This window comes from Ammodytes marinus (assembly GCF_949987685.1).
Source record: "Ammodytes marinus genome assembly, chromosome: 15".
NCBI lineage: Eukaryota > Metazoa > Chordata > Actinopteri > Uranoscopiformes > Ammodytidae > Ammodytes > Ammodytes marinus.
In genome coordinates this window covers 16,324,383-16,612,740 of record NC_137219.1, presented here as the reverse complement: position 1 = coordinate 16,612,740, position 288,358 = coordinate 16,324,383, and the positions used below count along the sequence as shown (strand labels likewise).

At 43.3% G+C, this 288,358-nt stretch overlaps 8 protein-coding genes across 9 annotated transcripts; 5 read left to right on the top strand and 3 right to left on the bottom strand.

Moving 5' to 3' along the window:
- The first annotated feature begins 12,735 nt into the window (after positions 1-12,735).
- Positions 12,736-48,107, top strand: LOC307262135 (cysteine-rich motor neuron 1 protein). The gene is made up of 15 exons (XM_080042907.1): positions 12,736-13,385; positions 17,673-17,834; positions 18,209-18,382; positions 26,410-26,652; positions 30,321-30,500; positions 33,242-33,445; positions 34,386-34,514; positions 34,636-34,789; positions 38,271-38,392; positions 40,191-40,409; positions 42,139-42,354; positions 43,942-44,163; positions 45,029-45,151; positions 45,452-45,630; positions 46,075-48,107. The coding sequence occupies exons 1-15, from the start codon at positions 13,082-13,084 to the stop codon at positions 46,252-46,254; spliced, it is 2,811 nt and encodes a 936-aa protein (XP_079899033.1). The 5' UTR covers positions 12,736-13,081; the 3' UTR covers positions 46,255-48,107.
- A 1,348-nt stretch (positions 48,108-49,455) lies between these two features.
- Positions 49,456-75,035, bottom strand: eif2ak4 (eukaryotic translation initiation factor 2 alpha kinase 4). Of its 2 annotated transcripts, none has more exons than XM_080042954.1 (39): positions 74,725-75,035; positions 74,478-74,593; positions 73,669-73,771; positions 73,321-73,494; positions 72,509-72,595; positions 72,233-72,384; positions 72,037-72,137; positions 71,770-71,927; positions 71,094-71,632; positions 70,106-70,221; positions 69,438-69,589; positions 68,868-69,337; positions 68,707-68,779; positions 68,147-68,236; positions 67,940-68,062; positions 67,696-67,800; positions 67,019-67,082; positions 66,834-66,913; positions 66,035-66,136; positions 65,873-65,923; positions 65,469-65,705; positions 62,974-63,049; positions 62,502-62,623; positions 62,178-62,227; positions 61,682-61,850; positions 60,995-61,111; positions 60,771-60,836; positions 60,471-60,641; positions 60,250-60,384; positions 59,987-60,094; positions 59,403-59,531; positions 56,604-56,690; positions 56,248-56,360; positions 56,100-56,158; positions 55,482-55,585; positions 54,843-54,911; positions 53,901-53,945; positions 52,898-53,013; positions 49,456-49,835 (listed from the first exon to the last, which is right to left on the bottom strand). In XM_080042954.1, exons 1-39 carry the CDS (start codon positions 74,824-74,826, stop codon positions 49,778-49,780), a joined length of 4,989 nt encoding a protein of 1,662 aa, XP_079899080.1. In that variant the 5' UTR covers positions 74,827-75,035; the 3' UTR covers positions 49,456-49,777. The 2 variants fall into 2 exon arrangements, with proteins under 2 accessions (XP_079899080.1, XP_079899081.1); XM_080042955.1 differs by having other exon boundaries at positions 72,515-72,595.
- Positions 75,036-78,081: 3,046 nt separating this feature from the next.
- actc1b (actin alpha cardiac muscle 1b) lies at positions 78,082-81,465 on the top strand. Its single transcript, XM_080042039.1, has 9 exons — positions 78,082-78,111; positions 79,192-79,342; positions 79,461-79,589; positions 79,787-79,897; positions 79,991-80,075; positions 80,389-80,550; positions 80,652-80,843; positions 80,942-81,123; positions 81,229-81,465. The coding sequence occupies exons 2-9, from the start codon at positions 79,214-79,216 to the stop codon at positions 81,370-81,372; spliced, it is 1,134 nt and encodes a 377-aa protein (XP_079898165.1). The 5' UTR covers positions 78,082-78,111; positions 79,192-79,213; the 3' UTR covers positions 81,373-81,465.
- A 1,437-nt stretch (positions 81,466-82,902) lies between these two features.
- Positions 82,903-90,212, top strand: arhgap11a (Rho GTPase activating protein 11A). The gene is made up of 12 exons (XM_080041818.1): positions 82,903-83,524; positions 84,343-84,410; positions 84,502-84,598; positions 84,704-84,960; positions 85,107-85,270; positions 85,508-85,648; positions 85,888-85,962; positions 86,402-86,575; positions 86,732-86,861; positions 87,134-87,242; positions 88,069-88,183; positions 88,295-90,212. Exons 1-12 carry the CDS (start codon positions 83,396-83,398, stop codon positions 89,743-89,745), a joined length of 2,910 nt encoding a protein of 969 aa, XP_079897944.1. The 5' UTR covers positions 82,903-83,395; the 3' UTR covers positions 89,746-90,212.
- A 2,226-nt stretch (positions 90,213-92,438) lies between these two features.
- Positions 92,439-94,486, top strand: grem1b (gremlin 1b). The gene is made up of 2 exons (XM_080042930.1): positions 92,439-92,665; positions 93,140-94,486. Exon 2 carries the CDS (start codon positions 93,141-93,143, stop codon positions 93,693-93,695), a length of 555 nt encoding a protein of 184 aa, XP_079899056.1. The 5' UTR covers positions 92,439-92,665; position 93,140; the 3' UTR covers positions 93,696-94,486.
- Positions 94,487-95,601: 1,115 nt separating this feature from the next.
- Positions 95,602-138,396, bottom strand: LOC307261350 (formin-like). Its single transcript, XM_080041868.1, has 17 exons — positions 135,322-138,396; positions 135,055-135,175; positions 133,182-133,243; positions 131,017-131,717; positions 128,164-128,305; positions 122,832-122,919; positions 118,995-119,056; positions 118,711-118,799; positions 117,769-117,898; positions 117,116-117,262; positions 116,894-116,953; positions 116,674-116,794; positions 110,015-110,107; positions 105,176-105,227; positions 99,610-99,759; positions 97,917-97,998; positions 95,602-97,474 (listed from the first exon to the last, which is right to left on the bottom strand). Exons 1-17 carry the CDS (start codon positions 137,800-137,802, stop codon positions 97,430-97,432), a joined length of 4,626 nt encoding a protein of 1,541 aa, XP_079897994.1. The 5' UTR covers positions 137,803-138,396; the 3' UTR covers positions 95,602-97,429.
- A 60-nt stretch (positions 138,397-138,456) lies between these two features.
- Positions 138,457-148,413, bottom strand: LOC307261972 (uncharacterized protein; the record flags this gene model as incomplete). Its single annotated transcript, XM_080042705.1, has 4 exons — positions 138,457-138,574; positions 139,664-139,726; positions 140,239-140,434; positions 146,877-148,413. 4 exons carry the CDS (start codon positions 148,411-148,413, stop codon positions 138,457-138,459), a joined length of 1,914 nt encoding a protein of 637 aa, XP_079898831.1.
- A 4,786-nt stretch (positions 148,414-153,199) lies between these two features.
- LOC307261971 (ryanodine receptor 3) lies at positions 153,200-263,625 on the top strand (the record flags this gene model as incomplete). Its single annotated transcript, XM_080042704.1, has 101 exons — positions 153,200-153,247; positions 174,616-174,735; positions 179,424-179,528; positions 185,162-185,236; positions 185,421-185,499; positions 186,070-186,182; positions 187,411-187,510; positions 187,641-187,734; positions 188,687-188,761; positions 189,778-189,934; positions 190,637-190,801; positions 191,441-191,583; positions 192,534-192,684; positions 193,945-194,080; positions 195,613-195,708; positions 196,043-196,161; positions 199,437-199,570; positions 201,475-201,716; positions 202,404-202,596; positions 204,479-204,695; positions 205,037-205,141; positions 207,439-207,542; positions 208,689-208,772; positions 208,996-209,155; positions 210,571-210,718; positions 210,893-211,098; positions 211,410-211,584; positions 212,013-212,221; positions 212,317-212,505; positions 212,916-213,076; positions 213,565-213,730; positions 214,359-214,445; positions 215,201-215,427; positions 216,518-217,322; positions 217,758-217,958; positions 221,105-221,207; positions 221,732-221,869; positions 227,301-227,574; positions 227,743-227,857; positions 228,503-228,632; positions 229,479-229,582; positions 229,706-229,841; positions 230,114-230,300; positions 230,473-230,584; positions 230,674-230,794; positions 231,305-231,474; positions 232,070-232,290; positions 232,529-232,619; positions 234,263-234,403; positions 234,853-235,016; positions 235,167-235,245; positions 235,721-235,810; positions 235,968-236,114; positions 236,954-237,016; positions 237,184-237,259; positions 237,564-237,687; positions 237,822-237,937; positions 238,036-238,103; positions 238,220-238,341; positions 238,511-238,560; positions 239,180-239,240; positions 240,100-240,338; positions 240,761-240,842; positions 240,946-241,076; positions 241,590-241,913; positions 242,372-242,612; positions 242,751-242,838; positions 242,991-243,083; positions 244,774-244,944; positions 245,121-245,180; positions 245,266-245,400; positions 245,746-245,858; positions 247,636-247,732; positions 249,045-249,154; positions 249,460-249,511; positions 249,604-249,660; positions 249,757-249,856; positions 249,935-250,014; positions 250,096-250,172; positions 250,654-250,727; positions 252,483-252,563; positions 252,677-252,765; positions 252,852-252,980; positions 253,090-253,194; positions 254,018-254,099; positions 254,298-255,610; positions 255,761-255,819; positions 256,105-256,279; positions 256,761-256,847; positions 256,948-257,142; positions 257,416-257,546; positions 257,669-257,711; positions 257,839-257,966; positions 258,058-258,118; positions 258,288-258,434; positions 260,046-260,180; positions 260,293-260,449; positions 260,702-260,766; positions 261,432-261,532; positions 262,337-262,388; positions 262,947-263,625. The coding sequence occupies 101 exons, from the start codon at positions 153,200-153,202 to the stop codon at positions 263,040-263,042; spliced, it is 14,547 nt and encodes a 4,848-aa protein (XP_079898830.1). The 3' UTR covers positions 263,043-263,625.
- Between the last annotated feature and the right edge of the window lie 24,733 nt (positions 263,626-288,358).

Sequence of the window (288,358 nt, the reverse complement as noted above, 5' to 3'; positions counted from 1 at the left end):
ACACACACACACACACACACACACACACACACACACACACACACACACACACACACACACACACACACACACATGAGCACACATTAAATGAAGTCCTTTCAAAAGAATAAGAGTGAGGGGAGTTTTTTTTTAAAGAAGGGGAAAAAAAACATGCTGGTAGATTGTATTTGCTCAGCAGAATTTAATATGAGCGAGCTGTGGAGGTGCTTTTCTTCTGTGGCCAAATCCCTGGAGACACATCCATCTCTGGGAGATGGTGGGGAGGACAAAGGAGGACTGCCCCCAAGGCTCAGCCCAGGCCTGCTTAAACACACACACACACACACACACACACACACACACACACACACACACACACACACACACACACACAGAGCATGATCACGCACGCAGATATCAACAGTTACAAGCACACACATAGACGTGCACACAGATGCGCTTATTCACACAAGCGCAGCGCTCAGACAGAGACCGCCTTGTCTGCCAACAACTACAGACTACTTGGTGAAACAGAGGAAGGAGGAGGGAGAAGGGAATTGGGCAAAATAAGAAAAAGAGTTGAAAGGGACACTCAGAGAGGTAGAGGCCCATATACTATAAAGTAAGTAAATGGATGGACTCAAGGAGAGGGCATTTAATAGAACACAACATGCTGGATGGAGGGACTTGAAAGCTGGGGGAGGGTTAGGTGCCAGTGAGAGAAAGCATGATAGAGAGAAATAGGGACAAAGAATATTGAGGGGAGGTTTTTCTAGTGAGCCGTAATAGCCTGTGACAGCCCAGTGAGACTGAGGAAACAGCAGGGAGACATGTTTGTATGTAGAGTTGTGGCAAACTTGCCAGGCAGCTTGTACAGCATACTTGACCCAACACTTCCCGTACATGCTCAACTTTCTCAGGGGTCTGTCTGACAGCTGACAGCTCAGGTAACAATGGTATATTATTATATACATTACAAATACATAAATACATTGTCTTAGAAAACTTTAAAGCAGCTCTAGAAAATAAACAACTAAAAGAAAAGAAAAAATCCTCCCAAGCCTTCAAATGTACCCCACAAACTTACCTCAACATATCAAAACCGACTGCAACCCATTATACAAATTTGATATGTAGTTTAGAGAATTGGATAATTGTGTTTTGGTTAGTTGGTGTAAAAAAAAGTCCCGTAATCACTCCAATGAAAAACCCCCTTGGAGAATTCACGGCCTAGAACAGCCCCTGGCCTTAGCTTACTTCATTTCCTGTTCCTGGCGGAGGCAATGAGGGATAATACGCTCCTACTCTACGCTTACAGCTCTTGATGATGTGGTCACATAGCCCCACTAATATGGCAATCAGAGGCGAAAGGGCAAGACACAGAGCTGCCTGCCTAAATCCCCCCTCTGGTGTGATGGATGTGACGGGCAGCCTCCAGAGAGAACTATAGGAAGACTGTGCTGAAAGCTTGTCATCAAGACCGCAAAATGCAATGCAACCTTAAAAGAAGATGGCTCATCTTCTTGTCTGAAGTGAAGGCTATAGAGCGAACCACTCCTCTGGTGATGGTGTAGTCTGGCATAGACAGCCAGTCACAAGCCCCCCTGAAGAATATTGGCAAGACACTGTTATCTGCGGAAACTTGGAAACGATCATATTACTGGCCAAAGGGGGGCTATACAATGCTTTCAGACAATTGTTATGGGTTATGAAGAGGGATGAGTAAGAGTGTGGACTGATAGTTACCAAACCATATGTCCTATTAAGTCGCACTCACACTATTTTCTTTAGCTTTTTTTTTTTTTTGCTTTCCAAGACAATTACGAGGAGCTATATAACATGCAAAATACAGCTGAGGCCGTTAAGTAAAACATACTCCCAACAAAGCGTGACACCGAAACCAATAAAAACGGGGGATGTGTGAGCGATTCATATTAAAAACTCGGCAGCTTGAACCAAACTCGAATGTGACTGCTACCGCCACAGCTCCACTCCCCTCCTCCCCTCCCCCCCTCCTCCCTACACACACAGCACTCCCCAAATCATAAGCAGATCCTCAGCTATTCCACAAACACTGGTGCTGCCTGGGTCACATTTACCCCAGCCCTGGTCGCAGATACCCGTGACCAACCTTATTACACACTTACCCAATTACCTAGTGAGACTTAGCAGGTGGGGGGGCACACACACACATAAATACACACATGCAAACACACACACACACACACGTGCGCGCACACACACATACCCATAAATGCTTGTGCACACAGGGTTAGCAGGGGGCTGCAGGGGTCGTCAAGTGCGAAGAGGGTGTGAGTTGACTGACAAAAAGTTCATGGAGTTATGACCAGGCCCGGCCCTCTCCCAGCTGGGCCAAGATACAGGTGCCCCCCCAGTTTAACCCCCCAGACCTCTCTACCCCCCTCCCATATACATATCGCTCTCTGGCTAGTGTGAGCCTCCACAACAGGTGCAGTAGGTTAGGCTGCAGGCCCCGACATGCGAGGAAACAGACTGTTATTGTGGGCCTTCCTTCCATCATCTCCTCTTATTTTGCTCCCCCCCCTCTCCACCTCCTCCTCTTCTCTTCCCAACAGCCCTGGGGAGCAATCGAGAGGTCCAACCTGTACGTGTAACCCGAGTGCAACTCTTCTGTATTGTGCAAGGATGTTGAAAAGAGGAGGGGAAGAATGGAGGAGGATATGTTGCGCATGCATGCAGAGAGGATTTGATAGCCTGGCAGCGAGTAGAGTTTGTGTGTAGGTGTGTGTGTGTGTGTGTGTAGGTGTGTGTGTGTGTGTGTGTGTGTGTGTGTGTGTGTGCGTGTGTGTGTGTGTGTGTGTGTGCGTGCGTGCGTGTGTGTGTGTGCGTGTGTGTGCGATTGTGTGTACCCAGTATATTTTGGTGTAGTGAATACATAGCAAGGCTGGGAAATGATAGACTTTTTCCACTATGGCTGGCGATGGCACACTTGCTGGCAGCTAGATGGTCGTTCATAAATCCATCCGTGTCTACTAACAGTGTAACATTGGCAATAATAATATTGAAATAAGCACTCACTCAACTGTGCGTATATATTTGAATAAAGTTAGTTTTTTTTTAAAGACAAACCAAACAACTGACATTCTCAGTGACTTCTCTCTCTACTCTACTGTATATTTACACAGGAAAACTGCCTGCAAAAGCCTGCATTTCATTATGAGAAATCCAGATGTGCTTCTTGGCTGCCGGTGACTGTCTTCAGCTGTGTATGACACTGTTGTTGGCCTGCCTGCACCCGAGCACAGACAGCCAAACAACGCCTCAGGGCAAGAGTTTCTGCTCTCTGTCTCTTTCTCTGTCTCTCTCTCTCTGTCTCTATCTCTCCCTCTATCCTCTCTGCCATATCTCCCTTTCTGCTGATCTGCCTCTCCTTTGTCTCTTCATTCCACCCTCCTCCACTTACTCACACATTTGCGCCCTCTTGCCTTTCACACCTCTCAACTTTTTTTCTTTTTTTTGCTCCGTATTGTCCGGCCTTTCTTTTCATCCATCGTCTCTCTCTCTCTCTCTCTCTCTCTCTCTCTCTCTCTCTCTCTCTCTCTCTCTCTCTCTACCTCTGTTGTTTACACTGCCACTCTTATCAAATCATCTGCTCTGAGAGAGACACCGTTGGTCTGACCACTGACAGGTAGACAGGCGTAGGGCATGTGGGAGTCGGCTCCAGAAAGTCTGCCCCTATACCTACTTCTACACTGGCTCTCCCTCTATTTCTTGTTCACACACACACACACACACACACACACACACACACACACACACACACACACACACACACACACACACACACACACACACACACACACACACACACACACACACACACACACACACACACACACACACACACACACACACACACACACACACACACACACACACACAGAGAGTCATCGGCAGCCTGCATGGTGGACCAGTCATGTCAAATGTCAACTAAAAAGACATTAGTCAAAGGAGTCTTGTTGAAACTTCAAAGAGAGTAAGCTGTTGTTGCTAATATCTCCCTGACAGGCTACATGGAAATGGTCATTGTTTTGCAAACAAGAAAAAACACACCTCAGGGGTCTGAGCATTGACATTGACAATTTGTGTTGGGCAGATTTTCACGCAGTGCATCTATTTTTTTCAGACTAATATGGGGGGAAAAGGTTAAAGTACACCAAGTTACAATAGCTGTTTCTCCTTCTACTGTATAAGAAAAAAATAACTTTTCCTGAATTGAACTACACTGCTGAAGGAGGTTGACAAATGACTATTAAGAGAAAGGTCTGTGATGCGATTTTTTAAAAGTATTTCTAAAACTTTGAATTATTAAAACTTGATTATTCTACATAATGAGGTTGGTTTTATGCACACCTTCGAGCATTCACACCAGTCGAAAACCATTGATCCGTTTCTGTGTGATCATCACTGCTGCAGGAGAGTGATCAAAGCCATGACACTTTCTTTTACATATGACTTTCTCTCGACCTGCCTGATCAATCACCATCTCACGGTGGTGCCATGAAACAAAACTCTCACCCACTTCTTTGCAGTTCAAAGTGACCTTAAGAAACCCTGAGTGTCGGATGGTTGTATCATTCTGCCCTCTAATGAAAATATTGTGCAATTGCAGGATAAACTTAGTCCAAACATTTCTAATTTTCCTTCAAGTGTCTGTTCTAAACATGTCCGCCCATCATTAATTTCTTATCTAAGATTTTTTTGTCAAACTTATCATTTTCACCTCCCAGGTAAAGCAATATAATAACCGTTTGTCATATAAGGCACAGCAACCAGATTCCACACGATCCTCAACAGGTTGGATATTGTAGGGAAAACGCAATTCACAAAAAGCAGGATGCATTAGAATTCACCCAAGCCAAGCCTTGCTTCATAGATCTTGTTGACCTCCTCCAGCCAGACAGCTTTGTAGTCATAGCTGTTATTGAGCTGCACACTGAATCAGAGCAGACGCAGCTGACGGACCGCCGTCTAGACAAAGAGCAGGCCGCTTCCTAGTATTGTTTGTTGGTGGCAAGTGCTGGGAGAAAAACAGGAAGAGTGTGTGACTAAGGCAGTAAAAAAACCCGGGCCCTGGAGGAATGAAGGCTTCCTGCCTTTGGATGTTTTCTTTTCACACATGACTTGATTGACAGGCAGGCAGAATGATCACCAAAGTGATGTGATGTGAGAGGAACAAGAGCCTGAACAGTATGAGACCAGGTACATCCCTGGTTACACTGCACTGCCTTCATTTCACCACACGGTGGCAGTACCACATAAAGAGATTTCAAGAACAGATTTATCTTTAACTCTCAATCTCGCACCTCTCAGCCTCTTTCTTCTTTCATATTACATTTGAATAAGTTTGCTTTTGATGGGGTTTTCAAATGTCTCTTGATAGTCGTTGTGTTGAGCTAAGCTAACTTAGCTGGTTCATATCAAACAGACCGCAAATTAAAATAGTTCCTATTATGTTGGCCAACCATTCACCACTTCAGAAAACAGAAAACACAAACATTTGCATGGGCATTTCCAGGAAGTGATAGTCCAAACAACTTTCATCCTCTGATGTGTGTGGTTTATATGTCGAAAACATGTAGTACTAAGTGGATGGATTTACAGAAGTATTTATACAGCACGTAACTTAACCTACACTCTCCCCCTCATTTGACCTGTATCTACTTTCTTTGGGACCTACGTGACAGGCAAGCTCGCACAGGCCGGCTATGGTAATAATGATGTCAACTCGCTGCTTCACCTTCATAAAGGTCGGAGAACTCGCACATTTCTCACATTCTTAGCCCTGCTGCACTGTCCTTCCCCCCACGGAGACAGGAGTAAATCTGTGTCCCAGACATAACATTAAGCAGTGATCATTTTCCCCCCTCGCAAGGTGGTTGTTTTACCTCAGTGTTTGAGTTAGTGGCACTATAATTATGTCAGAATTTACAGCTGAAACACAGGTTGTGACATTCCTCTGCCAGCTGGAGGTCTGCCTGTAAATCTGGCACCTTTACCTGAGGAGCCTCCCCCCTCAAAGACCACAGAAACGTAGAAGAACCATCCATGCAAATTCACAGGTGCACGATGTGCAGTAGGCTGGAATTCAATTACATTTTCTTAGTTAACAAGACACCTAATTAGCTTCATTTATCAATTAAGCGCCACAGTACTTTCAACCTGTTTCCCCCTTCTTTCCTTCCAGTTGGACCCAACCGTCAGTAAAAAAAAAAAGATATCTGAGAAGACAAGGACACAATCTCTAACAAGGTGGTTACTCCAAAATGTTAAGATAGAGGTGTACCTACTCATGGAGGTCAAGGTAATGCTACCAATTGGCTTATTTGAAACATCTGTATACATACTATTAGAAAGTAGTCCTTCAAAGAATAGAAAATAAAATGTTAGTCCAAAATGTCTTAAATGCTATGTATTTTAAACCTGCGCTTAAAAATGGAAATGGGTTCATGGTTGCATGTAACGTGAAAGGAGACATTCGGAGATTATTACCACCTGACAGTGCATCTGGCATCTTAAGCATTTTTCAGCTTTGAGTTTTACAGTTCTTTACTGTTTTACTCCAACTTTGCTGTGTTGGTTCAGCGTCACTGCTCTTCTCATTGTTGTTTCCAGACAATTGGAAAGTTGGAAACAGAATGGGGCCTGATTAACTTACTAACTATGCAGATCTCGCCATTGGCCAAAAGCTGCTGAACACAGCAGAGCATTGAGCACGTAAAGTAATTATCTTGTTTTGCAGAAAGATGACTCCAAACTCATGCTAACGCTCGGTGTCTGCCTGTGAACACATTATGCCAACAGCAACACCTTCATAAGGTGATAACAATGTCTATTTTGTGAGTACAGTTCATTTCATTGGACCCAGGTGCACACAATATCTTGTAATGACTGTTTGAAATGGACAAAAAGACGCTTGTCTCCTTTCTCTCTTAAAATCATTGATATAGTGTTATAATGATATCATACATTCAAACGCTGTAAAATACAAAAACCTACTTCATCAAGATTGTGTTCTCGTGATAGAAAATCATCATGGCAATATACCAAGCAAGTAGATGAGGTTCTCTTCATGTCAAATACTGTGCCTGTTACTACCAGGGAACACTGCACTTTGGGACTTATGCATTGGAACCATAGATACACTCAAACATAGGAACAAGAGAAATCTGTGTTACTGCCTTGCCCTATACTCATTTACTGTAACTGTAGACTATCCAAAACAGGCTGACTCGTTCAATATAGTATGAAAGAGAAGATTACACTGGGCAGGTGTTGTGGGAATGGGACACACGGGTTCTTTTTAGTTTCCAATCCACTAAGGAATTCATCATCATCATCACTCAGATTTTGCAGATTAAAAACTTCTGAGAGGGTCCACTTAACGTTCCGCCCGCAGAACGACAGGGGTGAGCAAGTATGCCACTTATAATTGTCAAACAAGCTGGTGGTGGCCGCTCGCTCGCTCTCCGCAAGGTCACAGGATCTCCACACAGTAGAACAGGATGGAAGGGAAAGTGAGAGAGGCCCAGGGCTAGGCATAGTCTTCAGCCAGACCATCTGAGCCATGACTGTATAGGAAGGGTCCGCGACTGAGTCATTATGACGCCCGATGCCAATCGAACCCAGAAACCTTATGTGTCATTACAGCTCTTTTTAGAGAGTGTTGATGGAGTTGGTAACAGAAAATTGGTATAAGTCGACACAGTGTGTAGAGTTTAGAGTTATTCTATTAGCACTAAAAGACTGTCTAGGGTCTTTGTTACTTCATCAGTGGCTGACTTTATGTGTATATTATGTGCTCCTATAAGACCAAGCAAACCGAGCATATGTTTGCCATTCTCTCTGGCTTTACTTACGAACTTTGAGCTAAGAGTTAATGTCAGCATGCAAACATGACCGCAAAGACCAATGCAAAGATGTTGATGTTTAGCAAGCATAATGTTAACCATGTTTAAAATCTCAGTTTGGCATGTCATCAGTTTCTCATGGAGACATTCAGTCATAAACCAAAGTATTGGACTAATTAAAAAGTTGACCTGATGATTGGGTTATAAATCACCAAAGCTGTTACACTTCATAAGGGGAACATGAACGCCTGGACCTGATTCCATTGCAATCCATCAATAACTGTCGGGACTTTGACACCATACCAACTATCCACCACACTCCAAACTCAATTTTGAGCCAATCCATTAATTTGATGTGGAGATATGTAAGACAAAACTTTCACCTGCTGGTATAGAAAAAAGCCCGAGGATCACTCAGGTGTCAAGGATTTATCATGTGGGAACCATGCATGTTTGTAGATAAGTACATGGAAATCCATCATGAGATATTTCAGTCTGGACCAATGTAGTGGACTCTCGTTGCCATCCCTAAAAGTAATTTTAAAAACCCGAGTATTCGTGACAGGTGAAGGCCTCATCCTCCAACACTTGCCCAATCAAATGGAATGATCCGCGCCCACTTGAAGAAGACAACTTAGAAAACATGTCACCACACACAGAATTGATTTACATATCAATCTTTAGCATGCACCATTCACATAGCTGGTCCGCGCATCTGCTTAGGTTTACGTCCTCTTCCTGTAACTTCAGAGAAAAACAGCCAATTCACAGACTACAAAGGCAGAGTGGTTTACCTAACCCTCTGGGCTGGTTGAACCCACTGAACCCTTAAAAGTTCAAGCAAGACTGTGTAGAGCCAGAACAAAACAAAATAAATGGGGGGGGGGGGGGGGGGGGGTGGGAGGGGGGGGGGACTTGTAGTTTGACTAGCATCACTGTGTTGGTACTCTGCAGCTGTGATGACACACTGCAGGAGACCTGACGCTGTCAAAACACATTATTGTAGTCCCCGCGTGGAAAACAGCAACTGGACCAGACCTCACACAGAGAGAAAGAGGAAAAACAAAGACTGGTAAAGGAAGAGAGGCAAAGCAGATACAGGGACAGGGATGGGAGGACATCGTGGATAAAAGAAATGAGGGTCAGTGTGTTTTTTGTAAACTCGACCTAGGAATGGGCTCTGATGGCCCGCCGCAAGATGAGGTATACTTTTTCTGTTGGGAGTCCTCCGACTGTTTCCGAACGCTTTCTTTACAGAGGTCCAAACAAATGAAGTGTGAACAAAGTGAGAAACAAAAGCACATGTTGAGGGCCTCTGGATGGAGGCCATGGAAAAGAGAAGTAATCATCTCAGTCAATTATCACCTCCATATGCAGTCCAGCTGCCTGTCTGTTTCGAAAGGAAATCATCGTGTCAGGCAATGTTTTTGTCTTGTTTTCTGAAGAGGTTTTGCTTAGTTCACACCTATTTGCCATCTATCTCAACTGAGTTGGATAAAGGCCATTCATTCGTCTATATGTTGCCTAACATCCACAGTAAATGCTCCATATTTTTCGATATTTAGTCGAGGTCTGAACGGCTTTGAAACTCTTTCAACTGTCAGTATGCATTGCCATTACAGTATATCCCCCCTGGCCCACTCCTCATGGCCAACCCCTCCACCCCTTGGCCTGGATCTGTAGAGTATGGCTCAGTCCGGCACCATGCGCTCGCAGATAAGCTAAGCAGGGGGGGGTGGGGGGAGATAACCAGCACTGTATACACTGATCCTCTGGGGGAAGAAGAATCCCGGGGGCACATCCCACAGACTTGTAATCAGGTGTGCCACGCGCTGTCTACTCGACATGCACTCGACACTTCCATGTCACACTCCCACTTTCGGGCCCCGCGTCACCCTCCGCCCTTGTTCTGCTTTAGTCAGTTAAGTTAGTTCACCTCCAGTCCATCACTCACACCCATTTGAATCCCAGAAAACAGCTCCTCCTCCTCCCCACCCGCCTGACGCCTCCGCAGCAGTAAGGGTGTATAAATCAGCTTGCCTGTGCAGTGGATAGAAGAGCAGCAATAGTGGATGACAGATAGAGAGGTCATCCAAATCTCTGGAACAAATCCCACACCATGACCCCTCCATCCAAATTGGTTCCAAGGGGAGGGGGGGAGTAGGCCCAATCAGAAGCTAGTTCCAAAAGTCATCACCCCGAGGACTTTTGGTGTAGGAGACGGGGGAAAGCTGGGGCCCCTATTGCTGTATTTTCCCAGAGATCTGTGACTCAGAACATCATCATTAGCACACACACACACACTACTGTTATTCAGGCCCTGCAAAACGCCCTTCACAGCCCCACCTTTTTTCCCCTTGTTTGCTCCATCCAGACACTTGCATGCAGTTACTAAAAAACCCAGGCTCATGGAGTAGCGGATTGTGCTCTGTTTTTTTTTCTGTGAACTTGGCACACCATGGTTCTAATTAGCTTTGTTTGGGCTTGATTAGGCACTTGTTTGAAAAGAAAAACAAAGGCACAAATGATGGATAGTGTCACTATGGTGTTTGATGCTAGACTTAACAAAAGGGACATGTTTTCCCAACTACCAAATTCATTCAACATTTGACCAAGGGTGTATTCAGCTGGGCTGAGTCTAATGAGGGTGTATTCTAGATTGGTCCCAGTCTCTGTTTTGTTTATTGCTGCCCATCTTAGAGAAAAAATGCCCCTATTTATAAACCCCCTGGAGCACTTATTCATGGGATAACTGGTATGGATAGATAGGATAGGATGAGTATACCAGAAGGTGCTGTGGTGACCTTTTAGTTAACCAAAAGCAAGCACTGTATAGTCCATGATAGCAGGATGAGGAGAGCAGCCAGCTGGCCTCCATTTGAAAGCGCCTGAACATCGCCCAAATGGGTCAGTGCCACTGGGCCACAATCTCTCTTTTACTTAATGGAAACAAACCGAGGCTCTCCAAGGTCCTGGTCTGATCTGTGGTCAGCCAGCGGTGGGTGTCCGGCCAGCGGTCTGCGGGTCGGCCTCTTTGACAAGAGCCTTAAAGGAGGGGGACGGAGCGAGGGAGGGCGGAGGAGGGACAGCCGGAGGACAAGAGGCGAGTTGTGTTGCAAGGGGGCTGATTATGCGTGCTGGCTGCGGGACCGCTTTCCTGGATGTTGTGTTTGTGTTGGAGCGGGTGGCTCCAGGCAGATGTTGCAAATGAAGGCGGTGCTGTTGTGTGTTGACATTGTAGGGGGGGATCATCCCGGATGACATTTGATTGGTGCTTTTGAAGAGGAATGACAGGGGGAAAACATTGAACAAGTATTGCATCATCCTCCTCACACTTTTGATATGCGATATCTATTATTATTGGATTGGATTACTTTTTCCTGGAATTCCAAAATGAGGTGTTCAGAGGTGGCAGCCAGCTCCATGTAGGCCTACAGCTGACTTAAGTGCTGCCATCACACAAGACCGGTTCTGAAGACTTATTATGATCTGTCACAGTGAGAAAACTAAAAATATGTGTGCTTAGCTCTGGCTCAATCAAGAGGGGATACTTACTTTTTGTTGAACAGTATTTCTTGAGTCCTCAGCGTTTGTGCCACTGACACAATCAGCCTCCAGCTGTGCCCACTGCCCACACACACATTGGCCCACACACGCCATCCATCTGCCAAGGCAAGCAAACAAACACTGCTTCAGCAAACATGGGATGACCTTTTACCTCCCCAAAAGGCCACCTGCACACACACAATCGGACACCTACAAACACAAGTGAGCACGCACTCACCCACACACACACACACACACAGGAAGGTAAAGCTGTGGAACGATTTATGGCCTTGATAATGCCTGATATGTTTGATTACCGGGCTTTGACAGACTTTATGGCTGTATTGTTTACAGAGATAAAGAACAGTTAGCGGGATGGTGACAAGAGCCCTACCATAGGCTATATACATTCCTGTGACATAAAAGCGTAGATAGGCATAAAAGCTATCAAGTTTATTGACTATTGTCCTGCATTGTATACAATATTCTGATGGTTTTATGTAGTTAATAGCTACCCTGACCAGTCTAATTACATGTATTGGTGTGTATACAAGTTTTAAATTCTTAATTGCCTAACCTAAAGCAAGGAGTGAAGGAAGGGTGATCCATGTTTATACAGTAAAGCAGCCCAGAGCTGTCTATGGAAGGAATTTGATTGGAAAATAGAAATGTGATTTTTCAGGATTCAGAGGGTAATTTCATCATTCTAAGATTAATTATCACCACTCACAATGGGAGATTGAAAAGATAATGAATATTAGTATGGACCTACTGTTGCTGAGATTACCTCCAGAATATGTGACAGGAAAAGACTAAAAGAAGTCTATATGAGAACATGACAGCAAAACTGCAATTGAAAATGGAAATGTTTCTACAGAGATGGACACGAGCTATGTTGTATCTGAATACCTATGCAATCAGATGTCCTTGAAAAAGATCAATTGAATGAAATGCCCTGTGTCAAGCATTGTTTTGATGCAATGTTAGTGATAAGGTAACTGGAAAAAAGTTTTTGTTTTTTAACTGCTATAGCCCATGCTAGTAGAAGACACAAATATGACGAAGAAACGGCAACTTGCACTCAAACCATCCAGCGTTGCATCATTGCGCAAGACAAAAGACGAGTCGCAGAGCGGGGATAAATCAGTTCAAATCCTCCCTCCTTTTGCTCCCTGTGACTGGTCCGCGCCTGTGTCAGTCAGGGGGAGGGGTGCACCGCTAATTTCTACATGCCTGTATGTCAATTTAAGAGTCAGATTGCGTTCTCGTGCGCGACTGTCAGCAGCAGCAGAGAACCTCAGTGGACGCCCACCATACACACAGACAGCCTCTCTGGGATTTTCGACTCGTACTGAATCAGATGAGACGCTCGAGACGCGCGTCTACCTGCTCGCACTGAAACCAATTTGCCTGTGGATATTTCTGCCACTTAATACGCATACGCACACTTCAGTCTCGTGGTGTTTAAAAAAAAATGTCTTTGAAGTGTTAAGCAGTAGTAGGTTACGCCTGAGGGAAGAACCGTCACCAAACTTTACTAAAAGGAGACTTTGCAACTTTGGAGTTTACATCGCTGGCGAGTTCATGTGGTTTATCATCTGACACAACTCTCAAGGAGCATTTTTTTTTCTGGGAAAACTTTCGGAACTTAGACTTTTTGAAACATGGTCAGCAAGTGCTGCCCGGTTGTGTTATTGAATGTCCTCTTTCTAGTGCGGGCACTCTCGGCGGCTCACGAATGCACGCCGTGTAACCTGCGGACATGTCCCGTCAAAGCCCCGCACGGCTGCGAAGGTGGCCGGACCTTGGCCATGGACCCGTGCGGATGCTGCGACCAGTGCACCCGGCTAGAGTGGGAGACATGCGGCGGACAGGACTGGGCGCACGGCTACTGCGCACTGGGGCTGACCTGCGCCTCTGTCAACAGAACAGAAGCAGCCACCATCCCCGAAATTGGAATTTGTAAAGGTGGGTGAAATCTTTTTCTTGACTTTTCATTTTTTTTTTAAATGTATTTATGAAATCATAAAGCCTAACTTGAGGCAGTATTAAGACATACTAAGATATAATTTAGTTATTAAACAGCCTAATAAAAGAACTGTATAGGTGTCAATTATTTTGGTATATAGGCAACCTACCCCTGCCTTGAAGTGACTTGATGGCATCTCTATTCAGATGTCAGCTGAGTCCTGACTGCAGTAGTGACTGTGTCAGTGTTCACCTTGTCTCTGGCTGCCTGGAGCAGCTCCACAGGTCTGAGGGGGCTCTTGACTGCCAGGAGAGGAGTCATGTTCAGCTGCTCTTTCTTCTCCTCTCCTCAAAGCTTCATTCACTCTCCGCTCGGAGGCATGACAATAAGTTTGGCAGCGGTGACTTGGCACTATAGGCTACACTTGAGCTTCAATAGGTTCTGTTCTGTTCGCTCTAGCCTACAACTAAAAGGGACACTTTTTTAAGGCAGTGGAATTGAGAGGAGACCAAAATGACTCAAAGGTTTGCATTAGCCATGGCATGACCAACAATGGTGATTGGTGGAGCTGCCTTTTTATTGTCTGTTTTTATTTATTGATTACACTATGGGCTTCACTGTGTGCATCAGAGATGTAACGGTTTGACACTACGATTGCAAAAGTCCCCAGCACAGATCTTCAGCCACAATCGTGTTATTACACAGTGCCAAACAATTTTCCATTCCTGGCCTGTTCCACCATGTTTGTGCTCATTTTTATGCACTGTTTGAGCTTCAAAGACATGTGTAGCCTAGGTCAAGGTGTCATATTCCTCACAGTGAATGCAGCAGTAAGTAGCAATGGCCTTCCCCTGAGGAACAAATAACCCCCCCAGCAGCCCTTATACCTGCACTGTGTCCAGGCCTGTTGCCAGATGATTGAAACGGACTTGGCAGGACTTGTAAGAGAGAGTGAGCAGCTCTCAATGGGTGTCTGGATCACCCTGACCCTGCCCTGCTGCCATCATCCCACTATATGGGGTGGTCCGGCCTCAAGTCAGGGCTCCACAAAAGGGATTTCAATGGGTTTCTCAAGCCCCCAGGCCTTCCCATGAGACACTGCTTCTGCTGCTACTGATGATGATGATTGTGCCTCTTGTGCAGGTTAGGTTATAGGCATGGCGTCTGGAGGACATCTTCTCCTCTGCAAATTAACAGCTTTGGAAGGAGCGGGAGACCTAATGGCTCCTCTTGATTGAGACGTGCCTCTGGTCCTGTGGCTCCAGGGGGCCCCGGAGCATGCATGCTGACCCCTAAATCAGACGCATACGCACACACACACACACACACACACACACGCGCGCGCACACACACACACACACACACACACACACACACACACACAATCTCAATCTCCCAAAGGGTCCTAGGGTGGGGGTAAACCAACACCTCCCAGTGTGTTTTCAGGGGCCACAGTAGGCAGGTTTTGCAGGAGGCTGATCCCAGATTTCCCCCCTCAAGCTACAAGGCTCTTAAAGTGATTAGACTCGCAATCAGGAGTAGGGGGTAAATATTTCCGCTTTTCTGATCCCCCCCCTACTTTTCTGCTCACAGTTTTTGATTTTCTGGGTGGTCAATATCTGTTACTACCGTATGTGATGTGTTTAATTATATAGCTCAGTTATCATTGTTGGTAGGATTGAAAAACATTTTGGAGTAGCCATCAATTAAAACCTCTAGGTCTCCCACTGTTCCAATAGCCATCAAACTAGTGTTTACCAGACCTGTAAAATGTTATGTAAGAAAAGTAAATGGAAATGAACTGTTTTTCCAAAGTTATAATAACCATGCGTAATTGCATGAGTCCCAGGAAATGGTTGTGGCTTCCCCCCCCAAAAAAACTGGGATATTAAAATCACTTGTTCTCACAAAAGAATTTGATATTTGAAGACTGAAGCTTAGCTGACACAAATATGTAAAAATGTGCATGAAATGTTGCAGCCTCAAGTTGCAGTCTCCACAGCACCACAGGCACCTGTCCTGAGGGAAAAGCCAAAGCATCTGTACCCTTCACCTTATCATGTTTGTCAGTCGGGGTGAAATCATTCACCCTTTGCAGCTAAGTGATTTGTTTGGATGTTCTCATTGTGTTCTCGCGTCTGTCTGCCCACGCCAAGTCCCCCCCCCCCCCGAGCTGCTCCGGAGGCACTTAACATACCGTGTAACAGAATGTCTGTCTTACGTGGATCGCTATGTCCACCACTGCACTCTTTTCACATGCCTTCTACTTCGGCCTTCCTCTGGTATTATCTAATGTTTCAAAGACTTCCTTTTTAGCTCGCTATCAGCCAGAGGGCCTCGGGAGGTCAGCTTTCCCATCCTGGCCCTGGATGCCAAGACAAGCAGTCTCGGTGGCTGAGAGAGGAATCCCCCCTGGGATGAAGCCATTGACTTTGGCTAGAGTCATGCCAGGCTGGATAATAGATAGCGAGACCAGACCAGACCAGAACAGACCAGGGTCAGGTTAAAGGGGGCTAGGTCGAAGCAGACTAGTTTAGAACGAAACAACAACAAACAGCATTTGTTAAGAAGACAATGTTTTCAGTCATATGGTCTTTAATTAATCTCCCTGTCCCACCCCATACATGCCAGATTTAGCACCCCGCACAGACAGGGCCACCGCCACCACCACCTCAAATGAAAATACCCTCCCAGGCACAGGAAAGCCTTGCGATGGAAAAAATGTGCAGTTGAGGATCATTTTAAGGTGAAGAAAATCACAGAGAAAGTGTAGTTGCGGTTTATTGAAAAGGCTGCTTGTGCTTTTGCCAGCCCCACTGGATGTCTGGGAGAGCTATTAACGGCACAGGCTGGCTCAGGTTATAGGTAGTGTTACCTCCATTGGGCTGTGTTTAACACAGTGCCTGTGAGCATCGTCCATTACCGAGGAACTCATCCACACAACCCCCACTAAACTTGGCGGCGGAAAAATGTGTTACAGTGAGAGACGGGCCTTTTTCCCCCCAGTGGAATATCTGTTTTGAATCAATATGGATCAACATATGGGTTTTATTATGATTTATAGCATTTAAAAAGCGAAGCCATGGAATTCCATTTCTTTGCAGTCGCTTTGAGTCATCCCATTGTTTGTCTAACCCCTCGCTGAGAATGAAAAGGATTTTTCATTTTAAGAGGGTTTATTTCAGGTTGAGTCGCTACAGTAGTCAGGTAAATATACTATGAGGTGCTCATGTTTATGTTGGAGAGTTGAACCTGTTCCACTGGTGCATTGTTCTGGTGCGTAGCTGTTTGGAGAAGAAAGCCAGAGTATTATGATAAGCTCCAATCACGCTTCCACACTGGTGATTGAGGCCTGGGAGCTAAATGCTTGGGAAGGGGTTACTCAGTGTTACAGTTTGTCTCATCCTGTTTACTCTGTTGCCACTCTTAGTGCGCCTGGACAACTGTGAAGGAGGCTAATTTGGGGGTATACGTGTGAGTTTATTCATGCGTGCATGTGAAAGGACCACTATGCATGGGGGCGATGTGTATTTTGGGGCACTTTAATCCCAGGGTCCTGGTGCTTATTCAGCTAACGAGACACATAGCTGCCTCATACATTCCTCCCTATCGTTAAGTTTTGTCCAAGTTGGGCAAAGGCCCAAGGTGCCATCTTAAAGGGGTAAGGTTCACCCGGCGAAAGAACAATACGTGGGTATGGTGCTAGTGCCCTGGGTACAGAAGAGGCGTTCCAGCAGCCAGCGGAGATGGAAGCCCTGGGAGGGCCCCATGCTGTGGAACAAAAGCAAACAAATGGGCTCAATGGCTGAAGTAGCGTGGCACGCTGAGGAGGGAGGAGGGATGGCAGCCCAGAAATACACTGGTCACTACAGTAACGGTGGTGCCAGGGCAATGTGTTGCTACAGATTTCGGCACATTTGGCAATGTGATTACGCTTTTCTGTAACTTTGCCCAGCGTCCGTTTACTCCCATTAATCCTCGTAAGAGGAACTTTTAAATGTTTATGAAACATACATGTCTATATTTACTCTGATGATCTTAAATGACCTGTAACAGCAAACGTGACCATCTTTGAAAAGAGCACTGTTTTATATAGTTTTTATCACTATAACAACTGGTGTCGTAAAAAACAGTACCACTTTTGTCCAAAGGTGCCGCTAGAATAAACAATAACTGAGAGTTTCTTGTAGCAACTTTAAAAATAATAAAAACCTGTCTAAGTTAGAAGTTGATGTTCTTTCCCCAATCCTAAAAATGTCCTCTGTTCTCCCTGCTGTCCTCCGCAGTGCTCCCTGATCAGCTAGAGGCGGGCCTGGAGGACGAGCGTTGTCCTCTGGTGACTGGCTGCGACAGAGCCGGAGGTCAGTGTGTGTGTGATGCCCGTCACTCCTGCTTGGGCTCCTTCACCTTCCCGGACCAAGAAAGCTGCACCAAGGCCAGCAAGTCAGGTGAGCTTCCTCTCCTTCCATCACACACATGTGTATTGAAACCACACACTTAAACATACACATCCAAGCACAGAATCCCAAGTCAAGGGTGAATAATGCAGTCCATTGAGCAGGAGCTAATCCATACCAGATGTGGCTATCTTAGGTGACTAATGCTACTTACATATTATAGTGATGACACACATATGCTAAGGCTTTGTCTGGCGGTGCCGCGCTCACCCCTTGAGTAATGCCATTGTCCGTGACTCAGTGGTAAGTGTGTGTGTGTGTGTGTGTGTGTGTGTGTGTGTGTGTGTGTGTGTGTGTGTGTGTGTGTGTGTGTGTGTGTGTGTGTGTGTGTGTGTGTGTGTGTGTGTGTGTGTGCTGAATTTCAGAGGGTCGCAGGCACGAGCACCGGGACAGACACAGAGAGAAGTATGTGGGACCCTCCAACCCGGCCTGCATGTTCTCTGGCTGTAACCTGACCGCCGAGGGCTGCGTGTGCGAGTCACAGAGCTGCCACCACCACTTCGCCTACATCAACCGCAGCCAGTGCCAGGAAGCCGCAGGTAACCTTCAAATGACCCCCCACCCCACCCCAACTGGAACTGACTGTTCTGTACAGCAGCCCAGCACTAGTAGCTTCACTCAGCTCAATTTATTAAGTGTCGAGATGGAGGGGATTTATTCGGTGGGTCTGAAATAGATTCTGCGACTACAAAGTTACTTTTTGCATAACGGTCCGTGCTCAGTATGTAAACATTGACTTCTCTTGTACAAATCACCTCGGGTTGGAACACATCAGTCCTGATGTCCCAGCACATCATTGTAAAAGGAAGCATATTGTCGCAGAACAATAGAAAAACTTTTTTTTTGAGTTTGGGCACAGTTCATTGTAGGGAAAAGGGACACCCTAGGTTCAAAATCTATTGTATGTACAAAATCTGTTTTGTGCCAGTTTGCCTGGATACTTGCATTGAGTCAGTTACCATTCATCAGTCTGATGCTACCTGTGAAGGCTTAACAAGGCGTATAGCAAAATGCACAGCACATAAAAGGATGACACGCATAGAGTGCGAAAAGTATAGCGGCAAGAGGAGGAGAAGGGAGATATTAAAAGAAAACAAGAAGAATGTAAGATGGTGAAAGTGGAAGAAAGAAGGTCTGATTAGCAAAAATGGAAGACAAAAAAGGCCAATACAGGAGAGGGAGGTGCTGGGACTGATGATGGAATTATGGAGTGTTGGGAATCCTCAGGCAAAGGACAGAGCCCTTAAGGAATCCCATGAATGATGTGAGCGAATACAGGAATGTGTGGTTACCTTCACTCTTTAGCAGTCTCCCCTGATTGACACGTCTAAGTGAAAAACCTTATTGGCCACGGGAGAGTTTCCTCATTTGGATTGTGAGGTGTGTGTGTGTGGCAGACAGACAGGCGCGAAGTGGTGGCTGCCTCAGTGAGCGACATTTGAAATGTTGGACAGGACTGCCACTGACTGAGTGAACTCAGTGAACCTCTGTGCGTGTGTTGGGTAAACCTCATCTTACTGAACAAGGTTTTTTCAAATACAGAAATCTAGACAAAACCTTTACTGAAAAAACAGTTTGGTGTTAGAAGCAAGAAGATTCACAGCATGTGATTGTGACCGCTTGTGTTTTTACCCACATGTTGCTCTCCTTTGACACTCAAGGTGCTCCCTCTCTTTGCGGTTTGCTGATATTTCAAAGGAAGATCGACACTTCAGATAGACCATTCTAGGGCTGGCAATGTTCCATGGAAACCTTTCTGAGATTTATTTAGTCTGCGAATAACACAGAGGTTGTTGGAGAAACCTGTGCAATGGAGCTGTGTGAATGTTTGCACTCGAGCCATTTGCTCACTTAATCCCACAGGAAGTGTACATATCATCACTGAAGTCTAGTGTTTGCAATGAAAGATCTACTGTTAGTCTTATGCTTATTGTAATTCCCTCAACTCGAAAGCCCGAGCCCAACGGGATGACAGCTTAAAACTGACACCAGTGAAAACTGTAAACAACATTTTTCAGCAGCTTATGAGTGTTCACTGTAACACACACACACACCCACCCACCCTTCTGATTGGCTCCTCATTAGGTAAGAGACCAGGATGTGTGTGTGTGTGTGTGTGTGTGTGTGTGTGTGTGTGTGTGTGTGTGTGTGTGTGTGTGTGTGTGTGTGTGTGTGTGTGTGTGTGTGTGTGTGTGTGTGTTGTGTGTGTGTATATATGTGTGTTAATGTGTGTCTGTAATTAAGGGTGCATGTGGAAACGTTGAACACATGCCCACCTTTTCCTGTGTTGATGTACCATTGTGCGTGTGCGATGAGCCTATTTATGCGGGAATCTGCGCACGAGTGTCTGCGTCTGTGTATCTGTGTGTGATGATTATCTTGTTTGTGTAGATGTCTAGGCAGAGTTTGGCTTTTGTCTGTCACGAGCGGGGGCTTCCTCTGCGAAACAGGCAGACCGGGACTCTAGTAGTGGTTATGGGATCTTGTTCACTCGCTGCTGGGACTCCACTGTGGCTGTTATTAGGATCTGTGTTAGCTAAGCAAATTCTTGTCCCGTTTTATTTTTTACTTGTATGTTAGCACATGGTAATGGTTTGGGTCTCTCACTTTCTCTCTGACTCTCACTTTCTCTCAGCAGTCTTGTCAGTTCATCCCTCCACCATGACTCACTGTGAATCTGTTAAACGCCACATCCCTTTTGCGCTACCACCGTTGGCATCCTATCACCAAACGGTGCCCTTCTGTGGCTTCAGTGGGATCCGGTTCTTCTCGGCTTGGTATGCGACCCCGCTGATGTCATTTGGCTGCAAACGGTTCAATCAGACGCAACATGGTGTGCCAGACGTATTACCCACATGTCGGGGGGAAAAAAGAGGATGTGATAAGTGTAGGGAGGGAGGGAGGGAAGGAGGGAGGGGGAAGGCAGACGCAGGAAGATAGGAAATCACCACTCTGGGGCCAACCGTTTTTGTCTAGGTATTTGTGTATCAGGGCCTTGTTGGGAGGGTTGGTGTTTGGTCATTTTACACTCTGGGATGGTTTACATATTTCATTCATGATAAGGCCCCAACTGCTATTTTAGAGGAATTCCCCTGTCGTTGCTCACAGGAACAAGCAGCAGCAGCAGTGAGTCTGTGAGTTTTGATGTGTTTAGGTGATTCATACAAATGGCATCACTTTAATAATAACATCTGCTCAGAAATAATGACTGTTTAAAAACCCAAGCTATGCTGAAAGCTGCCTGGTTTTCTTACTTATTTGCTCCTGTGGATTGATGATGAGAGAGAGAAATGCTGTCCCTTTGAGGCATGGGGAAGTTCACAGGCGGTTCATCTGACGGGGTGAAACTGTGCCCACTATGAGGTCATAGCACAAACTGACCTCGCTCCCACAGATCTTACTTGCCCACCGACTGTATGCCACCTCCGTCTCTCAGCGCTTGTGTGAAAGGGCCGTTAGTTTCGCTTGGCTGCAGCCCCCTTTGTGGCAGAGCTATTACTGTCTGGGCCAGACCGCCGCTGGCTGGCAGGCAGGCAGACAGGCAGGCAGGCAGGCAGGCAGACAGGCAGGGGCGTGAGACGTCTCAGTGCGCTGTGTGCTTGTTGTGTACGCCGTCTGCGAAAGCTACACGGCCGCTGTTGTTGTGCACTGTCGTTGATGCTCGTTTCCCAGTGTGCGTGTGCGTATTTGTATGTGTATGTGTGTGGGTAGGAGATTTCTTTCAAGGAGGAAACAAAACTCTTGTGTGGCGATTGAAACAAAGCACTTCCCCCCCCCCTAAAGGCATGTTGGGATTGCTGTCTGTCATCCCACTCACTACTCATGGTCAGCCGCTAACCAAACCAGCCAGCCGTCATCGGGGCCAGCGGGAGAATACCAAGATGCACACACATCATTCCATTCCATTCACTGAATGACGACTGAAAACCTCAGCTCATTGACCCAACCATTAACAAATCAAAGACAGCCCCAACTGTAGCCTAAGTCAACTCTTCTTTCACCGAGAGGGAACAGATCCATATGGCCAAAAATTCATACATAACTCAACAGCCTTTTCCACTATTTATTCAACAGCTGTCTACACCCTAGGTCTCCCATGGACTACAGATGAGGGCCGAGTTATTTTCGTAGGTATAGTGTCCTTTGAGGGATGTCCTCATCATTTGACAACTCTTTTAGTTTTGTGCTTTATGTACTATTCCATTGAGCAGGGTATGTTCACCCATTGTTGAATTAGCATTTTGAGCCAGATGTAACGAAAGGCCATGCATAGTGTTGATTGCTGTCTGAGAGTATGCGCTCTTTAGCCAGATGTATACCTCACACTCTCTTGTCATTGGCCTAATCGTATTGGCCTTCACCCGGCGAAGAAAGGGTGTGTTTCAATGGAATGCGGCCACGCTATGTGCACTTGATGTGCACACACACACACAAACGTTTAAAGTCTATACGCAACTATGAATTTTCTCACACTACCTAACCCAAACATGCTCACTCACAGCTGCAGCAGTGTGACTTAGGACACTGAGATCACGTTTTTTCGTCTGCAAATATTTAGCAAAGGAGTGAGAGAGTCAGGCGTGCAGGCAGCAGATGCAGGCCTGCTGGTTGCTGCATGCCTACGCCCCACTACCTCAAGCTTCTGACCATCATGTGAATTTCCCACCCAGTGTTTCTCTTTGGTGACCCTGTCTGTGCCTTTTGGCCTGGACCCCCTCCCAGACCTGCTCCACGCTCCTCACACATACACTCACACACGCTGACGCACACACACACACACACACACACACACACACACACACACACACACACACATACACTCACACACGCTGACGCACACACACACACACACACACACACACACACACACACACACACACACACACACAGTGAACAATGCTGACTTTCTCAGCTGTAACTGCTGGCGGGCAGCGGGCCAGGCCACCACAGCTTTTTACGTGAGAGACAGCCCTGATGTGTCCCTTTGCGGAGCAACTTTATAAAACCTGAGGACAGACCAGAAACCCACGGAGGGCAGCTGGACTGAGACAGCTTTGTTCTCCGCTGACTTGCTTCCAAAGTCAGTCGGCGAACAGAACTCACATTGTGCGCTTTTTCCATGAGTAAACTCAGGCTGTCAACACAGCCTCCTCTGCCTGGCCGAGCCGCTCGGGTTCGGGGGAAAAGACTGCGCTCCTTGTACCCGGGGCTTGAAGAGCAGAAAAAAAGCCATTTAGATAGGAGGAGGTGTTATTCTTTCTTCAATGAGCTGCTGAGATGCGAGAGAGGCCATTCTGTGGTAATGAAGCAATTTCCGTACATCCAGATTGTGCATTAGGGTCAAAGGTTTTCCATTCTTTGCTCTATTTTACAGTCGCACAAGAGCACATGTTGCTATAATCTGCAGAGGATTTATAAGGCATCCCAAATCAGGCCTTTTGTGTTTGTGCGAGCTGGAGTATGGCCACCATTGTGATGCGAAGATTGGTTCAGTGGTTGTTGACTCACTAATTACGGCCATTTGTGCTCAGAGCTAGAACACAAACAGAGGAGGATAAAAATCCATTTGCTGCTGACTCTCTCCATCATCTTTGTCTGCCTATTGTGCTATATAATTGCGCCAGCCAGGAAATTATATTAATTGGACCTGCAAAGGCTGGACCATTTCCACGGATGGATACAATTGTATTCATTTGAATGACAATGGTATGTCTGCCAGCTGCTTTTCCCAGCGCACCCTCACCCACAGCTATTATCACGACTGAAAGAGTAATCAGCCTTCTCTTACAATACACAGAAAGTGTTCTTCAGGGCAGAACGCTGTGCGAGATTGTCCCAGGCTATTTTCTATGGCTTTAAACAGTCTTGAGGTTTTCATATGCAAAACCAAGTCTTCAATTGAGCGGCAGCAGACCGCGTTAAAGTTTATTGGAAGTAAAACATTCGCCAAATCAGAGCTTCCAACTGAAGTTTATTTAAGTCTAGCATAGGAATTAGGCCAAAAACCGTTAAAAGGGTTGTAGCCTCCCTTAATTCAGGGGTTTTCCCCTCCTTTTCTATGACACTATTCAGCTACGAGGTTTATCAATGAGAGCTTTGTGGCGGTGCTCACTGTTCCCAGGTTGCTTGAGTAAACATGTACAGTACAGATACCTCACACTCCTGCTCTATTTATCTGGAGCCAGAAAAAATGCAACGTTTTTCCTTATCCTCAATTTCATCTGTCAGAAAAAAAGTCACCCCCCCCCCCCCCACCACCACTAAAATGTAGCTGTCTGTCTGTCGCAGTCTAGCATGCCCTCTGCTCTGTATTTATTTTAGGCTAGGAAGGCATCAAACCGCCATTTAACCGCAATGCCAGCAAAGCATCAGGTCAGACCAAAGGCTTATACTTAATGGGGCTGGAATGGCTGAGATTATACAGTACGATGCAGAGGTCCAGAGAAGAGGCCTTATCAGGGGGGGGGGATCAGAAGTCTCTGGACCCCAAACTGCTCATAAGTTCACTTTCCCCCATCTTGTAGCGAAAGCCAGAGGGATCCACTTACATGTCTCCAAATGTCAGGGATGAGACACATCCTCTGAGACACTCGTGATGTGCCCGTATGGAGCCAGCACCGGTCTGGGAAGACCATCAAGAAAACTTCTGGAAAACACTACCATAACCTTAACCTCTCTCCTCAAAAAACCATACGAGAATTTTGTCAAGTGTTCCTAATAATTCAATCACAATCCACTTATAGGGCGAATCACTGCATCAAGTACTGGCCAATTTTGAGATTCATGTAGCTAGTTTTGCTTTAAGAACAGGTCTTCTTTTATGCTAGTAAAAATAAAAAAGTTCAAAATGTATAGGATGATTTCTGTAAGTTGTAACATTGTACCCTGTTCACCTGCAGTGCCTCGCCTTAACTCATCTTTCTTAAGAGGCACTTGTTGTTGACACATTTTTTCCTTTGAAATGTCTGCAAGGATTTAAATTCCAGATTTGACTCATTCTCATCAATTATATCCAACCCTACTTAATTATAATGTCGCTTTTTCCCTCTTCCTCACTCAGCTGTCAAAGTGCTACAAAGTGTGCATTTACTGTGCTTTCAGCAGGGGATCTGGAAAACGACTTGGTGATTGGCAATTATAGGAGAAGACATAAGTCTCCTCTCCCCAGTCAATCTCTTCACTGCCTGCACACTGTATACATTACAGGGACACTGAGAACCAAAATAAACACGTCCCTTTGGTTGGGGTAATCCAATCTTTGTAAGGTAGCTACTGTTCTCAACTCGTACAATGTCTGCCCAGAGGGGCGCTCCACTTTTCTTTTCCTGAACGGTCTCCAAAATACACCCCATGTGCCCCCATTTGCCCATATTTCCAGTTACCTCTTTCCCACCTAACAAGGGGGTTATCAGAGCTATTATGTTGGCTCTGGCCAAATGAATAGATAAACACGTCGTGGTATGCTAAGTGAATGGGGGGAGATTCTAAAAAGTGACAGGAAGAAAAGCTCTGTTGAAGGTTGGCCTGTATTAATGACTAGTTTTAAGAGCGTGAGGGGCTGTTTGGATTGTGAGCCAGGCTGGGTGGGATCAGAGGCCCATGGGCAGGATATGGCGAGAGCCCTGTCGTGTCTAGAGCGTGCTCTCACTTCTCTGACAGGATACTGTGAAGCTGTTACGGACTGAAGTGGGGATCTGGTGACTGCGCAGAAGTTTGTGTTGGGTGACTGTGTGAACTCGGCTTTTAGAACCGTAACACGAGTAGTGCTGTTCTAAAGTGGCTCAACTGACGCTACAAGGAGGCAGCCCTCATACACATTAGCACACATGTGTAAGCACAGGGGGAAAAAAATACTCCTTCCTCAAGGAGAACACTGGAGCAGTCAAAGGTGGTATTACAGAATGGCATAGGAGGAAAAATGTGGGTGAGACACAGCAGGTGAACGGGGTAAAAATTGTGACTTGAAGATATCATCATGGAAGTTTGGCGGTTGATAACTTGCATTAAAACAGTTATTTTTATATTATATATTCAAATAAATATGTAAATGTAGGTATTAAAGCATCTTTTCAAAATAAAAAATCTAGCTGTTGGATAAGGCCAGAGGTAAAATCTTTATTTCATGTTTACGACATAGAATATTCATATTTTTTTACGGAACAGATTTTGGATAAAGCCTTTTCATTTTATCAATGAAAAAATACCATATATGGGTTGTAAAATGCATTTCCAGCATATTTCTAAGAACAAAATGTACCATAAATCTGAAAATGACGTCCCACTAAGAATTGTTATGGAAAGTTTAGTTAAGTTTTGGTTCAGAGTATTGAAAAAAAAATGATATTGACATAATGGCCGTTAAAGATGATTGTAATATATACAGATAGAGAAATAAACAGATGCAAACAGAAAAAAATCTCAAAATCGACCAGTGCTTGAAAAAACAATATTTTTGCCTTTAGTGATGAGCCTTCAAAAGACACCAAAGCTGTGTCCATCCTTTTCACACTTTCTCTGCATATTCTCACATGAAGGTGCGCTCCATGTGTCTGTGTGTGTGTTTCAGAGGAGCTGAGGTGTGCCGGGGTGAAGTGCCCCGCTCTGCAGGTGCCCTCCTGTCCCAAGGGTTCGGTCCTCACCACGAGTTACACCCCCCCTTCCGGCTGCTGCCCCTCTGTACCGCCCCAGTGCACTTGCGACCTCCGTGCCTGCCGCAAGCCCCAGTGCCCGAACGGACAGCGCGCCGTGCTACTCAGCCAGGCCAGCGGGCGGCCGGGAGACTGCTGCGATGTCTTTGAGTGCCAGAAAGGTGATTCCACTGAGCTGCAGCACACACACTCCGTCCGTCTGGATTGGCCTCCCGCTGGGGGCGTATAGCAATGGCACAGTCGGTGTGAGATTCATCGCCCTTTGAGGAAGCAATTATTTTTACTCCAGTGTAAGGCTTTCCTCCCCGCTGACCAAAATGTCCACAGATGAAAAGGGAAAACATTTGCTGATTGGATAATTGCTGTTGGGGGCTGTTTATCAGGCTTGGACTGATGCTTCCCATGCAGGGCTCAAGAAAGTGGTTCAAAGACATATTTTTCAGGGTCGTATATATCCACAAATAGTTCTACTGCCTAAAGGGGGATATTGAATATAATTGGTCTTTTAAAAGCAGATTGCTATTGGCTTATGAATGCTAGTGGAGCATTTTCTTCACTTGGTGTGAAGGAGACAAAGGAAGTGTAGAGAAATAGAAGCGAGAGAGAGAGAGAGAGAGAGAGAGAGCAGATGTGGATGGCATATAGAGAGACCTCAGCTCTCTCTGACGTGGGCCAGGAGAGTCAGGAAGGCAAGGGAGGGGACCTGTGCTTTTGGTCTGTTTACTTTTCGCTCCCAACAAATATTCGCTGTTTTACCAACAGAACAAATTCCCATTCTGGCCCCTCCACATGCATAAATGAGGGCCGTGTCCCGGAATTAATGGACTTAACGAGCCCAGTGACCAGAAAAGTGCTTAGGCTACGAATTTGCTCAACAGAAGTGCAGTGTCAAAGGGTTCCAGTCTGGTCACACGTCCAACGGGAAAAGGTTCAACAGTTCATTGATGGGAATGCTTTTTATGTGCTCCAGTCTGCCAGTGGGGAGGGTAATCGAGTCCGGCAGGCCGGCGGGGGCTGAATGGCAGCCGCGGGGGCCATGGGATCAGTGTTTTGATAACAAGTGTCTGCTGCTCTTTGGGCTCCGGGGCTTGATGCCTTTTGTGCTAACCCTACCGTCCGTTTAGGCCTGCATGACTGCGCGCCATGTCAGAAAGCTTCACACACAAGTCCACATGGAAAAGGAAGGACACACACCGGGGCCCCCTATATAGTCACCTCCCCCTTAGTCCTGCAGACCCCCCCCCCCATCAAACACACCGGCTACAAATACTGTATCGCATATACATATTATAAAGTCTAAGTTGCTTTCAAATACCATACTTATTCTCTAATGGAAAAGACTGTAGCACGGCATGGCCCCCACCCTATTGTCATTGCGTGTCAGGCTTGGACTGATTAACTTGTTTCCATTGCCCACTTGGCCGAGGGGGCTCATATTTAGTCAGGGTCAGTGTGTGCAGTGACAATAAATCCCACCTGTGTGTTTTGGCCTCCATCGACGATGGAGTCTTTCCACTGTTGGCTGGAGGGGGGAAGGCTGTATCTGGGTGGCAGACCAAAACCTGGCAGCAGCATCCTGACCTGATGTCATCTGATGTTACAGATGATCCTGTTTAGCTGTGGCCATTGCTGTTTATCAACACTTTTTAACTGGCACATATACTGCATGTGACCCCCCCGCCCCCCCTGTCGTTAGCCCTGGATAGAGAGTATAGCTTCAGGTTCTTTTCACCAGTGTTAAGCAATAAGGCTGAGATCATCTCACTAAGGATCCTCAGGAAGTTCACCTCGAGTTTGTTATGAACACACAAAACAGCTAGTTCCTTAGAAGTCGTGTTCAGTGACCTAAACTCAACTCATATTTCTACATTGTTATTTGATATTCTGAGCCGATGAAAAGTATCACTGCGACGTTGCTTTCAATGATTCCCCGTCATTATTCATGTCTGGCTAGCGTCATGTTTCCCTTTGTAGTTTTTGCATATGTTTGCCTGCAAGCCACAAGAAGCACCAACGACGTATGACAGTACATTCTGAATGATCTAGACACAGGCTTAGGGTCAACGTTTTATGGCTCATCCATCTCCGCATCCAATCCTCACCTCAATTTAGAGAAAACGGAAAATCACAAAGCATGACTGGAATTTGCGACCCCGTACCGCACGTTGTTTCAGGGATTACCATTAACAAACACAGCGGAAATCACATGTGAGCGTCCCCGTCGTGTGACTTCCTATTGCTCCTGCGAGCGTTAAAAACCGTTCCCGTGCCCCCTTTTTTCGATTTGGGCCCAGCTGATGTGCTTATTGCATTTTCTCTGCTTGGTTATGCTGCACGCAAAGCACAATGGCAGGATTACTCAAAGAGAGACAGAGAGGAAACGGCAGGAAAAAAGAATGGGACAGAAAATATGGCAAGGAAAATAATAAAAGATCAACAAAACCCCGGCTCTACTTTCAACCTCAGCTGGCCCACCTGCTTTGTATTAGAGGGCACTGCTGGTTGTTCGGGGAGGCACGGGGTCACGGGCGCACAGACGCTTTTGAGTCTGAGCTCAAAGGTATGGCGTACAGATGCCGCAGTAACCTCCGCTCTCATTTGTAGAAAAACCGCTGGCCCCCACATCTGCCTGCATCTGTGTATTACATTTACTCAGCCTTACGAGTGCAGCCATCCCTCTATTGAGTCTGGAGACTCTCTTACATAACCACATTGCCTCACTTCCTTCACATTGGATTTTGTTCGATGAAATGTCACTGTGTGGTTAGTTCAAGATCTGAGAATGTTGAGTCACCCAAACCACTGTGGTACACTTGAATGTGTAATCTAGTATTATCATTGAGATGTGCTGCTGTAATCTTCCTGTTCCTTTGGCGACAAAGCGCCCGCCATTCAAATTGGAAATTGTAACCAAGGCTGTTATTAGGATAATTTTTCTTTGCCTTTGTTTTTCTATTTTACATAGACACACACGCATGCACACACACACACACACACACACACACACACACACACACACACACACACACACACACACACACACACACACACACACACACACACACACACACACACATGCAAGGATTCATACACCAAGTGCCAATTGGGAAATGATCTGGTCCAGGTTTTTCCCATACATATTTTGGCTTTACTGGGCCCTGGTGACCAGACCTTTCTTTTAAAAAACGGTGCTACAACTAAGCTCATTTTTATTTCATAATAGAGGAAGACACCACTAGAAAGGAGATTCTAAGTGCTCAGATGCTTTTGGGGAGAAAAGGCAGGCCAGAGCATTGATTCACTCCACCTGCCGCCAGCACACTGAGCCCAGATTCTGCCAAAATCCTCAGACCCACTACTGTTTTCTTTAACTCTACAGTGCAATAGTCCAACAACGCCTTTTTCGAGACTTGATAGATCCCTGTGAAATTCCTCCTCATGGACCTGGCTTCATTGTCTGATGGATGCCATTCCACCCCATGGGCTTAACCTACCTCAGCACCATTTGGTTTCGGATAAACCTTTGCGTCAATGGCAGTAAAATGAATGGATGTTTATGGATTTTTTAATTGATCGTATACAGTCGCAATAGCCTCTCACCGATCAAGTTTGACATTTGTGATTAAAAGGCGATTTTTTTTTACGTCACAGTCACGAGGGGAAAATTCTTGCGTTAATCGTTGCCACAAGCGATAAACACCTGACAGAGCACATTAGCCTGTTTGTCAACCGCAGAGTCTGTTAGCCATTGTCATTCCCACATGTTGTTTAGTTTAAGGTTGACAGCATCTGTATTGACATCTACGCCCTCTTCTTTTTTCATCCTTAGTTTCTCCCAAGTGTGTCCACAATGGGAAGGAGTTTTCGGAGGGAGAGGTGTACCGCATGGACCCCTGCTGGCTGTGTCAGTGCCGTGGAGGAATCTCCTTCTGCTCCAAGGCAGAATGCGCTGAGCTGGACTGTGAAAATTTCTACATTCCTGAGGGCGAGTGTTGCCCTGTCTGCCTAGGTACACACAATTGCCTTATTATTTTGTATGTTGAGATAGGCCATTTTGTTTCTTCATTTAGCAGAACAATACACCATTAAAATTGGGATTGGGATAATGGGATTTACACTTACAGTTCTTTTGAGATTTAAAGGTGGGGTCAGCGATTCTGGAGAAAGTACTGTGTTTGTGCTGAAAAAGGAATGGTGTTAATACACAGCCTAGGCTCTGTAATACAGGCAAGCAAACTAAGGGTATGTAAACAAAGTGGGTCACCGTAGCCAGTTTACAGAGCCTAGGCTGTGTATTAACACAGATTTTTTTTTCCAGCGTGCACACAGTACCTACAAGGAGGGAATGGTGATGTTGACAATAAGCATTCTCCACAATGGCTGACTCCACCGTTAAGCTGCAGGCATGGTAGCATACAGTAGATGAGTAGGCCTGTTCAGTCTGTGTGGAAAATTGATCCAGGAGAGGAGTAGAGGAGCTATCAAAATCCACCTCATCTGACATTTACCTCACGCGACCCCACCTTAATAGCTTCCTCATATCACCAGCGTCTACAGCTGTTAACATACCTGCCATACATAGAGGTGCACTATATGGCCTGCCGGGGATTGATTTCCACTGGGGGAGCCTAATGAACATAAAAACCCTCTTTCAGAAGTGTGCCGCTTTGCTTTGTAAGATCTGGCGCTGGCTTAATGGGGGTGGGGGAGAGGGGGGGGGACTCACATGCTCAAAGCCAGTTAGGGAACTCTGATATGTGCACTTATGGGATTGTTAAAAGAAATGAGGTTCCAGCGCAAATGGCAACCACATTACAGATTGCCAGAAGTTAGTGTGGACGGAGACAGTAGCCAGTTTTTGGCCTCTCCGCCTGCTTGGTTACAGTTGAGCGGGCGCGTGAGAGAGACAGAGAGTGAAGAAGAAAAAAAGCAAGACTGTAAAAGGGATCATGTTAGGTCGGTGTTGAAAGTACACCTGGTATATGTAGGCATTTGGATGGTATGGAATGCTTTCATCTTCCTCTTATGGAAAGCTTCACTCACTTACCGCACGGCTCACTGCGGAGAACATCGACTGTAATGCTCTTAATCTGGATTAAAACATATACTTAAGGTTACCTGTTTGTGATTACACATGAAGCTCTGCAATCACTATTTCCATACTAATAACTGATCAATTGACTTTGTGTAATGCTGAAAGGGTTGCTTGTAATGATAAACCCACAGAGAACTATTACTAAACGTTGTAGGTAGACTCAGCTCTATGGAATGCTTTTGTGTCTTTTAGACCTTTATGTTTTGGGTCATTCTTACCATTCTCATATGTACCGTTTACAGTTGGGCCAGGATAAAGGCAGATAAACTCCCTTACTATACCTGCCCATCAACACCAGACAGACAAGGTTAGCCACTAGCCAGTGAACATTGGGCTGTATTTAGCAAGCAAAGAGCCCCGTTTTTCATATGAGATTGTTCTACTTAACCTGTGAGAAACCGTTCTGGAGAAGCTTTGACATGTCTGTGAAAGTCATGGAATTTTGGCTTGGAAACCGAAAGTTGCTATCCCATTGCATAAATCCTGGGAAGTGTAGGCTTCAGTTTTTTTTGGAGCTTAACCAGTACCTAAAACAAAAAAAAACAATCATACTTAAATCCCGGAGTGGCCCTTTAACGTTTCATCATAACACACTGTACACAGGGAGTCTGTTTGACAGAGAGAAAGAGGGAGAGGGGAGAAAAATAGATCCTGTTCATGTTAATCACAGCCAGATGGGCGGAACCTCAGCAGCCAAATCTCAGCTGGGATCAGAGGGCAAATAGGACTCCCGTGCACAGCGAGCACACAGCACCTTTTCTCCCTCCGACACACACTCAGTAAACTCACAACAAACCCGTAAACACAGAGAAATATGAACACGCCTTGGTTTCATGCCGACACACAAATACAATGCTCCTTTTAACCTGCCTCTGTTCCCAATAAACAGAGTGTTACCGAAACATTTAAAGCTGTTTATAGTAAATGAAAACAAAGGCTCTCAGAGCTGGGGGCAGGCATCATGCAGAATGGCTTTTAAACTGTCCTAAACTATAGGGTTACTACTTAGGACTTATGGCCAGTGGACACTGATCAAAAATGATTTAAAGGTGCTTTCTTTGCTGTAGAGCAAAGTTTATGGTAACAAACATTGACCTGGCCCTCTGACCTCAGGGGACACAGCTGAAAAACTCCCATGGATGAGTTCAAACTTTTGGCCAAGAAGTGAGTAGACACTGTGGGGGCCGTGGAGTTACGAATGTCCCAACCCTTGCTGTGTTCCCAATGATCACATCCCTCTCGGGACGACACAGTGATACCCTCAAACTTGTCTTTCTCATTACTACTTAAGTCCCTACATATGTTGTCAAAAAGCCAAGGGCCTCTCCCCTTTTATGAATGTAGATAGGTCAATGCAATTCAACAGTGTTCTCTCCATAGGTCTTGGTCACAAGCCAGTTCCCATATCTAGTTTGCTCCCTCATGGAGTATCCTGCTTCTTTCAGCTCTGATCTCACTGAGCCTCCTGCTAATTCGATTACGATAAAGGATGTAGCATAGGATACATTGGACTGTAGCTTTGGCTTTCAATGCCATGCATGGTAGCCAAACTAAACTATACATGACTTTGCTGTGAATCGGGATCAAAGGTTCTCCTCTTCTCTCACTTGCTTTCCTTAATCCACAACGTGCGTGTCTCTTTCTGTCCCTCCCAGATGTTGAGTTACTGTCCATGGACAGCACCAAGGCCAGCTGCTGGGTGAATAACAAACTACGAGCCCACGAGGAGCAGTGGAAAGAGGACGACTGCACTTTCTGCCAGTGTGTGGACGGAGAGCCCCACTGCACGGCCATGGCCTGCAAACAGAGCTGTCAAAACCCCGTCAAGATCCCGGGAGAGTGCTGTCCCTTCTGTGAAGGTAAAAGAGAAGAAGCCTGTTCAAGCTCTTCAAACCAAATAGCACCTGTCGTTTTTTATGACAACAATAGCTCATATCTACTGTATACGAGGTACACATTAGCCCACATACCACACGTCGGAGGCTCCCGTGGCCCCGCGGCTTTGCTACAGAGGCCGTGTCGGCATGGGCTCATTAAAGGGGAGGCCGCCGAGCATTCTTGGAGCTCCAGGGTTCTTTATGTTCCTTTATTACCGCTGCCCCGCCAAATGAGAGCCACCTCTGCATGTTTGAGGCTGTGCTTTTAAAGCTCAAGGCTGCATAATTGAAGTGGATCTTTTGCTTTTTTTTTGCAAGCGTAATTAGTTACAGCTCGTTGGGCTGCTCCTCCCACCGAACGTGGCAGGAGACGTTTTGAGGGGGAAAAAGCTGTGGTGCACGAATTTGTGTGGTTCCAAACTATCCTTGTTTATTGCGGCTTTTGCGATAAAAGCTGGCCTCGATTCAGGAGGGTCTAGGCGGTGCCACAGTCTGACTTCAGTCCAGGGGACCATCTATTATCTTCACTGGTAGTCAAACAGTTTAAAACACACCCCTAAGACACATCCAACTTATTAATGGGAGACAGTTCCACACAATAAGAAAGAGAGGTATAGCGCCCCTTACAGTGCGACCCACCCTGGTGTAATTGCTCTACATTTATCTGTAATCACTGTTTACTCCTAAATAAGAGCAGTGCAAACAGGTAGTTATTACAGTTGGCACAAAAAGCATGGATTAGGGATTACACCTGAGGGGATCCTAGCACTCATATACTGTATGTATATACTGTGTATATATATATATATAGAAAAAAAACTGAAAGATACCCATAAAAGAAAGTTTGTTCCTTGTTGTGCATTGTGAACACTGTCGCTCTCTTGCAAAGTTCTCACCCTCCGTCATCTCCATTGTTCTCCAGAGCCGTCTTATGAAACAGTCAGCCCCATGCTATGTGCTCCCCTGGAAAACTGCTCGCTGTCAGTGAACGACTGCCCTTATGGCTTCCAGCAAGACAAAAATGGATGCCTGCTCTGCCAATGTCTCAACAGTAAGTCAACTTTCCCTCAATCTATGTTATTTCCTATGCCCCATAGTAACTCATGCCTTTCGCCTTTGATGGATTGTTGTGCCCATAATAAGATGACCGCTCCCCCACTCAACTATTTCAGATGACTCCTGCCCTGACCTGGGGAAATACTGTTCCCTGCAATGCCCCATGGGATACGAGAGGGACGATTTTGGCTGTGAGGTGTGCGAGTGCAGCATCCCTGTGCCCAAGTGTCGACCTTTGACCTGCACTAAGACCTGCCCCTACGGATATGTGTAAGTACACACAGTGACCCCGTGGATTCTTCATCCCCCCTGCCCCCAGGTTCACCTACGTTCACCACTCGTTTGTCATCCGTGTTTTCAGCCTGTCAGTGCCCTGACATGCAGATACAGATACTGTGTATGAGGAAACCACACACTTTGCTCTAACATACTCGTAGGACAGAAAACTCCAAGGGATTTATTAAAGGTTTACGTATCAACATGTATAAACGTAAAAACATGTACAAATTAGATTTCTTTAAAAAAAACATGCAAGCAGTACATTTAGGTTTGCCCAAATGAATATGAAATAACGGCCATTTCTACCCTAGTGCGCAAAATATTGGGAGTAGATACAAATAGGTTAATTGAGCATGCACACTATGGTTTACAAAGCTTCAGAATGATTGCAGTTATTGTGACTGTGTCTTTATTTATCCTGTTTGAATGCCGTGCCATGCCAAAACTACTTGCAACTGTGCATTTCCTTGCATCTGGGTCATTACAGCACACTGTACCTTTTTTCTGCTGGCGTCTTATTCTACGTAATGCAGGATGGGCAGGTACATAGTAGGATTTCCACACACTCAGGACGCACTGAATAGAATTACATTTCTCACCGTGCTAGCGGTCACTCTGCGCTTCGTCCAAATGCGCCATGGCGAAAAAAACACACGCAAAAACCCTTATTTAAATATAGTTCCTCTACCATGTTTACACCTGTTGTCACCCGCAAAACGCCCACCAACCAAACGCGCAATCTGTTCAAATGCTTTGGTGGTCTTTAGTCTCTAGATAGAAATTCTGTGATTGCGTTGAGAGGTGATCGGTTTCATAAAGAGAGTTTGTACTCCTGGGAAAATAGCTGTGTCCTTAAACCTGTATTTAAATCACAAGTACAATACTTCAAGTGATACCCAGATGTCAGTACCTGTTTGGTCTTGTGCCTGTTTCACTTCCTTCTGGAAGTGGCTGTCGCGACAGTAGTTTGGCATTAAACATCAAAGGGACTACCTTGGTGGTCAATCCCAGGTCTCTAAATATGCGCCTGTGTGTGTGTGTGTGTGTGTGTGTGTGTGTGTGTGTGTGTGTGTGTGTGTGTGTGTGCGTGCTTGCGTGTGTGTGTGTGTGTGTGTGCGTGTGTGTGTGTGTGAGCCTGTTTCACTGTGAGGTCCGGACTAGCCTCTCAGCCCCACTGTGCAACTCCTCTTATAATCCCATTTAAACCCAATCAAACATCTGGAAGTGCTTCTCTCTACCGGGACATTTGGTCCCCAGGCACCCCTCTCATTTCATAAATCACGGTTCCGTCTCAAAACAACGATCAAAAACACATCAGGACAAAAGCTGCCTTCATGAAAACCTATACAGTCGGGATTCTTCTGGTATCTCAACCGTGCTCACGGCTCAAGATGGATCCGATATGTCTGCGCGGGATGCCAGAGGAGAGAGAGTGTGCAGGGGGACCCCGTGGGGAATAGAAAGGGCAGGAAGTCCTGGCTTTATCCTTCATAAGCAGCTGTTAAGGTCTGGGCCTCAGAAGTCTTGCCAGTCTTGCAATGCAGATCAGTCTTCTTCTCACACAAAGATCTCTCTCGATGCAGCCAGCCGCCACAAAGAAACCAAAAGGCACAAAGGATCTCTGTTTGTACTGCTTGTATTGATGACATCCTGTGTGAGTACTGTAAGCAGCGGTGTTGTCCAACCATCCTCTCCACAGAGATTCTCAGGGTAGTTCTTAAAGCCCCCTGTAAACCCAAATTCACAAAATACTTCTAACTATGTCATTTGGGGAGTTAGTTGCATGATAGTAGGCATCTGAAAAGAGTTCGGCATATTTATCAATGCAAATTAAAGATATTGTCATTTAAGTTTGATCAACTTTACAGAAATTCGGTTTGGATGAGGCGGGCTATGCTCTGTTTCTTATGACACTATTATAAGTATTTTGAACTAATCACAGCAGGTCTCTGCCCGAATATTCTATGAAAACAATGACTGTTGCCATGGAGATATGGCCACGCCCACACAGTCCTGTCAAACGGTCTGGACAGTAAAAAAGCTTCTTCTATTTTTTAAACTAACTTTTTTCATTTTTAAGAACATTTATTTTCAATCCAAATTTAGTAAAATCTTTCATACCATATATTGTATATATTGATATATTTGTTTTACTATTTTAGGCCAGATTTCCAGAGGCTTTAAGAATGGATGTTGTGTTTTCCATCCCTCATAGCTTAAAAATCCTCACTTTGACCTCGCAGGTCGCGAATGACATTGTTCCGGCCAATCGCAGTTGCAGCAAACTGGAAATTGTGCCGAGCCAGCAGCAGTCCCAGGGCTTGTCCCCCCTCCCCACCACAGCACCACCACCCCAGTGCCTCCCCCAAAGCCCATCTATCCCCCTGGAGCCCAGAGCACTGCTTGGCATTCCACACACCATCTTTGCACAAAGCCTTGCTCTAAGGTCGCAGCACTCTCTGTCTCTGTATTTGTACAGTGAGGCACTGGGCCCAAACCCCTCACCCCTGTTGTTTCAATAGCTGTTATTGCTGCTTCAGCATAGATACGGTGCTCCGTTTGCTGAGTCTGACATGCCCCCAGCCTCTTCAGCACCTATCCAACGGTTCGAGCTGGCTTCTTTTATTTATGTTACAGTGGCATATGAAGATTAATATAGTAATTACCAATGCCTAATGAGGCTACTGCTTCATAAAATAGGTATCATCACTTACCTTGAATGGGAGACGGGGAAGGCGGAGGCTGTAAGTAGAGCCGTGTAGATGTAGTAGGTCATTCTTTCATCTGGGTTTTGATCATTTATCAACCCATTGCCCCTCTGTGTTTTACTGAGCAGATAAGTCCAACCAGCCTATTACTATTTTCTGCAGTTTTAGCACAAATTATCTCCTCTACATTTGTATGCTGTGACAACTGGACTCAATTTTCATTCCTGGTTGAGTTTACTTAAATGATCTCGTATTTTTACAAATCAGCACTCAGCTCGTATCTGACCATCAGAAGGCCCTATCTTTCCTTTTTCTCTATAGTCCCGAATCGGCATGCTTATTTTAGCCTATGTACAGGCGGCTGCTCTTTGGTGCTCCTATATATCCCTCAAAGGCTTTTGGAGCAATAAGGATGGCAACAGGGGTGAATTGAAAGCATCTGAATTGGCTTTAGATTGTGCCGTTCATAGCGTTTGGGATCTCACGTGTTGGCCTTTTTTTATTTTGCCTTCTTGAAAGACAGCTTATAAAGAAAGGGGTAAAAGCAGGTCCAGATGTTGATTGTACCAGATTTGAGCATCTGGGTTTCACTCGATGGCAACAACCACCATGCTGCGAGATATCCTTAATGCCAAGCTAAACATTCTGAGCTGCACAAAGGTGGCATTGTTGACCTCCTGACATGAAGTCTGAATACTTGAGTTTTATATGCGGGTTTTTAGTATATATACACCATGCTTATGTTTTTTTTTTTTGCTCCACAGGAGGAACAAGCATGGCTGCGAGATGTGTCGCTGTGTCAAGTGTCCGCCTTTCACCTGTGACAAGCACTGCAGCGAGGGCTATCGACAGAACAGGAAGGGCTGCTCCATCTGCATGTGTAAAGGTAACTACGCTGCTTCAAAATACTGCGCAATAGTCCCAATGTTTCTGACTTAATAACACCACAATGGGACAGTTCTATGGGGATTGATTGCTTGTGCTTTCACAAGATAGTATGATTTGGTAGGAAGTAGGAACGTGCATTTTATTTCATGTTCACTCAGCTAGAAGAAGACATTTAATAGGCCTCTTTAGACATAATATTTTTGGATTTTTCTTTTTTTGGGGAAGATTTTAACAACTGCTGGCCCCAAAATGTAGTATAACGCATGCATGGTCCCAAGAGGATGAGCAGTGCTGGTTAGGATGAGATCATGTCTTCTGCTCGGTCACTACTGTCTGGCCAACATTTTTCACTCTTACACAACACAACTCAATATCGAATAGGAAAACTACCTATGAAATGGACTCCATGGAGGACTTTTAACCCCATGTATGATAGATCAATAAAATGACCACTTGATAGACAGCAACAGTTCCACAGTAGAGTCCTAAAACTGTGAGCTGTAGAAAGGGTAAAGGATGGAAGGAGATAGGTGAGCCCTTTCAGCAGAGTTGAATTTCTGCCACTAAGTCTGTATAGCTTTGATTTCATGTGACCTTCTGCTGCTCCTGTGCTGTAGAGACTATGTGTCTATGTGTGCCTGTTTTGGTTCGTGTTGGTGTTCAGCTTGATCCAGGGGCTGCCGCTGTGTGTGTGCACCTTTAATTAGATTCCCTCAAACCCTAAGTTAAAAGCAAGTGTACAGATGAAGTAGTTGTGCTCCTCCGCAACATTTTATTTGATGTGTTCATCTTGCCAGTTTAGCTATGTTATTAATATTTCAGCCTAAAATATGTACTTATGGTTTTCCTGTATGGCGAGGTGATCAGTGCACCCGGCTCCTCATCTCCAAAAACAGATGGACAACCACATACAGTGCAGTGCCTAATGCAAATAAACTGCTGTTTACTGGATTCAGAAACTCTTGTCAGTATCTCTGTTGACTGTTAAAATAATTAGGGATGGGAAACTTTTTTTGGAGGTATGTTTTTTCTTGTGTGTTGGTGTGTTTTAAAGATTTAAACCAAAGAGTCGAGACATCGAAACATCTGCCTGAACTCGGCAATGTCAAACAGTTCACTGTGTTCGACTTTGTTCCAGATCCCAGTGGATCTGTTCAAGCTTTAAGAGCCCTGCTGAGTTTAACACATGCTGGGGCCCAGTTACTGGCAACCCGGGCCCTTAAAAGTTCTATGAGTCCCTCAGCTACAATCTTTTAGCTTTTTTTTCGTCAGTTGACAAAAACTCTGGAAAATTCATTCAGGTTTATTTGAGGCGGGATTTTAAAAAAAGATTATTAGAACATTAAAGGTGGAGTCAGGAATACTGGAGATCGCTTGTTGTCAAAATCACTTCTTTTCAGTAAATAGCTCCTCAAGATCCGTTACCTGTTTGTACTGTGTGTGCAATGAAAACAAATATGGTGTTTATACTCAACCTAGGCTCTGTAAACTGGTATGTCAACAAAAAGCATTTTCCAGCAAATGACTTTCAGTTCATGACTGCTGAATGTTCCAGTATGGAACCATAACCACGTAGCTCTCACTTGAGCCTCTAATGAAATTGGACCTCTAGACAATAACATTGGCCCTTTTCACTGAAAATCATAAATGCACTTAATGAAATTTCCACAGTGAATTAACAAGGTTCCATACCGATGCAGACTGTGTTTCTTTTTGAGGTTTTGGACAGCTACACCACAAGTCTTCAGCCACCCCAGTAATGTCTGTGCCTTTTCTTTGTTTTTTTTTGTCCTCAGAAAATGGCCATGTCCCAAGCACCACTGCCCCGGCCCCAATGCCCAGCTATTGCCTCACCTCCAACGGGCACCGATACGAGGAAGGTGACGGCTGGCACGATGGCTGTCGGGACTGCTACTGCCACTCCGGACGGGAGATGTGTGTGCTCATATCCTGCCCCGTGCCCAGCTGTGCTCATCCAGTCGTGAGGCCTGACCAGTGTTGCCCTACATGTGAAGGTATGTCTCTGCAATTATATATCCAGTTTGAAAAGAGAAATTCCTGAGAAATGTGCCCAGGTTATTATAAACTGGGCATATTTTTGTTGTTTTGTTTCATAAAGATGAGACATCCACAAAGTTACTTGTTACTTGTTGAGATCTGGGAATGCTTCGATCAGGTTATGACCTATGTGGCAAGTAATACATCATACTGTATAGTCAGTCAGACTGATGCATTCCTTTGCTTAAACATCCATCACTGTTTGGAAACTGACCTCCTGGTTCAGGCTTTGACCTAACATATGTTGCATGCCATAGTTTTTCATGCAACACTTTTCTATGCAATGACCTCATTGCGGGGTCATGACCAACATTACACATGCACTCACTTTCACAACTTCATTGTTGCAATTGTGCCATGTTCCCCAATCTCAGCAATTACTTTAATAATGAATCAAAATGATTGGCAAAATGACAAAAGTAAGACATGTGTTTTAATCAGCTGAATTAAACCATTTAAATCTTCTCCTTATTTAAAGACGTATTTACAGACAAACTCTACCAATGGTGCAGGCAGGATAAGTTTGACTTTCCCCTCAAGCAATAGAAAATCCACACAATCCATATATCAACACATACAGTATAAGTCTCTCTCTCTCACACACACACACACACACACACACACACACACACACACACACACACACACACACACACACACACACACACACACACACACACACACACACACACACACACACAGAGAGTATACAGTCCCCTACCAGCAAATATAACTGTGAACTTTGGGTTATTAGCTGGCTTTGAGGCCTTAGACTTGCCGGCCACTTATACTCCTCAAACACACAGTCTCTGTCTGTTTCTCTTAAAAACGGAAGCCGCACTGATCCACACCCACTCTTTTTCATCCACAACCATCCGACTCATGCAGGATATTTATGGAGGGGTGACTCAGTTGGCTGTTCAAATATTTAGGCGTTGGAGAATGTCTACAACTTTCAAAAGCTACACACACTTTGCAGTCAGGGGACAACAGGCTAACACTTTACAGATGTCTGCTGCTACTCTGTTGGACAGCACACTGTTTTTTAACTTAACCAATGTCAAAACACAACTTGGGACACCACACACCCTACACCGCCCTGAGGCTTCTTTTTTTAATTGGTCTCTACCATGCATCTTTATTGTAGTAACCAAAGGCTGTTTACTCTCTGAAGATTGTTGTTGAACTTTGTTGTGTAGTTGTTATTGTTACAGGTTAAAGGTGGAGTCAGCGATTCTGGAGAATGCTTGTTGTCAAAATAACTCACTTCGGAAAGTTAGTGGATCAGCTAGTGTGCAGCTATTCACTGATTTTGAAATCAAACATATTTTGAAAGTATGTGCACTGAAATAATATCCATTGTTAATACACAGCCTGGGCTCTGTAAACGGGCATGTTTGCTAGCTATCGTGAGTCCCCTTCTTTATTTGCATACCAGTTTACAAAAGCCTAGGCAGTGTATTAACACCAGATTTTTTATACACAGTATACGGACAGGTAGTGGATCATGAGGAGATATTCACTGATTTTGACAAAAAAAAAATATTTACAACAAACTCTCTATAATTGCTGACTGCACCTTTACATTTATGTTTGGTTAGCAGGGACCACCTGAATGTTAATTTGATAGCAGAACACACACGTGACTGTTTCCTTTTCTTTCCCTCCCTCCCTCCTCCACTGCAGACGAGTCAGGCAGCGGCCAGCCAGAGGGGATGGACATGGTGGTGTGCCGGGCGCCCGGAGGGGAGTTTTACGTGGAGGGGGAGACCTGGAACCTGGACGAGTGCACGCGCTGCACCTGCAGGAAGGGACGCGTCCTGTGCGACACTGAAGTGTGTCCCCCTGCTCTCTGCCAGACACCAATCAGAAACAAGGACACCTGTTGCCACGTATGCCCAGGTAATGGGGGGGAAAAGGCCAAGGTTAAGGAAAGCTGTCGTTAGTTTTAGGATAAAAACCCTGGGGTGCGTCAGACATTGGGTTAGCGGGTAGAAGTAGTACAAAGCTGTTTTGGATGTATTTATCAGCATGTGGTCTTAGAAGGTCTTGCATGTTGCACTCTGTCGGGGCAGTTTTATGTCAGGCGCGCAGACTCATAAAGAAAAACCAGCCAAGACCGGTTGGGTTTACATATAGTGATCCTCAAGGCAGGCTGCAGCACATGTGGAGTGCTCTCGCCCCCTGCAACCCGCACCATAAGTTCATCCAACTCTCCCCCGAAAGTTGGGAGGGAGCAAGAATGTTACAAATTTTTTCAATCAATCTGAGCCATTCCTCCAGTTATGGGAATAAAACCCACGACGCACATGTCTCGGCGAAACACAAAAAGCCACACGCATATTTTATTTACAAGTGTGTCCAAACACTCAAGCCTCTCTCACACACTTAGAATCAACATATCCCCAGCACTCCCAAAGCATGGGGCCCACAAATCAGCAATGCATGACTGCGCCTGAGAGCCACTGCTCCTTGAGAATGCCGGCCTGCCTTATCACTGCATCTCCCCTCTCACACAAGCAGATTGTCAGAGGGCGGCCTTTGATATATGTATGGGCCTGGCCACCAGGAATGTGGGAATAATACACTTCTCACTGACAGGCCCTATGATGTATGTACATACTGTAGGGCAGCGCTAACTAAGTCTGTGGTCATGAGAAGGCCGTGCATCTGTGTCTCTGATGAGATACGAGATAAGGTCTCAGAATAGACACGTGCCATATAGTCACTTGTGTTTGTGTTTAACATACAGTAAAGCATCGTTTCTTGAACGTAACCCCAAAGGTCCCATACACTTGGTGGATTGAGATGTTATACAGCAGGTATACATGCAAGAGGCATGTAGAAGCAGGCCTCTCCGTGGGTTTTTGCCTTTGAAAAAGGGCAATCCTTTACAAGCTTTACTTAGTCACTGTCTTTACATCGCCAAGTCCTATAACGTAAGGACAGAGGCTGCAACACGACCTGGCATGCAGCCCCCTGTCTTACCTTAAAGCCCCTGTCAACCCAAATCCACAAAATACTTCAGACTATGTAATTGGGGAGTTAGTTGCATGATAATAAGTGTCTGAAAGAGTTGGGCATATTTATCAATCCAAATTAAAGATATTGTCATTCAAGTTTGATAAACTTAACAAAAATTCAGTTAAGATGAGGCGGCCTATGCTCTGCTTCTTATGACACATTAAGTATTTTGAACCAATCACGGTAGTTCTCTGCACGAACGATCTATCAAAACAATGGCTGTTGCCATGGAGACTGCTGGTTAAGGCCACGCCCACACAGCCCTCTCAAACAGTCTAGAGAGTAAAACAGTTTTTTCAAATAATTATGACCATTGATTTTCAATCAGATTTTTTTTAACCTTATTGACACACTCAACTTTGACATCATATATTGTATTTGACTATTTTAGACCAGGTGTTCTAGAGGCTTTAACTCTTTGAGTATTATCACTATTAACCCTATTGATACCTTGTGCCACCACAGAGGAGACGCAGAGCCCCTTGCTGCCAGTGAACAACAGCCAGCAGGAGTACTGCATAACCAACGATGGAGACGTGCTTCTGGCCGGAGACTCCTGGAAGGCCAACGCCTGCACCAGCTGCACCTGCAACAACGGCACCATTCAGTGTTTCTCACAGCGCTGTCCGGCTGCCAACTGTAGGGTGCCCCTCTTACGCAAGGGCCAGTGCTGCCCACACTGTCTTGGTGAGTATTTACGTGCGTCGCAACAAGGAGAAAGCTGCCCTTTAGAACTATATGCACCCAAGATGCCCTAAGGCCCAGCTTTGACAAAAAAAAATTCTCGACACTAATAATATACTAACCTTAGAGTTTATACATCCTAAACAAAGTTTATTTTGCAGATTAAAATAGTGTAACAATTCCACAAACTGAGAGCCTGAAGTGTTAAGTGGTACTGCTGGAACAAGGCACAGACTGCTGCTGGGAAAGTTGTACCTCATAACGCTACATGTAAAAAAAAAAAAGAATAAAAAGAGCGTACTTGAGGGAATGCCCGTTTCCAGACTGAATGTGTGCGCATGTGTTTGTTCGTTAGACACACAGCCACTCCGGCGCTGCATAGGCAAACACCATCATTCGTCCCAACATTCCATGTGACACACAAACACACACACACACACACACACGGTCCACTAAGAGCAAAAACATTCCTCGAGCATCCGCACATTCACACGTGTTTCCTGTCCCCCGGCCCTGCAACACTCTCTCTGTGGCGGCACAGGAAGGCAAAGCTCCATGTCAGCTTTTCCTATAGAGGAAAACCCCAGCATAGGCTCCCATTGTTAAACCCTGACATGTAGCCGTTTTCCAATGGGGGCCTTTTGTTTCTTTATTATTTGCCCACTGGAAAACAGAGCTCTTTTACATAATGCCTGGTACAAAAGTGGTACAGTGGAAGTTAAGAGGACAGCTCCTGTAAACACAGCTTATCAAGGGAGACTCTGGGGAATTTATACACAGACTCACACAGTTGGGAAATGTTTATGTCTGGAATGTTTTGCATTACGCCAGTGATATTGTTGACGGATTCTCATTCCTGTGTGAACAGAAATGACCACGTCTGTGCCGGTGATGGTAGCAACCAACGCCCCCAGGACCACGGCCTCAGTCACAGTGGGGAGTGCGGTGTGGATCACCACTGCCACTGTGCCGCCCATCATTGCCGACACAGGTACCTGCTCATTGAAAAATCCCAACGTACTCCGCCATCCCTCCAAATTCCCTTTAATGTAGTAGTAGTGTGCACTCTAGTCCCTGCCAATCTCTGCAAGTGTTTATACTAATGCAGGGCGTTCCCTCATTTTTTCATAAATGAGTGATAAAAATACAGTAATAACTCATGCTGGACAAACATTTAAAAAATCATAAATGGATAGTGGAGAAAGACATGATCTCTCTGGGAGAGACACCCAGAGTTAATTTCTTTTTCAGTGCACATCCAATATCCAATGTTGTCTTGTGTCCAAACAAGATGAGCCACTTTTGGGAGAGAATTACCCCAGCCAAACCGAAATGGCCCTGGTCTACCAATCAGCAGCCTGGATCCTGGCAGGTCTCCTCCTGGCCATCATCATCTTCCTCATCGTGGCGTTACTCATCAACAAGAAGAAGAAGTGGGTGCAGATGTCCTGCTACAGCGCGCCCAAGAAGGTGAGAAGCTGTCCGTTAAAATAGCATAAATCAGCTTGTTGTTTTGAGGCACCTTTTAAAAGAATAGCTCCCTGATCTTTCAGCCCCTGCCACAACCAGCGCTAAATGACTGGGCTTTAGGATTCGTGTAGAAACTACAGAAATTCGGTTTAGATGAGGCGGGCTATGCTCTTGCGCTTCTTATGACACATTTAGTATTTTGAACCTATCACGGCAGTTCTCTGCACGAACGATCTATGAAAACATCTACTAGGTCATTGTAAAACCCATACCATGAGATCTCGCCAGAGGGTATTATCATAAGTCATCAGTTGTATGAAAAACAAGTGCAAGCTAACACAAAAGAGTATGCTTTCATCACCTACTAGCTGTCAACGTATTTAGGTCTAACGATGGGTTGTGCTCTTCTACCACCCCCCTTCCCTTCCCCCCCCCTCTTCTTAGACGGTGATCCTGAAGAAGCACGTGAACAAGAACTCCGTGGTCTACATGGAGCCCTCCAAGGAGAACAAGTTCCAGAATGTGAAGAACGACTGCGGCATCATCCACTTCTCTCCAGAGATGGACAAGATGACCATCCCCAGGGCCAAGCTGAGCATGGGCAACAACTGGACGCAGCGCTAAAGAAAAACTACAACAACAACAAAGAAAGCTCACCACCTGTAGATCAGAGCTGTCCGACACCTCCCACTCTCTCTCTCTCTCACACACACACACACGCTGCTGTATCCAAGGTGATGAGTGCAACACAGTGCACCACACACACACACCTTGGGCGTCGGCCTTTGTCACCAACTCCGTTTTACCCCTCTTCCCCCTTCAACTTCTCTTTGTGTGACAGTTAAAACTGAGAAGGCTCTACGAGAGACACAGCCAACCACCTCTGTTCTCTTCTATAATGTGTCCATGTTGTTCTGTGTTTGGATCTCTGGGTGGGAGAGAGATGCTAGGAGACGGATGGATGGATGGACGGACGGACATATAAAAAGGACACTGCCACTCTGGGCTCTGCTTTAAAAAAAAACAGAGAAGGAGGCAGCCAGAGAGGCTCCTCTGTCAGAATCAGACATTGACTGTGAACATTGTAATATTATTTTTTTGCTTATTATTATTGCCTCCTTTTGAAACTGGAACTTTGAGGCAACAGGAGGAGATATAAAAGAAAAAGCTTTAGGACAGGGGGTTTGGGCTGCTGTTTTAAGTAGAGGATGCTGCCCCTCTTCAGCAGTGCCCCCAGTTCAGCAGTGCTTCATGGATGTAATCCTTCAACAGGGAGGCCAAAGGAACTGATGATCCAGTTGAATCAGCAGCCAAATCATAGCAAGTCAACAGGCTTTATAATGGAGACCCCCCGCCCCCCAACCTCCAGTTCCAAACCCCTGCTTTTAGAATGTGTGGTTTTCATCCTAGTTTTTTTTTTGTATATTTCTACAGTATTTGTACTTGTTGTTGTAGTGTTGTTCTTGGCCACCTCTTGTTTTTTTATTATGGTGTGTCTCAGTGGGGCCAGAAAGATTGAAAACATTTTGAAAATGCCAGTCTAAACATTCCCCTCCTCCCCCCACCACCAACGATCAAGTTTCAGGAAGGACACGCTTCCCAAATAATAGCCTCGTTTTCTCCCTTCAAATGACCCGAGCCATTCCATTCAGAAAACTCCCAAACAAACTAAAAAACTGCCGTTCTACAAAACGAAACACGTGAATTTCCCTCTCCAAACGTGTCCACAGTATAACGCAGCCAAAAAGCCTTCATCTTTCCAGCTTCCAGCCTTGTCCGACCCCATCAGTTGTACTTCATCATCTCAAAAGATCGCAGAGTTGAGGTGGAGTGATGTTCATCCAGGAAGAAGGTCATTTTATTGACTGCAGAGGAGATAAACTAGTGCCAGACGCTTCATCTGGACCTGGGAGGAATGCCTTTGATATCATGCCTCACTTCATAACTTAATTCACAGCTGTATGTGTGTATGTGTGTGTGTGTGTGTGTGTGTGTGTGTGTGTGTGTGTGTGTGTGTGGAGCTACTGTTCACACCGAATGTTAGCGTTAATAAGTAAAGGTTCATTTTAAAGCCTTAATTCTATAGCCTTAATGCATTTTTCTTTTTTGATATTTTTTTTTTTCATTTGATGACTGTAAACCCAAGTCAAGGAATCGTTAAGAAAACAGTGATCAGTGAACAGCGTCACTGGTGGTTTCTCATCACCCCTTCGTATGACACGTGAGTGTGTAAAAGGGGAGCCTGCCAGTAACTGTACATAATGGTAGGCTACACATTACAACATCAGCGCCTGTTAAAGAGACGTGGCACTTTTTTTCTTCTTCTTATGAGCCAGTGTTTTTGTCGAAAGCTCACCGCAGGATTCTTGGAGGGATAAAGGCCCTAATCAGGGATTTTGATAGGCCATATTAAGCCCCCGGAGATGTTAAACCACTCAAGTGAACACGCTGTTGCGTTGTAGCTCCATACCAATCTGATCAGCACTGGGGGTTTGGGGGTGGGGGAGGGGGTGGAGGGGGGACAGAATGTGAGAATCATTACGAAAGAAACCAGGGTTACATAGGAAAGGGGTTTCGGATCAGAGTTCTCAATCCATTGCCAATTTGTCAATACAAAGACCATTTCTGATGCCAAAATTGGTTGGAGACCAATTTATATTGAAGTGTTATACTGTAGTAACTCAGTAGATTTGTGTCTGTTTGAATGATGACCATGTGCTTTAAAAATGAAGAGGCGACTGTTAAAGCTTCCGCAATTCTTTGTTCTTCTATGTGTAAAAAAAAAAAAAAAAAAAAAAAAAGTAGTTTAAATTAGTAGGACAGAAGAGTACCTTATTTATTTTTTCACATAGCTTTATTTATTAATACTATAGTTTGAGATTTGTTTTTGTTTTTCTTTGGAAAAATGAACTTTTTGGTAGCCAAAGCTGCTGCACATTGTAGACTATTTACCATTTCTATCTGCTATATTCTATACAACCTTATTTATTTCACTGTTGCAAACCCTTGTAAATATGTTTCCTAGACGATGAACTGTAACATTTACACTTATTTTGAAAAATAAATGTGTGAACCAAAGTGGCCCCGTGCTGATGATACCTTAAGACTTGTTTGGAGGGCACATTTTCCCCCCAAAAGGTGCAGTGATGTCATCCGAGATGGTATCTGTTAGTGTTTTTTTTACTCCCAGATTTTGCCAGCTCGTGCACATCTGGTCCTGGACTTCTGCTCCAAATGGGAATTTGTCTTCTGTTAGTTACATTAAATCCAATCGTTTTGCATTTTGCCTACGATTGCTGTTCTTATCTTATCAGTAGCACTTGCAGATGTGGTTTGGTGGTGGTAGGTTGTTTCTAAAGAGGGAGGTGGGGAGGGGGGGGGGGGGTCCTCTTGCATTTAAGCACTAGCGAAGTGCTTGTAGACCTCATCTATCTAGTGGGCTCATAAAACTCCGGAACACACAAAGACGGTGCAGACCAGACCTTGAAACCTGGATAATCCTCCGTGCGGACTGAGCTGTTGTTTTGACTTGTCAGTCCAAGCTTGCTCATAAACTTCAAGGTGAAGGAAGCTTCTTCCGGAAGGATCAATAAAGCAAACATTGAGCTCAGTTTCCCAGTCCTTGCATTCATCCAATACAGCAACACAGTCTACATGCTATTAATAGCAATGACAGGATCCACAAGTATCGGTTACAATGAGGTAATATTCAATATTCAGATAGTAAATCATTGAATCCCTTTGTCCACTTAAACACAGACACAAGATCACAGTCCCATTTGTGGAAAAATGTATTTATTTCTACTTTCCATCAGAAAATGTAAAATCGTTGGATTCATGACACAATCTTTAGTAAAAAGCCCTTTGTCTTTCCAACCTCTATTATTCTATTAAGGCAATAAAGTCCAGCACACTTTTTCTCTATGTTTGTCTGATAAAGACCACAAGACACTGGAAAGTTTTGGAAAAGTAATGGAGTTTGGGTCTAATAGCTGACTTACCATTATACATGGTAAAAAAGAAAGGGTATGAATCTGTCAATGTTCAAGCAGATGTCCCGTGGTCCAATGTTGAATTGTAATGAAATAGTCCCCGGGAGTCTACTGAGAATTGGAAGCACAGCAGGACGTCTCCCAGAGTTCGATTTTCAGAGAAGGATCTTGTAGTAGTCATCCTTGTAGCTGTACAAGACCACCACAGCCACCCTGTATGCAAGAGGACAACATGTGTCAGTTATAAAAAAGGTTTTCAAAGAATATTACAAAACTAAAATAACATTTATGGAGAACTTTTCGAAAGGGAACATCCCAAAATCTCCATAAAAGATAAAATTCAGCCCCAGGAGAGCTTCCAAGATTTTTTGATTTCCCTGTTCCAGGATTCAACCCTGCCAAGAGTCCAAGTCCAGGGTCAGAAAGACCCATAACTCAGTAGAGAAGTAGACACTTTGAGTCAAAAATCTGTTGGATTGCTATCCTGAGAGAACATAAAATAATTCATTTTGATGATCCTTTTTCATCTGATACCATCATCGGGTCAAAATGTCTTCATGACAAAATACCTGAAACACTAATGACATTTCCATCAGCCTCAGCTGTACTTTGTGTTGAGTGCTATTCATCAAATGTCTTCTAACACACTAAACATGGCATACCTGCTAAACATTAACATTTTAGCACTATCATTGTGAACATGTTAGCGTGCAGATGCAATTAAATGAAAACAGCATTGAGAGATACAGGTCGAATATACACATCTTGGCCACAGTCATTTTAGCTGAGAGAAAAGCTTGTTGACTGTGAAGCCCCTAGCGATAAGTTTGGTTTACGGTCTTGCTGCAGCCAGGTGACTGCATGAGCCCTTTAGCCCACTCATCTGGCTTCAGTTGCCGCCTTTGCCCCACGTTCGACGAAAACAACTAAACAAACACATGCTGAATAAACCCATTGTATGCCTCTGTGACGCTCGTTTATCGGAGCACTTTTTACCCCTAAATGGCAAATCCAACGCAGCACAGACAGGAAATTAAAACCAACTGCTCCGGAGAGTAGGACGGGAAGCCAGAAAGAGAAGCTTTGATTTTTTCCCCTTAGTTTCAGTGTTAGTTTGTGTGTGCGTGTGCGTGTGTGTGTGTTATCATCTCATTCATGAAAGAGAAAATCTGCCGAATCCCTCAGGCTTGCTCTCTATGGGCATTCGCAAGCGTCACAACACAAGAGGATCTAACACTTAGGATTTAGCCTGGCCTCTGAAAAAGAATTTCTGTTGGGAAGCTTCGGGAATAATAAAAACACTCTATCCACACCCACCTTTCGGCTGCAATCACAGTGTCAATCAACTTGGGTGTTAAGAGACAGACATCGGAAGATCAAACAAGGCTAATCCTTCTCCACATTTCACCTCAGGAAATGGGATCAGCTGAGGATTTAATGTTCTCCAAGGCAGTAGTTATCCGTCTATAACAGCACCCTTTGAAGGACTGACTGTCACTGTTACACCTGGGCTAGGTTTGGAGTGGCAGCTGCCCATAAAAGGAAGTCTGTCTTTTTTTGGCCTTTTTTTAAGTAGTTTTTAATGTATTCCACTGTTTGCCCCAGGTTTCATTTTTTTTTTAAAGAAAAAGAAAGATAACAAGTCAGTAGTGACTGGAAACATGTGGAAGTGAGTGGAGAGGCGAGGCCGTGGGGTCTCTGGCTCTTCTTCCAAGGGGGCTCCTGCTGAGCCCAAACGGGTTGTTTGAAAAATGTCTATACAGTATGGAGTTCCTACAGAAAAAAGGCTGTGCATGTGAAAGAGGAGTTTTTAAACTAAAAGGTTTTGACAGCTTTCAGAAGTGGTAAGGACTGATTCTTATCCTTTGTTATTACATTTTTTTTTTAAATAACCTAAAATCTTTTCCACATTGATTCAAGTATGATTTTTGTATTTGTTCAAATAACCGCTTTCATTCATTAAAAGTCATACCATCGGAGGGTATAAGTGGTGGTGTGATCAAAGGTTGTGCTATGACAGCGAATGGGCAGGCCGATACATCTGCTGTGATTGGTTCTCCAGTTGGGATTGTTGAAATAGCTGCTGTATCACCACAGCAGACACAGTAGTCAGAGCATTTTACATACTCTCATTGATGACAGTATCTTGTAAAAGAACATAAAGCTAATATGGCGACAGGTTGTCTGCCATGATAGCTAGGTCTATCGGTCGGTCCACCGCTTGGCCCTACAACATACACTCACCGGCCACTTTATTAGGTACAGCGGTTCATTTTCTTGTTAACACATATAACTAATCAGCCAATCACATGTCAGAAACTCAATGCATTTAGGCATGTAGACCTGGACGGGACAACTTATTGATGTTGAAACCAAGCAACAGAATGGGGAAGAAAGGGGTTTTAAGTGACTTTGAACATGGCAATGTTGAGGGTGCCAGGTGGGCTGGTATGAGTATTTCAGAAACTGCCGATCTACTGGGATGTTCACTCTAAACCATCTCTAGGGTTAACTAGAAATGGTCCGAAAAAGAAAAAATATCCATTGAGCGGCATTTGTGTGGACGTAAAATGCCTTGTTGAAGTCAGAGGTCAGTGGAGGATGGGCATACTGGTTCGAGATGATAGAAAGGCAACAGTAACTCAAATAACCACTCGTTACAACCAGGGTATGCAGAATACCATCTCTGAACGCAAAACACGACCAACCTTGAACCAGATGCGCTAAAGCAACAGAAGACCCCACCGGGTGCCACTCCTGTCAGCTAAAAACAGGAAAATGAGGCTACAATTCTCACAGGATCACCAATATTGGACAATAGAAGATTGAAAAAGCATGCCTGGTCTGAGGGGTCTCGATTTCAGTTGTCACATTGAGATGGCAGGTTCAGAATTTGGCGTAAACAACATGAAAGTATGGATCCATCCTGCCGTGCACCATCAAAGTCACCTAAACCCCCTTTCTTCCCCATTCTGATGCTCGGTTTGACTTCAGTAGATTGTTTTGACCACGTCTAAATGCATAAATGCATTAAATTGCTGCCATGTGATTGGCTGATTAGCTTTTTGTTTTCATAAGCCATTGAACAGGTGTACCTAATAAAGTGGCCGGTGAGTGTATATTAGATGGATTACTATGATTCTTGGCTGGATACTGCCACCAGCAGGTTTACAATTTTGGTTTTTAGTGATGTGTCTCAACAACTATGGATGGATAGGATTCCCTGGTTAAGGCCATTCATATTATAACTAGCCAGGTTATAAAAGAAAACACACCTTTTGGTAATTTTGAAATGGTGGATCTCGTCGCAGATGGACTTGAGGTAGCGCTGTTTGGGCAGACGAGACAGCAGAGTCTTCACGCTGCTGTTGAACTGCTCTTCACTGTCAAACTGGAAAAGAAAGAGAGGGAAATAGTGAGAGAGTGAAGGCTTATCAAACATAACCTTCTACAGATTAACTCTACTGTCAAAGTGGAAGTGATTTTTCTCCGTGTTTCTTAACGGTCTTGCGGACTTACAACTAGACAACATCTTGGAGGAATAAATGGGGCTTTTCCTCCTGCAGCCTTGGAGTATATTTTTGCATGTCAAGAGTAGCAGGGCAGTGGAGGTACAACACTGCACTTGGGTTTATAGAACTCCTTGGTTCCTTGTGTGACTTGGGGGTAATTTGCCATATTTAAAACAGGCCTTTCCTGCACGCCTGGCTATACCCACTGTGTATTGTCCTGCCTTTCATAAACTCAACTTGTTTTCTTTGACACGTGTGCTTTGGGGGGCCGACTGTATAGGTGGCCCATTCATTTAAGGAGTGGATGCTTTTTTGCTTACGTGAAAGCGGCGTTAAGAGAATTTTCCAGGTTTCTTTGTGTTTCGTAGCACAATATTATTGAAGTCTTTTTATTTTTTTTTAAACCTATGCTCTTGGCAACCAGGGTTTTTAATGAGTGCAGCCTTGGCGAGGAGTTTGGAATGTGAATATTAACACCTCTGGAATATGCAATTTGTTAACTGTAGCATGTGTTCCTTCCCCATGTGTGAGCCTTGTTAACAGAGTGTATGGTATACACTTTAGCAGATCTCAGTCGCCGTAGAAACAGGCAGGGGTGTTCCCAATCGCACGGGACTGTAAGGAAGGAGACGGGATCCCCTATTTCCTGTCTGCGATCGTGACCTCTATGGGCCGTTCTTTCCACTTCCCTGTCCCCACCCCACCCTCCCTGCCTGCATTGGCATGTGGCCTGAAGCCTCTTTATTAACTAATGTGTGGAACAAACCTCCAGGGACAGAAAGTAGATCAGCGTTTCCTTCGTCAGGTCTACCTGCGGAGATAGAAAACAGACGGGCTTACACAAAAAAAAAAAACAATGGAGCCTTATCTCACATTGAGACAATTCCACAAAACGTTCACAACAACACAAACGCATAGAAGTAGAAAGTGGCCACCTCTGCTGCTAAACACTCTGGTCATAACCTAGCTCAATTCTGTTGCACCCGTTAACCCACGTGGATTGTGTAATACTTTTTAAACACAAGATTATCCAGTCCACTCAAAACATCAGTAAATTACTTTCTAATTCCACATTTCACAATGCCGTCGCCCAGGCCCGAAGCACGCCATGTCCCTTTTTTTTACAGGAAGGTGCTAATGAGTGTGTTGCAGTCTGACTGATGGACGAGCAGGCTGCTGACATGCACCAACTAAATGCTTCCAGTGTAGACCTGTGCAACTGTTTACCCCAATCAAGGTGATTGTGTAAAAAAAATAAAAAAACGTTCTATTCACTGTTGCGTCTCTGAAGCAATCCAGACGCCCCAAAAACAGGGGGGTGACTAAATGTATTTGGAATATGCGGGGACACAGTAAATAAGACAAGCAGGGGAAGATTTACTCTGAGAATATCTGGACCATAAATCTACGCAACAACCACAAATAAACTCAATATGGCAGCCATTTACGTAGTGACACGCTCGCCGACTTCTGTTTAGTGTTCGCTGATCTGTAGCGACGGGAATGGATTCACAGCTATCTTACCTCCAGCAAAGGGGATTTTGGAGCAGGGGCAAATCACTATAAAAGGCCTGCTCCCACAGTGATGTTTGCTTTTTTTAGCCATCAAAAGCCCTTTCCCTGCTCTGTGATTTCACACATGAATTCTAGTGATAAGGTGGGAGAGCAGAAAAAAAGAGGGGAGGGGATAAACAAACAAATGACTTACCGCCAGGACCTCAATGTCATTGCTCTTGTTCTGCAAATGGCTACTGAGATTCTGTAATCTGGTTTGGATCTGCAAGAGAAAGAGAGAGTTAGAGAGAGCAAGAGAGAGTTGGAGATAAGCTAATAAGACCAAAGTAAGAAAGACATTGAAAAGGGTGGGAGAAATAAATAATAGTTGTTCCCATGATCAAAATTAAACAGCTTTGTAGAGGCAAGCAAGCCGGGCCTGCAAGTTCAAAGGCCACGTCCTTAATGAGAAATAGTCCAAGGTTTAAGACACAGGGAAAAAGAGAAGACAGAGACAGAGAGAAAACTACTTTTATCATAGTCAGGGGCTCAACAGCGCTTCTGCCAGAACACTCATGTAATTGTTATTAAGGATCCAATTTTTTGGGTCAGATTTCCCTATTATCAGCATTTCAGTTGTTAATATGGATAGTTGGTTGTTTGAAAACAGGCAAAAGAGAACGCAGCTGGGAGGTTTAAGCATAGAGAAAGATGTGTGTGTGAGAGTGAGAAAGTCAAACCCTAAATAGTTGCTGTGTGTGTGTGTGTGTATATGTGTGTGTGTGTGTGTGTGTGTGTGTGTGTGTGTGTGTGTGTGTGTGTGTGTGTGTGTGTGTGTGTGAGCATCACAAACCTGAGTCTCATAGCGTCGTCTAGCACTAGAAGAAACCTTTTCCGGGCTGATGACGTTCACATTCATATTGGTTGTGCTGCTGCTCCCATGTTGTTCTGAAGAGCCTGGGAGACAGAAAAAAAAGGTACAATTTCAAAATATTTCTAATTTTTCAAATTTCCAGTATCCAACAATGAAGCCAAACCTTAATCTCACATTTAAAATGAGAGGAGAGGGGACACTGCCTTCGTTAAACTGTTCCTATAATTCAATTATGACAGACTGTTGGCTGGCTACCTGTGTGGGTGCCAGAAGCTGTGTGAAATGCAACACTTATTCTCATATAACACTAATTATAAGTCACTCTGGGTCATAAATCAGTTTGATGCCAGAAGTGAAAATGCAACACTAGATTCAGTCATGCGCTGAATGATCACAATATTCGGTTTCATAAATGTACACTTTCTAATCGCCTGCAGCACCTTGTAGAAGTCAAGGCCCAACTGTGTTAAAACAGAGGCGTGCCTGTTTCACGCTGCACTTAAAGACATTAAGGCTACACATATACAGTTTAAACAGTATACAGAAGCTGACTGTAAGGAGTAAGTGGTAATCAGACTGCACCACTGAATACAGTACCGGCGGTGTTGAGCAGTGATCCTTTGGGGTTCTGAAGAGACATGCTTTCAGAGATTTCTCTGCAGAGGCACAAGAACAACATTACATAAGAAGCCCGTACATCATTTTCAGACATCTGCGCCGAACGTTAAGCCAGACATTTCTTTACCTGATGTTTCTCTCATCAAAGAATTTGGTCCGACATTTCTGAATGATGTGGTCCACCAGATCCGACTCAGGAATCCGTTTCTCAGACTGCCTGTCTTTCTCAAAGGACTTGACCTGACGACAGAAAATGACTTTGACATGTGCTGCTGTTCACAACCTCTTTCTCATAATTCTCTCTTATAAAAAAAAAACATAAGAGAACCATCATTTTCACTGGCTGCCTGCAGAACCATTTCCTTCAGTGAAGAGAGAAGTGTACAACACATATACATTGTAGTCTAAGTTTTATTGTAGTGTATGCAAATTAGATTCAGCCGTCAATACCAAATACTTCACAATGCTTTTGCACTGGTTTACCTTCACGTAGTTTCCCTCCTTGTCAGAGACCAAGGCCATGCAGTTGATGCCGGCGAGCCTGCAGTGATCCAGCAACGTCTCCTGAGACTAAACACACAGAAAAATGACAAAAAGCTGAAATTCTCACAGTTAAAATGAACTAGGCGTGCACAACTTCACTTACTTTCCCTCATTAACTGCTACATTTCTTGATGCACTGGCTTGATAAGGACCGGTCCCCATGTCTCACTGTTTGGGCTTAAGGATGCTGACCAGAGGGCCTGTGTTGGGGCGAGGGAGGCTTTGACTGTGTTGACTTTCTGAAGTCTGCTGTAAGCTTGCTGTACTTCAGTTTTACAATGTTTTCCTCCATTAGTGACTAGAAGAATCATGAGTCAAGTTTATGAAAACATTAGAGGAATTTTATAATTAAAGCATCGTTGCTGGCCCATTTCAAACTGAGGCTGATGCGTTTCTGAAAGGGGAAAGGTGAAGACATTGTTGAGATACCACTTGGCTAAATCATTAAGGTTGGTAAATCTTTTTTTTTTAATGAGAGCTGATTCTGGGGTAACACTGGACTCATGGCTTCAGGAATTCTCCTATGGAGGCGCTGAGTCAGTTTAAGTAAAGTTTAGCTTGGAACGAGAAGAGTGTGCACTGAGCCGGGACTCGCCAACAAAACCGCGCATTCAGGTAATGCATTCAACCCTAACAATGTGCACGTATGTATATGTTTGTGTCAGCCCCAGTTATTTTCACCTTATTCAGCCATAGTTTTTCATCTCGCTGCTCTGCCAGACGAGCTAACGATGGTGCAGAACAAACCCTTCTGTGTACCACAAGTACGTGTGTGTGTGTGCGTGTGTGTGTGTGTGTGTGTGTGTGTGTGTGTGTGTGTGTGTGTGTGTGTGTGTGTGTGTGTGTGTGTGTGACTTCACCTCTTCATCTTATAAGCACTCAAACTTCCTCTTTTCTTGCAACGTTCTCATTGACAGAACAAATTTAAGTCAAAGGTAAGCCATCGCCTGGAGGCCTGTGGGCAGCTCTGGGCCACACGCCCTAAGCTGACCACATGCAGAAAGGGGTTTTGCCATATTTGGCTAATAAAAAGCTAAAAGAGAGTGTCTAAGAAGCGTCTCCCGAGGATGAATTAAAGCCGCAGATTGGGCCCGTTAAGAGGCCAGCATGTGAAAGGTGTTAACAAAAGTCTGGCGAGGGGGGAATGATGGGTGAGGTGGGTTTGAACAAGGTCTTCTCACCATCTCGCCACTGGTCAAGGCGCCGTCTGCATACGTAATCGACAAACACACACACACAAAAAACACTGTTGGACATAGTGCCCGCTTGTTTTTGGCCAAACCCAACCTTTTTCCTAATTGCTTCTAAGAACTTAAGGGGGAAATGAAGGCGGCCAATCACTTGTGTCCCTGTGCCAGTACAAAAGACAATGCAGGCCATTAAAAGCAAACACTTATCCGCTGCACAAGTGGAAAGTTTAAACAATAATAGGTTGTAAAGAGGAATAAACAGGAGTGTTTAAATGTGGGCGCAAGGCAGCAATATGCCAGGGAGGGGCGTTTGCACCAACACACAAACACAAGGCTGAGATCAGTTTGTCACATAAACATGAAGAATGTGTCGGAGGCATGGCACCAGGAGCTTTTGGAATCCAAAAGATGAATAGCATCGCTTTGTCAGGACTGATCTCACCCTGGCTGTTCTCCAAATCACAGTACGCGTTTCCATAACAAGAGCTTATCAAGAAAATAAATGACTTTATTTGAAGCTCGTCTAAGAAGATGATTATTGCAGAAACGACTCTGTGTTGCATTGTCCCAATATGGTCAGTAAGCTCCTTTTCAAACAAAACCACAAAGTGCAGCTCATTCTCTGGGATGTTTACTATTTCTGATGCTGTCAGGATAAGACTGTTGCTGACAGATGAGGGGTATTTTTCCCTTGAGAACGGAAGTGAGGTCTCGCCCTCTGTAGGAGAGATGGGGTTACTACAGTGGGGCAAGAAGGACGGGAGGTGCGCTCAGGAAACACAAGGCATCAACAATGACAGAAATGTGGTTGAGTTTAGACGTACAACAAAACGCAATGGAATGGAATTTGTTTGCCTGAACTATTACTACCATGTTTAGTGTTCCTCTACCTACGTCCTCTCAGCACATTTCTTCCTTTGGCAGGTCCGGAAGCAGCAGCAAGGGAGTGACTTTACTGAGAAGGGGAATCTGCTTCCTTTAGCTGAGATATATTTAGGCTCGGGTTCTCAGTGGCTGTAGCTTGACCAGGTTTTAGATTCTTCTTATTCTTTGTCCACCTCAAATGAAGCGTTGTTTATTTAGTCAATAAAAAAAAATATGGTTCTCATGATGAACTTCATAAGTGTACTGAGACATTTTTGTATCGTCTTTTATAAATTCAACCAAAGCGTGTGTTCACGGATTCCTTTTTTCATGGCAGATAAATCCCAACATATTTGGTGCTTTTTGTAAGTTTGTTTCTATCACATTGGTGCACTATTTGTATTTGCACCCACTCACTCACGTGATTGACGGGATTCACATTTGTGCTGATGGATGGCTTCACACTATTCCACTCATCTACAGGTGGTTGTACTGCGCCAAGCAATGCAGAGGTGCAACAACAAAGGCATGGAAACAGAAGATGGCTAGCTAGCAAACATTGATACAGGTTTAAACATTTTTCACAAAAAAAATGTATAAGGAATGATATGCATTTGGATTCAAAGAAAACTCCAAAAAGCTCCTTTTAAAGCACTTATGCAGGTCTATCAGGCATGTGGCTAACCTGTGAGACATCGTAGGCAATATCCGCAGAGACGCCGGCGCTCCACAGCTTGTGGACAACATTGATGGCTCTGGACAGTGAAGAATGACCCACCGGGACCACCAGCGCATCGCAGGAACTCACTGATGGCTAATGAAGGGAAAAAACAGATGTCAAATACTTCAAGATGCAGTTTAGTGTAGTGAAATGAACACGTTTGTAAGAAATGAGACATTTCATTCCTCTTCTTTGTCTTCAGACCAGTAGGTTTTCTGGTCACATCATTTCACATGTGAATCGGAAATATAGAAAAATTATGCACCCCCGAAAATAACTCAGAGTCACAGTGATCACAGTTATTAACGTCTTTCTAAAAGTGGCTGTGTGGTGGCCGACTGCTGTAATAAGGCATCATTAAATATGTAGCTCTGTCTGCTGGCTCCTTCATTACAATAATTAGGAAATGTCAGAACCCAGTCAGTGTGTGTGTGTGTGTGTGTGTGTGTGTGTGTGTGTGTGTGTGTGTGTGTGTGTGCGAGCGAGTGAGTGAGTGAGTGAGTGAGTGAGTGAGTGAGTGAGTGAGTGAGTGTGTCTGCGTCTCTCACTGGCTCCTCCATGTTGGCCAAAGCAGCACAGACTTTGTCCAGGGCCACACTGGCCCCCACCGCAGAGGGCACGGGCACTGTGGAAGCTGGCCCTCGAAACCCCGGGATCTGGAAGCACAGAGAACAATCCACTTAAAGGTTACCATATGGACTGCATCACCAATGCTGCATAATACGGAATTCATTCATCTGGCTGCAGTTTTTAGTTTTGTCATGACCAAAGTGGAATGTGGATGAACGGAGGTAAAAAAAAAAAAACCTACCAAGTGGTCGTAGCGTCCACCAGCGGCCACTATATCCGGTACAGTTCGCTTTCGTTTCCTGACGAAAGCCACAAACTGGAAGATGACCCCGGAGTGATGCTGCACCTTGTACACTAAGCCTAAGTTAACCACCACCTGTAGAGAAGATACTGATGCATTTAAAGAAAAACATACACAGAAGCTCTTCTTTCCATTCATTTTACCCAAGAATTCCAAATCACCTGCAGTTTAACTCCCAGTCTCCGCAGCAGCACTGTGAGCTCCTCCAAGTCCTTGAGGCCCTGCTTGGCCAGCTGGGTGACGGCGGTCTTCTGTTTGGTGAGGGATGTCAGTAGGGGCGCCAGGTCCTGCAGATCCCCCTTCTGTTCTATGTACTTGTACAGCGTGTGCAACTGGATGCAACAAAGAGAAAGAGAGAACTCAATGGTGGGGTGTTTTATTTTTTATTACGAGGGAGGACAAGTTAGCTGCTGCAGCGCTGATTGCTTTCACAGAAGGGGGTTCATGCACCCGTCACTTACGCTGTTGGATGACAGTGAAAAGTTGCAGAACTTTGCCTCCACCTCACGTTTGGTCAGCTTTTCACTCTAGAGCAAATCAGAAAAAGAAAAAGAAAGGGACCGTATAAATGTTACCACTGCTGTATTTGGAGAAGAACACTGCGATTCAAGTTCATACCAGCGTATTGGCAACAGACACGCAATGTGGATAACATCTGTGATGCATGTGTGTGACTTGCACTGACCATGGCGTCACACAGTATGTTGGAGGCCTGGCTCAGTTTGTCCTCGGGGACTCCGCTGTGGAGCAGGATGGCCTTCAACAAGCTGGTGTGGTTCAGGTAAATGTTATAGTTCCTCTCCTGCGGTCACAAAAACACACGCACAAACACACACCTTTTAAAACCCCCTCGGCTGCAATTACAGTTAAAAAGCAAGAGCACTGCTTGTACAATGAGCGCCTCTCAGTGAATAATGATGGCTGTGTCCGGCTGCCCTCTCATTCTCCCTGACTCACGTTTGCCCTAAAAGCTTTCTCACAAAGAGCTGGCTGGTGGGGGGGTGGAGGGGGTCGGAAACAGATCTATGGGCTACAAGGACAGCTAAGAATTGGAGACTCACGCAGACCTAGGATGCATGTGGACAGGAAATGGGTTGTACAGGGAGGCAGCGGAGGAAGTGGAGCGAGCTGCGCATTACAGATTGACAATGTTAATAATAAAGCCCAGTGTAAATCTGTCACTATTACACATACCTCGGCATGTGAGGAATGTCAGTGGGAAGTTAAAAAAGGGAAAAAACAACAACAACAGGACAGGCTGCCACGCTGGCGTCCGTACTAGGAACATTGAGAACAATCCCGCGTCAATATGAGGCGGAGCACATGCACAAACTGTCAGTTCACTGGCTCATTTCAAACACACGCGGCTCACCTGAAGCACAGGGAATTCCTGGACTATTTCAGAGATGGTGTAAATGGTCTCGGCTTCGGGCAGCAGGGTGTTGGTGACGGGTGTGATGATGTCGAAGGCGCACTCCAGGAGCTCCCTCGGGTGGGCACGATCCAGTTTCCGGGGGCGGAATACACGTTCAATGCTGTACCTTGAAAATGAGAAAGGGAAGACACACTTTGACAAAACAAACACTTGAGTTTATTCTCAAGGCGCAACTTTTTCATGTAAATTTAAAAAAGGCACCTGCTGCTGGTGACAAGGCTCGCCAGAATGAGCACAAACGATTCACTTAGTGGTGTTTTGACTTAATCTATCTATTATCTAACAAACATACAATGATCCAAGCATATGAATCCAGCAAGTTAATAATGTATACATAACTTATTTGCAGAAAACATTGACCAGGAGAAAAAGCTTTTTGCTAACAAATCAATATTATTATTATAACAGGAAGTGTGAAATCGTTGAACTTTACCTCTTCAGATGTGTTATATTATTGCGCGCCACGAATCTTGCAAACGCCATCTGAAGGAAAAAAGAGAGTTGAGCCACTGGGTGAACTCGTGTAATGACAGTAGAGCCGGTGCATACCAGGCTGTAATCAATCACAGTGTGGAAACAACCATTTAGTCCCGAGGGTTTCCTGAGGTAGCAGGATCTTAAGGCGGCTGCTGATTGCAGCCACACACTACGCGTGTATGTTTGCATGTGCTGATGCAAATAGTTTTATGATTACTGTTGGTGTGCGAGCAGGGACATGCACACCTGTGTGTGCTTTGTATGTGTGTGTTGGGCTTACGCGAAGGTCATAGGGCAATGTAACCAGCATTCCACTGTGGTCCATGAAGCAGGCCAGCTCGCCACTGTCGTACATCTTTTTGTTTCTGGGGAGGAGCAGCGGTGTCTGGAGACGCACCGCACCTGAAAACAAACATCCATGTGTGACTGCAACATCCGAAAAAGATAATATAACCCTCACCCTATGAGAGCCGATGCATGTGAGCAGATACAAACTGAGCATAAACAAATACAGTACAGCTGGACATCGTCAGCAGTGAGCACAAAAATAACACCGGCACCTGCACAGAATCTCCAGCTGCCCAACAGTGCACTTATTGTTTAGCCGGCCCTCACTGGAGCAGATGTTGGGGTCCCTAAATACAGGGCCAACGGCAGGCCAGGGCTCCAAGTTGGTGTGCAGTGGAGAGTCAACAAAAGGCTCATGTTCACACACACACTCACGCAACAAACAGGCACAGTGTACTACTCACCGTGCTTCTTGAAGATCCTGGTGATTGTTTCATGCACATACTGCTGCAATTTAGCAGCGTTGAAGTTGAAGCTGCCCTGGAGGGAGACCAAACAAACAACCTCTGTTAGGGATCAGGAGACATCGATTAAGCACTAACAGGCCTTCTGCTGCTCCCTTACTAGGACCAGATGAGTCAAGCAGCACGGTGGGATGGCTGCAGCCATTCATTAATCTGCAGTGACATCTTCAGGCAGAGAGGGGAACAACCTCTTACCATGGCTTCACACTAAGGTTTTAGCCCTTATCCATATACAGGTCCTTCTCATATAATTAGCATATTGTGATAAAGTTCAATATTTTCTGTAATGTACTGATAAACAGACTTTCATATATTTTAGATTCATTACACACAACTGAAGTAGTTCAAGCCTTTTATTGTTTTAATATTGATGATTTTGGCAAAAAAGTAAAGAAAAACCAAAAATCCCTATCTAAAAAAATTAGCATATTTCATCCGACCAATAAAAGAAAAGTGTTTTTAATACAAAAAAGTCAACCTTCAAATAATTATGTTCAGATATGCACTCAATACTTGGTCGGGAATCCTTTCGCAGAAATGACTGCTTCAATGCGGCGTGGCATGGAGGCAATCAGCCTGTGGCACTGCTGAGGTGTTATGGAGGCCCAGGATGCTTCGATAGCGGCCTTAAGCTCATCCACAGTGTTGGGTCTGGTGTCTCTCAACTTCCTCTTCACAATATCCCACAGATTCTCTATGGGGTTCAGGTCAGGAGAGTTGGCAGGCCAATTGAGCACAGTAATACCATGGTCAGTAAACCATTTACCAGTGGTTTTGGCACTGTGAGCAGGTGCCAGGTCTTGTTGAAAAATTAAATCTTCATCTCCATAAAGCTTTTCAGCAGATGGAAGCATGAAGTGCTCCAAAATCTCCTGATAGCTAGCTGCATTGACCCTGCCTTTGATAAAACACAGTGGACCAACACCAGCAGCTGACATGGCACCCCAGACCATCACTGACTGTGGGTACTTGACACTGGACTTCAGGCATTTTGGCATTTCCTTCTCCCCAGTCTTCCTCCAGAGTCTGGCACCTTGATTTCCGAATGACATGCAAAATTTGCTTTCATCCGAAAAAAGTACTTTGGACCACTGAGCAACAGTCCAGTGCTGCTTCTCTGTAGCCCAGGTCAGGCGCTTCTGCCGCTGTTTCTGGTTCAAAAGTGGCTTGACCTGGGGAATGCGGCACCTGTAGCCCATTTCCTGCACACGCCTGTGCACGGTGGCTCTGGATGTTTCTACTCCAGACTCAGTCCACTGCTTCCGCAGGTCCCCCAAGGTCTGGAATCGGCCCTTCTCCACAATCCTCCTCAGGGTCCGGTCACCTCTTCTGGTTGTGCAGCGTTTTCTGCCACACTTTTTCCTTCCCACAGACTTCCCACTGAGGTGCCTTGATACAGCACTCTGGGAACAGCCTATTCGCTCAGAAATGTCTTTCTGTGTCTTACCCTCTTGCTTGAGGGTGTCAATGATGGCCTTCTGGACAGCAGTCAGGTCGGCAGTCTTACCCATGATTGCGGTTTTGAGTAATGAACCAGGCTGGGAGTTTTTAAAAGCCTCAGGAATCTTTTGCAGGTGTTTAGAGTTAATTAGTTGATTCAGATGATTAGGTTAAGAGCTCGTTTAGAGTACCTTTTCATGATATGCTAATTTTTTGAGATAGGAATGTGGGGTTTTCATGAGCTGTATGCCAAAATCATCAGTATTAAAACAACAAAAGAACTGAAATATTTCAGTTGGTGTGCAATGAATCTAAAATATATGAAAGTTCAATTATTATCATTACATTATGGAAAATAATCAACTTTATCACAATATGCTAATTATATGAGAAGGACCTGTATATATGTAAGTCTTCAATACCTTTTTTTTATCAGGATAGATTAACAAAAGCTCTCATATATATGTCTCCAAGGACAACATTACTATAAATAAATTCCTTAGAGACAAAAAGAAGAAACTGGCACTCATACATTACACACACATTATTTAAATGAACATAAACATAGGATCCAGCACAGTACTTGTACAATAGAGCCATATGAAGGGAACAATTAAACACAAGGTCAAATTAAAGGTGGAGTCAGCAACTCTGGAGAATGCTTGTTGTCAAAATCACTTTGTCAAAATCATATCAATATCTCAAATCTAACAAATCCACAACCTGTCTGCCCTATGTCTGCGCTGAAAGAAGATTCAATGTTAATACACAGCCTAAGATCTGTAAATGGGCAAGTTGCTAGCAACGGTGGGCCCACTTTGTTTGTTTGTTTACATAGGCTGTGTATAAACACCAGCTTTTCTTTCAGCGCGCACAGGTAGTACAGACAGGTAGCGGATCTTGATGAGATATTCACTGATTTTAAGCAAAGGTGATTTTTGACAACAAGCGTTCTCCAGGATAACTGACTCCACCTTTAGGTAGTGGCCATATACCTTGTGTAGGTCTATGTCGTAGGTGTAATCCATGACAGGAGTGGTGTTCTGTGCAAACAGCTGGCCCGTCATGGTGCGGTAGGCCTTGCCGTTGATATTGGCCATGGTGTGCTGCAGCACCTCGTGCAGCTCTGACTCCTCCATCTGCGGCGGAGGCAGCAGGTCACTCTTCAGCAGCTCCTGGGCGGTGGGCCGCAGCGCCGGGTCGTGGTTCAACAGCCATTCTATCACTTTCCTCTGGAGGATACAAGGAAGAGACAAAGAGAGATGTTCTATTGTTCAACTGGGACTTAGAGGTGGAGTCAGCCATTCTGGAGATATTCACTGATTTTGACAAAAAGGTCATTTAGACAACAAGCATTCTTCTAATGACACAGAAAATGTTCATCCATCACACGCCTCACCTGTGTTCCCTGCTCGTAAGCCGTAAAGTCCTCAGGGAAGACGACGGGCCCCTGCAGCGTGAGAAGAGATGGCGTCAGTAACAAAGCGTTTTCAAAAGCCCCCCCCCCACACACACAGTCCAAATGACCCACAATGGATTGCTCCCAGAACATGGAACTTACCCCACGCAGCTGGCTCAGGACACAGATACGCTCGGCCCCGGTGGTCATGGGCCGGTAGGACATCTCAAACAGGATGATACCCAGGCTAAACAGGTCAACTTTCTGAGGGACGGAAAGGAATGGATGAATACCACACACTCTGTACAGGAGCAATGTTGTTTGCATTGATGTTGACCGATAGGGTTGGGCGTCATACCGCATCCCCCACATATTGAAAAATAGCAACAGTATTCCATTAATAACCAATATAAATACATCTGCTGTGTATATGTGCACATGTTCATAATGTGGGTCAATGTCCCGCAGCAGCACCAATGCCTGTGTTTGAGGATGCTATAAAAGAGATGACAGAATTCTTGAAAATGATGTAGGCCTCGTTGGTGCAATTAACAACCTGTCAGAAAAGGACTTGCTATTTGCTCCAACTAGTCACGTGACAAAAATAAAAACGTACAAGTAAATTACATGCAGTGATTTTGTTTGTTCTCTTCATTTGGAACGTTACAGGTTGTATTGAGTTACATTGTGATGTGTTCAAGCACAAATTTGTGTTTGGTAAAGGTAACCTTATCGTGATATGTTATCTTGTAAAGTGTAGTGTTAGGCGAAAAACTAAAACAAATAGTAGAAGTACAAATAGGTAGTAACTAACTAACAGTAATACTGTGTGCCGGGGGTATCATTTTCGGCAAGGCTTAAAGTTATCAAAAACTGGATACCGCCCACCCCTATTGACTAACAAGCATAAACCAGTGTCATGAAGGCAATTGCATAATCTAAAAAAAATCTGAATTCTTACTTGGTTGTAGGTGGCTTTTGTGTTTCCTTGAACCTCTGGGCTGACGTAGAGGGCGGTACCAACCATGCCCGTCATGTTACCTTGAAAAATAGTCATGTAAAAGCAACACAAAGCGTCAGGTAAGAACATGCACATCAGATACTAAACCGTTACACAGGGTGAACGCTTTCAAACTCTCTCTGCACCTGTTGGGTCTGGTTTGGGCATTGCTCCTGAGCCGCTCTCCTCCACTTCAAGTGTAGCGGCAGCCTGCGAGAAATAAACAGTTTTTTTTTGGTTTTTCGATCAAGCTATGCAATGAGACACAGCTAGACAAGTTTCAATATTTTGCAGGGTGAAGGTGTTAAAGGTGAAGTAAGCGGTTTATTTATGTTAATGTTATGTTATGTTAAGTGTAAAATCGCACTGTATTCATACAGTGATCACTTATGTGCGCGTTTCATAAAGCCGATCTCTCAGTCAGCTGCTTTACATGTAATCGGCAAATAAACTTATTGTAGTATCCCGACATTTTTATCCAATCAGAAGACAGAACGCTACAAACCGACACTCGTCTCACTCATATATAGTATATACACTCCATGGTCTCACTGCCGGTGCACGCCAGAGCAACAGATGGGTGAATGTGTATGCGCCTACAATGGCCGAGCAGGTAAAAATCCTTCCCAATGTCTGTTTTGATGGTTTTTATCATGTGTTATCACACTTATGGATCTGAGATGATGCTAGATAACTTGCTGCTTCAAGACCGCAGTGCATTAATGTGGTGACGTAGGGACGAGCGAGGGGACTGCTAACTGCAGCAACTGACAGGAAGTTAGCTAAAAGAACCATTCCGCTTACGAAACCTTTAACTACTTACCACATTAGCGGGATGGTCTGTAGCAAGGCCAAAGTCTCCGATCTTCACGTGGTCCTGCGAGTCGAGAAAGATGTTGACGGGCTTCAAGTCCCTGTGAATCATGCCCTAAAAGAGAGGGAGGGTGGATGAAGGGATCTGCTAGGTCATGGGTAGCTGAAAACATGGCTTCCTTCTCGTTAACATGTTTTATGGCACGTATCTTTAAAGGTCATTGGAAACTCAGACACACACACAGATTTAACACCTGCTGGTGGATATAAGCAAGGCCATCCAGTATTTCCCTGTAGAGTCTCCATAACCGAGTCTGGTCCTGGTGCAGGCCGTGATCTATGGTGTCCCTTAAAGTGCTCTTTTCACAGTATTCCATCTGTCAGGAACAGAAGATTTGTATTAGGTGTAAGGAATAGACCTCTGGTGATAAAAAAAAATGGAGGATTGAGATGAAGCTTACTTGTATGTACAAGTAATGTGCTATGAGCTGAGGCCGATCCGAGTCTGTGCTCTCCGACACATCAGTCACCGGCCTTTTGCGCGACTCAACCTGCGAAAGGAAACACAATCTGATTGGTGCGCTGTGACAGAAGCTGGCGAATGCAAAGACGTTAATTTAAGTTACAGTGCGTAACTTTTTCATATGAATGAATGGCGGTTAAATTCAAGCCATTGCCAAATGAGTTGACGCAAAGTTCATCAAGCCCATCTGCTCCACAAAACTCTCTATGCATTTCTCAGTATGGCAGCGTTTACAAACTGGTGTTGCCCCCAGACACTGGCAGAGGAGCTCAGAAGAAATGTTTCAGTTGTTGATTCTACTGCTAAGAAAAAACCTGGACATACAGCAGAAGGAATAAAATCCATGCACAACCACAGAAAGCTTATCTCATGTAGATGCGCCGACAGTGTCGTTGTACTTACTCAGAATTCCTCATAGGGCGGCGACAGAAGTTACGCTCTAAATAACACAGTGAATAACTAAATAAGCTTTAAATAACACAGTGTAAATATTCAAACCTGTGACAGCTCGTCCATGCTCTCATCCCCGTTGTCAAAGATAATGTCACTCTCAGAATCACTATCGGATGGCCTAAAAGCAGAAAAAAAAGAGAAAGAAGTTTGTGAAGGAGAAAATCTCACTGGGCTTACTTGCCACTTATTAAATAAAGAACACTTACAAAAACGAGGCACCAAAGACATCTTCCTCGTCATCATCATCATCATCCTCTTCGTCACTTGACTGGTGTCTGCTACATTTGGCGCTGGAGGATCTCTCGATGGAGGTGGACCACTCCACCGAGCTGGAGAGGGCCGGAGGAGGAGCCACGTCCTCAATGTTATCGGCCAGGCCCAGTTCGTTGAGTGGACGCTGCTGGTGCTGCTGCTGCTGCTGCTGCTGCTGTGGAGGCTTTCTGCCCTGAGGAGCCTTGTCCTCGGCGCTCCAGGGCTCAGAGCTGTCAGTGTTGCTCAGCGCGCCCGACGGAGACTCGTGGCGCTCGATCCACGCGTTGTAGTAGCGCACAATGTTCTCGTGGTTGAGGCGCGAGAGCAGCGTCACCTCGCCTTTGATCCGCCGGAACTGCTTACTGGCCGGGTTGACCTGGATGCGCTTGACGGCGTAGTAGCAGCCGTCTAGTTTATTCTGAACCTGGAAGGTGATGCAAGACAAGTGGACACAAAGGCATTACATACAACTTTCTCAGAAGAAAAATTCAAAAATAAAAGAAGTGTGTTTAAGAAGAGCCTACCTTTATGACGGCACCAAAGGCTCCCTTTCCGAGAAGCTGGAGCTCCTCAAACTCATTGAAGTAGCGGGAGAACTGCCTCTGCACAAAGCTGAAGGGAGCGCTGAGGATGTGGCTCTGTGGGATGACTGACGATGGGAAGTCTGTGCCGAGGTCTGAAACCACAAAACGAGGTAAACTATTTTCGAGTTGAAATATTTATTATTATTAGGGGGCCAAGTCCGAGCAGGAGCTGGGACCGCGTTTTGCACAGCAACGCGGTTCCCAAGCCCTGCGGGGCAGGGAACCCTATTGTTTTATTATTATTATTATTACTATTATTTTTTTTATCTTTCTCATTCACAACAACATAGCATCATAAATGTGGGGGTTGGTATCAGCTCCCTATCTTTTACACTGTACACTGTAATGTATACGATACAATAAGATATTCTATTCTATTCTAAAATGTTCAATGTCTTTTATCATGCAAAACTGACAGATGTACTCTTATTCCACCTTCTCAGATGTAGGTGTTTCGCTGCTGGGATGCTGGGAAGTTAAATATCTTTCTATTAATTAAATTGACAAAATCAGAAAATTGCTTATAGTGACAGGCACATTTGTCAATTTTCGGAAACATGTAGTTGATTTGTTTGCTTGTTGAGTTACTTTCAGGACATGTATATGACCTTCTGGGCTGGAATCCTGGCACTGTGGCAGGGTTTTAGGCGAAGGCGGCTTGAGAAAAGAGTGGTCCAAAAGCTGTTGGGTCGTCCAGCGCTCAGCATCATTCAGGCACACGCACCTATGGAAAAGGGACACGTGCGTGCAGTATAGTATAGTATAATAGATGGTGCAGTAATCACTCTGGCTGGAATATTCTAGTCTACCGTACTGATCCACATTGTGCTGAAAAATCTGCTGACAACACACAACATATTTGAATAAATCTCCACCACCAGTCAGCCTATAAAACATTGTGACCTAAAAGAACGAACCAGTGTTTCTGCTCGTTTCAGCCTATTAACACTAAATCACATATGCTTCACATTACATTCAACCATTTTGCAAGGCATGGCAACTATTTCAGTAATTGTTTTGTCATTACACCAGAAATTCTTTTCAAGCATAAATGCACAAACATGCATGGTTTCAGCTTCCCACATGTGACCATTTAACCATGTCACCTTGGCCTATAGGAGATGATAGTCATTCATTTTTTACTGTTGTCTGATGTTTTATAGATCAGATTAATGAGTTAATAATTGGAAGAATTATCCATAAGGAACTAATCATTGGCTGCAGCCCTATTCTAATGAACAGTATTTGCTTTTGTCATTAAAATTATGTTAATTAAACCAATCTGTCTATTCATTTGTATTACCATGTAAAAATAACATGACAACAATTGGGGCGGCTGCAGCTAAGCAGGGTAGAGCAGTCGCCCACAGATTGCCACTTGTCTGTTGTATGAGTGTGTGGGTGACCGGGTGAATGAGACAAACTATGTGGGGAAAAAAGCGCTTCATAATTTCAATCCAAATAAAGTTAGGGAGAACAGAGTGCAATCTTATACACTGCAGTAAATGATCAGCGCTATTGTTGAATATAATGAACGGGTAGACACTTTAAAGATCCTTAACCAAGCTGGTGATGAGGTATCACTCCATTACATACTTCTGGAGGAAATCCTGAAAGTCAGCGGGCAGGCTGCTGGGCACCGTCACTGGATACTCCTTCACCTCCTTGCCCTGACTCAGAGCCAGCAGCATCAGCCCCAGGTTCCACACGTCGCCCTTCTTGCCCGTTTTGGAGGGCATCGCCGTGTCCTCCGAGAAACGCACGTGGGCTTGCTCAAAGATGTCCTCCTTGCAGATGTCGGCGAAGCGCTTGGATAGGCTGTAGTCGGTCAGTCGAACGTTGCCCTCAGAGTCGATGAGTACACTGGACGGCCCCAGCTGTTTGTGGACCACGGAGTTGGAGTGAAGGTAGTCGAGCGCGGCCAGCAGCTGGGCCGTGTAGTGGCACAGTTTATCCAGCGGGAGAGAGCCGTGGGCGAGCAGGCTTTGGTTCAGGTTGATGCCGGCCACGTGCTCCACCAGCAGGTAAACCACCAGGCAGTCCTCCTTTTCTATGGAGCTCAGCGCCTTGTAGGGCACCAGGTTTGGGTGATCAAGCCGAAGGAGGGAGTTGAACTCATTTTCTGCCCCGTGGATCTACACACAAGAAATCACATGGCGAGAAGTCATTTGTGAGTCTGTTTCCAAAGTATTTTTCACATTTCCTTGCTCTTAAAAAATACTCAAATACATTATGTACATTATGATATTAACTGCTCCCTTCTCTAACTTGCCTGCTTTTTGCAGTTCTCAATCCTTGCTTTCTCCTGGCTGGTTAAGAACGTGCCCAATTTCTTGTTCCAGCACAGCGACCACTCGTAGATCACAGCGAAGTCTCCCGAGTTTGCCTCGAATCCGTTGAAAACGCTCCGGTTGAGCCTCTCGCTTACACCTGTAATAATCACGAATGCAAACCGCAGATATAGAAGAAGGTAACTGGGGTGGACAGAGCCATTTTTGCACCAACCTAGCTGCTTCTTTTTTTTTTTGGCAGGTCTCACCTAAGCTTTTCCCTCTGTGGACAACCAGTTCTCCAAAAGTGCTGCCGAAGAAGTGAAGAAGTTCTTGCGGGCGATGGTTGTCTTCATTAACCGTGTCACGCCTGGGAAAAACAGATACAACACAAAGCAGTATGGCGATAGTTGTTGAACATAATGAGCACCTCACAGTATTGGTAGATTTGGTCATGCTGAATACCTGTGGCGTGTATTTGAGGTAGTTCGACGGCGGCTAGCGACTGCCTTCTTGGCTTCTGTCAGATCAGGAGGAATTCCACCCGGGCTGGGCGGGCTCTTGCCCAACAGTGAGCTGTTAGCATTGACTGGCTGCTCCATACTCTCCAGTCGCTCCTGTGACATAGCACAAAAAAAAAGAAGGAAATTACAACACTGATTTCGTCATTGTGATTTTAATGCAAGTGATATAATACAAACTGTGCTATTCTATTGAGATCAGTTGAAAATATTGCATTACAGACACCTGTTTGGCAATCTCCTTCCTTCTCTTTTCCTCTCGTTTCTCATCCTCTCTTCTTTGGATTTCAGCCATGATCTCTTTTTCCTACAAGAATAATAAAAAAAGACTTCGGTCAACAATGCCGATAAACTACAGCTTCTCTCCGTTGTTTGGGGTTCAGTTGTTTATGGAATAGTTTGTCATGTCTATTCAAAATCAAAACAATCCAGTTCAAACTGACTCCAGTGTTCAGCCAATTAGAGAATTTTTTGGCAAAGAAATAATAGTACAATTTGTAAAAAGAATGAAAAAAAAAATATTATTTTTTTATAATTATTAATATAATTATTAGCATCATTATTGGTATTGCTGCTATTACTAAACTATATTCTGACTGCCTTTATTTTTATTCAATTTAATTGGAGGGTTGGGTTGTTTCTCTTGTTGTTAGGTGTTAATAACTATGTAAAACCGTGTGAAATATAATTGTAAAAGTATGGATTTTATGCATCAACATCACAATAAAGATACATGTGAAAAAAAGAAGTATCTTATTGTGAATTCTCAAGTGTAGAACAGTGGCGTTCAAGTGTTTAGTTTCCGGTGAACTGTCTTGATATAAATCTATCATCTATTAATTAGCTGATGGGTTTTTCTTCTTTGTATTAACAGTATAAACGATCATTTTATAGTTTCAAGTGCAACAAAAACATAAGATAAATGTTATCGTTCCAGCCAGAAAAAAAAACAATATTTGTGAATAGGTCGGACAGATCAACTGAAAATAACATTTGTTGCCAAACTGCCCCTGATAAAACCGTCTTCCTAACCATATCCTCCTCCTGCTTGCGCTGCTGGTCCATCTTGTGTTGCTCCTCCTGGGCTAGTTTCTCCTGCTGCTTCCTCTGGTTCTTCAGCATCTCCTCATGGAAGGAGCTAGACGGAGGCTTGTTGTGCTCACTCAGGAAGCCCTGGATGTGGTCCGCTAGTTCATAAATCATCACCTAGGAAGACATGTGGGTAGGTAACAACAAGTAAGTCTGTGTTTATACTTGTATCCGTGTGTGTGTGTGTGTGTGTGTGTGTGTGTGTGTGTGTGTGTGTGTGTGTGTGTGTGTGTGTGTGTGTGTGTGTGTGTGTGTGCGCGTGCGTGCATGTGTGTGTGCGTGCGCCCTCACCTCCCCACAACGTGCCCCTGCCAGCTTGGTGAGTTCGCTCTGAAGGTTCTGGAGGTTTTCGTTTGACAGACCTTTTGCATTCTTTAGCTCCAGCTCCGGAGGCCTGTCGGTGGCCAAGAGGGAATGATTCACAGTTTAACACAGTCACATCTTTGTTCTGACAGTGCCTACATTCAGCCTGTTTAGGTCACAGCTGTTCCAAACAGAGACACATGCTGCATCTTCCCAATTTCTTCCCACACATGTGAGCTCACCAGGATTCAAATAGAAATCTATTTTCAGCCCAAAAGTAGATTTATAAGTGAGAAAATCTCAGTATTTATTGAGTACATGCAGGCTTTTGGCAACTAGTTCCTCTCACTCTCTAACTTTCCAATAAGGAATAGCTGTTTATAAAGCTTTAATATCTAACTTGCATGTGACTTGCAACATACTCATTTTCTCTCTGATGTTTTCATGGATCTGCTGGTTATTACATGCATGCACGATGGATTTATAAATTAGATGACACCTGACAAATTCCTGTCTTGCGTCACAAGAAGACACAAGCCAGGAATGTCTCACATGCATGAAAGAAAATCAGGCTGCATGGCAGAGTGGTACTTTATGTCTTGTGTGAAAACATGCAAGTGTTCAGAATACAATGCTACAATCTTCTTTGCATTAATAGGCCTAATATTGTCAATGTATGCAGAGGAGAATGAAGGAAATAAATAAATACAATGAATAGATATAACTAATTGAAAGAAGGGAACAGTCTAGCAATAATGATCATAGCACACATGGAGAAAGCATGGGTCAGTACTCACACGTCCGGGTAGGTGGATGGACATCTGACCTGCAAGTCCACAGTCACGTAGCATTCCTCCCCAGGGCTGAGCCCGTTGGGCCGCAGGCAGAGGTGCACCTCTGGAGGCCTATTGACCTGAAAGTACAATCAACAAATCCTTATTGATGGAGGGGGAAAAAACGAACTCCTAAATGTAATATTTGAGAAATAATGTGTCAATGTTCAGCTCCCGGAAGGCAACTCGTCCTGTTAACAACTATTGCTACCTTCCACGGATCCTCCTTCCGTAGATCCTGGAAATCATCTCCGAAGATAGACGCGAGAGCTTCTAGTTCGTTTTCCTGCTGGTCTTCTTGCTGGCCGCTCATTCTTCTGCCTCGGCTACATGGCAGTCCTGCTGTGCTGTCTGTCACAGTAGTGTCGTGGCCGTCAGACAGAAGGAGGAAGCGGGTCCGCTCTGCACACCGCTCCGCCGTACCTCCGTTGTTCCGGCAGTGTGTAACCTGCAAACTTTAGCAGATAAAACGCCTCCTTGTCATTAACAACTCGGATCACAACAACTTATTGCACCGACGACCACAACAATGCTGCGACTGGCGCGTGGCAGTTGCGAGATGTGTCGCAGTTGAAAACGTCATCACGTTTCTTTTTTCGAAAAACACAATGGCCACTAGAGGGCAGTATTCATCCTAAGCTGATACTGGGAAACTTGTTTTGGCATCTGTGAGAAATTGAAATGCTGGGCTGGAACATTTCAGTACCTTGACTTGACTAAAAGGGCTCTAATACATTGAGTAGCATTTTACTGTTGTAGCTGACCGAGGTATCCTACAGCTAATTTCATTATTTATTTGTTTACATGGCTACTGATGTGTGATCGGTTATTGTTTTAACATGTAGGCCTATCATTTTTCAGTCAAGTTCAACAAATGTCTGCATGCACATTTTCAAATGGTAAAGTAACTATGAGATAAGATAGAGACAAATGTATAGGGACATCAAATAGTAATGCTGTGTGGGCTGCAGTACAGTCCTACTTGAGTAAATATACTTAGTACTCTCTGCTTCCGCCATTGTAAAACCAGCTTCAAAGATAATATGGGCTGAAGTATAGCAGAGTGAGTGGGTCAAAGGTCAAGATCGATTAAGATGATTTGTAGCTTTAATGTTCTTCTCAGTATTGATTTACAAATGATTTATAACAACAACAAACATTATATTTACTTCAAGGGGTAGGCCTACTGTAGTAATTAAGTATGTTTCCATAAAGTTGGAGGACATACTTTTTTGATGGTCTAATTGATGCTGCAGAAGCTGACATATCCTGACCATGAGTGCCTAGTATACAAAATTACTTGATCCTACACTTCCCACAATGCAATGTAAGGCAATTCATTGAGAAATCGTGCAAATGTCGTTCTACATCGTAAATCTCGCACCTCCAGTTTGCGCAGGCTCTTTGTTGAGAGAGTTTCCGATGTTGTTCTCTCAGTCTTGACAAAGGTCCTCACGGAAGACAAAAGTTTTCTAAAGTTTTGGGCTGGAAAAGTGACCTTGATATAGATACCCTAGAACAGGGTGTGAGAGAGTGAACCCCCCCCCCCCCCCCCTTTTTTTAATACATTTTAACATCTTAATCCAGTGGTTTAATCCTGCTTCCTTTAAGCATGGATAGTAGTGACTGAGTGTGCAGCGGAGTGAGAAAGATAGACAGACAGACTTGCCCAAATGATTGACTAGTTAAATGTCATTCACACACCCAGTGTTTTTTCGCTAGTGCCTCCAATGTCCTGCTGGAGGATAATAGTAGCCAGTGGAGAACCAGACCCTCCTAGAGGGGTCCGGGGGTATGCCCCCCAGGGAGATTTTTTTTCACCTTTTTAAAGTGAAATGCATGAATCTGGTGCACTTTGAGATGAAAATTAAGAGGCTAAATATGAGGAATTTTGTGTGAACAAATAATTTGGAGACACTGGGTGTGATGAATTAGAAGCTATTGAAGAAGGACACATGGATTTTCCATAAAAATATTAATTTAAAATTAAAACAATTATGCAGGGTTGGGCTTGGTGCTCTTTTTCTTTAACGAGACCTATTTCTCTGTAATATAATGAATGCATTTAAATGCAATGAGAGGAACGAAGCAGAAGAACGCCCCACAGTTTGAAAACCACTGCCTTAGAATATTGTATAAAGAATGATCAAATAATAATATTCATTACATTTGTTTTGACAAAACTCCTGGATTTAGGATTAAACACGCTTTGTCACTGTTGCTTGATAGCCTGATAGCGAATCACATCTCCTTTATTCACAAATCAAAACAATATTGCTACGAGAGTCTTCTGTGGCATGCAACTAACTATGAGATGCTTCAGCTGCATCCAGCTCCTATCTGTGCAGATAAAGAGGAGAACACAGCTATAAATAGGAGGCTCCACTCTCTGGTGGAACAGCATGGAACAGAAGATTACACTCTCACATACCTCCAGCTATGACATAAACTCACACATTATAGACTGCTCTTTTATATCTGAATCATCCTTTCTGACCTGCAGGCCTGAACCAATACATTGATGTTATAAGTACAAATGCATGATTGGTATTCCCTGCAGATCTGCCCATATGTGGTACTTTCTTGGGGATTCTAGTTGTGTCAACGAATACTATGTCAAATCTTTGTCTCATTCCTGCACAGATGAAGGTGTTACCTCATAAGGTACCATGTACTGTACATCAAGGATACATATGGAGAAGTGGGTGGTACAAATATGGAGCTCCTCTTTGCACACTGGCAACTTGGGGAATGGGAACCTCAGTGGCTGCTCATTCATGACTCTGCTGCTCAGCATAACCCTACAAGGAGACAGCTGGGCCAATCAGCTGCAAGCACTGAAACCGTCAGGCCACTCAGACAGTCGGATGAGATACAGAGCCCGGCTGGCGTTACCATCAGCTGTTGCACACGCTGTTGAGGAGGCTCAGCACACATACCGGCAGCATGGTTCCCAGACGTTTACAATGTTTTCATTTCCTTAACAAGACACCAGTGAAACAGTCCCGATTGGGTCATCCTAGGAGTATATCAAAAACCCTCCTGAGAGATATGATGTGTAACTGTGTATTAAAAGCACATTATGCATCACATGTAGAGAAAATACACTATATTAAAACTCTTTATTGCATAAATAATGATAATAATAATATATAATAACAGTCACATTGTGTCTTGACTGACATGTCATGTCATGGCAACACAAATGCAAAATTTGCATGGTTTTAAATATTGAAGTATGAAATATTATAAAGTTTGTGAAATGAACTTTAATTTTAGAAATGCAGATGACTCCTTTTTTTAACTCTTTCCTGAAACCTGCCAATAATATTCCCATTAACCATCACAACAATAACTGAACATTTTATTCTCAACCAACATTTCCCTGAAACTGTGTCAGTCGAGTGGCTCCCATCCATGTATGTAAAACCCACTTTCCTGGGGCTTGTTGATTTTTGCCGGCAGCTCTTATTTGGACTTGTGTGAACCCCTCAGCCCCGCCCCTGGTCCCTAGACCCAGTCCGGGTCTTATTTAAGGGGCTCCTCTCGCCCACCACCCTTTGTCCCAGTGGAAGCATCCGTCTACCAGTGCACCTTGGTGAGTACACTTCACAGCTTGTTTCTCTGAACCACTGTGGTTATCTGTGTCATTTGTGTGAACAGTTTTATCAAGTCCATTGGTTGTGCTTTGAGCTGATGATACTTGGATGAATGAATTGGATGATGTGGGTTAAGGTTAGGGGTCAGCCAACTCAAGCTTTTCACATGCAGTCACATCTTACTGAACTTGACGAGTGCAGTTAAAACTGGGCTTACTGGTTATGCTAGATGTATTGCCATGGAATGTTGAACTTCACACTGTCATTATTAGATGAAGTGGAGAAGCATATAGAGAATACAGTATTTCCAACATGTTATGTGAGAGTTTGACTTGGATCAGTGCACTAAAGCTGGGGAAGAGTTGGCCACATTCCCCCTGTGCTCAAATGAATGAAGTGAAGAGGCAGCCGAGGCATGGAGCCATGTAGTAAAACAAAAGTATCACCGTGAGCTGAAGGATTAGTGCCTGCCTTGCTCTCAAACAGGCTCTCGCAGACCTGAAATAGCAGGAGATCCATGTGTCACTTTTTTTCACCCTGTTAGCACAGCAGGGCTGCTGAGCTCAAAATAGATCTCAAGACTCTCTGTTATGTCCCTTTTTGGTGCTACCTCAGCAGCTCTGAGATGCCTCAGGAACAATCACAGCAGTGGTGGTGATATGTTATCAGTAGATGTACAACAGGGTTAGCTCCCAAAATAGCACCTGAAGTTGTCCGATTAGCTCTCTATAGATAGAAACCATTGAGGTGGGCTGTATTAGGGTTTGAAAGTGATAATAACTTCGAAGCAAGTTGTGAGATAGTGTTGACAGGTCTTCAAAGGTGCCCTGCACCACGGCTAACACATACTAATCATAATGAGCGATTTATTGATTGCGCCACTGACCTTTCCAGATATAGCGTGCCTGGTCACTTCATCACATTATCAGCAGCTCCAGTGATAAAGTGTTTGTGATGGCTCAATTATAACAGGCCCTCATGCTATGTATTCTATGGTAGGCTGTTAAGACAGCTGCTCCTAACACCCAGCCTGTAACTTCCCTCCTTGCTCTTCCACCCCCCTACCCCTCAAACTCTAGACCACCCCAGTGAAGCCTAATCATGTGTGACGACGAAGAGACTACCGCCCTTGTGTGCGACAACGGCTCTGGCTTGGTCAAGGCTGGGTTTGCCGGAGATGACGCTCCCCGTGCTGTCTTCCCTTCCATTGTTGGAAGGCCCCGCCACCAGGTTCGGCCTTCGCTGCCTACCCAATCTCATCCAGTGTTACGAGTCATGCAAAGTAAGAAAAAGCCTAGAAAGATCTCACTTCCTGTGTCTTATGTTCCTATCTTACTTCTTCCCTCAGGGTGTGATGGTCGGTATGGGTCAGAAGGACAGCTACGTAGGTGACGAGGCCCAGAGCAAGAGGGGTATCCTGACACTCAAGTACCCCATCGAGCATGGCATCATCACCAACTGGGATGATATGGAGAAGGTGCGTGTTGACAGGGGGGACTCCTTTACAATTACAACATTCATGGCAGCTGACCTTCCGCATCTTTGAGTATTAACACTCTGGCCACCATTGTAAAGGCTGCTTATTTTTAGATTGGGCTCTTTGTTTAGAAGACCTGGCTGTTGTTCACCCAGTCGAGACTTGTTCCCTTCCTGACTTCAGCTGTTGTTTTTCAGATCTGGCACCACACCTTCTACAATGAGCTGCGTGTGGCCCCTGAGGAGCACCCCACCCTGCTCACTGAAGCCCCCCTGAACCCCAAAGCCAACAGGGAGAAGATGACCCAGGTACTTTACACTAACTTCTCCCCGCTCCGTTTTCACTCATTTGTTCTTGGATTAAGACGAGCCATTTACATTTCTGCTTGCTGTCTCTCGCAGATCATGTTTGAGACATTCAACGTTCCCGCCATGTATGTGGCCATCCAGGCTGTCCTGTCCCTGTACGCCTCTGGCCGTACCACCGGTCAGTACACTGCAGCTTTTTTTTCACATGTGTATACCCAATTTGATCTTATAACTGAACACAGTTATGGAAGGTGCTACAATGTAAAACACTTTTGAAAATGTGCTCTTCGCGGGTGTCTATCATCTGGATAGATTTCTGTGTCATTGTCAAGAGGAGGTGTTAATCCCTTTCCAGCAGGGTGTGTGTCTATAATGATGTCAGCGCCATTGTTAAGTTTATGATGAGAGACATGTACTTAAAGAGGGCCAATCCTCGCCTCCACAGGCACGCATAGCTGACTAACCATGATCCTTTATTTGGCTTGCCAAAGGTATCGTGCTGGACTCTGGTGATGGTGTGACCCACAACGTCCCCATCTATGAGGGTTACGCTCTGCCACACGCCATCATGCGTCTGGATCTGGCCGGTCGCGACCTGACTGATTACCTGATGAAGATCTTGACTGAGCGTGGCTACTCCTTTGTCACAACCGGTAGGCCTCTCATGCCCTCGTGGTGCATTCGTTAAGGGTGTTTTATGAGACACATATGTCCAAGTGTTTGTTTCTCAACACGTGAACTTTCTGCTCCATAGCTGAGCGTGAGATCGTGCGCGACATCAAGGAGAAGCTGTGCTACGTTGCTCTGGACTTTGAGAATGAGATGGCCACCGCCGCCTCCTCCTCTTCCCTGGAGAAGAGCTACGAGCTGCCCGACGGTCAGGTCATCACCATTGGTAACGAGCGTTTCCGTTGCCCAGAGACCCTCTTCCAGCCCTCTTTCATTGGTGAGAAACTAGTTGCATTTATTTATTTTTGACAGATCTATGAAATGCAGCACATTGTCTGGGATAAAACTCATCTCTTTGGGCTTGTCCTCTTCCAGGTATGGAGTCTGCCGGTATCCATGAGACCGCCTACAACAGCATCATGAAGTGTGACATTGACATCCGTAAGGACCTGTACGCCAACAATGTGCTGTCCGGTGGTACCACCATGTACCCTGGTATTGCTGACCGTATGCAGAAGGAGATCACAGCCCTGGCCCCCAGCACCATGAAGATTAAGGTGAGAGAACAGCATAGTTTTTTTTTAACTCATAACAGTCATTATAAAAAAGCGAATTCATTAACACATAATAAAACTTACATAATGTGTATTCTTTGCCTATAGATCATCGCACCACCTGAGAGGAAGTACTCCGTCTGGATCGGTGGCTCCATCCTTGCTTCCCTGTCCACCTTCCAGCAGATGTGGATCAGCAAGCAGGAGTACGATGAGGCAGGCCCCTCCATTGTCCACAGGAAGTGCTTCTAAACACACAACCAACCTCCTCTCGACCCTCCATTTGTACGTTGCTGTCTCCTGTACATATATGTTAACGTTCTGTTGTAATAAAGTAAAGCCCTTGTAAGAGTATAGGAGGTCTACTGTGTGTTTGATTGACAGAAAATTTGGATCATGAGTAGCTGTAAAATAAACCATTTAAAATGTTGGGACCTGCTCCAAGAAGATTTATTAGATTATCTGTATAACATGGCAGAGTAAAACACTGAAGAAAAGTTTAAAGCAGAGATACATTTTAGAATGACTGTATTTTGGACATATATCCATCGGTTAAAAAGGCAGTCTACAGTTCGTCTCCAGGAAAAGATCAGCCACATCAACATTTTACACGTTATCATGTTCTTAACTTCAGACCAAAATCATAAACCAGGGAATACTTTGAGCAACTGATAAGCATTTGCGAAGAAACGGTCAGCACTGTGTTACTTTAATCAAATAGAAAGCTATAGTTTGAGGGAAATAGATACTAGGACCTAAAGACACACTGCTGCTTTGTCTTTAGATATTTACAATCTTCAAAATGTAGCCTATCATGAAAGTCAAAAGTTCCTATACACTGGTGGATTTTTCCATAATTGGATCTCCTCACAGTCCACTCGGCTTCATGGTCTGCCACTCACAGCAATGCAAATACACCCAATAATGACTGACACTGTCACTATGACTTTATTGTGACATTTGTGAATATGTTATGTCAATTCAATTACGCTGGCCAGTGCCTTTTTGACCATGCCTGTATGCATCATAGATAGTATACAATTAAGGTATACAGGGTTTTGTATGCATACGAGCTTGCTGAAACATGGAATGTGATGCGTCCACCTAGTGGTTGAAGATAGAAGTGAACATTCACTTTTACATTAGAAATTGAACAAATACTGCCCTTGTTTTACTTTGCTTATTTAAAAAAAAAAAAAAAAAAGTAAGCCAGGACAGAGGGACGTTTTGATGTCACCAATGTGTAATGGGTAAAAATAACTATGCAGCAATTGACGTTGCAACCCCTACACACTTATTTGTCAAATTATCGTTAAGAATTGGCCCTAGTCATCTTACATTTTCAAGCCAAGGCAACTAAAACATAATCAAACGGTGTACACACACAGAGGTTATAGGCCTACATAATGTGCCAGTGCCACCAGTTAAATGATAACCTAATCATTAAACATAATAATAATCAAATAATTGAAATAGAACTTAATAAAATATGATCGTTCGTTCTTAAGGATACAATGTATACATTATGGGAGTGCAGTACTGCAGTAGCCTACAGATGCAGTTCAGTGTGTTTTTTTTTTATTTAAGATGTGATTCATTGGAATTACAGAGTCAACCGGTTGACAAGCGTCCGCTGGAAGCTTCGTGTTGCTCAACAGACACCGCCCCGTTCAGTGAAGCTGGCAAGTAAAACACACGCCTAGTGGAATGTTATTCGAACCCTTTACAGCCAATCACAGCACAGAGCGCCGCTATTTGAATGCTCTGCGGAAACCAGACAGCCTCGCAACAGAACCGGAGAGATCACCACAGCACAATGCAGTTAGCTAGGCGAAGAATTAATGTTGTGTAACTCACATAGTTTGCCTTTCGACAGGTGGGAATCAGTAAATTTAAAGTTGCGTGAGAGACCGATAAGTTATTTTTTTGTATGAGGCGTGTTAATGAGCTAACGTGACTTGCTAACGTTTGCTAGCTAACTGCAGTGCAACTGAAGCATGAAGCTAAGCGTCCCATAATGCAAGTGAGTGGAGTCGTGGACAACTCCTTCGGGGCAGAGTAGCTTGTAGCTCGCTTCTCTTGCTGTTAATGTTGCGGTTGTGGAGACGAAGCGTCGCTTGAGCATTTTGGGGGCACTTCAGGATGAGCCAGTCTCAGAAGTCTTAAGAAAGTGGTCAAGTTAGCAGATAATGTCAAGTTTTCTTCGGTCCTGACGGAAGACAGTGTCATACTTGTTGTGAAGTTGATTTTTGATAGTACAATATAGGAGAGTAAAATGAAAGTCATGGAGAAAAATGTAATGCGTCTTGTTGCCGTGGAACGCCTCCGTTCGGCATACGCGATAAAGACAAAGAACTGGAACAAAAACAAAGGGGCCAGCTGCAAGTCAACAGCCAGCAATTCGGTAAGTCTAAAGAAAACCAATGCACATTGTTCACTGTGATGCTTTGACTCTGGCAATATGTTATGACAGACCACGAATCAACAAGTTCACAGTATCAGGGTTGGACACACTATTGTTTAAGCTATTGCATTAAATTAGCATAGAATTACTCGAAGCATGCCCCCATTGATGATACCCATTTGTTCGCAGGCTGTTGTCACCCATGTCAGTCACAGCAGATGCTTTGTTTGGTTGTTCTCCTGATTATTCACACCATAAATTTCTTCAGCAGCAATGAAAGCACCCTCAACACGACACACAAGGGCGGTGTTTTCTCATAAATCCTTATGGGAAGTTTTTGTGTTTATATTTGGACATTTGTCAATATATTATTATTAATTAATAGTGTTATTTGGGCAAAGCAACGCCTTACTGCCAGTTGTTAAATTAAGGGCAGGTTTTTTTCTTGCATACTTCACTGGTGATTGGCTCACGGGAGTCACAAGGTTTGTATCAGGAGACTTAGGTGACTTTTCAAATGACCAGTGAACTTCTGCAATTGGAAGGAATGCCCTAAAATTGAGCAAGAGATTACACATGTTGCAAACTTTTAGACTGTCTAGGGGTGAAGAAATAAATTCTTCCACACTGAAAAACACTGGACATCTTTGAGGTTAAAAACTGATCATGGCTGTCTCTATAACAAACGCATTGCTGGCAGCTAAGATTTTTTAACATAGTTGAATACATGTTTTTCTCTCTCTAATTGTTTAATTGACCTGCTTAAAGTTTACTGTGCAGAGTCTTATTTTCTATTGTTTGATTTTTTTCCCCCCCAGGTAAAGGTTTTTGGTTTGTCCCTGGAGAGCTTACCGTACTATAATATGGAATGTGGGCAGGTGCCAAGGCAAGTTCACATACTTCAGCTTACATTTGGAATCCGATTTCTTGTCCCATCGTGTACACTTATGCTAATAACATTTCCCCTGCACTCTTAGCTTTCTGGTCGACGCATGCATGACACTGCTGGCACATGTGGACACAGAGGGCCTGTTCAGAAAATCAGGCTCTGTCATTCGTCTGAAAGCGCTCAGGGTGAGTGATGGCTGAAGTTGACCTTGCATTCAATGAGGGACTTTGACCCTCAGTAAGGGCACAGACAAAACCAAGCTGTGTTTTTGTTTGTTTTGTCTGTCCCAGGCAAGACTGGATGCGGGTGAGGAGTGCCTGTCTACTGCGCTGCCCTGTGACGTGGCCGGTCTGTTGAAGCAGTTCTTCAGAGAGCTGCCAGAGCCGGTGATACCCACAGAGCTGCAGGAGGCCTTTCTCAAGGCCCAGCAGCTCCCCACAGGCGAGGACAGGACCGCTGCCACCATGCTGCTGTCCTGTGTGCTACCCGACCGAAACCTAAGCGTCCTGCGTCACTTCTTTGACTTCCTCCACAATGTGTCTATGAGGTACTTGAATGGAATTTATTGGGTTTACTTTGTGTTTTTAACATTTATCTATTGGTTATTTGCAAACATCAATCTCCTATTTTTTTTTCCTTTACATTTTGTGTTCAAATATTCACTACTTCAGTTTTTTTTTTGCTTACTCACAGGAGTGCAGAGAATAAGATGGATAGCAGTAACTTGTCTGTCATCTTGGCTCCCAACCTCCTTCACTCTGGAGACGGCACTGAGAGGATGAACGCCAGCACTGAGAAACGCCTCAAGCAACAGGCGGCCATAGTGCACTGCTTCATAGAGAATGCCCTCACTTTTGGTAAGAGTTCAGGCTTCTCACCTTCATATGGTCTTTAGCCTTGTTTCCACTGAGTGGTCCGGTACAGTACGGCACATACTTATTTGCGTTTCCACAACAAGCAGTCCCAAAAGGGTGAAGCTACACACAATAGAATCATAATTTCTGTGCATGATAGATAAATTGCAATGTTTTTGTGTCAGTGCACACTGTAGCTTTGTAGCACTAATCATTTTGTTGTGTGTGTGTATGTCACAGGGGTGTTACCACAGTTTCTACAAGAGAAAGTGCCAGCCATGATGGGCTGTGAGGCGGGGATTCTCTCCCCTACTCACGGCGGACTCGAGGAGCTGGACCTTAACTCAGGGAGGAAGAAGAGAAACAGACGCAGCTTTGGAGGTGAGACTACATTATCAAAGATTTCTTTTAGTGAAAGCTGAAATATCTCAAAAAAAAATGTAGACCTGATTAATTCCAGCTGTGCTGGTGCAACAACACAGGAAACATTATGTGACCTCCCGACAGACACATTTTAGTCTAGTGAAGCCCTCTCTGTGCGGCAGCAACTGTAAATGAATCATGTTATTTTGAAGCAGCATTAGCCAGTAAAATATTGCTTGGTTTGTCTCACCTTTCAGATATGGTCAATGGTGCTCTGAATAAGATAAAAACTAATAGAACACCCACAAATGCCAGCCAGTCTGACAGTCTCGGTAGGTACAGTGGTCAGAGGAGAGGAGGTTGCCTGTTATATAGCATGATACTGATACATCCATCTGCTGTGCACATGAAAACAACAAGCTTACTGTTCCACACACAGAAAGCCAATTCTGTATTTTGCTTCATATCGAATCTTCTGATGCGCTTCAAATGACATTGATTCCAATTTGCCTTGATTACGAATGATAAGTTTCTTGAAATATGTGAAACAGGTCTTTGTCTTTATCCGCTGTTCTTCCGCCTCTACTTTGCTTGTCTGTGCGCCGCATGCAATGTCTTTCACAAATTTTAGTCAAGACCTCTTAATTCCCCTCAGTGCCTTGTCTCAGAATCTTCTGCTGAATGCTATTAAATGATAACGGCAACCCCCGCCCCCCCCCCCACACATTTAATGACGTTACTTCTTTTTGTGATTGTATTTATTTCGCCCAGTCTTTTCTTCTGCAACTCCTGTGATTGCAACGCCAACCTCAAAGCGTAAACTTCCTCTGGAATCCGGTCACTCCTTTGGATTCTCAAACAAGAAACGTAGATCGATGAAAAAGCATCTCGGGATAGAACTACTTCCCAATACTTTGTTCAGCCGGGACTCCACTCCTGGATCAGGTATTGGTAATTGTTTTGATCAAATTGGTTTTTCGCTATTCCGCTATCTTTAAGTCTTGTGCATAAGTTTGTTTTTATTCCCATCTTTAAAAAAAAAAAAAATGTATTCCAAAATGATAATTTTTCCCCTCTTTTTTTTTTTATATGCTCTTCTAGCTTACAGTGCTTCAGGGGTGTTGGACTCTTCCCAACATACAGTGTCATCCGCAGGGAGGTCTAGAAGGCAACCAGCTACTTCTGTGAGGAGGAAAAGCCAACGACTAAGCAACAGACATGCTGTCAACAGGTACACACTGTCTTTGTCCTGAAGTTATCCTCCCAAATTCAATATTATATTATTTACTTCCAAGGGAGAAGGGCTGCCACATAGACATTATACTTACAGTATGGTGCAGTATCATTCACAGAACAAAAGGAATTGACACAAAGTTATGGCAAATGCATTGTACCACACCGCTTTGCTTTTACCACTATGCTATACACAATCTTAACCTCAGAGCTACAGTGCATTCGTGGTGTAACTCATCTTGCTACTTGTCTTAATTATATGCTTTTCAGAGTTGAATCTGGACGGGCCGGCTGCTTTTCTCCTAAAGCCAGCAAAAAAGAAGTGCCACGCAAATCTCTGCGCTCGCGTTTTAGCCTGGGGAAGAGCAGCAAAGAACCTGTAAGTGTGGTTGCACGACAGTCTTCGCATTCCACTTATTTTCAAAGATAAACAGTCAAAATGTTGTCAATCAGGTGCTGCATTTAATTGTATTAAACTCATTGTGCATTGGGTGTTTTTCTTGGGATGAATAGTTGCACAGTAGCACTTTTGTTGTGAAACAATGTTTACTTTCAGTAGCTAACACATTTCTAGGAAAGCATAAGGGGCTCTTTAAAACACTTGGAATTGTTTTCACTGTTATAGATTTTTGTGTGTGGTGTTTTCACCTTTTTATTGGATAGTATAAAGCACAGGGTTTAAATGGGGAGAGAGGGGTGGGGGGAATTTTTGCCCTACTGTTATGCACCCTACCGGTGAGCCACAGGGGTGCCCCCCCATGCACATTTTTTACATTTGTAATCTTACTAATTAACTTGTGTTCATACATTTGTGGTACAAATACCATAGCAATGTGGTGCTCATTCAATGATCTATGTCAAGCACTTATTATGGTTTAAACTATATACATAAATAATGATTGTATCCTGTATTGGGGAAGATAGTCTGAGCTCTTAAAAGGTTTATGGTGCATAACTTTCTACTACTCTAGTTATATGTATTTTCTTGAATTAATAAAAAGTTGTTTGGCAACAAATCCAATATCTTGTTTTCTTCTGAGTGATTTTGATCAACCTCTGAAGAACTAACCATAACAATCACGGAATTAACATGGTGATGGTACAATTTGGGTGGCATCTATGGGGTCCTTTTTAACAACATAATACTCTCAAGCTTAACCCACCTTGCATTTTCTTTCATTTCTCATTTCACGCTGGTGATAAAGGGATCTGAGTCCATTGGCTGGCGTCTTGCTACGCAGGAGAGCACCGCCAGTGTTCGTTTCACCAAAGACACAGAGTTCAGTCCATCAGTTCGTCCTAGAAAAGCTGAATCCAAAAGTGAGTACCAAATTAAAAACAAGAAACTACAATAAAAGAGATTCCTTTCCTGTACTGCAGTCTTTTGGCTTGTACTAATACTATCTCCTAATCTCCCAATTGTTTTAACAGGTGTCAAGTACATCAGTAAGTCTGAAGACAACTTGCTGACCCCACAATGTAACTCAAGTGCCCTCCGGACCTCATGGAGTGGGGAAACTCCTGGAGATTCTTTCACGGACACTCCCATGAACATGTGCCTAAAGAGTGGCTACGTGTCTGAGCCGGCCATCGTCCAATACAAGCCTCCGGCGGTGGTGGTCAGCTTTCCCAAGAAGCTGTGTTGTGCCTCCAGCGCCGAGAGCCTGGAGAGTGAGGGCTCCATCGCCGACTTACAGGGTCGAACCGGTCCCACCCTGCGGAAAATAAACAAGGCTTTAACAGAGTCTGGCAGTGACCTCACAGCTGTCATACAAGACCCATGCAAATCTCCAGCAACAAACACAACAAAATTGCCAGACAACATTCTACTCCCTCCGCCACAGTTCCCCACAGAGGTCTTCAACTTCACGGCTCCACGAAGCCGTCTGGCTGACGATCAGAACATTACCTTCGGCCAGTTTGAAATTGACGCTTTGTCGCCCTTGCATATTGACAGTGTAGTTTTTGAGTCTGATGTGTTCTGTAGTCCAGCAGTAAAGGCAGATAAAGCTTCTCTCTGTGCTGCCCCCATCGGCGGCCATGATAACTCAGTGATGTCAGAGATTGAAAGGGAGACGGAGCAGGTGAACTGCAGCAGGTTGATAGATGCTCTAGACATCCAGAGTCCGGCTCACTTCAGGCTGGGTGTCTCCAGCGGACTGCAGTCCACTCCATACAAGCTGGACCTTGACCTCGGAGATGAGCTCGGTACGCCTCCTAAAATATGTAGTGTCAGTGCGGTAGAGGAAAAAAATGAATCTTTCCCAGATATCGGCACCAAAGTTCAATCCAGGGAACCTCTGTCGCCACGCAGCGTCGAGGCTGAAAAGCGCCGGGTGGCAGAGCACATTCAACACTTCAACAAGCTCACCCTCCATTCTCCCAGAGGCCCCAGGGCCAAACAGCTGCTCAGGTCACCGCTCAAGTTCCAGCGCACGCCGGTGCGTCAGACCGTCCGCAGGATCAACTCTCTCCTGGGAGAGAACAGGAGGTCTACTAGACATGCACACGTCTCCAGCAGTCAGGTGGTCAAAGCAGTGAGTCTGGAGAGCGGCCTGTCCCCACACCCACAGCTCCAGCCTTACCAGGGAGAGGAACTGTCCAACAACAACAGCGTTCGTAGTGTAAAGAAACCTCCTCCAGTTCCGCCCAAAAAGCCCAGCACCTTGGCCCGTAGACCCCGGGCCTGTGCTGCGCTGGGCGACGTCACCAACAAGGTCCAAGCAAAGACCACCGTGGACTGCTCTCCCCCAGACCCTCCCATACACAAGCCTCTGGTGGAGCAGATGTTAGAGCGGGAAATGAACCATTACAGAGGTTCACCCAGAAACCCTCTCAACCATGGACGACTGATGCCCGCTACCAAGCCTGTAGATTTATAGTTATAGGAATCTTTTTGACTTTTTTTGTTTCCTCCTCCTTTTCTATGCAGGGTATCTGTCTGTCTGGTAGGACTGCATGACATTAAACATTCCCTTTTTTTATATAATCCATATTTTCAGGGGCTTTAATTTATTTGAAGCTAGGGTAGGTGATGTTTGTGTTGTTGTTAGTCTTAATGGGAGATGTTCATATATGCCTTATCTTTTGTTTTATGTAAAGCAAGTCAAATTTCAACACATCAGCCAAAAGATTATAAATTGCGTAGAGAGTTTAGACTAGGGTGCTGACCAAATTATGTGAAATCTGAATGATGGTATGACTGGAAATGTTTAGATCAAGTCTTATTTATACCGTTTATGCATAATGCTTAGCTAGATTTTTTTTTTTAAACTTGACTTAAATGGAAGCCGTTTATTTTTTATTACAGAATATTTTAAAGAGGGGAAAAAAAGAAGGAAAAAATAATGCACCTTTGTTGGATTGGAAAAAAAAAGAAGACCAAGCAGTATTGATTTCCTTATGTCTATTGCGGTCAATTAGGTTCAACACCATCAACCATTAAAATGCTTTGCAATGTGAGCTGTTTCAGACAAATAAAATCAAAGAGCATTGAACTGTTTTTCATCAGTTTAACTTCTTCTGTTTGGATCATAGACAGTATATACTGTATATTTTGGATACATAACCAGCACTTGTTGGAACCACAAGGGGGCGCAATACCACCGTTGCTTTATTAACATCATCAGACTGACATGTTCAGTCAAACATGCTCCTGTCTGAAACCACAACGTTTAGACTGGCCTGATGCAACCGTGTCCACATCTAAAGTTAATCTAAACTGGGTTTTTGCAACATTTCTTTGCACTATGTTGCTTCTTGGACGTTAAAAAAAATTGTCATTGGAGATTCCTTCTTAAAATCCATATTTGTCTTGGTGTCAGAGATCTCCCAGCCAAGAACAAACTGGATCTGGCCCAGTGCACCAAGTCAATTTTAATCGTACGTTTCCATGTTAAGCCCACCCCCCCACCCCCAGTATGAATGTGGTAAAGACAGCGACAGGGGTGAAGGTCAAAATCATTCCTAAAGATTTATTTCCCGCTTTTCTCGTAGGGATGCTCGCGTGCTTTCCTTGTAATGTAGACGACTATTGGTCAAAAAGGTTATGTCAAAATTTCAAGGTTACAGCAGCGGTTTCTTGTGATCACTGATTTTTGCACCTTCAGGCGCTGCGTTACGATGCATAAATATTGCAGACAGGACGGTTTGAGTTGAGGCCATGTGTTAAGCAGATGATAGAACGGCGTGTGATAGGCTACGTTAGGCCACCAAAGATCCACATTTCTGAAACATGTTAATATTTATCAAGAGGTGTATCCTCTAACAGACAATACAGCCTGTTATTTACAAGACAAAAATACGGACATGTTGAATGTTTGGCCAACATCTAAATCTAAACTGTGTGAAGCGGTTTTATCATCGGGCTGAAAAATGTGACTTTCCTCAACAGAGGCAGCTTGTCAGTTGTAATGCATATATATTTGGCCCCACTTGATAACAGAGTTTAAAGATTGCCAAAAATCCCAGCAGACTGTAGGTCTATTGTCTTTTTAGACGGTTATTTACTAAGTAGACACGATGGACCACATAGCACGTGGAAAACCTGCAGAGTATTTGGACCAAGATTAACCAATCAACAGCGTATACATATTCACATGTATAACTAGATTTGTGCTTTATTAGTATGTAGCCTATAAATGCATTTTACTTCACGTAAAATACTTCAGCCGCAAACCTGGCAACCCAAAAGTTGGTATTCATAATTTCCTTAAAGTTAAAGTAAATTATTAATAAAGCAGTAGTAGGCTAATCTATTTAATAGCACAGCTAGGTGTTAGGCTATTATTTGGTCCTACTATTAGATATAATTATAAACCATGTATAAATGTTGCATTATTAGGAAGTAGCCTAGTGTAGATATTTTTCATTGGTTGTTTTTTTCTGAAGGGATAATAAGAGACTTTCACTTTGATTAAAAAAACCTAAACTGACATACTGGGTAACTAATTTGCATTTAAAGTGGAATGGAATGCATTCTGTCTGTTAGCCTACACAATATAGTGCGCTCCCGAAACAAATCCTAAGATAATATGAGAGAAAGATGAGAAAAAGAGCATATTTATGTCAGGCTGCATGTGGTTTGGTTGATATCGGTTGGCTCAGTGCTTTCTGCGGTGTTCAGATGTCTCTATAATGAGTTTGGGCGACATGTGAGGTGTGCCATGTAATGTGATAGTCGTCTTTTCTTATTGAGTTAATACTTAGATTGCCTGCATATTTGTAGTTTGTTTTTTGGAGGAGGAACTTGAACGCCTCCTTTTAGTTTTTAGAAAAAGAAGAAAAATAATCAACAACATTATGATAAATTGCATCGCATCGTCACCATGCTGCTTTTGATAAGAAATACCGAATGTTTTCACTTTTTCCATGTGCACACAGACAAACTTCGGGCCTATACACGCCCCCCCCCCCTCCTCCTCCTCCCTCTCTCTCTCTCCGCCTGGCTGCCCTGGCTGTTTCCCCCGCTTGTCTCCTGTTTTCTTGAAGTGGGTTCAGGGAAGTGTTGAGGGGGCGGATAGTTTTGATTTTCTCTACATCGTGCTTAGCCAATAATGTAGGGGGAACTGTTGTGCACATCTCAGCTGGCAGACATTTAAAAGGGAGACAGTCCGGCGCTGGAGCAATTTGTATTAAACCCTCTGGCCCCCTGTCTATGGAGCGCTTAGTCTCCCACCCATCCACAGTCCCACCAGTGTACAGTCTAGAGCAGTAAGGTGCCTTATCACCTCGCAGGGTGCCGTACACACAGGACTGGCAGGATCGGATCATCGCGCTTGTGGCAGTGGAGGCTCGACACAGGTGAGTGAATTCGGACTGCTTTTAACCATCCACAGGAAACGTTATTCGAATTGTACAACATTTGAACTTTTTTTGGTTTGTGGCTGATACAAGATGACACAATTACAGGCTTGGTGTATGTTTTGAGGCGTAGATAGTTTATTAAACATGTGGGGGGGAAAGTTGATTTGCTTTATTGGACTTCCTTTGCATTTTTGCATGGATATAATGTTTAACATTATAAAGGTCACATAATACAAAATATATGATAGCCTATTTCTCACTCAGATATTTAGAGTGTGGTTATTCAAAGACAGGCTTACACTTTTAGAATGCTATATTCTTGTTTACCGTGCGTTCCTTCCTTCCAAATCATGTCTGTTATCTGTGCGTTTTTACGCAGCGTAAAAGCTTTGACAGCTGTGCGTAACCCGTCCAGAGAGTTGAAACGGTGTAGGTGCTGATGAATTATTATCTTCTTCTCCCCCTCCAAAGGATGGCCAACTCGGCGCGTATCTTCTGCAGTATGGTTTTCATCATCGGGTTGCTGCTCTCCTCTCCCGTGGATTCCAAAAGGAACCGAGGTTCACAAGGCGCCATTCCTCATCCTGACAAAAACAACCCAAACGAATCGGAGCGCCAACCGCAGCCTCCTCCGCAGGCGGGCTCCGGGTCCCGGCAGAGGCAGGGCGCGTCCTCACCGGCCGACGAGGTGCTGGAGTCCAGCCAGGAGGCGCTGCATGTGACGGAGCGCCAGTATTTGAAGCGGGACTGGTGCAAGACGCAGCCCCTCAAGCAGACCATCCACGAGGAGGGCTGCGTCAGCCGCACCATCATCAACCGCTTCTGCTACGGACAGTGCAACTCCTTCTACATCCCCAGGCACATCCGCAAGGAGGAGGGCGCCTTCCAGTCCTGCTCCTTTTGCAAGCCCAAGCGATTCACCACCATGACGTTTACTTTGAACTGTCCGGACCAGCAGCCCCCCACCAAGAGGAAACGCATCCAGCGCGTCAAACAGTGCCGCTGTATATCCATAGACCTGGACTAGAGACGCACAGTAATGTGTTGTGTGCGCGTGTTTTCTTCATATTCTTCGCAGACGGGAATGTTGGTAATATTAATAAAAAGAAAGGCTGTCACTCACAGCCAAGAACACGTGCCTGTCTCCATCTAAGAGGAAGCATCCACGAAGGGATCCCACACGTATAGGCTCCAATCATTCTCTTCTTGCACATGCGACATGCCATGCAAAGAAAAACTTATAAACCGACGTTGAGCTGCAACGAACATATTACTACTCACCAGTTTGCCAAGTTTGAAAACAAGCATCACTGCACGGGAACGCTGACTTGGAATGGGCACGTTATACGCACGGCTTCCTCACCCAGAGGACTGCAAACATAAAGCCCGGGTTATTTAATACATCACTGTTCAAAATGCTTACTGTGACAGGAGAACACTCCTGTGCCATTTTGTATTTTTGTGTGCATATGTTTTTTTTACTTGAGGTTTCCACTGTGTGGAATTTGATGGAAGAGTGGCGATATATGTAAATGGATAACGTGATTTTATTTCGACATTTCAAGAATCTTTCAAGGTTAAATCATTTCTGTGAATTTCGAAATCCATCAGTTAAGTTTTTCTTTTATTTGTTATGTTAAGTGCCTACTCAGTTCCAGTGACAACGGGCTTCTTTGATAGTTAAAATGGACAATGTACAGTGGTGGCTTCTACGGAACCGAGATTAAATAGTTTGTGAAATGTAAAGCCATAGTTGATGTAACCAGTTTGTTTATCCCTTTGATTAAATTATCCACGAAAACAATAAATAAACGGATGTTGGAACATTGTGCACATCATCTGTTGCTTTTAAATACACGATGTTAAGAAGGAAGATGTGCCAAAGTGAATTTGCTGCTCCTCTCCTGCATTGGAGCCAGCATCCTGCTGCTAAAGCATTCGGACTCAGACATTGGAATACATTTCGTCGTAAAAGTAGTCAGTTTTACGAGAAAAGATGCGGTTACCTGTTCCAATTATCCCTTGAAATTATGTGTCCCTTAACTTTCACTATATTGTGTTACATGGCTCGCAAATCTATCGGGAGGACTGAAATGGGAGAGGGGGGCAGTGTGTGAGTGCAAATGAGGGATTTGCGGCCTAAACGGCGACAAATCAGTGAGCAATTGGAAATGTTTTCCTTAATTAGAAAAGCCATTACTCTTCAGCCATCCACATTGAATAGGACCCTTAATATAGATGACACTATCTGTATGATTATATTAGTGTTTGAACGGAGAAACAATGGTGGGAGTTGGAAATGCCACAGCCACAGGTGTAAATCTACAGTCAAAAATCTAACTTTTTCCAATTATTTTTAATCAGAAAGTCAATTGGTCTTTTATTGATTCTTGCTTTGACATAGATAAAAGCACCATACTTTGCTATTTGAGTTTTGCTTTTAATTGACTAAATATGTAAAAGTCAGGTCCTACATTTCCACTGTAAAGGCACAAACTAACAGTTTACATTCTTATGATGCAACAAACATCACCATCTGGATCAATTTCACACTCATAAAATCTCAGTTCCTTTAAAAAAATGTTGCTGTGACATGAACAATTCCTCACAGGCACATCGATAATCACCATATTTTCTTCCAGGAACAAGGTTTATAGTGTAAGAAAAACGAGCCTTGATTGAATGACTTAACTCTGACTCACAGTTTATTGAACAGCCTTGCTGAATTATGACTCATCAAATCCTCTTTAATGAGCCTGCTTTCTTACATAAATATCACATTTTGCCTGGTGCACTGCCGGGGCGTCTGCAAGCCGGCCCTAATGTAAGTGTTGACAGACAAAAATGTGAGAGATATTGGTCCCAGTTTGTTTCGGCATCCAGTAGTTTATTCTTGAAATTTAAAACAATTCCATAAAATGAACACAGAGCACCTATACGAGAGCTTAGGAAGGTTACATGAACCGACGTACATACAGTGAAGGCTACAGCAGTTCCATGGTCAGTGTCCACTTTGCTTTTTTCAAACCCTTGGGAAGTCAAACAGCAGGATAAAGTTATTCAATTTCTAGATTTGTTTTATACAAAATAAATGGCACACGTGAAAAGACTTCAAGGTGCAGTGTTATGGATACTCTGATATTGGATGTCTGTCTGAGGTATAACAGCTCGCATGGCTTCAGGTGATATGCTCACATTTTCTCAATAAAACACAACCCTTATTTTTCCAGGACTACACAGGAAAGGCAACTGTCTTCATTCCATGCAAATGACTCCCCGTCCACATAGCATAGAGGAGACTGTAAATCCATGGGCGCAACACAACATCCATGTGAAAATATATCTTTCATCTGACTTAAACCTTTCGGCTTCTCGGTCAGTCGCAACTCCTAAAAACATGACCCTGAAAAAGGAACAAAGATAATGTATTTTGGCATAAAATAAAATCTTTCCTTACATAAATACAGTTTTTTTCTTTATGTGACAGGAGCGTCGTTACATTTGTGAAAAATAAAACACTGGGCTTTATACACTCTCATAGAAAAACAAGAAAAATCTAACCGGATTTCATCATGAAGCAATACAATTCATAATCAAGGAAACCAATCCCCTTGCGTAGGAAAATAGGTGCAAAAAAGTGCAGGATATCTGAAATAAATGCACGCAGTTAATATAAAGGGAGTTTAAAAGGCCTACGACATACAGCTACTGTATAAGCGGTAAAGTGCTTTAAGGTATGCTGGACACAATGTGACAGGCAGCACTATAGTATGTAGGATTAACACATTTTCATGATGTATATTTAATATCTCGGGGGAGTGGGTGCAAGGCCAAAACTTTTTTTTAAGTACAGATTTGTGTGTGTGTGTGTGTGTGCATGTGCATGTGAGGGGCCCAGAGGCTCGTTGCCAGGTTCTGCTCCGCTCAGGCCCTCTCACCCATGAGAGGTCGGCCTGTTGCAGTGCTACACCACACAGTGAAACAGACAGATTTGTACGCACGCACATTGATAACACCACATGTCTTCATCATCTCTCATGAACTGATATTGCACATGACATGACATATTTACAAGAGGAAAAGCTGATTCGCTACAGCACAGACACAGCGCTTTAACTGCTTTTTTTTTTCTAGAGAGAGATTGATCTATTTCTTCAACAGGGATTTTTTTTCCCCTTTGAGCAGAAATCTCCAGGCAGCTGTTCATATAACATCTTAACACTTTGAATTTGGAGGAGGAGCACTAATCACTCTGCTTGTCTAGTTGGAACGTCCGTAGTTTCGGAATAGAAAACGGTTTTTCCAAGCTCTTGGAAAAATCCAGTAGGAACCCTTGTATTGCGGACGTGTCAGCTGGCACTGCTGTGAATCCCACTGACCCCCAGAGACCTTTCACAAGCCGGGCACTCAGAGGTCGCGCCACGCTGGATGAATGAGATCAACCTTTGGCCTCTGAGGCTCTCATCGCTGCGACTGTGTGTCAGCCGGGCATCCTTGCTGCAGGCTCCTGTCCGTACAGCAGGACAGAGAAAGCTCTCCGCGAGGGCGATGGTGAGGATGGGTGGGGGTTGGGCTGTCCAGGACTTATTAAAAGGGGAGAGATACGGCAGTGGGAGTAGTAGGGAGTCCGGCATTGGTTTTATAGTACGGGCCGCAGAGGGCAGCCCACTGTTGTTGCTTGGGGCGGGTGGTTTAACGCATGGAGAGACGAGGCCTGCACACTCTCTCCAACTCTCTTTCTCCCTCTGCGGTGACTTTCACTCAGCTGGAGGACACACCCGCTTCCTTCTGACGCAGCCTTTCTTTCTGTTGGCGAGAAACACAAGAAGATTCAGCGTATAGATGATTATTATTATTATCATCAAGACCAAATACAATTGGGAAAATGCATTAAAATTATTGATTAAAACAGTAAGAATTTCCAACGGAGTCCAACTTCAATTCCCTTAACGGCTTCAGTCACTAGGTCCTGAAGTTTGATCTCCTCCAGCAGGTCATTCCAGGAAGAGGGTGCAATAAAACAAGGCCTTTTTAACCAGCTCTGTCTGAGCTTGAGAAACAGTCATAACTAAGCACTGTCCTGAGACCAAAATCCATGGGAGACACATTTTCGGGCCAGATACAATGGTTATTACAGGGGAGCTTACCTAAGATCACCTTGTAGATAAAAACACACCAGTAACTACGATTTCGGCTCAGGTACGAGAAAGGCTTCATTTTACTGTGCCGTACACAGTTGGGTTCTTACCAGACTGTTGGCGTTGATCTTCTTGGTTTCCACTCTCTTCTCCGCTGTGATCTTCTTGATGTTTTCTTGAGCTTCCTTCAACCTGTTGGGTGGAGGGAGGAGGAGGGAGGGGAGGGAGGAGGGAGGAGGGGAGGGGAGTGGGATCATGAAAATAGCACTTGGTGAGTCATGAAAACAATATAAAGTCACAGGCCTCTCTCATCACCGTGACCTGGTGAAGTTCTTTCTAAGAGCTAGACATTTAAGTATCTCCCTGGGGCAGCCCTGTGTCAAGGAGCCATGTCTTACACACTAACACAGAGACACACACACACACACACAAACACACACTGATCCTCTCAGGAGTTTTTTTGCGGTCGGTGAAAGCTCTTAAGTGAGAAGCAACAGAGAATGACAGTGGGTTGATGAGATAATGAGGCAGCCTTTAAAAAACACTTGGCTTTTATGAGTTCGCAAACACTATTTAAAATAAAGTTAATTGTACATAAGCACCATCAGCTGTGAGCAATGTGTGACACGATTAGCTAGTAAACAATTAAGAGAGAGCACATGGATCCACGGCGGGGCTGCAAGATCTTTAACTCCTCCAACTCACAGAGAGAAGCAGATGGCCTCTGCTCGGCAGGAGCTTTGAGCGATAGTGAGGGGGACGCTAATATGTCAGTTCTGATTCACCATGCGATAACTTATGAGTGTAAATTGCCACATGATATGTCAAAATACAACCTTGCCTGTTGTGCAGCGCTCCTGCATGTCCAGCATCACTACAGTGTTTATCAGTTCTCCCATAACGTGCTGCCTTTAGTGGCCAAAGGCCAGTCCGCTCGCTAGTAAAGCCAGGCGGCCGCCAGGAGGGTCTGCTGTCCCTCAGTGGAATCCCCCCCAACATGACGCCTCGGGTCAGAGGCAACATCATAAATTCAAGCCCCAGTGCTTCAGACAGAAGGGCCAAGGCCTCAGCAAACCCTGCCTGCCTCCTCTTTGATGGCCTCCCTCTCTGCTTAAATTCCAGCACAGCACCCTTGCACAATCCGTGCTAATTTGACACAATGTCCCGTGGTAGGTATGCATCTTATCAGAAAGAAAAAGTCCAACCCAAGGATCAGACACTAACACCTTGGTTTGTGAGCTAAGTTTGTGTTTGGGTGTACATTGTCCACTGACTGAGAAACAGCAGGCTTTATATAAAAAGTTGCACCCTCATTAAGTTGGGGGGACTAACAAGAATCCTAAAAGAATGTTCCAATTCTACGCAGCAGAGGCAGCATGAGCTTTGGGTCAAGCTCACGATTACTGGATCCTACATTTCCCATAATGCAACCCAAACACATTGTTTGTCAGACCCCTTTCTTCAGAAAGTTAAGATAACATATAACTAATAAACTGAGGGAACATGTTTTGCAGCAGTTGCAGATCAAAGTAGAAAAAGTGGAGAGAAAAATAAAATATCAATAAACATATCCACAAATAAAACAAATATACACAATGGCAAAAACAAACAAAGAAACAAGTTAACGCTAACGTTGTTTCTCGGTCGGTGCATGGAGATATCTCTGAGAGGGAGCATGTAACTACTGTATGTGTGTGTACAATATCATATCTCAAGGCTATCATCAGTGCCAAAGTAACTAGTAAACCAATCTTCATGTGTCTTTGACAGAAACACTAAGAACCCCACCAGAATCCGACTCACTTTTCCTTGGAGATGTTCTTGTTTTGCCGTATCCACGTGTTCTTGAAGTCGTTGCCAAACTCGTACCAAAACATGAAAAAGTAATTCGGGGCCACCTCCGTCTCCCCGGACTTTGGCCTGATCCCAAAGTAGTTCACCGTGTCCTGGAAACTGTAGGGGGGAAAACAGAGCAGAGGCACGAATAGTGTTGTCTTATCAGGCGTAAACACTTATAAATTATCTCAAGACGTAAATAACGGCGTGTTTCAGTGAACTGGATTTACACATCAAAGTAATAAACCAGCAAGGTCACAGAGTACAAGGAAACCGGCGGTTGTATATATGCCCGAGAAACAACAGACAGAATAAGAGAGAGCACCAAACAGTCCAATACAAGAGAAAATGATGGATGTGGAGTGAGACAGAGAGGCGAGAAACAGAGCATCCACCCTGCTGGGCCACGGGGGAGAGCCAGTAGCGGCGGCTCCATTATCACATTGACCTCCACAGCCTGCAGGGGAAGACAGAGACAGGCCGCCGCTCCTCCAGACACAGCAAACACACACACACACACACACACACACACACACACACACACACACACACACACACACACACACACACACACACACACACACACACACACACACACACACACACACACACACACACACACACACACACACACACACACACACACACACACACACACACACACACACACACACACACACACACACACACACACACACGTTTGTACGGCTCTAGGCTAGTTGTGAGGACACTCGTTGACATAATGCATTCCCTAGCCCCTTACCCTAACACTGACCATCAAAACTAAATGCCTAACCCCAACCCTTACACCGACCTTCACCAAAACCCAATTCTAACCTGAGCCTTAAAACCACACACACCTTCCCATACCCCCCCCCCACACACACACACACACACACACACACACACACACACACACACACACACACACACACACACACACACACACACACACACACACACACACACACACACACACACACACACACACACACACACACACACACACACACACACACACACACACACACACACACACACACACACACACACACACACACACACACACACACACACACACACGCATAAACTACTGTGGAACTCGTATGGCTCCAGGAAGGTATGTACTGGCAGACAATTAAAGATGTGAATATGATAAGATATACGCACATGATCTCTGCTCAGACAGGTGTGAACACATTACAAAAACAGACCAACATCAGACCTACATGAAGTTAACAGATTAGTGTGTTTTCTCTTCATGGGGACAGACTGTGGCACTGTTTAAGGCCAGCTCCTCAGCCTAATTCAATTGTAACCAAATCTGAACTCTTCCTGAATGCTCTCAGCAGCGCACACAAGGCATGAAAAGCAGCCTGCTGTTTTCGGATTCCCTTCCCTAACCCAAACATGAAAGACATTTCCCAGCCCTGCCTGTCAGAGGGTTGATAAAAGGGGGCTATGATTCAACGAATGCTCCCTGTCCCATTGACACCCAGATAGGCTCTGACCTCCAGATGCTAGGTGGCTCTCCGCGACGCTAATCTAAGACATGTTCACGCCGAGTGAAATGGTACAAATATGCGTCCCAGATGGCACTGCAAAAAGCTTATAAGAAGAAAAAGAGTTCTTCTACGTGAGCCTGCTTACAACACCCAGTGATGCGTCATTTCTTTGAGACAATCGGGAAAGAAAGGAGAGGGCTGTAAATCATCCCGTACGCCACAAAGTAAATTTAGAGGGTCTGGGATGTTAAGATGGACTAAACAGACCTTCTGTCCCAGGTAGCTTTGCTGTAGCCCGGCCTGGTCTGGCATGATGAACAGGGTCTCCTCTCCATCAGCTCCTCTGCTGACCCTGGGTCATCATGTCGAAGTGTGCACAAATCAACCAACTGTGCTTTTTCCCTTTCACCCTCCTGAGCACGTGCAACAAGCAGATACACAACGCTTCACTCGAAACAGATGCAGACACGCTCACACATGCGCGTATACCTAGCAAACGTAAACAAAATCAAGCAGGTCTTTTGTTCATTCACGAGCGCACAACAATTTCTGTAATCCATGCCATGATGCCAGTGCCGTGTGAGGGGTTTACTGCAGCACCCACAGCCGGCATTCCTCACTGACAGCTATATATATAAAAAAGAGCCATTACAAAACCAAGAGCAGCCGTGAGAATCAGGGAAATTTTTGGACAGGCAACCCTGCATTCCTTTGTTTCCCCAGTCAAAAGATTACAGAAGTAAACTGCTTGTGTTGTCGGCGGACTCAGCAGATCCACCGAGTGGTTCCGTGCCACTGTCGTCACACGACACCCCTGAGTAGAATACAATCACCAGGCATCTATGAAACCATAACTGCACGCTGACTGCAGAGGAGGCAGATGGGCCAAATTAAATTGAGCATAATGTGGGAGAAGGGAGAATTAATGAGACGGAACTGAGGAAAGAACCAGTAAACCTCAGTGGAACCAGAACATGAGGCAGGCAAATTAGGGCTGCATGTTGAGGAAAAAGCACTGGCACTTGCCATGGATGGGTCGTACTGCCAGAATATCTTTTTCACAAAAGAAAAAAAACGACCAGATATGAAGTTGATAGATCAACTATATGTCATTCTCGGCAGAGGGACAACAGTGTTTTACAAATCACATTTAAAGCCCACGTAAACCCAAATCCACAATATCCTTCTAACTATGTTATTCGGGGAGATAGTTGCGTGATCGTAAACATCAGAAAAGAGTGTGCCATATTTAGCAATCCAAATGAAAAGATATTGTCATTTAAGTTTGATAAACTAGATGAGGCAGGCTATGCTCTGGTTCTTTAGACACTATACATATTTTGAGCCAATCACGGCAGTTCTCTGACCAAACGTTCTATATAAACAATGACTGTTGACATGGAGATCGTTTTATACAGCCACGCCCACACAGTCCTGTCAGATGGTATAGATGAAAAAAAGCAGTTTTTTAACTAAGTTTTATAGTATTTATGAACATTTATTTTCAATCAGATTTTTGTAAAAGCTTATTGAGACACCCAACTTTTATATAATCTATTGATTTTTACTATTTGAGACCAGGTTTCCAGAGGCTTGAATGAAAACGTTGGCTATTTCTAGTTTGGTGCGGTGCGGCTCAGGCAGCAACAATTCAATATTATCGTTAATCACAAATTTTAGTGGAAATGTATGGTGATAATATCACAATCTATCAATTATTTCTTTGCGATTTTGAATACATTTGGCATGTACAATTCATATGTATCAATATTGGAAGAAGGCTACAGTCAAGCTAGCAGCTCAGTGATGTGTTAAGTCATGCTTATGAGGTTTTAACACAAATCAAGGCTGATGGTGAGCTGAGGTATTTTAGAGTTAAAATATACATATTGAACTGTCCATGGCGCTAAATGAAAAGTGGTCATGGAATTTATAACCATTCACCCAGAGGTAAGTATGAATGTCAGGAGCTAATTTAATGGCAATCCATCCATTAGCTGTTGAGATATTTTGGTGAGGACTAAAGTGGGAAATTAGTTGTTTAAGTGACATTTATAAATTATTTTAAAAAAAATTAGGGTTATAGGTATACATATTGATATTTGTGTCAACACAATACCCAAGTTCTGTTACCAATACTTAAACCATGCATTTGGTATTTTACAACAATGCCAAACCAATGAGTTGATGAATAGATTTGTTGATTCACGAAAAATACTTTCAGCAACTTTTTTTGATAATCAATTAGTCATCATCAAAGTCATTTTTCAGGTTCAATTCTTGGATGGTTGTGATGAAATAGTGAAAAATTTTATAATAGAAAAAACTATTTTGTAACTGATAATAAAAAATAACTGTTAGGTCCAGAGCTAATTGACAGTTTGGGATAGTCTGTAAACCAGCCCCCCATTTCTTGTCATCACCTTGACTCTGATTCATGTCCCACTCACTGGTGGTTGACTTTTACTCACCGGCGTCTCACTGACTCCTCACGAGGCCGGGCTGAGGTATTAGGTAGCACTAAGGATGTGTTAATCTATTTCCTTTATTATCACAGAGCCATAATGTTATGGGCAGTGCTGCTGTCGTGTGTGTATGTCCAGCGCAGATGTGAGAGCCCACCCAGGGCCCGGTGAGCCCGCTGACGCCCATATTCATCACCAGCATGTCACTTTTACGAGGTGGCTCTGTGGGAACCTGAGAAAGAGTGCCCCCCCCCTCCTCCACCCCTTCTCCTCCTCTACCTAGCGCCAGTCGACCAGCCCCCTCTTTAGATGAAATTAAAGGAAAACTTCATTAAAAGCAAAGGTGCTGTCAGCTGCAGGGCCCTTTTGATCAATAACCCCCCACTTCAAGTTCAACACATTACAGTGGTCGCACGCACACACACACACACACACACACACACACACACACACACACACACACACACACACACACACACACACACACACACACACACACACACACACACACACACACACACACACACACACACACACACACACACACACACACACACACACACACACACACACACACACACACACACACACACACACACACACACACACACAGGATAGAGATATCACTATATGAGGAGGGCGGGGTTGAGGGGCCGGGACAGAGATTGAGATGTACAGTCGACCCTCCAGTGGCTCTCTTGGCTTAAGAGCAACATGAAACAGAACAGTTTGAAGCTATTCCCTGATTTATAGTACTGTCCAAAGCAATCAACTACCTAATTGTTTATAGTTTCCATTTCCCTGCGTCAGGCGTCTTTCACCTTCTCCTTTATGTGCTTTTTCGTGATTGATTTCGGAAGTGGGAGAGTTATGATATAAAGCAAACAATTCTGCTCTCTGTCCAAACAAGGCAGAAATAATCTATTTGCTTTGGTTTGTGCGCTCCACCATCTTTTTCCAATATGAAACGTTCCAGATATGATTTCGCCTCGGACGGCGAGCTCAGCGGCTGCCGGTGTGTCTCGCACCAATAAATCGGATGCCTTTCAGAAAACTGTGGGAGTCTCCTGCGCAAAACATGGCAGATAAGAATGATAGCAACTGCAGTGGAGGAAGCACAGTTACAGTATGCCGCGCGTCATGGGGGTGTAAGAAATCCACTGCTGTTCCCGGTGAGCCTGTGGATCTTGTTCAATTTGTCAAAGAAGGCCTAGAAGTTAGTTGTAAATGCTTTAAATATGACATATATAAAATGGGACTTCATCCTGCAAAATTCCAAAAAAGTTGGTTTGCAGTTTCGGAATTTCCCAACAAGGCAGGGAATCACGATACTTTGACGTATCCCCCGCTTCATCGTACCAGAAACCTTATCAGCTGGTGCTTATAGCTGTGCAAACAGAAAGCATTTTTGCTCTCAGATACCAGCTATGTTATTTATGTGAATCTTGCTAAATAACTGAGCATGCATGTAAAATATTTTCTATCCAAACAAGATATTTCATTTATAATCATTTACATTATTAAATGCATCTCGGCTTGAGGTTGTTAAAGTTGGTCTCCTACCTTTTCTGTGCGGCATTGAGTCGGTCCTCTTCAGCTGAGTGCTCCTTTTGAGCTGTAAAAAAGACAAAGTATAGGATTATGAGACTGATAATGGGACATATTTAGGTGTTTTCTTTGACAGTGACCGACAACTAATCCTAGGTCACCGTCGGAGTCCAGTGGGGGGCGCTGTTTTGATCAGCCATCCTTGAGAGCTGTCGATTGTGGAGAGGAGAAGAAGAAAGGCTGTGCGTTGAGATGTCACTGACACGGCGGGCGTGTTATCCAAGTGACAGCTAAGCACGTTGTAAAGTTTGACATGCTTCTGTGCGTTGACGCATGAGAGTGTGAGCCTGTGACGCCCGGGCTCTGGGCGGGGAGCGGTGGTCTGTTTTGCGGAGGTGTGTGTGTATATATGTGTGTGTGTGTGTGTGTGTTTGTCGACATGCATGTGCGTGTTTGCAGCAGAGCTGAAGCAGGGGCGCAGGGTTGAGCAGAGAGAGGCTTGGGAACTGGAGGCTCCTGTGGACTCTTGCCATGTAAAAGTGTCTAAATGCAAGGCAGATGTGTGCGGCGGGCCAGGCCGAGGTGCAAGAATTTATCTAGGGCCAGAGAGTGCCTGTGATCTCAGATTTATTGCATTTTTCCAGATTCATCCTTTTTACAATGATGGGGGACCTTTCCCACTTGAAGATTTAAGAGGGGGAAGTCTCCAAAATATTGTTCAAAGGCAGGTTTGGGGGTCTTTTGGGAGAAGGTGAGCGCAAGCCTCAGACCAACTACCCCTTTTACTTTTACTCTTTTCCTTTTTTAACATATATGTGGGCAAGGAGGTAAACCTAATGAATGGAGGTTGTGGCCATGTCTGGGGTGGAGGGGGGTGGTAGAGTAGAGGGGCCGTGACCAATGGCGTTAGTCTCAGTGGGGGTCAGGCTGGCGCCTGAGGTACCCCTCTGGTGCGACTGTGCAGAGGTGGCACTGCAGCCGAGGCGCTGAGGGAGAGAGAGAGAGAGAGTGGCCCAGAGAGGGAGGATGTGTGAAGTTTCTCTTCCTCCGCTCCCTGTGTAAACATGAAACCAGTAGTCGCTAACTAGAAAGTTATGAGATGTGCATGCTGAGAGGGACAATAAATTAGGGCTTTAAAACTCTGACACACTTTTCCAAAACCCACTGCCATACCTGGCAGCTACTGTAGATAACAAAGAGATGGCAATCATTCTAAGTGGGGTTCTAAGGATCTTGAGGATCTCCATTAAGCCTCCCTCTTGGTTTCCCTGCATCACCTCTATCTCGACACAGACGCATCTCAAAGACTTCAAAAAACAGTTCCTTGGACAGCTGTTATCTGCTAATTCTAAAAACACTCTATACGTGATTTACGGCCATCCGAACAAGAGGGATTTTCGCTTACTGGGGTCTGACTCACTGACAACAAAGAAAGTGCGAGTATGTGATGATATTTCCCAAGAGGGCCGGTGGAATGAGACTTACACACGTGGACTAGTCGAGTATAGAAGATGGAATTTGTTTTCAATTAGTCGTGGCTTATATTCAACATGAAAAAATATGCCCGCCAGATTATCCCTAGGGGTTTTGAGGAGCTCCTATTAAGAAATATTGAAAACAACTGTGGATTGATCCGACATGCTGTTGTTTTTATGCAACTTAACCTGAGAAAATAGTTAGTAAATAAGAGGGAAAAACTGTAGGGGCAAAAACAAAAAGGCACATTCCTGAAAAGACTATGGCTCCCAAACCAGAGCGAAAACAGTGACAGGACAAGCCCAGGAATGGCCTTACAAGAGAATGGATCACTGGGGTTACTGAGGTATCGCTGTTAGATCTGGGAGAGATCACACAGGAAAGTTTAAGAGGCAGAGTGCGGGGCGTTTGGGTTCACCTGCATGCCCTGCTGCGAGCCTCTCCACAGGCAGAGTTACGGGTCAGTTCAAAGTCTTTATTGGTTGATTCCCTGGTATACTTGCATCCTCTTGTACAACGAAGAAGTTCCACCAGGCAAGTGTGTAACATGCATTTCGCAGACGCCGTTTCCTACGGGTTCATTTCAATATCTGAAATCATGTGTCAAACACATGCACCGCGGCCAGCCTCCCGAGCGTTCACCTAGGTGAGAAATCAACTCATTTGCTGATGAGTCAGAGTTTAAGAGCGTTAGTCTGCCTTTGATGTGAGAACTGTTGCTTTGTTTTGCCTTTTGAAGTCATGGAATCATCACGAACGATGATCACACACATAAACACACAAACACACAAACACACACACACACACACACACACACTCACACACACACACACACACACACCGCCCTCTCCTCCCAAAACGCATAAGCGACGGCTGGAGGAATTCTGTTTATGAAACCAAAGGTTTACAAGTCTTCCACTGGAGAGTTTCTGTTCAAGATGTGGCGTCGCAAACCCATGCCATTTTGTAGACAGTGGCAATGGTAGTGTTTAATAAAAATAAAATAAAACTTTCAAATATCCAGTGATACTGACTAAAGTTTAAGGGAGGCTTTAGCGCTCAGAAGTAATTATGGTGGATAAGCTAACTCGAACAATGTCGTGGCACAATTCCATTTCAAGAACACACGATCCCGGCACAGTGAAATAAACAAACATCTTGCACTCAGAAAAATTGTTCTGTAAACATGGACACCCCGCAAATTTTCACCATGCACCGCAAACATGTGGCTACAATCTCACTGCGAGACACCTCATCTGACTATTTTTATGATAGAGTGAGTCCATTGTTTCACCACTCTGCTGAAAGTGATGCAGGAAATATGTTTTTTCATTGTAGTGTATCGTGTGAGAGGGACACTTTCCTCTGTAACACAGACTCGGAAAAGATGCAGGGATTGGATGTCGATTAACACACTACATTAAAATGTACGTCTGTTTATCTAACAGGTTGAAACAATTAAATTACAATATGCATATTTTGTAACTTGCCTCTACTGGTGTCTAGCCATAAAGATAATTCAAGTTGATTTTTTGGCTGAGGTTTAGAATTATTCACCACTCAGATTTGGCCTTCACGGCAGTTAAAGAGAATTTAGTTTGTGGTGTTTACATACATGCTTTGATAATACAATTTTAAAAACAAAGAGGACATCTTTGTGGCCTGGTGGTTTAAGTCTCTCTCCTCTTGTTTCCTGTCTGCAAATCCAGTTTAAACTATCAAATAAATAAACTATCTATACATTCTAAAAATAAATGCAACATGTAAAAACAAATTACCTTACAATTCTAAAGATCTGTGAATCTTGTCGAGTTGCAGGGATGTTGTTGCTGCTGTCGATTTGTGCGAATTAGCCCTTTAAGAAAAGAAACCCAGTGTGTTCCAGTTCCCTTCCGGTCCCTCATGTGGACTGTGAGCTGCACTAATCTGCTTATTTTGCCAGCAGTTCACACTAAGCAGGTGGCTGCAAAACTGTCCAACTAAATTTCCCGTTTATCCAGGCACGACTGAGTCAAGTGATGTGACAGCAGGGGCATGGAGCATCACTTTAATGATAAGTGAGCCATAACTCATGGACATTTGTACACAGTCAGACACATCCATTAATTAACCAACCAACGTATACCAAAGTGTTTCAATTCTTACACTCTGGTTCTGCAGGAAGCAAAAGGTAAAGTAATGGCCCTAAAAAGTTTGCACCTTTCCGTCTTGGTAGCTACCCTAACTACTTTAAAGAGTGTGGAAGGACGCTGGTTCAGAAAGGGGATAGACAAGCAAGATGAGCAGGGAGTGTGTGTGTGTGTGTGTGTGTGTGTGTGTGTGTGAGAGGGGAAGCAGCAAAGCAAAAAAGCAAAGCAAAGCAGCAAATATATTTATTTATATAGCACAATTAGGGAAGCTCCGCTCCTGTCCCGGTGGTCCCTCGGCCTGATCCACTGAGGCCGGCCTGTCTTTACAAGGCCGCACTCAGAGATGTCCCGCCAGCTTTATGGCAGCCGAGAGTACATGAGAACTATGTTAGTGGCAATGCGATCCTTTCTACAGGCCCGTAGACTCCTGTCCTCATGCTATCTTATAGCGCACGAGACGCCCTCTCCCAGCACGCACACATGCAAACACACACACACACAGGCACAGGCACACACACACACACACCCAACCACCCAGCTGACCGTCTGACATGGCGAAAAACATAATTATACCTTCCTCTTTCGTAAAAGGTTCCATGCTGGGTGAAAAAGGTATTTTTTTCACGACTATGTAGTCGGTTGTAAATCCTCTGTCAAACCCAAGGTTTTATCTTTGAAGACACTGAGATGGATGGGTTTTTTTCATCCACAAGTTGGGCCAGTTATGAGCAGGGCTGAGGGCAAACATCGGCTGGAACTCGGGTGCGTCACTGTGCATGACTTGGCGGGAGCGGGTGAAGATTTTACGCCTCCCCTTGACTTACGCAACCCTACTTATCTAAGGGGTAGAACATATGTTGTAATAACCAACGAAAGAGTATGTCACAGAAGATTAGAAATACAGCCACCCCTATGTGTGTACATAGGGGTGGCATATGGAAACATCTGATTTGGTTGACATCATGTTAAGAGGTCAATCAGTGATTAAGTTCAGGGTCACTTATGGGTCACTTCTGAGTTGTTTCCTGTTCTTACGTCATATGCATTAATTCCTGTGTGCATTGGGAAAAAATATTATGTAACATTTTTCACCATCTACATATTTAAATAGTTTTTCCCTTTTTGAAATAAAAAAATGGAAAACTAGAAAGTGAACTAAACTGATGGATATTCATAACCAGCGAACAGTACGTGGAAGAATGTTGCCACATTGTTTTGGTCTATTAAGTCAAATCTTAGCTCGACTCACCAGCAGAGAGAAATCCCTCCATCTTATCCTTGAAGGGCTGGAGGTGTTCCTTTGACGAGTTGGCACACACCTTCTGCACATCCTTCTCACAAGCTGGTGGAGTGGACAGACAAAAGGGAAATATAAAGTTCTTAATAAAGACGAATGAAAGAAAATGACAGAAAAAAAAAAAAAATTTACATTGTAAAAAAAGGGTACGTCGTCCGGGAATATAAAATAATCAAACAATAAAAAGACTCATTAAGAACACAGTGGACAATGTAAAAATAAGTGAATGATAGAGACAGGATAACTTTATTAAATTAAAAAAGGATAACGAAACATCTTATGGTACGTATATTCTATGATATTATTTTCTCATGTTAAACTGGGTTAAATACAAGGATTTAAAACTTAATTGTGCTTAAAGCTTAGCCACCAAGTGCGTTCAATTAGAATTTTAAGTACAAAACTAGAGTTTTATTTGTTTTCCCCCTTTTGCTCCACTTGTTTTAACCGAGACTATTGGTGGAGAGAATCCCACGGGTTCCAAACACTCGAATGTTGCTCTAACACATTGTTTCTGATGTCTTCATGAAAAATGCACACGTGTAGCGCAGCAGATGTGTTTGTGCCGCTTGTTGACGGGGCTTTCTGCGCGGCGCCAAACGACCCTGCTCACACGAGCACAGAGAAAACAGCCGTGACTGAGCGTGTTCCAGCCGAGTCTTCCCCATTTCCTCCCAACTGTAAGTCCGGGTTGCTACACACACACACACACACACACACACACACACACACACACACACACACACACACACACACACACACACACACACACACACACACACACACACACACACACACACACACACACACACACACACACACACACACACACACACACACACACACACACACACACACACACACACACACACACACACACACACACACACACACACACACACACACACACTCTCAGACGCCTAGTGAAAGAACTTTGGCACATTCCTCCAACCTGTAAGTCATTAATGGCTGCAATAAATACCTTCTCTCTTGCTTATAACTGCATAGCTAAATAGTTCTGCAACACAACAAGAGGCTTTTTCACGGGCCTGGCTGCCGTCTCACTTCACTGCGTCGCCGCCTTTAGATCAGAGTTTGGCCTTTGGTATGGTTTGCACGCTGAGCCGCCGCACCTGCAGCCCGGTAAACTCAAGACTATAACATCTTTTTATGATACGGCTATCCTAATAAAGTGGGACAGAAAACACCACATCTGAACATTAAAACGAAGGAGTTACTACCTACGTTTGGACTTTAAATCTTTTTTTTAGTTTGTTTAGTCCATGGGTAGTGAGAACCAGCAGTTACAGTATCAAGATAAAAAACAGAAATCGGCAACCATACAAACACGACAACCAAAATATCCTGTTTGGACAAAACCGCGTTTCCTCACCAGAAATCCCCCAACTCAAGAAAAAAAGGACCCATTAAAACAGTGTTCAAAACAGCAAGTCTACAATTTGGAGGCGGCTCTCCTCCAAATGTGGCCCAGACAGCAAAGGCCGCAAGGAGGAAGCCCACAAAAACAGAGCAGCTGTAAAGAATAAAAACTAAAAAGCTCCAGTTTGAGACATTGTCTTGGAGTGATAATACATTATTTTTTTTTAAAGAAGATTATATAATCAAAAGGAGGACTCTCCTGTTTAAGCAAAAAATTGGACCACGTGCAGCTAGTTAAGAGTGAAGACATAACTTCAGGGCTTTTGCCTGAGATTTACAAACATTTCTTTATTGGTCACAAATGGAGCCAGAACGTGAGTTAATGGAGCAGTGAATGTTAATGTGTTGCTCTTTTGCACAAACAGTCCCACAAACTTTGATGGGGGAAACCAAGTGGAATGAGACTCAGCCAAAGAGAAAGCTGTGGTGGTGCCCCATTATGTCTTTATGTCTTACTTAAGTATTAATTAAATACAGTATTTAGAGAAAATCTTATATTACTTGTACACATAAAAGTAAGTGTACATCATTCTGTTCTGCATACATATGGAGAAAATTAAATGAGGATAATCACAAATTGAATATTTTGTTCATTTGAGCTTACTAGTTACTTATGTTTGTAATTTTGACTGAATGGCATATACTTCCTCTTAACAAAACAAGCAAAAGTGCAGGATCAAAACTGATAATAATCAGTTATAACTGATGTTTTATGAACCTAGAACTACTTTCTTACTACGGAGTTATCTTTATAGAAAAGAAAAAAAAAGGAATTAAAATGGACAAGTACAGACTTGACATTTCAAAAAAAGTATGACAAATATAAGAAATATTGCATCATAATTGAAATGCATATAAATGTATTGTATATATTTACAGTAAATAGTAGTATTACGACATATAAATATGCTTTTAAAATAATCTGCAGTAATAAATGGAAAACTTTAGCTGTAGTTTTTGTTTATCAACTTTTATAATTAAGTAAGAAATAAACAGCATTTTGTATTTAGGCTAATTAAGTTAAAAAACATTTTTAAAATGAGGTAAATGCATTTACAAAAATATATTTCAAGTTTCAAATCACACAAGCTGTGTAATGTCTGTTGTTAACTGTTACAACAGCTTGCCTTCTATTTGTCAGCATGGAAACACAAAGCTCCTTTATTTCAAATGTTAACCAACCCTCGGCTGCTGGTGGCACAGTTTTCTCCCATCATGCTCTCTGTCCGGTCTTGTAGCCACAGGGGACTAGTTTCCCATCACAGACAGACAGGAGCTTGATGGGAGCCACACCGCCGATCTTTAAAGCCATCCCACTGTTACTACAAGGGGAAAAACAGATGGGATTACAGCCAGTGGGACTCAGCGTCTTTGAATGCTAATGTGTCCCGCGTCCACAAGTTATCCAAATCCTTGAAGTCAGGACTGGGAATCATTTTGTAAAACCAGCGTCCTGATTGAAGAGAACACACTGATAAACAGGTGTTTTTATGGACTGGTGTTTAAAATCCCCTGAGCAAACATGCACAACCAGAGCCACCGGTACAATAATGCCACAGTGTGTAAACAAAACAACCCAACCACAGCTGGTATCCTGAGGCACCCAGGCAACGCTTATACACATGCATTTATATTATCTCCAATCCGTTATATTCACATATGAGGTAACATGACGAAAAGCTGAGGGTAAAGGGAGGGAGGACAAACAAGACAGCCAGACTTGTGCTCCAGGATTTACCTCGTGTGCGGTTTGCAAAGTATGGGTGACTTTGATGTCAATGTGTGCTTATGATTTTAGCGCAGTAAGCGAGAGCCCCCACTGCAGCTACCAGGAAATCACATCACTCCAAGACAATGCACGGCTGTGTGTGGAATTAAGAGACAATGCTTAAACAGTGGAAGGGGGAGCCTGGGGAACACCATGAGACACAAACTACATGTTACATGTTGGTGAATGTTTCGGTCTCAGATATGCGGCGATAACGCAGCATATGTTTTGGCATTTTGACAGTTACTGGAAAACAAATGTTGAGGACCTTTCATATGAGATAAGGTAGAGCCAAATGTCAATTTTTTTGTAACCTGGTCTCTTCTCATTGCATTTTGTTAAAAACTTGAATCAAATCATAGAAAGACAAACAGTTTGTTTCCCTTGCATTGTTTGCAACCAGATCTTATTCCACTTGAGCCAATTATCATTAATGGAGAAATGTATGTTCTTCTTTACTCTCTTTTTTATTATCGGTTCATATACATTTATGTGCAATATGGTCATCATATGTTTACACATTTGAAAATGTCTATTGCATACAGGTCTATATTTATTTATTTATTTATTTATTTTTGTTTAATTCACTTACTCTTTATTTTATTTTTATTTTAAGCCTTGGGTGCGGGTCCGGTGAGGGTCGGGGGAAGAAGGGAATATATTTGTTAAACTACAAATAAAGAATAATAAAAAAAGTGGGTCTCTCTTTTTTTCTTGTTAAAAGCAGACCAGCTGCCAACTTAACTATATTTCCAACTAATGTATGGTATCTGCATACTAGCATTTTCGAGGACATTTGGAAAATACATTACCTTTGTTTGTTTGACCTTTTAGACTAATGCAGTGCTCCAAGCCCTGGCATATCCCAGCCATTTAAACCTGCAAAACTGTATTTTCTCACTGATCCCACAATTGTCTTAAAAACCCAGCAGGCCTGTCAGACTTCCAGCTCCTCTGTCTGTGGGGCTACGATCCCCCCTCGCTGAGGCCAGCCAGGGGACTGCCTCCATGGGGAAAGGAGAGACGCTCTCACCCCCTCCACTAATCATAAATTTAACCCTCATCCATCACACTATGACCTGTACTCCTAAAAACATTTTTCCAGAGAAAAACCCTCGCTGACAAATAGAAACATCAGCCACGACTTAGAATATGAGGTGGAGCATATAAAACCCTGCAGGGAGCATCAAAATCAAGATGAGAAAATGTCTAATACTATGAGTGGTCGCTGCTTTATCTCTTTTTATAGCAGCTCAACCTGTCTTGTTGGTAAAAGGAACTCTATATCATGTTGTACTGTTACATAAAGATAGTGTCAATCAACCTCTCTCCTTTTCTTTTTTTAAATGCAGCAAACATTTCCATTCAGAAAAAAAATATACCCAGTTTCTCTCCGCCATATGCAACTCATAATTAACAAATATCAAACATTTATGTCTGATTTGGTCAGACGGGCGGCGACTGTACCCTCGTCACACCGGCTTACTTCACACGTGCCGTCGCGAGTGGAGCCTCCTCGGCCGTAAAACGGGTCTCAGGCTAAAGGCCCTGCCTGGACCTGACATTAAAGGCCATTTAAAATCAGAACACTGTCTGATTTGCCACAGTGATGGATGCCTAACCTGGGCCAGGCCTTCTGTGAAACACTAAATTCCCCTGAGCAGCAAATGAGGTCTGACTGTTTCTTTTTATTTGATCCTATTTCATTCGGTAGCGTCCCCTGCCTCTCTGTCCAGTCCAATTACGCGGCCGTTAAAAGGGATCTTTATGTATTGCCACTCGCCGGTCTGAAAGAGGTAACCTGAAAAAAAAATCTAAATCGGAACTTGAGATGTAAACAAATTATTGAATTGTCTGCTGGTTTTCAAAGCCGACTGCACAACTACATCTGACTTGAGAGACAGAAACAGATATTTGCCTTTATGGGAGAGTCTACAGTCTACAGTACGTTTAGGTTGTTGCCTCCCACCCATTCGTCTCCCCCCTGAGTGGAGCATGGGGAGAGGTCACCACCTTCTCCCCAAACAGGAAGCCCCATCAAAAGAGGATCATGTTTCTGCACAAGCCAGTGAAGGAGAGGGCAAGTCGAGCGGACCAGGGAACTCGCCGCGAAGCATCAATGACAACTTAGCAAAAGCTCAAGATGTCATAACGTCTGCAAATGCACTCTCCTGGCGCTTTGAATTCAGTACAGTACGCGGGATATTTGTGTGAGAGTCGCCCACATTGGTGCACACACAGAGAGAGAGAGAGAGGGAAATTCAGCTTGTGACTGCTAGCTTCAGCAAGTATCCTGACCTTTGACCCCAGCCCGAGGGGCAAGACACCGCAGTCGCCACCTCAGGATCAGGTGAGGGGCAAGGCGGCCTTGCTCGCCTCAAAGTTAAACAGAGCGGGTAGAGCATGGAACATGCTTTTGGTGCGAGCCCTCAGACACAATTCACACAAGTGGTGGATGGAAGTGATCTGCATTAACTTCATAATTAAGACCACTTGCTTTCTCTAGGCTGGTTTATAATAGCCCGACATAAATATTTATTCCAGGCGGCTGTGGATGATAAAAATGGTGGGAGTCAGAGGTGGAGCGCGCCAAGCATCCAGAATCCGACGCTTGCCCTGTGATGCTAATGCCCCCGAGGACTACTGTGCCAGACTGCGCTGCAGCGGAGATCAAATACGGGCGCCCTTATGTTGCATTTATTGTCTTCAGGTCTTCCATTTTTCCTAATAAATGAGTGACAGCTTTTTAGGTGGGTCTGGGTACTTTAGTAGACTCTTTGTATTTCTCCCCCGGGTCAGAGAGGAGACGGCTTTAACAGCGATCTGAAAAAAACGTTGGGGAGAGCTGCGGAGCTTATCTAATTGCTTTCATATGCCGTATTATTGGTTGATTTAAATAACCACAGACACCGGGGGCACAGGGGGGCATCGCCTTTAACCTCCGCATGGCCCTGGCCAAGACTGACTGGCTGGCGGGCCGGGTTACCAAGTGACTTGGCGCCCACGACACTGTGAGCACCAACGCAGTGTTTACCTATTTATCTGTCAATTGTCACTGCGATAACAGCTCTTGAGCTTAAAATGTGCATTGTTGGGGGATAATGCCCCTGCTTTCGAGTGCTTTAGAATCGAGGCATGTAGTAGAGGGGCACGCATCTATGGTGTTATGATGAAACAGCTGTTAAGATGTCTGGAAACTGGGAAGACAAGTTTCCTCTGGGCCATCCAAGGTCCTGAATACACCCACAGACCTCTCTGGAAGAGTACACACTGTATAAACAATCATATTGATTGATTTACAGTACAAGGATGAACAGTGATAAAATGCAATGTGGTGTGCTCTTAAGACCTGATGCCCACAGGAAAAAAAGCAAATGTACTATTAGAACAGGGCATGTCCTACCGGTCAAATCTCTCCTCAGCTTCCGTATATCCTTGGTGAGGTCGTCAAACTTCACCTGAGCCGCCTGGAAGAACTCCTGGGGCTCGGGCAGAGGGAACACGCTCTTGTCTGTGCCGGCATGCTGGAACAGTGGGGCAGATGTCAAACTATAATACTATAGCAGAGTGTTGAGTGACAAGAGTGTAAAAGGTTTGTTGAAATTTGGTCGACCGTACCTTACCTTGTCAAAATTACGCAGGTAGGACAGAACAATGTAATCCACCAGAGTCATACGACTATCCTGAGGAGGAAAGGAGGAAAACAGCAACAATCACACTTTCCATTATACATTGATGCATCACTGTGTCATTTGACTGTAAGGGCCTATACTGAAATGATGTTTACCAGGAAATGGTGGTGCTTTGGTAAGAGAGTGAGTGTGAAGTTATAAGTGACATGTTACCCTGCTCTTGACGTCCTTTAGTTTTGGGAGGATTTCCAGTCCAAAGCCGTCAGCCTGACCTCTCGTCCGGTTCCCTCCATTCATATAGTTCCCGAAGGCCAGAACGAGACCCATTACGTCCCGCAAACTCTGACATTCTAAAAGCTCCTGACACAGACACAGACTTCGGGTTAAAACAAAAACTAATGTCCCTTTAAAGCCCCTGTAGACCCAAATCCCCAAAATAAAATCCTTCTAACCATATGATTTGGTCGGTTAGTTGCATGATAGTAAGCATCTGAAAAGATTGGTTTATCAAACCAAATGAAAGATATTGTCATCTTAGTTTGACAAGAATTTCAGTTCAGATGAGGCAGGCTATGCTCTGGCTCTTATTACACTAGAAGTATTTTGAACCCTGAATCACAGCAGTTCTCTGCCCGAACGTTTTATAAAAACAACGACTGTTGCTATGGAGACCGTTTGAAACAGCCATGACCAGTCCGACAGGCCAGTAAAAAAACATTTTTTTTTTTCCAATCACATTTTTGTGAAAAAGCTTATTGGGACACCCAACTTTGGTATCATATATTGATTTTTAGTATTTTAGACCAGAGTTTAGTTTCCAGAGGCTTGACTGGCTCCCAAAGCAGTGTTTGACTTGACGCTCTTACTTTGCAGACATGGGAGATGATGTCAACCTTGCGGCGGATGGAGGCGATGGTGTCGAGGAACACCGACTGGAAGATGATGCAGTTGGCTCGGCCGGTGAAGTCGGGAATCTGAGAGAGCTCGTAGAGAAACCTTGGGGGGAAGAAAAAGAGGGGAAGAATTAGAAGAGGAGGAGGAGGAGGAGGGGGAGGAGGGGGAGGTGGAGGAAGAGAACAAGGGTGTGATGTGTTATGACAGAATTAAACAAAACGTCTAACAGGATGAACTATTTCGGGCGCTTGGCAGGGCCGCGCTCCCTCCAAGCAGGGGCCTGGCTGAGTCAGTGTTGCCACGGCTGCGCTCACAAGCTGATAGTCATGATGAGCGGCTGGGGCTTTTGAAAAAAGGGGTCCACGGGGTCGGGTGGAGGGGAGAGAGCAGCGGGACTGATCAAAGGTAGCTCTGGCCTGATGCGGGCCGACTTGTGTAAACAGTGGCGTGTCAGAGGGGAGCGGAGCGGTAACATCCTGTGTGATTAGGCCCTCCGCTGATGGAGGGAGACGCTGAGTGGGGACGACTCGGGCAAGCCGCAGTGACAGCTCTGGTCAAACATGGAAATAGGAAAGGCCAAGGGGCTGGCTGGGCGGGACCTCTGGGTAAGCAGGCCCTCGTTAACTGGCCCGCACTTCTGAACCCTGACAGGAACTACTGAAGCAACGTCCCATTAATGCATTATGCTTGCGCGCACACTCACATGCAGTTGTAGAAGACTATACAAATAACATGACTTTGGAGGGAATAGACAAATGACGCCGCAATATAAATGTTGACTACGTTTTCCAACATACCACATTTTTTGGTTTGACTTTTTGGATGTCTCTAGTGAACCAAACTGTCGTATAAGCCCAAATATGATGACATATATAATTTAGTATAATAATAACTTTTGATAGGAGCAATCTTACGTTTCAGGTTTGTCGAGCAGTTTGACTTCATCTTCTTTAGCAGTCTCGTGATGTTTCTTTATCTTGCCCAGCTCCTCACTGGTGGCTCTCTATAAAGAAATATATAATATAAAAAAAAAACACAAGACAATGTCCAAGAACAAAATGTAGGTGAATTCAACCAAATCTGTTCAGTAACAGAAGAGCAAGAAGCAGCAATAAAAATGATAGGGGGTTTCTCCATTTTCTTAAAGGCCGTCTGACGACTTTACAGCCGTATGTTTTACTACCTTAGACATACTTACATTTTCATACAAAGCCTCGATGGTCTCCAAATCCACCACAGAGTTGTCCACAGTGAGAACAGCTGGAACAGTAAAAGATATTAATTGTAAACAAGTGGGCCTTATAAATGGATATGATCTTGGCCAAAGCGAGCTGCCTTTTAAGTGCTGCCAGTGCTTGAAGAACAAACTTGTTTTTTTTTTCTGACAGGGGATGTAAACTCACGATAGCCCTGTAATTATTTTAAACCTTTGTGTAATAGAAAAATATATTTGTGGCAAACTTAAATGCAAGACATATTGTATAGTGTAGGAGAATGAATGAAACTAATGGCATATCAGGAGAAAGGACGGAATAGGCGTTATTTGACCAAAATCTGCTTGTGGTTGCTCACACCTGCACCAACAACCAACACAATCAATTCATTCAATTATCATGTAGCTAAAATGATGCACCTATTTTAGAATATTAGCTGGGGATTTTGACTCTGGCCAGGCTGCAGGGGAAGAGGCAGGTATATGTGGGGCTGACTGGGCATGAGCCACAGATGCTGGGCGAAAGACTGGTACACCTCTCTTCTAACAACGCCAGACTGAGGGATGAAGCCCAGACAGCTAAAAAACCACCCCAGATGACTGTAATTAGTTTTAGAGTGAGGACAAGGAGAAGGTGAGCTGAGTGAAAGAAACGGAGGAGGATTTAGGAGGTAAAACGAAGAGGAAACAGAGATAAACAAAGTTTGGCAGGGCTCAAGATTTAGACACCAAAGGAGTGAGAAAAGAAACGAAAAAGGAGGATTTGTTTTGCCCACATGTTTGTTTAGCTCGACTCACACAGTAGAACGTTAAGTATGCAGGGAAAGCAGAATGCAGAGGACACCACAAAAAGAGAAAGTGACTCCTGTTCTGTGTCTGAGAGGTGTCACAGGGTTTATGGCCGAGTGAGGGAGGCGTGGAGGGCGACGCGATAGGAGGGGATGGCTCCAGTGCTGCTGGCTGTCGTCTGGTCGGTGTCAGCTTGAGGAGGGCTACACACTAACTACTGCTCTAAAAACAGTCACTTAATGTGAAAAAATTAAATAATCATAAAAGATTAAATAAAAACGCCATCACCAAGACAAAGCACACTACTGGATGATTGACAAATACACAGTAAATCATACTGTGATTTAAGCTACAAGTATCGAAAAAATCTCCAACACCTAAGGTTGGCAATACAATACTGAAATGTGTAACTTTTCTGAATGAACAGGCGCTGTGACAATTACGGAACCTGATATTTAGCTTTAGTTTTCTAACATGATCTAACATTACATTAGCTTCAACATATGAACATGAAAGCTAGCTGGGTAACTTTTTCCTAAATAATAGCCACAAGTGACTATTATGCAATGTCAGTACAAAGTAAAATAGAGTGTGACAGTAGAACAAATAGAGAAAAGTCACAAACTTATAGGTTCATTTTGCTTACATTAGCTTAACGTATAAAAATTTAAATAAAACTGGGTATCTTTTGCAAAAAAAGAAAAAACAGGTACCATGGCAACAAGTGGCCATTTATTTCTCTATTTGAGTTCAGTAATGTGAGACACTGCGAAATCTATCTTGAATTTGCGAATATTAGCTAAAAATACATTTGCTTCTCCATATATTAACATTAGGGCAAAACTGGATAACTTTTGCTTAATAACAGCAACTGTGGCCACAGGCGACAATTCAATTATGACCGTTAACTGTACAATTTATTGTAGGCTAATAGTAGCACAGTACACAGCATAGCCTGGCAGAAGTTCGCTAACGTTAGCAAATACAAACTGCTTGTCATACCAGACCAAGTAGGACCATCTAGCGGTACAACAAATGTGTTTAAAAACAAAAGTGTTTAACTGATAAAAGATACTAGTATTTTGTCACTTTAAAAGTTTAAAAGTATAACTTTGCTTTACTAATTCTGTGTCTACATAAATTAGGAATAAAGTCCTTTAAGTACCGGTAGTCTTACAAGTCCTTTTATGCACATTTTCAAATAAATCATGTGTGTTATTTGGAACACTCAAGTATTGTTGCAAAAAACATATCTTTATAGTGATGTAAAAATGTGTATTTCTTATACCACCAGCACCATTTATAATGTATTTACTGGCACCGGTAAATGTAACACTATAAACAACACACAGCCCTAGTCTTTTCAGTCACAGACTGCTTCCAGCTAACAAGGTAATACTTAGCATTCTGGTTCCCAGCTGTTTGTGTTGCAGAGAAAAGCTGTCAATGTGGTCCCAATGGCTGGGATCAGAGAGAACGCTGGAGGTCCATTTCCTACATCTTATTAGAGTGGATTATTCAGTCCCTCAGCCATGCAGCCGTCAATCAGACACCAAAGGGGGGCCTGCTCCAGTGTGCACAGGAGCACTCTGATCCGACGGGGAAGCCGGATATCTCTCCACACCGACAGATCAAAGCCCTGCCAGCCAACCACCTCACACCCTCTCCTTCCACTTTTCACTCATCGTCTTTGGTGTGGAAGGGCATGTGTGGTGTGTGAACATGCCTATATGTGTGTGTGTGGCGAGGTGGTGTGTTTGTGTGTGTGTGTGTGTGTGTGGGGGGGGGGGGGGGGGGCAGCTAACCCTTTGCACTTGAACCATGGTGGCCCTTGAGGTCCCCCAGTCACTCAAGTGGGTGCAATTGACCCCCTCTCTCCCTTAACCAGAGTGCTACCTTTCCCAACTCCCCTTGCTCCCTCCCTAGTAGCTCTAATTACATTACATGTCCCATGTCCTTTTAATTTGGCAACAAAGGGGAGGCAAGCAGGCGAGGCTGGGGAACGGCGTCCTTAGAAGTGCTTATTAAGGTGCTGTCCTTCATTGTCAAATTCAAATTGTTAATTTCACATGCATCCTCCCATTAAGGCACAAGGAAGCAGACTCACGCTGGGTGTGAGCAGGCCTCTTTACAAAACTACCTCTACAAGCTGAGCTGACACTGGAAAAGAGAAAAAAGAACTGAAGGGGATAAAAGGATAAAATAAAAACTAAACAAAATGGGCGTCCTGGAGCTCTGTGCTGTTCCACTTGTGTTTGAGGTGGTTTTATGTGGTTGCGCAGTGTCTGCTAACTGTGGAAAGGTGGTTTTGTACATGCTTAGATCATTAGCGGGGTGTCAGTCCCATTAGGGCTTGTGGAAACCGTCACTGGCTACAATAAACAGATCTGCTGGCCGCATGCTCAGACTAGCAGGCGGCAGGCACTCTCCGCCACAGTGCCGGGACAGGACCAATTCCTGGCCCATCTACGCTGTCCCCAACACACATATAATGTGTTTACACACAGACACATGCACGCACACACACGGCTGCATTTTCCATAGCAAAACCAAGCATGTAATCAATCTGCACAGCTCTTCAAATGAAGGAGATGGCGGTTTGATTTTAAGCAGTGCAGGAGGGTTTACAAGCGGCCTGACAGAAAAACCTGAAAGGCTGCTTTTATCCCACTGTTGCCGTCTGACATTTTGACAAATCGAGGCATTTTTCTTTCCCACTGTGGTAACTGGAAAAATCATTCACGCTCCACTTGAAACACAAATTAATCAAAAAAGCGTGCTGCATGCAGTACTTGCAAATCAGTAGCTGTCAGGGGGTAGGAAATTATCCTCCGCTGCAGGGCTCTCTATATCATCTCCAAAAATAACTTTTGTCTGCATTTCATCAGGACTCATCTTTAATTTCTCACAAAGTGGGATTGTAAATTCTGTTTATTGCTTTTGAATTTAAATATGGGCCTCTTCCTTGAAAGAGATTTAAATGATGTAGTGCGCACTAGCTACTAGACGTACAGAAGAGAAAGCATTCCTCACCTTGCTGAATGTCCTTCATCTCCAGGTGCAGGCTGGAGATGAGAATGCCGACTGCTTGTGAACGCTTCCCATCCAGCAGCTTAATAAGCTGAAAAAAGAAAAGAAAAAGTAGATTCATATTGTCAAACAAATTGCAAGAATATTAACAGGATGCAGTGTGCATTTCAGGTCATTCAGCTCATACCGTATAGTTGCCATATCTTGATTTATTTCCATACTTACAGATGTTAATCCAAGGATCACACATTATTCGGAAAGTAACAACATCATCAACAGATGTACACATCATTTAGGAAATTGGTGGTTTCAATCAATAACTAATATTAACCTTCAGTTTGTTCATTTACAAACTTCATATCTCATAATTATACCTTATACTTCTTCACAGCTATTTTTTATCATCAATTCTAGATTTCAAACACTGACAAAAAAAAAGAACAGACTGTGATTAGAGGCCAGGGTTAAAAATCACTTAGTCACTCTCCTGGCAGTAGAAGCAGATGATGGTAATGATGAGCAAGGCTGAGTGCCTGAAGCCCAGTAGTCTAGGAATAACCCATCATCATGAAATGCGGAGCGCACACACACACACACACACACACACACACACACACACACACACACACACACACACACACACACACACACACACACACACACACACACACACACACACACACACACACACACACACACACACACACACACACACACACACACACACACACACACACACACACACACACACACACACACACACACACACACTTTGTCTAGTTACATCAATGAGGGAGCAAAGCTAAACAGAAAGGCACCTCCTTCGGTTTACCAAAGAACATGTGTTGAGATATAATCAAAAAATATCAAGTCGCAGTGAAAGTACAAAGGCAAAAGTGGAACCATAAAAGGACAGTCTAGAAGAGCACGGCAAAGAGAAGCAGGGCTTTTTATAACAAACTATAAATTCACAGGATTTTTATTTGTGCCTACACATGGTCACAATTACTTATGACTGAATTAGCCGTAAAGCCAGGGAGAGTTTTGGCAAGGTAGAGCCCCCGCTCTAAAAGTTAATGTGTCAGGCTTCTTCATTAGGTATTATGGCGTTGTCGGGCTACTGGGGCTGTCCAGTGGGAGCAGGAGAGCAGGAAAGCTTTATAAGTGGGTATTGCGTTACAGGGCGTTAGTGGGTGCCATGCTGCTTCCAGCTCTATTACCTGGATGGCTGGGGATCTCCCAGTCGAAAGGACTGGAGACGGCTGAGTACCAGGGCTTTCTCCCAACACCTCTAATTAACCACTTCGGACGGGCCACACTAAAAGCAGCCCAGGAACCCTTCCTAGCTCGCTGTGGCTGCAGAACTCGCCAATTAGCCAAAACAGTTACGCTAATGAGAAAAGACAACTGATGCCGGGCCAGGGTCCCTCGGTTTTTCACACGCGCAAAAAAAGCACCGTGATGCTGATGCTGAGACAGGTAAGCAGCAATAGCTAACAGCTCCCTCCTGTGGACAAAGGGAGAACTAAAAGTGCCACTATTAAACATACTGGTCAGGGGAGAGAGAACGAGAGCGATAGAGAGAGCTAATCAATGTTTACTGATGTTATCATTCTTGCTGTTGACATCATTTTATTATTATTTACAGACATAAGTCTTATCATTTGTAATGTGTGTATATGCATGTATAAATGGGGGAGGGGGGGGCTGTTCGGATCCATCATTTGTCATTATTTGTAATAATGCTTTGACAATACTGTATTCGAAAATAGTCATGCCTATAATGCATTTTGAATTGAATTAAATTGAGAGAGAGAGATACAGAAAGAGAGAGACAGAGACAGAGAGAGATAGAAAGAGAGAGAGATAGAAAGAGAGAGAGAGAGGGAGAGAGAGAGGCAAGCGGCCTATGAAAATAAACAAAATGATGGAAGGAGAAACCGGGAGTGTCAGCAGTTTGAGCCGAAGCATGTGGCCGATGTAAGGCGAGGTGGTTAGGCCAGGGTGATGCAGGTTCAGAGCCGAGCGGATAGTTTACACAGCCGGGGGGGGCTGGCCTGCTCCGCGCACGGTGACTGTCTGACTATCTTGTCTGGAGTCACCCGGGCAGATGTTACAATAACAACTGGATCAAGACTTCCCATCAATAACCACCTACAATTTACACTCAACCACCCGGCGCTGTTAGTTTTAACACCCACACTCCGACGTCATAGCCGGAGCGTCAAATATGTCTTTAATAAACGCACTGCGATTGCTCATAACTTATTCCCATAAACCGGTTAAAGCTGCCGTTTGTTTAAGGCGATCTTCCACGTATAAACTTGATAGGGGTTTTTGATTTATGCGAGGGAAAGCGGAAATTGAGGTTCTTGGGTTTTACTGAGGTGCATATTTCAACCCATTGCAAAGTGGACAGCACTATTTAGCTGGATTGATTTCTTCATCCTCAAGGCATCTCTCCCGCCCATATAATCCCTCAATCAAGAATGCACCGACATGAATGCTCACTCTCTCCCCACCACCCCCACCCATTCCTATAGGTGGCCCCATCTTCATTGCCTCCTTTTAGCCATTGGAGTGGAGCCACATGCCTGCAATTATACCCCAGGTCCAGTCCAGTCCGGTCCAGTCTGCTCGGGTGGGAGATCGCTCTTCCATGTCATCTCCTCTGCTTTGATATGCTAATCAGCGCAGAGGGAGGGAGAGAGAGAAAGAGGGAGAAGGGCTCCAGCGTAAACAAGAGCTTTGATTTTTTTCTACGGCACACATGATAAAGATTAACTGACTCATGTGCCGACTCTCCACTTTTTTGGGTGTGTGGAGTTGTTGGAAAGCCGGGAAGTGGCTCATATGCATAATGTACACACACATTCCATTCCCTCCCACTCATCTCCTCTCGCCGTGCGCCTCTCCTCCCCCCTGGGGCTGTGGTGTTAGCATGATCTGGCAACACTTTCTGAGCAAGTGCATAACGAGAAGCGAAGACGTGCCGTCATCTCACATACGTGCGTTCGGGCAGCACACACGCACACACTCGCAGGAACATACACAAACAAACCGTAAAAAACAAACAAACATGTTAAGTGCAACACACTTTCCTCTTACAGAGATTCATTGGCAACGTCAGATGTGAATTGTGTGTGGACAGACAGAAGACAGGCAGGTAGTCTGCATGAGTGTCCACTGGTGTTTGTAGTCATGTAGAGGGATGGAGGCCATTGTTTGGTCAGACTCCAAAAGAGTAAAACAGCCATGTTGAGGCCCTAAACCTCCACCCAGACAGTTAAATAAAGAATGTTTTTAATTATCAAATCCTTTTTTCAACAAATTCAATGAATTTCCTTAATCTTTCAGTTGTTTTTGTTAACTGTATTTTTCACTCAATTTAAAAGGCACTCGGCGGAACTTTCAGTATGTGTTCATTCTAGCAACCACTTGGGACAAAAGCGGCATTGCTGTTCCTGGGTGAGCATCCCCATGACGACTGCATTAAGAAAAACTATATATAAAAAGAGCATTCTTTGCAATGATGGTCTTCTTTGCGGTGACGTGTAATATATAATCATTAAAAGATAAAAATTGACTTTCAGAAATATTTAAAAGTTCCTCGTACCACCTTTAGGTTGCCTGGTCTTATATGTCCTGCTTTTGTATGTTGGTTTTGTGTTTGACGAAATTGCGAATGTTCCTCTTGACAAAAAAAAGATCTCAACCTCAACGAGACAACCCGATTCAATAAATTCAAATATTTCCTACTCGAATTGAAATTAACAACGGGTAGCAACCAACCCTATAAATGGGAACGACAATGTAGAGAATCGACACGAAGTTTGATAGAAATAAACAAAACAAGCTGGAGCATCTGGGAATTTAGCAGCACTTCTTGGAAGGCATTGTCAGCTGGTGATTCAGATATTTTTGCTCTCAAACTATTTATCCCCCCTAAACTCTGTGTAAACTCTCAGGGATCAAATGTTTTAAAAAAAGATCACATAAACAAGTGTCTTTTATTTTGAAGACCTTTCCAGCAAGTTTGACTTCTAATCTGGGATGAAAACTACCATGCTTTAGTATACTCACTTTCCCTCTTTTCACCGTAGACTTGGACTCTGAATGCTCTCGCTAGCTCTAAACACAGACCTTTATATCAAATATTTGACTCTTGTCTCATCACAGTACTGGGGGAGAAAATGTCTAAACATAGATATATAAAACTTGTGCTCTTATGATGGGCATGGAGATTTTTTTTGATTGATATGATTTTGCTTACTCAGTGTTTCCATTAGCAGGGTCAAACCTCCTCCAGGCTGATGTAAGCCCAAGCAGGAGACAGTTGGCAGGATTTGTGTCTGTATGTGGCTGTCTGAGTTGGATCAAATGTTGGACACTTTGCCGCTTTAGAGTGACCAGACTGAATGGAGGGATCTAAGGATGGGTGATCAAGGACCCACACACACACACACACACACACACACACACACACACACACACACACACACACACACACACACACACACACACACACACACACACACACACACACACACACACACACACACACACACACACACACACACACACACACACACACACACACACACACACACACACACACACACACGGTGGAGCCTTAGCAAATTGATCAGAATAGGCGATGCGTATGGATTTAGAGGGGACAGTCTGGGGCAGTGGCCGATTTTTAACTGCTTGGACGCCACAGTGAGGACCACTAGGGCAGGCAGAATGCTGACGCGGTGCTGGCTGCAGCAGAGGTGCAGAGTTGCAGCATTTGACATGACGTCAACAACTAAAGGAGGTAGAGAGGGGAACGGTAAATCAATCTGGACTAGAAAGCACTTCTTTGCTGATTTTTCTCAACTTTCTCAAAAAACTACACTTACCCGAATGGAGAAAAAAAAACCTAAAACAATATGCTGTACTTCTGAACCCCTATCAACATTACAATCTTGCAAAGTTAGCTTGGCTTGCCCAGGACAGGGAGTGAACTCATAAACTGATAGCCTGTGTTGGCACAGTGCAAGGCCTGGCAGCTGCGGTCTGGAGGATGATCCTATGAGAGCCGCCATCCTTCTTTTTCCGGATTATTATAGTTCTTTCTTTGAATAATGGTCGATCATGACGGGAGACAGAACGTTTATTTTTTTCAAAACAGAGCTTGATAAGAAGGCATGCCGACAATCGGGCATTAAAATACAAAAAAAATGACAATGAATAAAGCTTCCCACACAACCAACGTTAAGAGATGTAAACTGAGGGCTGAATGAGTGGAGCCACTGAATTGACCTCATAGATAGTATAATAAAAGATCTACCTTCTTAGTTTTGGCTTTCTTCTCAAAGGTGTCGGACAGGGGCTTCTTCTTGGGCTGCGGGGTGGCCTTGGAGAAAAGATCCTCAAACTCATTGGTGTTATCGATGTTGGGTTCCTCCAGAGAACCCCAGAGTGTGTTTTTGCTGTGAAAAGAAAGGAGGATTCTTAGACTGTGATACACTTTTGCTCATTTAAACTTAAAACACCTGCGTCAGAAGAACTGAGGTCATAAGGTGCGAAATATTTGAGCACAGTCACGGCGACAGAGGCAGACACAGGGAAGGCTTAAAAGAATCTAGTCTATCTCGTTTACTTTGCGTGTGCTCTATTTGTGGAAGATTGTTTGATGTTTATTCAACCCACTGCCCCCATGTTTTTCCATTTTCCATTTCGCTGTCTGGCTTAAAAAAAAAACTTGGCAGGAATGACCGTGATCTCAACTTTACAAAGGGACTGTTTATGAGCTAAGTGATAAAAATAACAAAAAATCTAAGACAAGCTTGTTTCGGTAATATAAAAAGGAACCCTTTCCAGCAAACGGACGGAAAGACAGGAGGCAATGTTGTGTTACAGAAGTTGCTGAGTAACGTGGAAAAACAAACAAACAGAGGCAACAAAAAAAAGAGAACAAGAGGTGTCTTAAGTCAAGAGAGGATGTTCAGGAGCAAAGCACTATGTTATGCTGTTTGCTAAAACTCAACCCATCTGTCTCTGCTTTCCCTCCCCAAGTCTGTTCATCTAACGGACATTAACAGCATAATCAAAAGGGTTACTGACAAATAAAACTTCTTCTTAAGAAAGATTGTGAAATGATGATAACTATAACAATCTACACATGTCCGCCTCCTATAACTTAGCTATGCACGAGACTGGCAGGTCAATCACCCCAAGATGAGGCCTGATGAAAATAACAAAAGAGAACCTGGACACCACACACACTAACACAAGCGCTGGCAGGTTTTTTTTATCTCAGCTTCAGTACCAAAACAAACTACTGCATTGCCAGGGACTCAATAAAGGGTCAAATCAGTCCAATTGTTTCTGCATGCAGTTGGCATCCTATTGCGGTGGTGAGAGAATCTATCTGGGGCAGCCAAGAGGTTTTTCTGTCGAGGACATAATGATACTGTCGCAAAATCCGCCTTTGATTTTGCACCCTCTTTCTGAAAGACTTAGGCAAATAAGTCCAATGATCAGCCTAGCACTCCTAACCTAACTGTGCAGGAATTTAGCTCGGAAAAGAAAATGATGCCCAAAACCCAATACATATTTCCATGCAAAACAGCTTGCTAATTGGCCGGATTAAAATGACTACTTGAATACCCCCTTAAAGCTCTTCTGCCTTTTCTTTATGCGGCTTCCCGAGATGGTTTGTCCCAGCGTGCTTCCAACCACGCTTTGTCTTTGGGGGTTAAATGTAGACACCTGGCACCATTTCAAACCTTACACTGCTCCCCCTCATAATACCGAAACCTCACACCATTAACAGAGATCACACAGCTGATCCAGCTATAGTTAAACATCTGACCCATTTAATGCCCCTTAACTTGGCCCTTTACAGTTTAATTTATTGCTGACATGAAACGGCTGTAGTGTAGTCAGCCAGCACTGGCCAGGACCAGAGAGAGAGAGAGAGAGAGAGAGAGAGAGAGAGAGAGAGAGAGAGAGAGAGAGAGAGAGAGAGAGAGCGAACCACAACTCAGCTTCCCCCACTAATCCAGCCTTGGAAATACAAGGCCATAAAGCTGGAAACCTGGCACTCAGAGGCAACGACCACAGCCACTGTAAATGGGCTGGATAATCCACTTACAATGCCCAGAGTATCTGGTGCAGCAACCATAACTATGACATCTCTCTTGAGCAGGATAGTTAAGGGCTGAACCTTTACCTCTATCTATAAACTGACATCCCTTCAGTTTAGCCTGGGATAACAGCATCACTCTTGCAACTTTGAATATTGGAATCTGCAGTAAAAATCAAGGTGAGACCAATAGCAATGAAATCTTAAATCACCCAATCAAATGTAAAATAGTCACATGTGCATTCTGAAGATTTTAACAATGATTTTCAATCATGTTTTAGTACAGATAGTTAATCAACCTGAATTATTTTAGGCATAAACACAATGTTTGGTGGACAAACTACGTATTGTTGACAGTGCTTCTAAATTTCCCTTCAAACATAGTTTGGCCTTTTGGACTACTGTACAACTTAGTTTTACTTATCAGCTGACATATAAAAACAAACAGATATATAATATATTATACATGCATGTTTACGAGAAGAATAAATACTAACGTGAACTGAAGTTATCCTAGCCCCAAGTGTCAGAAAGCCATTTGGGATTTTTTTGTGTGCAACTTTTTTTTCAGGATAACTCTAGTTTATTACACCTTGGGTCTTTTTGTAGACAGTTCTATCAGTTCTGATACCATAGTATTTGTCAAAGTAATTATACCGCTCGATAGAAATGTTTGTCAAAGTGAATCTATGGGAACACGGAAACTATGCCACATTGATGTCCAATTAGGGCAAGACACAACTTGTCAGGTTAACAGTAACACCAGATTAAGTTTAAAGCGAGCACCGTGGAAGGGTTGAAAAAAATCCCTAATTGCACTGGGAAATTACGTGCACACAACTTTGGTAGCACAGTAGGTTAAAGTATAACATAGCCCTTCTGTTAACAACATTTGGTTAATCTGGAAGGTTTTTCAAAACTAGTCTGCTTATTACAACCTACTGAAATGATGGCAAAAAAACACTTAAAATAAGACCCAAGTCGTAAACAACTGCAGTTATCCTTTAGGAGCCACATGGGCGACCAATCACGAAGCAAACTTATTCCACGTACTTGGCGTCCTGTATCTGTATCCTGGTCCAGTACAGGGGCTTCATGGGACAGGCGGGCTCGACCAGGGTTTTCCGCGGGGCACTCGGCGCCTTCGGGCCGAAACCGAAGCCACCCATCGGGGGAGGAGGTGGCGCTCCACAGCCTGGGGGAGGGGGAGGAGGAGGAGGAGCTCCAGGTAGACCAGGGGGAGGAGGAGGAGGAGGAGGAGGTGGAGGCGGGGGAGCACCTCCAGGGAGAGGAGGGGGAGGTGGTGGAGGTGGCGGTGGAGGTGGTGCTCCCGTGCTGCCTGGTAAAGGTGGAGGAGGAGGGGGTGGTGGTGGTCCTCCAAAGAGGCCCACTGGGAATGGAGGAGGTGGAGGAGGAGGAGGAGGACCAGGAGGTGGTGGCCCCGGAGCGTTTAGACTTAGTCCGATGGAGTCCAAGTTGAGTTTTTTGGGCATGTTCTGATTGAGGCCGTCGCCGCCGTCAGGGCTCTTGACCAAGGCCTCCCTGTCCGTCTGGATGCCCACGGTGCGGCAGGTCTTGGGGAACATCATCGGGTCGTCGGCGGGGGATACCAGCGCAGCGTCAGAGGCATGAACTTGCTCCTGGGCCGCATTGTACGTCCTGTCTCTTTGCATCCTAGCAATGAGTGCCTGCAGGTTTGATGTATTGACAGCGGTCTCACCTCGCATTTGGAAGATCTGGACCTCATAGTCGGACTGTAACAAGCGAGAGACAAATGCCAGAGACAAAACCAAAATCCAAAGCATCAGAAACCTCAAACATGTTCTGTCATAATGTATAGTAAAACCACAGCAGGTGGTAAATGTGGCGTTGCCTTGAATTAACTTTGATTGTGTGTAATTAAGAATTATCTAAAAAGGTACTATCTGGGCCTTACAAGCTGGTAACTCTTTCAGACAATGAAGAACATTCCAACTTAAGTAAAGTATTTATCTGAGACAGAAAGAAAATTGTTTGGCAATAAATCTTACACATGCTTCTTGTTACTGTAAGTCGTGCCAGTTCAGAAATAGAATTAAGCACGTTCCCTTGCTTTTCTTGTCGAGCAACTGTGGTTCATGTTCCACAGTGTCAGCACCAGTTCTTCAAAGGTTGACGTCAAATTAAAGAGCTTTAAGCCAATGACTGAGAAATCAACTCTGATGTCAGACTTTTTCGAGGAAACGGTCCATAGAGCAATTTATCAGTGGTACAAATGATGTAACACAACCAGAGCTGTGTTCCCATTGGGCTGCCAAGGTTATACAGTAAGTTTCAACTCATGATTAAGTTGGCAGAAGATAAACACCTGTAAAATACTACTCCTAATCTCTTGCTTCTGTCAAATTAAACAGAAACCTCTATTTTGATCAACATATTTTATATAGTGGAAATACTGATTATCAGTTTTCATTTTGGTATGAAACGTGCCAAAGGTCACATTACAGGCCTTGGTCCATGAGTGTCCATTAAGGCAATATGCAAATAGTTTCATAGTTCATAAGTTGTATATTGTTGTATGGTGTATGTATAATGGTTTGCATACTAAAAGCTCATGCTCATTGGAGAGCTGGAACTCTAGCAATCAAATTCTGTGAACGATACCTCTCTTTTTTAAAGACACAATACATTTGAAAGGAAGTTGAGTCTTTATCTTCTTCTTCATTTGAACCCATCCATACCATTTCTCTGGAAATGTAAATCTAGAAATTAACTAATTCATTTAATCAAAATAACAAGCTTAACTGAGATTTTGAGCAAAAATGTCCATTCAAAATACATTATATACAACAACTTATAGCCTGTGACATCCTCAAGCTTTTAGTACAGTTACACTAGTTCAGCTGCTGCACTCCACATTTCATGCTTGCTTAGCGCCATCTTGTGTCTGTGACACTCAACTGCTAGGACAGAACAGCTATTCCACAAGTGCCTGCCTTAAAGTATATTTGTTTTTCATGCATATTACATACACATTCAATAAAATGTTATTTCACAAATCCTACACCAGAAAGCCTTTACTTAACTGAGAACTTTGATTTGTCTCGTTGTTGAAATGTGCTAAAAAACATAAACATGCCTAGCTTCAACAGCCCTCAAAGAGATGCCCTGACTGATTTTTCCTCTATGCATGATGTGTCTTCAGTCAGTCATTCTCCTAAAGTCATATGATAACTTACATGCATCCTCTCCAGTTCTTCTTTGCACTCTCGCTTCAGCTGCAAGAGGGCAGCCTGGTGCTCTGAAAAGCAGCACAACAAGAACACTTGCATAATAAAAAACAAACTCAGCATACTGGCAGTTTGATTTAATAAAATATACACTTAAATGATTCGAGTTCAATAATCACAACACTTTGTTGGGATTTTATCTGTAGATTAAGAGAACATATTTTTGGGTGGATTAAAGTGATGTACTTGCTGAAAGATTAGGACATTATATGATAATCAAGCTGATCTGCAAGACAGATGAACATCTCGAGCAAGATGTACTTATGTTTGTGGTTAAAATTCTACTGAAGGGTGGATCACTTTCACTATATTTAAAACTCAACCAACCAGTTATTAAAACGACACTGTCGGCTCAAATGAAAACAAGACATTGAGTCGCGTCAAAACACAATTCAAAAATGCTGATTCTAATTATAGGAAGGCAGGCAAAGGAAAAGGTCAACAACAACACAATTGACTCAAACTACTTTAAGCCTGAACATATTTTAACTGATAAATTGAGTCAGGAACTGCAATATCCTTGTCCAGCCTATCCTGTGATTACTTAAAAATGACTTAAAATCAAGATCACATGAAAAATAAAGCACTAGCATATGCTATAGAATCACACATGCAATTTGTTGTAATAAAGAACATTGTACTGTATCACTGATTAATCTGAGTCAATGATTAGAAAAAGAAATACATTCAAACTATTCAAACTATTTATGGTACCTACCTAACTAAATTATTTAGATTTACATACATCAAATCAGTACTTTTGTATAGGTTTCTAAATTTGCGGGGAGATTAAATATGATGTGAATGTTCACATGTGTTAGTTTAATCTATATGGCTCTAAGTCTGGACTTGTGGTCCACATCTCAAACTCACGCTATTATATTAGACAAACGCAAAACCCATATAAATCAGAATAATCCACATTGGCTAGTCTTAATCTATTCTCAGGGATGAATCTGTCTAGCACAGAACACTCCAAACAGCTGTTGCACTGCTGTTTGACGCACTCTACGGCTCTTAGTTGACACAATTTCACTCTACCCACCCGGAGCATGAAAGGAAACCTTTTTATTTTGTAATCGAATCAGCCCATTGACAGCCATGTGTGCTTTGAACCTATCTGTGTGCCATTACACCCTCAGAAGACAAGGTGGGCCAAATATGGCGTGGTGCCCAGAGCATACTTGATTCCATTAAATGTTTTGACTTTGACAACACCCAAGCATGCTATCCTGTGGTTCCATGAAAAAGCAACCACACAAACAGCAGCATTTAGGTGCAGACACAACCTCACTGTGCTCCTAAGTGGATTTGAAGGATGCCTTACACACTGCCACTGATACCTTGCTCCCTCTGCATGATGAGCTGTAGAGTAAAGTATGAAGGTGTTTTTATGGTGTCAACACTTTTTGCTTAAAAAGGTGCTATGAGGACCTTTTCAATATTCCTAAAACAGCCACATTTTTTCTTTGATGATCATAAATTACACGTAACAGCAAGCGAGACCATCAGTGCAAAGAATGCTATTTTTATATAGTTTTTCTTAATGCCTTAGTCATGGCTACGCTCACCCAGGAACAACAGCTGGCGTAGTAAAAACACTATGGCTTTTGTCCAAAGGAGGTGCAAAAAAAAATTAAAAATTAAAGTTCCTCAGAGCACCTTTAGGTGTTTTAGTTTTATACAATAGATCCATTCAAATATACCATGATACAAATCCTATGATACATGCAACTTCCATAACTACCAGTTAGTTTCAGGGCCAACCTGATTATGAGCCGATATGTTACTTAAAAACAGGCAACTAGCTTCAGGTCCTTACCTGCCTCGGTGTATTTGAGCCCAACCTTCTCTTCCTCATCTTTAGTTTTGGGTGGGGGCCACACAGCCTGCAAACGCCCTGGAGTCCGATCCTCACTGTCTGTCGGGGAAGAGACCTCTGCCTTTAGGGAGAAAACGTAAGGAAAAATGTAAGGAAACTGTCAGCGCGTGGCCATGCGATGAAGCAGCACCAATAAAACAAGAAAGATGAAAAATGATTTTGTGTGGTGAAGAGATTAAACAGGTGTGTGTGAGTTTATGTATTAACCTCTATGGGAGTTTTTGGTTCTTTGGTAGGGGTTTTGGAGGTTCTCTCAAAAATAGACCTCAGACTTTCTTTGTCATTCTTGATTTTCTTTTTAACTGCCTCAAGATCCACATTTTCAGTTTTTTCCTTTTTGACACTTTTGGGGCCAAAAAGGTTCCTGAAAGTTTCATAGGCCATATCTGAGGTTTTCTTCTTTTCTGGTGTGCATGTGGGGGTTTCTGGGTCATGAATTTTCTCTCCAACAGCCTCTTCCCCATTTGGCGAGGATTCCTTTTTGCTGTGTTCGGGGTCAGCACCTTGCCCGTCACCTGACTTGTTGTTCTCATCGGGGTTGTCCAGGCCAAGGAGCTGACTGAGCTTTCCCATTTCAGTAACTTTAGTGTCCCCAACGGGTTTGGGCTCTGCATGCTTTTTTGCTGGAGAGGCCATCTTCTGCTCAGGGAAGAGCTTTGCTTTGTTCACTGTCTTCTTTAGACTGAGCAGGGCCAGGTCAGCGTCCTTTTCACTCTGTTTGATCTCTGACACTGTCCCCCTGTCTTCACCCACCGCTCCTTTCTTTAGCACCCGCAACCCACTGAAGAGAGCTGGCATTTGGAAGGAAGGGGGCGTAGAGAGCGCAGTGCCCCTGGATGGGGTTGAGTTGGAAGAGGTAGAGGAATGGGAGGGGGAAGAAAATGGAGGAGGCGTGCTGGTTTCCGGTTTCTCTGGAGCATTGGTGCGCTGTGAGGCCGGACTGGTTCTGGGCAAGATGTCCCCTGGGGAATGTTCTGGTGCAGATGGCAGCGACACAGAGTCTGACTGCTCCTTTTGACTGGACGATGGTTGGACTGGAACTTCGGGAGCTTTAGGGTTGCAGGGACCAGAGGAGTATGCCTGAGGCATAGGGCTGGAGGGAACAGAGAAGGACATCTTGGGCATTGGTCTTGAGGGAGCTGAATAGGACGCCTGGGGCATAGGGCTGGAGGGAACAGAGAAGGACGTCTTGGGCTTAGGGCTGGAAGGAACAGAGGAATAATCCTGGGGTTTAGGGCTGGAGGGAACAGATGAAAAAGTATCCGTCACAGGACTGGAGGAATCAAGGGAATACTCCTGGAGCTTAGGGCTGGACGGACCAGAGGCGAACGTCAGGGACATAGGGCTGAGAGGAAGAGATGAAGAATCCTGGGGTGTAGGGCTGAAGGGGACAGAGGGGGCATCCTGGTGCTTAGGGCTGGATGGAACAGAAGAAGTATCCTGGTGCTTAGGGCTGGATGGAACAGAAGAAGTATCCTGGTGCTTAGGGCCGGATGGAACAGAGGGGGCATCATGGGGTGTAGGGCTGAAGGGGACAAAAGAAGCATCTTGGGACGTAGGGCTTGACGGAAAAGAGCAAAATGTCTGGGACATAGGGCTGGAAGGAGCGGAGGAGGAAGCCTCGGATATAGGGCGGGAGGGAACAGAGGAAGAATCCTGGGGTTTGGGGCTGGAGGGACCAGAGAAGGATGTCTTTGGCATGGGGCTGGAGGGAACAGAGAAGGATGCCGGGGACATAGGGCTCGAGGGAACAGAGGAGGAAGCCTGGCTGGAGAGAGGCTCCTCAGTCACCTCATGTGTCCCCTGATTTTGTGTACCATCTGCGTCCTCCGTCTGTTTTAACACGGAGGCTGGTGCAGCATTGCCACCTGTGTCCTCCAAAGCCACAGGTCCCGAGATGATGGAAGGAACAGGCAGAGAACAATCTACGCCATCATAGCGGTCGCTCTCATCTGTTCCAACCATGTTGCCCCTATTCTCTGTAGCTCCAGATATTTTGGTATCTACAGACACGGAGGTGCTTTCCGTGGGACTGTGGCAATCTCCATGTTTTGAAACTGAAGAGACCAGAACTGTCCTAGAGGCTTTTTTTCTGGCAAACTTGTCTGAAAATAGAATATCTTCTATGCGGGATCTCTCTTTAAGTCTGTGTGTTCTAAACACAGGCACTTGGAACTCGGGCTGTTCCCCACTGACATCATCCCCATCAGCATGGTCCGCTGTGTTATTGTCTTCCTCAGGAGGGTTAAACTCCCTGGTCCTGGAAAGATTCGCCAACAGACTTTTGCCGCTGAAGGGCTTCTCCTCTTCATCATTTTCCGTGTCACTGTACGTGTCGACCCTTGTGACCCGGACCAGATCCAGTTCAACCGAAGCTCCAGCAGATGTTTCAACATGATCGATGGATTCTTTGAAGCTTTCCGATGAATCATCCCTATACAATGTATTACGGGTAGCAGTCATACTACCCTGATTCCCATGTCCAGTCTCTTGAAGGGTGTTAGTAGTTTCACCACCTCCAGGAAGAGAATTTTCCTCATCTGACAGCTCCTTGAAAGATGTCAACACTGGCGACTCCAAGTCAGAAGAGCCAGCTTGATCGCTGCTAAAGTAACTGCTGAAGTAATTAAAGAAGGAACTATTGGGCTGCTTCCCCGGGCCTTCAGAGTTATTACTTGCACCATCCATTTTTTGTTCTAGTGTCACAAGAGCAAAGACAGGAAAACCAAAAGAGGTAGCAGCTCTAGCAAAGTGTCCAAAATGTCACAAAAAAGGCTTTTCTCCCAACTGCCAAACTGTTGCTTTTCCAACTCTAACGCTAGCTGGGAACAAAAGGCCTCTGTATGGACAAATCTCCACGGCTCCCCTTACCTTCTCCGGGAGGGCGCCAATTAGAACAACACTATCCTGTATTCCAGTTTAGCGCCCAGGTTGCACATAGTATGCTTTCATGGAATTACTTAAATGCTACTACTGACTGTTCAATTGGTTGTCAGAAGTAAACTTCGGACTCCTTTGTGCAGGCAAGATTCCCATGACGCTGTGAGTGAAGTCAAGTTGTTCAGTTGCTGGAAGCATGTCAGCTGTAATCTCCCTGGGAGAGCAGAGTTCACCTGCAATCCACAAAAGCATTACCAACTGGTCCAACAAGTTGAGCAATTATATCCATAAAGTTGTGGGTTATCCTTCTCTATGTGCTAGTATACACTCTGGAGTCCATGACTAAACTTTTCCTCAAGTTTGCGTCCGTCTTCAGTAACTCGTCTCTCAGTTCACAGGAAAACCCTGTGTGTCGATGTGTGAGAAACAAACCCCTCAGGTTGAAAAGAAAAAAAAAGTGTCTCACTGGTCTACCCAGTCTGGGGACGCCTCCCTTTCAGGTTCCTCCCTTGTTGGGAGGGGACCGGCAAAGCCTGGCAACACAGGTGTCTTATTACCTCTGCTAACTTCCGTAAAATAGCTTCAGAGGTAACAGAGGAAACACAGAGAGGGTGTGGGTATGCAGTCAGTTGGAGGGCTGCACAGGTCCATTAACCCAGCATTGTGGTGAGCTACTGCAAAACATGAGCTTAAGACTTAGGTGATTAGTCAGCCTGGCTGCAGCCAGCTTTAGCTAACATGCTAAGACGCTAACCTGTGTGATCAGCAGCACAGAACACAACTGAATTCATAAAATAAAATTTTGATTCACTTACTCTATACTTTATAGTCTCTATATACAGATCACTATCTTTGTTTTTGGCTTATCCTCAATTTAACCTGCTCTAACCTTTGATATATTTGTTTATAAATTAGGAAAACGCAGCGTTCTTTAAACTGTGGTTGCTGTTAGCAACCAAAAGGTCACACATTCCTTCAGACTGCCGGATTGAACATTTTCTAAAGCTGTACCAATCAAAGGACACACTTCTACAAGACTATTTGAAAGAGAGATTTCAATGTCTTATATCCAGTTTTATGACTGCACTAAATATTTTTTTTTTATTATTTTTTTTACCCAATACAGGGCCAATGACTTGAAATGTATGGTTTTTCCACAGAGATCTTCCTACAAGTAGTATTTTTCTAGGATTTATGATTGTTTTTTCAGCCACAAATAGAAAAAGGGGCTTTTGTGGCCGAGGAAGTTATGTAAGAGTAGTATAGTGATGTTTCATACACAAAGTAATTCCCCCCACTGGGTTCTATTAGAAGGAGGCAATGATAGACAGGACGGTGTTGTGAACAAAGATCTGACACAAACAAGCTCAAAATAGAAGTAGAATCATTATTTACAAGTTGTTGATTGAGTCAACAGTACATATCTTTTTTTTTTAAACTCAGCCCACAGCATTGAACTTTGTCATCATCACCGCCGCCCTCCCTTTGTGCAGTCAGCTCTTACAACACACTGAGAATATATCATATACAAAAGAGACATGTTTTCCATTGAAATGAAAACCGGTGACACCCACTGCCTATTTACAGGTCTGATAAGTGATCATGCGCAAGGCCAGGGCAGTTATTGTGTGCTATAAAAAACAATGCATTACTGACACTGACACACTACCCGCCTAAGACCACACCCAGGTAATCAGCCTCATCTGCCACAGGAATGAAGGCCTTTGTCAGACTGCGTGATGGAATCCAGACGGGTTTAGAGATGGATATTTTTTTCACACCATTCTATCAAATGATTTGGAAAGTGCATATTGGTTACCTGGGAAACTTCTTAGCATAATAAAAGCCTATAAACACCCGGGAACAAACAATGCATTATTTGTTGCAGTCTACAGTAGGATTACATCAGAGACATGGCAAACTGAATATATTTTGTTGCACTTCATGCTTAATAATAAAGAGAAATCACGCAAGTTAGTCAAAGTAGCCGACGCTACTGAAAATGTGGTTACAATTGTTTCAAAACTGCCACAGGATAGGCAGAGATTTTCCTGCCTTTGCTCTAAACATAAGAACATTTGAGTGGAATGATCTTGGTCAGTTTTGGCTCAAGACCCCAGCCTACAGATTAAATTCCATGACCTGTTAATCCATTTCTAAGAATTCCTGATCAGGTGGTTGAATGCCAGAGTGGAGGCAAATCCCACAAGGGGAGCGCTATGGTACACTGCTCTGGGTTTATACCATGTGCTTCTTATGTTTGAAGTGGCCCTCACCATGCACTCAAGCTTTGGACAGTAGGGCGTGTCACCGATGATGTCATCCTCGGGCGGTGTGATGCGTAGGAAGTCGAGGTGATCAGGGCGTGGAACGCGGGAAAGGGGCTCCTCATCGCCATCCAGCATCCAGATGTCATCCTGACGCAAGAGGAGAGAATCCTCTACAGAGACAAACACAGACAAACCCACAACCACAGGGTTATTAATAGGATTGTATGTTATGCAAGGAATTATGGCGTGGAAAAACACAAAAGCACAACAGGCGTGACCATGAAGTACAATGAGGCCAAAAAAGCAGATCGCACAGAAGACGCAAAGGTAATAAAAGTAGAGCAAGGTAGAAAGCAGTCATCAGAATCTTTTAGCATCAAAGAAAAGAGACCCCTGCTTTGCTGCAGGCCTGAGGGCACACAGCTATTTTTATCTGCACTTAGTCGGCCTTGTTCTCTTGGTCAACACCAGCAGAAAGCCACACTGATCCAATAAGGAAAGAAAAGAAGACTGCAGAGAACTGACCTAAGAAAACAAATACTTATATTGATTTGCATTTAAGACGACATAGGGCTGACATGGTATTGCTTAGAACAAATACTGTAGGCCTACTACAATAAAGTCAGTAGAAGATAGGTGTGTTTGTGTGCATGGGTGCACCTGTGTGTTTAGTCACTTAAAAGCCCTAAAGGAATGGACATACAGGACTGCCTTCATTTAGATTAGGAAACACTGCCCTCTCCTGACCAGGCAGTCACACAAAGGGTGATGAAGACTGCTTAGCAGACAATGTAAGACTAAAAGGCTAAAAGTACCTATGTGCCGTTTTTGTTGCAGCATGCTGGGGAGGTTGAGGCTTCGTTCTGTGCACTATCGGAGCACCTGGCCATTAATATTTACTGCTCAGTGACACTGTTGAAAGCAAGCTGCAGAACCTTCCTCTGTTCTATGCACTGAACACATCACATGGTATCAACTTCAAGTGTCAACGCAGGAGGCAGACCAGAAACACAATTTCACACTTTTGACAAAAACATGATACGTCTTGCCTTGATGCATGCATTTAGCTGTGTAAGGAATCGAAGTTGAGGAAGGAAAAGCGGAAAACGTACAAGTTATGAGATATGGTTCAGGATCAGAGAGGTGAAAGAATAAGGAGGAAGAGTATCAGGTGGAGAAAGAAAATATGATATAGTGCTAGTGATGGGAGGGGGGTATAGATCTTAAAGCATGGTGACCTCAATTTCCTCCAGCTGTAAGACAACACCTTGACTTGTTTAGGCAGAATTGTGAACTGGAAGCTGAGTTCATCATGTGACTTCCTGTTCAATACGCTGCTATCCCATAACCTTCCTTTGTAATGAGTATCCTTAAAAAAGGCATACAGTATTACAGTGTTGCCTCCTAGCAGTCACTTCTAAAGGACTCAAGAGCAATCCAGAGTCTTATTAGTCTCAACCAAATAAAGCACCCCCTCCCCAACACACACACACAACTTGGAAGCTTCACACAAAAAAATGGAAGCATTGAAATTCAGTATTCTATCACAATCCATCATTATGATACAGCAGTGATGCATGCAGTCCTTCCAGTTCCCTGGGACTTGGACAGCAGGGGGAAAAAGCAGGATTAGATACATAACTTTTCATTATCACAATGCTGTGCTGCATGGTCCCGCAGTGAGAACTGCTGACTGGAGTTCTGGGCCACTTCCAAACGCAGAGTTAAGACCAGGCCGGGCCAAGGAAAGAAAACTACTGCCCAGAAACAGCTCAGTCCATAATTACTGAACTGATATGACATAGGAAAACGATGCACACCTATTGATGGAAGTTTACTATGCTCTTTCATGACTCTCGAAACATTACTAATTAGCGTTAATACAATCATAAGGGCTTGCGTGTGCATGGGTTGCTTTTGGTTACCCAGATTAACAGTCAACCTGTCACTTCATGAAATATGCACAAGGGGGCCTACGCTGCCACCACCTGGACAGGAAGAGGAAAATGCATGGTGTGTCTGCTTGAGTCGAAGCACCCCCTAGTCAAGCTCTGATGTCATCGCTGTAAGCTAGAAACAGGACACAGTGAAGTAACGTTACAACAACGCAATGACATGACAGTTAACAGATACGGAGAAGATGCATTATGTAACGGAGAAGCTCCACTTTCAGATGCACACGCACACTCATACACACCATGGGCCAAACTGTGCGCTTATTGCAATTTAATCTCCCTCTGTTCTGCTCTGAAAACAGAGACAAAATCACAGTGTCCGTAACTAAGGGGGGGGGGGGGGGAGGGTTGTCTGTCACAGTTTGTTCTGTAATTGCAATGCTTACTGGATCATCCCAACTCTGGATAACAGCAGTCCATCAAACACTGTCTGAGTCTGTCGGTAATACACTGACTCTAAGCCAGGTCGGTGTACGTTAATAGAGACTTTCACATATCTACAGTGAATACAGGCATTTCACTTGGGAGCAAACCTGCAGGTGTTGGATGACATAGCACTAATTTGACAGTGTTAGTGAGCAGCTGTCAACATTGCTGTGCGACCGTTAGCATTTTTCTTTTTACACAAAGAGGCTCAGAGGCCAACGAGTATCTGATCCTGAAGGGCGGGTGTAATCGTGGTGATGGATTAATCCACCTGTCACTCTTGTCGGCCGGTCATCACTCATCCAGTGGTGAGAGCAAGCTCTGTGGAGGCTGTACTAACACAAGTTATTAAAGACACTGACTGTTAGTTTATGAGCAGCAATTAGTTAACCTTATCATGTTGTTGGTTTTACTGCTGCAGGCCAGACAAGGCAGACATATATGGATGTGCAGTACATATCTATAAATGCAGTGCTTTCACAAATGAACACTAACACTCACAAACATCCCCCCCCCCCCGTGCCAGTTTCTCATGATTCTTATCACATAAACTCAAACAGCGTTGACCGATGTGCCCTATTTTATCCACTAAAAATCTATAACCTCATCCTTCAAAGTAATAAAAACTGGGCCATGTGGCATGTCGAGTGCAGCTGGCAGCCTCCACCTCTCTCCATCACTTTCAGCCGGGAAAGGAGGATCATAGACGTTTGTATAAATCATGAAAAATTCAGGATTTATAAATCAACCAGTTTCTTATGCGCCTGTCACAGCCGCTTTTCCATGCGGACTTTGTTGGCTGTGCATGGTTGTCAGGCCTGCCTGATTGACTGACTAGTTTGGCTGTGAGGTCCTTGAGTCTATGTAGGGGTAAGCTACAAGTGGAAACTAAGAGAGGACGAGTGCTGTGGTGCTTTAGGGCCAGAGCAGTAATGTTGCATGACAGGATGCTCACGGAGTCATCATTACTCATTTGAAATGCAATCCTGGAAGCTTCCGGGTATATACAGCACTGAGGAAGATGGAAGAGTGCTTTTATTTGAGGTTTACTTGCGAGACAAGAAATCCGGTTATTTTGGCTTCTCGCTGAATGTATGTTTAAAATAGTGGGACATTCTGTAGAAGCCTCCTGAAGCTTCTCATACTAAAAAGCACGAGACGGAACATAACTTATTCCCCGGTGCTGGTGTAGCAGTCATTTATTAAAGAAAACAAGTTAAACGTTCTATGAGAGGGACCTTTGTGCCAAGTTTCCCTGTAAGTAGCATGCAGCTCAGAGGAACGGTGTGAGACAGACAGAGAGAAGCTCTCGTGGCCTGTTTTGACAGAATCCAATTCATTATCCGAATAGCGCCGGCCCTTGTCCTCACCGGGTGGAACAATATGTTGCATGGTAGGACATTTTTTGCTAAATGACAGCTAGAACGGAGAGCAGGGTGATACACCCTGGTTCTACACAGATCAGTTTCATATGACCTTGCTGGAACATATTGGTTAATCCAATTATGGTATTGCATGCCATATGTCAGACAATAAAATAAGCAGGGTACTAAGGGAAAAGGGGTAGAGAGAGACATTTATGGCTGATGATTGCCCTAAAATTTGTTTTATTCATTTTTTTTTTTTTTTATAACGACAATGGATCATCCGGCTATTTGTAATGCAAAAAAACTCACTAAAAGCCATCACCGATACTGTTGTTGCACTGAGTTCTACAGAGCTTCATAGTGTCTTCAAACTCATTGTTTTGGTTCAGTTCACTACTCTCGTTTACTTACAAAACCCACTGTACACGACCAACAGGGTAAGTGGCTTGCTGGTTGACAATGTGGAGTATGTAGCAGCTTAAGAGCCAGCTATTTTCAATAGGAGCTGGTGAAGACCAAAACAGAGCAATCAAGGACATACCAATCTTATATTCACCATGTCACCTGAGACACCACTCCAAAAGAATGCTAATGTAGCTAGTTATCTGCTCGATTTGTAAATAGGCATAATAGCTAAGAAGTTTCTGATTCCAATTTAAAAAGGTAGTAATAAAGTATGTCAGGGTGTTTGTTGCTTTCTTTATTATCCAGTATTGAGGATTTAGAGTTTCTTGTGTTTCCTCGTCAAAAAACACCCATCGTGACATAAAGAGAAACTAATGGAAGTAAACCCAATGTACACACACATGAAACCACATATGCATCCTGAGTAAGGTTGCCTTTTAGCAGCACACAAGTCAAACAAGCATCCGTTATTGTAGAATGACAATTACCATCTGCATAATCACAGTCATTGATAAGCACTGAGCTAGAACAAGAGAGCACAGATTATAGAGCCAGGATCATAATTAGTCTGACATTTGCAAACCATGAATTGACACTGACCCACTTAGCCTTCTTGGCTGGACCCTGTGATGTTCATTTAACCAGGTTAACATTTTAAGTGTTTTCAATTCACAAGCGACACAGGGGCAATCTCGGGAACAGCTCAAATGCAGACACATTGGCTAAAGGTTTAAGCATTCACTGTTAAGGCTGGTGCAGCATGAACCATCTGGTGAACATGGCGTAGGCAACAATGTGAGTGTATCTTGCTCTGTCAAGAGTTTCATTCAGGCAGATTATGCGTTAGAATATCACACATCATCATCTGACACAGATTAAGGATCTTTGCATGGGCCCATGCTTAGAAAAAAAATGGATTAGGATTGTATTTAATAAAGAAAAAGACAATGGGGATGATGTGTGTCTGTTAAGTGTGTGTAAATGTTAATGATGGCATGCTTGTGCGTGTGGAGTTTTGGCATTCCTAGTTGAGGACACAGGGACAATTGTGTAATTTCAGGGGGAATTGATCCAAATCATCTCCACACGAGTAAAGCCGGGCTATTTTTTTCCACCACACAGTGCAGTGCTCCTTCTCCCTGCGGCTGTTGCTGAGCTGGCTGCTGCACTGTTGGAGCAACTGCTGGTCTATGATGTAAGAATGATCCGCTGTCTATTAGTAAATTGCATAATCAATGGTAGGACATATGTTTGCTGCTGCAGATTAAAGCAAAGACTGGGTTGCACTGACTAAAGGAGATGATTAATTATGTAACAGAGATCTCAAAAGCAGTAATGCCGAGGCCTCCTTCGAAGTATCAGTCCAACAGCAAAATCCTCAACTTGCAATTGTGCAGCTTGGAAAGATTCCAGAAAAGGTAAATTTTTGACCAGTGCAGAAACCTTTTCTACTGATTAAAGAGCAAAGAAAGGCCACAGCATGAGCAGTGATGCTGAACACAAATAGATAAGAAAGGCATCAGAAGCTACAAGTCAAGGCCAATGATCATTGATGGAAAGAAGAAAGAAATGGTTCTGTCACTGTAAGAATAAGATACAGCGGCACAGATTATATTGAGAGTTCTGCAAATAAGGAAATCGTAATCCTTTTTTCTGCAACCCTTGTGGCCCGCTGGGTTCCTGATCCTTTGTCAGTTTCCTGTGAACTGGAGAGGATGTGGGTTTAGGGGAGGGACAGCAGATCCCTCAAAAGTCCAAATTGGCAATGCTTCAGTTAACACTGCGCTCACGAGAAAGAGAAACCCTACTCAGGTCGAACTCCGTGTCAACTTTGAGCCTTTGATCTGGGACACTCCCACTAATCTCTGCCTTCCCAGTGGCACTCAGAGAGTTAACATGGATCATCAGCCAAAGTATTCTCAGGGCCCTGCTTGCCCCTTGTCCGTCTCTGTTGGATAGTTTTTAATTTGTGGTCACACGTCTGAGAGCCGAAATGAAAACAGAAGTCAAACACTTAATACAGGGCTAAGAAGAGACATTGTAGGGAAGAAAAACCTTATTAATTTGTCTACTTGGCTTTATCAGATAACAGATGAGTAAAACTCCCTTTGTGGGAAAATGTCTGTCAGGTCCAATGCTGCAGAGTAAATTGCCAGAGCACTTCAACAACATCAGGCAGTAGGTCTAACACACGCACGCACGCACGCACACACACACACACACACACACACGCGCAAACAAGCATTCACACGCACACTTGAATTTCTCTGAAGGGAAATCTTTTTCTTGATGTGTTCTTTGAAATCCAGCAACCGTGATGCCATATGAAGGGCACATTCTGACAAACGTTTCATGCTACTAAGAACGACAAAAGAGCTGGTGTCAACATTGTTTATCAGTTGAAGCATGAAGTGCCATGTTCAGAGTAGGAGCAGTGTGACATATGAATGAAACCTCACCTGTTGTTGTGGAGTTGCTGGACGAGAACAACTTGGAGTTGCTAGGGCGCCTGCTGAGGTTCACATCCAGACGGGAGACGGTCCGCCTGTTGCCGTTCTTGTCGATGACCTCAGTGTAGATTCTGGGCTCATCCGTGTTACTGGAGCTGCCTGCTTCGTGGTCCGCATCCTTATCTGAGAGCATCACAATGCGATGGTTGAGCTGCGGGCTAGTCTGCTTGGAGGACAGAGGGGACAGGACCGGGGACATGCTATGGAGGCTGTTAGAGGCCGGGAAAGAAGAGTTGAAGACCCCAGCGAGAGATGGTGAAGAGGGGCTCTTCATGTTAGATTTGGATCGGGGCCATGGCTCGGTAGTATGGGACAGGGGCAACCGCAGCCCCTCAGAAAGTCTGTTACCCCTTGTTTCTGTGTTGACTCCGGGCAGGTGGTCCTTGTGTGGTCCTCTCCACTTGCCATACTCCTGCTTGCACATGCTTGTCCCTGGATGTAGCGCAGACGGCCCAGCCATGTCTGGGCTTTTGCGGCTGACGTGTTGCACTGCCCCTTCCACCTCCTGCACTTTGGCCACCACTCTGACCCCTGTGTTACTCTGAGATGATTTGTCACCCAAGGAATCAAACCTCTTAACTGGTCGAAGGTTGCTGCCACTTTCCCGTCGGGTTAGACCCTCCATTAGGCTGCAAAACGATGAGTCATAATATCCCAGCTCCCCTTCATACTCCAAGAAGTCAGTGCAGAAATCATTATCAGGTTCAAATGCCCGGTTGTCTTCCATGAAGTCCCAGACATCGCGAGAGATCTGGAAGGGTTCCTCCATGGGCAGGATGGGGTTACTGACTGCACTGACATAAGAGCCAGTGACAGGGCTGTCAGAGACAGGGACCGAGGCTGGTGCACCTGGGATCTTATCCACTACAGAGGATGAACATGTTGACACACTGTTGTGAACGGAAGGCTCAATAGTCAAAGTTCCACTTTTTACTTTCTTCTTCATTTTACCGTGCAGGAAATCCTCAGCACTGTCAAGCTTCTTGCCTCCAAACTTCTTCAGCTTCTTGCTCTTAGTCGTGGCTCGCTTCTGCTCTGGAGGCACAGCATTGGGATACTTGCTGTTGGTGAGAACCTGACCTCCAAGGTGAACTTCCTGACCCTCCATGTAATCCTGGAGTTTCCCATCCTGGTTACCCATCCTGACTTTGTTGGCACAAACCTTGCACAGCGATAAGAGGTCGGCCAGCAACTGGTGGTGCTCAGCCGCTAGCAAGCAGAGCTCTGCGACTGCTTCCTTTGTTGGCTGCCGAGAGAAGCGGAGTTTGCCCGAGGAGTCGGAAGACTGGCCTCTTTGTTCGGACACCGCAAGATCCTCCTTTCCCCAGTCATGGTCATTACCGGCCCTTTCGGAATGAGGGGCACGGCTCTTGTACTTGAAGCTTGGGGCCCGCCTCTTGGGGAAGTACAGGCTGATGTTGCTTAGCTCATGGATGGGTGCATAGAGGAGCAACACGGTATGTGTGCCCTCCATGATGAGTGGCATGTTAATCACTCAAGCACTGTGATTAAGTGGTCAGTCCCAGGACTGAGTGACTGGGCTCGGACTGCATGAGGAGGATCTCTTCGTTTCATCGCCTTGCCTTTTTAGATACTGTCGGAGAGAAAGTAGTACACAGCTATAAATCTGTCCAATAACAAGTCCTACTAGACACTTTTCATGAACTCCTGTTACTGTTCATGTTAGAGTTTCAAGCTTTAGACTAAATGATTATCTTTATATCTCATAGAATAGACATTTTTTGCACTGCAGACACTTTGGATGCTATTACCGAGAGTGTTTTGAAGCATACAATGGACCCTCCAACAATGGACCCTCCATATTTTACTGCCAAACCCATTTGTTAATTAAATAGCTACTACATAACCCAACGCTGCAACGACAACCTAGTGATATACACTTACCTTTCCAACCCTACCTTATATTTGTTCATCCTCCTCTCCGGCAATGTTGTATAAGTAGATGAAACAATTCTAAGCCGCATTTCATGAACATTTCACAAGCTGCAGCATGAAAAAACTCGAGTCACACAAGGTGACGACACACGCAGTGCCCGGTGCCGTGGCTGCCGTTTGACGGATGTTTACAAGCAAAACAGCCATGAATATTTAACATGTGTTCCGATCACGATGGACTCCCTCAGCATTCCGCAACATCTCTGAACTGTTTACATCATAACATAATCCCACGGGTTACTGTCACCTTGCAACAAGCTCGACCGCAACTGTCCGCGGTAAGATGGCAGCACAACCATTCTATCCTATCCTAGAAGCAACTGCTGTTCACTAAAACTAAAAAAAATAAAAAATCATCTCAATGTTTAATGAATTTGTATTGTAATGCATACATTAGCATCGCGCCAGCTTCTTTTAATGTCGCATATTCAGATGGAAGCTACGAGTGCTTCCGAAGTGAATTGCACCTGCAGCAGTAAGTAAAAGATAAATAGTTTCTTACCCAATTTATTGGCATGGCAAGTATTCCTTCACATCTCTACACTGCAGCCAGCCAGTGCTCACCGCTGCTTCACTAGGCTCTTCCACTGTGACTGACGGGACTCGTGACCAATAGGAAAGCTCAGCGCCAGCTCGGTGTTCTTTCATTGGTTCTTTAGCATTTGCCCACGTCCCGCAGTTTGAGTCAGTGCAGCTGCAGCTCGCAAGTAGGCCGTGTGTGAAGGTTTTTTTTGGGGCGAACGGGGGGCTGAAATGAACTTCATTAACTTGTCATATCGATTTCCAGTGTTGCCCAGGTTTACGTGAGCGCTTTGTTGTACACGCGGGGAGATAAGCGAGTGCGAAAGTACCTGCTCAGTGAAGGCCCGAGGTGTCGCCATTTCTTACGAAACAGAGACACCTAGCGGCTAACGCGTGCATATTCGTCAGAATTGTTGGAGAACCTCCAAGACACTGTTTTATTAAAATAAATGGCCTGTCAATCAACAAGACGTGATAAACTATAAGGTTTATAAGTTTAATTAATTAATTTATCTGAGTTAGGTCAGTAAAAATATATGTAGGCCTACAAAGTTTACACAGCTATTTATATTCTCATCAGCATCTTTAAAACAGTTTGGCCTACAATAATTGGTTGAATCTACCTCTCTGGTGGTTACCCTCACATTTACCTGAGATTAAGTCACCTTGGCTTCTGATTGGTCAAATGAGTGACATGTGAGTGGGGAACGAGGAAGTGTTGTTGTGAAGTCGTTTGAGTGAAAAGAAGAGTGAAGTGTGTAAAGTTATCTGTCACCATCCTGCTGATTCTTAAAGTTATCGAAGCTTGGTGGCGGTGAATGAGGATGTGTTTAAAGCCTGGGTAAGACGTAATATTTTGACTTGTTAAAACACTTTAAAGTGACATTTTAATCTGCTAAATTAATACACAGTTGGTTACTTTTTTTGTCATCTCTAAATCTGCTTAGAAGACTACTCAAATATTCACAGAAGACTATTTTTCTATGCAGGTAATGTGGGCCAGTATCGGCTTCTGCTACACTGTCATTGTTCCAGTAGATCTGTAGGCTACGTGTTTTCTTATAGCCTACATTTATCTCCGGCATACACGTTATGTTTACAGTCCAATTATATATACATTTCAGGAAGAGTTTTTTTTTGTGAATGCTTTATTGGAAATGGCATTATTTACATTCTGTAGCAGTCATACTAACTTTGATGAAAGAAATAAAATGTGTTGGAGAAAAAAGAAAGCATGTAGCCTACAATAACACACACACACACACACACACACACACACACACACACACACACACACACACACACACACACACACACACACACACACACAGCATAGTCAGATATAGGCATACACAGGTAGGCTATAGGCTACATGAATGAAATATTTATAGATAAAACAGAGACAAACTATTTGGTGGAAAGGGTTATATCAGGGAGTTGGAATAATAAACTTACCCTAAAGTTCAAGTCATATATCACAACATAGCATAGGCTATATTACATATTGGAGATATAGTAAATTAGGCTATTACTCAGTTGCTTAATAATAAAGTCCTCCACCACTGGCTGAAGAATTGCTCCGTTATTTCTAAGTCTGAAGTTGTTAAGCATATGATGTGAATACTCTTCAGATCGGCACTTTTGTTTTCCAGTTTCTCAATAATTTACTTCCTTCTTCTTTTAACAGTTTTTTTATAACCAGGTCACAGATCCATAGTCATCAGACCAGATCTGTAGATCTCCTTCACCGTCAGTTTTACAGAACAAATCTTGGACAGTTTTCAATTAGGGATAGAGGTCCAGTCATTTGGAACAGTTGTCCTGTTACTCTACGTAAACACTCATCTTTAGTTACTTTCAAAAAACATCTTAAAATGTACCTAATTTTAAAAGCTTACGATAATGTGTTAAACTGAATGTATGTTATATTGTCTTTTTGCTTGTTAGTTACATCTTTACATTGCTTTTTTACATGTACTTAGATGTATTTTCATTTTTGTAACGTGACTTTGTAGTTTTATCTCTTTAATTTAATTTTTGTTTGTCTTTTATTTTTGTTTGTCTTTTATTTTTTTTTTATTTTTACTTCATTTCTTTATTGTATTTTAATGTCAGGTGGACATCCTTCATAAGCCCTTCTGGGTTTCTTTTGTCCCACCCGTGCATTTATGTATGTCTATGCGCATCTTCTTGCCATTTTTTTTATCTTGTTTATTTGCACAAATAAACTAAACTAAGAATTAAATATCTATATGGGAATATTAAGAGGTTACATTGGCTAAGTGTTTTCATTAGCCTGCTTGTCTTGGCCAGTTAAGAAATACAGAAAGGAAAGGTAATTTGTAAACAGACAGGTAGTAAGAAATAATTTAATTGAAAAGAAGTAGTATGGAGTCTGAAAGGAAGATCAAGCGACACAAGGAGGCTACATTTCGGAAGAGAATTTGCTGTCATGAGGGAAAGTGTTAAGTCACAGCTTTAACACTAGAGGGCGGCATCGCAGCACGGTAGGGAAGAGCGTGTTATAATCATAGATAGTTATAATATACATTTATTGTAAATATGAGAAAGATTCTTTACGACCATGCTGATTTGACTGTGATTCATTCGACTGTGGGCAACCAATGACGAGAATGATCACTACTACCACTAGCGCCAAGGAAGATAAATAAATGAAATGAAATAACAATGCAGTCTTTTTTTAATGAGTTTAATCTTATTTATTGTAAATAATTCAATATTCTAATAATCCAGTCATAATGTTTTAAATTGTTTAACACGTGTGTGAATTAGAATATCAGTTTTGCAGGCTGGGCTGATTACTCGGCTAGGCTATATCCTTTTTATTTAGATTTCCCTGTATTATGTGACTGTTGTATGGAGATGCATTACGATTAGGTTTATAAGTTAAAAAGAAGTATTATGAAAATGTAGATTTGCGATGGTATTGTGGGAAAAAAAGACTGTCTGTTTTTCCCACTTCTTTCAGTGGTAGGCTGCACGGTCTTTTATGTATTGCTAAACATAGTGTAATGCTTAGCTTTGGCCAGTATTAAAACATTAAACAAACCAACAACAGCCTGTGAAATAACACTTTGGTTTAACTTTACAGTGGATGCTGGTCAGGTCTTCCCATACAACAGAGTAGTAGCAGCCTGTGTGTAAGTCTTTCTTTATAGGTCCATGGTGTTGTAAGTGCAGTGTGGCGCTGACCGTGGTGCTGAATCTATAGCCTAGTACCGAACAGCAGCTACGTACCATGGATTCATTTGACTGCACACCGCCGGTTTCCTTTAACGTGTTAGCTCGTTTTTTGTGAACCCTTTAGCTAGGGGGCCAGCGCGGGAAAAAGGAAAACTAATGACACACCCGTTACATAGTCATAGTGCTAACTGTACCGCGTTTTATAACCGCACGTTTAAATATTCGCGCTTCCACACGGTTGTATTAATAAGAGCTGACGGTGACGTCGAAGATAAAGACCCCGCCACCGCCGTCGTACCTCGGCTACACGACGTGGCTCCTCCGCCGGCACACACATACACATACACACACCTACACACACACACACGGTCCGTTCCCCCAGTCAGTCGCTCCAGCCCGCCGATGCTGACACGCTCCTCCTCCGGGCGGCGAGCGGGGCTTGAGCACAGCCTGGGTTTGAGTGACACATGCTGCGGTACTAGTCGAACCCCCGCTGTATGGCCGCGGATTAGCTAATATATGCTAATAATATCGATAGGGGAGAGGAGCCAGCGGAGGCTTCCCGAGTCCGAACAGGCTCCTTTGCAGCCATGGCTGAGGGTGGAGAAGGAGAGGATGAGATCCAGTTCCTCAGGACTGTAAGTACAATTTTTTCCCCTGCCGCTTGCACTTGACGCGCTACATATAATCTGGTGCCTGTAGAAATATGTGTAGTTCTCTCTCTCAAATCCTCCCCTTGATGGTAACCTACCATTGTGTGTGGGATTGGGACTGTGGATTTCCCATCGCTCGGTTTGCTTCGCAGATGTGATTTCAACCCCACACAGCCTTTGATAACCCTCTGCATTCTTGCAGGTCTTTATGGGCTGGTGAGAGTGCCCTATTGTTTTGCGCATCGCTCACACTGACAGCTCTATTGTCTTTCCTGCAGTCTCCGTCTCAAGAAGTTGACAGCACAATTTCCCGTGACATGTCAAACTTACATTATGCACCTCGCTGCACCCTCGTAGTAATTATTGTCTTGTCAATTTACAATCTGAAGGAGGTTGACAGTGATTTAACTCAGTAACTAACACAACTAAAAAGCTTGTTCTCACAGTATCACTGAAAACAATATCTCAGTGGAAAAAATGGAGTTGTGAACCACTAGTGTGCATGCTGTATAATTTATGCAAACGTGCTAGCCTGGCAGAAAAGGCTGCCTGTGCAGACAGTCACCCCAGGATTCCTGTGCAGCAGCAAATGTTAAGGCAAATGTACAAAGGCCATTTTCTCTGGAATAATTACACTACTTTATTTTCAGCCCAGCTAGATTACAAATCTCGCTTGTTGGATAAAGCCACAGTAGACAGACTGTATATTGTATGCTCGTAAAAAAAGAGGCTATAATTCAAGATTAAAACGTGGTGTAAACTACATGCTCTTCTTGGCTCCGGTGCTACACTACATTGAAGATATTGGCCACTGATTAAAGGTGCATCTTTCTTAGCTCTGGAACGGAGTGTGTGAGAATGTCTGGCAGTGGTTGCACAGAGGGAAGGGGGAGTGGGGGGGTACACTTTCAGCTGTTGACAAAGATAGATGATGACACAATCTGCTCGTCCGTGGTCAAATGCATTGAGAGGGCACATCATGTGTGAAAATACACAGTCGTCTAGGAGAGATGAAGGGGCAGAGAGCTGGCTGTCTTCCAGATAGCCCCCCGAGACAGTGGGAGGAGGTGTTCGGTTGCACATATCACTGGCGCTACTGCTTGTGGTTTACCTTTATTAAGCTGCTCACAGAAGCGCAACATGCTGTACTTTGAGGTAAATGGAGCGGGGATGTTCCTTTTTCTATGTAATAACTGTAATAACCCAGTCATTTTATATTGAACATTTTCATTAATATCCATTCATTTAGACTTGATTGAGACGTTTCAAAACACTTTGTTTTTTTTACAAAGCAATCTTTGCAATCTCCTACTAAACAACCATATTTTACCCAACAAATAACAGTGTGGACATGTCACAGCTTCATTACACCACCTTTAGGTATCAGCGAGGCATACACAGCATACAGTGGACTCATCACTTAGTCAGTGTTTCTGCACTAAAGGGCTTACCTATCCCAAGTGATCTTAAAAAATGCCCCTGGATTTTGCTCAGAAGCTGATACCTCCTCCCTATTGGTCCTGTCAGCCCCCCCAACCTTTTAACCACAGCACATAGAGGTCACCACATCAGCATGCCTGCCACTCTCAAGAAGAGCTGACATTTCAACACAGTTTCTCCTCTTTCTTGGGCTCAGATTTAAATGCCACCAATCTCCACAGTGAGGATTGTTTTAGTGACAAGCTCCGTAAGAGTTGTGGATTCAGTGTTTTTTGTTGTTGTTGTTTTTGTTGCTTGCTTCGCTTGGCTGTTCTGGTCTCATTTGTTGGATTGAAAATTTCTTCCCCCAGATGTAACCATGGGAGAAGAAATGAGATGACATTGACTAATAGGGAAGCGCTGTGGCTTTAAAAAGGGCTCAGCAGCTTGTTGCATCCCTCCACACTAGGAAGCAGCTCACTGGAATGGGGGGGGGGGGGGGGGCAGTAAGCTAGCTCGCTGTTCATGAGTGTAAAAGTGTTTGTGTGTGTGTGGAATGCAAATGCGGATCCGTGGCTGTGTGGTGCAGTCAGGCTGCGCCAGACGTGCCACGGCAGAGCACAGTGCAGAAATTATTCATCGGTCTAGGCAAGGCACAGCCGAACGCCTCAGTGCAGGGGAACAGATCACATACACACACGAGTATGTAGCCTACATTGCATACACATACATAGACAAACATTTATCTAGGGTACACGGCTTGAGTCAGTTCCGCAGAAACAAATGCTCAATTGCCTATTCAAAGGCATGTATGCACGCACACACACACACACACACACACACGCACACACACACACACACACACATTGGCTCAGAACTTGCTTCTACAACTGTAGCACTATAGGTGGTTAATACGGTCTGTGAGGATGCTGCAATAGAGGCAATATTTCTTGCTGGCAACCAAATGTTGAAGTCAAGGAGCTTGATAAAGCAGTTCACAAACTTCTTTTTCTCTAACAACCCAAAGTAATTTCCCTGGAGTGGTAGCAGAAATTACCCCTGCTGGACCGCTGCTGCTGCTGCTGCTGCCTATAAACCCAACTCAGTGGGAGGAAAAAGGAAGAGGAAGAGAGGGCATGAGCGAGGATATCTCCGCCATGGGTAATTTGATGTTACAGGAAGAGGAACGGTGCTGATTGTAAGCCAGGGAAGCTTCCTACCAAACTGCCGTTTAATGTCATAGGGGGCAAAGGGGGCTGCGCAAAGAGTTGAATACGTCTGTATATCCTCCTCCCAAGATCTTCATTTTTTCTCTGTATATTAAGATGTATCCTCACATGCACCAGCTCAAGCATCACTGGCCTCACTATACGCCGTGTGTGGTGAATAAAATATCAGCTAAGGTTTACATAGCTCATGCTTCTCATTATGTAAGAAGAGTAGTTTTCCATATGAATCGCTTGCCCACTGAGCGTTGTGTCATCAGAGCAGACAGAGAGCAGAAGAAGAAGTGGAGGGGATCGTAACAGACTTTTTTTTGTTCTTGTCACCCTCTGCTTTTTCAGTTTAAATTTATTTTTTCACGTAACTATCCTGATGGAAATCCACTTATTGGTGAAAACCTGTTCCGGCATGCGTTGTGACTCGTGAGTGGCCATCCACACAGAAGCAGGCGCGCACACAGCCTCTCTGCTGTGAGGATCCCTGCTAGGGGAACCTCAGATTCGGGCGATTCTATTAGCGGTTGGAGTGGGAGTATCGCGACTTTTGAAAAGGCCAGACTAGGGCTTTGACTAATGCGCTGTGGCGGGCGCTTGGCTTGTTGTTAGTGTGAAAGGCACCGGTCTCACTTTGCATCCAAGCGACGGCTATTAATGCGGCAAAACAGAAGCAACGCAAAGGAGCCAAAGTCGGGGAGAGAGGGACAAAAAGGAAGCACACCACCAGAGACAAACAATGAGAGCTTAAAGCATTGATTTGGGCTAAGCCATGTGCCTGTGACGTCGGTGCCAGAGCTTGCTGCCTCTTCCTCACCCACTCAAGTCTTGATGAACGCCCTGATTGGCTTTTCCTTTGTTGCTTTTTCTCTTTTCTTTTAGAACTTTTTCTCTCTTCTCAATTCTCGTATATGTTTGCGTTTCATCCTTTCACTTTTTCATGCTTTTGAATTTCCTTTCTCTCTCTTTCATCTCCTTAACACGCTGGTGTCTGCTGTGCTGTGTGTTCAATTATGTGTTCTCGTCTTGTATTTTAAGTTGGAATATTTAATTTGTTCAAATGATATGCTCCCATATTGTATGGTTTACCTAGCCTGGTCCAACCAGACCATCGTACTTCATTTCATTTGTACAGAAGGTCTGGAAGTGCTGTAATTGGCAAACGTTCACTCACTTGGAGGCGGGTGTCTGTCGAAGTTTAAAACTATTAGATCTGCCCAGTGCCACTCTGGATTAGCCAACCAATCGCATCACGTTTGGTCATCACGTGTGTCATGAGCCGGCTTCTGGCGGTGCGTTTCAGTTGGACAGGGAACTCGGAAATTTCCGACTTCACTACATATTGTAGTCTATGAATCTACCGGTACCTGGCAACGGTAACTTTTTGGAGCCTAACGTTTAGTTATTTGGACGAGAAAGGTTTTAGGCGTCCATACGAGCAGATGCACTGGAACACAGACAGGTCGGAACTCGGAACTACCAAGTCGGAAATCTCCTTCTTCCGAGTATAAAGGAACGCAGCATTCAACTGAAACTGGAGCGTTCTCAGCCACTCGCTCTGTTCGCTGATTGGACGATTGTAGATTCTCCGGAGAATCTGGGAAATGCGCTGTACACCCAGACTGACTACTGAAGGGAAAATTAAATTTGTCCGGAAGTAGGCGGGCGGGCGGAGCCAGGCTATGGTTTACCACCAGTGTCTTACATACCATACACCTGCATTGGACACCATACTATCCTGAAAATGTGATTGTTAGAAAAAAAAATTGTGTAATAGTGCATTGTGGGTGTTTCATTGGTCTTTAGTTGGAGATTTAGCTGGATCTTCCAGAGTTGCAAAGATATGAACAAACCCATAAAGTAAAGAGGTGTACGGCGTGATACTTGATCAATATGGCTAATGTAAATGAAAATGCCAACTGTGTCTAACATGCAGAGACCCGCAGACAGCCAGAGGTTCAGTTGAAGCCCTGAAAGATAAGTTTTACAAGTTGCTGCTGACCTTTCATCACTTGAAGAATTTTCTTTTTGGCCCGTCCTATTTCTAAGTCGTTTTCTGTTTGTCCATGGTCTGTGCGCTCCAATTCAGCGTGAAATGCTTGGTATTAGGCTCCTGCTGTCACTTGCCCTGTTTATAATTATTGGAGATTACCATGAAATTATTCCCACTGATGGGAATTCACTTCCGCACATCAACGCATTCTACTTGACACTAAGGAGGGGGGGCTTTAACGTTATTATCATGAGGTCTGCTGTCATTTCATGGTTGAATTAAAAAAGTAACGGCTAAGTTTCATTAGCTAGGGGAAAGGCATTTTGAGCATAATGGTGCAGATTTTAGCGCCGAGATTTCCTCTGAAATAGCTTTGTGAAGAAGTGATTGCAGAGAAAACCAAGAAAAATCCTTCATTTCATGCGAACTGACGCTGGGAGAAAAATGCCTTTTCTGTTGTCTTTGGCATTGTTTTTACCAATCGGTTACTTTATTTATCTGAAGTGCAGAGACGTTTCTTTCCTAATCTTTATATCGTTTATTTATTTCAGACATATTTTCTCTGACATTCTTTTCACAGAGATACTGCCTGCATTCAAACTACTAAAAATGCAAAGCTAGCACATGTATAAAGCATGGTATTGCTCAGATAAATTCTCTTTTCCTGCACTGCACATAATACAGTACATATATTTCCATGTACAATATGTACTGCAGTATCGATCTCCCTCATATCTCCCATTAGCATCACATCGGACTCGTTCACAATTCTCAATATTGCACTCGACCAGCAGAAAGGTAAGTTAGTGTAAGGTTTCATTTGGATGTGTTGTGCAGCAGGAGGCTATTTCTCCGTGTTGCGTGATGGAAGATGGACAGCTGAGATAGGTCTGTGATGTAGAGGGAATTAAGCCAGCGGGCCTTCCCACAGACAAGCCAGTGTAAAGCTGCTGTAATGAGCTATTGATCGTGCCACCAAATGAAGAAATTTCCTCAGTAATGTCAGTGGCATGCAGAAAGCGGGCCTGATTGATCTGGTGTTTCAAAGCATGAATATTTAACGAGTCAGTTTAGGAAGCTTTCTCCCAAAGAAGACCCTATCATTCCTCGTTAGTAGTTGACCTCCAACAGGTCGTCTGCCATTGATGCTTTCAACCATAGTCCATGAAAGCAATGAACAGATCGAAAATACTCACATATTGATACATCTGTCTATAATTTTTCTGTTAATTGACAGATTAGCAGTTTTGAATGAAAAACAAATGACAAATGCCTAACACAACCTACCAGAGCCCAAAGCCTTTTCTTTAAATGACCCTTTTACTTAACAACTCAATATCTAGAGGTACAAAGTTTCCATATGAAACAAAACTTCACGCAGGAGAAAATGAAGTGTTTTAACTAGAAAACGGATGTCAGCGATTAACTGATTATCCCAAGTATCCAATTTAATACATTTCTTAGTTGGTTCACCCACGACAAAAAGTGTCTGAATAAGGGAATCATGAACAAACACTCAACAAACAATGTTTAACACTTAAAAACACTGAAATCTGGAGGACACTCCTTAAGTCTCTCAACTTTCATGGGAACACTTCATCACGTAGAAAGTTTTCTCTTACACAACATCTATGAATATGCAAAAACTTCTATTGGCCTAAAGTTTTGATATAACCACTAACCAGCATTGGAGGATACCCTTTGAGAAAGATTTTAATGAGTGCTTTGACCCCCCCCCCCCCCCCCTCCCACACACACACTTTTCTAAAACTCGTACAAATCCAAGCTCAATACATTTCCACACTGTCACACTGTATCTCTCTAGTCCTCTTTACCAACCCCATACCAACAAAAGCACCTGTTCTCCACCTTCTTGTCTGCCTTTGTCTACCTACCTGCATTCCCATTACATGTCCACCTGCCAGCCCACTTGTATCTGTATCTGCCTGTCTACAAGTAGCTGGCAGTTAGCCATTTTTTCTTAATAAATCACTGAGAGCTAACTTGCTGACTCAGCTGTCTGTGCTCGGCGCCCAGCAACCGTAACATACCCCTCCATAAAAACTCATGACAGATTAATAAGCATCCGTGTTAGCATCTGCATAGAGAAAGGCTACCTGATTGGACTAACTTACCTGTTCAAATTTGTAGTGTGTGTTTCTAATTACATTCAAATGAATAACATATATTGTATTTGTGCATAACAGGTCATTTTTATTCACACCTGTGCCAAAATAGTCAAATTTACTGGCAGACTAATCTTTCCCTGGCACAGCTTGCTTAATTCAGAGACAAAATTATTTTTCTTTACAAACTTTACAAATAGCACTGATGTAGATGAGTCATAGCCCTTTAGTTTTATTTTCTGTTACTTCTTTTGTAATTCTGCCATCTCTGAGTATCCATGGTTGGCTGCTTTGGACCAAAAATAATGCACGGCAATGAATCCCGCAAGCTGCACTGACTGCATAAAGAAAACATGCAAACATTAGATTGTTGCACATCTTCTGCTGCTTTCGAACAGGCCTGTTCATTTTGTTGGCAATGGTGAATAAATTGGTATGCCATCAGTAGGCTGTGTAATGTCAAACATATGTTGAGCAAAACTAAACCTTTTTTCTTAGAAGACTCTGTTTTAGCCAGTTAACTCTGTGTATCCTGCAGTACATTAGCACTACCCCAGTTTGTTTCAAAGCTTTGGCACTGTTGAGGTTCATTTCCTTTCACCTCCTCCTATGTTGTTAAATTCAAAACTAGCCAATACCTTTAACAGAATAAGGCTAAGAGTACACTCGCCACCACTAGCAACATAGCCCATTGTTAACTGCCGCCTCCTACATAGCTAGTAAGGCCTTCTATGCAACTCTGCATCTGATTCTCTTTGCCTCCGCTTCTTGGCAGTACATTTTGGCTCACACACACAAGGCTGTATTTTGGAATCTGTGGCTATCCATTAGTCACTGGTTGTAGAAAATCTGTGTTCCTCTGTGGGATGTTTCACAGGTGTATTGCTTTCACCTTTTCCCTCTTAAGTAATATTTTCCCCCCTACATTTCTATGTCTCAGAGCAGTTGTGTGCAAGTTCATTTATTAAACCAAGCATTACATTAGCTGTTCTAGTCTCCAAATACCCCATGGTTTATCTGAGTGAGGTCACATCTTTAAATCAAATTACCTACCCTTTCCATTGATATCAAATCTGTGAAGATCCACCTTTTTACCCTTTAATCTGATCTCTAAAAGCCAGGTAAATTAATTGTTGTTGGAGTGAGCTCAGGTTAGCATAAAGACTGGATGCAAGTGGTAAACAGCTACATACTGTCAACATGAAGTGTTAATAATCAAAGTGTTATTGGCACTGGTAGGTTGATTTAAAAGAAATCTTCAGACAAAGCCAGGCAAACGGTTTCCACTCGCATCCGTTTTTTGCGTAAGGCTAAGCTAACCTCCTGCTGTCTATAACTAAACATTTAAAATACATTACTTTGGTGTGGTGTGGATCTTCTTATCAATAGCAAATAATCTTATTTCCCCAAATGACGGACAGTTCCTTTTAAAGTTACTTTTGAAACAGGAACCTGGCTGGTATGGCGGAAAATACATACAAATTGAAAATACAAATGTTCTGAAGGCTTCTTCATATACGTAGAATGGAAATTCAGTAGACTTGCCAGTGTTTTCTCTGTTTTCTCTTTGTTTTCTCAATCATTTGATGATGATTCGCTACACAACAGCATGGGGCACGCTGCATCAATTATATCCTCCAAGGTACAGCTTTCCATGTTTTCATGTTGTAAGGCATGACCCATGGTGATGGATCTCAGATAGTTGGTACCATGTAAGAAATACAAGGGACCGATGCAGTTCGACCCACACCAAGAAGAAGTAACACATATTTTAGTTTCTTTCTAGAGAACATGACAGTATATTTTGCGCTTCTGAAACATTTTCCAAAACATTGCCTTAACTGTGCCCCCGTTACCTAAAAAACAGTGGCAGTGTGTCGAACATTTTGCCATGGATAAAAGTCAATAAAACTCTCACTACTTTTGGCTCTGCTTGTCAATCATTCTCCTCCTGTTAAAAGCAGCTCCCATATCTGCCGCAATTATGCCCAATGTTCTGTCTCCCTACTGTGCCCATAATAGGCCATTTAGAGTGTTTACTGCTGCAGTCTGCTGCTGTTGATGCTCATTTTAAAGGGCAACGTTGAGTGTCTTATTCTGAGTTTTTAAGCCCATCTTGACAGTCTTCTGAAAATATAATGCCGCAAAGTGAGGCGTCTTAATGCCTCCGCTGTTGGGTGGAGTAATTGGGCAATTTGCAGGATCTTCGCACATAGATCCGCCTCTACAAAAATTGCTTTGTCGAGAAAATCCAGAGACGTTCTATCTCTAGGCTGGGGCCGAAGTCTCTGCCTTTTCATTTGATATTGACAACGGTGGCGTTTCCCACCTCATAAAAGATTCATGTCTCTTTAACAACCTCTGCAACGCACCACACCAGCACAGACAAGAAGATATCACCCTCTTTATTGGGCCTAGTTGCTGCAGAGCCAACAATGTGCGTTATAAGGAAATACACCATCCTGCGTTGCCAGCAAGCAGCTTTAGGGATTCATAATAAATAGTCATGCCAACACATACTCTGTAACCTCATCAGTGCCCAACATACTTTTTTCGAGAGCATTCTCTGCTAAAATGGCATGTCTTTTTTGTAGATTCTGTTTCTTTTGGGACTCTGCGGTGCTTCTCTGGTTAGGCAACTTTAGAAGGTAGGTATACCACGGAGGTGAGGGAACAAATAGAGATAGTAGAGCACTTTATCTCTCCAACATTATTTTTTTTCTCAGCCCCCAGTAGCACTCCCTCCCAACTTATGGAAGTGTTTCTTTTGCAGCACAGCTGACGAGCTGACACTTCAAAAGTACCTCACAAAGCTCTTAATGGCTTCTTCCTGAAAATGTATGACAAATCAGTCGGTGCTGCAGGTTGATGTTTGATGAAAAGAGGCTGCCGTCTGACACTGATCCTGGTGAGATGTCAGGTTTTTTTGCACCACAGCTTTTATTTCTTTTCTCACATGCTTTTTCAAGACATGTTGCTCGGGGGGATATGTCCATAAATTTGGCTTAATGTCGCTACGGTACACTACTTCAGCACTCAGTATTTGCTTCCATCTGCCGTCTCTTCTCTTGTGCGTTCCTTTTCTCTGAATCTCAGCTGTGCTTAAGCCTTGAAACCAGAACCCTTCACCTGGGCATTGTCACCAGTCCCTGAACAAATAGAGTTTGACACTGCGGTGTCTCATCTGCAGTTCAGTGTCCGCTCTCTCCTGTGCAGGGGGCACGTTCACAAGCATGTGGATGAGCACTCTGAAGAGTTTTAGTCAGGTCAGGCCTTAAAGGACAATGGATATTTTTATCCCAGAGAAGCTGACACTGCGATCACTGCTATCGCCTTTATAGGGAATAAGTGTAACACTGTTAAACTGTCCACGTTTCTGCAGAACAGGGTAAAAGAACATCATTTTCTAACATTTATTTGTCCAATTTGTGAACAGATAAGCTGGTTCAAATATAAAACTTTGTGTATCTCTGCAAAAGCCGAACTTAAAGCCAGTGTTCCCTTGGAAGCATGGGGATATACGTATATGCTGATTGGCTCACATCTCCATTAACCACCATGGCCTAAATTTGAACATGCTTGCACTTGATGAGTCTTTTTAGAGGTTTGACATTATGGGAAATATGTTTACTTACTTTCTTGCCAAGAGTTACATGAGAAGATGGGACATACTCTCATGTCTGTATGTTAAATATGAAGCTGGAGCCGGCAGATGGTTAGCTTACATGTAGTTAAGCATGATGATTTAGCTTTGGGTAGCTTGAAGGATAAAAACAAATTCCAACATATCTAAAGTTCATTAATGAGATGTTATTTGGTGAGACTCTGGGAACCCAATGGCCTGACAAAGGAATAGTTCTTAAACAAATGAAATGTAATGATTATTAATAAACAAGTTTAAGAGGTGCTTTACAGATTTTCTTTTACCTTTTGGACAAAGCCAGGAAAGAAGTTTACCCCTGCTTTGAGGAATGTTCTTCATTTATTTTCTAACTGAGAGTTAAGCCACAGCTAGCAGCCACTTAGCTTAGCATAAATAAGTGAACCCTGGGAAAACAGCTAGCCTGGCTCTTTCCAAAGGTTAAAGCGGCAACGAGTAACTTTTAAATATCTTTTAAACAGCCTCATGTTTCCTCTCATAATCATAAATTACCTTTAACAGCAAACGAGACCATCAGTGCAAAGAAAGACGTTTTTATATAGTTTTTATTACTGCATTTGATCTGGTCGTACACCCAGTCCGATTTTCGGTTCACGCGTGCATGCTCTATGGTCACATATCCGTATTGGTCACAGATTTCAGTGTGGCGCAGTTACGCGATTTGAGAAGCCTATCCCTCCAGGTGAGGGAAGGGGAGCGGGAGCCTTGTTTGAGACAGTTGTTTGTCGTCATAATGACTGATAACGGGGCTGAACCATAAAAGAAAAAAAAGAAAATGCAATGAAGAAAAGCGAAAAGGGAGAGTGATAGTCGGGCGGGAGGGCGTTGCCAAGCAACGTATACACAATTTCACGCAGCGAACCTAGACTGCAGCATGGACTGCAGTGTTTACTCCTAAATGAATGAGCGGTAGCCTACTAAAACAAAGTTTACTTTGCCTCACCAGCATCATCAGATGACCATTATTCATCTGAAATAGTCATTATTTACAACATAAACACATTACCTCATCGTGATACTAACTAACTGCCATCTCTCGTTCATTCGCTTTGTGTGGGGACACGGACTCGTTCAGCTCCGTGAGAGGTGACAATGCATCAACTCATTGCAATCAGGTGTGTTTAGCACTTACTGGCATTAGTTGATGCTGTGTCACCCATAGACTCACGGAGCCGAAAAGAGTCCGGTGCCCTCACACTTTGCTTTCAACACACGGACACGCACCATATTGCTTCCTGATTATTTGAATCTGCACGCCCTGCACGCTGCCTGCACGAGCTAGAAAACAGCTTCACGACAGCTGGCGTCGTAATAATACTACCGCTTTTGTTCAAAGGTGTCGCCAACGTGCCGACTTACTCGTAGTGGCTTTAACAAAAATCCTTCAAACATCATCGATAAAGTTAAATGGTAAATGGACTCCACTTATATAGTGCTTTTCCCTGGTTTTTCACAGACGGTCGTTATTGTGTTGTACTTATACACGGCTTCGCAGTGTTTACAAAGAACTTAGTATTATTTTTGTTCTTGTGCTTTCCGACGTCTTGACCCCTTCATGTTTATGTTTGACATCTACTGCAACTCGTAGGCAGCTGAGGCTGTTTTGTTTTCTCCTCAAACTAGTAAAAAGTATCGCCTCCTTCTGGTAGGATGTCTCATTGCTGCCCATACAGTCTACGTTGCTGCCACGTAGTGACATTATTTGCATTGCTTCGGGAATCACATTACGCAATACAACGTCTATTAGATCGATAAAAATGTAACTTGATCGACAGAATTCTTAACAATCAATCATCGATTAATCATGCCTATCCCTAGTCTCTACTGTAAGCTTAGCTAAGATAACCATCCCCTGATTTCAACTTCATATTTAATGGGCAGACATCTGCGTGGTATCGATCATCTTTCCCCAAATGTCAAACTATCTGTTGAAAAGATTGGCAGGTATATATTGTGGATGTCGGAATTTTATTTTTTGCTTGATATAAAGCCAAGCACACAATGATTCCTTGTGGATCAGGCTAATTATGTGGCATACAATAATACCTGGGATTATTGTTGCCTTTATTATTCTCATAGTCAGTCATGTACTGTACTACCACTTTCTTGACCTGAAAGCAAAGTGTAATTTTCATCTCTCCACACCACTTGGGTCTTTCTCTATTGCGTCAAACGGATAAAATTCTAAATTCTCGCTTTGCTTCCTGGACGCAGGATGCTTACAAATGCCCCTGTTAGTGCTGCTCTTGCTTAAGACCTCCAAGAAGGCTCTCCCTCCAGAAATAAAATGCATTGCTTTTTATAAAGTCAAGGCAGCCTATTTTCCCTTCTGTGTGTTGTGCCACAAAAAGTCTCAATTCCCTCAGTAGGTGTGGCCACATTATTGAGAAGAAGCAGAGGGAATGAGAAGAAGTTTGTTCCATTTCTTTCTTCCTAGCTATGGTGCTGTTGTCACATATTGCCACCCAGTGAAATCCTGTTGTCGTCTGGTAAAAAATGACAATGCTACCCTGATCATCTACCATGATTTTTTTACTTTTTTTTTTCGTTCAAAAAGTATGTATGTATTGTCGATGGAAGCCTAAAGCGAGAAAGTGATGAAAATGCTTACTTAGCTATTCACATTAAAGTCACCGCCAGGGAGGAGAAACAGTGCTGCAAGGTGCAATGAAACACTTTAGAGCCTCCCTCCACCGCTCCTTAGGCACTGAAGCATGTAGACAGGCGTAATACCTGCAGACCTGGGAGGGGTTTCATCTGCCTGTATGGCTCACTTAGTAACACTAGTTTTAAAAAACTTTTTCCTAAAATGACCTGAAGCAGCACCTCAATTTAAATGGATATATGTCTTGTTTAAAAAAAAAAATATATATTTATGTAAACTACTTTTACATTGCAAAGCTCACATCAGCTACACAAATTCTGAGCCATTTAAGATGCAGCCATCCTTCACCCAGAGTTACTTGCTTCACAGTTATCGCCATACCTGTCCAATCTTGGAGATGGATTGCCTCTGTCCATATGGTCGCTGCCGTTCACAGCTGTATAGTGTAAGTGTATGGTGATTGGGTAATTAGATTGCATACAGTGATTATAGACAGTCCAAGTCTGAAGAGCAATCTGGCTCAAGATGGCTCTTCCTCACACACAAACAACCTGAGACGATCAAAAATGGATGAGACTATTGAACCGCCACATATTAGATTATCTTCCAGTGGTGGTTATTTTATCTTTTCATTTATTCTTAGAAAGTCGACTGTGCATTTGTGGACTTTTCAGCCAATTACCCAATTCAAACCATGCTAAAATAGAGATACAATTTTTCTAGCTATCTTTTTCCATTTGTCCAATTAAATAAAAATAAAATTGATTCACAGGACCTGATATTGTATATTGCAAGTACAGATTTAGAGCACACTGTGTACAAATGGGGAATGTGTTTCATGATTCTCCAAACAACATACTGTACCCAAGCCAGTGCAGTCTACAATGCAGCTGCATGCATTTTGTGCCAGGGACTGGCCACTGACAGCGTTCAATAACAAGCTGTAAAGCCGTCATCCTGAGCACCCTTAGCAAAACCTTTAAAGGAGGAGAAAATTAGAGTGGATGAAGTGATGGTGTCCCCCTGCCCTGGTGATTTTAAAAATAAATGTGTATGTGTGAGTTCCTTGTGCTCTCTTTAGTAGCTCTGTTTGTCTTTCTTTCTTTCTTTCCTTCTTTCTTTCATTCTATCTCTTTCTGTGCTCTGGGGGCAGCATGTTCAGCACTGCCTAGAGATGAGCATTAGCACTCCCATAAATGCAGCAACACTGAGTCATGGGAGCAATGCTTTGCTCCTCTGGTCCAGCTTTTTTTCCCTCGTTCTCTTTCCATCACAGCTGTTGTGACACCACATCTCGAGAAAGTATTACGCATACAGCTCCATGAATCATTCCAACAGTGAATCAGCGGATAGATAGCATGTTCTGGAACAACCATTTATGTCTCACAGTGCTTCATCTGATGCCGGAACACCATTATAAGGCAAGTTGGGGAAAAGGAAATACACCTTCTAATTACTGTCATGCCAAAATTGTCAGTAAAACCATTTGTGAAAATGTAGTGACTCTAGTGATGTGATTTTCATTAACAAATACAGTTTGAGGGACCGGCTATTCATACGTTGTGTTTGTATTCTAAATAGGAAATGTCTTAGCTAGTAAATTAGTTGTCAAGCAACATCTTGCTGCGCTGCCAAAGCTATGAGCTATGTAAACATGAAGTCAGGTTAGCATCACAAGCTGTAGCAACATTTGGGCAACACGTTGAATGCAAGAAATATGAGGTATGATGTTTTGGTTTAGAGAAATTAGAATTAGAATTAAGCATTTTTTAAAGCTGGGGTGGAGGATTTGGGGAGAAAATGGCAGTTGGGATAGAGATTCGAATCCAAATACCTCAACCGCTCCACCTGTTCTCTTTGGTCCCTCCCCTATGGTCCCTCCCTGACATGTTCTACACCAACAAAGTCGTGCCAAAGTGAATGGACAGTCCCAACAGCCAATAAGAACAGAGAATCGGTGCCTCGCTCTGATTGGTCAAAGTGTACAGCTCATGTTAATTTTGACCAATCAGAAATCACATTCCCCAGCTTTAAGTGTCATATTTCCTTTCACTCTAAACTGGTTATACTGTATATGAGCATTAGTTTAGCTCACAAATTGAGTCAAACACATTAAATTCAAAACTTTAATTCACATCAGAACCCAGCAAAATGAGCCAAATTAGCCATATTGCAACATCTACAGAAGCGGAGGTTGTAGTTCACAACCTCTTTAATACTTTCTTTTTCAAAATATTGATTTTTGGAGCTGGGAATTGATACAGATATCACAAATAAATACCACGTTCCACGATACAGTATTGCCCTATCAATATGTTTTACCACAACCCAACATGTATGTTTACACCTAACCTGATCAGGATGCTTCAACAGATGGTTAGGCCAATCACGTCTCAATGTTTTAATATGTGCCTCATTATAGACTGCAGCCCTCCCATCTCCACTCCTGTTGCTGCTGTGATTCCCTTCTAATAGGCCTGGGATACACCTGGTCTTTTTCTCTAACCTACTTACACTGTGTGGGTGGGCGTGAGAGTAGAAATCAAAGGCCGCAGAGAAAGCTTGTAGGGCGGTGCAACCACTTCCCAGCTGTATTTTGTTCTGCAGTGCCCGGCCAGCTGTATCAATGTGTCTAGAACAAAGTGTGTGAGCCAGCACGCCTGTAACTGGCAACAGCAGGCCCCTGGTGACGATGGAGACATATTACCCAGTGCACTGTAGAACGGTGTCACGTGGGGACAAAAGGCAAGTGGAGGCTAGCGCTGTGCTCTGCTGTCTGTGTGTGGTGCATTGGCTTTGTTTGCGGAATCTTTTCGACTGCCACGCTTCATGCTTCGTTCCTTTCCTTTTACCTGTCCTCTCCTATCCTCTTATAGCCTGTAGTGCCAATACATTTCAACCTTCTCCTAGGGCCCACTCTTGTCCATCCTCAGATCAATCTGCAGCGTGCATGAGTATTTACACAATTTTGGTTGATCCACCTGATTTTCTTGGCACAGGATCAGGTTGAATTTGACCTGATAGAGCAAAGCAGAGAGCGGAGAGATGCTGCAGCTGCAAGAGAGGAGTGAGGATTGTATTGCCACAGGTCTCCACCTTGATGGGTTATATTCGGCAATGTCAATTTCTTCTTAATAGAAGGTGTAATTTCCTTTTCTTTATGAACTCCTGTAGATGTTTACACACCCTCTCACAGCAATGCATTTTTTTTTGTAAGGCAAGTGAACAGACAATCGGCAGCTATCAGATTTATGCAAGCTTTTATTTACCACCCTTTGGTGGTGACAGAATCTGATGTTGTCTTGGAAGCATCATCTCTTGTGGCTCTGCCGGGGGGTCGAGGAAAAGAAGCCAAAATCCGGAATCATTTATTTTAATGATGACACTACTTGTCATGTTGTTCCTGTCCCATGGGAGTTGTACCACTGTTTTCCCAATGCCCTTATTATGCAGTGTTTGTTATTTTCTCTGCAGCATTGATGCTTTCAACTTGAAATAGATTGTCTCACATGATAAAAAGGTGAACAATGGCAATGTCAGTACAGACTACTAGGTGTAACAATGTGCAAGCAGTGATGGTATAAGCCTTATGGGAGGCATGGGGGAGCAATTTCAGTTGCCATCCTACCCAAATACATTGTGCTCAAACATAGGAAACATTCTCTTTTCCTCTCTTGCTGCAGCTTTTTTTTGTGTCTGTAAGTTGTTTTGTTTCTCCAGCTTTACAGTGGTTATTGTTTCGCCTCCGGGAGGTACTTGAGAATACATTGCCAAAGCACTGCAACCTTGCACGGTGCATGATAAGAGAGTCTTTCCCCCAGAGCTGATGGGATGCAATACACTGCACTGCACTGCTTGCTGAAAAGCTATAGACTTAGACATCTCTTCAAACCAAAGGTTAGGATAATCCAGACTCCTCCTGAGAGCGTTTGGATTTCAGGTTACTTCCACTTATTCCAGTACTTAAGAGGAAGTCTACACCAGAGTAACATTAAGCTACACTCCACAAACCCCGCAATTCTCATCTTTGTTGTCTGGAGGGCTCGAATCAAAAACTATATACATGCAGTAAGTGTGCATAAAAAACTGAGCAGTGGAGAAAAAAGGGAGGCTCTTAAAATAATTGCACACTTATAACAGCCATAATGCCAGGATTATGTTTTCACAAGCCATAACAACCCATTGCTTGCCTGTAAACTCTGTAATCACTCCTTGCTATCATCAATAATGATAATTTATTCAGAAGCCGTGTTGTCTGTAAATTGTGTGAGTGCATTCCATGCCAAAAACGCTCCAAGGTCAGGCCTGTGGGGCCGTGCTGGCATGTGTATATACTCAGGGCTATCTCTCGGCCTGAACTCATGTACAGTTGAGAACAGTGATTGGCTCACACCAGCCCTGTTGAGGAAACTGTTGGTACCTGTCACTATGCAAAACATTTCCACCAATCTCGTTTTCCCCCTGTGCATCGGCAGAGCACGATTGGTTGAGACCAAGGAAATAAGGGGAAAATGTCATGTCCTGCTCATTGACATGCTTCAGCGTTACCCACACAAGTCTCACAGGAGTTTGAACGCTATTGTAGTGCACACACACACACACACACACACACACACACACACACACACACACACACACACACACACACACACACACACACACGTTCACAATGGGAATGACAAGTATTTAAGAGACTCAGAGAGTAAGAATGAGAGTGGCAGAGTGTTGGAGACTGTCATCATTCTGTTTGACAGAATTATATCTGATCTCAGGGTGCCCTTGAAGTTCGAGAGTCAATTCAAGTCTCACAGTGTTAAAGACTTTTCTTTTTACTGTGCCACAAGCTTTTGTACTTCAATGCAATCTCATTGATCATATATACAGTAAGTCATTCTGGAACTACTGGATATTAAGAGGACAAATTCTTGAACAGGGGGAACCCACTTGTTATCTCATGCCACCGGCATGTTGATGTTTTTGGTTCAGGGTGAATTGTCACACCAACTATAACCTAACTTTGCAATACAATGTTGAATTTCTTTATTTAGTGGTATTCAGGAAATGTTAGCATCCCGATACACTAAACTAGATGATGTACAAGGTAAACAACATACATGCGTACCATTAGCATGTTAGAATTGTCTGCATGTTGTTTGTGTTCAGTGCTATTTAGGAAATGGTTGCAACTAGCAAGCTAACACACTGAACGAAAATGATGTACAAGGTAAATGGTATACTATATTTGCTGAACAGAAGCAAGTAAGAATGGTCTTTTTAGCATGGACACAGAGCCCCTGGATAGCTGTACTGTTAGCCTTTTTTTGTTGTTGCAATTTTAGAAACTGAAACAAATACAAATGTATTCAGCGCAACAATGACAAACAATGATAAGCCATCTCTTCTAATATCATCTCCATCTTTTTATTGCAGCAGTATAGGTCTACTCATTGTTGTTTTAGACAAGTGTACACCATTTGCCCCTTCCTCTTCATTCTCTTAAGTTCCAGTTTCTCTCTCTATAGAGCACTCTGTTTTGTTTGACCTTCCTCTATTTTGCTAAGATCTTTGCACATAGTCAAAATCCCCTACAGCCTGATGTTTTATCTTACGATTTTGTAAACTGAGCCATTGCAATCTTCCTTCCTCCCAGTCTGGCTGCCATTGCTTAGTGCTTCACTTTATGAATGATTGATAGCAGTAAAAGCCCTTTCCTCTTCTGGAGCAGTAAAGTGCAATAGGGGACCAGTGAGTAAGAGAGGTGGGTGATGGAGGGACAAAAAGACAGAGAGAGACAATGTCAGAATTGTACGTCAGTCCAGGGGTGAGACGGGGGAAATGGGCCAGTCGTGGGGCTAGACAGATGCAGAGATATAAAAGTTGGCCTCTCTGATTAAATAGGAAGTGTGTGTGTGTGTGTGTGTGTGTGTGTGTGTGTGTGTCTGCGTGTGTCTGTGCACATCTTGGCACACAGACAGGCAGGAATGCGACGAGTGAATCGATACTGTCCTTGTATGGCCCACATCAACCATATATGCTCACTACCTCCACAGGGAGACTCATTGTATGTTCAAACTCAGCCATGTGTGGATTTACCATAAAGGGCTATTGGTTTCAATCTGCATCAGAGTAGAAGACTCTTTTCATATTGATCCAGACTGTCTTTCCCACAACTGTTCTATGAATGGCACTGTCATTTCCAGTCAGTGAATATTGTCTCAATTGTATGTAACAGTACACATGTATCCCATATTGTAGATTAATTTGTGGGAGATTAGGTATTAAGAAAAAAATATATTTTCATTATCCAAGAACTTCTTAATTTCCCCATCAAACTACTTTTTTTATATATAGGATAGTTTCTTTTTACAATGGCACAGTTGGGCCATTGAAGTTTGTCTGTCTACATGTCTACAACATAACATTCCTCTCTGTCAGAGCTGGTGTTATGTCAAAATATGTTTCTGAGAGATCTTAACCTTATTTCTAATTCGTAAAGTATGGGTTTAATTACATTTATTCGGGTTGAGCTGAGGGGGAAGCTTTTAAAACAAGACTAGCACCAACCTATCTTGCAGTGGTGCTTGTTGCTGCTGTAGGTAGTCAAATATAAACACATCAGCACATTACTAATCAATAGTCATTACTACTATAATCCAGATATAGTGTTTTGAGGGCACTGATGCTAGTAATATTGATTTCCGACGCAGTCCTCCATATCAAAAAACTCAAATGTTCACACAAAAGAGTCGGTACGCCGCGTGCACATGCATTCAGAGACATGCGGACATGCTAGTCGACATCTCATGCATATTGCTGCACTGTGATGGACTGCTCTACTGTTACTACTACTACTGCTGCTGCTGCATGTTGCTATCAGCACAATTCCCCATACATTAAATAATGCAGCTAGCCATTGTGCAGAAACCCCCCCTTCCTTCCCCCTGCCCTGTAGCAGCCCATATCAGTAGATTTCCGCTTGCTCTGCTATCGTGAAGAGTGACTATAGGTCCAATTCAGCGTTTACAGGGCCAACACTATAAACGCAATCAACCCATTTACACAACGGCAGCATCGGATCTTTGTTTTCAGCTGTTGTTCTCCCAAAAGGATGTATGTTGAGGGAATGACTACACCGGCAGACGTATAATAACTTCTATAATTGATACACCATCAAAGAGACAGAAAGCAGGCTTAATAACCACATGGCCCTCCTGTATTAAAGTCTCAAATTGCTTTTTTTATTTTGTGGTTTCTAATTATGCCTACATAAACACTGCCGAAAAGCTAATACTATTCTTGTTGTTGATCACTGATAAAAACTGATTCCCTTCATTATTCCTATGCAGATGGCTTGTCCAATAGTCACTTTTAATGCAAATATCAAGTCAATGAGTGTCAGAATGAATAGGAGAATATAGATTTTCACTCTCTTCTTGTCACAATGTAGTTAGGCCTTTTGGACTCGTCGTTGAGAACAAGATCAAAGAGCTAAAAGTCAAACGAGACATTTCTTGGATAGACACATACACAAATGTAACAAATAATGGCACACATTCTTAAAATGTATGCACACATAATTGCCTTCATAATTACTAATGCAGCATCAAAGCCATGCAAAGCCTCTTTTATTTTTTTACACATACAGTACATGCATTAATTGGCTTAAACCATTATTTTCTTTTTGAACGTGCAACGCTCAAATCAACTATCTCATTTGTACCACATTAACGCAGTAAACAGCCTAAGGGAGTTCAGGGATCAGCCCCACCCCCAAATTCGCCGGCCAGAGGCAGAGAAAAAGGGATAATGTGCGAATGCGGGGAAGTATTAATTATGTATAAGAATGAACTCTTACGTGACTCTGTTATGGTTTTAGTACAGTGTGGTAATTGAATGTTAGACGAGACAGTCAATTATTTGTAATACAAAACGCACTGCTTGTGTAATATAAAGAGGATTATCTTCAATGTAGCTATGCTGAAATTTCTAGATAAACGTTTTTTTTTTTGTTTTTGTCTTTTTCAAAGTAACTCATTAAGGGATCGCAAAAGTTATAGTGGACCACCATAACGACCACACTTTTGATCTAATATAATGATTATATTTTGAGAGTTTGTGTCCATCTCTTGCTGCCACTGTGGTGGTGAACAAACGTAGACAAAACCTGTTTCAGTCCTCAGAGGGTCCACTGATCAATGGAGCGGGATGGGCATGTGTGTGGGTAAAGTAGGGGGCTCTCCTGGGACATGACGCACACACACTTGCACTTGCAGCATCTACGCTCTCATGCACAGACCGACACACTGACTGAAGTCCGTTTTTGTCTTGACAGGATGATGAAGTGGTGCTCCAGTGCGTGGCCTGCATCCAGAAGGAGAATCGAAAGTTCTGCCTGGCTGCTGAGGGGCTGGGCAATCGGCTGTGTAACCTGGAGCCCACATCTGAGGCAAAGGTAGGCACAGTGACTTTCTTTGATTTTCTTTGACCAAAAAAATAAATAAAAGTTAAGTGGAACATATCGATGCATGTCACTGAAGTCGGGTATCTCAGCTTATTATGGATCCAAAACCATCCACTTTAGTTGATGGAGTTTGTTTTATTTCTCTGAAGAAATATAATTAATAATATGTTCACACACACACAAGCAGAGGGTAATTCAATCAACAAAGGTCACATGAAGCAGTTTGCAGAGAATTGAACACAGTGAAAAGATGTGTTCATCTACTATAGGCGAGAGCTCCATGGCAACCAAACATCCCTTTAGTTCATCCTTGTTTGGGTCCAGCAAAGATTTGGTGAAGGCTAAGCGTAGACGCACAGAAAGGCAGCAGGCAGCCTAGCACTCCATTAAAGATACAACAACAGCTCACATCCACCACAGACTCCTTGATGAGCTTTTCCTCGGATCTCTGTGGGCCCACCGTCAGAAGATAATTCCCTGAAATTACGCCCCTGGACCCGTTTGATGGATTGTTTCATAAACAGTGCTGTATTTTGGCTTTAATTGCCTACAGCTTTATTGCAACTGAGCAGCAACACGGTTGTAGCTGCTGACGCACTCGCTAGTTTGTGCGCGACTCTATAGTGCAAAGTTTGAATTAGGACAGTAGACATCAATTCAATTTGTCTGCCTTTGTAGTCAGCGGGTTGCCACCATATTGCATTTTTATGCAACAAATTAGGGAAATTATGAAGCGCATCCTCAACCTTTTAGAGATAGATATTAGACATAAATATCCAAATGATAATGAGAACCTTAACAAGCTCAACATGCTCTCACCTTTCACTCTGTCCTGTTGCTCTGGTGCTTATCAGCCACTAATGTTCTCCTATAAGCCTGTTGACAGCACGCCTAATGGGCTTTTCCCCGCATTGATTGCCTTTTAATCATAATCCATTTGTATTGTCTGGGAATCATTTTTGCTCAACTATGACACTGGGTATATGCAGTGTGGAAATGTGGAAAAGACACAAAGATGCTTTCCAGGGGTACAGGGACACCACGAGGATGCTGAGAGAGCAACAATCGATGAAATACCTATCTATTGTTGTGGGCTTCCCTCCTGCCCCAACAGCTCACACAGAGTGTGTGTGTGTGTGTGTGTGTGTGTGTGTGTGTGTGTGCATGCTTGTGTGTTGAGCTATTGTGAGCTGAGGATTGGATGGTAATTATACCTGACAGGTATGATGGATGTTCTCCCTATCTGGCACTTTGTCTTAATTGCCTACCGTTTTTATGAAAAGGCAACAGCCCACCTTTGGGACTAACAACGGAGAGGTGTAGAAAACCCAAGATGGCAGTTTAGAAGTGGGCCTGGATGACTGGATAGGAGGCCTCTTACTGGTCTAGTAACGCCAGGGCACACAACCATGATGTCGTTGATTTAAAGTGTGCACAGTTTAAATGGCAACATCAATCAGACTGTGAGGAGACTGGTTGATTGTGATATACAACCAGCAGCCCTGGCCTGTCATGGACTCGATATTATGACCACTGGAGGGTAGATGCCCACATTTCATAATTGAAGTGCTGCTGTGTCTTTGTAGAGGCTAGCTAGCAGTGGCCAATTGATATTTGCAGGGTTGTTTGTTTTAGTTTCTCTCTTTGCCCATTCAATTCTATCCAAAAACAGTTTTAGCAGCCGCAATTAAGCCGAAAAAAGGATTGATAGAGTACGAGGTCAACGAGGGCATTCCGCTTTGACCATTTGAAAAAGACATAAAGATGTGATCTATCCTCGCCTACCATCTAGTTACGCTCTTCCCCTCATCACGCTACTGCTCATAAACCAAACGTCAGGGACATGGCCAAGGTGTTGTAAAGCTGTCTCCCTGCTATAGACTACTTACGCGCTGAACACTCATCGTCTCCAGCCAGCTCTGCTAGATTTTCTTTTCATTGCCTTGCGCTCTGAAGGCAAGTCCCCTCCCCACAACCAACTGTTACAATCCTGCACCCACAGAGGGCAAAGGTCAGCTGTTAGTCACCCATCGAGACGAAAGCAGGGCTGGATTGCTTCCCATCAGGCCTCTTATTATGACTCCTCTATAGTGACAGGCCAGCAGTGGCAGGTGTTGTTGTATATTTAGGTGTAAATAGTTTGACAATTTGAAAAAAATACACTCATTTGTTTTCAAGTTAGATGAGTAGAACGATACAACTCTCATATCTGCCCATTACGTATAGCTCAATATATAAAGATTTCTGTTACCCTTCAACAGAGCCAGGCTAGCTGCTTTCCCTGTGTCAGGTCTTGAAGCTGAGCTAAACTAAGCTTACCATCTCTTGGCTGTGGTGTTACATTATTATAATTATGTATTCTTTTATCAACGTTGTTGAGGCAGAAACAAGCTGTGAACAATACACAGACATATTTTCACCTTAAAGTTGATTTAGTTAGCAAACTGTTGTTGCTAGTCCAGAATCTCAATATTGACCATCATTTTAGCTTTGTCTCATCCAACTCATGAGGGAAATAACTGGCGTTTTATGCTTTTGTCTGTCTGCTGTTTGGTGCTGTGCAGGTAGTGTTCTGCTGTTTTTGTTTTTGTGGCCACAATGAGAGCGGTCACACTAAACTAAAGCAGTAAAGTCCCGGTCTAGTCTTGCCTGAACAATTACCTGAGTAAGGGGATATTTCTCATGGCACTGTACTTTTCACATACAAGTCGTCATCTGATCCATGTTTTTTTTTTTAAATAAAATCCATCTGAACCAAATCCAATTGAACACAACCTAAACATTTAGGATAAAAGTGAATTTGTACCATATCTTAAAGCAAATCAGTGTGTCTGATCCAGAAATGTTGATGTTGGATTCCATCACACATGTTGGCATTTGTCTCTATGAATCAGGTCATTCCTACTTGTTTTCACTGAAGCATCTCGACAGTCCCGCCTGGAGCTTTTTGCACTTCAACATGACTTAGCTTTTAATGATGGGATTGGCTATGCGCAGGAAGGTATGCAAATCCATTGTTACTTTCACCCTGAAAACTGGGTTGTGGGAAGTTTGCAAATGAGGTTAGATTCACCTGAATGAATGTAGACCCAGTTCGTAAGGAGTTGAGTTGAGATACTCGGTAAGGAGGCCAGCGAAGGTGTTCAGGTTGGTATCATTTATCTTGTAGCCCACAGTAGTACCTCCATCCTTGCCTCCCTCATTCTGTCAGTGAACTGCCTCCAACCTCTCCTGTCCCCAATGCAGTGCTGCCCCAGTCTGGGACGCGATTTGGCATATTCTTCATTTCTCTAATAGAGCTCCGTCCCAAGACCTGGCTTATCTTAGCACAGACTGTCCTGAGAGCACCTAATCTGTTTTTAAAGCACCCTTTAATGAATATCGCCCACTTGATTTAAACGAACTTGGTTCGAGTGCGGTAAAAATGCATCAGTCAGCAGTCAGCACAGTTATTATTTTTTTTATCTAATCAGAATTTCCCTGTAGGATATTCAGGCAGCAGCTTAAAATGTTCTGGCCATATGTGAAAGTTTTGCTTACGTAGCAAAAGGTTCTTGTCATGCTAAGTCAAGATCGGAATCAATGGAAGGCTTTGATTAACATTTCTTTAATAGTGCTTTGGTTATGAAAGGAGCATGGTGGTCGATGCCGCTGCAGTATTGTTTTCTTTGGCCACTGCTTTCATAAGAGTAGTCTTGACATTTTGGGTTCACATGGCATGGTGCACAGTACACACTGGGCTTGAGATGATGCTTCTTTTGCCCCATGTTCTCTGCAAGACCATATTCCAGCTCTAGTAAGGCATTAACCATACTTCAAAGAAGGAATAACTAAGAGGGAAGTAACAACAATACATATTGTATCTATATGGTTTGCCTCATTCTGCTGTGGTGCAATGTGAATCCACCATTACAGTCATTGCAGTGAAATCTATTCGAAGTGGCTCTAATATTTCTTTTGATTAAAAATGGATCAAACGATGTGTATTATTATTACAGAATGACTTTATAGTGTTGAACCCACAGAGGACTATCAGCAACTCTTTAGTTTCCCCCATTTCGTAAATGAAATTTAAGCATCTTATAACTCAGTGCTTTGGTTTTCCGGCCAACAACTTTACTGTCTCACTGTTCTCATCAGCATTGTCCCAGAAGCATCAGGCTGCTGTTTTCACCTCTGATACGCTACCTGCCTAGTTCTGGCAGTTTTTTCCACCTCTGCTTCCAAAAAGAAGCCCAAATAATATCAATGCAGGGTTGAATGCTGCAGTGGGCGATGTTCAACTTGGTGGCCCCAGAGGCACTAGACACAATCAATAGGCCTGAAAGCCATTTCTTTTCACCTAAATGGTAAAACAGAGGGGAGTCGGTATAAAAAAAGTCCAACTTGTTGTGGGACTTAGTTGCAATTTGAAATATTTGTGGCATCAGGAATTAACTCAACTGTCATCTAGGGGTAGCCTTGTCTTCTGTTTCCTCAAAATTTGTTTTAGCCAGAGAAGACAGTTTGTTTTTATAGGCTGTAAAAATCTGCTTCATTCAACTTGAAACCTATACAATGAAGAAACACGTGAGAAGAAAAGTGTAGTGATCCTTGTAGGTAATTAAAGAGTTGCCCCAAAAAACTCTGTGAGAACTTTCAGCAGTTTCACTTTTTAACCCACTTCTCTGTTGTTGCAGTATGTTCCTCCAGACCTGTGCATCTGCACCTTTGTGTTGGAGCAGTCTCTGTCAGTGCGGGCCCTACAGGAGATGCTGGCTAAGAGCGGACAGAACAGTGAAGGGGTGAGTGATGGTAAACACACACTACACACACACACACACACACACACACACACACACACACACACACACACACACACACACACACACACACACACACACACACACATACACATACACACACACACACACACACACAGAACCAAATAGGAAACATTTTGAAAATCCATAATTCAAGCCCTCATAAGCCATATCCGAGTCATGTACTGTTTGTCCCTGTCTGTTAGCTGTTCAGAAGAGGAGGTTGTAAAACAGTTTATTGTAATGAATGCAGCCAGCACAGTTGAATACTCTGGACTTGTTCAGGCCCTATAAAGAGATTAATGGGCAAAATAGGCCCATTACAGTGGCCTGGGGACCCCTTCGACAGAGAGGTCCGGGCCCTCCATGAATTTTGATGAGGATGCCGTGATATTACTGCAGCTTTTCTCTTCATGTGCCTCGTACACTTTTGCCCATTTGTAGGAAAACGACACCATTTAGCTACATAGTTTACTTTATAAAATAGGCCTCCTTCAAGCAATTTATACAACTTTCAACACAATAAAAGTAAAAAGGAGTCTCTGGTGGAGTCAATGTGCACATGTTATTAATACTTAAAGGTGCAGTCATCGATTCTGGAGAATGCTTGTTGTCAAAATCACTTTGTCAAAATCAGTGAATATCTCATGATTACGCTACCTGTCCGTACAGTGTGTGCGCGGAATGAAAAACCAGTGTTAATACACAGCCCAAGCTCTGTAAAGTGGCATGTTGCTAGCTACGGTGGGCCCCCTTTGTTTACGTACCATTTGTTAACATACCAGTTTACAGAGCCTAGACTGTGTATTAACACCAGATTTCATTTTCAGCACAGTACAGCCAGTTAGCGAGTAATCACGGGGGGCTCTCATTGATTTTGACAAAAAGTGATTTTGACAACAAGTGTTCTGCAGAATCGCTGACTCCACCTTTTTATTTTGAAATCAACACATGCATTTTGTCAATGTAATCTCTGATCCCGATGTCGTTTCAGTGCATTTGCTTCTCTCTCTCATTGCTGTGACAGATGTGTAACTCTCCCATCTCTATCTTCTATTCTCTCTGTGCGTAATCTCCATCTCCTGCATGATAGACACGGGGCCCGGATCGATGGGTATGTTCACCACTCATACCATTCCCCCCCCCCCTCATCTCTAATGCACAAGGCAGCATATATATTACTATGCACACTTATTTCACTTATTCCCATTAGTCTCCTACGGTACAGTATGTCTTGTCAACTATAACATGTCACCACTGAACATTTGTCTTCACAGTAGAAATCGTGGCTTATGCATCTCCAGAGCCTGTGCTTTGAAATAACTGATGATTTTATGGATTTCTTTAGTGTACACTGATTGTGCGCGAAGCATGTACCAAACTGACAAAGACAAATAGAGTTTCCTATTGACTTCCCAATAAGGTTCCTTCTACTGTACAAACGTCAGCTCTCGCACAACTCACTTTCCACTCCTGGAGAAATAGAGCGGCACCAATGCTGGATTAGCGTCAGATTAACATTAGTCTTGTCCTCGGGGCATTCAGATGCATGCTCATTGCAGGGTCATTTGTTTTTATGCATTCTCCCCACTGCATAGGGTAAGCTTTCATTTGCCACACACAGTCTCTTATCTTAGTCGCTCACTCTTAGCTCTATTAGATGCTCTAAACGTCAAAGACCAAGATGTAGTTATTTAGTGGGGAAAAAAAGCTCTCGGCTTCATCCACTTCACCCTTTCATGCCTCATGGCTAATGATGGTGAGATTAACAGATGTTCCAGGGCTACAGTAGAGCTTTGTGGCCACAGCGAACTGTCTGTGCAGCGGAATGACGGAAGTCAAGACAATCGGTTCCGCTGCCACTGCGGGGAGAGTAAAGGCTGGCTGGCAGGACATTATGAGCGCAGCAGGGAAAAAAGGGTGCTCAAAATATTAAACGCTAAATTAAAGCTTGAATGGACATATTAAATCTCATCCCTCTTGCTCCAGCGCCCTTTTTAATGCCTTAACATAACACTGAAATCCAACTGAAATGAAATGGCATGTTCTTTCTGCTTTAGCATACACTCTATCTCATCTATAAACCTGCTTTACTACTTGCCTTGGGTTCTCCTTTGTGAAACAATGCAGAAATCTAAAGGGAGAAAGGTGTTTTCCATATTTAATGGTTACCCTAGTTTAGCGTCCATCTGTTGAAATACCGTTAGTTCTCCATCCATAGCTGATGAAGTTTTATCCATGCACCCGATCATACCCCTTCCTTTTGAACCACATTTGCACCTAAAACAGTAATGTCACCTTTCCATCATAGGCAGATGGTCACAGACTTTGAAGAACAACCTATATTAGCTTTTTCACTTAATTGTCCTATTTATCTTCTTAATATTGGTGTGGTCCATACTGTGGTTATGCCTGCTAAAAGACACACCATCTTCCCACAGCTTGTAAGCTACTGTGCAGGTTTTTTATTGTTCTACTCCAGTTCCCCTGCCAGGGCTCAGCCTGCCAGCTGCTGTCAATCAGACACAGACTTGCCCTCCAGCTGCTGAGAGGATAGCGATTATTATGATCGCCAAAAACCTTTTCTTCCTCATTTTCATCATAAAAAAAAATATTAACAAGACATGTTTTGACTGCAATAAGAGATGACTTAATATGATTTCAGTTGGGCCTCAGTTTGGGATGGGTTTCATGCTTTAAATAAGACAAGTTAGCTAATTTCAAGTTTAACCCCATATATATATTGAATATACAATATATATTTATATATATATGTATATAATATACTAATATACTGTATATATATAGATGTATATACTCCCTACACTTTGATAGTTTTGTAACAGATTTAACCAGATTTATATGAGTGTTTTGTATTTTAATTTAATTAAAATGTTGTATTATTATTTTGTATTGTTTTGCATTATTGTTATGTTTTTTAATGTATTTATTTTACTATTGTTTTGAGTGTGTTCTATTATTGCATTCAAATGTTTTTTTAGCTGTGGTTTTCATACAAGCCTGTACAGGTTTCTGCCACACCCTCACATGTACTTACATGTTGTATCACTATATGCTTTTATATTGTTTGTATGTGAAATAAAACTAAACCAAACTAAACTAGTTGGCAGAATTACTCATATCAAGAATATCAGCCTTAACCTTTCACACCTTTTTGTAGCAAATACCCTGGAGGCTTTTAGATGCCTCATGTTGGCCATTTTCACTATGTTTTCTCTCTACTCACATTTATCTGTTTTCGATACTGTCTGCCTATTTATCATTCTTGGCCTGCGCTGAAATGTCACAGGCGGAAGCACCATTAAAGGGGAAATGGAGGTTGAATATGTCTCTGCTGAGGCGCTGCAATCAATATGTCTTTGAACGGATGGGCTTTTCAATAGACGGTGGCTGGAGCAAATCAGTAGTGCAGCCTGTTTTCGCCGGAAGGCACGGAGACACAGAGGGGGTCCTGCAAAGAGGACCTTCGAAGACACACCACCTTAACAGCTATAGTGTTAATGCCAACCCCCCCCCCCCCCCCCCACACACACACACACACATTTAGGCTCCGTATCCACCAGCTTTCGCTCCGTACGGTATTTGTCATCTCTCATCCAAAAAATGGCTGACCTGCTTGACTCTGGGGGTCACTGGTCAAAAGGGCAAACCATGAGAACAGTCCGTCAAAGAAACAGAGCTTGTCTGACAATATCTGCCGTGTGTCTTTTCCTCCCCTACCACTGCCAACTCTTTCTCGATTCGCTTGGTGTCAGCTTGTGCCTGTCCACACCCTTTCCTTATTGAGAGAGACCTCAACACTGCAGACACACACACACACACACACACACACACACACACACACACACACACACACACACACACACACACACACACACACACACACACACACACACACACACACACACACACACACACACACACACACGTTATCTTTTGCAAGGCTCACACAACAGGAGGCTGCATCTTGCTAAATGTCATGTCTTTACATTGATGTGATACTTGTGGTCAGCAGCTAGACAGGAGATACAGTACATAGTTGGATTTTTCTTCTCTTATACCTCTTGAATCCAATAGTCTTTTACTTTATGGTTCAATAAGCTGAGTGACATACAGTTTTACATACAGTTTTACAACATTTCAGTCCCTCAAGGTGTATTGAATCTTTGCTGCAATGTGTGTGTGTGTGTCCCCATGCAGAGGAGCTTGTTCACACTGATATGGGCCACTCTGTACTCCAGTGTGTAATGCACTGCCCAGCCGTGGGATAAGGAAGTGCGCCGAAGGCTTGGGTTTATTGGTTGTGGTGACTGCAGCTGGATGTGCCTCGCCGCATTAAGCTCAGTACATCAGCCAGCGTATAGCAGCAGTAGCCAGAAGCACAAAAGGAGCCTGGAAACCCACTACTGCAGTCTGCACAACACAACTGCATCAAATCACAGGCCGGCTATTGTCCCATGCAGTAGCCAATCGCGAGGAGGTGGAGGGGTATAGAGTAAGAGGGAGCAAAGAGATAGACAATGAAACAGAGCGAAATAGAGGCTGTGCATGGTAGGATGTTTTCATGGAAAACCGCCATGATTCACGTGTCTCTCGGATATTTATAAGACTCTAATTTTGAAATAATATCAACTAAAGTATCAACTGCATATCATTTGTGATCATTGCGTTGGTTGCAGTTTGAATTTATGAGACATTTTTATGGTTAAACTTGGCCTGTTTGGCCTTGTTTCAGAAATGATTTCTGGGTCTTGTGCCAATGGCATTGCTTTATAAAATGCCAAAAAAGAAAATGGGTGTCAACTTGTTTTTCCTTAGTCCCTCTCAAAAAATGTGCTTCTTGACCACAATGTTGTATGCCTCCAGGAATTGAATTATTCGTACCAAAAGGTTAGAATAAGGACAAGGCAGGCAGGCAGGCTTGGGAGAACGATAGTTCTTTCTGAATAATGACTCTCTTTCTTACCTCAATGCTTCCTAGAGGCTCATAAGGAAGGTGAGTAACACGGTTGCGGAAGGAAACCATCAAAAAACCTTTTCCTTATCCACTTTGCATCTCCGCCCTGTGGAGATGTCATTTGTTCCCCCTCACGCATCTTAACCCAAACCCCATACACTTACTATGGAGTCCCTCCCCTGCCAATGTCGACATTGCATTGGAGACTGACAGTATAGTTGTGTGCATCCTTCCCACATTCCCGTAGTGGAGAGTGGTGGAAAGATGTCCCCCGTATCCTGTTTCGCTCATGGATACAGGCACCAGAAAAAAAACACCATCTCCTGTGGCACGTCAGATTGCATGTTCCTCACTGACGAGATGGGGTGTCAAATCCTCCCCGGGAGATGTGTTGCCCCCACCAGCTCCAGTTCAACATTGTTGGTGAGAAGGTCCTCGCTGAGGTCAACGTTCAGTGCCAGAGGTCGGGTGGTAGATTGACACAGTTGGAGAGGGAGACCACAGGAGCTCTTCTGTCATGAGCTCGAGCTGACATGTAACTTTTGCATTTGCTTGCTTGTGTGTGTCTTTGTGTGTGTGTGTGTGCGTGTGTCTTTGTGTGTGTGTGTGTTTGCGTGCGTGAACTATATCTCCGTAGGCAGCGCAGAGCGGCGGACACAAGACTCTTCTTTACGGACACGCCATCCTCTTGCGGCATTCCTTCAGCTCGATGGTGAGACACCGCCGCGCACAATCATTGTGCATTTATGTCATATACAGTATTCCTGATGATCACAGCTGTTGTATCTTAACATCATCAGCAACAGCAGTATGTGACAGTCCCATGTACAGTAGCTTCTGCAGAGAGAAGTGTGTGACAGCTCTGTCCTGTGTGTGTGTGTGTGTGTTGACCGCAGTACCTGGCCTGTTTGAAGACATCAAGGTCACAGACGGATAAGCTGTCCTTTGATGTTGGCCTGCAGGAGGATTCAACAGGTAATAGACGCACACAGTTTTCCACCTGTTTTTGCTCTCTCGTTTTCTATTATCTCTCTTTCTCTCTTTCTTACTCTGCTTTCTTCGAACCCCTTCACTTCATCTTTCTCTGTTTCTCTGTTTGCACCTGTTTTGTTCACGAGCAAATCTCCACACATGCTTTTTTCAGCTTCTCAGTTAATATTCCCTGTGGGGCCACTGTAAACATAGCAATGTGTGCTTCTTTTTTCAGTGCTGATAACAATCGCTGCTGCGCATTTGATTAAGTGAATTAGATGTTTCCTGATACCTGGGCCCGCTTCTTATTTGCTTTATTATTTATTTCATAACACGCAGCAGCATGAGCACTGAGCAGCCAATAGAACTATGAAAGATTGTTGCCATGGTGCATCCACACGTGTCGAAATTCTTATTTCTTGCCTCCTCTCGCCAGTAATTGCAGATGACATTTGGGCAGTGGCAATGTTCAGCAGCGGTTTGTTTGAATTAAAATGTGATATTTATGTGAATGTGTGTGTGTGTGTGTGTGTGTGTGTGTGTGTGTGTGTGTGTGTGTGTGTGTGACTCTAGGTGAGGCCTGTTGGTGGACAATCCACCCTGCCTCCAAACAGAGATCCGAAGGAGAGAAAGTGCGGATTGGCGATGACCTCATCCTCGTCAGCTTGTCCTCAGAGCGATACCTTGTAAGTTTATTGTCAGCCATTAGCCCGAGTACATTCCCGCTCCGCTTTCTCCTGATGTGACAAAATATCAGATTATCCCAAATCCGGTTAACCACACACACTGCACTCTGCCCGTGACCTTTCCCTTGCAGGAGGCTTAACGTTAAAAAGCAACAACTTTTTTTCCCTCTGGATGACGGGGGGACCGGACCGCTGAGAATTACATTAAGCAAAATCCCATCTGTACTGTAAATGTCCTGTTTGATGGATTATGATTATTTTTGACTGCTGCCAGCGCCGTTTCAAAAGGAGCCGCTCCTCCTGTCATCCTCGTCCCGACGCTATTAATAAAAATAATGTTCCTATTGCATTACTGAGCTGACCTTTTCAGCAAAAGGCTTCTTGTTACTGCCCTCTGAGGTTAGCATCATGGCACTGTGCTAAGCTAACCCTGGGGAGAAACACGTCCTCTGTGATCCATGAAGTTGATGAAAGTAGCCAGGCTGTGTTTACGGCGGCCAGATGACCACGATGGCTTTACAGTCGCCAATGACAATCTGTTGGTCTGCTGCTGCCCCCACTGTCGCCCCACGCAGTTTGGTATGCAGGGACAGCACCTAAAGGCTGCAAAGGGACTCAGGGGGAGAGAGAGGACGATCGGGACACAGCTGTCACAATGTTTGTTTTTGGGAGTTGTGACACACACACACACACACACACACACACACAAACAAACATAAACACAAACACACACAGCCCCCCATATGGTGTAAATCCCCAAACGCTCAAAGCATCTGTAAGTCGTTTTTTTGATGAATCAGAGTTTTATTTTGGATCATTCAGATTGTATAACGTAGCTGAACCTGGTCTGAAAAAGTCAACATTTGATTTGATTTAGATATCAGAAATCCTTTTATTGATCATTCTGTAGAGCCCACACTTGTTAGCTATCGGGTTTCTCCTCTATAGGGATTTATTTACCAAACCGAAAACCGTTCTATTAACCGTTCTATTTAATATAATCTCAATTCTGATTATTTGTATTAAATCATTTAAATCTGTACATCAGAAAAGTAGAATCAGGCAGGTAACTGGGTAATCATGCTTCTTGTTAGGGAGCTGATTTCTCCTAATGTAAAATGCTTCCACCTTTGCCTATACCTTTGACAGTTCACACCATGTTCTGTGACTGGTGTGAATGTATTCAAACAAGTACCTGCTGCATGTCATCTTTCCCTGTTTCCTGCAGCACTTATCCATCTCCAATGGCAACATCCAGGTGGATGCATCCTTCATGCAAACCCTGTGGAACGTCCATCCCATCTGCTCCGGTAGCAACATAGAAGAAGGTAGAGGAGACTGCACGCGAAACTTCCATCAATTCCTCACATTTTTTTTATGATTCTACTGTAGAGAATTTTACATTTTTCAATGTTGGAAAAAAAAGTGGTCTTATGTCTTTCTTTCCTCCTCCAATAGGCTACCTGTTGGGCGGTCATGTGATGCGGCTGTTCCACGGACATGACGAGGTGGTGGCCATCCCCGGGTCTGACCAGAGTGAAGAGCAGCAAAGGTGCGAAACGCAGCAAGAGTCTTTCAAATAAAAAAATGAGATTGCACCGTAGCCTTAGGTTGGTCACACTTTAGTGATGGCAAAGCTGTTATAGTATGTAGCACACGAGGAACTAGAATCTAGTGACCTGTTAGTTACCCACGGTTCCTGAGCTCACACCTCGCTTCAAAGAAATGCCCCTGACCGGTGTGAAAAGCGGCTCTCCGGGGAGCATAAATGGCTTCTAGTGCTATTTTTAGCTCCACTATAGCTGCTCGGTGCCAACACAGATAAGGTAGAGCCGTGGAGAAAAAAATGGCACACTGGGCTTGAAGTAGGTCAAAACAGCGGGCAAGGCTCATTCACACACAGCCAGGTGCCAGGAGATGTGTCTTCCTCCTGGGCACAACACACACATACTCGCACACACGCATGGTGTCTATTTTTAGAACGGAGCGCGGCAAACATAAGGGAAGGATTTGATATTCGTTTTTCTGCTTTGGCTTTTTCTCCTACTGTTGTCCTTGAAATCCAACAGACGGAGAAAGTTTTTTTTTAGAGGTCTTCCATTTTTTTAGGGGCAAATCACACACACTCCAGGCTGTCGACAGGGGGACTGATGAGGGATTTCTTTTATCTCTGCAGCCAGTCACCCATATCACTGATAGACAGTGTAGCTTGGGGGGGGGGGGGGGCTATCAGGATGCACATGTCTCTGTTTGAAGGATGTGACAGTATAGCCGCCCGCCCGGCAGAGTAAATACAGCCTGTGATTCAGTATGTGTGTGTGTGCGTGTGTGTGTATGTCGAACATCCTTGCAGTGACTTAACGGTGTGACAAATGAGAGCAAAGAGGTGGTATGTCTTCTAAGCAAGAATGAATGACCTTGACAGCATCGGCGTTTGGCTAGACATTTTAAAGCATTCACGCAGACAGACCACCCACTCATGCTTTCTCTGGCATCCCCCCCAGGATAGTCAACTATGAGACGGGTAAAGCCGGCGCAAAGGCCAGGTCCTTGTGGAGGCTGGAGCCACTCCGAATCAGGTAGGCTTGTGTTCCACATGATCCATTATCTCTCCCCTTCCTTTTCTGTTTCTAAAAAAGCCCCTTGACCTCTTTTAGTCTTTTTTTTTAATTTTCCACCATTCTCCTGTTTTCTCATCCCACCTGTTTCTTTTCCTGTGTTCCAAATCACATACTTTTCTCCATAGCTGATCATAAAAAGTATGTAGTTGGCAAGCAGTAGGCACAAATTATGGACGTACTTGTACGTATTTCCTCATAACATAGCGCCCTGAACTTGCCTCTTGCTTATATATCTGTCGCATTGCTGTTTGTTATTTTACATGGAGGATCCGTCGATGTGACGTACCTTCTGGTGCCCAGTGAATTGTGGGTCAGAATTGCCCAAAAAGCATGCTGATTTCCATACTAAAAATCATGACCTGATCTATAAGCAGGGCTTCTGGGTATTTTTCAGCATGCTGCATCTGACTACATGCATTGGGACATCCTACATTTTTTTTTTACCATACCGAATAGCAGGGAAGTATGGGTATTGGAATGCTGCCTTTGTCTCTGCTTTTGCCTCTTTCTATTTTTTTCCCTCTTCACATATTTGTCTTCTCCTCCCTCGCCCTACCTGTGATTTAATGCTGCACTGTTGCCCCTTTGCCTCTTCATTCTCCTGTCTCCCTCACTCTTTCTCTTTCCCTCTATCCCTTTCCCTTTCCCTTTTCTCCTTGATCCTGGCTATTTACCAGCCTCACAGAAAATGCTACTACCAGTGTCAAATATGATATTTATCGCTGCTGCCATGTTTTTGACCTTGGTTGTTGTTTTGACTTTCCCGAACAGAAACACAAAGTGCGTAATTAGTTACAGGAAGCGTTTTCAGCTAATTTGTCTACCGCACGGCACGCTAAGATAATTAACAGCTGGCAGCGATGTTTAGATCAACTAATTAGAGGATATTAGCCTTTTTCCAAGGCAACTTTGTATGTTTTCACGTGGCGTTTCATCATTTCACTGTGTGTGTGGGTTGGGTGTGACCTTGACAGCTGGAGCGGGAGCCACATCCGCTGGGGCCAGCCTTTCCGACTGCGGCACCTGACCACGGGACACTACCTGGCCCTGACTGAGGACAGGGGCTTGGTGCTGCAAGACCGAGAGAGGTCGGACACCCTCGCCACCGCCTTCTGCTTCAGAGCCTCTAAGGTGAGAACACAGAGATATAAAGGGGAGTGTGTGTGTGTGTGTGTGTGTGTGTGTATGCAACCGCCTTATACTCCCCCCCCCAACCATTCCTCAAGGTGACCCGTGTGTCACGTTGGGAATCGACCACACGCTCTCCCTCATTATAAGCACCACTGGAAGGTGGAGTTATCAAGAATCACCTCTAAACCTTTTACAAATGAACCCGCCTACTCCCCCAGCCCCTTAGCACTGGAAAATCTATAAAAAAAAAATCCAAGGACAATGAAATTTACAAGACTTATCGGACCAGTGAAAAGCTTTCACCAAAGAGGTTAATTTACCTGAACTTGCAGACTCTTGACTGACTGAACCGCCCATTTAGCCTGACTCTGCATAATGGAGTCTTGGAGATACGGTGGGTCTGTGATTGTGAGCCAATTAGTGACCCTGCCGATGTGGACTTTAAGCATGCATCATAGAATATAAGCGAAGTCATTTATCACCGGAGTCCCCCATGTCGATTATGGCTTGCAGTTATATCTGATCCTAATAGCAAAACAAGTGCAATCATCTCAGCGGTGTGATGGATAGAGCCGTGACCCGTTTGTCATTTGGGTTGGTGGTCGATCAAGAACAAATGGGCAAGCTCTAGGTTGTTATGCTAGTGTGCCCATGCGTTACACACCAACCAGCTTTAACACCTTTTTCTCTCATTTTATGCAGGAGAAGCTGGAGCAGAGCCCCAAGCGGGACATTGAGGGCATGGGGCTGGCGGAGATTAAATACGGGGACTCGCTCTGCTTCATCATGCACGTTGCCACGGGACTGTGGCTCTCCTACCAGGCACCTGATGTCAAATCTGCCCGTCTGGGTCCCCTCAAGAGACGAGTGAGCACTGCAGACACAAACACAAAGCACAACACACCGTTATTTTGTCTTCAGACGCAGAGCACGGACCAAAAACAAACAAAATGAATACATAAATGAGATTCCTTGGAGCGGATAATTGTTTTGATGGCGATGAGTTGATTAGTGAGTTAATATGATTGTCCGTTCAGTACGTATCTCGCCCTCAACTTAATAAGAAGCCTTGCCCCCTTGGCTACTGTTGCAGAAGTGATAGAGTTGTGCTGGTGATAATGTGTCCTCTATGAAAACACAGTCCAGATAGCCTGCAGTGCCAGCACCTGTGTTACAGACACTGTGGCTCAGATCTGGCTGATGATGGCCGTTACCAGTCCGTACTGTGTGTGCAGTAAAAATCAGGTGTTAATACACAGCATATGCTCTGTATACGGGTATGTAAACCAAGGGGCCCAGTGTATTAACAGTACGGACAGGTAGCGGATCGTGAGGAGATATTCACTAATTTTTACAATAGTGATTTTGACAAGAAGCTATCTCCAGAATCGCTGACTGCACCTTTTAATGGCTTCCTCTTTTGGTAATTTCACCCCTTTCTTCCCTATATCTTCTATATGCCATGTCTCACACTCTTTCTATTTCTTGCCCTCCTGCCCTCTCAAGGCGTGCCTACATTCTGAAGGTCACATGGATGACGGCTTGACCCTGCAGCGGTGTCAGCACGAGGAGTCCCGGGCAGCGCGAATCATCCGCAACACCACGTTACTCTTCAAGCGATTCATCAGGTACTACGATAAGACATTACAGTAGCACTGCCGTTTCCTCGCCGACGCAAGCAGTGACGTGATGGCACAAATTGCCCAATCAAACCTAATTACAGTCCACATTCGTCTTGAGACACTTCACTAGGGTAGTCTGCAGAATGTCCTGTCACTAGTGCAAGTTATGTATGCGCCCGGCTTGAACATAATTAATATAGATGATAAAACCGATAGTCCCAGACTGCACTACGCCGCCAAATTACGGATGAATTCTCGAAGCAAGACATCTCAAAAGTCCCGCGGGTTCTCATCACACAGTCCACACAATAGTGATGTAACTTCCCCTACGGACTGTGAACGCACCCAGCGGAGAGTTTTAGCTCTGGGGGCTGTGAGTTTTGAGTGAGTGGGGTGCCAAAAAGTCCAGACAGTTCACTCAGTGGTTCAGTCATGCGTTTCCAGCTGGCATGCATTGCAGCGGCGGCACAGCTACGCACGGTCGGCTATGAAAAGAGGCACGTAAGTGGATGCCACCAGTACCCCTTATTTGTCATCAAAACGGCCTCGCTTTCCCCCGGGCTCCGGGCCACTCATGGCAGGAGCGTGTGAGAGACTGTCAGCATCCCCCCCTGCAGTCGTGACACATAACATCTCCCCGCACCCCCCCCTCCCACGCTTTAGACAGAAGCTATTTTTAGCAGGCCAGCGGAAATCAGCATTTCAGCATGGATGAACCTGTGGGCTAAACAATGTGTTAGTCATCACACAGCCTTTTTCCTTGAGTCTGTTCAGCCTCACAATTAGAGTGTCTTTACCACAAGGTTTCTTGCATTTGCAGATTAATGACAGTGTCCTGAAAACTATACCTGATCACAATATTCAGTGTTGTGTCATAATGAATAAAATCATTTCTTAATGACCGTTGATGTTTCTGTGTGTGCTCTGCCCTCTCTCGCCCTACTCAGAGACCTGGATTGTCTGGGAGTTAAGAACAGAGTGCTGCTGGCGTTGCCCGTTGAGGAGGTGCTCCAAACACTCAATGACCTCATCACGTATTTCCAGCTCCCTGACGCCGAGCTGGAGCACGAAGAGAGACAGATCAAACTTCGCTCGCTCAAGAACCGCCAGAACCTTTTCAAACAGGAGGTGAGTTCCACCATCAAGGAAGGCAAAATGATCAGTCTGTGAAAACACCAATACATAACAACACGAGCTGTTCCCCTGTGCAGAAAACTATAATAAAAAGAAAAAGGGTAAAGAGTTTGACTTGTGATGGAGGCAATTTTAGTAAGTGGCCGCATGTAAGAGTGAGCGCAGAGCAGCGCCAGACTTGCAAAAGACAAAGTATATGAAAGGTTAAAGCAATTGATTCTTTGCGGTGTGTTTGGATGCCTTCTTGTATTCGGAGGCGTGGCGTTTTGAAAGTGTCAGCAGTTTTGGTGTTATAAGTTTTCCCCAGGCTGGCACGTGCGAGCACTGAAGCTTTCTGCTAAGCCTCGAGGAGCTAAATTGCTTTCATCAATTATGAAATGTCAGCCAGTCTCACTGAGGGGACCCATGATGTCACCCATCCTAACTCCCCTCAACTCATAAAGGTGGAGTCAGCGATTCTGGAGGAATGTTTGTTGACTAAATCACTTTTTGTCAAAATCAGTGAATATCTCCTAACTCTCCGCTACCTGTCCGTACTGTGTGTGCCTGCGCTGAAATAAATTCCAGTGTTAATACACTGCCTAGTCTCTGTAAACACAATGTACGGACAGGTAAGGCATCCTGAGGAGTTTTAATAGAGGGATTTTGACAACATAATTTTCCAAAAATCGTTGATTCCACATTTGACAGGTTACTACTACTATGTGTATCCTCAAGCTAACACACATGAGTGTGATTAAGCTGGAAGATATGTTTGCGTTTTTGGTGGTTTGGTTATTTGCAAATTACGCTTATTTCAGCGGTTCATCGCTGTTCTTTCTTTGATAATATACTAAAATATCCCTTCCATGTCCCACCCCTATATTTTACTTTTAGAAGGTTAATTTGTCACCAGAGACAGCTGACTCATGATTTTCCCAGGCCTTATAAATCATCTGCAATTTCCATTTTGTCTTTTTTTTACGGCCTCCATTTAGCATATCTGATCACCACAGATATTTCTCTGTCGTATAAATCACCATGACACAACCAGCAAATGGGCCGATAGAGAGCCACAGGGCTGCGCTCCGGATGGTCAACGGTTTGAATGCTGCAGAAAAAAACGAGGTTGTCATACTAATGAGTGCTTGTAATTAACTCAATGTTTATTTAAATGTCAACGTTTAGGATGCACGTAATTCATATCCGTTTTTATTTTCCTGTGCACGCATGAGCTTGTGCTGTGTTCACGTGTGGGATCGTTGCGTTTCTCAGGGCATGCTGACTCTGGTGTCCAACTGTATCGACCGGCTCAATGTCTACAACAGCGCTGCCCACTTTGGGGAGTGCGCCGGGTGGGAGGCCGGAGCCGCCTGGAAAGACATTCTCAACCTGCTATACGAGCTGCTGGGTAAGAAGCTGGTCTGACACGCGCGCACACACACACACACACACACACACACACACACACACACACACACACACACACACACACCAACCAACACACAAACATAGAAACACACTTCAGACTTAAACTGATCCAATGCTGTAATCAATCACAGAGACGAGAGTTGTTGTTTTTGAGGATGAAGTGGCTGCAAGTGTGGTGGTTCAGTGGTGATGAAGAACTGTGCTGATCTGGTATTTAACCAGCCATTTAGAGACGCCCAGTACTGGAGTATTGAATTGTGAAGTTGCCACTATTCAGACAGCTTAACACACACACACACACACACACACACACACATACACACACCGTATATAAATCCTCCATATCCTTCACATGCACACATTCACAGTTTTGTGAAAAGATTAGGTGGCGTGTGGCCCATTGCCTACAAAAGAGCTTGCCAGTTGATGTGTTATGCTTCCAGGGCATCTGCCCAACAAGATCAGTTGTCACACACACACACACACACACACACACACACACACACACACACACACACACACACACACACACTCACACTCAAAGTTTTGGCTGTCCCCAATAGGCCTTCGAATGTTAATTGTTATCACTCTGCTGTTTTCTCTTTTGTCCAATTGTTATTGCTGTGCTGTGTGTGTTCCTAGAGCATAATGATGTCACCAGCTCCGCCTTTCCAAAATCCCTTGAACCTCTTGCACTGCCAGCATATGCTCTGTCAGATATAAACATATCGCACTAAAATGATCTGACAGGGGGGGGGAAATATATGTACAGTATTGCTGCTGCTGCTGCTCCTCTCTGTCTGCAATTCTGCTGTCTTCCCCTGTATCTGCTGAATACAGCGTTAGATTGGAACATTTCCTTCGCCAGTTGTGACATAACACATGTGAAAATTATGAGCAGGCATGATTTACCCATCCTTGGGTGTGTCAATTCCCCTAAGAAGAGAATGTAGATGAGCCCACATGTGAGGATTATCTTTCACCCTGCTGTGCTGAAGCTCATTTTGCCCTCCAAGTGTGTCCTTCACACCCTTATTTTCACTGATTTCACCTCCTGGCTTCTATTAGTGTTCCAACCACGTATCCCTCTTCCCCCGTTCCCTCCTCCACGCACCTGCTGCTGCTGCAGCCCAGCGCTAAGTGGATTTAGGATGCCTCACTCCTTTCATCCCTGTCTATCTGTGTTGGGTGACCCTGTTGTATATTTTTTTCTTTTTTTTCCTACGACATTGGTGGATGTGCTTGTCTGCGTGTTATTATTACTTGTATGTCCTTATGTCATTGCCTCTCTCCTATTGTAAGCTTCTTCCAAATGAATATGTATAAGGGTATCAAAGCAGAACCACCCTCCTTTCTTTGGCAATGGGGGTTCAAATGAGGTGTCCGCCCTTAGGTGACATTGTCTTTGCTGTTATGGAGTGTGATATGTCCAACACTGTCCAAAACCACAATGTCTTCCCTCCATTTAAAAGTTGAACCCATGCACACTATCCTTTTTTTTTGGTCTCTCAGCGGCGTTAATTCGAGGGAACAGAAACAACTGCACCCAGTTCTCCAACAACCTGGACTGGCTGGTTAGCAAGCTGGAGAGACTGGAGTCTTCCTCAGGTACGCTCGTTATCCTTTTCACACATACTGAGCCCTCTCCCCCCAGTGAAAGAACATTGTGAGATAACTCGCAGTTTCTCTGTCAGAAAAATATTAATCGCAAAAATGGCAACCCAGCGCTCCTCAACAGGGACATGAGTCTTAAAAAATCTCCAAAGATGACACTGTTTACTTTTCAAACATTTAGAAATGTATGGATAAGAATGTAACACAAGCGCATAGTGTTCCTAGAGTGTTACCTGTTGATCTACGATGTGGACTGGATGTCTCTTTGTGCGAATGTCCTCTGTTGTGTCTTTCCCTTGACTAATTGATTAATTTTGCGGCTTTGCAGGCATCCTGGAAGTTCTGCACTGCATTTTAATTGAGAGCCCCGAGGCCCTCAACATCATCCAGAGAGGACACATCAAGTCCATCATATCGCTGCTCTACAAGCACGGACGCAACCACAAGGTGAGCCGGCAAGTCGTGCTGTGTTAACATGGGGGAAACTGTCTCTGATGTGATATAAGATAGTGGCATGTCGGTCCAGGGGCTCCATTTTCTGTGTGTGAAATGTGCTCGAGGCACAAGGAGAAGGCTGAATGAACCCAAGCAGTAAAATAAAAGGTGAACAGTTTTGGCGGAAAGAAACCACAAACTGAAAAAAATGAAGTTTGATCACACATTAGAACAAGGAAGATAAACAATGAAGGCTATTCTTAAATGAGGTAAATACAGTCATATGAAAAAGTTTGGGAACCCCTCTCAGCCGGCATTATAATTTACTCTGCTTTCACACAAAAAAGATAAAAGTGGTATGTCTTTAATTTACCAGGAACAGCTAAGTACTGGGATGTTTTCCAAACAAAGATTTTTTGAAAAGCAGTATTTAGTTTTATGAAATTAAATAAAATGTGAAAAACTGGCTGTGCAAAAATATGGGAACCCTTGTGGTTTTGCTGATTTTAATGCATGTAACAGCATGTAAAACTGAGGACTTTAAACACAAAATTGGTTGGATTATGTTGTTAAGCCTTGAACCTCATATAAAGGTCTGTTTAATCATGAAAAAATTTATTTTAGGTGCCTAAATGCAAGTTCCACTTCTCTTTGACTCTCTGCAGAAGTGAGACAGAATGCGATCATCAAAACAGCTCCCAAAAGATCTTAAAAACAAAGATTATTCATTGTCATGGTTTAGCGGAAGGCTACAAGAAGCTTTCCCAAAGGTTTCAATTGTCAATTTCTACTGTAAGGAACGTTGTCAGGGAATGGAAGGACACAGGCACAGTTGCAGTTAAACCCAGGTCTAGCAGACCAAGAAAAGTACAAGAGTGGCATATGCGGCGGATTGTGAGAATGGTTGCACACAACCCAAAGATCACCTCCAAAGACCTGCAAGAACATCTGGCTGCAGATTGTGTATCTGTACATGGTTCTACAATTCAGTGCAATTTGCACCAAAACATCTGTATGGCCGGGTGATGAGAAGGAAGCCCTTTCTGCGCCCACGCCACAGATACAGTTGCATGGAGTATGCAAAAGCTCATTTAGACGAGCCAGCATCATATTGGAAGAAAATGCTTTGGACTGATGAGACAAAAATTAAGTTATTTGGTCTTTATAAAAATCAGATGTTTTGGTGCAAATTGCGCTGAATTGTTGAACAATGTACAGATACACCATCTGCAACCAGATGTTCTTGCAGGTCTTTGGAGGTGATCTGTGGGTTGTGTGCAACCATTCTCACAATCCTCCACCTATGCCGCTCCTGTTTTTTTCTTGGTCTGCCATACCTGGGTTTAACTGCCACTATGCCTGTGTCCTTCCATTTCCTGACAACGTTCCCTACAGTCGAAATTGACAATTGAAACCTTTGGGAAAGCTTCTTGTAGCCTTCCCCTAAACCATGACAATGAACAATCTTTGTTTTTCAGATCTTTTGGGAGCTGTTTTGATGATCCCATTCTGTCTCACTTCAGCAGAGAGTCAAAGAGAAGTGCAACTTGCATTTAGGCACCTAAAATACCTTTTTTCATGATTAAACAGACATTTCTATGAGGTTCAAGGCTTAACACCATAATCCAACCAACTTTGTGTTTAAAGTCATCAGTTTTACATGCTGTTACAGGCATTAAAATCAACAAAACCACAAGGGTTCCCATATTTTTGCACAGACAGTTTTTCACATTGTATTTTATTTCATAAAACTAAATACTGCTTTTCAAAAAATCTTTGTTTGGAAAACATCCCAGTACTTAGCTGTTCCTGGTAAATGAAAGACATACCACTTTTATATTTTTTTTGTGAAAGCAGAGTCAATTATAATGCCGGCTGAGAGGGGTTCCCAAACTTTTTCATATGACTGTACATAAGCTGGATCCCACAGCCAATTAGCTTAGCTTAGCATAAAGACTGGAAAGAGGAGGGAACAGCTAGCAAGGCTCCGTCCAAATGTAAAACATTTTTAGCCTAGTGAGCAAGCCTGATCTCGCAAGCTTCACATTCGTTAATCTACTGCAGATCAGTCTCCCTGGGGGGGAGCCCGGTAAAAAAACAAAAACAAAAAACGTCCGATTTAGGGGACTTGTTCAGACTGCTTTTCCATCCGTTAGTGGAAGGCAGAGCCTGATTGGTTCATGTAGTTTCATTTAGCCTGCTGAGACCAGCCATATCTCACAAGCTTCACATTTGACGTCAACGACTACATGAACCAATCTGGGGGCTGCCTTCCACGAAAGGACAGAGAGTCGGGAAAGTCTGTTCTGACTGAAGGCTAGATTGATGACTACATGAACCAATCAAGGGATATTTTCCACTAATGGACGGAAAAGCAATCAGAACGTGGGACCTATTCGGCCCGAGTTTCCTCTTGTTGCCTGCCACCCCTTGTTAAATGCAAAATTTCTAGACAAAAAGAAGTGTATTTTTCTTTTTTAAATGTCCAACCATTCTACTAAGACGCACACCGAAATATCACCAGTAACTTGGATGTTGTCAAAGTACTTTCTGTCAAGCAAGGAAGCACACGACAACCGCCCAAAAAGTGCAGTCATCTCCAGCTCCTTGCTCATTAAGGCTCACCGGAATGCTTCACTGGATTCAGATTCATTTCCATAACTGTTCCCTTTGGGCCTCTGTGTCAACTCTTTGTCTCTTTAGCTTTTCTTATTCATGGCACTGCTAAACCTTCTACGGGCCGTACAAACTTGCCATCCTTGACACACAGGCTCCTGGGGGTTTGGTTGCAGCGTGTCCTCATCATTAAATCAATCAGTTTAACAGTGAAATGAGATCAGGAGGAGCAAGGCAGTCAGATGAGCCAGGGTCCATAAATCAGCCCTGAATGTATTATTTTCGCTCTGGAAGCAAGAGAAGAAAAAAGAGGGCCAGTGATAAAGCATCGGCCACTCTGGCCTGTCACCCTTGGCTGAGCTTCCCCGGCCCATTTAATTCTACGGCTTTGTTAAGCTAACATCAAAGGGATATTATTGGACATGTTTTTGCCCCCAGTAAGCATCTTTGGGTAATTATGCAGTGGTTCCATGAAAAGAAACCTGTCCCCAGAGCAACAACCTGGACAGTGATTGGGGACAAGGATAATTAGTCATTTCCAGAGAGGTTTTAGAGTCATATGTCTAGGGTTTAATTGGGAAAAATGAGGTCAATGTATAATCAGTTAATGGGGGAACCTCTTCTTGATGTTGTTTGCTATGTTATGATATATTGTGCCTCCATTTTCTTAGATTCTGGATGTGCTCTGCTCGTTGTGTGTGTGTAACGGCGTAGCTGTGCGGACCAACCAGAACTTAATCTGTGATCACTTGCTGCCCAAGAGAGATCTGCTGCTGCAAACACAGCTGGTCAATGACGTCCAGAGGTTAGAAAGCCACCCATGCACCATGCCTTCATACAACATCATGTTTCTCTGATATTTTGATACAAACAGTATATACATGTATATAAATACAGCCCTGGACAAATGTAAGAGACCACTCCAAATGTTCAGTGTCTCTCATTTACTATTTATAGACATATGTTTGAGTAAAATGAACATTTTGGTTTTATACTATAAACTACTGACAACATTTCTAACAAATTCACAATAAGAATCTTGTCATTAAGAGCTTTTCCATTAAGTCATGTAGAGATGAAGATTTAAGAAAAATCCAGACTGGTTTCTTAATTTTTTCCAGAGCTGTATGTATAATATAAAGTACATCTTAGAAATATTCTTTTATTTGTATGAATGGATGTAAAAACATGTGTGTTTCAGAGTACTCATGCAGTCCAGAAAGAATAAAAAAACATCAGATTTCACAAACCTAGCTGAATTTATTTGCTCACTTTGCACTACCAGGCTCAGTTTGAAATTCCATAGGGGAGAACAGGGTTATATGTCACACGGGTTGGCTGTCACAATCGTTATATCTCGGAACCAGAAGGCACTGTCTGTGAAATTTTGGTCTGTAAATATCCAGAATTGGGATCAGAGGTCACCTACATAGTCTTCCTTGGAGTTAGACTGCTGAATTTGAGGTGAGAGGACTGTTTGTGTTGTTCATGTCAAATTGAAAATATTTAGCTCCTCAGTATTTTTCTTCTAGGCTTTTACACAATGGGTTTATAACAAAACACTTGTTACCCATAAAAAGTGTGAAGGGTAAACTATAGTTTAGATTGTGGTTAGCAAGGTAATTAGTTGTCAGATGGTTGTTGGTCTTGATGCTAGCAAGAAATTCAAGTTGGGGTTGGTCATCACATTTTTTGGGGGGTTGGTTGTCACATGTTATCCAAAGACTGCAGCCAGAAAAGGAACCCAATAACGAAATAAATTGTCAAGCTGTATCCTCACTGACACCCCAGAGAAGGAGAGAATAGAGCAGGAAAAGGCAGCTAGCATGCAAAAGAAAAAAGGGCAACAAAATCAAAACAACCCAGTGCATCCCAAACTAGACCAGCTGCCAAGGCTACAGTAAGTTATGTAGGCCTATTTGTCAACTTGACAATGCAATTAAACTTTCAAATTGAGTTCTGCTTTCTTGCCTTCTTTTTAAGATTATTCCCATTAAGATAACATTGTGACAGACAACCCCATAGTGTGTGACAACCGATCCCTTAATGGGGTTGGTTGTCACAATGTGTAAGGGTGTCTTTGATGATTAATGTCTTCTTTATTACAATAAGATGGAAAAAGTGAGGGGTACACATTTCAAGCCAACACCTTAAGCTTCAATTTAATGTAGGAATGACTATTGAAATATGTTTAGGTGATGAGCAATTCTCACTAGAGTAAAAAGTGTGCCTTCTTACCTTGTTCTCCCCTACATATCTCAAACCACATGTCGATTGAAGATCATACAAACTTGACGACATGGTCCATGCTGTAATTGGTCCCTAAATCTCCCATGATCTCTTATTATCCTTCCTCAATCCTTTTAGTCTTTGTACAATAAAAAGAAGCCTTTTGGTGAGGAGAGGAGGAGGAGAGCATTTTAGCTAAAATTGTTATCTGCCGAATGTCTTTGGAACATCTTTTTTAGACACTAGTAAAATGCCCTGCTTTGCCCTGCTTTGTTTTATGATATTGACACTTTAAAGGAATATCATGAACCAGATACTAGCAGCAAATTGAATTAACTTGTCATAAGGGCATACTTTTTATTACTAGTTTCTAAAAGAAAATTATTTAATATGAATATTACAAATGGATATGAGAATAATGTGATAAATCTATTTCTCAGAAAGATAACTTATTGTTTTCATGTTTGATTTCATCACCAGCATGAGACCAAACATCTTCTTGGGGGTGAGCGAGGGCGCGGCTCAGTATAAGAAGTGGTACTATGAGCTGATGATTGACCAGGTGGACCACTTTGTGACCAGCGAGCCCTCCCACCTGAGGGTGGGCTGGGCCAACTCCAAAGGTTACGCTCCCTACCCTGGAGGAGGAGAGGGATGGGGAGGCAACGGAGTCGGAGATGACCTGTACTCATTTGGTTTTGACGGACTCCACCTCTGGTCAGGTCAGTGGGAGGAAGAAAAATGTTGTGCTTTGCAGATGTGTTAGCTTAGCTCATATCATAATAGTATTCAAGGTGAGACACTGCAGGTGAAAAAGTTCAAATGTTAAACGTATCGATATCATAATGGCACTTTGCCAGTTGTTTACAATAATGTTTGAATTAAAAATAAATTAATATGTGAATTTGCATCTCCTTGAAACCCAAAACCTAGATGTTGGATAAAGCCAGAGTTATGCTCTTTATTTATTTTTTTGCAACATATAAGATAACATAACAGATTTATGATAGAGCCTGTTATGATTTTAGAAATAAAAAAAATACTATGTACAGGTCTTAAAAATGCATTTTCGGCATTTTTTTAATTGACCAGTGCTAGAGGCAGGGTGTCTAGAGGCAGGGTGTGTCTAGACAGAATCACTACCCTGCAGGGGTGATCTCTTTGCCCAGAGTGTGTGTGTGTGTGTGTGTGTGTGTGTGAAAGTGCAGCGATCTGTGCCAGCGTCATTCAATGTTTCATATTTTACAGATCCTTGTGTGTGTGTATGTGTGTGTGTGTGTGTGTGTGTGTGAAAGTGCAGCGATCTGTGCCAGCGTCATTCAATGTTTCATATTTTACAGATCCTTGTGTGTGTGTGTGTGTGTGTATGTGTGTGTGTATGTGTGTGTGTGTGTGTGTGTGCTGAACAGGTCGTATCCCGCGGGCGGTAGCGTCCTTGAACCAGCACATCCTGACCTCAGAGGATGTGGTGAGCTGTTGTCTTGACCTGGGAGCTCCCAGCATCTCCTTCAGGATCAACGGACAGCCTGTTCAGGGCATGTTCGAAAACTTCAACACAGACGGGCTCTTCTTCCCTGTCGTCAGCTTCTCTGCTGGGGTCAAGTGAGTGTTTATCTGTTTCTCCTGTGTGCTGTCGGAGACATTCCTTGATGATAAATGAGCTACACAAAAGAACGGAAAGATAACGAAAAGCCAACACACACGCACACACACACACTCACACACTCAGACAAAGAAAGCCTGCATGAAATCCCTCTCATCCACCTACTCATTCTGGTAAAATGTCATTAACCTCAAGGCCTTGCGATTGGACACAGGTAAAATAGGCTGGCTTCATACTCTGCGCTGTTGCCATGGTGACTACAGATAGTGTGATTGACAAGACTTTAAAATGGAATTTCAAGCTCCAGCGGTCTTTCCATGATTCTATCATCGACTCGGACTTTGAAGAGCAAAGCTGCACCGGCCCAGGGACACTCGGCGCCGGGAGGCTCGTCTGATTTTATTTTGGTCTTGTTAGCCATTTGAGAGTGAATTCCATTCTTATTGATGAAAATGAATTCTCCAAAAAGTAATGTCCTACCCGCAGGTTCATGCGGAGTGGAAAGGGAATTGAGAGTTGTATGTGATTCATAAATATTTACCATTTAGTTTCATAGAGGAATCAGGGTTGACTCAACCATTTTCCTCTAAAAGTCTTAAGGCAATGTGCCTTTGTCTTTCAAAGATGTTGTACTGTCTGGAGTAAATTCATCTTCTGTAGCTGTTTAGACTTAGTTTTATCAGTGAACAAGATTAGGGGTCTAAGGCCATGCTGGCATCTCTATAAGGCTGTACAGTGGTGGTCAGTGGACAACCAAAGTCATCAGGCTTCATCCTACGAGTTTAGAAGTTTAACAGATTGTTTGTTATTTTGTATTTCTGATATCCCTATCTGAAAAACTTTTAGAAGTATTATAAATCTACCAACCCAAATCTAACTATCTATCAAGGTACAAGACAAGCTATAAAGTCAGTGTGCGTTCCATCTTTTTCTTATTATTTATGATCTGGAGAGTTAATGATAAAGCATTTCATATCACGACCACTCTTGTTTGGGTCACGACACCTGGGAGCCTTTTGCTTGACTCTGACCCACTGAACATGAGTGAACATCTCCAAGGATTTAAACGCCGGCAGAAAATGACAGCCATGTAGTGTATTTCCGCTACTCAATAATTGAGGACTGCAGTCAGAATGGGCTCGGTTGCGTCACCACTACTACTTGAGCAGCTATTTCGGGCGGCCTCTCTGGAGAGCCTCTTCACAGTGATGGCCAAAGTCAAGACGTGTTTTTTTTTCTTCCAACTCTCAGAGCTAAACCTGTCCCTGTTAGAGCAGAGAGGCTGGAACTGATAAAATATGGACGAAAAGCACAGTTAATTTTAGCTGCATGGTTGCCTTTCTTTTCACTGACTGCGTCATTCATTAATTGCCGTCTGATTAAATATTAAAGCAATAGTGTGTAACTTTTTCATATAAATTCATTTCGGTTACATTCAAGCCATTGCCAAATGGGTTGAAACCAAGTTGATTAAGCCTATCAGCTCCACAAAACCCTGTATTTCTCAGTATGGCAGCGTTTACAAACTCTTGTCTCCCCCCTGACACTGGTGCAGGAGTTCAGAAAAATTCCAAGAAGCGCCCACTATGCGTTTCAGTTGTTAATTCTACTGCAAAGAAAAAAAACCTGGATGTACTGTACAGCACTACGAATAAAAATCCATGTGCGATCAATGAAGGTCAGACGGTGTTGTTGTAATTAGCCTACTCACAATTCCTCATGGGGGGGCGACAGAAGTCACACACTATACAGTAGCTTTTGATATAACATTTCCATTTACACCTCCATTCTCTACACACGCACTTTTTTTCTCCCTAACGTTTTTAGTGTGTAGAATAATACCAGAAGACAACACATGTCTTGGGTGTTTTATCTCGCCAGGGTGCGTTATCTGTTGGGTGGACGACACGGCGACTTTAAGTTCCTGCCTCCGTCCAGTTACGCTCCGTGTTACGAGGCACTTCTGCCCAAAGAGAAGATGAAGGTGGAGCCTGTGAAGGAGTACAAGAGGGATGTGGAGGGAGTCCGGGATCTGTTGGGAACTGCACAGTTCCTGTCGCAAGCCTCCTTCATCCCCACGCCTGTTGAAACCAGCCAGGTAAAAACAACAGGGGCGTAGAGTGCCCATTCCCTAACACGAACATGTTAAAGGTGCTACAAGGAACTTTGAACTATTTCTGAAACAGTCTAATGTTTCCTCTAATGATCATAAATGACATGTAACGGCAAACGAGACCATCAGTGCAAAGAATGCTATTTTTATATAGTTTTTTTTAATGCCTTTGTCATGGGTACGCTCCTCACCCAGGAACTACAGCTGGCTTAGTAAAATCACTACCACTTTTGTCCAAAGGGGGTGCAAGATTTAACCCAAACTGTAAGTTCCTCGGAGCACCTTCAGTAACAAGCTCACGGTTTAACTTTTCTGTTTTCCCCCAGATTGTAATGCCGCCTCATTTAGAGAAGGTTCGAGACAGGCTGGCTGAGAATATCCACGAACTGTGGGGCATGAATAAAATTGAGCTGGGCTGGTCGTACGGCAAGGTGAGAAATACGCAGATTTTCCCCTCTCCTCATGTAATACTTTGTAAACAACAAAATCATCGCTCTGGATCGAGAGATAAAAAGAAAAGCATATTCCATACATATTGTAGAAAGTGGAAATACCACAACACAATTTCTTAACAAATCTGAGTTAAAGTGACCAGCTTGAAAATGCATAAGGTTTTAGCTAGAATCAACAATAATTAATCATCGAAAGCCTGTACGTCATCTTGCTTTCTCTTTTATAATTTGCGGTTCACACCAAAAAAGAGGGTAAGTGGAAAAGAACGCTCTCATTTTCTCTTGTTCGATTGCTTTTTCATGCCATTCATGTAGACGCTTCATTCCTGTTTGTTTGTAGGTAGCGCAGTCATTGTGTCAGTGTTTTAGTACAAGTCATTAAATTACAATCTGTCGATCCACCAAAGGGCATGACAGCTTGTTTTGGCAATCCCAGTGCAGCAATAAACCAAGAGGGACGCCTGAAGTTTAATTGTCTGTGTTCGGTTTTTCCTCATTAAAAACACATGTAATTGATTCTTTAAAGACATAATCCGGCATCCAAATGTAAACCCAAGAGCCTCTTTGCCTTGATGCAGTTATGGTTTGATATTTTGGGAAGAAATGCTTGTAGGTTTTCTTGCTGAGTGTTTTGTGAGAAGATCAATACCTATCTTAGCGTAGCTTAGCTTACCATAAGGACTTGAAACAGGGGGAAACAGCTAGGCTGATTGTGATCAACGTTTCGAAACACAGCAAGCAAGACTCCAGACTTTGAAGAGACAGATTCAACAAAGCAGTTACAAAGTGTTAATGAGTTAGTGAACTTTAGAGCCATGGGTAGGAGTTTTTTTGTGTGTGTGAGACACCCAGGCTCCCATCGGTTTCCCCCTGCTTCTAGTCTTTAGCTAAGCTAACTGCTAACTTCCCTCAACAAGACAGAGAAGAAGTGCATTTCCCAAAATATCCAACCATCAAAGTTTGTTCATATGCTTAGTGTTAGGAGAGACTTGATGTAGAAGCCCTACTTTTTTTTTCCTGAATACGATCATTTGAAAAACACTAAATTATTATTTTGCAATAATATTACACCAAATTTGATACTGAAACACGTCATTCTGAAATTGACATGGTAAGAAACTGTGAGAATGCCATCCATTTTGTCTGCCAAAGACTGTTGGACGACTTTCTGGTTTATAAGTACATTAGCTAAAGGATTACGCCAAAGTGAACTGTTTTGCCCTTTAAAGGAACAGATGACAACAAACAATATGTTGGAACACAGCTCTTATGTCTATAATACAAACACACGTCCTCTATCACTAATACAGCAAGCTTCCTTCTATACATACCTTCGTTCCTTTGAGTGCCTGGACAGCATCCTGTTTAACACATTTATCACTGAACTTTTAAATTGTTATCGTCAATTCAATTCAAACATTGTGTCAAATAGCTGTACAGCATGTTGAGAGACAGCTGAGATGCACATAGTATTAGATATACAGTCACTTCGGACGTCATTCCGCTTGAGCTACGTATAGTTGTCATTCATCTTGATTAATTATAGCAGAAAAGTAGATGTTGCGTTTGTAATTTAGCAACACCTTCATTAGTACACCTGGTCCTAAACTGTAATCCTGTCAGAAGAAGAAACTGCCAGAGAAGAGATTTTCCGTAGAGTTCTTGTACTATTCACAAAAGAGCTAGCTGGTGTTCATCGGACCCACACACACACACACACACACACACACACACACACACACACACACACACACACACACACACACACACACACACACACAGCTGCATATCTGTACACAGCCCTGCATGTTTTCTTGGTAAACATCCACCATTGCCTTTGCTCGCTGCCTCTTATGGGCAGAACTGCCAAAGGATTTATTTGGTGAGAGAGAGAGAGAGAGAGATAGATAGATAGAGAGAGAGAGACAGAGGTCTTACACGTCTCACTTGGTATTCCTGCCGTACACCTTTCTATCTCCCCCAAGAAAACATGCTCCCTTGTTCCTCTTTCATAACATGTTCACTAGTGTAGACTTGTCTTATCACTGCACCCAGTAGCAGCCCGTCTTTTAAGAACCACATCCCCTTCTCCCTGTTGGTTCACAATGATGCCGACTTACAAGGGGCTGTGTATTTTCCATATGCATATATATTTAAGTCAACTTTCCTCCACAACATGTACAGTACACGCCTATAGAGCGACTGTGTGAACTAAAGTTGCAGGTAACTGAGTAAAGTTGAACTATTGTTTGTGTGACTGGTCTTTTTCCTCGTAGATAAGGGATGATAATAAGCGGCAGCATCCGTGCCTGGTGGATTTCTCCAAGCTGCCAGACACGGAAAAGAACTACAATCTGCAGATGTCAACAGAGACCCTCAAGTATGTTGAGCCTCGTAGATCGATTTTTCTCCTCTGTGCTTTTGTTTGTCGAAGATGAGAAGAACGAGATGGTGGGATGTCAAAGAGAGAAATAGACAAATGAAAAATGGGTACTTTTTTAAGTAAAAGCTTCAAAACATGTCTCGGGGTAGATATAAACCAGAGTAAGAGGTGGAGTCATCGAATCTGGAGAACGCTTCTTGTCAATAAACTTTTGTCAAAATAAGTGAATATATACGTATACATTGTTCCTGTCCGTACTGTGTGTGCGCTGGGGGAAACAATCCAGTGTAAATACACAGCCTTGGCTCTCTCAACGTTTATTTAAATGAAGAAAGCACACTGCGGCTAGCAATATGCCCGTTTACAGAGCCTAGGCTGTGTTTTAACACTGGAATTTTTTTCAGCGTGCACACAGTATGGACAGCTAGCGGATCTTGAGGACATATTCACTGATATTGACATAAAGAGATTTTGACAAGAAGCCTTATCCAGGATTGCTGACTCCACCTTTAAGACTCATTTAATGAGCTTTGAGGTGAGGCTGATGGCTTAACTACACCGCCATGATTAAAAGGGTGTCGTGGAGAAGTGTGCCATGTGAGTGCAGGCAGCACGTACACTTGTGATCAGACAATTCCAGTGTTGCTCAACCAAATAAATTCTCGCTGCTCGTTTCCCACGTGTCAGCGCTTCGCACAGCAGTTTGTTCTGCTCACCAAGTCCCAGTGAGACTTGTTACAAGTGATTTACATAAATGCTCTTTAAAGGATACAGGAGAGCTCTTGAGGTTTGCCGTGATTAATCTTGATCTATATAACAGTGGCAGCCACATCTGGGTAACACCGATGGGTTTCTGAGTGACGTCAAACTCACTTTTACTGACAAGGTGTGAAGAGCTTTTTTTAGTATTTTTTTTATAAAGCACTTTACACCTAGTGGAGTTGGCCTTTTCCTCCCGACAGATTAGGACATGCACAATTTAATCCCATTACTGCTCCGTCTGAACCCAACCCCTTTTTTTCTGCTGTTGGATCTACATTTTTCCCCTTTTCAGATCAGAGGCAATGTCAAGGTGTGTATTGAACGCAATCTGCAGACAAGCTTCATTCGCTCACTCATTTGAAGTTTTTCTTTACCCCACAGGACCCTGCTGGCGTTGGGATGTCGTGTGGTTCAGGTCAATTCAAACGCTGAATCCTCCCTCAAAAAGTTAAAACTCCCAAAGAAGTGAGTGTGCATGTGTATATTTACAGTCTAAATCATTTAAAACATAAATGCCTTTCTACAGTAAGACCAAAGATGACATGGTAAATCAAAAGTTTTCTAAGCCCAGGCTATGTTTAAAGAAGGCTCTTTATTTGTAAAAAAGAAAGAAAAGGGTATTAAGCATTAACATACTCAATGAACTGCAATAAGGTTTCTCTTTTTGTATTATCTTATTTTCCTGTAGCTACATGATGTCCAATAGCTATAAGCCGTTTCCTCTGGACCTGTCAGACATAAAACTGACTCCAGGTCAGGAGCTGCTGGTGGACAAACTTGCAGAGAATGCTCACAACGTGTGGGCCAAGGATCGCATCAAACAGGGATGGACCTATGGCATTCAGCAGGTACAGTTTGCCAGGGACCAAAACAAACTCTTAATTATGGCAAAAAATCCAGTTGTCTCATTATATGAAGAGAGAGAGAGGGAGCCATGTTATCTCTCCTGTCTTCAGTTTCCAGCTTTGCTACTGTATTTTTTATGTGCTGGATTCTTTCCTTCATGGTTCATTAATTCCCTTCCCATATAGTCCATATACCTTTCCACACTGCACATGTCAGACGCTTTGTTTGGCCTGACATTTATCCTACCTATATGTCATTATTCAATAGGCAATGAGAGCGTCTGCAGTAAAAGGGCAACAAGACACAGAACATACTGTACAAAAAACCCGCAGCCTATCTCTTCTTATCTGTAGAGCCAACAAAGGCCTAAAGCGTCATACACTGTCTGCTAGCTTTTTGTTCAATAAGGCTTTTGGTGTATTTCGATGCTCTTGCCATGAAATTGGATAAAAACACACTGTCCTTAAATCATATACATTTTCCGCTGCGATCTTGTCCAATGATGTGATGCAGAATGTGTCATCCCTGTGAAAACTATATATTTCAGTGAAACGTGAAATGTATCTTGCAACGACTTGACAAGTTCCTGATGATATGGTTTCTGTTGTATTAGGGTGGTTAGCTTTCGTTAAGAAACAGCTTTAGGCGTGTTAGCTCTTACCAGTTTTAAGCTCTTAGCTGTGTTTTGCTTTTTTACTGAACAGCATTCATCACAACACACATTGAGAAATCATACAATGGATCTGATGCTAAATTTTACCATGTGGTATATCATTCTGCTTATATTAACTCATTCTGCTTATATTAACTGAGTGAAGGCTCATTTATTTTTGCCCTAGATGGCTAGCAGTAGTGTCAAGAAAAGACACTTTCTGTAAAAAAGCTTCTCCCTGAGCGTAAGTACTGTAATTGTCTCGAATGAATAGAGTGACGAGTTGTGAAATCACCTATTTATTCAGTGTTAGCTGCAAATATACAATGTAGAAGACATTCAATTTACATTTTTTATTCAATCCCTTCAGTGATGTGAGCAAAAGCTGTTGTAACACACTTACACAAAAAAAGCCTGCAATCTGCATAACCGGCACAAGATTTCAAATGTATCTTGACAAACCTTCTCATGTACTATGAATGTGTTCATCATGTTTGTGCCTCAACCCCCAGTGGGAAAAATGCTGCTGGAAATTACCAAGGAAAGATATAGGAAGTGATGGGCAGCTGTAGCCCAATGGCAATACGTGGACAATTAACTTCTCTATTGCAGGGACTGACATCACAGTTGTAACAAACACATATAGTTGTATGATTTAAACTGGCTGCTATCTGTGTATAAAACAAAGGAGAGTTGTGGAATTTGTTTTCTGCAGATGTGTGCAATAATAAATTCTCCTATGATGACTGCCTCTTCTCCATGCAGGATCTGAAGAGTAAGCGTAACCCTCGCCTGGTGCCCTATGTTCTGCTGGATGAGCGCACCAAGAAGTCAAACAGGGACAGCCTGCGGGAGGCTATCCGCACTATGATTGGCTATGGGTACAACATCGAGCCCTCGGACCAGGAAGGCGGTGAGTTTTGCCTCATGGATGTACGTCTATTGGGACGTACAGACGTTTGTAATAATTCATGTATATGATAACATGCTTGTAACATTGTGGAATAATGCCCTGATAAGTTTGGCCAAATTATTGCCCAAATGGATATAACACTGATGTGACACTGTGTCTGTCCTTTCCACCCAGTAGGACAGGTGGTGGAGCGTCTCAGCATTGACAAGATCCGCTTCTTCAGAGTGGAGAGGACGTACGCGGTGAAGACCGGGAAGTGGTACTATGAATTTGAGGCGGTGACAGGAGGGGACATGAGAGTGGGCTGGGCCAGACCTGGATGTAAGCCAGACCTGGAGCTTGGCACAGATGAGCTCGCCTTCGTCTTCGATGGATACAGGGTGAGCTGTCAACCACACCTAAATCAATAATTAATTACATTGTGTGGTGGAATTCATGCATGTTACTTAGGAGAAAAAAATCTTATAATGTCAATGCGAAGGAATTCTCCACAGGGATGTAATTTTGTCCAAAGAAGTAGTATCATTGAAGGAAGAAATAAGAAAATAAGAAGAAAAATAATAATAACTTTGAGAGTAAAATTGAGGATAAATGACTTGAGATGGGCATTTGATGCAGTAGTGTACAGTATATGCTTTAAGCTGCTCCTGAGTGTTTGTTTTAGTCATGCTTTTACATGTACTGTAAATAGGGTCACTGTCTGAACATGGGCAGCCGTTTGTTTGGGCGGTGCTGGCACGCTGGAGACGTGGTGGGCTGCATGATCAACATGGAGGACAAGTCCATGATATTCACCCTGAACGGCGAGATCCTCATCACCACCAAGGGCTCGGAACTCTGCTTCACTGACTTTGAAACTGATGATGGTGAGAAAAGGTGTAAATGTAGATATAGTGTGTGTGTGTGTGTGTGTGTGTCTGTGTCTGTGTGCATGTGTGTGTGTGTGCACGCGTATGTGTTTGTGATACTTAAGGCCAGACCGTTTCAGTCAGGGTGATTGTTGAAAATAAAAAGTGTTGTCATTTGTAGCCTTCACGTGGAGATTAATACGCATTAACCTAAAAATGACCATGCCGGGGAAAAATAAGTGGCTCCCTGTAAGAAAATCACCCTTAATTAAATTAACACTTGTAAATTGCCCTTTTTCTTGGAAAAGCTGGATTGATTGTCCTTCCTCTCTTGATGCGTGTGCTCTGGCTAGCTTTTTATTCTCCTGCCTCCTCCCTCCCTCCTCCCTCCTCCCTCCTCCCTCTGCTTTCTCTCCTCCACCTCCCCTTTTGGACTCTCCCTTCAGGGTTCATTCCCGTGTGCAGCCTGGGCCTCTCTCAGGTGGGTCGCATGAATCTGGGCAAAGACGCCAGCAGCTTCAAGTACTACACCATGTGCGGCCTCCAGGAGGGATTCGAACCCTACGCTGTCAACATGAACCGAGAGGTGACCATGTGGTTCAGCAAGCGTCTCCCTACTTTTGTCAACGTGCCCAAGGACCACAACCACATCGCAGTAAGAACAAAAAACAACGAGGGAGTTGTTGGTTTCAAAAAAATAATAATAAATTGGTCATCGGACGGATGCAAATATTTCCCTACTATTTGCAGGTGACCAGGATCGACGGCACCATCGACAGCCCCCCCTGTCTTAAAGTCACCCACAAGACATTCGGCACCCAGAACAGTAACGCCGACATGGTCTTCTGTCGCCTCAGCATGCCCGTAGAGTTCCACTCCATCTTCAAAACCAGTCCTGTGGTAGACATGAACGGAATCCACGAGGAAGACACGCTCAAAGTCAAACACAGGTACTCGACCATAGGCATTTAGGCCATACTGCAAAAAGCATTTTTCAAAAGCATTATACCAGCTGTATAATATTTGAGGTAATTCTGATGCAGGTAGAGATGTTTGAGTCATCAGACCTTATCAAATAATGACTTCAAACATCGCTCAGCCAATCAGAACTGAAGAGCAAACCCTGCACAAATACCCTGCAGCTGGTTTGTACTTGACTCTCACCTGTTGAATGTGGTTTTTGATAGATATCCATTGAGGTCAGTGAGGCACAGTGATGAGAGTAGACGAGTGGACTACGGCAGCATCACTACGGTATTGTTTCATCACTACCTTTAGTTTTTTATGAGTTAAAGTATTTTGGTTGCATCAGCCACAGCGTTGGCTAACCCTTGCATGTGTCATTACAGTACTACCACTCTGTAAGGGTCTTCGCCGGTCAGGACCCTGCTGGCGTGTGGGTTGGATGGGTAACCCCCGATTACCATTACTATAGCAACAACTTCAACCTCAGTAAAAACCGAACAGTCACAGTGACCCTGGGGGACGAGCGAGGGCGAGTCCATGAAAGGTGAGACCATATTATTTTTGTAACAGTCTTTCTGTGGCTTTGGACATTTTTTCAAATACTTTATTTAAGAACAAAAAGTAATTTTGAGGAATTCTGACTTTTATTTTACCAGCCTATTTCTGCAGCTTTGTACTTCTACTGTACTACATTTCAGTTACAAATAAACTATAAATAAAAGTATGACTCTACTAATTCACTAACTGTGGAACAGTATTGCTACCTTTACTTAAATAGAAGATTGAAGTACTTCTTCCACCACTGGCATTAAGTAAACATTTAACTCATGGTTTATAATAAACCAGAAAGTAGTTTAATGCGGATGTATGTCCCCTCTGGGCACCCATAAGTGGTGGCTGATGTGTAAACAGATGAGGCCTTAAACATCTCTTTACTGTATAAGCTTACATCTACAATATAGTGTGTTATAAAACCATTACTGAATGTGTCTACTCTGCTGTTTTCTAAATGCTAAATGTGTCCTCCAATAGTGTGAGGAGGAGTAACTGCTACATGGTGTGGGGCGGTGATGTCACCAGCGCTGCTCACGCCTCCAGTCGCAGCAACGTGGACCTGGAGATCGGCTGTCAGATAGACCTGGCCACCGGCATGGTGACATTCACTGTCAACGGCAAGGAGATATCCACATCCTACCAGGTACTGAAAAAAACCTGAACTTACTTAGAGTTACTTTTAAGCTTGCTTGTGATGTGCTTTGTACCCTCTGCATCTCCATCCACCTGTAAGTCACAATAATGAATAACTGTTGTAACTGTCCATACACTACTCTATCAGTCTAGAGTTTATCTTGTTGACCTTGTGATCAACTGGTCTTCTGTCTTTGCATGCTTTCCTAACAGACAGCCGTGACGTCTGTATATTCTTGAATGTCAGACTTGTACGTATTTAGCCCGTTCAGATGTACTCTGTAAATTAGACCCTAGAGAACTTTCCGAGGGTTATAATCTTCTTATGTTCTCCATTTACTGAAACTCTGCGAGGCTTCACCCGGTGCTGAGTCATCCTGTCAGCAGTCATCCTCGAAATGATTACGCTCTCTCTCACACACACACACACACACACACACACACACACACACACACACACACACACACACACACACACACACACACACACACACACACACTTGCACAGACTAAGTACTGTGGTGGGGTTTCGTGACGCATCATTAAGCTGCTTTCGGCAAGTCATGCTCTCCCGCTGCTTCTCCAGCTTTTGTTGTGCACTTTCTGTTATTCACTCGGTGCCCTTCTCTCTGCTCCAGGTGGAACCAAACACCAAGCTTTTCCCCGCTGTGTTTGTGCATCCCACCAGCCCTAACCTCTTCCAGTTCGAGCTTGCCAAAGTAAAGGTAGAGTCCCCGTAACCGTTCCATCACAATGACTTGGTTGCATGTGTGAGGTTTGCATTAACATAACAATGTACAAGAAAGACGCTTAAATCGTACACACACACACACACACACACACACACACACACACACACACACACACACACACACACACACACACACACACACACACACACACACACACACACACACACACACACACACACACACACACAAACAGGAAGCATTGTTTGCGTTTGAGGAAATACAACTTTTGAAAGCTCACAGTATACCTCTATTCATTCTTACCTTTTCCCCCAGAAAGCCTTATCTTCTAACTTGAATTTGTTTGTCATATGTGAACACATTTAGAAGTGCCTGAGACCATGTGTACATGCGAATTATGGCTGCCTTAGAAAATGTAAATAAACAGCTTCTAACTAAATGCATAGTGTATTAAAATGGCACGCTTTAATGTCTGCACCAGATACAGTATACTGTGAGCTTTACCATCATGATGTGCCAGTTGTTTGGAGGAGGATACAAATGGGTGTCTATTCAAGAAAGGGAGCACCTACACAATACACTTGACAAATAACTCGCAGACAGATTGTGACCTTCTTAAGAAATATGGCGACAGTTCAGAAAGTACGAGTAAGCAAAAGGTATGAGTGTGGAGGTCAGGCTGGCAAATGACAACGAAGACTGCTTGTTTGGCATCGTAAACTAGTAATATTCCTTTCATCACGCCACTCGTGTGTGTTTGCCCTCTCTAGAATGCCATGCCTCTGTCGTCAGCCATCTTTAAAAGTGAACACAAGAACCCGGTGCCCCAGTGTCCGCCCCGTCTAGATGTCCAGACCATCAATGCAGTGTTATGGAGCCGCATGCCCAACATCTTCCTCAAGGTGGAAACAGCGCGGGTCAATGAGAGACACGGCTGGGCGGTCCAGTGTGTGGAGCCCCTGCAGATGTTGGCTGTGCATATACCTGAGGAGAACAGGTGAAGTATATTATACATCAATGGGTTTAAGTTGATTTTAAAGGTTAGATGGGGCGGGGTGGCTAGGGTGGTTGACCCTCAACTACAGCTACCCCCCTGAGCAAGACACTGAACCCTAAATTGCTCCCGATAGTTAGCCAGCTATCGGTTTATCAAAGTGTGTGTGAATGGTAACGTGGGAATGGGAACAGGTCTCCCTTGAAAAAGAGTCTCCGGTCTCAATGGGATTTACCTGTATAAATAAAGGTTAAAAAAAAGAGAGATTGATACATGCTTAGAGTAGCCCAGCTTATCTTAGGTTTATAATAGCTTAGCTTTTTTAAGCTTATTTTAGCAGACTAGGTTCAGAGTGGAAACAACTTGCCGTAAACCTTAACTTCCTTGCGTAATAATTGAACTAACAATATTCCTGTTAATTATTGTTGTTAAGTAGTTTTTTATCATTGATTGTTTTATTACAACTTACAACTCAAAACAGAATACAATACAGGTTGCAAAATAATTTTTGATCTATCCTATCCCTCTACCCTTGTTTGTTTTCTTTCTTTCTTTTTTCTTTGAAGAGAGTCAGGCTAGGTGTTTCCCTCAGCTTCCAGGCTATATGTTAAGTTATGCTAATAGTGTCCTATTTATTGGACATTGATGAGAGTGGAATCGATCTTCTAATCTAACAAGCAAGAATGACAATAGTCTTATTTCCCTGAAGGCTTTGTTATGATATGAGCTCACATTGCATTTAAAGAGTCATCCAATCCACAGGAACTAAATCAACAATTCTTATTATATAGTCATAAAAATAATTTGGCCGTGGGAAATTGTGATTGCACTTTCACTTGCATTATCAGTCCTCTCAACTCTACACATATCAGACCGGGTGTCATGAGATACACCTATTCCTACACAAAATGGACTTCATATATTTATCAGAGACTTTTCTTTGGTTTTCAACTCAGAGGTGACCTTTGGACTTTTACTTTTACTACCCTTATATTGTTAGCCTGTGTGGTATTGTTAGGGTCAGCCTGTCTGGCCTCTATAAAGACTACTATATTGAAACATGTTAAGCCTATCCTCTCGCTTCCTTCCGTAGGTGTGTGGACATCATGGAGCTGTCTGAACTTGAGGACCTGAGGACGTTCCATTACCACACCCTGAAGCTCTACTGTGCCCTGTGCGCTCTGGGGAACACCCGCGTGGCCCACGCCCTCTGCAGCCACCTGGACCAATCACAGCTCTTGTACACCATCGACAACCAGTACCTGTCTGGCACGCTGCGTGAGGGCTTCTACGGCGTCCTGATCAGCATCCACCTGGAGACGGCTAAAGGGGCGCGGCTCACCATGAAGGACGAGTTCATCATCCCCGTCACGGCAGAGACGCGCTCCATTCGCCTCTTCTCCGACGCCTCCAAAAAGCACCTCCCGCCCGGGGTGGGGCTAAGCACCTCACTCAAACCCCGACTCAACTTTGCCCCGCCCTGTTTCATCAGCAACAAACGGGAGCAGCATCTCTACAGTCCCCAAATCCCCCTGGACGCGCTGAAGGAGAAATCCATCTCCATGTTGACGGAGGCCGTTCAGGGCGGAGGGCACCACATCCGGGATCCAGTAGGAGGGGGCGTGGAGTACCAGTTTGTGCCCATCTTGAAACTCATCAGCACCTTGCTGACTATGGGCGTGCTAGGTAGCGAGGACGTTCATCAGATCTTACTCCTCATCGACCCAAATGTTTTCTTAGAGACACGTTCGGTACCCGCGCTGGCCATGGACAAAGAAGGGCTGACGGGGGCGGAGGAGAAGGCGGTGGAAGCCGGAGAGGAGGAGGCGGCCAAGGAGGCTAAACAGCCAATGAAAGGGCTACTAGAGAAGAGGCTGCCCGAGCCCGTCAAACGACAGGTAATTGTCAGCACATAAATGAACAGATCTGGCGTCGTCCTCTATGTGTTAAAACCTACATGTAAACCACTGAAGGTAATGCAGCAAAATATGAAAAATCGATGAACATCTTCACCAAGTGCCAAATTACTCATTAGGACTAACACAAATGTGCTCTCACTCCCAGAACTGCTCCACTGTTAAAGGAGCCACTCGGGAGTCAGCCAAACATGAAATGGCTCTGTCTCGTATTTAACAAATGGTCATTTGGGGTTAAAATGTCTCTTTAATAAGTGGGATAATGTGATAAGTCATGAGGCTGTGTGTGTGTGAGGCTGTGTGTGTGTGTGTGTGTGTGTGAGAGTGTGTGTGTTCTCGTAGAAGCTGCGTTTAGGTGTGTGACCGTTTTCAAACGCCATTTGTGTTTTGTCCCCTCCTCCTTGTCTGTCCTGTCAGATGTGTGAGCTGCTGCACTACTTCTGCGACTGCGAGCTGAAGCACCGCATCGAGGCCATCGTGTCCTTCTCCGACAGCTTTGTCTCCAAGCTGCAGTACAACCAGAAGTTCCGCTACAACGAGCTGATGCTGGCTCTCAACATGTCTGCCGCCGTCACCGCCAAGAAGACCAAAGAGTTCAGATCACCTCCTCAGGAACAGGTGGGGATAGCCACAGCCACTCGCTGCAGGGCTGATAGCTCATCAATGGGTTTAAGTTCAACACTGAACTGTCGGTTGTGATAGCAACTAATGCCTCGTTTCCAGCGAGTAAAGCGGGTCGGAGCGGGTCGGGTCGGAGCGGTTCGGTCCGGGTCTTTTGGCTTTTCATTTGCCAAAAGTTGGGTAGGGTACGGATATAAGCGCACCTAACCGCTCTAAGCCGCTCCTAATTTCGGTACTCCTCCTTTGGGGTACCAGCCGCCTGAAAGGGTGCCGAAAAGGCGGAGCTACACATGCCGTCCGTTTATTGGTCGAAAGAATCATTTCCGCTGTGTGTAGTCACGTCGGCAAGAGTAAAGAGAGTCTTGTGTTTTGGCGAAAATGTGAGCGCAACACTGTTTATTGTGTGGTGTTTTTCCTTGTCATTAAATTAATCAGTTGGTTACACTGTGTCCCACTGCTATGATGTCACGTAGCTCTCGCAGCCAGCGCTGTTCGCTCGTTGTCTCTATCAGTTGCACCTAGCCGTCTCTGTGCGTTTACGCTCACAACAACACGGGGGGAATAAATAAAGAAGCGGCTGGTTTGACCAAGCAAAAACGAGAGACCGCTGGCTTGACCACAGTTGTTCCACAGCCCGATAGTTTGACCCACATTCTGGCGGCGGCTATCGCAGTACAGACTAAACCCCGCCCTACCAGTAAGGGTAGGGTCCGCGGTGGAAACACCACCGAGATTCTTAAAAGTGAGCTGTCCCGCTCTGATCCGACCCGACCCGACCCGCTCTACTCGGTGGAAACGAGGCATAATATGTTCACCTGTTCATTGATTCCCACCATATAATTTCCCTAGGTATGGTTATTGTTTTCACAACATTAAAAACCAGGTGACATTTACATTAACTAGATTATTACGTTATATATAAATTATTATTATCAAACATGTTGAAATGCAGAAATAAGCAATAATGCAATACATAACGCAAATCAATGCATGATCTTGTGTGTGTTTCTTTAAGTTAATTAAATAATTTCTATACAGATCAAAAATATATATTATATTATCCTGAAAAGTACGGTGGCGCTGAGCATTCACCAAATAAAAAAAAGTTTCACAGCTAATGTAGCCGTTAGCACACTCAGGATCTCGTAATTACGAGATCTTTATCTCGTAATTACGAGATAAGAATCACCCTCTCATTCATCAATAACGATGCCTGTGTGTGTGTGTTTGTGTGTGCAGACGAGGTGAACCTAGCCATAGGCAAACGTAGGCAATTGCCTTGGTTTCCGGACTACAATGGGCCCCATAATCAATACAATTATTTTAAATATTTTTTTTACTGTTCATTCATTAATCAGCGATCGCATCGGGTACTGAGGGACACTCTTTCGGCTTTACGTCCGTGATCAGCTGCTGAGGTCCGACTGGGCTTTTCTCCTGAACAGTCCCAGTGACTGCATATCTGCGCAAAGTTGACATGGCTATACTCATTGTCATGCCCTCCTTGTAGAAAGTTCGTATGTGTTTGTATGAGTCAAGGATCACACCGAGTTTAAACGACTGCATTTAATCCAAGCTTTCAATAAAACTGCGCTTCGATACAGTAACAAACAGGAGGTAAAAGTGAACTAGCCCACCGGGCATTCTGATTGGATGAGGCAACACAGTATGGTGGCTCCGGTGGCTCATAATGAACAAACTGCATATAATTTTGCTCTTTTTAGGCATCGTTATTGATGAATGAGAGGGTGATTCTTATCTCGTAATTACGAGATCTTTTCTCGTAATTACGAGATCCTGAGTGTGCTAACGGCTACATTAGCTGTGAAACTTTTTTTTTATTTGGTGAATGCTCAGCGCCACCGTAGAAAAGAGCTCTGTGTTGGTTTAGGGTATGTTTTAGACATTCATGTCATACTGCACGAGTAATTTGACCTGTATAAGAACCAATAGAAGGGTTGCATTGCATATGATTGTTTTTCTCTATGTCTGTCTTATCCTTCTCTGCCTGAAGTTGTTCAGTTGTTCCTTGGCTGAGTAGAGGGTCTAAGGATAGAGAGTGTCGTATGCTGTACAGATTGCAGAGAAGCAAATTGCTATTTGTGAAATCCTGCTATATAAATAAAACGGATTTGATATTGATTTAACCCGGCAGTTTCACAACAGTGGGCGCCTCTGCTCATGTGATCCTGATAACTCTCACAATAAAACACCATGTGACTTCATTGATACTTTTGTTACTCGGCCAGGAGAGGTTAAATGCCAGGCACATATGAATCTTTAAATCTATAATATCTGACCACAAAGAAAGCCTGTGGGCTCACTGTTTCAAATGATGCACGCTACTTGATAATTCAGGGCCAAGTATCATAAACCTGCTATGATTTACCACATACATGGCTAACTTCTACCTCTCTCTACTCTCTCTCCACTACCCGCCACATGTCGAAGTGTCCTTGGGCAAGACATTGAACCCCGAATTGCTCCCGAGAGTTAGCTTGCACCCTGCGTGTTAGCTGCTGCTATCGGTGTATGAATGTGTGTGTGATTGGGTGAATGTGTACAAAACAATGTAAAGCGCTTTGAGTCTGTGAAAAAACAGGGAAAAGCGCTATATAAGTGGAGTCCATCCATTTACCATTTGGTTCCATGGCTAAGAGTGAATAAGAGCTGGTCCTCGCTGTAAATGTGTCTGAAAGAACTCTTTGTGAGTGTGTGTCTGTGTGTGTGTGTCTGTGTGTAATAAGAAAATCCTCAAGGCAAATTCATTGTTGTTGTCGTTGGTGTCATTGCTCCACTTGACAGTGCACACTCAACTACGCAAGCACACACACACACACACACACACACACACACACACACACACACACACACACACACACACACACAGCATCCCTTTAGAAGTCTCAGCTGGAGACAGAGTTCAGCGCTTCAGAGCTTCTTTAATGACTTGTCATGGTGTCCTTCGGTCTGCGAGTGCTCTGGGAGAATTTGCCACTTAAGCTGTTTTTCCTGTGAGTCGTACAATGAGATCTCGAGTCAAGTTCAGACAGCCATCTGAAACCACCCAAAAGAATGGATAGAATTGACAGACATTGCTTATACATGTTAAGTGTCTGCTTTAATGTTTTCCGCGTTCTTAGATCAACATGTTGCTGACCTTCAGTGTGGGCGAGGACTGTCCCTGTCCAACAGACATCCAGGAGGAACTGTATGACTTTCACAACCAGCTACAGCTCCACTGTGGTGAGACGCACATGCATTATTGTATACGACATAAAACAATTATCTTATATTGCTTTGAAGGACTGTAGAATGTATTGGAGATATTTTACAAAGACAACACGGATGAACTTTTTTAAAAATCAATAGTTTTCTAATGGAAAATATAGAAAACATACATGCGGTAATTGTGTCTTTTCCGTCGACTGCCTGTGCTGCCATTGTGTCAACATAGGCTGAATTCTTCCAGTCTTCTTCTTCTTTTCCCTCTCTCTTGTCTCTCGGCAGAGGAGTTATAGTTCAGTGCCTTCGGGTTGCGCTGACATTTTGCTGTTTTGATAAATAATTGAATTGCCCGATCCTATGCGGTACGACAGATCTAAAGCTCACTTTGTGCAGGCCTGTCATGGCAACCTCGAAAAAAAGAAGAATAAATGATGACTTGAAATTGCACAGAAGTGGAAGATACTGTAATGTACTACCCCTACTACTGAAACATGCTTTGCTCTTAAAGTGTATATTGTGTGTGTCTGTTTTTTTCCGCACAGGAATCCCTATGGAGGAAGACGAAGACGACCAAGACACGTCCATCAAAGGTCGCCTCTTAATGCTGGTTGCCAAGATCAAAGGCCAGTCGCACAGAGCAGAAGACAAAGAGAGCATGGAGAAGGAACAAGAAGCACCATGTAAGGAACTCACTGTTTTCATAGCATTACTTTTTAATATAAAGTGTAGCTGCTGAATCAGTATCCCTGGGACGGGGTGAAATACTCATTTCTGATTTGCTGGATGATGTGGCTAAAAGCTTTGTTAAGGCATGCACTGGCTCACATTTAATTTCAGATCTAAATATATATTCCAGAAAGCGTTGATGCAATCGTGGGCTTGTAACCATAGCAGCGTACTGAAACAGAAGAGTCTGGTAAAGCTATAGTGCATAACGTATGTCGCCATAATAAGTAATTATGAGTTATCACCTTTGGTGACTGAGCATGGATTTTATTCCATCAACAACTGAACATTTCTTGGGTGCTTCTTGGGAGCTCCTGCACGAGTGGCGTCGGGCGAAACCAGTTTGTAAACGCTGCCATTCTGAGAAATACAGTCAAAGTGTTGTGAATCTTATAGGCTTAATGAACTTTGCGTCAACTCAATTGACAAAGACTTGAATGTAACCGACATTAACTTGTATGAAAAAGTTATGCACCGTAGCTTTGAAGCTTCGGAAATGGTAACATTTTTATTTATAAGATTTGCCCTGTTCAAATGTCCAGAACCTTCTGAGGAAAAATGTGTACTTGAGCGAGACAATTAAGTTGTTGTGTTCTGTTTCCATACTGGTTGTGCAACATTTGTTAGTACCTACCCATAGAAGCACAAGCTTTCTCACACACGTGTCATCCATTTACTCCCCACTACATCCCGCTTGTTAATGGTCTCTTGGTATGAGCTCTCCGTCTGTGTTCCTCGCTGTGAGGCAGGGAGAGGGGGGAATTGAATGCTGAAGCTCCCCTATTGCAACTGTAGGAACCCCTCGGTCTCACTTCTATTTGTCTGCCTGGTGTCGTGTGGGCTGAGTCCAACGGGTGGCAGTCATTTCCATTTCAATTTATTTTCAATTTAATTATGGTAATACGGAGCCGGGTGGAGGAGAGAGAGAGAGAGCCTCCAGAGTGAAGAGCATCCTCCGCCAGCCGCTCGGGAAAGAGAGACGGGAAGATGAGAGATGAGGGGTGAAAAAAAACATGGATGACAAAAACCAAATCTTTCAACTGATTAAACCCATAGACACATACGTACTTGCAGGGTCACAGCTTCAAATACACATACACACACACGCACACACACACACACACACACACACACACACACACACACACACACACACACACACACACACACACACACACACACACACACACACACACACACACACACACACACACACACACACACACACACACACACACACACACAGACAAAGGGACAAAAAAACATTTCAATCACAGCATCCAATAACCGGGCGGCCTCAGCAGTATAAATGAAGAACAATTTGTAGGTCATTTTCTATCTCAACTACCACTTTGTGTTAGGGAACACAATCAAGTCGCTGATTGCAAATTATGACCAAACAGGATATTCTCTTGGCCTTTAAGTTGGAAAGATGATAATTTCTTGAAACTGCTGCTGCTCACTCTTAGGTATTTCGAAGATTATGTGTCTACATGTATGGCAAATATTTTTGAATATATATATGAGCTTATTTATATGACCTTTTCTGTAGAATTTCCCTCTGCCTCTGCCTTTAATTGGCTAGTAGAGAGACAAACTAATCTGAAACAGCTTTTTTTATTACTTCTGAAAAGCCTCCTGAGAAACAGTCCATGGCCATAACATCCCCATCCACTCTTTGAGAGCAATGCTGGGCAAAAGGAAGCTGCCAAAATTGCACACAGATACATTTGGATTGAAATGTGTGTTGCAGGCCAGGCTGCAGACGCTGAAAGGCAATCTCTCCGCTGGGATTCAGTGTGACCACCACACCGGTCCCCCAATGAGCCAGGCTGGATGAAAATAGAGGAGTGTGTGTATTTGGCCTTAAAAGAGTGGTTTGGGGCGGTCTCTGCAGTGTGTTGTCTGAACACTGATTGATTAGAAGGCTGCTTTGTGGTGGCAGCTGCAGTTCAGGAGCATCACATCTACTTCTGTATACAGCTGGAGGAGTCAGAGAGCAAGTGAAGGGAGGGGAATAGTTTCAAATTCGTGCAAGAAAATTCTAGCTATCTGCTAAAGGAGATTTTTTCTTTGAATACATTTGTGAGTATAGATCATGTTGTGTTGGATGGTAAAAACAAAACTGTGTAAAAAACTTGCTTTGTAAGCCATTTTTTTTGTCTATTTGTTTTTCTTGGCGTAGTAAATTAACATGCAGTGTCTGGCTATGTGATTCATCTTCAACAAGAAGCTTAAAAAAAAAAACGAGATTTACAACAAGACAAGAGTCTACAGCCAAACCAGCATTTGACCTCACATTGACAATGCTAACATGCTGATTTTAAGCAGGTTGATGTTAACCATGTTCACCATCTTATGATAACATACGCTAATAAGTCCGAACGCTGATACATTGTTGTGTCCAAATAATGCCGACATATATATATAGTGTAAGTGACAGTTGCTGTATCAAAATAAAATCCAATATAATAAGTAGGGGTTTGCCAGGAGGCAGAAGGATGGCCAGAGTGAAGATGACATGATATATTTGGTACTGTTGCTTGAGCTATAACTTCTCCTCCTCCCGTCGCATCATCCCGCCTCAGTGAGACCCTGAAGATACAAAAGGCGCCATCGTCTGCCATTATTTCATCCCAATGAAGTCAAAGGACCGCAGAAGTCGCTTTTTCCTGCTCTGATGAATGGTTTATCCAACGGAAGCATTTAATACTCCGACATGATGACTTGCCTGAAAATTGTGAGTGCGTGTGTGCGCAAGAGAGAGAGAGAGAGAGAGAGAGATATCATAGGCATTGTGTATTATCTCTCAAACCATACTATAAAACAGTGCTTCTCAAATGGTGGGGCACATTTTTAGTGCTAGCAAGCGCGATGTGTGCTTGTGTATGGTCATATCTGCACGAAAGGCCGCGATTTGCAGTAAATAAATGTCCACATGTGTATCCAAGTGTCTCTGTAGGCTATTTAAAAATAAATCAAGCACGTAGACTAATAATAACATTAATGAATTATTGGTTATCGCATCACAGAAGGCCTATTGGCCTATAATAATAAAAAACACCACGTTAACTATGTTTACAGTTTAAAAATGTTTTGAATGAAATGCAAACCTCAGTGAATCATTTGCTCTTGTTTCTCTGTCCTGAGATTCACACAGACTGAGCAGTCTTGTTTAAATGTTACAAATTGAGCTAATAAACTGAACTTTGAATTTTTTTGCTGCAGAAGTTATCTCAGCTAATTTTTGTTATCTAATTTGATAATAAGGTGATTGTATGCAGAATGCTCGTGCCAGAAACTCATACAGTGGTTTTGTACAGATAAATATATATATTAACAGGTTCTCAATAGTATTTCAATTTAGGGGGGGGGGGGGGGGCGGCTATAAAAAACAGTGTCTTCCGTCAAAATAACAGTATACCGGTTATATTTATTTGTTGGGTTGTAGCCTGGGGTAATGGCCGGAGGGGTGCCCCAAAAAGCAAAAGACAGATGGAGAGAGAACGACAAACGACTGTGTTTGATGGTGCGACAGAATGAGAGTCAGGTGTTATGAAGCATGTTGGCCGTGAGGAAGAAATGTCACCTTTCATTTTGGAGCAAGCTGGTGATTCTGCCCTTTCTCTGACACCCATACAACTAGCGGCGGCAGAATCGGTTACCGCTGACTATGACATTTCTGCTGACTCCCCACCCAATACAGAAACACACACACACACACACACACACACACACACACACACACACACACACACACACACACACACACACACACACACACACACACACACACACACACACTGATTGACAGCCTGGTGTCAAATACTCACCAAGCTGGTAGACCAACAGATCCAATCAGCCATACAGACACAGAGGTCTTAAAAACACAATCACCTAATTGCATTACTTTTAAGGAAATCAATTGCCTATAAACGGCTCCATCTTTTATGGTTCTAAATTGTTGAATTGATGACTTTTTCTCCTTTGGGTTTTTATACCTCAAGAAGACGCACAAATATATGCGTCCACCCTAACCCTCAAGCACGTGCTCATGCGCGCGCATGCACATACACACATACACACACACATTCTCTCTATTGATCCAGTTTTAATGAAGCCTTAAGGGTACTCCACATACGAGTAGCGCAAACAAATGTCTCAGAATATTGTGCTGTAGAGAACTATTAATACCGTGTTTTTGCTTTTACCTTCCGTTTTTTTTGACATAACAGGGCTTTCTTGAGAATGTGCCATTTCGTGAACGAAAAGGCGCATTTTCCCTTCCGTAGAAAAATATCACTTGACATTGTTGAAATACAGCTCCTCTATAAGACAGGGCTTGTCGAGGTGGCTGATACACGCTCACAGTCCAACTAGCTTGACTCTAAGCATGTGGAAGACTTTCAACAAGCGGCCTGGCCTGTCTTTGTTTGTTCCGTGCTCAAGGTCTTATTTGCATCACTGAGTTTGGGGGAATGCAGCCCCTTTGAATTGCATCTTTTGTCTTTGTGTAAAAAAATGGGAGCAGCCAGTCAAGTGAGGCTCTTTGATCATCAGTCTAATAGAGCTTTGTGTTTGGCGGGTTAATGCGTGCCTACATACCCATCTAAGGGAGAAGTGAAGTAGGAAGCTTTTGCTTTGGTTTTTGGTGTGACCTCAATTAAAGGAAGGAAGGTTACAAGCCAATGATATGCTGTAAAGATTAGGAAGTGATGCAGCGAGCGCTTCACTGCCGTAGCAAGTCTAAGAAAAGCCTGTCATTTTCTTAAGCCAACACTCCCCTTTATAATTTATAGTTATATAATCAGACAGCTATATTATTATAATCTTAATTCTAAATTCACGGTAACACTGTAGTTTTAAGGATTTTCTGAAAGCAGCTGCTGGAGGATACTTAACCATGAAACTAAATTAAAGCTGCACTAATCAATATTTTAATTTGAACAATTTATCAAATTAATGTGTGGGATGTGAGAGTGCTCATCTGTATTGATGAACCCAAAGAGAGTTATTGTCCAACTCTGCAGTTCTCTTCAGCTCTACTGGGCATTTGAGCTACTTTCAGCTCATTGCTTTTGGTTTCGTTGCCCAAGTCTTTACTGTTGATTTACCCTTAAAGCTCATAGAAATATGTGTTTTTGTCTATCAGAAAAAAAGGTATAAGCTGTACAATTGTGCTGATTGTGTTAACTGTTATACCACCATTTATCATGTTAAAGGGCAGATCTAGCATTGCATTGCAAGATCCAGTCATTTTGGGACTTTTGAACCAATACGTAGGACATACCATCTCAACCTTTGCTTGTGGTGGAAAAAAAAAATCCTTTATGAATGTAAATTATCAATAATTTTTACTTAGAACTTTCTTTTTTTCCCCCCCAGCCAACCTGAAGGAGCTGATCTCTCAGACGATGGTCAGCTGGGCCCAGGAGTGTCACATCCAGGACCCGGAGCTGGTGCGCAAGATGTTCAGCCTGCTGAGGAGGCAGTACGACAGCATCGGGGAGCTGCTGCGCGCCATGAGGAAGACTTACACCATCAGCGCCGTCTCCGTCCAGGACACCATCCACCTCCTGGCCTCCCTGGGTCAGATCAGATCTCTGCTGGCCGTACGCATGGGCAAAGAGGAGGAGAAGCTCATGATAGATGGACTCGGGTAAGCTTGAGGTTTGCCCCTTTAGAGGTATCTCTCTCTCTACTTGTGTGTTAAATACGGCTGGCTGAGTTATCGGCTCGCATCTTATCTTAACGTACAAATCGCCATTCATTCTGCTCTTGCTATCCTTTAACATCCATATATTTTTTTCTTCTTCTTCTTTTTCAGTGACATCATGAACAACAAAGTGTTCTACCAGCACCCCAACCTCATGAGAATACTGGGCATGCACGAGACCGTTATGGAGGTCATGGTCAATGTGCTCGGAGGAGACAAGTCCCAGGTTTTAATAGCTTTCTACCTTTTTTATATTTATCTCTGCTCACACAGGCTGTTAAAAGAATCACCCACAGAGTTCACCGCACCACCTATATATAAATGATGTTGCTCACTGAGAAAGTTTGGTGTTTTTAAGACCAAGGCTTTGTGTTATTATTTGTGTGTGTTGAAGTATATGGCGGCATTAATGAAGACGTGGTCCAAGTAGGGGGGCTTCCTCATCAGGCAGAGAGCCTCAGAGTCTGGGAGGGAAAGAGGGCAGAAAGGGCAGAGTGTGGCTGGATGGCAGATTGTAAAGGTGTCAGGCCTTTTAGACTTTAATTAGGACTTTAATCAGTAACAAGCCAGAAAAAAAATTAAGTACAATGAACACAGTAGTAGCCCAGAATAGTTTAACAACCGCTCCAAACTCTTTCTCTCTTTGGTATCCAATTATTGTGGTTTTTTTTTGGTTTTTTTTATCACATGAAAAGATCCTGATATATTATATGTGTGTGTACTTGTGCTTTGTACTTTGTAATTAGGTCTTTTTCAAAAAAGCTGAGCAACCCTGGTTTTGTTTTTACTCCAATTTGTCTTGTTCCAAAAATCTCCAACCTCTGAAGACATTTGACCTGACCTAGTCTATATGTGCCTTTCCCCGCAGGAAATTGCCTTCCCCAAGATGGTGGCCAGCTGCTGTCGCTTCCTGTGCTACTTCTGCCGGATCAGCCGGCAGAACCAGAAGGCCATGTTCGACCACCTCAGTTACCTACTGGAGAATAGCAGTGTGGGCCTAGGTTGGTACACTGTTCTGTGTCCATATTACTATTAACCTTTATGCTACTTGAAGATTAACCAAAAGAATACTGATGCTGACCTAAAATACTCTTTAAACTGCATGACAACCACATGACACAAGACATGTTGTAGTGTGACATAACAGTAGCAGCCAAACATACCATTTAAAACCATCTGAGGATAGACGAAAGAAAGAAATCAAAAACTCCTTGCAGTCTCATTCATATGGGCGATACATTGTGATCACCCTTTTGCCATCGTAGGACATGTTCTGCACCTCTGATCTTGCATACATTATAGCCTTGTACCTTGGAAGACGTGCTTGTAATTGTGAGTCTCTTGAGCGCTGAGAATCTGTCGGCAAAGAGAGCGACTCATCTCTCCCATTCTGGCAGCACCCTGCTGGGGCGGGAGGGCGTCTCTGCGGGGTGCACACACACATATGCACCCAGTCACTCATGAATGCATACCCATTGACACTTAATAGATTGCTCCTTTAACAGTTGACAACATGGTTTGTGACTAGTGTAAGTAAAAAGCAATGAATTCTTATGTATAAAATATGAAAGCCTTTTTTAGTTTTTTTAGATGATGTGTTTGTATTCACAGTGCTTTTTAAACTGGTTCCCATGAACATAACATACGTGTCCATTGGATATTGGGAACCTTACCTTTTAACCAACCAGCTGTTGATGGATCAGCTGACAGTGGATTTTGAAAGGAGGGAGAACACCACCCCCTGCTGTTTGAACAACACATGGTTGAAATGTGAACACAGACACAGTGTAATATAAATATACACTTGAGTAAATGTTAACTCTCTGAATGTGCTTTTTGTATCGCAGCGTCACCAGCTATGAGGGGCTCCACTCCTCTCGACGTGGCTGCTTCTTCTGTGATGGACAACAATGGCTTGGCTCTGGCACTGGAGGAGCCTGATCTGGACAAGGTTAGACTCAGCCTGTGTGTGTTACCATAGTAAAGACATTATCATTATAAATTGGGGGATCTTATATACCCAATTTGTATGTACTCATTTATATGTGATGTTATGTTTGTGCTCTACTCGTAGGTGGTCACCTATCTAGCAGGCTGCGGTCTCCAGAGTTGTCCAATGCTCCTGGCTAAAGGCTATCCAGACATCGGCTGGAACCCCATTGAAGGGGAGCGTTACCTTTCTTTCCTGCGGTTCGCTGTCTTCGTCAACGGTATGACTGCAGTTACCATCTGCTGTCTCTTTCTTTCTTTCTTTCTTTCTTTCTTTCTTTCTTTCTTTCTGTCCCTTACTCTCTCTTTCTGTTTATTCAAAAAATATTTATAAAACAAGTTTGAAAGCTACTTAAAAGGCAAAATCTAGCTGGATTTGTTTCCTGGGGGCTAAGGGATAACGGTGTGTGACTTTATCTTGCTGACATCAATTGTGTATTTTCCTCGTATTTGCACTGTCCTAATATGATTTATTTTTATTTTTGTGTTGCAGGTGAGAGTGTGGAGGAGAACTCCAGCGTTGTGGTCAAGCTGCTCATCCGTCGTCCAGAGTGTTTTGGGCCCGCTCTGAGGGGAGAGGGAGGGAACGGCCTGCTGGCGGCCATGAAGGAGGCCATAAAGATCGCTGAGATGCCAGCATTAGACCTCCCAGGCTCCACGCATGGAATCAGCTCCGACGTGTAAGCCTCGAAGATCAAACAAAGCTTATCAAAAATCAATGCAGAGGACTTACTTCTTAAAGATTAGCCGCTCATCCCTCTTCTTGCCTTTGTCGTCTTTGCCCTTTTTAAAAAATTAATTTTTTTCTGTGTTTGTTATTTTTCTCAACTCTTTACTTACTTACACCTTCAGGTCTGCTGATGGTGGTGATGATGAGGAAGAGGTGGTGCACATGGGCAACTCCATCATGTCTTTCTACTCTGCGCTCATTGACCTGTTGGGGCGCTGTGCCCCAGAGATGCATGTATGCTTTTTATTTTATTTTTTTAATTTGTCAACTTTTTTTTTTGCGGCAGATCTTTCCCTATTTTAACTTCTGTTTCTGTTCTTCAGCTCATCAACAAGGGGAAAGGTGAAGCTCTGCGTATCCGTGCCATCCTGCGCTCTCTCGTGCCGACTGAAGACCTCGTGGGAATTATCAGCATACCTCTGAAAATGCCCATCACTAACAAAGGTAAGGGTGTTGTGCACTCCCAATAACAAAACTCTACGACAGGACGCCTAGCTCACATGAACAGTACAATGCTTACGAAAGTATGCACATTCAGTGCAAAGCAGAAGGGCTATTGATCTCATTTCACACTCATGGCTTTTTAATCAGCGCAACGCTTTCCTGCACACTCCCGTAGCACTTAGTAAGCCAAATCATTTCTATAGCGAGCTCTTATTGATTGATCGAAATAAGCGTGGCAAGACTCGCCTCTTTTGAGTTGCTGCTGCCCAGAGCACTGCCGCACAAACTCTGTCGGATGGCCACAAAAGTGAAGACAACCAGCAACAGAAAACTCTCATCCGCATGCTGCCACACGCAGCCTTAATGAGGACACATGGCTCCCCTAATCAGAAAAGACTGGCCATTATTTACTGCGTAGGCTGTTCTCTGGGCATTTCAACTGCTTCCCCTCACCTGTGTGGTTTACCCTATGTGCCTTGTCTTCTCTTCTCCTGTCTCAATGTCTCTCAGACGGCTCGGTGACAGAGCCAGACATGTCCGGCACCTTCTGTCCCGACCACAAGGCCCCCATGGTGCTGTTTTTGGACAGGGTGTACGGCATTGAGGACCAGAGCTTTCTGCTTCACCTGCTCGAAGTGGGCTTCCTCCCTGACCTGCGGGCCGCTACCTCTCTGGATACGGTAAGGGGGAAAGCTGACCTCAACACAGGGGAGAGATAATGAGGGGCCAGCCTCTGCTACATGAATTCCGTCAGCGTTTCCTTTCAGGATCAATACTATTTGGCAACATTTTACGCAAACGAGGAGCTCCTCATTTAGCCTCGGTTCAAGTTATCTCTTTGGTGGCTTAATGTAAAAGTTTTTTTTATTAAGAAAGTTTATGTTTATTTTTTTTAATTAGATGACAACCTGGCTCGCTTATCTCTTAAATCCATAGGGTTCAGAGTTTCAGCTTAAGTGAATCTATCATCCCATGATATGTTGTATATAAAGCACAGCAGCTCAAAAGGGTGTAAAAGCAATTTTGGCCCCTTTCCTGCAATTAAGTCAGCTAATTTGTAAGATGGAGTTGCCATGAGTGTGAACGATGTGTATTAATGCTGTAGTCAGTTTGATTAACCTGCTCCCAATTTAAACCAAGTGAGGCTGTAGTCACAAAATAAAACATTTCTTTTATAGAGAGAGGGAGGATGTGTTGTTTTTTTTGTTTGTAAAGATACATGGTCTCCCTTCAAAGAAAATAATGTCACCTGTGATGCCTTCCTCTCTTGAACAGGAGGGTCTGTGTACCACGGAGACAGCCCTGGCCATGAACCGTTACATCGGCTCTGCCTTGCTGCCCCTCCTCACCCGCTGCGCCCCGCTCTTCGCCGGCACCGAGCACTACGCCACCCTCATGGACTCCACCCTGCACACCATCTACCGCCTGTCCAAGGGCCGCATACTCACCAAGGCCCAGAGAGACGCCATAGAAGAGTGTCTGCTGGCTATTTGCAAGTGAGGCGCTTACCCCCCCCCCCCCAAAAAAAACCTTGAAAAAAAAAGTTTTTCTCAAGGTTGTGAGGCAGGAATAGCAAAGATCAACATTACATTGTTATCGATTTAATCTCATGGCTTAGCTTCCCTAAATATCCCTCTTAAGTCAGTGTGAAACGAAAAAGAGTCTCAAGATGCTGTAGTTAAACGCAGCCCAGGGCAGCAGCACTCTTTATCTTTCTCTAACCTTATTCCGCAGGCACCTTCGCCCCTCCATGCTGCAGCAGCTCCTGCGCCGCCTCGTCTTTGATGTGCCCTTGCTGACTGAATACTGCAAGATGCCTCTCAGGGTTAGAGACACTTTCTTTACTTTCCTCACTATTCTTCAATAGCCCTGCATCATTATTTAACCCTATATCTTGCCTTTTACTGGCCTGTTGCTTTGCTTGCATGCCTTAAAGCTGGGGTGGGTAACTTTTTCACTGTAATATTTGCCAGAAATTTCATATTAGCCATTCAGCTATATGTAGGTGAAGTGGTCTGAGAATATCTACTCATAACTTTGCTCTCCCCTGCCTCTGTGTGCCGCCCCAAACAATTGGGAGGCTCCGATTCTCCATTCTTATTGGCTGTTGGGACTGTCCATTCACTTTGGCACCGACGTTGTTGCGTCAGTTGCGTGAGCGTTCACAACCCTAGCAGTCTGACAGTTTGGCACTATGGCAGCCAACAAACAGCAATGTCTACAATCAACGGCCCCCAAATGTCCTATTTCCCGTTTAACAACAACTGCTTACACCGCAAAGACAGCAAGGATACAAGGAAAGACACTAGTTGAAAAGACATGAACGCGCATAACCGTCGTTTGGAGGGAGAAGTTACTGCAGGTAGAGCGTGTCAGGTAGGGACCAGAGAGAACACAAGTGGAGCGGTTGAGGTATTTGGATTCGAATCTCTATCCCAACTGCTATTTTCTCCCAAATCATATACCCCAGCTTTAAATGTGTTTTTTTCCTTTTTCTGCCGAAGTATCCATCTTTTTCTTTTCTACTTAATCTAACCTTTGTTCTGTCTGTGTGGACGCTGCCTGGTCAGACATAAAAGGAGTAGTCAGCGACATTTGAGGATGCTTTTGGTCAAAATACAACAAGATGTATTTGTGCTGGAAAAAAATCCAGCGTTAATACACAGCCTAGGCTCTGTAAGTGGGCATGTTGCTAGATAAGGTGTGCCCCCTTTGTTTTCATACCAGCTTATAGAGCCTTCAGCTCACACACAGTAGTGGATAGTGAGGAGATATTCACTGATTTTTAACAAGTGTTCACCAGAATCGCTGACTCCACCTTTAAATTCTCCTCTGCGGGGAGGTACCCTCTTCTAACCAATTCTATTGCATTTGTACCTTTAACGTGCCGGTGTGCACCCCTCTGCCTCCCTCTCTCTTTCGCTCAGTCACACACACACACAAACACACGTACACACACTCAAAAGTGTACATAACAAACACGCTCACGGTGTTAATAATCAGGCGTGGTAGAAGTGGGCGGCCCCTGGAGGGAAAACAAGGGGGATGAAGTATTGGACTGTGTGATTGCAGGCTTGTTGGCTCCACTGCTCCGCTCCATCCGTCTGGCCTCACCGGAGAAAAACTGAAGCTGTAATGAATTGCGACTGGCCTGCGAGAAGGCGGACACACTGGTTCTAAAACCTTCATGTACACATTTTGATTACACTTGTGCTGAGTGTGGGAGAACTCATTTCCTTTGAGGCTGTCATTAAAAACACAGTCGACGGTGCTGTTGACTTAATTCTGTATACTTATTACACTGCTTGCCTTGACCTATGCCCTGTGTGTGTGTGTGTGTGTGTGTGTGTGTGTGTGTGTGTGTGTGTGTGTGTGTGTGTGTGTGTGTGTGTGTGTGTGTGTGTGTGTGTGTGTGTGTGTGTGTGTGTGTGTGTGTGTGTGTGTGTGTGTGTGTGTGTGTCCTTACAGCTGCTGACAAATCACTATGAGCAGAACTGGAAGTACTACTGCCTCCCGTCGGGCTGGGGCAGCTACGGCACGGCGTCCGAAGACGAACTGCTGCTCACCAAGAAAATCTTCTGGGGTGTATTTGATTCGCTGTCGCAGAGGGTGAGAGGTCGCTCGTGTGTCACATACAGTTATTTTACCTTGTCTGTGGTTAACATGTGTATGTATGCGAATGTACTTTTGAGGTGTGCTTGTGTTGCATATGGCTGCACTCAGCTCATCTCTTTAAATGCACTCTCATGAAAAGAGGCTGTGCAAAGGGCTTGAGAAAACATCAATATCTCGACAGCCATCATTGATCCCAAGCCTGTAGGTTCCTCCTGCTTTTAGAATAATTCTTCAATAGCGTCTCTTCAGCTGGCCCCCTGCATTGTTACACTTTCATTAAAGCCTCTGTGTAGCTTTATTAAAGTATCGCCCTAAACAATCAACTGAACAGATTTCTTTCGTTTGTGTTAAGCAAGAGTACATTTTGCACTAAATTTTAAAATCAAATTTAAGAGATAAATTTAGCATTTTTTCTGTAGCCCTTTATCTCCCTCGCCATGCAGAAATATGACCAGGAGCTATTCAAGATGGCTATGCCTTGCCTCAGTGCCATAGCCGGAGCTTTGCCACCGGACTACGTGGACGCCTCAATTAGCACCACTGTGGAAAAGCCTGTTTCTGTGGACGCTCAGGGCAACTTTGACCCCAAACCCATCAATACTGCTAAGTAAGTCGTGTTGGAGCCAGATGTCAATAAGAAATATAGTATCAGCCTTACTTGATATATTATACCTGTGTATAATGCATAAAACGTGACTGTACATGACTTCAGTACGAAACATTTTCATTCATACTAATTTTCGCACTCTTTCTCCAGCATTGCTCTCCCAGAGAAGCTTGAGCACTTTGCCAACAAGTACGCAGAGCATGCCCATGAGAAATGGTCGGCAGAGAAGGTAAAAGCCAAAGATAAGGAAATTGGTTATGAAATTGCAGTGTTCGACTTGGAACATGTCATGGGTGTTGTAAGAAAAGGTCAGGGACACATAAAGTACTGCACGCAAAATCAGTCTGAAAGCATTTCATCTTATTATAAAAGTGAATATAATCTATTCAAATCAATATCATCAGCAACATTGTTCCTATGGTGATTGTTTCATTTTGTTAATATTGAATAGGGTATTCTGGGCTTGCTGTGTAGCAGGTCCCTTTTCTCTTTTGTGCCAAATGCCTAGCCTTAGCCTGCAAATAATTTAACAATTTAACAAAAGCTGAGGACAGCAAGAACTGAATGTACCATGACTCCTTAATGTGTGATGCGCACTTAATCTCTTACTCTGTCTTTCAAATAATAAATCACTTCCCTAAGGGACTGTGAAGGCAATGAAGATTGCTTTCACCTTTGTACATCCCTCTGTGCTTGTGCCTCAGGTGCTGCTCGGATGGAAATATGGAGACGGTGTGGATGAGAAGGCCAAGATCCACCCTCAGCTCAGGACCTACAAAGCCCTCACAGAGAAGGTGCAGAATGTTACATTTGTTAAGGAGATTTTAAGAGATCACTATTATCATTATAATAACCTTTATTCAGTTCTCTGAGGTACAATTGGGGGCAAGCCCTCATTTTCCAGGCTTCTGTACTTAGTTCTTATTCCCTATTTTGGTCTCTGTGCTTCAGGAGAAAGACATTTACAGATGGCCAATTAGAGAGTCCCTGAGGAGTATGCTGGCAATGGGCTGGAGTGTGGACAGGACCAAGGACGGAGAAAGCATGTCGCTACAGAGAGAGACCGAGAAAATGCGAAAGATCTCTCAGGTCTCACAGGTACAGTGCAAAGAGTACAACAGAGGCAAACACTTACATCAAATGTAATTGACCTCCGAAAAACGTTTGAAACAAAATGTATCATTACCAGACGATTAAGCTATGTTATGAGTAGGATAGTCATTAAATGATGCCTTTTGCTCCACTAAATGATCCTTCCCTGCTAGGAGGTTTTATGATAAGCTCATAATAACATTTTTAATACCTCAACATTAAATCTGAATCCTTTGATACAAGGACTAGAGACTTTTTTGTCTCTTAAACTAGCAGGTTTATACTTGCCATTAAATGATGAAATCATGTATGCTCTTGTGGATAATAAATCGTTTTGTATTCATAATATTACTGCCACTTACAGCTGCATATCTTCCAACCATTTATTCATTAGCATTAGCTAACTATTTAAACTGTTTGTTTACTTTTATCTAATACTAACTATTTTAATTGTTTACTTTCAGCTATCATTGAATATTTACTCTATGCTTAAGTAAATTATTTCAACTGTTACTTAACTTTTAGCTAGCGTTAAATATATAGCTAGCTGGTTGCTGTAGTAAATATTAGCATCACACCAACTTGTAATCCTATTTGGCTGTGTATTTTCCTCTTTACTCTCCTTACTGCGCAGCTGTAAACAGATCCGTTTTCCCCCCACTGTTGACACAAAGCTAATTTTGTTGCTAATCTCTTTGCATAATAGACTGAATGCCTTAAGACACAAACTAAGCCCTTAACAAATGCTATTAAGGCATAAATCTTGTGTTATCAAATTGTTGATTTAAATATCCAATTACACATTGTGTCTCCGCGTTAATTTGGATCTTTCTGAACATTTCCAGGCAAATGGCTTCAACCCGAGCCCAATAGACACCAGTAATGTTGTCCTATCCAGAGAATTGCAGGTGAGCGACCTCGCATTTGAATTACTTGTCTGACTTTCGTACATCAAAGCACCTGTCATTCTGAATACGAGATGAAGAGCAAAACTGTGCACCCTGAATGTGAATGAGTTACGTGGCCGGTGAAGTGCTTCTCACTGGGGTTGTACTTGTTTGTCTTTTGGTCCAAGGGGATGGTGGAGGTGCTGGCTGAAAATTACCATAACATCTGGGCCAAGAAAAAAAGGAGTGACCTTGGAAGCAGAGGTGATTCGCAAAATGAAGTTGCTCATAGATGCATGTTAACACAAATATACCAGAAAAAAACCGAGAGCAAGGGGCCAGTACGGGTGTGTGGGCAGATGTATGTGTACAGTATAGTGCCGCTCAGCTGTTGCAGGGTTTACATGTACCTGTGAGTATATGCCTTTGTATGCCTTGCCGGTCTCTTCTGAATAGGTTCAGTTGAGTGGTGCATCAACTTAATGTCACCATCTGCCTTCACACAGACACACAGTAGAGAGCTGTGGCCGATTCAGTCTTCTGAACACTGGCTTGTGTGTGGTTTCAGGTGGGGGAACACACCCTATGCTGGTGCCCTACGACACGCTGACAGCCAAGGAGAAAGCTCGGGATCGAGAGAAGGCCCAGGACCTTTTCCGCTTCCTGCAGATCAATGGCTATAGCATCACAAGGTCAACAATTTAAAACTTTACTCCATATAACTTGGCATAATCATCGGTCCTTTATCAAACGTTATTAAAAGCAAACCGAGTTCTATCAAAGGGGTTTTGATTTATAGCTTTATATCTCATTCATTGCGTTGCAGAGGCTTGAAGGATTTAGAGCAGGATTCCTCTTCCATGGAGAAGAGGTTTGCGTACAAGTTCCTCAAGAAGCTGCTGAAGTATGTCGACTCAGCCCAGGAGTTCATCGCTCACCTGGGTATGTTGTTCATACCAAAAAGGACCTGCTGAGACCATCCCAAAGTGCTCTTGTAACTTCCTTATCAAAATGTGTATTTTTTTATGCTCACAATGCAGAGGCCATGGCTGCCAGTGGGAAAACAGACAGGTCCCCTCATGAACAAGAAATCAAGTTTTTTGCCAAAGTAAGGATTGTGATATATGGTTACTCTACAGCTGCTGTACATGTATACATAGCTCTTTTTAAATGTATTTCCCACTGGCCTGATCTGATCTGGCCCTTGTCAACGTCCTCTTCCAGGTTCTCCTTCCCCTCATCGACCAGTACTTCAAGAACCACTCCCTCTACTTCCTCTCCTCACCCAATAAGAACCTGAGCAGCAGCGGCTACGCCTCCAATAAGGAGAAAGAAATGGTCACCAGGTGAAAATCTTTAGTTTCCCTTATCTACAGATATATAGCATATAACTCCTTACCCTTCTTTTGCTGAAAATCCTGAACTATTTTACTCTTAATTCCTAATCTTCTCTCCAAGAATTAACTCATTGTGATTGTCTGATTTCCTCCCTTTGTCTATCCATCACACCTCAAGCCTGTTTTGTAAACTGGCAGCTCTTGTCAGACATAGGATTTCTCTCTTTGGTAAGCTGATTACTCCTAACTGGCCAGCAGTGTCTGTGTGTTACTCTGTTGTGTGTATGTGAGTGCATGCATGCCTGTCTTTTTGTCATGTCTTAAATTGGTTCTCTTTATAATTTATAATTTGGTAATATGTGAACTTCAGAGCTTTAGATGCTAGACTTAAGCATTGTCTGACTGTTACTTTAAATTTATCATACAGACATGACGGTGGTGTCAATCTTCTGATCTAATCTAATCTAACTCTTGGCAAGAAAGCAACTATGCTTGTTTTCCCAGAATGTTGAACTATTCCCTTTTAAACAACAGAACCTTGAGCCCATGCCACCGAAAACGATGATTGATGATTTTGATTCTGAGACTTTGGTATTTAAATCAATCAAGGAAACCACTGAATACATTACTTTGACCACAGTGGATATCCCACATCCAGGTGAGGTGGTGAACTTCATATTGATCCCTTAACCTTACCGCCTCTAACTGAGTTAACTTACCCATTTGATTGGAGGCTGTTGGTCGTAGTGCATACACAAGACATGAATTTGAAAGCACTTAACAATGGTGACAGTGTGTACGTTGTACATGTCATATTGATGGCTCTCTTGTTTGTGTTGCCTTGTAGGGAGCGACTCCACTACCATCGTCAGCTGTCTGCACATCCTGGCACACACCCTGGACACCAGGTAAGTACCAATGTGGTGGCAATCAAAACTCACAGCGATTCTAATAAGTGTTTGAGTAACCAATTCCACTCTTAAGGTAATGACTTTAGATGCTAACCTTTGTTGGATCCTGAAGAGGACCAAATTTGTCTTGTAAATTTTCCTTTAGACAGTTATTACTCCGGTGTCTTATGGGAGGCACTGGCATTAACAAAGAGCATCCTCTGGCATTTACATAAGCAAAGCAAATTCCATATGTCAAATGTTGCTGAAGGCTATTAGTGTTCTTTTAGAGACAGATGTACTGCTTGTTAATGCAACTCACACATAATGAGGCTAAATGGGAAATATATCATTGTGTCTCGTTTGTGCTGAAGAGCCACAGCCAATGCCCGATACTCTTGTCTTTCATTTCTCCTTCCTACTGGGACACATCAAGGTTTAACAATGGGTAATTCATTCAGGAATGTTATGAACTGTGAAATGCTCAAAAACGGACGGACTAGTCATTTTAATGAGTTGTTCCGTTTCATACGATATGTCTTGAGTTGTGACATTGGCAAACTCACCTTTTTAAAACATTTGCTGAATTGATTAAATAAATCATTGGTGTTCTAGTATAAGGGCAGTTGGATTGATACTTTCCTCTCATATTTCATGTCTAAAACCTTCACAGACTGGGACAGTGAAGTAATTGCATATTTGAATGTGTCCTACTGTGTGTGTGTGTGTGTGGGGGGGGGGGGGGGGGGGGTGTAAACATTATCGTCCTTTTGCATATCCAGGGGTTATCCGGTGGTTTATCGTAGCCGTTGCCCTTGCATATGTCCTTATTTGGGTTTTCAGCCGTTTATCACACATTGTGTCTCACTCCTAACAGGACGGTGATGAAGTCTGGCTCGGAGCAGGTCAGGGTGGGGCTGAGGACCTTCTTCGAGAACGCCGCCGAGGACCTGGAGAAGACCTTCGAGAACCTGAAGCTGGGGAAGTTCACGCACTCTCGCTCGCAGATGAAAGGCGTGTCGCAGAACATCAACTACACCACTGTGGCTCTGCTCCCCATTCTAACGGCTCTGTTTGAACACATCACTCAGCACCACTTTGGAGTCGACCTGCTTTGTGAGTCCTTGTACACACAAAGGAATGATCAAACTTAGTGTGCAAAAGGATGCTGCTAAAGAACTGGAGTCTGGTGTCAATTGTATCAACAGGTTTTATTACATTCTGACATCATGGAACATATCCATCGCTTAATTAAAGAAATTAAAGCACCACAAGTCCCCCCTATTAATATAAATGAGCACAATAACAAGAGACTTCAACACAATTCTTTCCAATACTAAGTTCCTCACAGTAGAGTCTGCATTGTTGATAATAATAGGATATACAGTATAAGACTATTTATTTTTTATCTTAATTGAGCTACAAAATTAATGGCATTCCCACCAGTCTCTGACGTTTTGACGTTAGCATTTAGCTCAAAGCAGAGCTGCTAGCATGTATTTAGCCTTTGTTCTAATGTTCCTTATTTTTTCTTCCAGTGGATGATGTCCAAGTGTCCTGCTATCGAATCCTGACCAGTCTCTATGCACTGGGTACTGGGAAAAACATCTATGTAGAAAGGTATCTCAGTTTCAACATTGTGTTTATTGATTGAAAACCTCAGTGAAAAAAATACTCAATGCAGCTTTTACTAACTCTCCCCTACCCTGTCTGTGTCCGTCAGACAGCTACCAGCCCTGGGTCAGTGTCTGGCCACACTGGCTGGAGCCATGCCTGTCGCCTTCCTGGAGCCGCTTCTCAACACTTACAACCCCTGCTCTGTCTTTAACACCAAGAGTGCCAGAGAACGAGCCGGTGAGTCATATGTAATGATACTAACATTATAAAAAGAGTAATTACAGAGGGGGACAAAGGTGGCAAACCAAACATATTTTATTGTGTGATAAGATTTTTTTTCTGATTTCTATATCCTACAGGGAAAGAGAGCGAAAGGCGTATACATACATTGTCTTACATCTTAGATAACATGTGTAAGAGCCAATTAAGGCTCAGGTATAAGTAGGAACCAATCTGTGGTTACACAAGTGCTACCCGGAAAGAAAAGCTGTTTTTGACTTCACACACACACACACACACACACACACACACACACACACACACACACACACACACACACACACACACACACACACAGAATGTTTGTAAATGCAAGTAAGACTTTCATTCAGGAGGAGGAGAAAAGTGCGTCAAGAAGGTAAACCGTGGCACAGCATGTCAGGGCTTAAATGGGCATGGGCTTGGCCTCTATAAAACGTGTTTTGATAATGTTAACATTGTTGTAATCACAGGTAAATGTGTTTCTTTAAGCCCTGGGCGTGCCGGACTCGGTGGTGGAGATGTGTCCCGGGATGCCGCGGCTGGACGGTCTGGTGAAGGACATCAACGACATGGCGGAGTCTGGCGCGCGCTACACGGAGATGCCGCACGTCATCGAGGTGGTGCTGCCCATGCTGTGTAACTACCTGTCCTACTGGTGGGAGAGGGGACCCGAGAACCAGCCGGCCAGTGGGGGCAGTGTGTGCTGCACCACCGTCACCTCCGAGCACCTCAGCCTTATCCTGGGCAACATTCTCAAGATCCTCAACAACAACCTGGGCATCGACGAGGCCTCCTGGATGAAGAGGATTGCAGGTGTGTGTGTGTAGGGGGGGAGGGGGGGGCGCAGGTTTATATCACGGCGCTATACCAGCAATTTATTAACTTGTGCAAATAAGGCGAGGTGCAATAAAACTAGCCCTTCTAATACCTTATCACTTAAGCACTTTAGAACTTACCACCAAATTTTGAATGGTCCCCCAATTTGTGGTTTGTCGTGAGCAATATTGTTTATTGTTTTTATATTGTTTGTTCAATGTTCTCTTTTACTGTTATTATATATATGGGACTAAGGATGTGAATTAGCCACTCGCTATGATCCCGCATGTTAACAAAGATTTAACCCAAACTGAAAGTTCCTGATAGCACATTTTAAGATAAATACCTCTTAACTGCTCATGATGCTAATGTGAAAGGAAGGGGCAGGCAATCATATTCTGAGGCCTCCACCATTTTAAATACAAAAAAAAATAAAAATCTCTTTCATTGTGCAGTGTACGTGCAGCCCATCATTAGCAAGGCCCGCAAAGACCTGCTGAAGAGCCACTTCCTGCCTACGTTGGAGAAGCTGAAGAAGAAGACGGTGAAGGTGGTGTCTGAGGAGGAGCTGTTGAAGGCAGACAGCAAAGGAGACACCCAGGAGGCCGAGCTGCTCATCCTGGACGAGTTTGCGGTCCTCTGCAGGGACCTGTACGCCTTTTACCCCATGCTTATCCGCTATGTGGACAACAACAGGTGGGCTGGCTGAGCAGTGGATGATGCAGTTTGTTTTACTGGAGTATAAAGGAGGAGAATGGGCTGATGTTAGTGTATGCAGAAGAAATATAGAGATTACAACAGTCTTTCCGTGTTTTTTTTATTTTTTAAATGCAGGTCCAGGTGGCTGAAGGAACCAGACGCTGACTCCAATGAGCTCTTCAAAATGGTCGCCGAGATATTTATCCTCTGGTGCAAGTCACATGTAAGTTCCTTATCCTTGTCCTCTTCAAACATGTTTATACAGTACGCTACAAGAACACAGAGAGCTTTATATATCACGTTTTTTTTCTTTTTTTTTATCTGAACATTAACAAAGCATAGATATATCTTTTTGTCATTTTTTTTTTACTCCAGAATTTCAAAAGAGAAGAGCAGAACTTTGTGGTCCAGAATGAAATCAACAACCTCTCCTTTTTGACTGGAGACAATAAAACCAAGATGTCTAAGGTAGGGTTTCGAAATTTGTCCACTACCTCACAACTCGCTGTCAACTTTATATTTATATGAAAAGAGACCCCTTTCAGTCATGTGTAAGGTCACCTTGGAGAGTGTGTGCACATTTGTATGAAAAGTTGAAAAGAAAGCTGACTTTTACTTAAGACTATGCGTGTGTGTGTGTGTGTGTGTGTGTGTGTGCGTGCAAGTGCGTACGCAAGTGCATGCGTGCGTGAGTGCATGCGTGCATGTATGTATGTATGAATTTATGCATTCATGCTTGTTACAGTAATTGACAGAAACTAACATTCATCCTTCTGTTGAGAGAAATATTTCTCCATACCTTCAGCCCTTGTCAGCATCGCAGGGGTTAGAAGGTTTGATTTCTTGTCTGCCTGGTTGAGCTGTTTAAAGGCAAACAAATTGTTTTCATTGCCGTGCACGTCAACGCGAGGACCGCGTGCCTCCATTAACTTCCCTCTCATCCTTTTTTTCTTCAATCTGCCTCCCTCTTTCTCTCTCTCTCAAACAGTCCTATAAGGAAAAGGTAGAGTGACGCAGTGCATGAGCCTTTTACCTGCAGCTTATTGGCTTACATGCTCCAGTCGCCGAGCAGAAAAGCCAATAGCTTGCGCCGCTGTGCTATATAGTCTGTAGTGTAGTTATTTATGATGTCATGTGATTATTTTGTGGCCTCCATTCATCATCATGTATGACATGGTTACTTTGGTCATTCCTCATTCCCATGTGGGCGGAACATGCTTCATCCGGAGTAATGAAGCCCAGCCGCTCTGTGGCAAATCATGTGTTCACGTGCCACTGGTGTGTCTGCAGTAGATGGATTGTGGTTCCCTGGTGTGTTTGGTAAATAGTTACCTCCAGCTATGTACATTATGTTGTGGTTGCTGTATGTATGTGTGTGTTTCAGTGTATGTCTATTTATATGCTAATTAGCGTTTTCACTGAGCCAACTGCTTCAATTTGGCTCCAAAGTGCAGCTTTTCCCTCACTGTTTGGAACAGCGGCAGTCTGCTAGTTCTGCTTTTCAGCTGAGGTGTGAATCTTCTTAATGCTTCAGTAGCACAGACTCAGTGGGGTCACAGACTTTTGCCAAGGCTGAAAAATGAATGCCCGACTTGCCTCCAGCTTTTGTTCAAATACAGTATAAATAAGCTCCAATAGAACACTGTTAAGGTTTCACTCTAAAGGTGGAGTCTGTGATTCTGGAGAATTCCTTTTTGTCAAAATCAGTGACTATCTCCTCACGATCCGCTACCTGTCCGTTATGCGTGCCCTGAACAATGAATCCAGTGTAAATACACAGCCTAGGCTATGTAAACTGGCATGTTGCTAGCTACGGTGGGCCCCCCTTTGTTGATAAATCTTTTGTATATGTACCCATTGACAGGGCCTTGGCTGTTTTTTAACACCAGCTTTTTTTCGGCGCACACACAGTACGGAGCTAGCGGTACCGGTAGTGGATCTTGAGGAGATATTCACTGATTTTGACAAAAAGTGATTTTGACAGCAAGTGCTTCCGGAATCGCTGACTCCACCTTTAAATGTTGACAGTAACTGCTTTAGTGCAACATTTAATTAGCAAATTAGTATTTATAACCTTAGATGACCAACTTCTGAAGCTGCCATAGCTTTTATTCCCCCACTTTCTGTAGCCTGTTGTTAATATCATGATTTTTGTAAGTCTGGAGGACAAGACCAGGAGAGGAGACACAAGAAAAGGCGCGGTGAGTTCTACTCTATTCAGACCTCGCTGATTGTGGCCGCTCTGAAGAAGATGCTGCCAATCGGCCTCAACATGTGTACCCCTGGAGACCAGGAGCTCATCACTCTAGCCAAGACGCGCTACCTCCTGGTGAGAATAACTTTATGTTGTGACAATTTTTTGACATTTGAAATAGATCTTAAGAGACAATAGTCCAAGTAACTTGAAGCATGAGCACTTCTTTTAAAAAACAAACAAAAAAAAACATCTACATTCCACTATAACAAAGCCGGCGTTTGCCTTCCTATTCCCGCTTCGTTCAACAGAGAGACACAGACGAAGAGGTCAAAGATCATATTCGGCAGAATCTGCATCTTCGAGAAAAGGTCAGCCATGGGTCAAAATCACTATCATGACTTTAAGTGGTTGGACTATGCATATATATTGTCTTTGTTTGTAACACACTCTCAGTCAGAGGACCCTGCAGTGAGGTGGCAGCTAAACCTGTACAAGGACATAGCGATGAGAATGGAGGGGCCTGCGGACCCTGACAGGGTGGTAGACCGTATCCAGAGGATCTCTGCTGCTGTCTTCAACCTGGAGCAGGTTGTTGGGCTCACGCATTTGCACAAACTCAAACATATTCATCACACGCAAGGTGCATAAAGAGAATGTCACATAACATACAGCCATGGCACTTTTGAGAAAGAACGTTGATGACGACACACAAATCACAGTGATCTTCAACATAAAAGTTGCACTGGGCTGCTTGCCTATTTCTGACTCCCCCTCTACTTCACTTTTTCTTTCACATCCGGTAGACGCAGTCGGGTTCACAATGAGCCTCCAAAACACAATATCATCAGAGACCTTGAAAAGTTTACCTGTTGATTTAGGTTCCAGTGTGTTGATCAATCATGTGACCTTAACACACTCTTCTCCTCCCAATAGGTGGAGCAGCCTCTGAGATCCAAGAAATGCGTATGGCAGAAGTTGCTGTCCAAGCAGAGGAAGAGAGCAGTCGTCGCCTGCTTCCGCATGGCACCGCTTTATAATCTGCCCAGGTCTGACTGTATTCATTACACTATTCTATACTTTAGCCAGAGTGTTGTTTTTTTAACCTATAAAACTGTGCCGAAGAGCCTTATAGTCCATGAATCCATTTTGACAGTTGCAGAGAGCTCTCTGGTGTAGCAGCAGTGGCAGATGGGAAATGGTGTACTAAGAGTTGTAACATTGCCGCTATGTTTACTAGCCATATACCACACCACTTTCCTCTTCTTCTGTCTGTCTGACTCACACACTCTCATTTCTCCCACCCTGGGTTCTGACCGTGCATTAATGCACACAGGCTCCCTCCCTCCGTTTGTAGGGACAAATGTCTGGCCCGCAGCTGTTATCAAGGAGCAGAAAAAAAGGGACACAAGCAATTTCATGCCCTGCTGCTCTGTAACTCAATCACAGACTGAGTCAGGCAGGGAGCTACAGTAGGGAGGAAAACAATTATGAGGCCCAACCTGGGGGCGGCCATCTTCAATATGTGCTCAGACGATGCCTCCCGCCTGCGACACATTTATTCAGAGTTGTTGACAGTGAAATATGACACAGCGTAGCTCATAATTATAAGACAGCAGTTACAATTCAGGCAGGATTGTTTTTTGTTTTGGAGTAATACATTTATGTTCTGAGGCATGGATGTGAAGCTTCTGGATAATGTCGACTTTATGTTGGAAGTTTTTCGACATTCCGAGGTCACCTTTTCTCTTTTGTCTCTCTACTCAGCCTCTGTTCTCTCCTCAATGTCAAACACTGTATTGTACCTCGTCCCCTCAGGCACACAAATAATAATTACTTCCTGAATACCTACCGACATATTTGGCTGGAGATAATGCATGAGAACACAGGCTATGACAGTCTTCTCTCCATGCTGACGGTAACGTAGTGCTGACCCAATACTGCTACTGTATTGCGCACCTGTCTTACCCACCCCCCCCCCCTCGCTATACTCCAGGCACGGTTTATGCTACAAGTTTAACTCGCATTAAAATCTTCACGCTGGTTTTTTCCACTGGTTCGTATTAAGAAAGCTGAATGTAGAAAAAAAAATAAAAACTCTTATGAGGAATAGTTTTTGGAAATGTATTGCTTTCTTAATGAGAGTTGGGAAAGATGAAGAAAACTGATGCTGCTCATGTCTGTAGTGTACGCTAAATAGGAACCTAGAGCCCACAGGCCATTAGCTTAGCTTAGCTTAGAGACTGGAAGCAGGTGCAAAAAGCTAGCCTGGCTTTGTCAGAAGGTACATTTTGTTTGTTTAATGTGTACAAAGACAACTTTAGAGCTCCTTGTAGGTAATCATTTTGTTTTACATACTTTTGGACAGAGCTATGCTAACTGTTTCTACCTGCTTTTAATATGTACTGTATCCAAAGCTGACCCCCTCCTGGCTTTAGCTTCATGCTTACCATACTGACATGCGAGTAGTATCAATCTTCTTGTCTAACTCTCATCCATAGAGCGAAATAGCTTATTTTCCTTAACCTTTTGCTGATACATGGGTACTAAATATAATTAATATTTTATTATATCAACTCGTCATTCTAATCTATAATTGAAACTACTGCCTGCTAAAGGTTTAGGACTAGATTTAGAAGAGAGGAGTTGTGAGTAGATCAACAGACTGACTGAGCATGTACATCACAGCTCTGCATTAAAAAAAAATAACACATAACAGTTTTTTTTCTCAGGTGACCAGTTGGATGTGCCAGTACCCTTCACTAACCAGTATTAACCTCTCCCAAAGTGACTAACCCCAACTAATCTCCTCTCACCCTTCCTTAGGCATCGCTCTATTAACCTCTTCCTCCTGGCCTATCAGAGAATATGGATAGAAACAGAGGAGTACTCTTTTGAGGAGAAGCTAGTGCAGGATCTTGCAGTAAGTACTTGTGTCCCCCCCCCCCCGTCCCCCCAGTGCCATGTTGTTGGTTCCCATGTGCTGGGAGCTGAGCGTCGCCCAACCCCTCCTACTGTAGCACTTCCCTGTAATTGTTGTTGTCACGTGTCAAAAGTGTTTGAAAGCGCCCCAGTTCCACCAAATACCACCGGGTATATACATCGTCCTCCGTACGATGCGTGGACACCCATTTCTTGGCAGGCATGACATCACCGCTGATGTCAGAGCCAGCTGATGTATTTTTTACCACTGTGTCCCATCCAATATCGGTAAGGGGGCATCCTGCCACGATGCCTCGATTTACCCAAGAAATTTCTGAAAGTTGTTGTGTCTTTCTTAAATTTAAGCAATCACAAAACATTACAACCCTGCATTGTGTTTGTAGAGAAAGCAGAAGAAATACAACATGTTCAGTAGCTGCTTTCCTTTACAACTACAAGTGCTCCACCAATGATTTTGCACTTTGTAGCCCATGATAACCTGCAGCATAATATGCAACGTCTGATTAAAAATGACTTAAGGATTCATAAAATAGAGCAGTAACTTCAGTGTTCAGACGTGGAATAAGAAGCTATCATGAAAGACATGCTGGAACTCGACACCTACTGTGCCAACGGCTGTGAGAGGTTTTTTATTCTTTCTTTTTCAATAATGGAATGAAGATACAAATTTAATTAATACAGCTTTTGAAAATCTAATCCCCTTAGACCATTTAATGGTCATATCTTATTTTCACATTATTTGAAATTGTAGCCCAGGGCTCCACAGAGGAAGTTACGGGTGGGACAGATGAGGAACTTTCTCTTCCAGAAAGAATAATAGAATCGAATAGAAGAATAGTTCCAATGTGTCTGCTATCATGAGTGGTTTATCATAGGAAGTCTATGATAAAGTGTAAACTGGGCTCATGGAGATATCCACCTTTTAACAGTGCTGAACATCAATCACTGTCTGCGTCTGTATGTGTGTATGGGTGTGTGTGTGTGTGTGTGTGTGTGTATGTGTGTGTGTATGTGTGTATGGGTGTGTGTGTGTGTGTGTGTGTGTGTGTGCGTGTGTGTGTGCGTGTGTGCACTTGACAGCATGCGTGTATTTGTCATTGAGCCTGTGCTCTTGCTTGTCCTTCATTGTCTGCATGCTATCAGTGTGTCCTACCACTGTCTATTTTCTTATACAACCCAACTCTCCTAAGGTAAGCGGTGTATAGTTGAATGGCAGTGACAGACACTTAAACAGTTGACATTCAGACCACACCCCTGAGCTCCAGGATTTACCCATGTATGCATTTGTCCAGAAAACGCAGTCCAAAGTGGAGGAAGAGGAAGAGGAGGAGATCCGAAAGCAGCCCGACCCTCTTCACCAGCTCATTCTGCATTTCAGCCACAACGCTCTGACCGAGTGCAGGTAAACACGCACACCTGGCCACCTGGCACCCACAACGCTTTGCTCCATCTGTGCTACATAAAGGTTTTTGGCAGCCTCTCAGCTAATAAAGAGCCGCATTAAGCTAAATCGTCGTCATATATTATATACCCGAACAGAAACACAAAAGTCGCTTTCTCTCTGGAGCTTTGCTACTTACAGTGTACAGATATTGCAGTGGCTTTAAATATAACCCCTGAAACTTGCTTTTTATTACCAAGATGAAGATGTGATTGTGTGCCATACAAGGTTTAACCGCCAGATATTTATCTTCTCTTTTATGGTAGTTCCTTGGAAGAGGACCCCTTGTATATTGCATATGCAGATATGATGGCAAAGGTAGCTACTTTTGTTTTTCCAAATTGCTGCCACTGAAATGTATGCTGTTTAGCCAAAGTTTTCAGAGTTTGACATTGTGCTTTCTCTCTCAGAGTTGTGCTGAAGGTGAAGAAGAGGAAGAGGAGGAAGGGAAAGAGAAAACATTTGAGGTCGCTATTGATTTTCTCGACAGGAACACTGCTCTGCATTTCACTTTGATTCATATTCCTGTGAGTGGTGCTCATCCGTATTATCATTGCCCACAGGAAAAAGAAATGGAGAAGCAAAAGATGCTGTACCAGCAGGCCAGACTACACGATCGAGGAGCTGCAGAGATGGTGCTTCAGATGATCGGTGCCAGCAAAGGTAGGGAAGGGAAAACACACACTCCCCTCTTCTTATAACGGCATCAATTGTGTATGATGTATGATTTGTTGTCATCAGGTCGACTTGGTGCTATGGTGACTTTCACCCTCCAACTGGGCATCTCCATCCTCAACGGGGGTAACATACTGGTCCAGCAGGTAGGGATCAACTGGAGTACTGAAGATCTGAAGCTAAAAGTATCGGACCCACTGTTTATTGTCTTTTTAACCTTGATGCAGAAAATGCTGGACTACCTGAAGGAGAAAAGAGATGTGGGCTTTTTCAAAAGTTTGTCGGGACTGATGATGTCCTGCAGGTAAGGAAGCCATAACAAAAACATTTCACATAAACGCACATGATTTACTTTTGATTTATTTCTAAATGGTAATTTAATACCAAGCATGTGAAAATTATATTTTATAATGTCCTCAATGGCTCTGGTTGAGAAAATAACTGCTATCTGATTTGCTTTGAGACAAAGAATGTATAACAGAAAGACTCTTTCACAAACTGTGGAGTTTAACAGACATGGGAATCGGGCAGGAAAATATTCTACTGGTTGCATAATAAGAGGTAGTTTGGAATCCAGTGTCTTCGGAGCTTGACCTTTATATATAAGGGACAAAAAAAATCTCAATATTGACAAAGACTTTTTTGAACGTTATATTTTGGATTTCTTCTCTTTTAAGCCCCCAAATTTAATTGAAGTTGAATACCTTTAAAATACATGTCATGGAAACACAGAATGTAGTGATTAAATGTATCATATGTCAGTCATTGTCTTTTATCTCCTACAGTGTCCTGGACTTGAATGCTTTTGAAAGGCAAAATAAAGCTGAAGGTCTTGGGATGGTTACTGAAGAAGGATCAAGTAAGTGAGGATAATAAACGCTGGAAACCCTCTGAGACTAGTTTTTGTTATCAGTATGAATTACTGATTTGTCCTGGTACTGAATCAAAGAGGGAACATTCAATATCTGCTCCAAAGTATGACTTTACGCATTGTAGAAAAAGCTGCATTAAAGACAGAACCTCAACACTAAAAGTTAAGCTTTTCAAATGTGTTTGTTGCCTAATGCTCCACATCTAAGAGGTCTTTGTTAACTCATTTTGAAACACAGGTTATTGTATTCAAAGCTTTACTTATTACTTAGGCTGAACTTTTTCTCCAGCAAGAGAACTCAGCCACTGGGTGTTACAATTGTGGCCTTGACCACGTCACAAGTTATAGGGGATATCATCCAGGACACATGCAGAAACCTTGGTGTTACATGATGCGTCTCAGTCAGGCTCGCAATTGACTGCCAGACAAATGTCCCCGCATTTAGCTTGACCAAACATCTGCTCTTTAGTTGTGTTGCCGTTACATGCCTCATCCTCATGTGTCTCTTTGTGTGTCACGTTGTATGTCATCACCACGCAGGTAAACCTGTGCTACTGTATGTTTAAGTCCTGTCGGTCTTGAGTATTCTAAAAAGCACTCCCAGTCACAACTACATCCACATGAAAATCCACATTTGATCAGACGTCTCTTAACTTGATCTGATGGGTAGCATACAGTATATGAATATGTTTTCCTCATGCATATTCCAGCTCATTTCCACCTCATGAGCACAGGCATAAGTGATGGTAACTGTTAAGTCTGCTACTCTGTCTAACCTGTAGACTAAAAACTGTAGCCTCTAGCGAGCGGACTGTACTCTCTGTAAGACTTTGTTTAATCGTAACCGCTTGTCAATGTCGCAAAAAAATCAATGTGAGTATGTCAAAGATATTTCTATAGCGCTCTATCATTCTCTCCTGTTTCCTACTTCTTCTGATTGACTCTCAATGTCTTCTCCCTTGCTTATGTCTGCCTTTTTGTTTTTGTTTGTTTCCTTCTGATCATGTTTTTTATGTCATCGGTCGCAGTCAACGTGAGTGAGCGGGGTAAATACACGGTTTAGATTCTACTCATTCTGTGCAATGCTGACATCTTGATTGCTCTCAGTTCAAACTCCTTCCTCCCTCCATTCATTCCCTTCTAAATCCTTCTTCACCCCCCCCCCCTCCGTTACTCCTCCTCTTCCTCCCTGAATGCAACACAATCACCTTCCTTGAGCCCCAGGGACTAAAGGAAAAATGCATGCATGCTCCTATTAACATCTGGATAGATTGTTCAGTCCGGGGTCAGCTGGCCCCAAACTGACTCAAATCTCTCCACTATTCTTAGTCTTCTTTTTCTAAAGAAGTCAGTGCTTGTCATTTTTGTGGGACCTTTTTATCTTTATTTGATTTTTACTGATACTAACCAACCAGCGTGTAATAAGATATGAATCTCGCAAAAGCTTTGATTGTCAGACCCAACAAAGCTTTGCTGGCGGTAAACAACTAAGCTAATATATTTTTTTTGTACCTTGATTTCTTTTGTAAAATGATGCACTCTACCTCGCCTTGCGTGTTCCGAAACCCCCCCACATAAAGTGCTCATAACTTCATTGCCGTTTAACAACTACGACGGTAGCTTTACGAGGAAGTGAAAGCTATGCAAGCCCCCGACGATGCCTGTACTGACATTAAAATGATGGCTCTCTCTCTGACCTTCTTATCGGCGAAAGGGACCGTTAATCTCATTTCCTGTCCTCAGGTTCCAAGGTACTGCAGAATGATGAGTTCACTAAGGACCTCTTTAGGTTTCTGCAGCTCCTCTGTGAGGGCCACAACAATGGTAGGTGGACACTTTCCCCATAAACATAAACCACACAGTTTTAGATTTGGCTGGGCGACGTGAATGTACTCCTCTACAGCAAGTTCATTCTTATTTTGTCATCTGTTTTTTAGATTTTCAGAACTTCCTGAGGACTCAGACAGGGAACACAACTACAGTCAACATTATCATTAGCACTGTAGACTACCTACTAAGACTCCAGGTATGATATTATTACAGACATCTTGAAATATGTAATATATCATGTTCTGTAATGTGCCAAATAATTGAATCCTTTCTTTTATTTAGGAATCCATCAGCGACTTCTACTGGTACTACTCTGGTAAGGATATCATAGATGAGGCCGGTCAGAGGAACTTCTCCAGAGCCCTGGCAGTGGCCAAGCAGGTCTTCAACTCTTTAACGGAGTATATACAGGTACATGACTGCACCACAACAAGTTCTCATTCAAACCCTGAGCTTAAAGGATTGATTTTGAAGCTCTCTCCTTATCTCTGTGTCCCCTGTGTCTTCTGTGCTTCTCCAGGGTCCATGTATTGGGAACCAGCAGAGCCTGGCTCACAGCAGGCTGTGGGATGCAGTGGTCGGCTTCCTGCATGTTTTTGCCAACATGCAGATGAAGTTATCCCAGGTACAGAATGTACTTTTGTCTAAAATAAAGAGGTTGAGTTGCTGTGTATTTGTACTTGACTATTCCCACTGTACAGTTCTAACCTAATAGATTACTGAAGGAAATTTTAGAGAACAAATGTACTCTTTATATTTGTGTGTAAAAGCAAGCATGCAGGAGTATTTAATGTGATAGTATTGCTACTTTTACAGTACTACTATTCACCCGCCAATGGTATTTGCCTTCATCAGCTGCAGGCTCCTTTATAATATCTGTAACCACTAGAGGGCTCTCCAAGCTTAGGGATAACCTCAGGCTACTGCAGTACAACACCATTTGTCATTCCCCTCAGCAATATGATGTATGACTCCATCTATACTATTTCCTCCCTGCCCAATAAGCCCGAAATGGGTTGAAATCCAGCCACCAACCTTATCTCATGGTCATCAAAAAGGGCTTGGTCTGACAGTAGAAGCCGAGACGAAGGACAGCACAGATGGAGGAGTTTGAATTTTAGCGCATCAAAGTACGCTTCAGATTTATGGCGTGCTGAATACAGCCTCCATAGAGATCCTAAACGAGTCAGACGGACCGGGCCATCTGCTCTGTGACAGTAAAATAACATTAACCCCAGTGCTGATGGATGGATGTTACCTTGAGGGCCCTCCTGGGCCCAAGCAGGGCCAATTTGGGTCCCCACAATCTGAGGCAGCCTTGATCTCTCAGGGTTATTATTAGACTGGATGGCTGTATCCTTACAGGGAGGCAATGAGTAGTCTGTGTGATCTAGTGGGAGTCAAAGCTTTCCCTTTCCCCTTTTTTTTTTTTTTTTTTTTTCAAACAGGACTCCAGTCAGATTGAACTATTGAAGGAGCTGCTGGACCTGCAGAAAGACATGATTGTCATGATGCTCTCTCTTCTCGAAGGTTTGCTCACTGATGACTCACCATATGCAGCATTTGTTTGCAATGATATTGTCTCCTGTATGACTTTCATCAACTAATCTGTTTACTTGGACTTTCATCAAATATTTACTAAAGCAGCTTTGCCTGATTTACATATTGTTTGCTACCGTATGCACAGGCCCTTTGTCACGTTTGTCTCTTTCTCCTTGTGGTTCAAAGGTAATGTTGTCAACGGTACTATTGGCAAACAAATGGTGGACACCTTGGTGGAATCCTCTAGCAACGTGGAGATGATCCTCAAGTTCTTCGACATGTTCCTCAAGTTGAAGGACCTGACTACCTCGGACAGCTTCAAGGAGTACGACCCCGAGAGCAAAGGGGTCATCTCCAAGAAAGACTTCCAGAAGTCCATGGAGAACCAGAAACAGTATTCCCAGGCCGAGATCGAGTTCCTCCTGTCCTGCGCCGAGGCCGACGAGAACGACATGTTCAACTACGAGCAGTTTGTGGAGAGATTTCACGAACCCGCCAAGGACATTGGCTTCAACGTGGCCGTGTTACTGACCAACCTCTCGGAGCACATGCCCCACGACGCCCGCCTGGCCACGTTCCTGGACCTGGCTGAGAGCGTCCTCAGCTACTTCGAGCCCTACCTGGGTCGCATCGAGATCATGGGCGGGGCCAAGCGCATCGAGAGGGTCTACTTCGAGATCAGCGAGTCCAGTCGCACCCAGTGGGAAAAGCCACAGGTGAAAGAGTCCAAGCGGCAGTTCATCTTCGACGTGGTCAACGAGGGCGGGGAGAGCGAGAAGATGGAGCTGTTTGTCAACTTCTGCGAGGACACCATCTTCGAGATGCAGCTGGCCTCTCAGATCTCAGAGCCCGACCCGGTGGAGCGACCGGAGGAAGACGAGGACGACAGCCAGAGCGTGGCGGAAAACCCCGAGGAGGAAGAGGAGGAGAGCGGGATGCTGGAGTCTTCCTCGGCCTTCACCATCGCCTGCGTCTCCATGAGGAAAAGCCTGTGCCACTTCAGCCAGCTGCTCACCTTCAAGAGCATGAGGCGGCGCTACAGAAGGTTCCGCAAGATGAGCGTCAGGGAGATGGTGCGCGGCTTCTTCTCCTTCTTCTGGGTGATCATCACGGGCCTGTTCCACTTCGTCTACAGCCTGGTGTGGGGCTTCTTCCATATCCTGTGGACCAGCATGTTCGGAGGCGGCCTGGTCGAAGGGGCCAAGAACATGAAGGTGACAGACATTTTGGGGAACATGCCCGACCCCACGCAGTTCGGGATCCACGGGGACGTGCTGGAGATGGAGAAGATGGAGGCCAGCGAGGCGTCGGCGCTGGCGGAGATGAGTCAGATGGCTCAGGGGGACGCGGCGGAGGCCGATCTCATGGCAGAGCTGCTCAACATACAGCCCAAGAAGGAGGGGAAGCACGGGGCCGAACCCGGGCTGGGGGACGTGTCTGAGGTGGTGGTGGGGGACGCGCCTTCCATCGCCAGTGCTGTCAGGCAGAAGAAGCTACAGGTCAGCACTCAAGTAAATAAGGATCTAATTCAATAAAAATACTTCTATTCTTGATCATGTTTTTAGCTAATATACATTACTACATTACATATGATTACACTAGGATCATTTTTAAAGTAATTGAAGCTCATAACAATGTATTTGTTATAGCTGGCTGCAAAGAAGAAGCCTTCAAATGGAGACCACAAGTCTGATTCAGAGAAAGGAGAGTAAGTTTTCTAAATGTATTCATTGCTTGTCCTCAGTGAAACTGAAATCGACATCATTCTTTTGATATATTTTCTGTGATTGTGTCATCTTTAAACATGATGATGATGGCATAGGGAGTGTGTAAGTGTGTTTTTTTTGTGATATTGTATATGTAAATTAATCTGTAAGTGCTTCCGTGTGTCACACCATGTACGTAGGTCACATGGATATTGTATTCATGGATATATCTGTGACCTTGCAGTAGCATGTGTCCGTCCGTCACTAATAAGAAATGAATGTTGCAGTTCATCAGATGGTGAGAAGAAGGACCACGACAAGGCCAAAGACGAAGCCCCCCCAGAGTCTCCAGTGGAGGAGAAGAAAGCCCCAAAGAAGAGGCTCGGCCTGAAGAAAGAACCACCAGAGGCCTTCATGGCCAGCTTCTTCGCTGGCTTGGAAATCTACCAGACCAAGACGCTAGTAAGATATTTCCCTCACAGCACTCTTTTAGAAAATTAAGTTCAGAACTATGAGCTTTTGGCAAGACAAGACTTTTGTTTTTTCAAGCACTGGTCAATTTTGAGATTTTGCTTCCATTACTAAATAAACGGTCCAAAATTAACATTCAAGTGATTATTTTACTAAATCTTGTCTGTTGCGACTTCATATTTCTCTTATACAACCATGTTTTTTAGCCGTTATCTTAACTTGTTTTTGTAATATTTTGTTTGTAAAATGTACACATTATTAGTTTATTAGTTTTGCCAAATTACAACAATTCTGAAAAAAATTTAATATTTATATTTTGTATGTAAGTAATCAAATGGAAAAGTCCAATGATGAAATCTATAAGTTTAACATTTTACTTAATTCACCTGTATTACCATAAGTAAAGAGAGTACAAATCAGCTTGTTACATGAAAACAAACTACTGTATACTGATTTATTTATTGATTTACAGAATTATCTTGCCAGAAACTTCTACAACCTCCGCTTCCTGGCACTTTTTGTGGCCTTTGCTATCAACTTCATTCTGCTATTCTACAAAGTAAGCTTTCAAATGAAGGTACCATAATCAATTCTTGGTAAGTTGTTTTTGTTGTGACTGCTTTGGAAAATCCCTTTTTAAACTTCCCCTTGTCTTCCAGGTGACAGGGGATTTCTCAGACGATGAGGACCCCTGGGATGGTCGAGGTAGAGTAGGGGAGGAGGAAGATGAGGGTGCACTTGAGTATTTCGTCCTACAGGAGAGCACGGGATACATGGCACCAACGCTACGCTGTCTGGCTATACTGCACACTATCATTTCTTTCCTGTGTGTGGTGGGATACTACTACCTGAAGGTACAGTAACACCATCCAACAGTAAATAAACACATTATTACAAACATATATTTTTTTTAAATATCTCAACACTGCTTTTTAGCTCATGGGTTTAAATGACAGTGAGAATATTATATGTTTTGATGCTCGCCTACATACACACAGTCATGCACTTCCTCTTGTTTTTTTTTGTTGAAGTAAGCAGGCTTTATACACAGCATTTTGACGTGTGCTGTATGCTATTCGTTTTACTGACTATTTTAATGACGCAGCCACATTTCCTCTGTGTCCAAGGTGCCCCTCGTGGTGTTCAAACGTGAGAAAGAGATAGCGAGGAAGTTGGAGTTCGCCGGCCTTTACATCACAGAGCAGCCTTCGGACGATGACATCAAAGGCCAATGGGACAGGATGGTTATCAATACGCCGTGAGTCAGCTACAGCGCCGTGATTACACTCTCAGTCATAATCTCTTATCGACAAAGGTCAAATGCTGATTTATTTTGTTTTTTGAAGTTTTTTCCTTTTTTTTCCCCCTTCTTTTTACCAGTTCCTTCCCAAACAACTACTGGGATAAATTTGTCAAACGCAAAGTAGGTGGCTTATGTCGTTTTTGTGTAATCTGTTTTTGCACACCACACAATAAACCCTTATCTGATGATATTTACCAAATGTCACCCTCTCCTCTCTTTTTTTCTCTGTTTTGCTGCGGTTTTGTAGGTGATCAAAAAGTATGGAGACCTGTACGGAGCGGAGAGGATAGCAGAGCTGCTGGGGATGGATAAAAGCGCCCTGGATTTTAACCCCACGGAGGAGACTGTGGCTAAGGAGGCCTCACTGGTGTCATGGTTAGAGCAGACGCGCCAAAAGCAAAGACAGAGGTCAAATAGGAAATATGAGCCCTTTATATAAAGTTTTTTTTTAATTCTCTCTCACCAGGTTGAGCTCAATCGATACAAAGTACCATGTCTGGAAACTTGGAGTGGTGTTTACAGACAATGTGAGTTTGAACACAGTTTGGGATGATACATTATGTTGTTGTCTTATGGACAATGGGACGAACGATTTGATGGATGGATGGATGGATGGATGGATGGATGGATTGATTGATAGATGACATATTGAAAGATGGATTCTGATCATCTTCTCATTTTTCTTTCCCTCACCAGTCATTCCTGTATCTGGTTTGGTATACCACCATGTCCATCCTGGGCCACTACAACAACTTCTTCTTTGCCGCTCACCTGCTGGACATCGCCATGGGCTTCAAAACCCTCCGCACCATCCTCTCCTCGGTCACGCACAACGGCAAACAGGTGAGAGCGGGGAGGATGCAGGCCCTTCTCTCGAGCAGCAGGGGTCACTACAGAGCCTGTGGTTAAACCGCTGTCTGTTTATTCACTGACGTGCAACCACAACCCACGTAACAATAGTGTCAAGCCTATTGTCCCCTTTGCCAATAACTGATTAAATAATGTATAAGCAGTACATTAGGTCTTACTTTACTTGATCATGAGATATTATCAGTGATTTACTGCTTAATCATTTGAACACATTATTTGATAATAGCAAATAATGGAAAAACTTCAAACAAGATTATCTAAGCAGCTGGAGTTTTCTTTTTTCCCCAACAAAATTAAAGTGTGGGGGAAAAGAGAGAGTAAATAAAAAGTGGCTTATCAGGTGATTTAGCAAACTGTAAGCTATTCAAGCATTCACCAGCAACTTGGGCATCTCATTAGATATGTGTGTTCTGTCACCTGACTAATGGCCTTTTAACTTTGATTTGGTCTACCAACTCCTGGGAAAACTCTCTGTTTCTCTACACTCTATGTATAAGGTTAGCAGGTATCACACTTTTCGCTTTTGTCACCTTCTTCTTTGCAACTTGTTGAGCAGAATGTGTCATCCAGTAAAATACTGTATGTGTATGTGTCAATTCAAATATTTGCATCTCTCCCTTGTGAGATAATTGGGAGAACCAAGGCAGAAGGTAGATACTTGAAGTGAAGGAGGCGGGGAATCATACATGGGAAATATAGATGCGTCCAGTATCCTCTGACATTTGAGTTGAAATGGCTTAATTGCCTCCGTTTGTCTCAACCCTCCAATTCTGACTGATTGCCATGTCCACTGACCACAGGCACAAATCATAATATAATGTCACCTCAATCTCCAAGGGCGGAGTGACACCCGAATGGCGAGGCCGCAAGGAATCGGCGACACCTCCACTCAGCTGCCGTTGGGGCAGATCAATCCCACTGTCAATCAAAATGCAGTTTGCATCTGCTACCACTGTTGTTGCTATTTAGGTTCACATGTAAGACAGTACATGGGGCGCGTGTGTGAATGGATATTTATGTCAGATGTTAAAACAGGCCCTAAAAGCCCATGTAAACCCTAATCCACTGAATCCTAATTATGTCATTTGGGGAGTTATTTTCATGATCGTAAGGGGAGTAAGAAAGAGCTACGCATATGTATCAATCCAAATGAAAGATTTTGTCATTGAGTTAGATAAATATTCAGTTTGGATGCTTATTACACAATAATTGTTTTGAACCAATCGCGGCAGTTCTCTGCCCAAACGTTCTATAAAAACAATGGCTGTTGCTGTTGATACGACCACACCCAAACAATCTTGTCAAGCAGTCTGGAGTAGAACAGCTGTTATTTTAACAAAGTTTAAAATGATTTAACATTGAACATTTATTTTCGATCAGATTTTTGTAATTTAATATCGTAATCGTATATTGATTTTTAATATTTTAGATCAGGTTTCCTGAGGCTTTTAAAATGTGTTTGCTTTAAAGAGAAAATGTGTCTGTGTAATTGGTACTTACACTGAACTCTGTCTCCCTTTCCACTTATTAGAATCAACAGGAAGTCTGAAATTAATTTTTTTTCCCGTGTGTGTTTCTCTGAAGCTGGTGTTGACAGTGGGCCTGCTGGCGGTGGTGGTCTATCTCTACACTGTGGTGGCCTTCAACTTCTTCAGGAAGTTCTACAACAAGAGCGGAGACGAGGACGAGCCCGATATGAAGTGTGACGACATGATGACCGTGAGCATCCTGTTCCACGTGTTTCTTTTTCATTACAAAACACACATCCTGGTGCCAACACTCAGACTAAGGGAACCATGCACTCTTCCTCCCTCCCTCTGTCTTTCCACAGTGTTACCTGTTCCACATGTACGTGGGGGTTAGAGCAGGAGGGGGCATTGGGGATGAGATCGAGGACCCAGCTGGCGACCCTTACGAGCTCTGGCGTATCCTTTTTGACATCACCTTCTTCTTTTTCGTCATCGTCATCCTCCTGGCCATCATCCAGGGTGAGCGCACTGCAAAAAACTCTCCAAGGGATAACTTTGATCAAACTTACTGTATGACTAACTGTACTCCAGCAAATTGCAACAAATGCAAAGACACTTACTATATATCTGACACTCTTTGCAATTGCCTTCACAGCTCCACACATCACACTCCATCTTATAAGGAAGTTAGGGGTTTAAGATTGTGGTTACGTTGATTAGACAGTCACAGTCTATATGATATGCTCACAGTAAGTCCCGTTGTGGTTGCAGGTTTGATCATCGATGCCTTTGGCGAGCTGAGAGACCAGCAGGAACAAGTCAAAGAGGACATGGAGGTGAGAGTGGAATTCATTCACACATAGAATTGCCAACATATGGTGTTCTGGTGGGAGGGCAGGGCAGGGGAAGCAGGGGTGGAGTGAGGATCAGGGTTGAGTCCACTCAAGAAAAGAACATTAAAGGGTTTAGTGACCTTTTTAACTGTGTGATGGTGAAAGCTACAAAAATCTTCCTTTTTTCCATTAACTACTATATCATATTACTAATATATAAGACCACAATGTGTGTGTGTGTGGGGGGGGAGGTGTGTGGGACAAGGAAGAAATTAATCATGGCATGCGCACATTTTCTTTTATTGCAATCATATTATACACAGTCTGGTGTTTTTTTACAGAAAATTCTAAATTAACTGTCTTTAAAAAAAGAAAACCCCCTTTCCATTCAGGGCATGTTGATTTTAGACATGCGGCATAATGTTGTTTCTTCGAGCTATCCATCGGAGCATGCTTGGCCAATTCAAGGGTATTTTCTCAGACTTTTGAAAGCTCCGAATACATTATACAACTGTTCACTGGCTGAGTAGGACTAACCGTGACGAGTAAAGTGGCACTTTTTAAAAGAATGCAAATTGTCTTCCGGATGTCTTTGTTTCATAAAACAATCGCCAAGAAAAACAGAAGAGTGCTTGTGATTCAATTATCTTTTCATTGTCTGCCCTCAGACCAAATGTTTCATTTGTGGGATCGGTAATGACTACTTTGACACAACGCCTCATGGCTTCGAGACTCACACCTTACAAGAGCACAATCTAGCCAACTACCTGTAAGTATCAAGCATTTTATGTAACCTTTTTATTATTAAGGTGTTTTAAGGTTGAGTCTGCAATTCTTGAGAATTCTTGTCAATAACATTTTCTTGTCAAAATCAGTGAATATCTCCTCGCAGTCTGCTACCTGTCCAGACTGTGTGCACTGAAAGAAAATCTGGTGTTAATAAACAGGCTAGGCTCTGTAAACTGGTGTGTAAACAAAGGGGGCCCTAAGCAACATGCTTGTTCACAGAGTCTATAGACTGTGTATTGACACCACTTTTTCTTCAGCCCACACACTCTTCAGAATCACTGACTACACCTTTTAATGTTTATTGAAATCTGTCACCAACATGTTTTGCCTCGTTTATACAATTTAACCACTTGACTGATGTCTGATGGTTATCTCAGCATTTGAACAGAAGTCACTAATATCCCCAGTTAACCAGAACACTGGATCCCTTCAGGTATTCTCTCCATCTGTTTCCCTCTGCCCTCCTACTTGCCCAGTGCCGCTGCATAATGCCACATGACAATAGAGAGTCTCAGTCCATTTGTGCTCACAGTCGTCAGCTGGCCGGAGGATATGAGAGCGACCTCATTATGCAGCTTCATTACTATTTAATGCCATGAACTTTGTTGGAAAATAGGTTTGCGATAGTGTGCTCTCATACAGTATTCATCATGATTTTGCATGCGGCGATGCCCGTAGAGATACCGCGGTCCGTACTAGAACCGTGATCAGATGCTTTTTGTGGCAGAATGTTAAAGTTTGTCATGACATTTTTGTTTTGTCTCATTGGCCTTTTTTTCGAAAGGTTTTTCCTGATGTACCTTATCAACAAGGACGAGACAGAGCACACTGGCCAGGTACGGCATAACATTAAGCTAATAACCTTTCTCAGAGGAATCTTCAACCAATCGAAAAAAACAATGATTATCCTGTCACTGTCAGAGATACCGTGTCATTGTGCAAGGGCTGAGTCATTCAAGGGAGCTATCTTAATGCAAATTTTTTCTGACCAACGTTGCTGATTATTTTCTTTTACATTTTTATAGAAGCACTGACTAATTTAGCTGAAATGTATTAGGGTATTACATTAGTGGTAAACTTGAAATGACTCATTATAATTCAAATATATTCATAATGTGCAAAAGAGTCATTATATGGATTGATGCTTAATTCTGTATTGTCACATTTGACCAAGATCTGATATAAACCTGACAAATTGTGTTAAAACAGTATAAATGATTTAGATTATAATTAAGATTGCAGCTCTTGGGATATATTTTGAATATAAATATCCAACTGATTGTTCAGCCCATCTCTAAGCATATGTTTCGTTGGCGTTCATATCGCTTTATGTCCAAAAGGCGAATTACTTCTAAGTTTGACTAACACTTTGATTTCTGTTTGTCCGTCTCTAGGAGTCGTATGTGTGGAAGATGTACCAGGAGCGCCTCTGGGATTTCTTCCCAGCCGGAGATTGCTTCCGTAAACAGTACGAAGATCAGCTTGGATAGAACACAGACACCATCTTTTTTTACCTCTATTCATATTAAGTGGGCCGCTGGAACTTGTAGTCCTATACACAGGACTATTGGACTACAGCAACACACAGTCATCCCGCCAATGCTTCGGGACTGAGGAGAGACAGAACTATCTTTTTTATCCAAAAGAGCGAAGTGTCTCCTATCCATGTGGGGCACAGTGGCGGTCTTTGAAGAAATGACTTGTGACATGCTCAGACATTTTGTTCATTGAGTTTTGGGACCCGTTTTTGACAGCGTGTTGCCTTTTACTCCACATAACCCCAAATCATTGCACAATTTTTATTTATTTTTTGGTCTTTTGGAGAAACACTGGGTTGTGTGGGGTTATGGGACAATGTGTCAGTCATATTATGCACAAGAACCCAACTTCAATATTTTGATAATGTTGAACTTGAGACTTAATGCCAAAAGGAAAGTGGAATAGTAGATTTTACGTAGTGTGGAAAAATGTGATATGAGAAAAGTTAGTTTTTTTCAGATGTTGTAATCTTGCATATTGAGATGAAGTTTAAGAGTGAAGTGGCAAAAAAAGGTTTATTATATTGGATTAAAAAAATGCCTAATTTTTTTCATGAAGTGCCTTACTGTACTGTATCTACATTACAATGAAGCTATGCAAAACTTCTGTTATTTCTTTATTGTATGTATAAACAGTAATTTTCCTGGAGCAGTAAAAAAAAAGTAGCTGTTCAGATATGAGTTTGTGACTGGACACTTTTTTTTTCATTTGAACATTTAATAACAGCATTGGTTTGATTTTGAATTTTTAAGTTATTTTGAATATTTTGCTGAATGCAGCATAAACTGCTAACTTTCAAGGTACAAAGTGTAAAGATGTCCGAATTTACCGAACACCTTCAAACAGAACAAAAATGTAATTGCTATTGTATGGCCATTTGTATGTAGTAGCTTTGCTGATCTGTGCATTTCTTTTGATGGGAAAAAATAAAGAAATAAATGCAAGAAATAGTAATGATTATTATAAATATTTGTATTTAAAGCGGCAACGAGTAACTTTTAAATATCTTTTAAACAGCCTCATGTTTCCTCTCATAATCATAAATTACCTTTAACAGCAAACAAGTCCATCAGTGCAAAGAAAGACGTTTTTATATAGTTTTTATTACTGCATTTGATCTGGTCGTACACCCAGTCCGATTTTCGGTTCACGCGTGCATGCTCTATGGTCACATATCCGCATTGGTCGCAGATTTCAGTGTGGCGCAGGAACGCGATTTGAGAAGCCTATGGCTCCAGGTGAGGGAAGGAGATAGGGAGACCAGATCCCAATTCACCAGATGTGGGACAAAGACTACGTTTGTGCGGGACAAAGTGCCGTTTTCTTTAGCAAAATAAACTCGTGTCACCACCAGTAATGCCAGAGACACGGCTTTCTATATTAAAAAACACTATCTTTAGATCAGCGCGCAGCAGTTAAGTTAGCTACTGTTAAACAAATAGAGTTAAGGCTGCGGCTTCACATTAAAAGCATTTCACTGGCTTCACATAAGCATTTCACTTGACAAACGTGAGTTGGCTTTTATTTTGAAGTAACAGAAAGGAAATGCCGAAGCAGGCAGCACCTTCACAGAGCCACTGAGCCCAGCAGCCCCCCGACAGTGCGATACACACACACAGAGACAAACGGAGAGACGCACACTCACAGACTGCTGTCTCCACACAGCTATCGGATATATAGGCTACCAGATTATAAAACACGCATTTAAAAAGGGGGGCTCACTTTCAATAACAATGCGGGACAACGTCTCAATTTGCGGGACGTGTGAAAAGTAATGGAAATGCGATCTGGTCACCCTAGAAGGGGAGCGGGAGCCTTGTTTGAGACAGTTATTTGTCGTCATAATTGATAACGGGGCTGAACCATCAAAGCAAAAAAAGAAAATGCAATGAAGAAAAGCAAAAAAGGGAGAGTGATAGGCGGGTGGGAGGGCGTTGCCAAGCAACGTATAGGCCTACACAATTTCACGGAGTGAACCTAGACTGCAGTGTTTACTCCTAAATGAATGAGCGGTAGCCTACTAAAGACTCGTTCAGCTCCGTGAGAGGTGACAATGCATCAACTCATTGCAATCAGGAGTGTTTAGCACTTACTGGCATTAGTAGATGCTGTGTCACCACCACTCTCACCGAGCCGAAATGAGTCCACACACGGACACGCACCATATTGCTTCCTGATTATTTGAATCTTGCAGCCCTGCACGAGCAAGCAAACAGCTTCACGACAGCTGGCGTCGTAATAATACTACCGCTTTTGTTCAAAGGTGTCGCCAACGTGCCGACTTACTCGTAGTGCCTTTAATACGTGGAATAATAAATACACCCCACACAAATACATCTCAGCTTTTAAAACCTTAACCTGTTCACATCGGCACACAATCCTTTCAGGCCAAAATTCAGCAAGATGCAGCATCTGTCTCTGCAGCTAATCCAGATCTTTACAAGAAAAGATACCCACTGTGTGCAGGAGCCCTACGTTCATTTACTTGCCCCAAACCACAAAGCTATAAGACAACTGTGACCATCCAGGAGCCTTTAATTACAGGGGGGTACACACTGGCTGAGTAGATGTGCACTTCTGGTTGGTCAGAGACGTAGGACGGGGCCTCAGCAGGCTGCATCATGGGAGTTTTAGCCCCAATACCCATGGTGCCACCTGTCAGCTCACATCATGTCACCACACCTCAGGCACCACACAGTGCTGCAGCCTGCTGCTGAGAGCAGCTCTGCCTCCTCAATTCTTCCACTCCCGCCTTTAACAGCTCTGGCACGACCATAACTGGATTTTATGGTTCTGGCGCACTTTTATTTAGGAAAATACATTTTTCAAATTAGAAAAGCAACTTCAGTCCTCCAAACCATAAACTGTAGTTGCAAGAATAAAAAGCAACAGTCTCCAATAATGGTTTACAAATGCTGTAAATGTCATGGTACATGTTTAGTAAATATGGTTTTGAGTGCACTGTGGCAATATCAGTTGAAACTCAATTTAAAGTTCCCCATTCTATTCTATCCTCTAACAAGCAAGAAGATAATATTTAACATAATGTGGCAATTATGTAGACGAGAGAAACCACTGATATGATCATTCCTTATAATTTGACATAATGAAAGCTATGGGGAGCTGTTCTCAACATGAATAGCAACAATTAAGCCATCAAATAGACATATTATACCTATTCAATTTTAGTTTCCCATCGTTGGCAGCAAAATTAGGTTAGGCCTCTCATTTTCCTCTCGCATGGCCCGAGGAAATTTATGCAAACACTTACTCGTGTTTCAGCAAATATTAGAAATATTGGACATTTCCACACTTTTGAAGTATCATTTTAGATTAAATTCCGTTTCCGACGAACCAAACAAGCTTCAAATATGTTATTACAAAATAAATGTAATGTAGAGAGAAGTTTGGTCCTCCAAAGAGGCATAATTTCTAAGTTGTCAAACGTTTCCTTTCTGCACTTTCATCACCAATTTCAGTTTTATGTATTCATCCAATACAAACATGGACAAGGTAAAAACCAAAAGACCAAACTCCCCCGAGAAGAACTGAAGTGCCAACACCGTTACACTATTATGTTACCTGGCTGTTTGTAAAGAACAAATGGGACATGGTAAGAGAGGGGTTCATTTAGCGGGCAGCTCGTTGCTGACAGCCCTTCACACATTTTAGACTCCAGAGACTTGATCTCCTACATACAACCATGATGAAACAGGATTCATTGCCAGAGGCTTAATGTGTACTGACACAACGCAGGGGACACGTTAGACTAGGCTATATATTCACGACCGACTTCTTCAAGTGGAAAACCTTTTATCTATAGCTACTGAAAAAAAACTTCCCAAAAAATTATTTTTTTGATTTTGTTTTATGTTTTTATCTCACAACACATGCCATAGGATTAGCAATGGCATATGCTGCAATGCATGACCCCTATTCTCCTTCTATCTCTGTGATTCCCTCATATAACATATTGCTGATGTAATGCAGCCCATAGTTGAATCTGGCCTGGCTGTCCACAGCCCTGTGGAGTGACGGAAGAGAGACAATGGACTGAAGCGCAGCTTCGGTCCCAATTTGCGCCGTCACCTGCAGCTGGCGACGTGCAGAGAAACCGTCCTGAAAGGTGACAATTGACAGCGTATATGGTCGGTTGGTTGATGAATCCTGTCAGTTTGAGCCTTTCCTGCAGCATCACACAACAAACAACACCTTGATGGCTACACCTGGCACACTGAGGGAAGAGGAAGAAGAGGGGCAACATGGGTTATTTCCCATTTATTTAACAAACTTATTAGGTCTGATCTATGCCACTAATTGATAACGGAATACCGCTTTTTTTTCTACAGATTTGTAGAACAGCATGCATCGTTCAGAATGGAAGACTGGCCCCTGTTTCATTGATACAGGCCAAATATTTGTTTGTTATTTGCACAAAATGAGACCTGGTACGATAGTTTTCGTGATGATTTTTTTTATAACTCCAGCAAGTGTCAATTTAGACTTTAAAAAGAAGCAAGTTAAGAAACAGTTTGCGCAACAATCCTGACTCAAGAGTAACTTACTTATGTGGCTTTTCCCAGAGCTTTCAACCACACTCTGTATCACAAATAAGCGAGTTTTCTTCCCAGTGCACAAGGAGACATCTTCAAATTGCTCTTTTTGTCCGACCAACACTAGAACCAAGACATGTAAAGTCTAAAACGGGTGAGAGCAGCAGAAGGGTAGAATTTTTATGAACAATGATTATGATTATTTCACAAATCATATCAGCTCTGCCACTTGTCAGATAACAAACAAGCAACCAAGACTGGATTATATGCAATCACACGTGAATTTAGAGAATGATGAGTGTTTAGGAGTATGAATTGCGTTATTTAATCTCCAGACACATTATCAGACAAGCACAGATGAACAATGTCATTTTTAAGTGTGAAACAATTAAGTACTGGAGATTACATTTTTTTAACAACTAATGCAGACGTGCTCTTATAAAACTCCTAGTATTTGAAGTGTACAGCCTCCTCGAACTAGTAATAAATGTGTGTTTGAAATTATATGAATACAGTAAGCACCCTCCATGCGAACATTAAACCCACTGTCCTCAGTTCACACACTGCAGTACTGGCATCCACTCCTCTGACAGATGCGTTCTTCCCTTAAGCTCACTCTACATCGATAGAGTTTATGTGCAGTTTTAAGTGCGAGTGACGCAGAGAGAAAGAGCAAGACGGTTGGAGCAAAGCTGGAAAAGGCTAAAGGTCCGTGTGTGAGTTCAAATCTCCACATTTGTCACCAGCAGGGTTCGAAAGAGACAAAGAGAATTAACGCTTCAAAGTTTGTTCTTCAGGACTTTCAATCTCGAAACCTGTAAAAATGTCTGTGAACCTGTAAGAACCTATAATTGAACTGGATGGCAGCCTCAAGGAAGCTTGGAGAAGAAGTCAGTGGGGAATAAGGTAAATCATTACATCTGGTATCTTATTATTATTATTGGCACTTGAGGTCTGAGCCTTTATTATGTGAGGACCACAGTTCCCTTTGTGGCCCCGTTCGGCATCAACCATAATGCTTTGTTCTCCAACATCTAAGACTTTCCTCTGAATGAGGAAGGATTGGATTGATGGATGGTCGCTTGCATTTACAAAAATCCGAGGTGGCAAAACACAGTTAAGTTTCTTCTGATGTTTTTCTAGGACATGCAAGTTCGGTATTAGAAAATGTGGGTGGAAAACCCATCACTTGCTTCTCAAGAGAGAAAATTGCTTAAATCTGTCAACTTCTATTGAATTCATCTTGGTAAGATATATTCAGACAGAACAATGTTCTTAATGAAAAGGAAACCGCCAACCTTCTTGTTGTACTGATAGATTAAACAATCCACTCCAAAAATGACCTGAACATCATCTCAGGTGTAATGATCTGTCTTGCCCTTGGCCATCCGCAGAGAACTAGGTCTTAGGCTCTTGTCCAATGGGATCTGTTACATGTCCAAGGTCAGACGGAGGCACTTTAGCCAGAGGCTGTTCCGTAACAGAATGCTGCAGGGCCAGCATGAGGGACAGTGATGCGAGGTGAGCGGTGCTGAGCGAGGCTTTAAGTGAGCTGAACAGGCTGCTTCATACTCCACGGGTGTTCTATTGCGCTGATACGGCAGGGGACAAGTCAAGTACAGATCCAGTTCTGACACCCGGCCAAACATACGTGGAGAGGACGAATCAGAATCACAAACAAGAGGAGTGTGTGACTGTGTGACTCTAAAAGCTTGATTAGTCTATGTGGTTTTGATTATAGACTTTGTTCATCAATTTGAATATCTATATTGTAGCCTGTGCATTGAAAGGTTGCCATCTTGGGAAATAAGCTTATTTGCTTCTTTTGGATTGAATTGGAGTGCAGAGTATAGGTATAGGAGAACCGACATAAATCTCATGTCAGTAGTTATCAGTAGCTTTTAAGCCGATAGAAACATGGCAGACTTACCTTTTGCCAAATGGATGGCTTAAATCAAGGTAAACGTGTTGGAGTGTATAGTGCTGCAAGCTTCCTGATTATAGTTTTCCAAAGCAACCTCTATTTCGAAGATAATTGCAGTTTCATCACACCATGCAATTCACCATTAGCAAGAGCCAATGAAAAATTGCAAAGAAAATTTGCCATAGCGCTTGGCATACACAGAAAAAGATGACTGATGATGACAATGAGCACAGTGATTGTATTATTTAATTTGGCTTGCTCCATCTATGAATAAAACATGTTATTATCAAAGCAGAGTATGAATGGGGTTGACACTGATGCTGACTAATGCAAGTCAGGGAAGGACAGAGAGGTGGCCCCCCTTTTCAAACGTTCCCATTCTTCTGAGCTGATTCCCCAATTCTGGATGTTAGCCAGCATTTGGAGACTCAGAGCAAGTAAGTGTCTCAAGTAGACAAAATGTAAAATCCCAATGGACCTTCTGTCATAGGCTGACGGCCTCAGCAGTGGATAGAAATGCCTTGTGGCCTCTGGTTGCTCTTTCTTATGATGGTGGTGCGGGTCATAAAGAGAGCGGTGAAAGTTTGGTGGTTGTCAACTTAGCACATAACTATAACACATACAGAAGTATCGTGGTGCTTTGGGGGTGCACTTAGGCACAAGTGTTTGCAAAGTTGTCATATTGCTAACCCATTTCTGCCAATCAAAGCTACAACCTCTATAAGCTGCATGATGAGATTGTGCTAGGTAGTGGTGGTGGTGAAAGCACCTTTAGTTTCAAACAGAGCGACATACAGTATGTGGAAAGGATTTTGTCAGGGAGTTGTAGTCGCTTGGCCACCGGAGGCACGAGGATCTCTGAAGAGTTGGAAGCCTGAGCCTACAGCAACAAGCTAATGGCAAGTAACTTTCTATGTATTTTGGGCGACCTGAGGTTAATAAAGAGACGCGCAATTATATAATTTTGCTCTGGACAGCAGTGAAAATGGAAAACAGACACAATAATGTCATTGGATCCTGTGTGGAAGCCTCAAGTGCGTTCCACAGGTAATTTCAACATGACACACAGCTTACAAAGGCAATTTATTGTTGTTTTCCCCTCTTCTTTATTAAATTTCGTGCCCCTGGACCTGGCTGCTAGCTTAGACAGCTTTAGGTTATTGTGCACATAAAAACAATGCTGGCAGTTGTCACCAGAGTAGAAAGGCGGTATTATTGTTATCTGAAATGGGTTTTTATGTTGAAGCAGTTATCTTGCACTGAGATGAATTTTACAATAAGTTATTGATCAAAGATACAACAATCGTATCTGTATTATCCTCCCGGTGAATCTTTTTTATTTTTGACTGCAGATAAAACAGTTGGGATTGTAGCTGCAATCATTGTTGGAGATGGGACTTGCGATGGCCAGCCATTACCTCTCTGCAGTTGATGAATGACCTGCGGTGATTGAGCATGTAATAACCGCCATTATGGGTGTGCTGCCGCTGCTTCTGATTTTGGACTCCCCTCTCCTCGACTGGCGCATGCAGGGAGACAAGGGTTGGCATGAGTGTATTTCCAGCAGAAAACAAACAGTAGGCCATTTTTGACCTCCTTTACTCATCTAAGGTTATCCTTTTTTTTTTTTTTTTTTTGCCTCACTTGTCCAGCAGTACACACTCAATGTCACACTGAATTTCCCAGTCTCAAGTTAAATCGGCACAGGCCAGCAAGTCCACAAATAGAGAGGCTAGAGGTGATTTTTTTATTATTTTAAATTGACTAATATTATAAAACCAAGGCATTTAAAGACCTACTTCACCGGTGGAAATATGAAGGTGTATTGAACTCTGAGATCCTATGTAGTATAAATGTGCAAAAATGGTAGACATCGGTTCATCCTAGCCTGAGAAAAGGCAGAAAGAGTGTTTTATGGTCTCACTGTCTAACCCCACATGTTCCCATGTGTGACATCACACATGGTAAAATGTAGGGTTAGGATTAATAGGACAGCTAGGCCAAGGCTGAAGACTGAGGGAGGAAAAGCCTCATTCATTATATTATAATAGCGATTTTATAATGATAGAACGCCAGTTCCTTATGGGTGAAGTATTCCTTTAACTTATTAGAAAATAAACTAAAATATCCACACTTAAGGTTAATGCATGCAAATAAAATAACAATTCACTGATAAATACTTTTAAGTTAGTAGTTTTTTTTAAATGTTGTTGGAAACCAAATGGAAACAGAAAACTAAAAACAAGGCATTTACTGAGGGCACTCAAGAAGGCAGCCAGGCAGACAGGAACAGCAGACCGACCAGGGAACGAGCAGGGATGCCACAGCAGCAGCAGAAGTGGAAGATTAGAGATTCCCTGAGGTATTTATTTTCTGTCTTAAAGAGCAAATACATTTAAATTGCCGCATTGCGCTCTGGAATGGGCAGCTGAAAATGAACCTGCAGGTTGCAGATGGAAAAAAACACATAGCCGATTACCTTTTTATATTCCTAACAGAATATTGCAATGTAGTATTTCATATGTATTGTGTTGTAAAATAAAAACTCAAACCACTAAGCATATTATAATAAAATAGTGCAAAGTCATATAGGAAATGCACCTTAAGCTGATTTGATTTAAGCATGCTAACGTGCACAGTTTGTGAATGGCGTGTGTAAATGGAGTTGTGGAAGGTTTGCTTTCAACTTGTTCCAAAGAAGCGTTACAAAGCTTAATGCGCCTGGAATACCATGCAACACATTGCAAGACCTTCAAAAGCACAAGCTGTGCAAATTATCCAAAGATGCTACCTTGACTTTACTCTCTTATCACTCAACTCCTGAGCGCAGTACACTTTCGGCCAATTAGCACACAGCACCGCAGGGAAGTGAATCTCATCAATAAACCATTGCATATTATTTAGGAGGGAAATTAAAGATTCAAGCACAAGACTCCTAGAAAGACAAGTATGGCTTTTCAAAAACCATCAAAATCAAATCAAATCAAATCAGTTTTATTTGTATAGCCCAATATCACACATAGACATTTGCCTCAGTGCGCTTTACAAAGGGCACTTTATGAATTAGCCCTGGTTCTTCCTCAGACATTTGAAGAGATGTCACTTTTTAATATTTACTCAATGGCTGTGCTGTCATGCCATACTTCTGACAGGCAATGCACCAGGAGTTCTCAGCAGTGGTGGAGGACTGGACATCTGTGTTTATTTTCCATTAAGAGTGGCTCTCTCATCTCTCTTCATCAAGAATACACTTTACTTTGCATGTATCAATTATTTATTCAAGTAGATTGAATAGGGCTGATCTCGCTGATACATTACAGACACTTCTCTCATTCTGATTCATATTTGACACAAAGTGGTAAATCTGCATTAGTATGAGGAGACTTACTTCAAGCAAAACACAGCATGTTCTAGACTCTACCCAGAGGAGATATTCAGCAGGGTGATCTCAACGCCAAATTCAAGGGATATGGTGTGTATGTGGGAGCAAGTCATTTGCTGGTATGCTTAATTGTCTGCGTGGTTGATGCAGGACCACATGATGGGCACTGGCTGTATGCCCAAAATAAACACCTTATCCTAGAGATGGGGGTGTTGCTGGGTAAACTGCCCGCAGGCATCAGGACCCCTGACAGACATCTCACCCAATTAGCATTCGGCACCTTGCCTACCGCTTTGGGCAAAAAACACTGTTTTAATGTAGCACAATTTATATCAAGAACAAGCAGGGTGACTCTTGTTTTTGCTAAGTATAGAATGAAACTCAGAAAGGCCAGGTGTGCCCCTAAACACATGCAGACACACAGTTTGAGTCATTAACAGCCTGTCGATTTTGAATGTGCACAGAGAAAACTGTGAACTCGTCACAATTCGGAATGGATTAAATCAAAGTTTGCAAAAGTCTGCATACTTCTGAATGGGTTTTGGTGCATGAGGGTCAAGGAGCTTTTCACAGTCCTCCAACACAGTGTGAAGGACGGGTCTGATTGGGTGTTCCTGGCGCCAATTCCACTTTTCACAGCTTCTGATCTTGGGAGTCTGTGAAAAGATGCTCCTGTCATTGCTCCACTTTTTTTTCACGCTTTTGTCCGCCACCCTAACCCCGGATTAGCAGTTGACGATGAGTGAGTGCGTTTGTTTTATTTAATGTGTGGTGCCCAAGCAGTACAAAACCCATTAGTGTACAAGTATTTTGTGATACACACACACACACACACACACACACACACACACACACACACACACACACACACACACACACACACACACACACACTCTCTCTCTCTCTCTCTCTCTCTCTCTCTTGGTTGTCCATCCATTTTGATGATGACATCCACTTTTAAACTTTTTTCTAATATTTAAAATAACTTAATAACTTACTTGTTCCCTATCCTATCACATGTCTATCAAAGCCTAAAACCGCCACCTTCAACAGACCCAGGCTCCGTACCTGCCAGCTCCGGGTAGTGACAATACCGATGCTACCTAACCCCATGGTCCCACATCTGTCGGTGAGATTTTATGTGGCTATATAACCCAATCCTATACCTACATGATCTCTGACAAGTTAAGTAGGATATGTAAATGTTTTAGTATACAGAGTAGGCACCACATGAGCTTTCCTCCTTCCTCTGGTTCTTGAAGCGCGTCTTCTGCCCCCCAGCCGAGTGTTGGCCATGATTTAACTGACTGTACAACACTACAACACTCGCAAAGATTTCAGATTGAGGCACATGATCACGCCAAGCAAATTATTCACATCCGTACTGGGATGAGGAAAGGACCAGGACCAGGAATGGGTATCAGTTCGTAAGCTAATATTTGCTTAACAGAATCTCGACAGCCCTGTGAATATTGTTCACAAATATCCTCCACCTTGCCCTGACTTGACTTTCCCAAGTCCCTTTATTTCTTAAAGGTGCTACGAGGAGGAACTTATAAATATTTCTGAAGCCGTATAATGTTTCCTCTGATAATCATACATTACATGTAACAGCAAACGAGAACATCAGTGCAAAGAATGCAATTTTTATATGTTTTTTCTGAATGCCTTTGTCATGGGTACGCTCACCCAGGAACAACAGCTTGCATTGTAAAAACACCAACGCTTTTGTCCGAAGGGGGTGCAATAATTAACACAAACTGAAAGTTCCACGGAGCACCTTTAAGTTAATATTGACTTATTATTCTATTAAATAAAGATATAGTCAGAGTGTTCAGAATAAACAGGTAGAACGAACAAAACAAAACATTAAAAACGCATTTGCCTTTAATTATAAGCTCTTTGTTAACACTAATGGCAAGGTTAATTAAGGTGGCCGTGCAAGGAGCTTGGGAAGTAGGATCTGGTTCAAAGAACAAACTGATATTTACACATCACTGTTCACACACATTTAAAAAGGTCATTTAAAGCAGGTGGAGGAAAAGCTGCAGATCAGGTAATGAAATACCCTTAATCTGAATTTCACAGAAGCATATTAATTTGATTGCACTGATGATATTTCCATTGCCTGCTGGGCTGTGCTGTTTTTATAGCTGTCCCCGGGTGAAATTAAAGTTCGGCCACAGTCTTGGCATGACTGAGTGGGAAAACCTTTATTTCCAGCTAACTGTGCCGGCAAATTGCTGCCAAACAAAATGAGAGGGCAGTCACAACAGAGGCTGTGCTGAAAGTTCAGACGGAATACTTCCACTCAATCGATAGGGACCACAACTAAGAGTCACGCCTCACATTTCAAACCTTCACTAATAGGACTGACAACGGCATCGCCTCTGAAGCTAAAGTATTGGCCAAACTTCTGTGCATGTACAATTCTGTGTCCCTCGGGAGCCATTAGAAAGGGCGACTATGTTGGCCTCCAGTCCCAGTGAGGGGCTAAGCTGCTGGTAATTTGTGTCTTCAGAACAGCAAGTTGAGGCGGTCCCACCATGTGGCTGTGTCAGGGCCTCGCAGAAGCTCTGATAATGAGGCAGGTTTGCCTCATTAAAAGCCACGAGGCTTGCACACAAAAGAAACCTGACATCAAAAGCCTCCAAGCTGCCTTTAGTTTGCCTCTGCACACATGCTCTGGACCAAGGTACTAATGCCACAATATTAAAGTCACACACAAAGCCTCACCGCTGCTGCTCTGCTCTCTGTTGCCTGACAACCAAAGGCAGCGGTTTGTTTCTTAGTTGAACAAATAAATCAATATTCTATATTTAAAATGTTGGTATATGGAAGAGGCTAAACATCAAATAAAACTCTCAGGGAATGGATTCCCTATGATGAATGTCAAAGACACTGGGACAAACTTGCCAGAATGCTTTCTTAACTGGGTGTCATCACTGTGTGGATTTATGGACGGTATCGTTTGTTATGATGAACTATAATGCCTTCAGTGATCACATGATTTTTCATCGCCATCATTAGTTTAACATTTATGTCTACAAGTTGGTATCACTTGAATTTTTAGGCTTATGTCATTTCTGAGTGTTTTCTAAGTCTATATATATAAAATTGTGAAAGGTGTACACAGACAAGAATACGATTAAAAAATAAAAATAGTTTCCAATTGTAAATTAACAATGCATTGATACTTGGTTGGATAAGACCTTTTCAATAATAACTATTTTACTTGTACTGCCAAATTAGTTCCCTTTAAAATGCACTAATTTTATTTTGTTTTGAACCAAATATCTGCTAAACAAATGGCATTGGCCACAGCTGTATTTTGTATTATATTAAATAGGAAAATGTTAGTATGCGCTCAGGGGGCATCGCAAACACTATACGTACCTGCACTTCATGTTGCAATTGTCATTAAGCTAAAATAAAAAGATTCTAAATATCACAAAAATGTTTGAATGCTTGGTATTGTAACACATTTTGACAAAGGAGCAATGGCTATAAACTTAGTGAATAAATCCAAAACAGTTTTCTTTTCATTTTACCAGCGGCTCTTCCTTCCTGTGGTGTTTCCACTTCTCTAATCCCAATGCAACATTTTTTTTGGAGATGAATATGTAGGACTATAAATCACATTTTCGGTAAACACATCAATCATATCATTAAAAAAAACTGTATTTCCGACAAGTGTAAATGCAAGAAATCTCATTACATTAATGTGAGAACACGAGACAGCATCTGCAGGGGAAGCATTGATAACTGTCAAACTTCACTAACATGATGCCAGGACTCCAGGATCTTTCAGCTTTTTTCATAAATCAAGGTTCTGCCCTTGACTGGTTCAGGAGATGCAACGTCACCACCAGCCATTTGGAAGCATCAAATGTATGTGGGCGATTGGGAGTGACATCTGTCCCACACACTGAAATTGAATCATCATCATTGCTTATTACGTAGGTGAAATGCTTAGAATTCCACACCGTTCCATTAAAACTTGAATCAAAGATGACTAAGCTATTAAAGAAGGAGTCTTCTTGTCCTTCCCTCTGCGGGCATTTTGCCATTGAGCTGAATGGAGTCACAGGGGGATTGATGCTGTGCGAGTGTGACAGGAGGCAGATGAGATGAGCTCTGACGGCTCAACTGGTGGACAGCAAAATGTCAGGAGCCAGACGGCATATGCACAGACTAGAGTGGGAGGGAGAGGAGTATGGGCTGTGTATTGTTGGTTAGGGAGTGTCTTTGTCTCTGTCATCTGTCCATGGCTTTGAAGAGATATGTACACATTTAACTATGTGAATAGCATTTTAGAACATCAAACAGGTTATTCATGGCTTCAGAGATCAGGAATTGTGTGTATGGTTTCTCTGTAATTCTGCACCACACTGTACACAATGTGGGTGTTTTAAGTGTGTAAGCATCAACATAATGGTTCCCCAGGTATCAGCGTGTGAACTGAGGTAAGCCCTAGAGGCTCTGTCACCGCCTGAAAGAAATGTTAAAGCTTGTGGATCTCAGGCCATAAGGATGGCGACGGGGTAAGGCTGTAGATAAGCAGATGCTCGTTGCTCAGGCATGAAATGATTTCCGAGGAATTGTGGACAGAGATACAGAGAGGAAGAGGAGAGAAAGATGGAGAACCAAAGTGACAGAACGACAAAGAGAGGAGGCGGGAAACATGAATGATTCACCACGCAGGACACAAAACATTCTCTCTTTATTCCCGTGGGGATGAGTCACAGTGGATTAACGTACAGTTCAGTTTTTGATGTCGTATGATGTGTTGCCTTGAAGCATGTCAAATCCATCCTGTAAAAGCAATTTTCGGAGAGATGTCGCTAAAATTGAGACGTTATCTAGACCTTGTATCTTCACGTCTTTGCAACATTTCTGGTCTGGTGATCAGGAGGCTACGAGTAGAAATTGTGACGGGAGCCCTCGGTGTAGCAGTAAGCTATATTGAACCTCGTATGGCTTGTGATTTGGATATCCCGCGGTCGATATTCACCTCTAGGACAGGGTTTGGCATGGTCTTGTGCTCTAAGGCCATTTCTTGTTTGACAAAAACACTACAACTGTTCATCTCAGAAGATTAAGGAAATCATTTACAGCACAAAATTTATTGCAAAACGGCCCAAAGTCAAACCTCTCTTTCTCTTATTTAATTATTATTATTTGTTGACATTTTAAACCTAAAAACATTCAAATTAGAGAACAAAATGAGAAGAACATTCTGCATGGTTTCAAGAAAAGAATCAAGGTCTGCAATAGTACAGTGTTTTTTGTATCTCTCTTCTGCCCTTACCGTTGTGTCGCGGCCAAAGTCTTACTGTTAAATAATGATGTTCAGCTGTGGGGGAAAAGGCATTGCCTGGAGGCAGAGTCGTTAGCGTGAGCAGTCCTAACTTCCTGTCACTGACTGCAGTTAGCAGTCCCTTCACGTCACCACATTAATGCAAGCAGCGAGTTATAGCATCATCTCAGATAAGTCAGTGTGATAAAACATGATCAAAACCATCAAAACAGACATTGGGAAGGATTTTTAACTGCTCCGCCATTGTAGGCGCATAAACATTCACCGATCTGTCGCTCTGCGCGTGCACCGGCAGTGAGACAGGTGCCGGTTTGTAGCGTTCTCTCTTCTGATTGGATATCAGTAAAGGGTTCATAGAAAAGTTTATTTTGCTGATTACACATAAATAAATCGCTTACTTCACCTTTAAGTGAGTTGACACTTGGCTGATTAAAAACTTCAAGCTCAAACAAGGTAAAATATATATTTTTTTTCTTTTTGTAAGCTTACAAAAAACACCACTCCCACAGTGCCCAGCTGGGTGTCCAGAAGTAACTAGCTATACATTTCCATACACTTTCAGTGGCTCAGCAACTTACTAACCAGAATATTTCCTACACATTTTCTACATATACCTTTCCAATTTTAAAAACAACATTAGCTTAGTCTTGGTTTCAATTGCAGTTGGTATTCAACAAACAGTAGTCACATAATTTATAGGCCTAGATGTCTTGTAAATGAGCAAATATGAGCAAGCAAGACTTTTTGTTATAATTTCAGGCATCCCAAAAGTGTAGGTCCAAGAACTATAATATTCTTTTGAAGGCAAATAAGTAACTGTCTCTGTATGATTTTTTATATATTATTTGTAAATGTATTTTTTATACTATTTAGAATAACATAAAAAGAAAAATTAGCACCAATTAGCATATTTAGCATGACTCTATTTTGGCATGGGTCTAAAAACCAGCCCTGCCAGGCTTGGGCCAAACTACCATGAATTTTTGGGAAATATTTATAAAATGATGCACCATACATTTGGGAAAGTTCCACCACGGTCATTCTAAAACATTGTGTCTTAATTTAAATAGAACCAAAAAAGGAAAAAAACAAGAGTTTATGAGACTACAAGACCAGGAGCAGTGGCTGAAATGAAATTGGAAGAATGGCTCAACATAAGAAATATAATAATAATGAGATGTAGGCTTCAAGAGCCAATAAATGCATCAGGCTTTTTCTGAAAGTAACTCTTTGGATCCAGGACACAATATCAATTTTAACAACCTTTAAAGTCAGTACACTGAGTGACAAAGTATGACACCAACACAGTGATCCAAGGCAATGATCAATAAGCATTTGCTTGGAGTGAAATATATTTTACTGTGAGACAGCCTCTTATTGAAATCATCTCGCAGTCCACTTGAAACGGTTGGAACCTTGAACCTGATAGCTTTTTTTTCCAAACTTTTAGCAAAAAGAAATCCTGGCTCAAATCCACTGCAGTGATTTAAAATGAAACGTGTTAAAAAAAATATATGCATTTCTTGAGACATGTATTCCATTTTGAATGACTACAAACATCTGATGCATTTGGCTGTATTGCCTTCTCGTTCTCATGGGATGTTTGATGTTACGTGCAACACTAACAGATGAGATAGAAATGAGAGAGTATAGGGGAAAGGAGAAAACTCTGGAGCAACCCCATTGGATGTATGTGAGATTTATGACCTGTAATACAGAGGTGAGAAGACATTTGTTGATCTCCTGCCACCACAGGGCTGCATGTCGACACCATTGAATTCCATTGATTAAGAATGACAAATGATGAATGAAGCAATGCATCAGCTCTTACAGGGTAGTTCAATATTACTCTTTGATTACCAATCACATTTGAACACTTCCCAATCATATTAACTCAGGACAATGAGACAGTTATTTGCAGTCCAACAAGCTCTCATCTGTCACTCATGGTTCTGCTGCCTGTTGGTTTTATGAAATTATACTGTTGCTGGCATTTATCACTCCCTTTGTCGCCCGTACTGCCAACTTATCACCATGTGGGCATTCCTCATTTTATGCCTGTTGGGTGTTCTATACACTCATTTCGTGTGACAGTTGTGTTGGGTTCTGTATTAGCTCTCTGTATTATAATGTCAACGTGTATGGGGGAAAAAGCTATTCCACCAAACAAATGTGTCCATTTGTCGCAGTAAATAGCTTTCTAGATTATGACCTAGAATATTATTTACTATTGGTATTTGAAGTGTACAACTCTTTAAAACAGAAACAGTAGGCCTTTGTAGTTCAGCACCTCTAACTCCACCCCAATTGCAAGACCTTAACAGAACTTTTAATTTCCTTTCTTACTAAAGGGTGAAAAGAATGTTGTACGCTTAATATGGATCTACGATGAGCAGCCAGTCAGTTAGCTTAGCCTTACTGGCTGGAACAGTTTTTTATGTCTTGGTTTTCGTGTAGAAGAACACAAACACCATATTAGCTAATAGGTTAATTTATGAACTTTAGAGGTGCTGATAATGCTGGATTTTGTTACCCCTCCTTTTTTAGCTGATCAGTGATGACACAACCCAATTTTAATAAATAGTTAATTCGAGAGGACTAAAGACAAAATTCAATAGAAGAGGTGTTTAGATGCGTTTATTCTGTGTTGTTGGGCTATTAGTGGTGTGCAGCACTTTAAGGTTTACTCTTGTATAGGACAGTCTCAATACAAGTGCCATTAGGCGGTGGGTTGACTGGAATGAGGAGGACAACAGCGATGATGTGTTATAAATTGTGTAAACTCTACAGAAGAAACAATCCCTCATTCAAATTAGAGAGGCGCGTGAGGCATTTAGGCGCATTCAAAACTCTGAGGATATGTGGGTAGATTCTTTGATAAAGGGACACCACAGAAAAAAAAATGTTTGCATGTGAGTTGGTGGCCCTTACATGCATCTAGCCTCCGCTGCATTAGTATTTATTTTACCGCTACACTCCATATTTTAACGAACATAGGCCTGCTGAAGTTGTCTCTTAACTTTCAAATGTATGAACACACTCTCATTCAGGTGTCGTTGAGGCAGCTGTTTGTCATGCGCTCCCCGCTTGCCCTTCATCCTTCATTAGCAGTCTGCGAGTGCTGGTGTACAGGTAAGAGATGATGATGGCCCTCTGAGTATCACTCTTTGATGTCAGAGTGTGCGGTTGAAGACACAAGAATAATTACAGGTTAATGGAGCAACACGTGTCTCACATGTGTCTCTTTGACTCTCACACAAATGTATCACCAGATGGACCCCCGCAGCCCATTTACTGGTGGATTTAATCCACTGGATTATGCAGGCAGCTTTTAATGTGAATATCTTTAAGTCTCTTCATTACTGAACTATGGCAGGTGCTCTCACTGTTAAAAGGCAACCACATTCTCGCCTGGGTTATGTTGGGACATATGCCCAATTCTGAGGGTGAATATTCAAATAAAATAAAAGTTGTACTGTATCTATGAGACTGCTCTCTCTCTTCAACATCAGCTGAACAGAGGTCTTTGATTTGGTAATAAATTGCTAATGTAGAAGTGCTTTGATGTGACGCACGCTCTTCAGAGCTATGTGTTCCTCAAACATTGATAGACCATTTATGTTTGTTTTGAGTGCATTCTCTTTTTGAAGGAGACATGCAAGGTTTGGATCACACTAGAAGTCAGGAGGATAAATGTTACTTGAACAAGGTTATATAAGTTTTTCTCTGAGTAGATATGGAATGTGACAATACTAAAGAGATCAAAACAAAGATATCATATCAGATAAAAAAATAAAAATAAACAAAAGTTTACGGTTGTTACTATGGTTTTGAAAGTGCAAGCGGCCATCATTGAATGATGTGGAAATGGATAAAAAAAATACTCTGATTATCTCGTAGCAGAAGACAATGATTGCAAAACTTCTCCTCTCAGAGAAAAATAACATAATTTCCCATAATCAGCACTAGCAGTGGTGGTGTGGCTTATAGATTTTCCGCTGTGAGAAATAGTAGGATTCATCCACTATAGCATGTTTCACTGAAAACCTAACCTCAGGATATTGCATGAGAAATCGTCCCCTTGCATGTGAATCAAGAAGAGTGGAACAGTGTCCTGGGGCTGGACACAACAACAACTCATTTAATCAGGGGATGAAAGAAACACGCTTTGCAATCTTTAGATTTACTGGGATGAACTGTGAGTACAAGTTTCCTCTAAAGATTAAAAAAGTCAATGAAGTCGCTCTAATAGTGCTAGACTTCTCCTTGGCCACGGAGGACTATTAACATGATGGATCCTTTTTCACAGCTGTTTGCAAGATTGGATGTTATTCATTCTCTCTTTGAGGACTTTTCCATCCCTCACCTCGGAGAGAGGCAGATGGAGGCATTCAGCGGGTGGTCCTGAATTACAGTAATTAAAAAGACACCGACTGCCCTGCAAGGCCGGCCCCGACATGAGAGCACCGCAGTGTCCAGACAGACAAGCAGATTTAGGGAGTGAGATCAGATATTGAACTGCCGTGATCAATTCTGTTCAGTCTACTTTCTCTCCTAGTTTCAAGCTGGGTTCAAGTATGTTTGAAAAGGTGTTTTATTTTTTTTATTCTCTCTTCACATGTGGCTGCTGCTGCTGCTGCTGATAAGATGCTTTGCTGCTCTGGCCGAGCTCATTTGAAGCCCTGACGCCCTTTTTTGCGACCCAGGAATTCAGTGGTGAGGCGACTGGATAACCTGATAGGGAGGGGAGTCTGCTCATCTCGTAGGCTACACAGTGTCCACAAAGGACAGGATCTGAAACAGTCTGAACATGAGCACAAACACACATCACACCTCTGCATATATGGAGACTCAGTGGTGTCAGTAGTGTGAAGAGTGTCAAAAAAAGCTCAATCCATCTCATAATAACCCCAAGAATATTTTCGACCTTGTATAAGACAAACGGCCTACTTTTCCAAATAGTGATGTTGGACTACTCTTATTACGTTCAGCCAAAAATGGGCCACTATAAATTGTCACTTAAACTTGTTTTGCTTATCTTTGGGGAGTAACTATAATTATGAAATTAACATTAGCCACATATATATTGCTATCAATACTTGAGTGATACCAATGCACAATTTAGCAAACTCCTTATTCCATTTACTCACTTCACTTTAGTTGAAGGTTGACAAGCCACAGACGCTAACCAATCAATAATCTATATGCCTAAATGAGTACAAGCCAACCAGTGGCACAGAAGGGCGATTCATTCCCAGAGATTTAGTCGGTGCCAGAGAGACTATGCCTTTGCTTTAGGATTTTATATATATATATATATATATAATATATATATATATATATATATATATATATATATATATATATATATATATATATATATATATATATATATATATTTACACAGTATATTATATATGATGAAATTTAGTTTTTGTTTGTTTCTTTGTGTCCTTAATGGCAATGATGTGATGCTACTGTATGACAGGACATGTATTATGGGCCAACTAATTACATTGGCATGGGATGTTACAGGTCTAAAGCATGACCAATACGGATTGCTGTTATTAATGTGACACACACTCACACAGTGTATAGCTTACGTGATCACTCGCACGTGCAAAGGTTAGCCCGGGTCCCGTCCGGGGCAAGGTTGCGGTTGTTGACGCAGGAGTGTCAGGGGAATCGGTGTTGGATGTCTTTAAAGGAGTGCAAACCACAGGTCCACAATAACAGCTCAATCAGAGCAGCCTAGCACCTAATCTCCTCTGTCAAGGCAACATTAAAGTTGCATTGCAGAGAGGGAGAGCTCATATGCCACCCAGCCACAGCCCATTGGTACAGTACGCTGGTGGTTCACTCATTTACTGTCCGTCGGTGACATAGATACTGCCTCTTGATTCTAATTGACATTTATATTCATGACTTCTAAATATAGCTTTTCTTCAGTAGCTTTGATCAGATATTGGATTACTCTTTTTTAATTGCAATTATCTAATTGGTTCTTAACAAGGTTTTTTGTTCAGCAGATTGCTTGAAACAGCAGTCTTTTCCTCAAAGCGTGTTCCACAGTGGGGGGGTGGGGGGGGGGGATTTATAAATCTACTGGAACAATACACGGTACTGGCAAATCATTATGTCAAACAGGAGTTGTTGCTTAGGGCCAGAGGGAGACTGAAAGAAAAAAAGAAAGAACAGGCAGGCACGATGCCGACAGATAAACATTTGTAGCACATCAAAGCCTTGAAGAGAGAGGGACATCAGAACAGTCGATTCTTTCAAGCCAGTGTGGAGAGGAGACTATGCCAGGGATCAACTAGATTAAAGGGCCCTCCAAAGTGAACCATTGATCCTGTCAGCAAGGTTATCCTGAAAGATATTCTATCGTTAAGAGTTGTCTCTAATTTGGCTTATAACAAATCAGCAACAAAGCAGTAGAGCATGCAATCGTCTAAATGAATTTCATTTAGCAGGAACAGTCCTTGAAGGGGGAGTCAGCGGTTCTGGAGAATACTTGTTGTCAAAACCCCTTTTTTTCCAACATCAGTGAATATCTTCTCACGATCTGTTACAAAATCTCCTGTTTATACACCGCCTAGGCTCTGTAAACTGGTTTGATAAACAAAGGGTATGTAAACAGAGGGGGCCCACCGTAGTTGGCAACATGACCGTTAACAGAGCACAGGCTGTGTATTAACACTGGATACTTTAAGATTGCATGGACAGAGGAGGAAAAGAAATGGGGGAAAAAAATACAAGAATTGGAACATATTGAGGTTGATCTTTGTTTTTGCCATCATATGGGTGCACAATTGGGTCAGGAGATAAGCAAGCCCCTGTGGACTGATGTAATCCATCCCTGGCTGTGTTGATGTCCTCCCCCATCTTGTCTCTCTCTCGCAGCCATGCGGTGATCAGACAGTGACCTGTGGAAAAACAGCCGTGCCTTCAGGATAGATGCAGATGAGCCGCGACGAGGATGCCTGAATGATGGTGGCCCTCGTTGCTCTCCTGACATCTGCTGTCGTTAGAAGCCCCGCAAATGTTGTTTTGCTGACGGCATGAGGCAGGGATTGTGGAAGAGGTACCTGCAAAATAAAGGACGACGAGGTAGCAGCCTACAGTATATTGGAAAACAATTACTTTTTGGGCTTTGGTGTCAAAGGTCATATTCCTCTTTTCATTCTCTAATATATATGATCAGATTTCAACTCCATATTTAATTAAAAAAAGTTAACAATCCATAAAAGCTTGTCATTATTTCCAACAGGCTTCAGGGATTTAATCAATAGGACACAGGCGGCAAATATAATCAATTTGAACGAGCGTGTATGGGCGCACCTTCACGTCTATGTTCATGCTTGGATGTATCACATAAAATGTTTTAAAAAAACGCATGCTCTGAACTTTGTGTCGGTCAGCAATTCACTGGCAATGATGAGCCAGGTGTCTGTCCTTTTGGCTAGATGCCTGGAAATGGCTTGAGATTAGACTGTCAGGCTGGGTGGAAGGCGGAGGGGGCGGCTGGTTAGGGATACGCAGAGCTCTGTGGAACAGACGCGGCTAGGTTTTTCATGAAGCGCATCAATCACTCCACGGCGCTGACCTAGTAGCAAAATCATTTCAGCATGAGAGCTGCATTATGACAAATGTCAACGTGAAGTATGGGAGGGAGTCTCATCCGTCTGTTGTCCACTAAGCAGCTTCCTTCGGCCCCATAGCTCTTTATCGCTGTGTGTGTGTGTGTGTGTGTGTGTGTGTGTGTGTGTGTGTGTGTGTGTGTGTGTGTGTGTGTGTGTGTGTGTGTGTGTGTATAAACACGTTGCACTATCCTATTATCAAAGTGTGGCTTATTATTATTTTATTTTTTTATCTCAATTGGATTTATACTTTTTTAACATTTTCATCTGTACTTTCTCTTTATTTGTGTTTTATTGTGCAACAGCTTGTCCGAACTAGAAAGGTGCTGAAAAACACAATTAACTTACTTTTCTGTATTCCAGATGGTTTGCAAGCAAATACATTTTGGTCTAATGAATTTGCATTAGTGATTCCCAACCCTTTTGTTTTCGGGCTTGTGACCATTCACAGTAAAGCCACACATGCGTCATGACAACCATTGTCACAGCTTGTCTACTGTATACTGTTTTAGATGCAGGTAATTCAACCTTCTCGAATTGTTTCGGTTGAATAGTATGAAGAGTCTGGGTGGAAAAAAGTCCAGTTAATTGAAAAGTAATTCCCAAGAAGAAGAAAAAGCACAAATGAAAAAAATGTGTGCAGCAGAAATACTTCTGTTCTTATTCCCCAGCTTGTTAATGGCCTTAGATTTGTCTCCCGATTCCAGAACCACTTTGGAATACAGCATCACAGCGTTACACAGAGTAGAAAGAGAGGGCTATTTGATCATTCTCTGTGAATAATGAGTATCGGATAAGCAGTCAACATTGTCCTGTGACCTTGTGAATACGAGCTAAATCAAATGAGGGGAATTCATTCCACAGATCAAAGTAGCTTATTGGTAGCCACTGGATTTATAAGTGTGTCTCCCTGGTGATTTGATTGGAGTTTGTGGGGCAGATTAGCACCCATCATCTGGATTAAATCATATAAGGACCTTACAAACATCCAGGGCAATTGCCTAATGCCAAACAAATAATTCCCCAATCAGCAAAATGACACGCATGATGTACACACACACACACACACACACACACACACACACACACACACTGAAAGGTCCCATGCAGTGAAAAAACATCTGTCACTTCAGTAGTCTGCTTATCTGGCCCAGCCATGTCAGCTCTCTCCCGTGCGAGCACACAGGCACTAGCGGTGGTGTTTTATGCTCCGCAGATGAGTTTGCAGATAGCCACACTGCTTTAGCCACAATACTGTTCAAACACAGAGAGAGAGAGCCGGGGGGAACTGATAACCAGAGTTACCGTCCCTTCTCGCCCTCCCGTTACCAAAGCACGCACAAAAGACATGCCATTGGAGGTTATTAATGGTTTACGTGAAGCACACACAAAAGCTCCTAGGATTTGGCTTTACTGGTCAGACTTTAACACCACCACCTCAACCATGGGCGTATAGGTTTCATTTCAACATGGGGGGAGGGTGCATTACTGTAAGCATGGGGGGGGGGGGGGGGGTCTGTGGTCCCTCCCCTAAAGAATAAAGGAAGTCAAACACTTAATTTCCTGCACCGATGTCTGCCTTTTCTGCATCAATTTACGTTGATGTAGATAAATAGTCTTTATTTAATCTGAGTTCAAGAAATTCACTGCAATGGTGGGAATTTAGGCAAGGTTAAGATGTTATGGTCTACTTTAGAGGTGTCTAAAATCATTGGGAAAAAAGAAAACAGGTTACCGGTCAGAAGGATATAGAAATGTTTCCACCACCCTGAATTGTTATTTTCACCTCATTTGGGGAGAAAGGGGATGTCTTTCAAATGTTTCTTTTGAAGGGCACAAATGTACCTCTTCTAAATATTGAGGGGGGGGGGGGCATATCCACTGCAGATGAGTTTGCACACATGCCCTTATTTCCTGCACACACTCCTTCCAGTCCCCACACCTTGCTAAACCAACCCCTTGAAGCCAGTCCAGCCTACCTCCTTCTCTTCTCCCCCCCTCCACCCTCCTTTCCCCAACTCTCCTCTCCTCTCCTCCCTCCCTCTCTCGCACTCTGTGGTCTGGGCTGCGTGCTCACTGTCCCCGAAACATGATGAACCATTCAGACCTATGGGAATTTCTCCTCCCGGCAAGCTACAGCGTCAGCAACATCTGTGTCAGTCAGCCAGAGTAGATGCAAACGGCAGCAGAAGCAGCAGAAGCAGCAGCAACAGTGGTGGCATTGGCAGTGACTTGGCTCAGCCTCTCAGTGACATTACGCCTCAACTTGACCGAGAGAGGAAACACGGTTCCTTTTGGGCTCCACTCAGACTGAGAGGAAAAGTTTCTCTATCTGTCCTGTGTCTCTTAGCCCGCTGAGCCGAATCTACTCATTTATGAATGACTGCGCTAAGATGCTGTGCAACTTGAGGATACTTTTCTAACCTGGACAGACTGGCCGGTGGCTGT

Excerpts from the sequence above, each read along its gene's own strand:
- LOC307262135 (XM_080042907.1), top strand. The coding sequence starts at position 13,082 with ATGGTCAGCAAGTGCTGCCCGGTTGTGTTATTGAATGTCCTCTTTCTA. Across the intron at positions 34,790-38,270 it reads ACCTGCCCCTACGGATATGT|GAGGAACAAGCATGGCTGCG; the intron begins GTAAGTACACAC and ends TTTGCTCCACAG. Across the intron at positions 40,410-42,138 it reads GTGTTGCCCTACATGTGAAG|ACGAGTCAGGCAGCGGCCAG; the intron begins GTATGTCTCTGC and ends CCTCCACTGCAG.
- eif2ak4 (XM_080042954.1), bottom strand. The coding sequence starts at position 74,826 with ATGAGCGGCCAGCAAGAAGACCAGCAGGAAAACGAACTAGAAGCTCTC. Across the intron at positions 71,633-71,769 it reads TTGAGAACTGCAAAAAGCAG|ATCCACGGGGCAGAAAATGA; the intron begins GCAAGTTAGAGA and ends TCTTGTGTGTAG. Across the intron at positions 62,228-62,501 it reads CATTGCCCTATGACCTTCGC|ATGGCGTTTGCAAGATTCGT; the intron begins GTAAGCCCAACA and ends TTTTTCCTTCAG.
- actc1b (XM_080042039.1), top strand. The coding sequence starts at position 79,214 with ATGTGTGACGACGAAGAGACTACCGCCCTTGTGTGCGACAACGGCTCT. Across the intron at positions 79,898-79,990 it reads ACAGGGAGAAGATGACCCAG|ATCATGTTTGAGACATTCAA; the intron begins GTACTTTACACT and ends TGTCTCTCGCAG. Across the intron at positions 81,124-81,228 it reads CCAGCACCATGAAGATTAAG|ATCATCGCACCACCTGAGAG; the intron begins GTGAGAGAACAG and ends CTTTGCCTATAG.
- arhgap11a (XM_080041818.1), top strand. The coding sequence starts at position 83,396 with ATGAAAGTCATGGAGAAAAATGTAATGCGTCTTGTTGCCGTGGAACGC. Across the intron at positions 83,525-84,342 it reads AGTCAACAGCCAGCAATTCG|GTAAAGGTTTTTGGTTTGTC; the intron begins GTAAGTCTAAAG and ends TTTCCCCCCCAG. Across the intron at positions 86,576-86,731 it reads GGACTCCACTCCTGGATCAG|CTTACAGTGCTTCAGGGGTG; the intron begins GTATTGGTAATT and ends ATGCTCTTCTAG.
- grem1b (XM_080042930.1), top strand. The coding sequence starts at position 93,141 with ATGGCCAACTCGGCGCGTATCTTCTGCAGTATGGTTTTCATCATCGGG.
- LOC307261350 (XM_080041868.1), bottom strand. The coding sequence starts at position 137,802 with ATGGATGGTGCAAGTAATAACTCTGAAGGCCCGGGGAAGCAGCCCAAT. Across the intron at positions 135,176-135,321 it reads AACCAAAAACTCCCATAGAG|GCAGAGGTCTCTTCCCCGAC; the intron begins GTTAATACATAA and ends TTCTCCCTAAAG. Across the intron at positions 117,263-117,768 it reads TCATCTCCCATGTCTGCAAA|GAGCTTTTAGAATGTCAGAG; the intron begins GTAAGAGCGTCA and ends TGTCTGTGTCAG.